The sequence below is a fragment of the Drosophila teissieri genome, chromosome 2R (assembly GCF_016746235.2).
Source record: "Drosophila teissieri strain GT53w chromosome 2R, Prin_Dtei_1.1, whole genome shotgun sequence".
NCBI lineage: Eukaryota > Metazoa > Arthropoda > Insecta > Diptera > Drosophilidae > Drosophila > Drosophila teissieri.
Genome location: NC_053030.1, coordinates 3,429,762 through 3,660,886, shown reverse-complemented (window position 1 = coordinate 3,660,886; position 231,125 = coordinate 3,429,762). Strand labels below are relative to the sequence as shown.

Here is a 231,125-nt window from a genome sequence, read left to right as displayed (position 1 = left end):
AAAAGCCGAATGGAAAAATAATTGAGTGAAGCTGCTTGGAAACTGAAGCTCTGAGCTAGAACTCATTGACTTTTGGAACATTTAATTCATTACCAATAGGGATTTGCATTAAATAATTTGAATTTAACAACATTTTCTTGAGATAGTTTTTTCATATCATAACCAAATGTCCGATTCTCACAATATGTTTTCGCAGTGCATTCAAAGACCGAATAACTGACTGACTGGCAGTCCAAGTGTCTGCTGTCTACTTTTCGTCTGTGGCCTCTTCAGCACCTGAGCACTTTAAAGTTCAAATCTTTTGACACACTGGGAGCTCAGTTGGCGGATGCTAATGACACACGAATGACACAAAGAGGCTTTTGCAGCAGACACACACAGAAACACAGAGACATTCACTGGGAGCCAACCGGTTGCCAATCGGAGGGGCTTTAAAGGCTCGGGCCCATGGCGTTTCCCCATTAAAGGTTAAGCGCGACCCAGCCGATCCGGGCGGACTTGTAAGGTGCGTCTACAGCCGTCCTGTTGCTCGAAACGCCCAAAAAGGCAATTTCCATATAAAACTTATGCGAAGCCGGCGAACTAACAAACATCTGACGACCGCAAGAGTCAAAGTACGACTGTGGAGGTTCTTCAGTGTCAGTGACTGCCCCCGACTGTTTCTTAACTGCACAGCAACAAAAAGGTTCTAAGAATCAGTAGAAAAAACTCTTATTTGCTAAAATAATGAAAAACTTAACTTTTATCCAATTTCTGCCTTTGCATTGCTTTTTTATACAAAAACAGATTTTATATTTAATGAATAAATTAAATTTTTTAATTTTAACGTGTTTACAAATATTAGTACGACTTGCACTATAGGATTTTTTCCAGTGCAATCGGATTGTTATTTTTTCGTTCGCAGAAATCGACAAATTAAAAAAGAATGCCAGTGTAGCATCAATAATTTTGGCCTGGGAGCTTAGAGCTCTTGCTCGGGTTCCATTTTCCCGAAAAAGGGTTAGGGAATGACAGCCGCTTCAAACGTTGCGTATGCGTGATGTTCTTGTTGATCCAAAACAATCAGCAATAGCAAATATTACAAACTCTAATTGATCTCATTGTATGAGTTATAAGCACATTCGTAATATGCAAATTCATATCGCGACTGACATTTGCATATGCTAACAATTAATTTTCTGTCACCTAGGTAATCAAAATGAAATATTTTCAATTAAACTCACATTTTTTAACTTGTCTGAGGTGGGTATTAACATTATTATTGCCTCCCCGCCGGAGCCAAAGCAAACGAGAAGATCACATAAATTTTAATTTTTCATTAAAGAGTATTATTTTTTCTAAAAGTATTTGGATAATTTTGTTGAAAGTACAAGTTAAGTTACCTTTTAATACGAAAAACATGCACACTATTGTTATCTTTCGTATTTCATTTAAAAATGTATGTTTAAAGTATTAATTGGAAATTAAATGCAGTCCACCCAGACTTAAAATGTTTTGCTATCAAATATGTGTCTTCACATATGAAATTGTTTGAACTCCTGTATTTTTTTGAAAATCTGTTTTCTCGACTTCAATTTCAATTTAATAAAATATTTCCCTCAATATGTGACTTCATGTAATTGCAGTTTATTGAGTAAACTAATTCAACTTCAACACGCACGGCTAAATCACAATTATCCGGTGCCAATCTACACGATCTGTATTGAGTTGTCAGTGCCATTAGACGTGACGATATTGGCTGCATTTGGAAAATCCGAATCAGGAAAATCTGGCAATAATTCGCGAATAAATTTCAGAGTTCGCAACATACGTAAACACGATCTTGATTTTGATTTATGGAGGCTTGCAGCTGATGCTGTTTTTATTGATGCTGCTTAATTGTTCGCCTTAAATGGCAATTATTTATGGGACAGTTTCAACAGTGTAATTAATTAGCCACCTCTTTTTCCCGTTTTCGGACAGCTAGCTTTTCCGCGGATACACTTTTTTGGATTGTGGAAAATCGCTGTCCTAAAAAACTAACCGAACCGCTTTGAACGAGCTCCGTTTGAAAAATGAAACTGAAACCGGCAACCGGCAACTCCAAAGGCGCAGAAAACTTGACTAACGAAGCCGCTTCGTGTTGGTTACCCGAATGTGTGAATTTTCCACGATGACGGCACGACAGCACACCCTTGCAGACTTTTCCATTTTCCGCTGCACTGCTGGGATGCCCCTCCCTCAACAAACATCATCCCACCGACTAATGGTATTTATGAGATAATCAGATGTGCATGTTCCACGGCAGGGTAGCTTATTTACCCTTGGAAACATGATCTCATATCAAGCTGTCTTGATAAGGGCTTGGGGATAATATTTACTCGGTTTGGGAAACGGCTTGTGTTCCAGTTCATCTCGTAGTTATCACTGTTATTGTGGGTCTGCATTCTAATAAAGATAAAATGGTATGCTCTGGTCACCCCAATCTTTTTATTTAGTGTGCGTGTATTGTCTAGTTTGTGTTAAATGTTTGGGTCTGATTTCTTGCATGCATCTTGGCCTTTTAAGCATCCGAAACTATTTTAGTTTTAGTGTAAGGAAACAAATGGTTAACTCTCCATGAACAATTCGGTGCAATAGCAAGGATACATGATGATGGATATCCGGGACAATGTCAGCAATTGCAGGCGGGGCACACGGGCTTGTCCCCGTCGATAGTAAAGGTCTGCGAGGTGATGGGATTCTCGCACTTGTTGCACCGAAAGCAATCGCGATGCCACTTCACGTTCATGGCGATCACCGCCGAGTCCGTGATGGGCTTCTCGCACTTGGCGCACCTGGCAGCGAAGAGGTCTTCGTAATCCTGTTTGCAGTAGGCCTTGCCGTCGCGCTCATAGAAAGACTGATTGGCCAGCGGCTTCTTGCAGGCTCCGCCACAGCAGAAGCAAGCCTCGTGCCAGCTCTCGCCCATGGCGCAGATGGTCCTTTCGAGGATCGGCTTCTTGCAGCCGGCACAGGTGTAGGTGTACCGCTCCACGAAGCACTTGTTGCACACCGGTTCTCCACTCTGGATGTTAAAAGTGGCGTCCACAATCTGCTCATCGCAGTGGCGGCACAGGAAGTGCTCCGGATGCCACGTCTTGCCCAGGGCGGTGATCATTCGCTTGGTGATGGCCTCCTGGCACTTGTGGCACACAATGTTCTCAGTCATCGTAGCTTTTCAATTGCCGTCTGCTAATAGAAAAAAGTATTTTAATACGCATAAACAAAAGTATTGTACCATAATACTCTTTTTCGACGGCATTACAAAAATGTATGCTTATTACCATATTAAAATAAATAAGGAAAGCTAGACGGGAGAAACTATAATATAAATATAATTTAAACTATAAACGCAAACATAAATAATGATGCATATATTTATAATTTTTAATATTTTGAAGGTTTGGAAATATTTCTTACTGGTTTTGGCACAAGTTTCACTCCTCTTCCTTCTCGTAAAGTTGTCTACTTAATTTGTTATCGTTCTGTTCTCTCATATATCAAAAACTTTATTACAGGGCCACCGTTTCTTACTTTACTTTCTTTTAGATGGTTCACACAAAATGAGAGGAAAAAAAGAAGCAATACGGATTCGGACAAATTTTAATACGGTTTTTTTTTGAGAAATTTTGATGTTTTTATTCAAATAAATATAGAAAACGAAACGAATGAAAACGTATGAATTTAGCAAGACTCAAAAACTGAATGAGATATTCGATGGGAACGCTGGGTCTGTGGTTTGACATCTGCAAAAAGTACAAGCAACGCCTACTGGAGTGGAAAGAATTTGATTTTAATTTCCAGGCTACTTTTATTCATATGTTACTGTGACTACTGTTTAAATATCAAGAGTTAGATTGCATACATAGCATACTTACCGAAAGTTATATATTGTGCACAAGATTCTAAACGTGCTTTTGGGGGTTGCTTTTTATAATCAAGTTTAGCCATATTCGAGTATAGGAATAATTCACACCAAAAACCATTAATAAACAAGAGAGACCGCTATAGTCGAGTTCCCCGACTATCTGATACCCGTTACTCAGCTAGTGGAAGTGCGACACGGACAGTTTTTGACGGTTAAGTGGGCGTGGCAAAAAGTTTTTTGGCAAATCAAGAGAATTTACAAGAGTAACAAAAATGTGAAAAAATATCAAAACATTTTTCAAAAGTATGGGCGTGGCAGTTTTAGACGGTTTGTGGGCGTCTCTATGTCTCTAAGAATCTGTATGCGTAATCTCAGCTTTCTAACTTCTATAGTTCCTGAGATCTCGACGTTCATAGGGACAGACGGACATGGCCAGATCGACTCGGCTATTGATCCTTATCTAGAATATATGTACTTTATTTGGTCGGAAACGCTTCCTTCTGCCTATTACATACTTTTCAACGAATGTAGTATACCCTTTTACTCTACGAGTAACGGGTATAATTACCCTAACAGGATAATAATAAGAAAGGTGTTCCACTTCTAAGGGTGATTTCTCCAAGCAAGTGGTCGGCATTTCCTTAAAGGGGCTGCTTGAATGTCTGCCATTATTAAAATGTGTTTCACACAAACATATTAAATAATGTAATTAAGGCAAAAATTCTTAGAAACTTCCGCTCAGCCGGCAATTAACAACGGCTACACATGCGTAGAAGTGGCTGCTCCTTTAAGGGGCTTCACTACCCAAACGACCCGCCAGAATAGACGTCATTGCCACGATACACTACGGCAAAATTATTCAACTAAAAGAAAAATCACTAAAACTTTTAGTTATTTATACAAAATGAAATTGTAAGAAGTATATAAAGTCTGAGCTACATTCCAGTTTCTGTATTATTTATCACCGTAATTTCTATGCCGATCGTATACTCTTCTCTAACAGGGTTAATCGAGTAGGTCTCCCGTTTATCAACTTATTGCAAATGATTAAGAAGATTAAAAATAAAGATTAAAAATATTCTGGTGTAATTGTTCACATAGTTTGGAATATTGTACATGTTATTTGTGTTTTTTCGAGTGCATGTGCCCATTGAGTGCTTTGTTCCCCATTGATGGCCACTTGGATGGCTACGCAATGGGTGGTGCGGTGGAGAAGTGCGAGATGGGTTCTTCAGCGGGAGGACATGTCACAATTCGGTTTGCGCTTTGATGCGTTGCAAGGAATTTGAAATTGCAGCACCATCCGGACGCCGTTCTCGCACTTCCCTGGCGAGCTAGTTGTGTAAGTCGAGGGGAATTTGTGTCAGGGGCCTGTCTGCGTATGCCAAAGAGCGTGCCTGGCTCGTATGCCATCCACATCCTCGTCGTAATCCAGATACGAATTCCCAGCCCAGAATATAGGTTGACCCCCTCATAATTATTTCTATGAAGTACCAAGAATTTCCCATGTTAAACCGATAATTGCATCCAGGTCTCGCACTTTCTAATGGCTTATAGTGGCGCAACATTATTTTTTGGTACGTTTGTGGGACAAGTTCAAAGAGTTGCTCCTTGGGGTCACATAAATACATCCCGCAAACTAACCCGTAATTGCAAACGCAGTTGCATGACCCACAATAATTTATTTGGGTTTCGCGACTGCACTCGGGTGGGTTTATTCCAGTAAGTTAATTAAATTAGTCGCATGATTAGATTAGTCAAAAAGTGAAACCAAGCCGAAAAAGCCACAAAAAATTGTATGAACTAATCATACTGCCGACATCAGTCAGAAAATTTGTGAGAAGGTTTAGAGACTACAATATGTCACATTTGTGGAGTTACTGTGTAACTTGGGTTTGGGCTTATTAAAAAAAACACAATTAAATTGTAATTAGTAACTAATTAGCAGTAGGTAAAGCTACTTAATTCTACCTAACTTCGGGATTTTTTGGTAAGACACTAAAAATATAGTTTTAATCAGGATTGGGTAACGTCCGTCCTTCTGTCCGCCTGAATGTAGATCTCGCAATGGAGCAATGAGAAGTATGAGGTTGATATTGATCAGAATTGATTTCGGGACGTATGTATGTATGTAAAGTTCTTAAATAAATGTTCTTAAATTTGATTTCACAAATAAGTCTTATGTTTAAAGTAGGCTTGGCAAGCGAAAATAACTTAGTGATTTTTTACTGTTTGACAGAATAACAAGAGCACGACCAGGACCAATGACAGAAGCGGGAAGCCGGAGCCGCAATCAATTACGCGACAATTTAATTATGCATCCGGGGAACATACAGGTCACAGGATATCCATGCATGTACATACGAGACACAGGGCGCATTGAACTTTGATTTGGACCAGACCTCACCACCATTTAAAGTCAGGTGGTCAAATGGGATTTCAGTTGATTTATTATTGAAATCATCTCTACATAATAATTTACCGACATAAAAAAGAGGTTCGCAATTTGTTACTCCATATCTTCGGTTAATTTCCTCAGGTGAGAATGTGCGTATATAACGAGCTCTCTATTTGCGAAAATGTGATGAAATATAAATCAATAATACCTTATTGGTTAAAAACAAATCCTTACCTTTAAGACTAATCAGGGCTGTCAGCTCTAACCACAAATCGGTCTTCACGTGCGGAAAGTACCCATCGAAAATAACTACCTGGAACCCATTTAAACTTAACGCCATAGGAACCGTCAGAAAGTTGATGGAAAATATTAGAAAAGAAACATAGTTTAGTTTTTTTTAAATCATGTTTTAATTTGGTACACACCATTTAGGAAATATTATGTCTGTCAATTTGATCAAGTTCGGACTACTATGTTTAAAATATATTATCTTATCTTCTTAATATATATAAATCTCGTGTCACAATGTTTGTCCTCAATGGATTCCTAAACCACTCAACCGATTACAATAAAATTCGCACACCATGTGCAGTTCGATCCAACTTGAGAGATAGGATAGTTTAATTCTGGAAAAAGTCAAATGAAAAGCGGGAAAACCGTTATTTACATGCAGCGCCATTTTTAAAACATAGGATGTCATTCTTCTATGCTCATTTCGTTTTATTTAATTTATGAGACAAACTTTATTTGGTTCATAAATAAATTGTAACAGCAGGCATTTGTTTTTGAGGTGGTAAGTTGAACTGTGTTAATTATGTGTACCGTGCATTTGAGGTTAAACTCACCACTTCCACCTTCTTTGACTTCCTCATCCTCCTTCTTCTTCATCAACTAGAAGATACACTAGCCGAACGCAATAAAGCAAGAAGACTAAAGCATCAACAATCACGCAGGTTTTCAGAAGAAGGAGGAGGAAGACGAAGAAGGAAGAAGAAAAAGGTAGAGGAAGGAGGAGGATTAAGAAGATGGAGGAGGAAGAAGGAGGAGAAGGATTAAGAAGATGGAGGAGGAAGAAGGAGGATGAAGAAGAAGGAATAAGGAGCATGAAGAAGTCAGAAGAAGAAGGAGGAGGAAGAAGAAGAAGAATGACCCATAAAAAATCTCTGGAAGAATTAAACAGAACAATGCAAGATCTACGTCGCAATCAACAAATTCCCGTCATTCCACGTGCAACGTTAGCGGATCAGGTCAATGCTTGCTTGAAGTATTATTTCCTGTGGCGATATGTCCAAAAATTGACATTGAAAATAAACATGCGTGTTCAATAGCACTATGATCAATCTGCAGAACGGTTTTCGAAGCAATTATTAGAAATCGGAAGTGGCAATGTTCCAAATACAAATGGCTTGATCACTTTGCCAAACAATTTTTGTACAATTCTACAATCTAAAGGGGAATTAATAGAAAGCGTTTTTCCAAATATAATTAAAAATCACAGAAATCACGATTGGTTGACAGAACGAGCAATATTGTCACCAAAAAATGTACATGTCAATGAAATCAATTTTCACATTCAAGAAAAATTGCCAGGCGCACTGATATCATATAAATCTTTTGATAGCGCAATGAAAGAAGATGATGCAGTGAATTAAATTTAAATTCCCTAGAACCGCCTGGTATGCCAACGCATTTTTTGAACTTAAAAATCGGCTCATCAATTATTTTACTACAGAATTTAAATGCACCAAAATTGTGCAATGGCACAAGACTGGTTGTAAAAAAATGGATGCCGAATTTAATTGAAGCCACGATATTGACTGGAAAAGCGAAAGGAGAAATGGTGCTCATACCGCGTATTCCGTTGATACCAACAGACATGCCGTTTGAATTTAAGCGACTGCAATTCCCAGTGCGTCTATCATTTGTCATGTCCATCAATAAGGCACAAGGACAAACGCTTCAAGTATGCGGGTTGAATTTGGAAGAGCCGTGTTTTTCTCATGGGCAGCTATACGTAGCCTGTTCAAGAGTTGGCATTCCAAACTCTTTATTTGTATTCGCTCCAAATGGACAAACGAAAAATATAGTTTATCCAAATGTTTTGGATTGAAAATAACAATTTTCAAATAAAATAAATGACTTTCATATAACAAATTCTAGGAATTTTTCACTGAATTTTAAGACTGCATGCGGCGAAGCGCACAGGGCCAACTAGTATATGTATAAATTCTTTGAAAAGAGAACACCAGGTTTCTCGACCATCAAATATCCGGTTCTCCGCTAAAGGCATGGAGAAATTGGAAAATTTTGGCATAGCATAAAAATAAAACTATTTTTTTCACTTTTACTTTCAGTCTGCTAATAGTGGGTATAAATATCCGTTGAGGCAATGGATTAAATAGTAGGAGCAAAGTATCGCGCTTTAAGTGAGAATTAATCATTTTTATACCCGTTACTCGTAGCAGAAGGAAGCGTTTCCGACCATACTTTATATGGTAAATTCTTGATCAGGATCAATACCCGAGTCGACCATGTCCGTCTGTTCGTTCGCTTGTCTGTACGTCCGTATGAACGTCAAAATCTCATAAACTATAAAAAATAGAAAGTTGAGATTCAGCATGCAGACTCCAGACACATAGACACAGCGCAAGTTTGTCGATTCATGTTGCCATGCCCACTCTAACGCCCACAAACCGCCCAAAACTGCCACGCCCACACATTTAAAAAAATGTTTTGATATTTTTTCATTTTATAATTAGTTTTGTGAATTTCTATTGATTTGCCAAAAAACTTTTTGCCACCCCCACAAACTGCCTTCGCACTTCTACTACCTGAGTAACGGGTATCAAATAGTCGGGGAACTCGACTATGGCGTTCTCTCTTGTTTTCTGTTCCTCGCAGCACAATTGAAGTTGTTTAGAATGCACAGAGCAAAACAAACAGCATCAGGCGCTCTCTTGGAATCTGTGTATCTTGCGCGCTTTTAAATTTAGCATGGTTCTGCTTCCGTTCTGGTTTTATGTCGGCTATTTCTCATTGCATTGCAGACCTCAGAACATCACAGTTGAGAGTGGGCACACATTTAGTCTTTTTCAGCTTTACATCATCAGGAAAGCAGCCTTTTGGCAAGTTTAATTCCATGGATATGCGAAAGCTATAGACTGCGAAATGTATTCCCTATTCCTCACCCACTTTCTCCTGATTGCGTTGCCAGTCCTCGCAGACAGAAGTCAGTTTATGGTGGGTAAGTGTTTCCAACTAGGTCACAGTTTCGACCTCTTGCGATCCGGATCGGTACAGTTCGCATTTTCCGTAGGTAGCATCTTTACATCAGACAAAGATGAGTCGGAAATCGCTTTCCGAACAGCGGTGGACCGTGCAAACATACTGGAGCGGAACGTAGAGCTGGTTCCCATTGTGGTGTATGCTAACACCGATGATAGTTTCATCATGGAAAAAATGGGTAAGACTTGAGGACTGCTAGAGCTGTCTGCTTGCGATTTTTAAAAATGGCAAACGTAAATGCTTCTCAAAAATATTGACAAGCTTCTGATTCTTTTAATACATCACTTATATCGCATTCTTAGTGTGCAATTTGATTTCCCAAGGAGTAATCGCCATTTTTGGACCCAGCACAGGCAGCAGTTCAGGTGAGTATTACGCAATTCAAAATATTAAAGCTAATTTAATCACCTTTCCTCTTGCAGACATAATTTCCTCAATATGCGACACACTCGATATACCGCACATAGTATATGATTGGTTACCCAATGAGTCCATCCCAGATCGAGAACACTCTACAATGACCCTCAATGTTCATCCTGATAACCTCTTGTTGTCTCAGGGGCTTGCGGAGATTGTGCAGAGCTTTGCCTGGCGTAGTTTTACAGTTGTCTATGAGGCTGACAAGGGTAATTTCGAAACGAGGATCGCGGAAAAGATTATAATTTTTCTGACCACATAGAGCTTCAACAACTTCAGGATATTTTGCAAATCGGTGAGCCCAGCAGCAATCCAACCACAGTAAAACAACTGGGCCCGGATGACGACCACAGGCCTTTTTTAAAGGAAATTAAACTCTCCACCGACAACTGCCTCATCCTACATTGTGCCCCCGATAATCTATTAAACATATTGCAACAAGCAAATGAGCTAAAAATGTTGGGAGAATATCAGGTTTGTATTCAATAAATGAGCAAAAGTTTAACTAATTATCGACGTTTTTATACCTTCAGAGCGTTTTTATACCTCTTCTGGACACCCATTCCATAGATTTTGGTGAACTTTCTAGTGTCGATGCCAACATAACTACAGTTCGACTAATGGATCCGACCGACTTTCATGTGAAAAACGTAGTGCACGACTGGGAGGAGCGCGCAAAACGAGAGGGACGCTACTTCAAAGTCGACCCAAATAGGGTGAAATCCCAAATGATTCTGCTCAATGATGCCGTTTGGCTCTTTTCTAAAGGACTTACAGAACTCGGAATTTTCGAGGAGCTTACCGCCCCCGATCTAGAATGCAGGCGAAAGAAACCGTGGCCCTTTGGTAAACGCATTATTGAGTTCATAAAGGCGGTAAGATCTTTCAAAAATTTATGTTTAGCTTAAAAACATAAAACACTTCCCTACAAACAATTGTTCAAACAAACATTGGGATTAAGCATACAGATTCTAGAGCAAATTGTTATTGTGTAAAGCTATTTAACTTTATAAATATGTCAGCAATTATATCGCCACTTATAATCATGTGAATTTCATAGCGGTCCGAGGAGACTTCGACGGGACGAATAGACTTTAATGAGAATGGACAACGAAACTTTTTCACTCTGCGTTTTATGGAATTAAACTCTGATGGCTTCTTGGACTTAGCCACTTGGGATCCAGTGAACGGATTGGATGTTCTTAATGACGACGAAGAGAGCGAAAAGAGAGTTGGCCAAAAGCTGTCCAACAAAACATTTATTGTGTCCTCACGCCTGGGAGCCCCATTCCTTACGCTGCGAGAGCCGGAGGAAGGTGAAGTCCTGACGGGGAATTCCCGATACGAGGGATACTCTATAGACTTAATCGACGAAATTGCTAAAATGCTTAATTTTAAGTTCGAATTCCGAATGTCCCCCGACGGCAAGTACGGCGCTCTAAATAAGGTGACCCAGACCTGGGATGGCATCGTGAGGCAGCTGATAGATGGGGTATGTTAAATACTAGTCTAGTAACAGCGATTATATTAATGTATATTGATCAGGATCACAAACCTTGTTGATCTGGCCATGTTCGTCTGTCTGTCCGCATGAACGTCGAGATCTCGAGATCAATAATAGCTGGAAAGTTGAGGTGAAGCATGAAGATTCTAGAAGATTCTAGTGAAGACCACGCTGTGCACGTTTGTTTCAGAACGTTGTGACGCCCACTCTAGCACACAACCGCTGAAATAAACAAGCCGCCAAACGCTGTCCCGCACACAATTTAAAAATGTTTGCATTTTTTTTGATTTTGTTATTTTTTATGCCAGTCTTTTCCCACTCAAACTTTCCCTAGCTGAGTAACGGGTATCTCATAGTCGAGAAACTCGACTATAGTGTTATATCTTGTTTTTCTTTTAGAATGCTGACCTTGGAATCTGCGATTTAACAATGACATCATCCCGACGCCAGGCAGTTGACTTTACACCCCCATTCATGACCTTAGGAATCAGCATACTGTTTTCGAAACCTCCGACACCACCCACTGACTTGTTCTCCTTTTTATCTCCATTCTCCTTGGATGTGTGGATCTACATGGGCTCTGCATATCTTTTCATTTCCCTTCTTTTGTTCGCATTGGCTCGTATGGCACCTGACGACTGGGAAAACCCTCATCCCTGCAAAGAACCCGAAGAAGTGGAGAACATATGGTCGATTATGAATACTACATGGCTCTCGATCGGCTCATTGATGGGACAAGGCTGTGACATTCTGCCGAAGTAAGCGGGTATAATAAGGCCAATATTTTGTGTTAAAGATCGAATATTTCCAGGGCTGCCTCTACCAGGTTGGTCACTGGAATGTGGTGGTTCTTCGCTCTAATGATGCTGAATTCCTACACGGCTAACTTGGCTGCCTTTCTAACCAATTCTCGGCAGGCGAACTCCATCAACAGCGCCGAGGATTTGGCCGCACAAAGTAAAATTAAATACGGTGCGATGGCTGGTGGTTCCACAATAGGGTTCTTTCGGGACTCAAACTTTAGCACTTACCAGAAGATGTGGACCGCCATGGAAAGCGCCAGTCCTTCAGTTTTCACAAAAACCAACGACGAGGGAGTCGAGAGGGTACAAAAAGGCAAAAATCTATACGCCTTTTTGATGGAGTCCACCACCCTGGAGTATAATGTGGAGCGGAAGTGCGACCTGGTGCAGATCGGTGGCTGGCTAGACTACAAGAGCTATGGCATAGCAATGCCCTTCAGTAAGTGTACTCGATACCCCAATATGCTTTTAAATTACATTAGATATACTACCTATGTAGTAGGACGCGGAGAGATACCGTTTTGACTTATTTTCACCTTCAATCTCTTTAGAGATTACAATAAATTGAATCGCTGCAGACGAACAGGCGACACATTCCGAGAAGCTATATATATGCCGCCTAACTGCTCACAAAGCAGCTTCACTGCTTGCCAGGTTACACCAGTCCGTGTTCTCTGATAGAACTTTCCCCTTCTCAGTCCTCGATGTGTCCCTAAGAATTGCAAGTTCGCTCCGTGATTGTACTGACGCTGCAGTTCCAATCGTCTATCTTCTGATCCGTTATTCTAATAGTTGCCCAAATGAATATTTTCTTTCAGATTCCCCGTATCGCAAACAGATCAGCGCTGCAGTGCTAAAGTTGGGCGAACTTGGACAGCTGGCAGAATTAAAGCGAAAGTGGTGGAAGGAGATGCACGGCGGCGGGAACTGCGAAAAGAGCGACGAAGATGGAGGAGACACACCCGAGCTTGGATTGGAAAATGTGGGTGGCGTCTTCCTGGTGCTGGGTCTCGGTTTGTTGGCAGCAATGGTCCTGGGGTGTTCGGAGTTCCTCTGGAACGTGAAATCGGTGGCCATTGAAGAAAAGGTAATTAATATTTAAATGTATTTTGGTGAAAGGATCCATTCACATTGTGTCGCTGTGGAAATTTCAATTGAACACTTTTATTTATTTGTAGATCTCGCTGAAGGAAGCTTTTAAATCAGAGGCTTTGTTTGCGGCAAGAATATGGATAACTACTAAACCTGTACATACAAGTTCTGGGTCTGGCAACTCATCCTCGTGCAGTTCCTCGTCAAGTCGCTCCAAGCATTCTTTCAAGTCTCAGGGATTGTCAATGAAAAGTCTTCAAATCTCAGGGGATCAGGACGTAGAAGCTTCGGTCCACAGCAAATTAAAAAAAATCGGTTCCATATTCTCATTAAAAATACAGAAGACGGTCACTCCACCTCCAGAGATAAGCTGGAAATTGGACAAGTCAACTCAAATCGATGACATTTTAACTTCTGAAGCCGATCTTGATTCGATGCCGGAGCTAGAACCACATCCCCCACATCGGCACCATCATCATCATCATCATCATCATCATCATCATCATCATCGCCATCATCATCAGCCCGATCATGATAGGAATCCTTCGCCTACGGAGTAATGAGTTTGTGAAAAACTTTTACCCCCAAATTTAGAACAGCGAACTTTCGTTGAAATTCATTACTACATCAATATAAATTCAAAACTCCACCGAGTAGGTGGTAGGTTTTGACCAATTAAATGGTACCAATTAAAAGCAGGAGCTATTCACCGTGTTAAGCTTTAAAATAGAAATGCGCTCACAATAAAAAACAACTGGAACATAATTGAAACAAGTTATTTCCCCGAGTATAGGCAAAAGAATTAAAGGAAAACAATTTTTTTTTAAATGTTTCAAAAGTGTAGGCGTGGCAGTTTTGGGCGCTTTGTGGGCGTGGCCAAAAGTTTTTTTGCAAATCGATAAATGTTAACAAGACTAATACAAAAATCTAAAAATATCAACCCTTTTTCATAAGTGTGGGCGTGGCAGTTTTGATCGGTTTGCGGGCGTTACAGTAGGTGTAGAAACATGACTTGCGCTGCGTCTATGTCTCCGGAGTCTGCAAGCTTAGACTCAACTTTCTAGATTTTAATGTTCCTGAGATCGACTCGGCTATTTATCCTGATCAAGAATATATATAATTTATATGGTGGGAAACGCTTCCTTCTGCCTGTTACATATTTTTCAACGAATTTAGTATACCCTTTTACTCTACGAGTAACAGGTATAAAACTTTACCGATTTTTGGACATGCCAGAATTTTCTGTTTGTGACCCAAAGCTTTCCTTCACCCTATTCACTGTTTGATCGCAAAGTTCTTATGAGTTTTAGAAGTGCTATTGTTTATTTCTAAAGATACCAAAAGGTACTTTCCTAGCTCTAAACTAATCAATGTAGTCAAAAACATAATAACAAGAGGTGCGATTTTTAATTGTTTGTTTGATTTTAAATACTTTTATTTTGCCTTTAGGTTTTTCATTTTTAAAATCTTTTTTGGTTTTCTTAAATTCTTTTATATTTCCTTTACGTACATTAATAATTCCGTTACTCTACTAAGCATTTTCGTAATGTTTTCGGATTCCAAATTTGAAGTTATTGTTGTCCTATTTAAATTATATTTAATTTTTAAATTAAATACATTGGATTTTAACTAAATAATTCTGAAAGTTATAATTTGGTTATTAATAATATATTTATATTATAATATTTATTGCAAAGCTAGTTGAATATGTTTTTATAAGGTACATCATTTGTTTCTTTTTTTGTCCTTTTTTGAGCTTCTACCGCACAATTCTAGTTTTTAATTACAGTTATACCTAAATTTATATAATACAAAAATAATCTTGAACATTAGGGCAAAAATAAATTAACACACTAAGAAAAAACATTTTACGTGTTATCCTTTTAGTTACTTGTATATATACATACATACATCCTAATGTACATTTTAAGGGTTGATTCATATAAAATAAAATACTTTTCAAACGAGTATTTTCATTCCATAAAGAAAGTTTCGGTAGATACAGATGTCATAACGGTTATTTGGGGCGACTTGTCGTATGCGTATAAACTAATGTTTTTAATTAGTCTGTTGTCTATCAACTATGACCATATCCTTGATGCTACTGCGACGTGGTCAGTCCTTAGCGGGAATTGCCACTGGCGGAAATTGTCGCTCATCGTAAAGCTTTGTTGGGGTGTCGATGGCATCGCAAAGCTTGCGAAACTTGGCAGAATCTACGGATCAAGCATCGTTAGAATAGCTGTTAAAAAATAACTATTAATATTTACTTACCAGACATTGAATCTGACTGGTCCCCTTTCAGGATTCCAGCGTAGCTGTTGTCTTGCATCGGATCCGGATTCTCGATGAGCACACTGGCCGCACAGCTCTTTAGCATCGTAAGCGAAGGCTGCGTTTGAGTTGACGGATTCGAAGGCTTGGTCTGCGACCTCTGCACGCTTTCGCTCAGCTCAAGCTCTATAACATCCTCCAGGGCTCCGCGCAAGTCATGGACAGACAGCAGTTTGCACGAACCGCCCCGATCCGCAGGAAACTCGTGCACGTACAGGAATCCATCCTCGCACGCAATCAGCAATCGTGGTTCCTTTTGAACACGGGTCAAGGCACAGATGTGCTTTAGGCCGCCCTGAGCCAGCTGCACCGTGGCGAAGGATCGGTCCTGAGCCAGTACTTCGCTGACTTGCGTGGGCAACAGCAACGATGACACAGCCTTGGAAAACATTCCGCCCCACGTAGCAACAGGTCTACTGCTCTCCTCAGCTGCTGCGGATGCTACTGATTCCTTGGCAGAATTTTCAGACTTGGCAGCCACATCGGCTAAAAAATAAAAAAAAAAACTTGTATTTTATAAAAGTAATATTACTATTAACTAAATTTATAATTCTCTATCCACAGAAGTAGTAGAACTACATTTTAAAGAACTTATCTCGAACAACCATCAGTTACAATTTTGTTGAAAAATATAGAATTGTTAAGTGGCCTTCAATGAATAGTGTTTTCATTATGCTAGGGCATCAAGACAAGGAAGCTCATTCTTGGTCAACATACTCACCTATCGCTTTCAGCTCAACCGTCTCCACTGCCCGCGAATCTATCTTGAAAACGTGAACGGTCTCCGTGTTGGAGGAGGCGCAGAGGAAGTCCCCACTGGCCGAGAAGACCAGTGAGGCTATGCGGACACAGCTGACGCCTCTCCGGAATTCCTGCACCCTTTGTCCATTCTTCACACAAAAGACCCGGATGACGGTCCCGCGCTCGGAGGCGGTGGCCAGCAGGGCACCGCTGGGCGAGAAAGCAAGAGCTGAGAGGGACGTGTCGTGGGCCCTGATAGTCATGCCCGTGCGCAGCTTGCTGGCGTTGAAGATGCGCAGCTCGCCGCTCGTTTGGCAGACCGGGAAGGCCAGGTGTGAGTTGAGGGATAGGGCGCACAGACCCTGCTCGTTGGGCGCGATGTTTTCAATGGAGTGTAGGATCTTCATGTCGCGGATGTCGTGGATGTGTATGCTCTCCGCCAGGCAGACGATCAGGCGTTGCCGGTTCATGCGGACGCACAGGATCTCGGATGGGTAGAAGCAGTTGCAGATGTCCTGCTTCTTCTTAAAATGAAGCATCTTTAGGCAGTTGGGCTTCTGGGCGGTGACCAGCACTACCAGCGAGCTGTTGAACAGGCGCTCTACGATTCGGATTTGCTCCGTGTTGTCCTTGGCAAATATCTCCTCCACCTTGTCCTGGCTAGTAATCGAGAACAGGCGTAGACCCGTGGGACTCAGCACAGACAGGGAACTGTCGGAATACACAGAACGTCAACAAGTGTTACTAATGCATGGAATTTTATATACTTGTTTGTATATACGGCACTTAGGATAAACCTACATATATGCTGAAAGTTCTATTAATTCTTATACCCGTTTCTCGTAGAGCGTATAGCCTTTTGCTCTCCGAGAAACGGGTATAAGAATTAATAGAATATAAAGAATATAGAATATAAGAATTATAGAAATTATAGATTCGTTGAAAAGTATGTAAGAAGGAAGCGTTTCCGACCATATAAAGTATATGTATTCTTGATCAGGATCAATAGCCGAGTCGATCTGGCCATGTCCGTCTGTCCCTATGAACGTCGAGATATCAGGAACTAAGCTAGAAAGTAAAATTAAGCACGCAGACTTCAGAGACATAGACGCAATGCAAATTTGTTGACCCATGTTGCCACGCCCACAAACCGCCAAAAACTGTCAGTGCTGAAATATCCCCTTAGCACTTCCACTAGCTGAGTAACGGGTATCAGATAGTCGGGGAACTCGAATATAGCGATCTCTTTTGTATAATTTATTATGTTAGGTTTATGATTTTTGTCCTTGTAAGGGAAAGTTCCTTAGCACAACATTTTTGCATCTGAATGAACACGTTCAAGACAAAACCAAAAACCATCGTAAGGAAATGTGAATTCCCACCACATTTTACAGTCCGGATTCGACTAAAAGACTGTTGAAAATAAATTTAATCTGGGACGTATGTATATTAGGGTTGTTGATAATATATCAAAATATCAATATATCGATATTTTTCTAAAAATGATATATTTTCATCGTAATACTTTTTTTGCCCAAATATCGATATTGCGATATTTTTTATTGATATCTTTTTGATATTTTCCCTTCGTTCCCTCTGATTTCCAAAGCGATAAAACTAACGTGCTAAAACTAACATAAAATCCTATTACACTGATATAAAAAACGGGATTGCAAGTGCAAACTCTGCGACCGAATTAGTAAAACAAGTGGACACTTTTCAAACTTGTCTTCGCACCTTAAGAATAAGCTTTATGATGTTTTCGCAAAATGCGTAGTGCGTCACAACGAAGCCGAATGACAGACACACATACATATAACACAACGAGTCTTCCCAAAATCACTTAATTCTAAGTACTGGTAGCAATAATATATGAAATTAATATAAACACAACGTATTATTATCTGTATTACAATGGAATATCCATGAATTTAAATAAGAAAAATGAAGTTAATAAGAAACTTTTATATTTTTATTGTGGGGAAATCAAATTTTATTTGAAAAAAAAGATCAAAAATATCAAATATATCGATATTTTTTTTGAGATATTTTACATATTACCATCATTTTGTTTTGGTTAAAAAAAAGTATCATCCCTACATCCCCTATCAACACCCCTATTGTATTTTAACTATTAAATTGATTGTTCAATTAGCCCTCTCGGGCTTCCAAAAATTGCCGTAGTGGACGGTATTTCACGTCCCCATGGCGGGGTATTGGTTAAAGTTTTCAACTAGCAATAACCGCACCTCAGGAGGACTTCATTGGTTACGGTATTGCCACTGCGCAAAGATAACCGAGCATTCGCATTCGACTCTACTCCATGCCGGTGCTGCCAGAAGCAGTTGAGAATTATATGCGCACACGCACGCGAAAACATCCCAAGCAACGAACTTGCAGCCAGTCAAAAGGTGCAGCATGCTTTTGGGCTCCCTTGCTCTGTTAATTTTGGTACCGATGCAGACACTTTTGGGGAGGCCCTTCAAGGGTGAGTTTCCCACAGTAGCCGTAGCACAAACTGATTAAGTTCATTTGTCATTTCTTCAAATGACCAACCACTTCTTAAATCATCAACACTCAGAAAATATTCTACTTTGCTGAGCAAAATCTGAATATATGTGAGTGCGAAGAAAAGGAGACCAGACCAACAATATTAATGGAAAATAAATTCTAATTTGTACTTATTTGTAATTTAATTTTTGCTCGTACCAAATTTATTATTTAAAATAATTTATTATTAAAAAATTTATTATTAAAAATATACACCATGTAATTCGTGTCGAAAATGAAAAATAAAAATAATTGGTGTTTTTTCAAAGGTACCTTCACTTTTAAACTTAAAAAAATTGTCATGAAATATAATGTAAAAAAAAACTTTTTTAAATATATTGTAATTTTCTCGACAAATATTTCATTTCCCACCCATTAAAATAATAACAAGAACTCGAATCTATATATGAATCGCTTATATGGTTGGCACTAGAAACATAGAATTCGAGTTCAAACTTTCAGCATATGCTTAGCTTAAGATGCTTAAGAGTAGACCTGGCCATATTGCTTTAATTAATTGGCCCTGAAATTTACGAGAAAAGTTCATGATTACTTATTTCCTCGGTTTGGTAGTTTTGAATGAAGAATGTTCACCGACATTTAGAGACCATATATTGGCATGTACGCCATTATTGCCGACATAAGCGCTACAATGAATTATGAGCTTACTTCAGGGCTAATATTTATTCTTGTCAAACTCCAAGTATTAGTACATATTAAATTTTTTCGAACATGAGAGATAGTACTAGATTTGTTGTTCATTGTTGCTTTGGCAACTTATGAATAATTTTGTAAGATGAATTATACAATATTGTTTCAGCAATTCTTAAGTAAATAATATGTAATAAGTATCCTTGAATGATGATGATGTATTTTTATTATTTGGAAGTAATCTGTGTACATATATAAGACTACCCTTCTAAATTGTAATACTATTTGACAAAAAATAAATCAATTAATACTTTGCAAATCATCGGCCATTTAAAAATGTTACCGTTAATGGAGAAGCTAGAATTGAAATTTTTAGACTATTGCTTTAAGTTCAAACTTAGCTCTTCTGACACCCCAAGTATATGCCTTTCAGCCTATTTTCTAAATATAATTAATCTTGAGATCCATTTTCTAGATGCGCCGCTCCACTTTGTACTTGGTGCTAATTGTCAATATTTCTTCGGAACCACATTTTATTCCCGTTCTTAGAGAAGGTCGCTTGGCGACAACTGGGATTCTCCCTCCGCCAGATAGATGTGCATGGCCTTGAGAAGCAGACCGATTCCCAACTGCTTTTTCTGTTTCATAGTCCATGACTGAGCCGGTCCGTAGTAGTCGCCGCGCTTTATATTGGTAAGATGATTCAAGCCCAGGGCGTCTATTATAGACGCTTCGCGTGTGTAGGCATCAATTGGCAAGATGTTGTGAAAGACATGCAGACATACGACTCCACTCCCATGTTGCCAAATATCCAAGATGCGCTCCAGCTTACGGCTTCCCATCTTGCCATCTCCTGGTGGCGGGGAGCGGAAAACATCTGGCTGCATGGTGCGGAATCCGCCGACGCGTTCCCTATTTGTCTTATCCTTTTCGCGTTTCTGGTGAAGGCGTGTGTGCTGCCGCATAGCGTCGTAAAGGTGAGCATACGGCCGCGAAGATTTGCCCTTGCCTACGTAAAAAATTGAGTCCAGGAAACGCTGCCAAGCCCCAAACTTTTCGAGAAAAGCGCTCTCCCCAGGCAGATTCTGCGAAATGCGTGGATCGATCAACATGTAGATGAAGCTCTGTTTGAGGTGTCCCTCTCGCATGTTTTTTTTTGTCACCCCACACTTTGCGAAATGCGCTGCAGAGGCTGCTTCTTGGGGCAGGTAATCACTAATCCTCGCAAAGTCCTCTGGCGATCGCAGCGTACGATGAAGCTCCACCGAGTAGCGGATCTGCGCCTCCTGGGCGTGCTTTTGGGCTTCCTGCAGCGCCTCTGTATTGCGCTTGTATTTGATTAGCTGCTTAATGTACAGCCGCTTAGTTGTTTTGGTAATGGGACCCACCGAAACACCCAGTTGTGTCAATTCCCGACGCAAAGCGTCCGTTTCGTAGTCTAGTGGCAGGGTATAATTAGTGCTCACGGAGCTTTCCAAATCGTGCCTCCTATCTTTAGGAGTTTGCTTGACTGGCTCCCGCCTTTCCCTATTCTGTAGGTATCTCGCTTCGTAAAAAACTAATCCATTCTCGTCGTCAGTGTGAACGTAGGCCTCCTTGATTTGCAGAAAGTACTCATTCTGGCGTGGTGAGTTCTCTGCCACGTCCTCCTCGTCGCCCTGAGCAGTGAAGAAGCTGTGCTCCGGGACTGGCTTCGGCTCCTCGACGACCGCCTGAGATACCTGCTCTACTAGCATCTCGAACACCTGCCGACCCGAGGTGGCAGCATCCTGTGTCAGATTCCTCGGATTGTCCTCATCTCTGAGCTTCTTCTGCAAGTGCTCCTTATAGCTGAAGTCCTCCTGACTAATAGCATCATCCACCAGTGCTTCCACGTGCTCGTCGTACTGATGGAGCAGGAACTGGCGGGCGCGGGAGCGTTCCACCTTCTCGCGCCAGCTTTCAATTAGAGTTCGCCGCTTTGGCTGAAAAGGATCCTCCGGCTGATTCTGCCGTTGGCTCTGTATGAGTTGGGTAAGATGAGCTTCAGTGAGAGCAAATAGGTTTACAGACTCCTCATCCGGCAGGGGCGGAATGTCGGTGCATTCCTCCTCCGTCGGCTCCGGAAACTTCGGCTGCGGTCGATGCCGCCTGTGAGTGATGTTAATGTAGTACGGGGAAGTTGCATCGTGATTGTACCTCGGCTGATTGGGGGTTAGAGCGTCGACCGCCTGAACTCGCTGCTGCTGCTTCTTGTGGCTCTGTCTCTTACGGAAGATGTGATCCCGGAGCAGCTGCAGCACCTCGAAGTGGCACTCCTCAATGGCGTAGTGAACAGGCAGCTTGTTCTCCTCGTCAGCCAGGTCCGCGAGAGCTCCGCGCTTCAGCAGCATCCTCACCAGTTCCGTCCGCCCGTAGATGCTGGCGATGTGCAGCGCCGTAGTCTGGCCGTCGCACAGGGCATTTACGTCAAGGTCGGGACACATGAGAAACCGTTCCAGGATCCGCTGGGCCAATCCCCCGTTTCGCATGCCGCACACGTAGTGCAAGGGAGCCAGTCCGCGCTCGCAGGGCACGATGCCAGCGTTTATGCAGTTTCTCTCCAGCATCGACATTATATCCGTCTCGTTCTCGTCCTCCAGGGCGTCCAGGAGGGTCAGAGCCAGGAAGTTGGCGCGCTGCTCCATTGGTTCTGTTCCTTGTATTGATTTTTACCCATGCACTCTCTCGCTCGTATTTCTAACTGCAATCAATTATCGCTTAATTCTCGCCTTTTCAATGTCAGCGGTGCCGCATTTTTTAGTGTGGCCATACACGCAAACCTGGCGAGGCTGCCAGATATTTGAAGTCCCAGTTAGAGATTGGTGGTGGCCTGTATTTTCGAGTGCCGCATTTAAAACCAGTTTTGTGTCTTCACAAGGTGAGCTCTGCCAATTATTACGATTTATTTTTGGCACATATGTATGTAGTTGGGTTGGGCGCTTGCTCCCCGCGATAAGCCTGGTAAAGTGATCAGTGAGCGCAACACGTGTTGTTGCTATTTCTGACTATTTATTCTCTTAAAACCGAAACTAGTTCCCGCCAAACGCGTAACGACGCTAAAATGGGGCCCAAGGTTACTAGGCCCCTTGTTATGCGATAGCGCATTGAGGTCTCTTGCTTGTTGTTGCTCTCTAAGATGTTTTTGTTTTCGCGTTGTTAGTAAACAAATGCAGTGTTTAAGAAAAATAAACGCACACGCTTGACATTTTTTTACAAGGGACATCGAAAATAAATGTACTCATCAGGCAAAAGTGTACGTACGATCGTTTGCATTAAAATTTAAGCTTATGAGCAATTGCGCAGGTTATCAAAAAAATAACAACAAACTCAAGAAACTCGATGACGCACACAAAAACAAGACTTATTCGACCCCCTAGGAAAAATAAATAAATAAAATAACACTTTTCGCTAAAGACCCAGTGTGATAAAAAATATATGTATATCTATACATAATACATATAACCATAATTTTAAATTTTTTAGTTAATGTTTATTTATTTAATGCCATAAAGATAAAGAAGGCCTTAACCAAAATTCGCAAATACCTTACATATTATTACGTCCCACTTAGTCCATCTAAATTTCTAGCCAGCTAAAAACTATGTTCGTTAGATTTATCACAAAGTGCAATGATACACCTCTGGAAGTTAATTAAGATAGTAGTTAAATGGAAAAATAAAACAATTTAATTTCAAATTGTTTTCATGCTTCATTTCGGATAGAAAAGAGCTCTAGCATATTTGTATCATATTAATGCCATTGACATTTTAAATTCCTACATTACTGATAAACTTTAGACTTACTTTTCTTTTATTAAAACCACTTTACGAAATATCAAAGGAAAACCCCCGAAAGATAATAGCAAATTGCTTGATTTTCGTTTTCGCGTCCATTCGCCCGCACTGGCTAATTGATTTGTTTCCGATTAGAAATCTCCCTTCACCATTTCGTTTTTCTTTGTCTCGGTCTCTCTCTATCTATGACGCGCACTGATTAGCTGAAGACTTTTTAAATTGCGCTGATTGATTGTATTCTGCCTTTTATTCGATTAAGCTCGAGAGTAGAAGCTGCGTTCCCAGCTACAGGGCGAGTGACCCCACTTTGTTCCTTGTCATTTCTAAAAGCTATCGGTCTTATCGCTGTGCACTTTCATTTGTTCCACAGTTCGTGTTGTCTTAGCACAGTTTGTGCTGCGACATCAGCTGTTGCGCATAAACACGCAATTGTGGGCCAATCGTGCGAGTGTTGGTGTCCCGCACAGTGGTCATCGCAATGAAAATACACCTTACTAAGCCGCTTGCTGGCCACTATTGGCCAGTGTTGGCTAGCGGGGTTGGACCGCCTGGTCACCCCTTCTGGTTGGACAGTGTACCTAGTTTGGTTACCAGCCCTCCCGTAACGGGAAAAGCATTCCAAAATAGATGCATGTCATTGTAATTGGAACTGCTTGTTTGCATGTTCTAATAAACTACACACACACGAGTAATGACGCCAATTCACGCTCACCCACAGACACACTAACGATCCCCACCCACCACCCCCACAGCAGCTGTTTTCGCCTTGTTTACCCGTCTCATTTGTCGATTTTTGTCTCAATTGCTTGCCCGTGGTTTTGCCACTTTTTCGCTGTGGTGACCTTCTTGGCTTGGAACTAAAAATTTAAGCACAGATGTCGCTACTTACGTAAAGTCCTGGTTGAAGTTCATTTGGTATGTGGTCATTGCTACTGAAGTTTTTCTGATTGTATCTTTTTATCTCGTTACACTTTCACTGGACTTTAGATGATTTTTATTTTGGCTGTATGCAGGTGCAGTGTTTCGCTGTTTTTCGACACAAGATCTTGATCGACGATGGCAGATGAGTAACGCGAATTGATTTGACTTGATTAATTAAATTTAAATTCGTTTGGTTTGCGTCGTCTTTGTTGTTTTGCATCGACTGTTTTTCTCGTTCTATCTATCAACAAATTCCCCCTACACACAGACACACACACACTAATGTAGTGCTCATTGGAACTGGTTTCGGGACTCGAACCAGTCGTGTTCTACAAATACCTAAAATACCGTTAACACATTTGCGTAACGGAAAATTTAAGTTTTTTTTTTATTTCTTTGGCAATCTGAACTGAGGATAAATCATAAAATTCTTCATTTGCATTTATCACGATTACAATATAATTGCATTTATTTTGTCTAAGAGTACAATTTGATTGCGATTAATCAAAATGTTAAATGTAAATTTTTCCCAATTAGTTTGTCCAATTTATTTTGTATCTAGTCAAAATTTCGAACAAATCTGACTAAACTGACGAGATTCAGCTTTAAACGACTGTGTGGAGTGTAGAAAGGCTATTACTACATATGTAATGATAATATGCTTTTAATTTATTTGTCTGTCTGCCATAAATGCAACGAATTTAATATGAATTTTATTTGCCAATCATCTCGAATAAGAAACATTAGTTCAACGAGGTTTTGAAAATCATGAAAATTATCAGGAGAATAAGATATCCACAGCTACATTTTATTCTGCCATAGATGCCAAACCCCTGAAGTTAGGGTTTTAAGCTAATGGTATTCGAAGCTCTATACACTATTTAAATTTGCATCTGTACAGCTCTTCAGATTCCTCACCATTTATATTTTCTATGTAGTTTTGCACAGTAATTTTCCAAAATATATACATACATATATATGTATATAGGAACCATTTATATTGAAAATAGCATATGGAAGGTAATGGGTGGCATAAAATTGCTGAGGCTTGGCCTGTATATTCAATAAGTAAAATACAAACCCATATTTTAACGCTGGCTCTTTTATCTTACCAATAGTTAACAAAAAGGAATATGTTACACAAAGTTTTAAAAATTAAAAATGTTTAAATCTGATGACTGTAAAACTCAGTTTTGCGTTATTTAATCTTTGTTACATATATTTCCCGGCGTGGTTTCTCCTTTAAGAGCTGATTCATCACGAATCTCTGTAAAATGGCTATCTTAAAAATTAAAATGAATTCTTGAATCGTAAAAAATCAATATCCTTTGGTTCTGTAAAATAGGATCATTTAGTAAAAAAAGCGGGATGCCGACAACTCGTTTGCACATACCGAAATAATATTAGAAACTAGTTCCCCACTGCATCGGCTGCCAACTCGCTCCAAATACATGGGTGCAATCTGCGGTATTGTCAAAAAGTAAATACGCGGCCACACTGAAACACACAACAGAAAATAAAGCCTTTTCGCTTGTTTAAAATAGAATTTTAGCCCGTACAAGATCTGTCTCGCGGCCAGAATTATGCAGTCTCGTAGCCTTGCAGTGCCGCGAGTCCAGAGAGCTTGAGCCTTGGACAAATGACTCCTTTTTGCAGTGCCCATTGCGCGGTTTTGCCAGAGTAGTATACAACATCCGAAAATTTTCACCCGTTCTCGGGGACGCATGAAAAATGGCGGCGTCCTCAGCTGCAGCTGCGGCGCCCACCAATCCGATCCCGCTTCCGACGGATTCGATATCGGAGGAGTGCAAGGACGACGACGCCCTCACCTCCACGCTGCACACATGCGCCAACGATCCGGACTTTGCGGTGATTTGCGCCTTCCTGCAGAAATTTGCCAAGGACCTGGGCCTCAGCCTGCCCAACTTCAGGCATCTGCAGGAGTGGTTGACAAACAACAACGAAGGTGAGTGGGCAAGGGAGTGGTGTGATAAATGTGGGGGCTGCTCTTCGCTAAATTAAGTTAAGCCAGGTTTAATTATCGTGGGGCAAGTGGCGGTGCAAACCACAGATGCAGGGTTTTCGAATAGGTCTGCTTCAGAGGTTTACCAATGCTTCGCTCCGGAGAGCGTGCTTGGCTGGTGAGAGAGAAAGGGATTACTCAATGGTAGAGAGAGCACTGCGATTTGTTTTCTTCTCAACACAAGCGCAATATACAAAACAAATCTTGGAGAAACGTAAATATTTCGCACTGCTCATTTGCTCTTGTTGAAGGCCTACTTTTACGTGTATTGCTTATTTCAGAGATGGTAAGCTAATTTTGTTTTTGGCATTACCACCTTTAGCTACTATTAAACAATAAGAGTTATAATATTTTCATGGTACATCTGCATTTAAAAACATTTAAGGTTATATATTTGATAAAAAAGTAATAAACATGTTTTGACATTTTGTATTTTTCCTCGTAAGCAACATCAGATACAAAACGCGTACTCTTGCAGCAAATACGGTTACCTTCATTTTATTTGACCTCATAATCGACCTCTAATCCCTTTTTAGGCCTCTAATACCTAGTGCTTTTTCGTAGTACATTTCTTAACAAATAATTATAACTCATCTTTGCAGTTCCTGAGCTAAAGGACTTGCACATAAAGCTGCTCCGTAAGACCCGTAAGACGGTTCATGAGAAGAGTTGGGAGTCAGCCCTCAGCAAATTCTGCTTCGGTTATTCGGTACAAGATGCCTGGGAAATCGAACGTTTCGGTTATAAGAACTCCAGCTTGAAGGTCAAGCTGAGAATATTTCGGGTGAGTGCCCAATTTCGTATAATCTGGTAAATATTGCTAAAGGTCTTTTTTCCCGTATAGGAACTTCTCGAAAGTCAGTTCGAGCGCAACGCCAAGTTTCGGGCCCACATCCTGACCTTGAATGCAGATACCTTGCGTTCGGAGCCAATTGGAAGGGACCGGTTGGGACACGCCTACTGGCTGACCCAGGATTCCGAATGTAACCTGCGAATCTACCAGGAGCATCTAGACGAGGAAATCTGGCAGGTGGTTGCCACGAACCGGGACGAGTTTGTAAATCTCATTGCAAGGCTGCGCGGAAATGAGGTGGTACTTCCTTCGAAGGACATCGGTGAGGCCGATGAGGACACCAGTAGCAGCAACAGTTGTCCTCCAAAACCACCGCCCCCCGAAGAGAAAGAGGATGAAGAAGAAATGGTAGATGGGCCCGTAAAAACTGTGCCCAATCTAAAGATTAAACTCCGCTCTCCCGAGCAAGAGGATCAAAAGTCAAAAAGGGTTAAGGTGTGTATGGATAAAGCCTAGGAGTTAAGCATTTTGAGATAATAATTAATTCTTGGTCTTTTAGCCACTGCTTATTAATCAGGCCAAGCTTTTAAGAAGCGCTTCCCCGGCCCCAACCAAAAAACGTTCCCTCGAGGACGTAGACAGCAGCCCCACAGCCGCCCAGGAGGAACAGCAGAAGAAGCACCGTCCCACACTGCTAGATACCAAGCGAATTAAAAAGCCAAGTCGCTACGAAAGCACCAAGGATGAAATCGAAGGAGAGTCCGGAGAAGAGGACGAGGAAGAAGAGGACGAGGAGGATTCTGAATTGGATGAGGGTGAGGAAGAGGAAGATATCGATAGCGCGGCGGCGGATATCGAGGAAGAAGACGATGAGGAAGATACTGGCGAGGCTATAGAGGATCCAACTATCGTGGTGGAGGGCCAAGGATCAGGACGAGACTGTGAGACCATCCCTTATAATTTAATGGACGATAATTTGTGCAATTTCGATTACGAAGATGACTTGGAGGTCGGTGAAGCTATCACAGATCCAATGCTCCATGTCATTGGTCAAGGGTGGGGGACCGACTGTCTCGTGGGAAATGGTAAAAACGAAGCTTCCGTGAAGGAAACGCACACGTCGGAACCAAAGGCCACGTTTTTTTTTGGCGAGCCCGGATGTCTCGAGCTAAGTCCCATGAAGCAAACATCAAAGTCGGAGGCAAAACGCAGCATTTTCGACAGCTTGAGAGAGGAAAAAGCAAATGGTGAAAGTCAAAAGTGCATGGAGAACATACTGCCGCGAAATGGCAGCGAACTCATTAAAACTGTGGGAGATAGTGAGGACCAAGCATCTGCAGCTGCAGCCGCAGAAGAGGCTAACATATGCCAAGAAGCTAAAGTAAATAAAATCTCAGATGATCAAATGAAAGAAAAGGAATTCAAACCGGTGGCTACAAGGAATATACAGGAAAGATCAGTAAGCGTGATTGAAAAGAATGAGGAAATCTCGAAAGGTCGTACAGAAAGTGAGCCAATAGAAGAAGTGAAGCATAAATTAAATGAAGTTTCAGTCTTACAAAATAATGCAAATGAAAGTGACCAATCATCCTTTCAGACTAAGGAGCTGTTCCAAGTTCCAGATGAACTAGGAAATACGAAGGAACGCGTATTAGAAGAATGCGTCCTAGAAAACGGCCTAGTTGAGAAGGATAAACTTTTAATAAATCATCAGCAAATTTCGAAAAAAGACTTGGACCCTGAATGCAATGAGACCGTTTCGCGTGAAGCAATAAGCCATGTATCTAAAATCCAAAATGATTACAAAATTAAATCAGAACTGGAAACGGTAACGGGCGCTAAAGAACCTTCAAAGGAAGTGAAAGAGGAAACAGTTAAATCGAAATGTTTAATTGACCCTTTTGCAGAAAAAGCCAACGAAAAAAATAACAAGCCAGAAGGGCTTATTAAAACCTTGCTTCAACATGATCCACCTAAAAATAAATCAAATAGCGAAACGAATACAGTCTGTCTTGAAATGAATAGTGGGCAATCCAAAGGCGCAAGTACATCCCAAATCTTACTTTTCGCAGACAATAAAAAATCGACAGAGATTGATGTTAAATCAAGAACGGTTGATGCTGGTCAGGAAGTTTCAGTACCTAAGCCGTCTACGTTATTAAATCGAAAGCGACGTCTTAATGACTCTCAGTCCGCTCTAAGAAACTCCACCTCCGAAAGCGAAGTGCAGGAAGAGGAACCGCAAGATGACAATCCAACCCTAAATGATCTAGATGTGGGCGGCAAGCGCATTAAAATGAGACCGAAGACCACTAACGCGGAGGCCAGACGAAAGGTCGAGGCTCAAAAATCGCATATAGATGAAACTACTTCGTCCAGCGGAGAGGACGACGCGCGCATTCGGCGCAAGTGTATAGCTCCTCACACTAAACTAAAGCCGACTCTGGAGGAAATTATCGAAAGAAAGTTAAAGAAAACTACAGAGAAGGATTTGCCGGAAACAACGCTTGGAAAAGAAATGGAGAAGTCAACGCATCGGCCCCAGGAAACTAGAGAAGCTACACCTTCCATCAGCTCCTTAAGTCCGCAAAGAAAAACACCGATAACCAAGCCCCTAAAGAAAAATCTCCTGACTCAACTGCAACAGGCGGAGAATGAAGAAGAGCCCACACCAAGAAAACGAACAAACAGTGAGACCCTTGTGCCTGCAGTTCCATCTCCTAGCTCCATTGGTCATCCGGACGATCGTCATCGGAAGCGTCGTAGCAGTGAGGATGCAAATGAGTCGTTTTCTAAGGAATCCTCCCCTACTGAAGTATCTCCGTTAGCCGTTAGCGAGAAGTTGAAGCGCAACAACGAGCACGACATACAAGAGGAGGTCGAGGATCCTCTTGCACTGTCTGCAAAGGATTTATCACCTTTAGTTAAAGATCAATCGCCTGCACCGGAGGGATCTGCTCGTCGTTCTGGACGCAGAGGTGGAGCTGCTGTCACTCACTCCGAGCTTCCTCAGCCAAAAAGGACTCGAGGTGGAGCCAGGGATAAAATGCAGGCAGAGGTTAATGCTGAGCTGCAGCAGGAATCCGAAGATGATGAGAAAACTTTACAAATTGTTGCCAAACTAAAATCTGAACCTAAAGACGATCCAGTCCCAGAAAATCCAGAAAAAGAAGAAGATCACATCGAGGAGCCAAAGCCAAAGGTGGGTCGTGGTCGTGGGCCGAGAAAAAAGCGTGATGTGGATACTACCAATATCATCGAGACGAACGACTCGGAGACACCTGTGCGCCAATCTAGGCGCATTGCCCAACAGAAGATCAAAGAGGAAGCTGAAAGGCGAAAGCAAGAGGAGGTTGCTCTTCGTACCATGAAACAAGAGCTTAAGAAAAAGAAGAAAGCCGAAAAGGAAGCAGATCCTACTGTGCTAGAGCCCTCAGGAGAGGAATCAGAATCTGAGGCTAGCGCGGCGGAGGAGGAGGCCCGTAATAAGAAGAAAAAGAAGTGTCCTGGCAAGGATGGTTGGTCCTCCGATTCAGAAGAACAGCCTGAGAGCGAGGAGGAAGAGGAGGAGCCACCTCACTATGAAACAGATCCCGGTTCGCCACTCTTCCGGTCCGATCACGAATTTTCGCCAGAATCGGAGCTTGAAGATGAGTCTCAGGTGGTACCAATGAAAAGGGCGCGCACCGTACGGAAGGAGAACGCTGATGACCAAGAGGAGGTAAATATTAAAAATGTCAATGAGATTGCATTGTCATTACAGCCGTTATGCATGTATATATATAATTTCGAGGAAGGACGCTTTTCCGACTTTATAAAGTAGTAAATGTAGTAGTAAGTAGTAAGTAAATGAAGATTGTAGTACGAGAGTGCATATTTATACCCGTTACTCGTAGAGTAAAAGGGTATACTAGATTCGTTGAAAAGTATGTAACAGGCAGAAGGAAGCGTTTCCGACCATATAAAGTATATATATTCTTGATCAGGATCAGTAGCCGAGTCGATTTGGCCATGTCCGTCTGTTCGTATGAACGTCGAGATCTCAGGAACTACAAAAGCTAGAAAGTTTAGATTAAGCATACAGACTCCAGGGGCATAGACGCAGCGCAAGTTTGTCGATTCATGTTGCCACGCCCACTCTAACGCCCACAAACCGCCCAAAACTGCCACGACCACACTTTTGAAAAATGTTTCGATATTTTTTCATTTTTGTATTAGTCTTGTAAATTTCTAACGATTTGCCAAAAAACTTTGCCACGCCCTCTCTAACGCCCACAAACCGCCAAAAGCTGCCACGCCCACACTTATGAAAAATGTTTTAATATTTTTTCATTTTTGTATTAGTCTTGTAAATTTCTATCGATTTGCAGAAAAACTTTTTGCCACGCCCACTCTAACGCCCACAAAACCGCCAAAAACTGTATGTGCTGAAGACTCGCCTTCGCACTTCGAATAGCTGAGTAACGGGTATCAGATAGTCGGGGAACTCGACTGTAGCGTTCTCTCTTGTTTCTCTTTAACTATTTGAGTAATGGTTATCTGATAGCCGACTACATCGTTCCTTATTTTTATTTAAGAGTCTAGTGTATTAATAATACTAGCCATACATAGCCGTACATATAATTTCTGTTTGCAAGATAGTGTGAAATGGCTTTCCCGACTAGCATTGTTATGCTGATCCAATCTTAAATGGTCACTAAAGTCGCAAGGCCATAACATTCTTGCTTATTTCGTTAACAGGAGGATGCGGAGGAAGCGTGTCAGAAGTGCGGCAAGTCTGACCATCCCGAGTGGATTTTACTCTGCGACACGCTCGCCTGTAACAAAGGGTACCACTGCTCCTGCCTCTCACCAGTGCTCTTCTACATTCCTGAGGGCGATTGGCACTGTCCTCCTTGTCAGCAGGAGCAGCTCATAACTGCCCTGGAGAGACAGCTGCAGCAGTACGACACATTGGTAGCTCAAAAGCAACAGGAGCGCATCTGGGCCGAAGAGCAAGCCGAGCGAGAGCGGCAGGAACTAGAAGCTGCCACGATGGCGGCGAAAGACGAAAACTTCAAGACAGAAAATGAAGAGGACGAAGACGATAAGGATGATAAGGAGGTCAAGGCTGAAAAGGTAAAGAGGCGTCGCGGAGATGGACGCAGTAATAGGCGAGCTGCCAAGCGTGGCACCAGGCGCCGTCGTGGAAACGAATCCGACTCCAGTCACGGCAACTCATTAGGCAGTGGCTCTAGATCTGGATCTGACTCAAGTAGCGACAATAGCACTAGCTTTTCTGACTCGGACGATGAACCCATATACAAGTTGCGTAAGCGGCGGCAGATCAATGTGAGCTATAGGCTTAACGAGTATGACGACCTCATTAATTCGGCCTTAAAAAAGGAAATGGATGAGGTTGCCGGAGCAGGTAATCTGGGCCGCGGCAAGGACATATCCACCATTATTGAGGCGGATAAGGAAAAGGCACGGCGCGATGATCTGCCTGCGGAGAGAGAAGTGGAGGAAAAGGAAGACGGTGAGAAGGAGAAACGGAAAGCAAAATCAAGTGGCACTAGTCCGTCGTCGTCAGAAGACGAAGTACCCCTCAAACGTAGCAATAAGTTTAAACAACCGCCTGCCAAAAAGAAGGCTCGAAAACTCACCACCCTGGACGTTAGTAGCGAGGAAGATCATGGTAGCGATGAAGATTTTAAAACATCTAGTTACTCTGATGAAGATACTTCACAGTCCGGATCTGGAGACTCAGACTCAAGCTTGGAGGTATACAGGCGTCCCGGTCGAGGAAAAAAGCAGAGAAAGGCTGCCAGGAGAGCGGCACGTGAAAGGCGTAAGGATAGAAAGTTTGTTGTTGAAGAGAGCGACGAAAGCGAGGACGAAGATAAAAAGCGACGGCCTACAAAGGCAAAAAAAAAGAAGGACGATTCTGAATATACAGAAACGGATACGGAAGATGACGACGAGAATGAGTTGTCCGATAACGTAGACAGCGCCGATTTGTGTGACGACACCACTTCTGAGAGCGAAGATGGTGCCTGGAATCCTTCCTCAAAAAAGAAGAAGACGGTGGCTGCTAAGAAGACGAATTCGTCGGATGGCATTGCCAGAAAGTCACCCAAACTAAAGAAGCTAGCCACCCAGGCAGGAAAAAATGTCAAGCGCTTGGAGTACTCTGACGACGACATAAGCGAGAGCGAATTGGAAGAGGATGATGACGAGGAAGATGAAGAGGGTGCACCATTGTCGGGAAAAGGCTCCGGCAAACAACCTCGCTCCCAGCCTCTTAAACCAACTGGATCCACAAGCCTACCAGGCAAGGGAAAAGGAAAAAGCAAGGCCAAAAAGAAAAAACCGTTGTCCTCTGAAGAAGAGGACGGAGCCGCTTCCGACGATCGGACTCGTACCCGTGGGCGCCGATACGCCTATATTCAGGACGGTAAGCAATAAATCAAATACTTACCAGCTATCATATTGATAATCATTTTTAAATAATTGAATAAATTATACACGAAGTCGCAGTTTTTCAATATTAATTTGATTTTCATCTCTTGGTGTAGACGACGACAGCTCTGACGGCGGCATTAAACCAGGCGTTCATCGGCCGGATACGCCACCTGAGGAGCGTCAAAAATTCATCCAGCGGCAGGAGGAGATAAAGCGTATGCTCGCAGAGAAGAATGCAGAGGGTGCAAAGCTTGTCGCTACTCCACGTCTCACGCCCCTTAAACCTGGAGTCTCTGCACCGGAAAAGCGCACACCTGGCAAGGCAGCAGGCGGTGATTCGCTTTCCACGGTTCCGCTCTCAGTGATTCGGCAGGCCAAGGTGCTGGACATCGACTACCTGCAACGCAAAGGGGAGACCATCGGAGATCTAGATGATGTGGACGAGTCGGAGCTAGACGACGCTGAGCTGCCCGACGACTTGCCCGAGGACATGGAGGACGCGATTGCACGAATGGTAGAGGAGGAAGAACAGTTCAGCGCGGCAGTGGCAGCTCGTGAGTTACCTGGAGCAGAGGATGTCCTGCGCGCTACGCCTTCCAAGTCCAAGCAAACTAGTAGGGTGTTGCCTGAGAGTCTAGCGCAAAACTCCGCGCCTGGTACTTCTGGCTTGCAGGAACCACACCGAAAGCGCCTTCCCATGCCCACCATGCATCCGCCGCTTCTGCGCCATCAGTTTCCAATCTCCGCAAGCCCGTCGCATTCTCCCGCATCTTTGGTTCGCCCTCACGCACCTCTCGGTATGCATCCTATGCTGCAAAGACACCTTTCGCAGACTGTTCACCCACCACAGGCCATGCATCTCCTGCAAAATGCCCTATCCGCTCCTCTTGGTCAGCCGCTCGGATGTGGTAATTACGGTACTGGCCTTAATTCCGCCCAACACCTGCCTCTGGTCATGTCTATGCCTTCGGCTGCGGCAGCAGCTGCCCATCTTATGCAATCGCCGGTCGCCTCTGCTACAGCGCGTCCAGCCGATACAGTCTCTGGAAGCCCAGCGCCTGATCCGAAACCAAGGGGTAGACGGAAAAAGGTTACACCTCTCAGGGATCAGTTGCAGAAGCAACAAACGGCGGCCGCTGTTACGGCGGCTACTTCCTCAACTACACCGGGATCAGCCCCCTCGGATAAGGCGAAGGCTCAGCCGCTCTTTAAGCCGCACGAGGATGCTGCACCTATCGCTCCTGCTTCCCAAGCCTCTGTGATTACCCGGATGCCGCCGCACCTTCCTTCGGCGCATGGACGATGTCATGGACCGCCCGGTGGTATATATCCAAACAGTGCGGAACTGGCCCGATTTTATGGCCAAGTGGCTAGCCAGCAGCCCATCCCCGCCGTCACAGGGTCCCGTTCCCCTTCTTCGTCTTCAGGAACTCCTAGACACCTTTTGCGACCGCAAATGCCACCTGGTTTGCATCCGCCGCACGCATCCCTGCGACCCACATACGGACCACCGCCTCCACTTCGAGGATCTGGGTCACCGACTTCCCCTCCAAGTACTACGTCCAACTCAAGGCCGGCCTACCTTCACGGAGTCGAACATCACGGTGGACCCTCTGGCCCCCCAATGGGAGGAGTCTTTAGTTCAGGGCCGCCACCAGCGAGACATTCGTCGCCCCTCTTGAGCCCCTACAGGTAAGCTAATTATCTTCCTAACATTTCTCATTAAAAACTTTTATAAAAAAAAATGTATTAGAGCGCCGCCCATTTACGGCAATCCGAATTACTCGCCTCGTATCGGTGGAGCTCCAGGAACTGGAGGTATGCGACCTGGATCTGTGGACTTTATTGCTGGACCACGTAAGCATCTAAGTAAAATAATAATATATATCGCCCTAGAATATCAGTCAAATTTTACTTTTTTCCTTTCGAGAATTTATGTAAGAGCATATTTTATGATATTTTATCAGCATCCGTTAAAAATCACCATGTGTGAATCACATTCGATCTTGCGAATGCCAATTATTTATAGAAGTAGAAAAAACTAATTAAATAACCAAATTAACCTAACCCAAATGTATTCAATAAGTGGTCATTTATTTGAAAATTAAATTAAATATGATTTTACTAGGAATATATTTTAAAATGATTTTATGAAAATGTTTTTTTTATGATCTAATCAGTATATGTTTTATGAGTATACATCAAATTATACTTTCAACGCATAATAATTCACAAGTGCCGAGTAAAGGAATGTTTTTTAAACTTACAATGTTACAGGTGGATATTCCCCATATGGCTATTATCCCCCGCCCCCACCGTTGTCCACAGCATCTGCCCACGCAGCGACACATTCTGTAATTGTAAGTGCTCCGCCCACACTGACGCCAACGAATCACTCGGTTTCCAATCTGACGCATGGAAAGACTCTTCCTCAATCATCCCCAACACAGTCTTCAGGCCCACCACCCGCTGCAGCGCCGGCACCCACAATAACCAGCGAAAACAGCAGCCACAAGCCACCAATGGCTTCTGTGATAACCAGCAAAAAGCTAACCACTCTGGAGGCGTATCCCATCAGGAAGTCTCCGATTGCTGTTGTGGCCGAGGTAACGGATCCGGCAGAACCTACCAGTTCACCGGCACCCATAGCCGAGGAAGACTCAGGATCAGCCCATGACACGAGAGCTCCACCATCCGCAACAGGAGCAGCAGTAGTGGGAGAGTTCAGTGGGCTGGTAAGCTACTTTAGCTCGCAACAGGATGATTATGACACATAACAAACGCCGTCGGGCGAATTATTGAAATATGTATATATAGATCGGCTTGTAAAGTTACAAATCTATTTTATTTTAGGGGTAGAAATCAATCTTGGCAAAACTTTACCAATAGAAGCTTTGTGTGCAAACTATAATAAAACACACACACAACAACCTGATCAGAATTCTTTTAAAAGATTTCCAAAGATTCTATTAAATCCGCTTTTGGCGATCAGTTCATTTTTTATAGAAGTTGATTAAAACATTTTGATGTTCGTTTGCTTAGTAACGTGACTCCTAACGGATTTCTTTGTTAAACTTAACTTAGTTCCGTTTATGTGCTGTTAAAGCAAGCATCAACTACTTGAAGTATTTTAATTTAGCTGTATATGATTTGAGCCCTAACAGAATAAACGTTAGTTTAAATAATACATACTATTAATATTATAAGAATATAAGATAAATATATAATCATAAATATATACCATATAGTCAATAAATCTATAGTTTGAGTTAATTACAAAATGATGTAAGTAAACCAGTTATGCAGTGCATACTTAAAAAGATTAAATTGCGTATCCATTATAACGTTAAGAAGATGGTACTAAAATCAAAAATGGACGTAAACATAATGTTCACAATAAAACTATTTATTATTAGTGGAATATATTTTAAATTCTATGTTTTCCTATTGCCTTATTAAATCAATTAAAACAAGAATCTAGCAATGTTAGAAATAGTTACAATGGCGCTTTCCATTCAAAATTCCACAAAGAAACTAATATCACAAATCTAGAACTGCGTACAAAGTCCTTGAAAAAATTACAAGTTCAAGAGAGAGCGGTGAAGGCGTAAGTTAAAATTTATAAATTGGATCTATAGCTATGAGTAGACTTGGTCAAAATATGCGACGAATAACACCTTGTTTGTGACAACACTGTGATGTTTTCGGCTTGTATCGGTATGTCCAAAAACTTTAATTTATTGTTTTTAAGGATAATTATCTGGTTTAAAAAGCTCAGAAAAGTAACAGTAGCCTTACGTTTTTTGGAAACCCTCGCCAGCTTAGCGGAAAAGCAGCTGGAGAAAGTAAAATTTTCTGTGTTCGAAAAGAGTTTTTTAAACTTTAGGCAAATACCAAAAACAGCCACGTTCACCAAATCGCAGCTACTTACCATTTGGGCCATGAGTTTTGTATAAACGCATACAAATTTTAATTAGGGGAATCATATGAATTTTGCATAATGTTCTCTTATCGAAAATTTTGAATTTCCAAATAATACCACATTCGAAGTATTAAATAAGCTATTTTAGTCTGCATAACCCGGACTTAACTCAAAAGTGTATATTTTTTATCCTAAGTGAGCTACCATAAGTCAACAGCTTATTTTACATGTTCAACGAATATCTTTCTTATCTCTAATCTTTCTAATCTCGTTCACTTCTAAGAACTGAAACTGGGCTATTTTTCTGATTTCTCTCATAGTCGCTGCGATGAATGGCATTAGCGAAAGCTGTTAGCGAAAATAGGCCAGCCCAGTTATGGCGTACACTTTAGGTCATCTTTGTATAACTTGCCCTGTTTTTGGGATGACTTGGCCAACGCTACACGAATTTCCTGATCACTGGACCCCTTTGTCTAATCAAACCATTTTAATTTGCACCGTCTGTTCTTACATATTGTTTTCTAATTTTTTTTATTAGCTAAAATCTCAACGGGAACTTTGCGTAACAACAAATATTCAACAACAATGGGCGACGCACTTGTTAATTTAACAAGCTGTCACCACGCAAATGGCTGTGGTGCTCTTTGGGATAAACCTGATGTCCATTTAGAAGCGGAAACGCTTGGCAGGCACGTTGTACTGGTAGCCCGACTCCACAGGAGCTGGAGCTGGGGCAGAGTAAACTGGTGCGGGCGCAGGAGCAGAGTAAACTGGAGCTGGTGCAGGAGCAGAGTAAACTGGAGCGGGTGCAGGAGCAGAGTAAACCGGAGCGGGCGCCGGAGCCGGAATGTCCTGGACTGGAGGCAAGTACTCAGGAGCAGGAGCAGAGTAGGCCGGAGCTGGCGCAGGAGCAGAGTAGACTGGAGCTGGCGCAGGTGCTGAATAAGCAGGTACGGCAGCCGGGATGTCTTGAACAGGAGGCAGGTACTCTGAAACGGGTGCGGGTGCGGGAGCGGAGTACACCGGTGCTGGGGCTGGAGCCGAGTAAACAGGAGCAGGCGCAGGAGCGGAGTAAACAGGAGCCGGAGCCGGAATATCCTGGACTGGAGGCAAGTACTCAGAAGCTGGCGCAGGAACAGAGTAGACTGGAGCTGGCGCAGGAGCAGAGTAGACTGGAGCTGGCGCAGGAGCAGAGTAGACCGGAGCTGGCGCAGGAGGAGAGTAAACAGGTACGGGAGCTGGTATGTCCTGAACAGGAGGCAGGTACTCCGAAACAGGCGCGGGTGCCGGAGCGGAGTAAACTGGTGCTGGGGCTGGGGCGGAGTAAACAGGAGCAGAGTACACAGGAGCTGGAGCAGGCGCGGATATCACCTCCTGGACGGGTGGCAGATAAGCCGGAGCTGGGGCTGAGGGGATGTTGAAGGTCGGCGTGGGCTTGTTGTAGCTGTAACCACTGCCCAGGTTAAGGTGGGAAACGTCGGCGGAGGCCAAGGCAATGGCGCACACAGCAAAGACGAAGAGTTTCTAAAATAAACGGAAATTTGTGGGTCATGTTAGCGATCGGGATCTGCGGCATCTTGACGACTGGCCAAGGTGAGCGGTTAAGCAAGGCCAGCGGCTTTCTTGATCGGAGTTGGAACCAGTGGACAGTTAACTCACCATTGTTGTTGATTTGTTGGTTGGGCTTTTAAAGTTCGTTGGATTTGCTTTGGCAAGCTCTTGTCGCAAGACGCTCAAGCTGAATGATGTCCAACTGCAGATGGGCCCGCACTTTTATACCAAAAGCCAGGCTAAACTTGGTCTGGGCCAGAAATATTGCTGGATACCCGTCTTCGTGTCTTTGGTGAGGGCATGGTGCTTCTTCTAGCCAAAGAAAGGTAGCCAGTTATGAAGAGAGCAAAGCAGTTATCATTAACCCAGAGGCAGGTGTTGGACGTTTTTATTTTCTTCCAGAGTTTACGTATACAGCCATTAACAGTCGTTAATTCTCAAGTTTTGAATATGGTTGAAGGATAATTTCGGAGATAAATCCTCATTAAATTACTATATATAAGAATAAGAGTAGGGATATTTCCACCTAATTTGTAACTAAACCAGTGTCCCCTTGCTTAATACGGCATTTGGACGTTATTTATCGAATTTAAGTAAACATGTTTAAACTACATTAAACTTAAATTAGGTCGGACTTCGGCAGTGATTTGTTTCTTAGAACGAGAAATTTCGCAGATATCCATCAAAAATCAAGGGAAGTTTTTGATATATTGGAAAACCTAAAATATGAAATACCACTAAAAGTACAACCCAAATCCCCTAATTCGAGCATAGGCCAACAAGAGACTGGCCGGTCCGACTTCGGTGCAATTTTTGGTGCCCAGCGCGGGGTTAAGACGAGTTCGCGGCTGTTCTCCGGCAGCCGCTCGTTGATGTCGGGAGATTTGGACGGGTTTGGCAATGTCAATAGGGCAGCATGGCCGCGAGACTCCGCCGATGAGCGGCCACGGGACACGCCAACACTCATTTGCATGCGAGGCTGGCCACGCAGCGATTTAAGGGCCTCCGCCGGCTAATGTCAGAGGTCAAGTGATATGCGTTCGCTGCTGCAGTTAGCGGAAATCGGTTTGTTTGGCTATTAGCCGGTGCTAAATACCAAACTACACGCTCGACCAAGCGCTCAAGGATTACCAGCTCGGCTTTTGTAAATGCGGACATAAATACACATGCCTGCATATGTATGTATGTGAGCTTATTATTTTGAATATGGAATGGGGCTTACCACACTTATGGGTCGAGTGTAAACCACCCAAGCTGAAGTTGAATGGTTATTATAAGCGCTTACGCATTTCCAATTTTTGCTCAATCGTGAGACAACAATTTTCGACCCTGCGACATCTCACTTTAATCGGCCTCCCTGAATACGCTTGCTAAATTTTGGTTGATAACTGGTCTCAGAAAAATAAACACATTTTTTAAACGTATCTAACTTTTTAAAATACAAATACGTATACGAAAAAAATGTTTCAAAAAGGTATACAAATGGTTGAACAATGTTTTATTGATTTCGTTAAGACCTATTTCGTTTGCGTAGGACCCTTACATAACGTCAGTTTATTCATATTGTAAATTAACTAATCTAAGACCCTGCATATGGGTTAATTTCCAATGCAAAAATGCTGAATCTGAAAGCATCTGTCACTTAAAGCGAAACCTATTCATGAGACATCGCGAATTTGCTTAGCCTACTTTAAACCACCAGTAAGAAAAAAGAAGAAGCTACAGATGGCCAACAAAAGAGGCGTAATCTATTTTAATATTTCCAACTCAAAACAAGCGAGAATGCAATAGTCGAGTTACCCGACAATCTGATACCCGTTACTCAGCTTGTGGAAGTGCGAAGGAGAGACTTCGACACTGACAGTTGTTGAAAAAATATCAACCCCCTTTTTCAAAAGTAGGGGCGTGGCAGCTTTGAGCGATTTGTGGGAGTGGCAACATGGGTCAACAAAATTGCGCTGCGTCTATGTCTCTGGAGTCTGCATGCTAAATTTTAACATTCTAGCTTTGATAGTTAATGAGATCTCGACGTTTATACAGACGGACATGGCCAGTTCGACTCGGCTATTGATCCTGTTACATACTTTTCAACAAATCTAGTAGAAGAGTTACTCTACGAGTAACGGGTATAAAAACGCACACAGCAACCAGCATCCAATTTGAGAAACATGGCTTGGCTTGCACAAAAATGTATTTCCGTCGATACTTTCTGCCCGCGGTCTTACTTAATTAACCAATTAGCTAACCACATCCATAAAAACATAAACGTAAAATATTTATGTTATGCATAGCAAACATATGCCAATTTGGATCGTTGTATGCCGAGAATGCTTTGTTCATCTGAAAATGCGTGAAAATATAAAATAACACATGGATTGCAGACATTGCTTTAGCATTTGTATGTATAAGCGCAATTTATCAATTTAGATATTGAACAATAAATAATGTAAATGCAGTGGCCGACCAAAGCTCGATATCTTTGACTATAATTAGTTGTGCCTACCGAAAACTAAAGCTAAGCTTAAATGAGAGCTTTTGGGCGAATGAAGCGGCCTCATCTATTAATGTCTTTAGTTGCGGCGCTACACAGCTACGAAAACGATATGCTCAAACCCATTGTATGTATGTCACTTGAATTTGCTTTTATATATGTTTGCCCCTGATATTGACTTCGTAACCGTTTCGTATGTATATAGAAAATAGTTATAAAGGATTGTTTCACAGTTTGCACTAGAGTCGTTTCAGTGCTGTTTGGATGAGCAGAACCTTTTAGATCAGAGCTTGTCTTTCAGATACCCATTACTCGTTGTCCATTCAGAACAGTGTCAGCTAGATGGACATGTTTAGGCAGCACACAGTTTCCACGAAAACTATACTACAGTGGGGCGATTCGGTGGGCATCGTATGGGAAAATATAAGAAATAAATTAAATATATATATTCGATTAGTTAGTAATCTCCACAAAGTCCATTGGCCTTCGATTACAACAAGGTGATGAATAAACAAGAGAGAACGCTATAGTCGAATTCCCCGACTATCTGATACCCGTTACTCAGATGGAGAAAGTGCGCAGGAGAGTCTTCAACACTGACAGTTTTTGGCGGTTTGTGGGCGTTAGAGTGGGCGTGGCAAAAAGTTTTTTGGCAAATCGATAGAAATTTACAAGACAAATACAAAAATTAAAAAATATCAAAACCTTTTTCAAAAGTGTGGGCGTGGCAGTTTTAGGCGGTTTGTGGGCGTTAGAGTGGGCGTGGCAACATGAATCGACAAACTTGCGCTGCGTCTATGTCTCTGGAGTTTGTATGCTTATTCTCAACTTTCTAGCTTTTATAGTTCCTGAGATTTCGACGTTCATACGGACGGACAGACGGACGGACAGACAGACGGACAGACAGACGGACGGACAGACGGACATGGCCAAATCGACTCGGCTATTGATCCTGATCAAGAATATATATACTTTATGTGGTCGGAAACGCTTCTTTCTGCCTGTTACATACTTTTCAACGAATCTAGTATACCCTTTTACTCTACGAATAACGGGTATAAAAATAAACATTAAAAAATATTTGAAATAGTATCGAAATTTCCAATAAAAACAACGTTAAAAATACATACCTGTTCTTCGTAGATTAAAAAGGTATACTAGATTCGTTGAAAAGTATCTAAAAGGTACATATATATATTTTTGATCGGCCAAGTCGATTTGGTTATGTCCGTGTGCGCGTCCGTCCGCCTGCTCGTCCGTCCGTCCGAATGAACGCCGAGAATTTATAGAATTTAGATTTGGTAATGACATTGTTCTTGAGCTGTGTAAGTCTATTTCAAAACATTGTCACGTCCAATACAACATACATATTTTATATACATATTTTGTCGGTCAACATTTGGCGAAAAACGAAAAATGGTCCGGAATCACTCAGACTCCCGGTAGTCGAGAAACTCGACCTTATTTTCTTCATTTTTTTAATTATTATCAATAAATCCATACATATTTTGATCGTTCCAATGGCATTTTTGAAAAATATTCGCATTATAACCATAAAAAAGTGATCTTCGCCGAAGTTAAAAGCAACAGCAACGATCAATAATTTAAGAGAAAATCTAAATTAGGAAACCGGCAAAAGAAAACGCTTCAGGCGGCTTGCTCGACTATTTTGGTACCCTTTACTCATCCTTATTTAGGGAAGAATATACAAGTATAATTAAAAAAAAACTTAGCACGTCTTAAAACCAGTGTTTCAATTTTCTTAATAACCCAACGTCGCTGCCTTGACGTATTTCTTCCCGCAGTCATAGCTCCGCTCGAGAGGTGGCAGCGTCCACTATCAGCTCGCCGAAAGGTGGCAACGCTCGCTAACAGACCGAGAGCACCGCTAACAGGCTGCAACTCGACTGGTTTGTCAACAAAACAAACATTTCGCTATTTCATCGCAAGCTGGACTGTCGTGTTGCGTCGTGTGAGAACTTGTGTGGTTGTGGAATCGGATTCGAGTGGAAAACACCGTTCACGCTGGGCTGCAAGCTTTTGCGTGTTTGGGTAGACAGTTGCATTGTGTAGTTAAATCCGTGAATAAGAATATATGTATGTAATGAGTTTGAAAACCTTTTCGCCGTCAGCACAACGGGAAAACGAGAGAGCAGCAGTAGAGTTTTTGTGGCGGGTCGTCCCGCTCGCACCGCAAAGGTCGTTCGTGGCTGCGTGTGTGGTTGTGTGAAAGAGGCGGCGAGGCGAGTGGATTTCTAATGACACCAGCAGTGCACAAAAGCAGTGATTGAGATTAAAAGCTGCAGTAGCGAACCAAAGCAAATGTTAATTCCGGCTAAGTTAAAGAAAAACGAATGACTGGGGCCCGCGCAATAAGATAAAATTGAAGGTTATTCTGTGTGTGTGTGAGAGGCCCGTGTGCCAGTGTGTGCGAGCGTTCCATTGTAAACAAAAGAGCAAGTGTATTGAGCGGGGAGGGGAAAGGGAAAGAGAGAACAGACTGGCGAGAGAAAAAGAGAGTGCGCACGCTCGCTGGCCGGGCACGAAGAAAGCAGCGCACAAAGCGAACGTTAAAAATGTCAATAAACTCTGCGAAAGGTGAGGAAAACGCAACAAGAGAGCCGCAGTCGTGTAAAATAAAACCCAAGACTCAAAAAAGCAGCGAAAAGAGGCAAGTCCAGAGCAGAACTCGTGCATGTGGGGGTGCTCAAAGTGTTGGTGTGTGGAAGAGAAGAGTGCGAGTGTTGGTTCTGATTGGACAGTGGGTGCAGAAAAGTCTTTCTGGTTTCAATTCGCTTGCAACAGTTTCCGCGTTTTCAGCTCCAACAAGTTTCGTCGATTTTTCGCGGCTGCATTTTGTTTATTTTATTGTCAATTCGTTGCCTTCCTTGCTCGCTCGTTACCCCATACAAATGTGCCTGCCGCACCGCTGGATGAGTAAATTACCGTTAATAATTCACAGGTGAAAAATCCGATATTGTCGTGCAATAATTTTCTCGATTGCCACCGAGTGGCTTACAGTCGGGCACATAATGCACAAGAAATGTTGTACGCAGAATGTGCAAGAAAATTAAACAAATTCCCTACGAAAATGTGACAAACTAGAATGTGAGTCTAAAAAACAAGTACAACGTGAACTCCCAACAGCATTTGGGCGACCAATCTTATCAACACAGCAACGGAAATACATAAAAATCTTGATAGACTGAGAAAGGGACAATTGGAATACCTTAACATATTTTTAAATGGTAAGATAATCTCTTTTTCTTAAAATTAAAATGTCCCTAGTATTTCTCATGGTAAAGCAGGCAAACCCCAAACCTTAAAAATTAGGTTTATAAGATTTCAAGAGGAAGCTCTTAGAAACTGGACGAATCGTATAAACTGAACAGATCTAGTCGCGTTATTAAATACTTTCGTTCTCTTCAATAACAAGAATATAAGGGCTGTCCAAATGAATATGTCTTATGAAAAGTGCTTTTATGTTCATTGATCTTTAAATTAAAAGATTTAAGAATGATTCTGTTTCGGATGTTTATCAAGCCCAATTCAAGCGCCTAATATTCTTATTCCAATACACAGAGTCAAAGTGCGCAAAGCGCACACAGCTCACTCCCCCCACACCACAAAGAAGGCTTTTCGAACCCCTGAAATCAAAACAAATTAATTAACACCCAAAACTGGGAGTCAGTGTCGTCTGACAGACTGACTGGCCGAGCAACTTCAATTAATAAGCACTGAAATGTAACGACGCCGTTGGCCACTTGAACTACTTTCATGTGGCGAAGGCTTTAAGACCCGAACTTGGCTGACTCATTTCTTTGTTATTCAATTCTATCAAGTTCAAAAACCGGAAAAAGCTGCAGTTAAACGGCACATGTGTTATGTTTTATTGGGTACTTAAACATCAAGTTCTAAACTTTAAACCTCCCAAGTTGACTCTGTATAGCGCTTACATATATCCTCGGATCATCTGACTTTCTTGTTTGACCATCGTTGCATGTGATTTTTTTTTTAGTGCACTCGCCGGAAATTGTTTCGACAACGACTCTAAGAAGTAGAGAACAGAGACGGGTTCAGTCAGGAGAGACTGAGCGGATAGGGGGGTGGGAAGGCAATGCATGTCTGAATAGTACGGCCAAGGCACGTTTTGAACTCTACCTCTACCACACATTTCTACCAAGTCTTTAGCTCTTTGTGCTTTCGCGTGGTGTTTGACCCAGAAAAATCGAGGAACATCCAATTCTGCGGCTGCCAACGCTGCTGATGAGGCTGCGGCTGGGCCAAGTCTGGTGCTTTCGAGGAGCCGCAGAAGGGGCTGCCTCATAAACCTTTTTAAATGTCGGGCTCATTATTATTTTGACTGCGCCGCTTGTGGTTTTTGTGTTTATCAGCCGTTCTTACCGTTCAACTCTTTTCATTTTGTTAGCTGGGCCTGTCCGAAGGTTGACCGCGAGTTTGTAGGTTGATTGGCTCTGGATTATCCACTGCGGACGCTGATTCATGTTCTTGAACTCCTTTTAAATGTGCGCGGCCTCAAAGGTTAATTTAGAGCATTCGGGATCATAACTCTGGCTGAAGATGCCGAGATACTAAGGGCTGGCAACTGAATTAGCGACTTGTCCATGCGTAGCCGCCACAAACGCAATGAATGTCAGAAGGCAATAAATTATCGGGTTGGCTTGGTGAGCCTGGAGAGCCACTTCTATAAATATGAATTGTATTTCAGGTGACTGTTTCCCTGCATGCACATATTCATACAAACTTAAACTATACACATTAATATCTAATGGCACTTGTAAATAGTTTTGTTTTTGACCGGCTTTTAAGAATTATGGTTTGCACATTCGTGTCTTATGTCGGTCTCGCTGCTATCTGGTAGCTGTTAACCGGTTATAGAACATACATTCCGGTGTTCCAACCGCATCGATACCCACTCCGGCTGTCAGGGCCTCCTCCTCGGCATCGCACCACCCACTTGAAATACATAAATTAATACATGCTCATCGATGTCCGCCTGTTTCTCTCCCTGGCTTCCACTAAGTCTGCTAATTAGCAGCTAACAATTGCAGCATTGACCTCCTCACCATAATTCTTTTCTCATTCTAGCTTACGAACTGCGAAAATAGCGAGAACGGGTTTGCTTGTTCCATTGTCTAAAGCAAAAGATACAAGTGGAAGATACAGTAACATGGCAGCAGGCTTACCATGTTGTGACCTCGCCAAGAACTTTAGGGAAAAAAGTTTGGAAAAAATATATTCCTATCTGTGGTTCTCCTCTTTCTAAAACCGAGACAAAATAGCAACACACATATGTAGTTGATTGGCGTTTTTATTAATTAATAATAATAATAAACTTAATAATTATTTAATTTCATAAGTTCTTTTTATTTGCGTTTAACCTTTACTTAAGGATGGAAGTCGCGCATTCAAGGTAGATCAATTTCTCGGGCGTAATATGCATCGAAAATATAAACCGACAAGAATTACTACCTAAATCTACTAGACATCCAAAAATTGGCCCTAACTACGTCTGTACGTTTTGTTGCATTTGCTTCAGTCGCTTGTCGTTGCTGTTGCCCTCTCGTTGTTTTTGTGCCATTTTGTTTGATTTTTGCAACTGGCAACTGTGCAGCCGTTGGTTTGGTAGCCGTTGTGTGTATGCAACTATTGGCGTTTTTGGTTTGTCTATACGTGTCTATATAAACATGATTACTTTGGCCGATTTCTTGTCTTTACTCGGCTCTTTTCAGTTGGCGGTGGAAGGTGACGCGGGGCCACGAAACGAAAAACATGTTGCCAAAATGTTGTGGCTGCTGCATTGCATTTGCAGAAACCCACTCTTGTTGTTAATGGTTGTGCAACAATTGGAAGCATTTTTGGACTGCTGTTGAACTTTTGTAGCCAACCCAAAAGGAATGTTTCCTCACGTTTTAAAGTGCTTATTAATCAGATTAAACTATCTGAAATATTTCCGGCCTTGGTAGAAAAATGTTGTTATTTTGTTGAAATTTCTCCTTCACACTTCCACTAGCTGAATAACGGGTATCAGATAGTCGTGGAACTCCACTATAACGTTCTCTCTTGTTTATTAAATAACTTAAATGTAATATATGGACAGTGTTTCGCTAGAAAGGGTTTTATAACTTATCGGAGTTTGAAATGGCACATAAAAAAATAAAAAACATCAAATGCGTGGTAACTATCTAGGATTTATCTAGGATCTCGGCAGGATCTTTTACCTATTACATAAATTTCCACGAATCTAGTAAAAAAACAAGAGAGAACGCTATAGTCGACTTCCCCGACTATCTGATACCCGTTACTCAGCTATTCGAAATGCGAAGGAGAGTCTTTAGCACATACAGTTTTTGGCGGTTTTGTGGGCGTTAGAGTGGGCGTGGCAAAAAGATTTTTGGCAAATCGATAGAAATTTACTAGACTAATACAAAAAAAAATGATCAAAACATTTTCAAAAGTGTGGCGTGGCAGCTTGGGCGGTTTGTGGGCGTTAGAGAGGGCGTGGCAAAAGATTTTGGCAAATCGTTAGATATTTACAAGACTAATACAAAAATGAAAAATATCAAAACATTTGTCAAAAGTGTGGACGTGGCAGTTTTGGCGGTTTGTGGGCGTTAGAGTGGGCGTGGCAACATGAATCGACAAACTTGCGCTGCGTCTATGTCCTGAAGTCTGTATGCTTAATCTCAACTTTCTAGCTTTGTAGTTCTGAGATCTCGACGTTCATACGGACAGACGGACAGACGGACGGACAGACGACATGGCAGATCGACTCGGCTACTGATCCTGATCAAGAATATATATACTTTATATGGTCGGAAACACTTCCTTCTGCCTGTTACATACTTTTCAACGAATCTAGTATACCCTTTTACTCTACGAGTAACGGGTATAACAAGAGAGAACGCTATAGTCGAGTTCCCCGACTATCTGATACCCGTTACTCAGCTAGTGGAAGTGCGAAGAAGAGTCTTTAACGCTGACAGTTTTTGGCGGTTTGTAGGCGTTAGAGTAGGCGTGGCAAAAAGTTTTTTGCCAAATCGATAGAAATTTACAAAACTAATACAAAAATGAAAAAATATGAAAACCTTTTTTAAAAGTGTGGGCGTGGCAGTTTTAGGCGGTTTGTGGGCGTTAGAGTGGGCGTGGCAACATGAATCGACAAACTTGCGCTGCGTCTATGTCTCTGGAGTCTGTATGCTTAATTTCAACTTTCTAGCTTTTGTAGTTCCTGAGATCTCGACGTTCATACGGACAGACAGACGGACGGACATGGCCAGATCGACTCGGCTACTGATCCTGATCAAGAATATATATACTTTATATGGTCGGAAACGCTTCCTTCTGCCTGTTACATACTTTTCAACGAATCTAGTATACCCTTTTACTCTACGAGTAACGGGTATAAAAACTGCCTTGACTACCAGATACTCTTTAGTTCTACTACTTAATCCATCTTACTATCTGACGGTTTTACTGTTGTCCAGGAGCTCGTTCGATAGGTGGTTCGGTGGCTCTATGTATATCTCTCGCCAAGTTTGGAGATCTTTCCAAGTAGCGAATACCAAGTTCCTTGTGCATAAAATAGTTTTCGTGGCAAAAGTGTTCGTCGGAGACAATTCTCAGGCATTTATTTTAGAACCTCTGTATTCTTAGGCGGTTTGAGAAAAACGAACAAGAACTGTTTTGAAGATAATTAATTTAATAAAGGTCTCATTCTTAAACAAAATCTTTAAAGTCATCCACACCTACGAAACGTCGACCAGTCACTCAATTACTGTGCGCAGAGTCTACAGAATATAAAGAGTTTTCATCTTTATTCAGTTAAGGAACTTAACATCCTCCGGGCCTGGCCAGTCAAAATTGATGACCATTACCCAATTTAGTTTATGCTGAGAATAGACAATAACTTAATGAATTAAAAGAAGCTGCCTGACTTTACTGCTGGTATCAGTCTCGACTCAACTATGGTTAAAAAACGATAAATCTATAAAAATCTCATCGAATTAAAGCAAAACGTTAAAAATTGATTGGCTACAGACAAACGTCATTGAAAGCCCTATTGGATTTCACTCAAACTCGATTTTCAGCTTCAGGCTAAGCTTCCTGAATGGCAAGCTAGCTTGAAAGTTTCCGCCGTGAATACACAAAAAAACCAGACCTACAATTTTTTAAAGATCTATTCGAATGGGAGATTGAGGCTGTCTCAGCCGGGGCTAAGGAAACAGTGAACCTAATTGGGGAACTTCTCCATTCCTTTTTCTGATTTTTGTTGTTTGATGACTAATTACTTGAATATTGCCACCGTCAATAGGCTGGAGTCGCCTGAGCTACCTACAATTGAGTCTGTGATATTCTTTTATTTTTGGAATTTTCTAATCATATTCAGTGATTTCTTGATCAAAATCACTATCCGAATCGATCGAGCCTTTATTATGGCTAAAACCGAAAAGACAAAAAAATGAACATACATACAAGGTAAATAAAAATTGCATCATACATACATGTACATATGTATCGTAAATAATCGATTTCGAAGAGTCGTGGAACAAAAGACATTAAAATATTAGAATATTATGATTGTTCCAATGGCTTTGGTGAAACTGTATTAAAGGAATCTTTATACACTTTACCAGATTACCAGTGTGCTTTTTCTCTACCCGCTGCACACCTTTGTAATAACGTTAACGGTGTTGTATAAGGCATAAGTATGTATATATGTTTATTCTTGATCACGCACAAAAAACGAGTCGAGCTTGCCATGTCCGTAGTTTCTCCAATGATTTATAAAAGTTGCGCGTTTGTGGTAGGTAAGGCTCTTTTAAGTTACAATTTTTGACATTTTTGAAACCTATTGAAATGACAAACGCTTTTAAATCACCTTCAAAGGTGTTAATAGTCAATAACGCCATGCAAGTATATATTTTTTCATTTTCTTATTAGTACTGTCAATTTCTACTGATCTGCAGAAAAACTTTTTGCCACGCCCACGCTAACGACGACAAAGCGCCCAAATCTGCCACGCCCATACTTTTCAAAAATGTGAAATTTTTTCATATTTTTGTTCGTCTTGTAAATTTAACTCTATATACCAAAAATCTTTTTGACACGCCCACAAACCGCCAAAAACAGTCGGTGTTGTAATTTCTCTTCGCTCTTTCACTAGCTGAGTAACGGGTATCAGATAGTCGGGAAACCCGACTACAGCGTTCTCTCTTGTTTTTCATTTTCTTATATGTATTGTAAATTTTTATCGATCTGCAGAAAATCTTTTTGCCACGCCTGCTATAACGCCCACAAACCGCCAAAAACTGTCAGTGTGGATATTTCTCCTTTGCAGGGAAACTCGACTATAGCGTTCTCTCTTCTTCTTCTAATAATAGCTTTCTCCCAAAAACTTTTGACTACTCTCTATATTCTCATAGTTTATTAGGGACCTATTATTTTCTTTCTGCAAGCTCGATATCTCAGCGGTTCCACAGTATAAGCCAAATAAATTCGGAATGAAGCGTAGGGCCACGGGTTGTAGAAATAAACTACGCGAGAAAGAACTAAAGAAGGAATCTAACAGAAAACATCAAGGAAACTCGAAAGCAGAGAGAATACAATGATCTCCGTACACATTCGTGGGACAAACAAGACATCAAGAAGAAGAGATAAGACGCAGAAAGGCGAAGAGAAGATGGAGCAATGAGAGTCAGAAGAAGCGGAGCAGCGGACAAAGGAAAGGCCAAACACGTTCAAACCTTGGGAGAAGAAGTAGCACGACGACTTGTTGCCAAGACGTATGTACATAAGAACTCAAACCTAAGCTCAAAGTTAAATAAAAGCAAATGTTAGAAGGAGCGGAAGGCCCGAATTAGAAATTCGAGAGAGCCAGAGCCAACCAGAACAGTAAAAAACACGTCATGCTTACTGCCTTTGCTTACCCACCTTTCCTCCACCTCCTCCCACTTCTTTGATTCCGTTGCCTGTGCCAAGAACAAGTTGTAAATGAGGCAGAAAAGCAACAGAAAGGAGAGCCACCGTAAGTGCTAAAACGAAAGAGACAATCGGAGAGAAGAGAGAGAGCGAGAAGGGTCATTGGCGGCCGTTGACTTCTCGCCGATGACCTTGCCCATAAAATGTATTATTAAAAAAAGAAAAACTGGAGAAAAGGATAGAAGCACATGCACATGCACACACATACATACCACTGCAGCTTAAGAAGGAAGAGAATATTGGGGAGGTACGCGCATCTGCAGCTGCTGACAAACTGAGTCCAGCCGACTAAAAGCAGAAAAAGGGAAGAGGCAGTCGAAGCGGCAGAGGAAACGAGAAGGGGAGCTAGGGCACGGGGCCAAGGCGAATGGTTTAACGGGACTTTCCGCCAATAAATGTACATACATACATATACAAGTATCAATCGATGGAAGATTGCCATTCTTCAGATCATCCAGTGATGATATGTTAGATGTTGATTTGACAACTTAAAGTTTAGATCACTAGTTTGCAGCGCAGTGAAGGATAGATAATAGTAATATATATAATAGATAATAGTAATATATAAAATAGAAAATAGTAATAGATAAAATAGATAATAGTAATAGATAAAATAGATAATTGTAATAGATAAAATACAAAATAGTAATAGATAATAGTAATAGATAAAAATATATAATAGAAATAGATAAAATAGATAATAGTAATAGATAAAAATAGATAATAGTAATAGATAAAAATAGATTATAGTAATAGATACGTATATGTAAGCCCCACAGCTCCAGTGGTATCCAGGCTTCGATGTTTGTCATCGTGCCCTTTTACTCCTTTTTGTTAAAGATTTAAAATTATAACTAATAAAGATGAATGCTTTATTCTAGTCCGCGTTGTATATTCTCTTGTAGTGTGCAAAACACGAGTTACATTTTTTACTGAAAGTCTAGTTTTCTAGGACAGTAAACTGTCGTAGACGTTGTTCTGCAACGTTATATAAACTTTGGTTAGGAGTTCTAGCTTATTTTTTGTTTTACAGTAATTAAAGTGTTAAGTAATTGTCTCTTTTCTTCCATTGATCTGGCTCAGTGCCCAGGAGTCGTTACAGTTAGTCGATTACACAGCAAGCACATCATAAACTGCAACCTGACAAAACAGTCTGGTAAACTTGGCTTAAACTCAATAGACGCAAATTAGTTGGTTACTCGGCGGTTGAGTGCAAACACGCCTGCAGAGTGGATTGCAGCTAAGCACCAACGAAAAATGTGATCGCAACCACCTTGTCCCAAAACAACTTGCCAGTGCTGTTGTTTCGTATTCAGCAGTATCTATGTTATAATACCCGTTAGTCGTGGAGTTAAAGGGTTTACTAGATCCGTTAAAAAGTATGTAACAGGCAGTAGGAAGCGTTTCCGACCATATAAAGTATATATATTCTTAATCAGGATTTATAGCCGAGTCGATCTGGCCAGAAGCACCCGTCTGTCCGTAGGAACGTCGAGATCTCAGGAACTATAAAAGCTAGAAAGTTGAAATTCAGCATGCAGACTCCAGAGACATAGACGCAGCTCAAGTTTGTCGATTCATGTTGCCACGCCCACAAGCCGCACAAAACTGCCACGCCCACTCTGAAAAATGTTATGATATTTTTTATACCCGTTACTCGTAGAGTATTATTTATTGTATTATTATTGTTGTATTAGTCTTGTAAATTTATATCGATTGCCAAAAACCTTTTTGCCACGCGCACTCTAACGCCCACAAACCGCCAAAAACTGTCAGTGCTAAAGACTCTCCTTCGCACTTCAAATAGCTGAGTAACGGGTATGAGATAGTCGGGGAACTCGACTATAGCGTTCTCTCTTGTTTTATTTCTGTATTAGTTTTGTAAATTTCTATAGATTTGCCAAAAATCTTTTTGGCACGCCATCTCTAACGCCCACAAACCGCCAAAAACTGTCAGTGTGAAAATTTCTCCTTTGCACTTCCACCAGCTTAGTAACGGGTATCATCTAGTCGGGGAACTCGACTATAGCGTTCTCTCTTGTTTTTTTCTGTTGGCTGGCCTCGTGTACGTACATACGTGAGCTTCGCCGCTTAATTAAGCGCACGCAGCCGAACAAGCCGGAGTCGTATTCAGAGTCGCAGCCAGCGGCAACTGCAATGCCCACCCAGCAGAAGCAGCATCTAGTGAAACGAGTTCCGAGGGAGAAGAGAAGAGAGAAGCAACAAAAGACAAGCCCTGACGCAGTTGGTGTTAAGGCTTGGAAAAGTAAAAGAAGTCAGTGTGCGACACGTATTTTGTGCGTCACGCTGCCGATGGGCGGTCTCCGGATGGGATCGCTGTTCTACGAGCGTTCACGCAAGAAGTGTTGCCTTAGCTGGCTGTAGACGATGCATCAGCAGGCTGCTGAATTCGTTGTAGAAGAACTGAGGGAACAAACCCGTTCGGCTAGAATTCGTTTTTCAGAATAAAATTTAACAAAAATAGTCTAAATACAAATTTAGAACAATCGTCAATTATGTGGAAAGACATCGAAATTAGTTTGCTGATTCGGACCTTAGGACATTTCTGCATATGTAGAAGAAATTGCTCCGTCACTTTGCAATTGTGGCAGCATGCGCAATGGCGGCTAAGCCCAAATTTATTAAAACAAATATAAAAATTAATACAATAATAACAATCGATTCCAGATTCCAAATTTGTATCCCGTTAAGAAATGTTTGTATATCGATACTATTCTTCAATGTTTTCCCTTTAGTACTGTCAATATTGTTCTGTTGTGAAGTTATGGAATCAACTTCATCTACTGTCCTTAAACAGGTTAAAGTCAATATACTGGTCAAATGCCTCAACTATTACCCAAGTAAAGAGTGTGTTAGGGAGATGAAGATATGCAAGTAGAACAATCGCATGCAGATGGGTATAGAATAAACCCATGTACAATTAAAATCTGCATATTCAAACCCATTTCTAGCCAATATAGTATCGACCTCTGGATTATAAATTCATTTTTAATATATCAGCAATGCAAGGCAAGCTTTCAACTTTTTACAAAGTTTGCGTATCTAAAAACCATATTCGTAACGACCTTGTTGCTGGCGGAGCAGCGTCGACAGCTTAGCAAAAATACTAAGGACAAGTTTTATAAATAAACTTTCGTGAGATATACGACTTCTCACTCCAGTTTAAGTTATCTTTTATTGATACTGATAGTGTGCGAAGCTCGATAATGGCGATTCAGTGAAGGCCTCAGTACTGATAAAGCCGCAGATGACGGCAAATGGAAATGCAGAAATGTTCTGCATGCGGAAAGCGGGGGAAACGTGTGCCACTCCTAACAATGCAAAAACAAGAGAGAATGCTATAGTTGGCTTACCTGACTATCAAATACCCGTTACTTAGCAAGTGAATGTGCGAAGCAGAAGTTTCAACATTGCCGGTCTTTTGGCGGTTTATGGGCGTTAGAGTGGGCGTGGCAAAATACATTTTGGCAAATCTACAAAAAGTTTTGGGCGGTTTATTGGCGTTAGGGCGTGGCAAAAAGTTTTTTGGCAAATCGATAAAAGTGTAGGCTTGGCAGTTTTGGGCGGCTTGTGGGCGTTAGGGGCGTTGCAAAATGTGGTTAGGCACATCGATACAAATTTACGAAACTAATACAAAAAATTGTTTAAAAGTGTGGGCGTGTCAGTTTTGGGCGGAGATCTCCACGTTCATACGGACATTTATAAGGAAGGACAGACGGACATGGCCAGATCGGCTATTGATCCTGATCAAGAATATATATTACCTTATATGGTCGGAAACGCTTCCATCTGCAAGTTACATAATTTTCAACAAATCGAGTATACTCTATTACTCTACGAGTAACACTAATCATAAAGCAAACAATAATACAAAGGCGCAGGCATACCGGTTCCTGTTTGTCGAACGGTAAACTGTAATTGCTACGCGGACGACAAATACCTGCCTGCAACATTGCGGTTCCCCGAAATCGTCAGGACTCCTCCGCAATAAGGTGGAGTCATCATGAAGCTGGGGGTTTCAGGTACTACGAATATGACTAGGTCGTTAGATTGGTGTTTGCGTTGTTTGCGACGTTGACAAAGTTATCTTCTGGTTTCCAATACTAGGCGACCAAACTTGTTCGCTTTGCTCACTGCGTTTTTGAGCTTGCGAAGTTGCAAAGTACACTTGAAAAAATGTAAACGGCTTTTCTGTGTTTGGAATATCATTTTTTCATTAGGAAACCGATAACTTCATCCGTTGTGAATCGTGAAAATATACATTTCATACTCTTTAAAGTCCATAGAAAAAGAAACTAGGTGATTTCGCTAATCTTCTATGTACCCATTGAATATTTATTTCCCCCTTTCTTAAATATATATTATCTTACTCTTTCAGTGCAATTGTTGCACTGATACCGGTTTTCTATATACTTTGTACGCCATTTTTATATTTTTTGCTATTACAAGGCAAAAGTGGCTATATTGATCTCGGACAAGAAACGCACCTGTTGAAAACGAACAAGAGAGAACGCTATAGTCGAGTTCCCCGACTATCTAATACCCGTTACTCAGCTAGTGGAAGTGCGAAGGAGAGTCTTCACCACTGACAGTTTTTGGCGGGTTTTGGGCGTTAGAGTGGGCGTGGCAAAAAGTTTTTTGGCAAATCGATAGAAATTTACAAGACTTATACAAAAATGAAAAAATATCAGAACATTTTTCAAAAGTGTGGGCGTGGCAGCTTTGGGCGGTTTGTGGGCGTTAGAGTGGGCGTGGCAACATGAATCGGCAACATGAATCGACAAATTTGCGCTGCGTCTATGTCTCTGGAGTCTGTATGCTAAGTCTCAACTTTCTACCCTTTGTAGTTCCTGAGATCTCGACGTTCATACGGACAGACAGACGGACGGACAGACGGACATGGCCAGATCGACTCGGCTATTGATCCTGATCAAGAATATATATACTTTATATGGTCGGAAACACTTCCTTCTGCCTGTTACATACTTTTCAACGAATCTAGTATACCCTTTTACTCTACGAGTAACGGGTATAAAAATGCAAGAAGATATGCACCGGAACTTTAAATAGATGGAAACTAAAGTAACACATTGTCTTGCAGCGCACATTTTTGTGTCATATCTAACCTGTTGGATTTTGCAGCAGAACTTAGCAATTTGTTTGCCATTTTCCACAAGCCGACTTCTGTTGCACATTATGCTAATGACCTGCCGCCGTTCGCCTCGTCTTGGCCCCTTTCCAACCCTCTTCCAGCCGAGGTGATTAATCAAAAGCTCGCAACACCCGCAAAATTATGCCCCATTGCCAGGCAATCCGATTTGCCATTGTTGTGCCCATAAAATTACATATGTATGTATACCCGCTCTGCAGCAAACCTGATCTCGGTTTGTTTCTTAGTCAATTGGCGAAAGGTGTGTGAGTCCGTATCTGTATCTGGGACACCTCAGTGTGTCCGAGGAGTCCGTGAGTCTTTGAAGGTTATTCTTACTGCAGTTAAACGAAATATTATTGGCAGCATCGTAGAAATGTCCGATGAACTTTGTTAATACTAATAACACGGTATAATTCGTTTTTTAAAAGCATATAGTTTTTCGACCTACATTATATTTATTAGACGAAATCGGATGACACGCATCTTTTTTATGTCGAATTTCCCACAAGCAATCTCATAGATAAGAAAAAAAAAATTAAGTTGTTAGCCATTGCCAAATCTAGCCAGTTCCGCTGGTCCCCCCCCAAAAGAACAACCCACCAACCCCAATCGCCGTGCTCACCACTTTTATGTTACTCATAATTGAATCCAAATTCGTATACAGTGGGCAAAATTCCACGCCAAGAAGGACAATATCCACCCCCAATGAGGAGGCCCGCGGTTGCAAGGGATAAAATGAACGAAGAGTCCTACCCTGGTAGCTTTTGCCCCATAAAGCATGTCAATGTGATGAATATTATTGACGTGAACTTCCACCCACACAAAACACAAACTCAGAACAGGGCAGATAAGTGCGTCATTTTCATTTTACGGGCGCACATTTTTGCAAAAACAAAAAGAATCAAAAAAATAGAAAAACCCGAAGGTCAACCCCTTTTTTCAAAACGCTAAGGGGATTTCTCCGCGGAGCTAAAATTGCTTTCGACGTGCTGTCAAAGTCAGAACCTGTAAAAAAAATCAAAAAAAAGCAGACGAACGCTGTGGGTGGGTTTTTTTTAACTTGAATTCCTGTACGAATTCGATTATTGATACCAGTTACTCCTGAAACAAAACCTATGTATGTATGTATAAGCAATTATGCATTCCTGCAAAGATCTGCATTACCATTAGGAAAGCACGCATCCTTATCACTGGTCTTGGTCAGAAACCAAAGCATCATTGTATGTACATGTGAAGCGATAATTGATCTTGGGCAATTGATAATGGTCAATTCGGTCATACTGCTCACTGAGCTTTTCATGTCCTTTTCTCTCGCCCAAGACCCAATGCTATACTAGGCATCCATTTGATTCAATTTGTGTTCCATTAGTCAGAACCGCTGCATAAGCACCGAGCTCCAAGTGTAACAACACTTCCGCCCGAAAGTGCTCTTATTCGTCAGCAAAAAAAATGAAGCCCCATCTGTATGGGTACAGTTCTATCTTCGGGATACAGCAACAACGAAAGGGACAAGGGCCAAAACCGGAAACCGAGAGGCCTAAAAGAGAAGCCATCATCGAAACTTCGCTTGGTTGTATTTGTCGGGCTATCCACATGAGTATGGACGAACGTGTGTTTTCTATGTGTATGCACGAGTAGTTTCCAAAAGTCGACAGACGAAAATCAGCATAAATCGAGCGCTGACCACTAACTCTCTCCCTCTCACTTTTGCGGCGCTCCCACGTAACTTTAGCTGAGAGTCAATCTTGTGCCTCTTTCTTTCTTTATACACACACATATGTACTCGGAAAGGCAATTTTGTTTATTTTCTTTTCTGCCAATTTCGCACATGCGAGACATCATCACCAAGAGTATTTCTGTTCTTTCTTAACCCCGAAATAAATAGCTCGCGCTAAGCGCTCTCTCACCATCTCTTTTTTTCTGTCTGCCCCATCTTTTGCGTGCCGGCAGCGCATGTGTACGTTTAACTTTGTGTGTCTCTCCGAGTGCGGGTGTGTGTGGAGCGGATTTCGGTGCTGCGTCTTCTTCTTCGGGGTTTGCTTCGCCGCCGTCGCTATAGTTGTTGTTGTTTTGTGCAAGGTCGTTTGCGTACAAAATTCAACATTATTTGAAGGTCGTCCTTTGCTTGTTCTGCGCGTCGCTTTTTACTCGTTCGCTCTCTCTCTCTTTCCCAGTGGTCTTTTTCCCCTCTGTCCCTCTCTGTCGCTGTCTCGATTTTGTCTTTGTGCAGTGCGTGGGTTGTTGCCTCCGCTAAGCACATCGAAATTGCCATAGTGGTTTAGGGAGGGAAAGAGTGTATATTCTTGATCAATAACCAAATTCCAGCCATTCTAATTAAAAAGTAAAGAGCAACTAATATTGTAACCCCCGCTAGGAGGGTTTTTGACACGCTTTATGACAAACAATTTTATTGTAAATACGACATTTATCACAAAAGTCTGCAGTTGGCGGTGGGTTATTGTACCTTAAATTTATGAAAATTTTATCCCATCTGCCATGTGACTCTTTCGCTTGGCCGGTAGCTTCATTGCTTCGCCGCTCCATCGTCGCGGGTCGATGACATTTTTCGTTGCTGGCCATTGCCGATGATTTCTATAATTCTTAAGCTATTGTATGTGCGCAGAGCGAGACGGATAGACAAGGAAGAAAAGAGATGGAGAGCGGTAAGCGAGCAAAAGGGAACTAGCAGGGCTGATAAGAACTGAATGAAGCCCACACGCACATATGTACATATGTATGTGCATACATACATTTATGGACATTGATAAGTGGTTCTTTAAATGCGGCTCGTGGGTGAAATCAATTAACCCAAGTGCCATAAAATGGTCGGGAAAGGTCGCTAGAAAGGGCGGCAGTAGGTGGCATTGACCTTATTGTTGTTGGTCTCTCTCAACATCCTATTAGCGGCCTTTGTTTGTGTTGCTAGGCGCATAAGGTGTTTAAGATATACACAAAATACTAACGAACAAAACTACGTAAATGGAATTATAATAAGAAATTGCTTTAGTAACAGCAAAGAAAGTTTATTCTATTACCTTTAATTTATTTGATGTTATACCCGTTACTCGTATAGTAAAGATACGTTGAAACTCAAGTAACAGGTACACGGAATAGTTTCCGATATTCTATGTAATCTTTATCAGAATCAATTACCGAGGCGATCTGGCCATGACCGTCTATCTGTCCATATGAACTCTGTGATCTCTGGAACTAGATGCAGCCCACAGACGTTTTCAAACAACCAATGTTTTAAATTTTCAATGAAAATTGACTAATATAGGATAATATCAATACAAAAAACGTTAGGTTAATTCATTTCATTTTTCAGAAAAAAATAAATGTGAAATGGGACAAAATATTACTCGGTCAAAATGGTAGTGGTAAATCTTTTAAAAATCATCACAGCCAAAACAAATCGTTTATGGATTGAATGATTAAGACTATGAAATAGCATTATATTTAAGGTTTATTTTGGTATTTTGTTTTATGTCCTCGGATTTTATTCTGGCATTTCTTCAAAGGAATAGGTTTTAAGGACAAGTTTACTTCGAACGGTAACGCAAAACACTTTATTTAAACACTTTCACTTTCGCTCTGATTACATAGGACTTTGAAAAATTATGTGGTTAAGGATGAAAAGTGGTGAAAGTTTTTAAATAAACATTTTTATAATTTTGTCTGATGGGGAAGGTGGGCGTACCATCACAATATGTAAATATTCTTGGTAAAAATACTCGTCGAGTGACACCTTAATAGTTGCTAATTCTGTGAAGTCTGTCTGCAGCAAAACGTTATTTTTTAAAATTCTAAAATATTTTAATATCTGTTAAACAGTTTGATAGGACAAACTTTAGTTCTACTACTTTCGTAAGTACTTTTTCACTACTTTTGTGAGATAATATTTAGTTAGTGAATTATAAATAGCAGCATTTCCTCCGCCCATAACTTCTAAACACCTAGAGCTAGTGCTAAATATTTTTTTTTTATTATACTTTGAATCTTCTTGTAGAAGAACTAACAATAAGTTTAAAATTCTTACCTATAAAATTTAAGTCACTTTGGATGTTTTCGTTCCGAACTTACCACTGTACCCCAGTTGTGGTTCTCAGAATCTTTGATTGTGCTCGCTGTATGATGTCAATACTGCTGTTGCTGGCATTGCCCCATAACTGTGAGCCATAGGTCCAGATAGGTTTCAATAGAGAATTGTAGAGTAAGACCTTGTGATCTAGGCTGAGCGCAAAACCAGAGTTGATGAGCCAGTGTAAGCTGTTGGCTTTGAGCTTTTTGGCTTGAATGTGCCTGCGCCATGTAAGTCTTCTGTCAAGGTGGACTCCTAGGTACGCTACCCCATCTGCTTTCGGGAGTGGTATGTTGTTCAACAAGAGTGGTGGGCAATCTTGTTTATTTAGCGTAAACGTCACGTGCTTGCATTTTTGCTCGTTTACTTTTATTCGCCAGTCAGAGAGCCACTTCTCAATGTCGATGGGGTGCAATGCAATGTTCCTTGGATTGGGGACCTTGAACAGCTAAGGATTGCTGTATCGTCGGCCAATGTGGATACCGTTAAGCGACTTTTTGTAGGGATGTCGGCTGTATAGATGAGGTATAAGGTAGGCCCAAGAACGCTGCCTTGGGGGACTCCAGCCTCAATCTTATGATCAGTGGAAGTGGCAGTGTTGCACCGTACTGCAAACTTTCTGTCATAGAGGTAAGTCTTTAGAAGTTTGTGTGTGCTTTGGGGTAGGGCTGTTTTAACTTTAAACATTAGGCCGTCAAGCCAGACTCTGTCGAATGCTTGGGATACGTCTAAAAATACTGCTGTACAGTATTCGCGATTTTCAAATGCAGTTCTTATTTCCGTTGTTATACGATTCACCTCTTCAATGGTTCCGTGGCTTTCCCGAAATCCAAATTGATGGGCTGGGATTATTTTGTGGGTTCTCAGATGTAGATTAAGTCGGATCAGCAGGCATTTTTCGAATAGTTTCGAAATACATGAGAGCAGACTTATTGGTCTGTAAGATAAAGGGACATTGTGGTCCTTACCAGGCTTTGGATTCATTATGATAATCGATCTCTTTCATCGAAAGTAACCATGTTTGGTGATGGCATTGAAGAGCTGGGTTATGTAGCGCACTGCAGAGTGTGGCAGCTCGATGATCATTTCCGGTGTTATAAGGTCGCAGCCGGGGGATTTTTTCGGGCTGAGGGGGGATTTTTGTGGACGAAACACAATTCTGGTGCCACGTTAGGGGTGAGGACAGTAGCGCGAATGTGTTAGTAGCCTGGTTTGGCGTGAATACATTTTATAGGTGTGAGGCGAATGTGGTGGCTTTGCGGAGAGTTGAGTGGGCTCTCCACAGTGACTTATGTTTTGTACCTTTTGGTGTGAGTGGCTCTATGTATCGGCACTGATCGTCTTCCTCCTGTTATTTCACGGTAGGTAGTGCTAAGTGTCATTGAAAAGGCATTTCCAAACGCTAGCTATATTTTTCAAACGAATTTTACCCTACTCAGCTAGTGGAAGTGCAAAGGAGAGTCTTTAACACTGACAGTTTTTGGCGGTTTGTGGGCGTTAGAGAGGGCGTGGCAAAAGTTTTTTTGGCAAATCGATAGAAATTTACAAGACTAATATACAAATGAAAAAATATCAAAACATTTTCAAAATTGTGGGCGTGGCAGTTTTGGGCGGTTTGTGAGTATTAGAGTGGGCGTAGCAACATGAATCAATAAACTTGCGCTGCGTCTATGTCTCTGGAGTCTGTATGCTTAATCTCTACTTTCTAGCTTTTGTAGTTCCTGAGATCTCGACCTTCATACGGACGGACAGACAGACATGGCCAGATCCAGCCGTACTGATCCTGATCAAGAATATATATACTGTATATGGTCGGAAACGCTTCCTTCTGCCTGTTACATACTTTTCAACGAATCTAGTATACCCCTTTTAACGGATATAAAAATGGTTCAAAAGTGTTGGCGTGGCAGTTTTGGGCGGTTTTAGTGGGGCAGTTTTGGGTGGTTTGCATTAAAGTGTGTGTATCAACATGTGTAAAATAAAAAAAACTGCGTTGTGTCTACCTCTCTGGAATCTGCATGCTTAACCATTTTCTAGCTTTTATAGTTCCTAGTTAGGGTCAATAGCGGAGTCGGTCAGGCCATGTCCGTTCGTGTGCGGATTTTAGAGACAGACGCAGCGCAAGTTTTGTTTAACAATTTATATTATTATTATTATTATTTCTTTAAAATAAATAATAACTTTCAAAATTGTTGGTCGTTTTTGAACTTTAAAATTATCTTTCTCTCATTCCCCTACAACTACTTATCGTTGATTGGAAGTTTATATACCTTTTACAATTTGTTTGATCTTTTAAGTTTTACAACACAATGGAACTGCATCAGCGACACCTCTCAAACTTTTACAAATTGCACAACTGAAAATAGTCTTTGATAAATATATAAAATATAAAAAATTGCTACTGAAACAAGATGCCAAACATGTCCAGCACCAAAGCGGAGCAACAAAGTGGTCCTATTGGAGGTAGTAGCGGCTATCAAGTACCGGTCAACATGTGCACCACCACAGTGGGGACTACGACGACCACTTTGGGGAGCTCCGCTGGAGGAGCCACTGGATCCCGACACAACGTGTCCGTGACAAACATCAAGTGCGAGCTAGACGAACTACCGTCACCAAACGGAAACATCGTGCCGGTTATCGCAAACTACGTTCACGGTAGCTTGCGCATTCCACTCAGTGGACAATCAATTCATAGGCAGTCCGACTCGGAGGAGGAACTAGCGAGTATTGAAAACTTGAAGGTTCGGCGAGGGACGGCGGTGGATAAAAATGGTCCTCGTCCAATGTCCTGGGAGGGCGAGCTGAGCGATGCTGAGGTTAACGGGGTCGAGGAGCTGATGGAAATGGAGCCAACAATTAAGAGCGAGGTGGTCACCGCTGTTGCACCCCCACAGCTCGTCTGCGCCCTACAACCGATAAAAACAGAGCTAGAGAACATTGCAGGAGAGATGCAGCTTCAGGGGAAGTGTTACCCCCTGTCCAAGACACAGCATCACGCTGCCACAAAATTAAAACTTGCCCCTACGCAAAGTGACCCAATCAATCTCAAGTTCGAGCCACCTTTGGGAGATAATTCTCCGCTTCTGGCTGCACGTAGTAAGTCCAGCAGTGGAGGCCATTTACCACTGCCCACGAATCCCAGTCCCGACTCCGCCATACATTCCGTCTACACGCACAGCTCCCCCTCGCAGTCGCCTTTGACGTCGCGCCACGCCCCCTACACTCCGTCTCTGAGCCGCAACAACAGCGACGCCTCGCACAGTAGCTGCTACAGCTATAGCTCCGAGTTTAGTCCCACACACTCGCCCATTCAAGCGCGTCATGCCCCACCTGCCGGTACACTCTATGGGAACCACCATGGTCTTTACCGCCAGATGAAGGTGGAAGCCTCATCCACTGTGGCATCCGGTGGACAGGAGGCCCAGAATTTAAGTATGGACTCTTCCTCTAGCAACCTGGACGCAGTGGGCTTAGGATCATCGCACCCCGCATCTCCGGCGGGCATATCCCGTCAGCAGTTAATCAACTCGCCTTGCCCCATTTGCGGCGACAAGATCAGCGGATTCCATTACGGGATTTTCTCCTGCGAGTCCTGCAAAGGCTTTTTCAAGCGCACCGTTCAAAATCGCAAGAACTACGTGTGCGTGCGTGGAGGACCATGTCAGGTCAGCATTTCCACTCGCAAAAAATGTCCCGCCTGCCGCTTTGAGAAGTGTCTGCAGAAGGGAATGAAGCTAGAAGCGATTCGGGAGGATCGAACCCGTGGTGGCCGCTCCACATACCAGTGCTCCTACACGTTACCCAACTCAATGCTCAGTCCGCTGCTTAGTCCCGATCAAGCAGCAGCAGCTGCCGCCGCCGCAGCTGTGGCAAATCAGCAGCAACCGCACCAGCGACTGCATCAACTAAATGGATTTGGAGGTGTACCCATTTCCGGGTCTACTTCTCTTCCAGCCAGTCCAAGCCTGGGAGGAACTTCGATCAAGTCGGAAGAGATGACGGAGAAGGGCAAGCAAAGTCTCCGAACGGGAAGCGTACCACCACTACTGCAGGTAAGTCAACCTTTCTCCGATGTAAGTATATTGAAAAGATACGAGGTTTTATATGAATTATATTAAGTGTACAATTGTTTTAATCGATTCAATTTATGTGATATAAGAACAGTGTCAAAATTTGTTCAGAAAATAAAATGAATTGTGTTTTTTAAAATTATTTAATTTTGCTGTACTAGTAATATTTGTTTAATGATTGTAAATAACAGAAACAATAATTAATACAAATTATTCGTACAACCAAAAGCTACTATTTCATATTGGAAATTAAGTTCTGCAATTTTTCTCGTCCCCTTCAGGAAATCATGGATGTGGAGCATCTGTGGCAGTACACCGATGCCGAGCTGGCCCGCATCAACCAACCACTGTCCGCATTCGCCTCTGGCAGCTCTTCTTCATCGTCATCGTCAGCCACATCCTCGGGCGCCCATGCACAACTTACCAATCCACTACTGGCTAGTGCTGGTCTCTCGTCCAATGGCGAGAACGCCAACCCTGATCTAATCGCCCATCTCTGCAACGTGGCTGATCACCGTCTTTATAAGATCGTCAAATGGTGCAAGAGTTTGCCGCTTTTTAAGAACATTTCGGTTTGTATGACTCTCTTTGTCAGATCCATCAAGTTTGGTTTACATGATGCTTGCCCTTTTAGATTGATGACCAAATCTGCTTGCTCATTAATTCGTGGTGCGAGCTGTTGCTCTTCTCCTGTTGTTTTAGATCAATTGATACCCCCGGAGAGATTAAAATGTCACAAGGCAGGAAGATAACCCTATCGCAGGCCAAATCAAATGGCTTGCAGGTAAGTTTATTCGAACTTCGAATTCGTAATTTATCTATTGCGTTGACAAAAAGTTCTATAAATTTGTGTCGGATATACCTCTTTAATTGATTTAACATTTTATTCAACATAATAGCTATAACTACGATAAGGAATAAATTAATTTGTATGGCTCCTTGTGCGTATACTTATATACATATATTACTTGTGCAGTTAAGGGGTATACTATATTGGTTGAAAAGTATCAAACAGTTAGGACGCAGTGCTCCCGACACCACGAATTACCTAAGTAGATATAAAGCATGTATATTTTATTTTTGCGGACGCAACCCTACTTTGCTTCATAAGATTACTACGGTCACATACGCATAAAATTATTTCTTTCACACTTCTGAAAAGAGATTGTTATACCCGTTACTCGTAGAGTACTCGAACGCCCACATACCGCCCAAAACTGCCACGCCCACTTTTAGGAAAAATGTTTTGATATTTTTTCATTTTTTTGTTAGTCTTATCAATTTATATCGAGCTGTCAAACAACTTTTTGCCACGTCCACTCTAACGCCCACAAACCGCCAAAGACTGGCAGGGTTAAAATTTCTCCTTTGCACTCCCACTACTGGGTAACGGGTATCAGTAGTCGGGAAACTCTTGTTTTTTAATCTTTTCATTTATCACGCCAATTTTTTTTCGATATGTCAAAAACAGTTTGGCCACTACCCCTCCTTTAGCGACCTTTATAGGGTCGGATGTCTTTACAGGTACATTCTTTTCAACGGATTTTGTTAGGCCTTCCAGCCCGATTTTTTTTGCTAAATCAATTTTTGAAAATGTATCTTTGAATCCTAATAATTATTAGCAATAACACCACTGTATTTATTTTAGACCTGCATTGAACGGATGCTCAACCTAACAGATCACCTGAGGCGGTTGCGCGTTGATCGCTACGAATATGTTGCCATGAAAGTCATTGTGCTGTTGCAGTCAGGTAACATATAAATATAATAATAGTGCGCGCCACGGTTAACCAAGCATTTGTGTCTTCTCAGATACGACAGAGTTACAGGAGGCGGTAAAGGTGCGCGAGTGTCAGGAAAAGGCATTGCAGAGCTTGCAAGCTTACACCCTGGCGCATTATCCCGACACGCCGTCAAAGTTTGGGGAGCTTCTGCTACGCATTCCTGATTTGCAAAGAACGTGTCAGGTAAGTGTTGCGTGTTTATCGAGATATACATATCCAACAAAACGCCTCTTAACGAGTTGAAAACTAGTAATGACCGCACTTTCAACATACAGCTAACAAATTTCAGTATCTAATATGTAATCATTCAGAACACTTTATCAAAATATTTGTTGACCATCACATGCATTTTCTATTGAAGCGTGTCAAATAAGTAAATTTTAGATATTGTACTTATTTATTATATTAAAATGAAGTTATGTAGCAGATAGACAAATAAAATGATAAAAATGCTTAGAAATATCTTTTGAACGGAGAATCGGATTTAAACAAATGACGTGTCAATCAAGGCGCATTTTTAACTTGAACTTTTAAATATTTTTTGTGGGTGGTGAAACCCAATACCACCCCCATCAGCTCCAATTTAAACTTTCACTTTTTCTCCTGAACCATATATTCTTTTCAAAGTCTTTCGATTGGTGTATTACTCGTTATGAACGGTGTCGTCACTACGTGGACTGCCGTCAACAGTGATATGTGAGAATTATTACCACATGTCTAATAATTTGTTTCTCAACAGCTTGGCAAGGAGATGTTAACGATCAAGACTCGCGATGGAGCTGATTTCAATTTGTTAATGGAGCTCTTGCGCGGAGAGCATTGACAATTGATTACTGAGACGGAAATCTTCTACCATTGGCAAAACAAGTTTTACATGTTTAGTATTAGATATATATATTCTAGAGATAACATCCTTACTGTAAGTTCTGAAAACATGTGCCTAAAAACCAAAGCCACGATAGCAGTCACATCAGGCCCACTGGTCGAGATTGAATCCAAGAGCAAGATTGCCAAATTTTTACACCAATATATATTTTGATATGAGCCATGTGCAGGGCCCCCAATGGCTGTTGTTGTCGGCTAAAGTTTCAGTAAGAAAAGTATATAGTATGTAGTAGATTTTGCTATTTATACATATATGACTTATGTATAGTGTAAACTAAAGCACACATGGAAAATGAAAAGACTAAACAAATTTATTTAAAAATAACTTGTATTATTATAGAAGAAGAAAAACAAAAAACTCAAAGGCAGAGAAGGAAATTTACTTAAAGCAGGAGCCACATTTTTATATTTTCTTATATAAAGAAATTTTCAATGTATTTTAAATAAAATGCCGAAAACGATTCGATTTGATGAAGAGCTGCTAGAATTTTTAATAATATATCTATATATTGATTATTACAAGACGGATAAGTGTATCCAATGTTTAAATGTTGTAGCGTATAGTTTTAGTGCAATTTCACACATGTCTACAAACATGAATATTCAGCGAGATATGTCTGCAAACTATTATAAAGCAAAAGACCACTCGAAATAGCCATCACTGGTTGGCTAAGACTATTCCAGTTATGCTGTTTGTTGCATAAAAAACCACAACTTCATACATTAATTAAATGTATAATTTTATATTGAAGTTTTAGATTTGTATTAACTTTTACCTTATTATTACGATTATTATTATTACTATTTTTATTATTATTATGTAACGCTGACTTAAATAGCTGAAGAAAATCCTGCAACAGGATTTAAAACATATAAATACACAAATCATTATAACATGAACACTTTTTTTGCCTATATATTAGATAGTTTGATATGTACTTTGCATATGTATGCATGTGTATGTATGTGAGTACGTACTATAAAAATTCCTGTCCCACCAGAAAAATCACACGCAATACAAAATTCCAAAATAATAAACTCTTATCTACAAAGAAAGATAAAAAGACAAATAAATGAATATAAGTTAGTGGCCGGGAGTCCAAAAGTATTGGCTAAAAATATTAAACAAATTTCAACATAAAGTTTATGGTTTTGCATTGCTAACCCCTTCAGTTTGAAAAGAATTTTAGCATAATAAATTCTTTATCCGATTTGGATGTATTTGCCATTTTTTTCTTTGCTTTAATCCGTTGTATCTATAAATTATGAGGATATTAGTTCATATTGATCTTGTTCTTCTGATGTACACCTCTTCTGTACGTTAATAAAAATCATAAGTATAATTGAAATTAGGTAAATGTCCTTATAAAGAAAGGGCTCTAATAAATTTTAATTTACAGTTTAGCATAGTTAATTGACTAAGCCCACTAAAATCAAAAATATTTTATTATTTACTAAGCATAGTACACGAAAACAATTTGGAATGTTTATTACGCTAACAGCACACACGTGTGTATACATTTTTTTCTACTAACCGATTTTTTTCTACTAAGGTTCATAAAATACCTTTTAAAAACAAAGTTAAAACAAACATAAAACCCATAGCGCAATATTGAATGTGAAACAGTTTTCTTTGCGTGCGATGTTTGCTTCAGCCACGTACAAATTCATCCTTTAGCAAATATAAAACTAAATTTTGCTTTTAAATAAATTTAATAAGTAAAATTCAAACTATAATTCATATACAATTAAATTAAATTGTCAATGCAATATTTTGTAATAAAAAATGAGAAACATAAATTTTTGTTTCTCTATATCTTGTTGAGCTAATAAGCTTTTTTATTAGCTATTTTCCAGCAATGAAAATACGATTTTTATGTAGTGATTTCGAACGATTATTATTTATTTATTTTAGCAAAGTTTGGCAGCGATGCGCGCATGCGGAGGTTACGAAAGCGATAGTTCATTTAACTGCAGAGCGAACAGAAGAAAGCTAAACCAACGGTGTAGGTGGGAGAGTACTAGAGAGAAAAAGAGGAGAACTTAGATGCTCACGCAGCTGATCTGCACAGATACTGAAGACTGCCTTAGGCTGAATGTGGCTCCAATGTTGGCAATAACTGAAGACAAATTCAGGAGCTGCTGGCGGCTGCGAGACCCAACATACCTCTTGATCTTAGAGCGATAAGATCTGAGACTGCGATTAGGATAAGATTATGTTGGACGACGTTCCCTAATCATAGAAAAATTTGTCCCTTTATTCGGACTCGGCGAAGGTCACAAAGGTCTTCAAATGACCGCAGACTGATGCACCTAACAATATAATTGGAAAGCAGACTTTTTATACTAGTAAATTGTAAAGTTGAGGGGAATAGTGAATTCGTAAAAAGTAAGTTCTACCGACCCTATTAGGTAGTACCACAACGTCAGTCATGAAAAACTAAGAAATCTGGGATTAAGATTGCAGATTCTAGCAGCACCAACGCTGAGTAATTTAATCAACGCTCATAACACATCTATTAACTAAACATTTTGAAAATCGGAATATTAACAACCCACGCACTCGCTTTATTCCATGCCTTAGTTTCTGTTGGACTGTCATTCCCTAAGAAATAGGTTTCTAATAGCCGCTGTACTCGACTATCTTCTTTTTTTTATGCCCTGGAATTCAATCAGACATTTGCGTCCATGAAATATATATATGTATATATTCTTGATCAGTACTATAGAGACAAAACCATCTTTCTATCCACTACACCTATTATATTATATATGTAGCTGTCGAAATATAAATGGAACAAAATGTACCTTAGGCTTGCCGATTCGTTTTCTTTTTCTTGATTTAGTGAATTAGAATAAATAAGAAGTTTAAAACTATTATTTAAAGCATTTTTACCTCCAGATAATGAGCTTTAACAGGTGCTAAGATAATTCCATAATTTAATATTTTGTTTTTGTAATCGATAAACATTTTCTTATAACCCTTACGTCTTGTTTCTTCCTTAAGGTACTAGTGCGATCGTTATTATCAGGGTCGAGTCTCTTCACTTTGACGTTTACCTTGCTTTCGTTTTATTTAAATTGTTTTTATTAAAATGGGCGATCTTAATTTAGGAGTCAAATTTTGAGGTAATTAGGTCTTATATAAATATATGATCTAAGCTGTTAATAGTTTTTATAGTGCGATTATTTCCTCATTTACCTCGATGTTGGTGTACAGACGCCGCATATCTACATTAAACACATAAAAACATTGACCAGAACAAAAATGAAACAACTAACTAGTTAACTACTTAAAACCCGTTTTTGAGAAAAAAAAACAATTGCTAGATTAGAGCTTGCTACGTTGCTGAAATTTATAGACTGAACGGTTACTCACTCGATATACAAACATACATATGTAGTTGGTCTGCATGTATCGGTTGCAAATTGTTTTATTTGAATGAATTCTAATTGCTATTATGCTCAGAAAACTATCCACATATGTATGTACATACATATGTATATGTAAGTAAAGCATGTAAATGTCGTTTAAGGTTTTTAGTAACTTCATGATACAACCGAACACAACATTAAATCACTCGAGCAATCTATATTTTGACCGATGAGGACCTTTCACTATCGCTGCTTTACTGTTTCTTGGAATCGTTGTTCTACTGTGTACTCGGTGCCCGACTTTGATCTATCACCTTACATATATGTACATATGTACAGTCACAAAAAAATAAATAAATATACGTTTATAGTTTCCGAGATCACCGCGTTCATACTTGCAGACAGACGGACATAGAGAAGGGGCATGATCAGATCGACTCGGATCGGGATCCTGATAAAAAATATATATATATTATATAGTTGGAAACGCTTCCTCCTATCTGTTTCATATATTGCTACAAATATTAATTTTTTTACAAGTAACTGATATAACTAGAACATGTTTCACTATCATTTACTGTTGGCCTCACCACTAAATATAATTTGCTCCAGTACTCCGAATTCAAGTGCAATATTTTTCGGCAAAAGAAAGCCGCTTTGATATGCTCGCAGTTTATTTTGTGTAGTTACCAACATAAAGTTCAATTCAGTATTGCTGCTAAACTAAAAAGATAACATAAAAATTTTAATGAGGTATTTAAACTAGGATTATTGACATATTTAATACACAAAAACCATTTCCTTAATTTTAAAAATGAAAAAAAGGATTTCAAAAAAACTAAATATGCAGCCTTTGTTATGCCTTTTAAATTGTAGTACTAATTTCAAAGCTAATATTTTCTATATCATCTATTTTCTATTTCTATTAACTGGTTCAGGGCACCCTACTAGTGGTTTTCAATGTATTTCAAATGTATCACCATTATTCAAGATAACCCGTTTTATGTCTTTTTTTGGAAATATTTCTCTTTCTTAAGGCTGCTCAATTTTTCGCATACATTTTTGACTGTGCTGGCGTAATGACTACGTGACAGTTCCAGAAGAGCTAAGTCTTCACAATTGCAGATTAGTGGTTAGGATTGCTATCTTGCTAATACCGAAAACGGTCGTGTATGTTCAAGTTTTTCTTTAAAATGTAAAGAAATATTTTGGCATCCTGTATGCCATCGATAAAAACGAAGCTGCCCACGGCAGAAGGTGCCATACAGGACCAACCATAACGTGACCCTCGTCATTCTTGACCAAAGGATTCAAGGGCTTGTATTGACGCTCCGAATTTGGTAGCCACCATCCATAAAAACCAAAAATGTTGAACATATGTATGTACATACTATGTACATACATATGTAAGTTCATTAACAAAAATATTTTGCTTATGAAACGCTTCTTTCGTAATACTCGACCATTAAAATGGTAATCATGTAATACCAGACACTGTATCAGGACTATCTTCATGTCCATTTCGTCCCCGATTAAGGACAAGTTCGGAAACTCATAGTATATATATGTACGTATATATATATATATATATATGCATGTATTTGTATTTAAAGTGCTAATACAAACAAAATGACCAAATTTTAGGACTAAATAGACCATTTATTGAATATAAACATACTGCTCGAAATAAGCTGCGACATAAGAATAACTTAACGTTTTTTTTATAACTTTTTGGATGAAGATATGATGATGTTAATTTTTTTAACCGATATACATATGTAAGCTTTTTTAAGTTTTACTGAAGAATGGCCGACGCACTTCTATCAAACATCTAAATGCAGATTTACTAAAATTTATTCAATATTAATAATAATTAATCTTCTATTTGCAAATTATTATGTTAAATAAATATTTAGAACATATATCTGTTAAAAAACAGGATGTATAAATTAGAAGGTTAAAAACTGACCACTATTTTGGAATACGTTCCTGAAGTTTCAAAACTAATCACAAAATTGTTGCTATTATTCGATGAATAGGGTGAACAACGGTGGATTCAGTGTTGAAACACTTGTTATGGCCGTTACTCGTTGAAAATAGGGAATATATATTTGTTAGTAAGTATGTATGTATATTCCGTAGTTATTGCATATTTCGAATAGTCAACAATTAATAAGAATAAATAATGTGACAATGCCCTCGAGTGTTTTAAAAATACGGCATAAGTACATATGCATAATTGAAGTGTAGCCTGTAATATCTGCAATAATCGCCAAAAGAGACGCATGGAATTCGGCAAGTGTAAATGGCCCAATCAATTAGAAGCCGTTAAAGGCTATCAACATCTCATAGGGAATACCCCAGTTGTCCTTATAAGGACAGTAAAGTAAGTAAATTAAAAGAACAGTACTTTCGACTGATTTGGTTGAGATTTAAGGAAAAAGTACTACAGCCACACTGAAAACAGAACTCTGCTGCTTAACAACTGAAAAAAGGGTCCGGCAAACTTTCAAAATGAACGGAAAGCAAGTGGTTAGTGTAATCCGATCCCTCCGGTTAACCAACTTCAGCCAGTCGAAAGTAGCCGCTGGCAGTTATACAGTGCGGCACTACGGTAAGACGCGGTAGCCGAAATATAAAACGTGCGTAGCACTCCGAGCCATTTCATAACATGCCGGTGATCGACGGGCGTTTTTTCTCCATCAGTCTCTCCACCCAAGCGGTTCTACAAGAAGACTTCTGTACTGAGCGGCGACAGCGGCTATGAAGTGGTGTTGGATCATCGAAAGCTGAAGACGCCCAAGGGCGCACCCTTCGTTGTTCGCAGCGAACCCCTGGCCATAGCTGTGGCCACTGAGTTCGACGCCCAGAAGCAAAACATCGAGCGTTCCCGCATGCATATATCCGCGCTCTGCTTCACGGCCATTGACAATCCCAATCACCTCTCCAAGCTGGATATGATCAACTACCTGCTCAACTTCATCGCCACTGACACGGTGCTCTTCCAGTACGATGTGCGTGAATTAATTCTGTATTACTCCACTCTAACACTGAATTAATTCACGCACGGAATTAATCCACAGATATGTATCATTTGCAGGACGAAAAGGACCTGCAGGACCTTCAGGTCAACGAATGGGACCCGGTGATCGCCTGGTTCAACCAGCGCTATGACACAAACCTACAGAAAACCATGAACATAACGCCGCCTCAGGTCAGCGAACAGGATAAAATAAATGTCGCAAAGCATTTTAATTCCTACAGTTTGGAAACACTGCATGGTAACGCCGTCCATAATTGCAGTTCAGCGTCTATTGAAAATCTCTCCCTTCAGGCTTTACTTTCGCTGTGGACACCTTGAAGTCGATTGTCCTCGCCTGCGCCGTCATCGAGCAGATGCTGACCGTGGAAAAGGCTGTGGCCCTAGCACGACTGGAGGAAGAATACCAGCTTAACTTCTGGGGTCGCGTGGAGTGGGCACATGATCTAAGCCAACAGGAGTTGCAAGCACGTCTTGCGGCTGCCGTGCTCTTCGTACACCTCAACTGTTCGGAAAACCTTGTTAAGCAAAAATTAATTCTTTGAACGAATAATACTTGTACAACATATGTGCTGACTAGCATTGGTTTATTATAACACTTTTGTCTCCTAGAACCTAGGACATAATTATATATGTATTTCGCCTATTTATTAGGACATATTTCGAAATTATCAAGGGCAGGTCATCCCCTTTGTTTTGGATCTCTCTGAAATTTTAAAGGATTCCATTTATCATATCTAAGTACGATTTATACCTACACACCTGTTATTATGTCAGGTGTGTATATGTTATCGGCTGTCTGCCAAATCAGCGTCGGAACTTAATTGATAAAGTTGAAACTAAAATCTATCTGGGGGATAAGTCTAATAACATAGCCAATAAAAACAAGAGAGAACGCTATAGTCGAGTTCCCCGACTATCTGATACCCGTTACTCAGCTAGTGGAAGTGCGAAGGCGAGTCTTCAACACTGACAGTTTTTTTCGGTTTGAGGGCGTTAGAGTTTTTTGGCAAATCGATAGAAATTTACAAGTCTAATACAAAAATGAAAAAATATCGAAACATTTTTCAAAAGTGTGGGCGTGGCAGTTTTATGCGGTTTGTGGGCGTTAGAGTGGGCGTGGCAACATGAATCAACAAACTTGCGCTGCGTCTATGTCTCTGGAGTCCGTATGTTTAATCTCAACTTTCTAGCTTCTGTAGTTCCTGAGATCTCGACGTTCATACGGACAGACAGACGGACGGACAGACGGACATGGCCAGATCGACTCCGCTGTTGATCCTGATCATGAATATATATACTTTATATGGTCGGAAACGCTTCCTTCTGCCTGTTACATACTTTTCAACGAATCTAGTATACCCTTTTACTCTACGAGTAACGGGTATAAAAATATATACAAAACGATTTCTATGCTTCCCCGAAATAGTGTTTGGGGTTTTAAGTGTTCATACAAAACCCTTTTTTTTGTTTGTTCTTACTGTGTCCAGTTTTTCTCCGTGACTTATTAAACAAACAAAAAAAAGAGCAATACAAACTGAACAAGGCAACCTATAGGCGACTTAGGTTTCTATTTTAAGGAATAAGTACCGTTAATATTATTATTTTTCCATTTTTTTAAAGGCGAATATAGCGTGTTTAAATCAAACAGGTCAGAAGTTGTATACAAAATACAAGGTATGAGGAAAAAAGTAGTGTCGAAAGGGTTCAGAAAAAAGTATAAAAACAAAACATTTTCGTTCAAAATTTTAAAGAGATTACTGAATTGTGGAGATATTTAATTGAACTTTTTGATTTAACATTTAGTTTTTGTTTTGCAACTTGGCTTAGAATACCATCCGCGGAACCCATTGACGGAATTTTTTTTAGCGTAGCATATCTTTAATAAAAGAGCTAAAGTAGTAACAGGATTAAGAGAAAATTATTAAGTAATTTTTTAGTAGGTGTGGGATATTCTTATAAATACTCGCTTGGTATTTTAAAATAGTTACCGCGCGGTCTTACTGTACACTGTGGTCACACTGGCTCGGTCGTGGGTGGCGCATCATCGGTATTCTGTTGCTAATTAAACAAGTGCAAAATTACTTTTTTCAGCAGTGGAGGAAAGTTAAGATAGCAAGAAAGCAGACGCTGAGAATTGCAGTCGATATTATTGTTGCTGCGTTTGGTAAGCAGCGTCGTTCGAGTGCGTGATTAGTGTGCTGGTGTGCGTTTGTGTGTGCTTTTCACCAGAAAAATGTAAAAAAAAGTGTTGCCAAAGCAGTGAGGCATACAATTTTCCAGTCGCATTATTTTAAACGAACGAAATTCGTAAAATGCGAGTTACAGAGCTGAAAACGCATCTGTATCGCTGTGCGGGGGATATTCATCAGTTGCACCCTCCCTTTTCACTGTTTTGCGAAAAGTGGATGTGAAAAAACCAGCGACTACATCAACAAGAGCGTGTGTGTGAATAAAAGAATCTCGTTGTTTCAGTTGCCAAGTTGCATTGCAATAATTGTAAAATCCCATCACTGAGGACGAAAACAAATGTAGATATATTTTTAAAGCACAAACAACTGCAGCACGACGTTCGACGCCCTTCGGGAGCAGTTGTATTGGTGTTCTGCTTCTGTTGTGTTGGTGCTACCACCTTGTTTGATTTTAATGCATTATTTCTGTTTTTCACATCGAAGCGACGTATTTTTGCGGCAAGTGTAAATGGCGTATTTTAAATCTCATTTCGGTAGTGTCTCTGCCGTAGAATCAACTGTTTGCAACATTAACGTTGACGCCCACTTGTAAGCAAGCACCAGAACAGTCAGACATTTTACTATTTACTATATACATATACGCGAGTTTCATTATAGGCTTACAGTGTAACTTCCAATAAACAGAGTTTTATTCTAAATTGTACATACATACGTACACGCATAAGTACTGAGTTCTTTCGTTAATTGTTTTGATTCTCTTGTAGAGGGTATATTGATTTCAATCAGACATTTGCGCCCCTAGAATTTATATATATTCCTGATCAGTATTAACAGCGAAGTTTTAAAGTTATTAGCATGATCAAAAGACATTTCTATTGCAAGTAGTATGTAATCGGATGATTCGGATAAGTATGGAAAAATAAATTTACCGTCTTGGTTATTTTTCAAAAAGTATTCTTATTCGGTATTAACCAATTTTAAAAGAATACATTATTATACCCGTTACTAGTAGAGTAAAAGGGTATACTAGATTCGTTGAAAAGTATGTATATACAGGCAGAAGGAAGCGTTTCCGACCATATAAAGTATATATGTATATTCTTGATCAGGATCAATAGCCGAGTCGATCTGGCCATGTCCGTCCGTATGAACGCCGAGACCTCAGGAACTATAAAAGCTAGAAAGTTGAGATTCAGCATGCAGACTCCAGAGACATAGAAGCAACGCAAGTTTGTCGATTCGTGTTGCCACGCCCACTCTAACGCCCACAAACCGCCTAAAACTGCCACGCCCACACTTTTGAAAAATGTTTTGATATATTTTCATTTTTGTATTAGTCTTGTAAATTTCTATCGATTTGTCAAACAACTTATTACCACGCCCAATCTAACGCCCACGAACCGCCAAAAACTGTCAGTGCTGAAGACCCTCCTGCGCACTTCCACCAGCTGAGTAACGGGTATCAGATAGTCGATGCATTCGACTATAGCGTTCTCTCTTGTTAGTGTTTTTATTCGATAAACACCGGACGACTATATGCGATTAAGGCTAAATGTTATATTCATAGACGCTTTATAAAAATTACTCGCTAATTAATGGTTATATCTAAGATTTAAAAAGGCCAACCAATTGCCGGGTTTTGGAATTTCAATAATGCATAGAAGTGTGAAAAATGTTTGCCATAATCAAATCAAATCAGCACCAATGAGGTTAAACGGGGGAGAGCAACCCTGAATTGCTCGTTCAGATCTGACTTCGTCTGCTTTTGTAATGAGGATGTGTTCAATTAGATTCAAATTTTTCACATATGTACATGTGGGCCCATGACGAGAAACGGAAAAAAGTTTAACGGTTTCAGTTTTTTGTGCTTTGCTAACTAGAAAAAGTGCAATAGATAATGTGTTAGCCCTTAAAATATAACTTACAAAATAGAATTGACCACGTTCCTTGAGACTGTCAATATATTACCTTATGTTTGTGGGGGTAAAAATCACCTTAAAGATCGTTTTGGTTGTAAACACATTTTTTTTCGAATATAGTATATAGTAAATTATATAAGTAAGAAAAGTTGGATTACAACATTACGAATAACCTAAATTTTTATACCCGTTACTCGTAGAGTAAAAGGGTATACTAGATTCGTTGAAAAGTATGTAACAGGCAGAAGGCAGCGTTTCCGACCATATAAAGTATATATATTATACAGCAGGATCAATAGCCGAGTCGATCTGGCCATGTCCGTCTGTCCGTCCGTATGAACTAGAAAGTTCATATTCAGCATGCAGACTCCAGAGACATAGAAGCAGCGCAAGTTTGTCGATTCGTGTTGCCACGCCCACTTTAACGCCCACAAACCGCCCAAAACTGTCAGTGTGGAAATTTCTACTTTGCACTTCCACCACCTGAGTAACGGGTATCAGATAGTCGGGGAACTCGACTATAGCGTTTTCTCTTGTTTTTATATTCAACAAGAGAGAACGCTATAGTCGAGTTCCCCGACTATCTGATACCCGTTACTCAGCTATTCGAAATGCGAAGGAGAGTCTTTAGCACATACAGCTTTTGGCGGTTTTGTGGGCGTTAGAGTGGGCGTGGCAAAAAGTTTTTTGGCAAATCGATAGAAATTTACAAGACTAATACAAAAATGAAAAAATATCGAAACATTTGTCAAAAGTGTGGACGTAGCAGTTTTGGGCGGTTTGTGGGCGTTAGAGAGGGCGTGGCAAAAAGATTTTTGGCAAATCGATAGAAATTTACTAGACTAATACAAAAATAAAAAAATATCAAAACATTTTTCAAAAGTGTGGGCGTGGCAGCTTTGGGCGGTTTGTGGGCGTTAGAGAGGGCGTGGCAAAAAGATTTTTGGCAAATCGTTAGATATTTACAAGACTAATACAAAAATGAAAAAATATCAAAACATAAATATCAAACAAAAATATCAACATGAATCGACAAACTTGCGCTGCGTCTAGGTCCCTGAAGTCTGTATGCTTAATCTCAACTTTCTAGCTTTTGTAGTTCCTGAGATCTCGACGTTCATACGGACAGACGGAGAGACGGCCAGACGGACATGGCCAGATCGACTCGACTACTGATCCTGATCAAGAATATACAGCTGCGAAAAAAAAAATAGCACCACTGGCCCAGTAAAACTTTGAATAAGTCTCCTACCTACAATTTAGGGTTAAAAGGAGCTGAAATACCTTTTTAGAAAGGTTAAACAATTCACTTTTTAGGAAATAAAAAAAATCCAATGGTTCTATGAATTCTTAACTTATTTAAGGAACTTTATGAAAAGTGACAAAATTAGGCGAAAAAAATAATAGCACCACTTCATAAAAATGCTTTAAACATAAAATATAAACTTAACAGTAAAAAATTCCTTAATAACAAGTGATTGTATATTAAAACTACGCCATCCATTAATTTAATATTTGGTAGTGTATCCTTTATTAGCAATAACAGCTGGGAACGTTTTGGCATGGAGTCAACCAGGTCCTGGCACCATTTTAGGGATATTTTGCACGAGGATTCCTTAATTATACCCAAAGTTATTCGTTGTTAGTTGGCTTTGAAGCTACAACTGCTTTTCTCATATCTGACCAAGAATTTTTGATGGGATTACGGCCTGGGGACTGTTCAGGCCAATCCAAAACAGGAACAGATTTATTTTGGAACGAATCCTTGGCTTTCCTGCGGGTCTACTTGGGATCATAGTCTTTTAATTGTATTCGGCAAAGGGTAGCATCATCGTCACCAAAATATCCACAAGCACATGTTGATCCCAGATGGTTTTTGACCATGGTATATTATGGTATAGCCCCGACTACATAGTACGAGAAACAAGCCCATACCATTATACAGGATCCTTCGTGTTTCATTGCTTCTACTGTCTAATTTGGCTTATATTCGGTGTTCCTAGGGCGTCTTACATACGATCAAGATCCATTGCCACCAAAAAAAACCACCTTGCTCTCATCTGACCATAAAAAGTTCGTCCATTTTTCGTATGGCCAATTTAAATGTTGCTTGACGAACTTAAGGCGCTTGGGGATGTGTCTCCCATTTAAAAGAGGGACCTTCCTGGGACTACAGACTTTTAATCCATGTTCCCTGAGACATGTGTGAACTGTTTGCACTGTTGCGGATATGTTGAGATCCTTTTTCAGTTCGGTAGCAGCTTTAAATGGATCCTTCTTGCCCTCGGGCACTAGCCTTTTGAAGAGATGGGTGCCCAATGATTGTTTTCTCCCACGTTTTTCGGGATTCTTGTTGTAGGTGATTGCATTTCCTATCATTTTGTTTTAGAATTAAAGGATTAGACCAATATTTCTGTGTGATTTTCCTTCAGAAATTGGTTTTTTGACCATGCCACGCTTATCTAAAGAGCAATGCTTTCCTCGTCCCATTTTAATAATATTTTATAAGGTATGTTTCAAAAATAATGTTTGAAATAGTAATAAAAATGTCAAGTTTTATAACCATGTGCTTTTCACCAAAACAAACCGCCGACAAGTATTGAATATTTGAAAAAATCGATAGTGGTGCTATTTTTGTTTTCGCCTCATTTTAGACCTTGCCGCCCAAAAAAATTATAAAAATCAAGGTATGGACAATTCAAATTTTTTTTTCATTTTTGGATAGGAAATTATCTAGCATTATGCGAAAAATTAGTATTTGGTACTATCGGTACCTCAACCTTAATTTATTTGATCGACAACAAAATACGTTATGGTGGTGCTATTATTTTTTTCGCAACTGTATATACTTTATATGGTCGGAAACACTTCCTTCTGCCTGTTACATACTTTTCAACGAATCTAGTATACCCTTTTACTCTACGAGTAACGGGTATAATTATTGTAAAGCGTTGATCTGCCGAAGTTAGCTTACTTTCTTGTTTTCTCAATAATTGAAAGCAGATATTAAGCACTTGGGGCAAAGGAAATTAAAAAGCTAGGTAGGGGGAAGAATGGGATGAAAAGAATTTGCAGAGATAGTCCGACAATGTTTGCGGATTTGAAGGTTTTTGTACATTTTTATTCATTTGTGTTTGTAAAATTCAAGTTTAAAGCTTTTTTTTCAAGATTTGTTAAGGCATATTCGAATCAGATACTATTTTTGGATTCAGCCTGCACAACGTTTTTTCTTTTGTTTGAATTACTTCTGTTACTCAAATGTAGCAGAGAATAATGTTACGGTTAATGTTAAAATTAAAGCTTTTAAGACACTCTTAAATATATCCGTTATCGATATAATTAGACGTGCCCATCCAGCAAAATCCGTCGGTTTGTAAAAAGACGGAGATCTCGAAGGTTTTTAAAAGCTAGTTATGGAGCTGTAATTAATGAACACCCACAAACGGCCAAAAAATTAATAGTTAAATGAATTAAAAATTGTCATAATAAATAACCGAGTCTAGACATGCTCGTCTGTCCATTCGTACGAACTTCGAGATCTAGATAAAGCATGCAGGTTCTAGAGACGCCTACGCTGCGCAAGTTCAAATGGTTGCCACGCCCACAAATCGCCAAAAATTACAAGGCCCACACTTTGGATGTGTTGATTTTTTGTCATTTTAATATTTGTCTTGAATGCCAAACACATTATGGCCACGTCTACAATTTTGAAATTTTTGTTTTTGTTTTGATATTTTTAAACCCGTTACTTCTAGAGTAAAAGGGTATACTAGATTCGTTGAAAAGTATGTAACAGGCAGAAGGAAGCGTTTCGGACCATATAAAGTATATAAATTATTGATCAGGATCAATAGCCGAGTTGATCTGGCCATGTCCGTCTGTCCGTCCGTATGAACGTCGAGATCTCAGGAACTACAAATCTAGAGAGTTGAGATTAAGCATACAGACTCCAGAGACATAGACGCAGCGCAAGTCGATTTATGTTGCCCCGCCCACTCTACCGCCCAATGCTGCCACGCCCACACTTTTGAAAAATGTTTTGATATTTTTATACCCGTTACTCGTAGAGTAAAAGGGTATACTAGATTCGTTGAAAAGTATGTAACAGGCAGAAGGAAGCGTTTCCGACCATATAAAGTATATATGTATATTTTTGATCAGGATCAATAGCCGAGTCGATCTGACCATGTCCGTCTGTCCGTCCGTCTGTCCGTCTGTCTGTCCGTCCGTATGAACGTCGAGATCTCAGGAACTATAAAAGCTAGAAAGTTAAGACTCAGCATGCAGACTCCAGAGACATAGAAGCAGCGCAAGTTTGTCGATTCATGTTGCCACGCCCACTCTAACGCCCACAAACCGCCTGAAACTGCCACACCCACACTTTTAAAAAAAAGGTTTGGATTTTTTTTTATTTTTGTGTTAATCTTCTTAATTTCTATCGGTTTGCCAAAAAACTTCTTGCCACGCCCACTCTAACGCCCACAAACCGCCCTAATCTGCCACGCCCACACTTTAGAAAAATGTTTTGATATTTTTTCATTTTTGCATTAGTCTTGTAAAATTCTATCGATTTGCCAAAAAACTTTGCCACGCCCACTTTAAGGCCCACAAACCGCCAAAAACTGTCAGTGCTGAAGAGCCTCCTTCGGACTTTCACTAGCTGAGTATCAGATGGTCGGGGAACTCGTCTATAGCGTTCTCTCTTGTTTTTATTTTCAACTTCTGTGGATCTGCCAACACAATATAGAAACGTCTCTCATGCTGTCCAACTAGCTGATTAACTGGTATCTGATAGTCAAAAAACATGACTATGGCGTTCTCTTTTTTAAAAATTTTTAAATGGTATTTCGCAAGTAACTTTTTTTAAAACAACAAAAGAAAATATGTCAACTTGTTTTTTCGCTGTCTGGTATCTGGGTATATTCGGTAGTCGTCTCAAATTATTACCGCTTTAAAGCAACTTGCATCCTTTTTTCCTAGCATGTGGAAAAATGTTTCCGTCTTCCATATGAATGCTTAATTTTATGTTGACTTAGTCGACACCAAGTTTATTGATTTTCTACAACTTTGTGACGTTTAAACGGCATTTTAGTTTAGTTTGTTTGGCTATCGTTGCCCGTCTACGCGTCAAATGAGACCTTATACTCCAAAGTGGGTCTAACCGGATAAGGGGGGATAATGGTGTTGGACGACAGAAGCTTGCAAAATTCATTCATTCACCTGTAAATGGCTTGCTTGCAGGAATCACTAGTGTCTTCGGGACGGGTATAAAAACGTTTTAACGATTTAATAATGTATAACCTTATTTTCGCGGTTGGAGCATCAGATGTTTAATTTTTTATCACACCGTCACGGCAATCAGCTATCACGTTTCTTCTATTGTTTCTCCTTTATTTATACAAGACAATGTCTACGAGTGTTGACAGATCTGACTTACTCAAAATTGTAAATTGAACATTTGTGTGGTTTTTCTTCTTTATCAATTAAATGTTTTGACATTCGCATAAGCGCGAAGTTCTCCAATATAAGCGGTTAGTCTGGTTATTATTATTAATTTTTTATTATCATTGTTAGATTTCAAGCTGTTTGCGCTAATTGATTGTCTTATCTTATCTCTACTGAGTACAGAGGATCGTATAAAAACTTTCTTGGAATAGCTGACTAAGTGTTTTAAGTGCAACTAGATATCGATAACACTGTTTATTACATATTTACTTATTTTTCAAATTATTGTAGCTTGTGATATCTATAACGGAATATTTATCAAAGGGAATTTTATTATCTTAAATTTTGCACACATCGCAGCTCTAATTTTAAATGGTTTATTTAATTAATTAGGTGTAATAGATTTTTCCGTGAAATAAAGTTTATAATACGTTGTAGATGCGATCTAAACTAGTTCTACGTGTTACTCGTAGAGTATACTAGATTCGTTGAAAAGTATTTTGACCCATGTTGCCTAGCCCCTTTACAAAAATTGATTTATATTTTTCAGTTTTCTATTAGTCTTGAAAAACCGCCACAAATCGCCAAACAGTTTAGAAAATTGTGTAGGAATTTTTAATTTTGTTTGTCTTTCGAATTCCTATTAATATGCGTAAAAATATTTGACCACGCCTATTCTAACGTCCACAAGCCGCCCACATATTGTTTTCCCTTTTCTAAAGATATGCCAAAATAAAGTTTAACTCCCACTAGCAGAGTTACGTTTTTATACATCTTAAACCAGGAAACCTCTCTCTCTCTCTGTGTCTGTATTTATGTACGTCGAGATTCTAGAAACACGTAGCAAGTGCAGTAAAGGTAATATAAAGTGTATGTTATCTTGATCAGTATCAACAGTCGAGTCGATATAATAGTATCCGCCCGTCCGTCTCTACTGAAACTTTAAAGCTTTAATGTTATCCGCAAGATCGGACCAAATTTTGTATTTCCATTTAGATATTCTTCTTCGCCAAATCCTTGCTCAGTTGCCATTTTTATTACCGGATTCGGTATCTGTGCATTGTAATTACGATATTATTTTGCTCCAATCAATGTAATTTTTTCACGTTATATAATAACTTATTGTGTATTCATACATAATTAAGATATAAACCGGTTACGTTAGAAACGCAAAAAAAAGATTTGATCATAACCTGATTTGGAAATATTTGCAATTTGATGAATAATCCAAACTAATGGTAAAAAACGTAATACAGAAAAAAACTGACAATCTTATGTTGACATAGAAAAATTGCTGTCAAGGGGTAACAAAATATAATATATACATATATATTATATATACATATATATTATATATACATATATATTATATATACATATATATTATATATACATATATATTAATTTACATATATATTATATATACATATATATTATATATACATATATATTATATATACATATATATTATATATACATATATATTATATATACATATATATTATATATACATATATATTATATATACATATATATTATATATACATATATATTATATATACATATATATTATATATACATATATATTATATATACATATATATTATATATACATATATATTATATATATGTACATATATTATTATTATTTTATATTATATATATATATATATATTATTATATTATATTATATATAGTAAAATGTTTTTAATTACACTGAGTCGAATTAATGTCTCGTCCCGCTGACTAAAGACAACGCTAAGAATATTAAATTAAAAGATCGAAGAAAAGTATTTTTCAAGACTTTATTTATTAGCTCTCAGCTTAAGACTGATTCAGGTGGTACAAAATATTTCTTATTAGGCCCTTAATTTACATTTATTCGGGATGGGAGCGAGCTCTCCCGCTTGTGGTAGTATGTGTTTGTATGTAGGGAGAGCGGCATCGCTTACTCCGGGTGCAGGTGTTTATATCGTGGGATCTGCATATTCAGCATATTCACATGTACTGGTTATGTGAATATGTCACTATATTAAATTGGGAATTCGTGGGATCTAATATTCAGCATATTCTTAAATGCTGGCTATGTGAATATGTCACTATATACATATACAGTGGCGTGCAAGTATGAGTACATGTTTGCAACTTTTGACTGTTGGCCTAAATAAAAAAAGGTATTAGTTAAGCAAATGACCCCAAATTTGTACTGTTGATTCTTTGATTATTTATTTACAAATTCTTAAAAAAAAATAACAATAATGTAATTCTTTTCGTTGGGAAAAAAATAAAATTTAAATTAACTCGCATGTACTCAATTATGCTCAATTTGAATTTTTCAACAAAAGCTTATCTTTTAGTAGTTAGTCCAAAGACCCTTATTTCTAATGACGCTTTTTATTCGCTTTGGCATACTTTCCACCAGATTTTGAATAATTTCCTTCGGAATAGCTTTCCATTCTTGCTGGATTCGTTGCCACAACTCGTGTTGGTTTGCTGCAACAGATTCGTAGTGTCCCAATCGTCTTTTCACAATCGACCACAAATTTTCGATTGGATTGAGATCAGGACTCTGAGCTGGCCACTCCATTAACTTAAAGTCTTGATTTCCGATCTATTCCTTCACGATTTTGGACGTGTGTTTCGGATGTGATATCACTCTCATTATAAACGCATTTGTCAACAAAATCGCAAAGATGGGTCTGCATAATATCTAAATAGTCCTCTTTTTTCATAGTTCCTTCTATTTTCTTTATTGGTCCAATGCTTCACCAGGTAAAACAGCTCCAGACCATGACATTTCCTCCTCCGTGTTTTACTGTTTCCTGTTTCCTGTACGTGCCGTCTTTGCAGCGACTCTCCAGGCTTTTTCCAACAATATTGTTTTCCGTCCGACTGGTATCGATAGAATTTTGATTCATCAGACCATATAACTTTTTGCAGTCGTCCACTTCCCAATTTTTATGTGCCTTCGCAAATTTTAGCCGTGCTTTTATATTTTTATTGGACAAGGCCGGTTTCTTTTTTTTTAATTCGGAAACGTATCCAATACGTTTCGACACGCTGTCCACTAGCTGACAGGCTTGCCTATAGCTGCAGAAGCATCCTTGGGTCTACAATTCTTATTCTTTTTAATATTTTGCATCATAAGCCGCGCATCTGCATCGGTCAACAATCAAAGTGGACCTCTTCTTTGAATATTGGGTACCGCGTTTCGCCTTTTCTGAACACGAATATATTTAGCTTCCCAGCTATTCTACGCGTCGAAAATCCATTTTCAGTAAGGTTAATCACTGAATCTTCAACATTTATTGGCAATTTCTTCATATTTTACGTTCTAATAGTTAAGAGCAAAAACACGTGGAGATTCGTACCTTTTTGGTTGAAAGCTTTTATATTTATACTTTGATATTAAACTTTCTTAAAAACAAACGGTAAATTCTAAAATTAAACTTTCAATTAAATGAGCTGTCCAACTTTTGTTGAAAAGTTCAAATTGAGCATAATTGAGTACATGCGAGTTAAATTAAATTTTCTTTTTTTCCTAACGAAAAGAATTACATTATTGTTATTTTTTTCTTAAGAATTAGTAAATAAATAATCAAAGAACCAACAGTAAAAATTTGGGTTCATTAGCTTAACTAATACCTTTTTATATTTAGGCCAACAGTCAGAAGTTGCAAACATGTACTCATACTTGCACGCCACTGTCTATGTACAGCTACGAAAAAAAAATAGCACCACTTGAACAGTAAAACTTTGAATAAGTCTCCTACCTACAATTTAGGGTTTAAAAGGAGCTGAAATACCTTTTTAGAAAGGTTAAACAATTCACTTTTTAGGAAATAAAAAAAATCACAATTGTTCTATGAATTCTTAACTTATTTAAGAAACTTTATGAAAAGTGACAAAATAAGGCGAAAAAAATAATAGCACCACTTCATAAAAAATGCTTTAAACATAAAATATAAACTTAACAGTAAGAAATTCATTATTAACAAGTGATTGTATATTAAAACTACGCCCATCCCATTAATTTAATATTTGGTAGTGTATCCTTTATTAGCAATAACAGCTGCGCAACGTTTTGGCCTAGGTCCTAGCTCCGTTTTAGGGATATTTTGCTCCAGGACTCCTTAATTATACCCAAAGTTATTCGTTGTTAGTTGGCTTTGAAGCTACAACTGCTTTTCTCATATCTGATCAAGAATTTTTGATGGGATTACGGCCTGGGGACTGTACAGGCCAATCCAAAACAGGAACAGATTTATTTTGGAACGAATCCTTGGCTTTCCTGCTGGTCTACTTAGGATCATAGTTTTTTAATTGTATTCGGCAAAGGGTAGCATCATCGTCACCAAAATATCCACAAACACATGTTGATCCCAGATGGTTTTTAACCATGGTATATTATGGTATAGCCCCAACTACATAGTACGAGAAACAAGCCCATACCATTATACTGGATCCTCCGTGTTTAATTGCTTCTACTGTGTAATTTGGCTTATATTCGGTGTTCTTAGGTCGTCTTACATACGATTAAGATCCATTACCACCATTGCTCTCATCTGACCATAAGAAGTTCCTCCATTTTTCGCAAGACCAGTTTAAATGTTCCTTGACGAACTTAATGCGCTTGGGTATGTGTCTCCCATTTAAAAGAGGGACCTTCCTGGGACTACAGACTTTTAATCCATGTTCCCTGAGACATGTGTGAACTGTTTGCACTGTTGCGGATATGTTGAGATCCTTTTTCAGTTCGGTAGCAGCTTTAAATGGATCCTTCTTGCTCTCGGGCACTAGCCTTTTGAAGAGATGGGTGCCCAATGATTGTTTTCTCCCACGTTTATCGGGATTCTCGTTGTAGGTGATTGCATTTCCTATCATTTTGTTTTAGCATTGAAGGATTAGACCAATATTTCTTTGTGATTTCCCTTAAGAAATTGATTTTTTGATCATGTCACGTTTATCTGAAGTGCAATGCTTTCCTCGCCTCTTTTTAATAATTTTTTATAAGGTATGTTTCAAAAAATGTTGGATATAGTAATAAAAATGTCAAGTTTTATAACCATGTGCTTTTCACCAAAACAAACCGCCGACAAGTATTGAATATTTGAAAAAATCGATAGTGGTGCTATTTTTGTTTTCGCCTCATTTTAGACCTTGCCGCCCAAAAAAAATTATAAAAAATCAAGGTATGGACAATTAAAATTTTTTTTTTCATTTTTGGATAGGAAAAATAACTAGCATTATGCGAAAAATTAGTATTTGGTACTATCGGTACCTCAACCTTAATTTATTTGATCGAGAACAAAATACGTTATGGTGGTGCTATTATTTTTTCGCAACTGTATATACAAACGAATAAAAAAAAAACATTAATGATGACCTGTCAATTGTTGTTTTGACAATACTTAAATAAATTCAGAACAAAAGGTATCCGTGAGAAAAATAATTTAAATTACATTTACTCGTAAATTTGGCTTAATAGGGTTTTTGTCTATTGCACAGTATATAAGCTTGCTTGTATTTATATAGTTAAAACAAGAGAGAACGCTATAATCCAGTTCATTGTTTGAACGATTGTGTCAACCCCTTAGGACTGCTTTTCTTGTTAGGTATTTCCTTCCATTTTTTTTGCATAATTTTCAACTAATCTTAATTTTGTGATCATATTCATTACAGACATTTAATATAAGTTTCCATTTATGTATGTACATACATACATTAAATTTAAAATAGGTGAATTGAATGCTATGCGTTTCCGTTTTTAAGGTTTAGACGAATAATAAACCAATTTAAACAACATAAGAATGTGTTGACTCAGAATGCATTTTAGGCAAATACGTTTCTCTACAGCCGGTATATAACTGTATAACAGTATACAATTTGATTATGTCAGATCAAAATATTGCAATACTTATGACGTTTATAGACGAACTATTTGCCACATCTAGCATTTGTCACACTTTCCGGGACAGATAAATAAACAAATGTTACTGAATTTTGATTGACTGGTTTTTCATTTCGAGTTTAAATCAGTTTTCGTGGCTAACAAACGTAATTTTTTTTTTATTTACTTGCAGAGTTGACACATTTTACTGCTCGAAGACAAAGTCGGCTATGAAGCCAATATCAAAGAAACCAGCCCAAATAAAAAAAGAATAATTACAAATTCTAGAAAGTGCAGGAGAGCTACAACTACTAAAGGTATCGTGAACGATTCTATAACCGTAAGGTTATAACCTATAAGGGCAATCAACATATTCAAAGGCTAAGTTGAGGCGGTTTTGCTCAGCCGCTGAGGGCTTTCCATTAATTTTGTGGTAGAAACGGGAATAAACTTACTTTGTTGCTCGGAAATTAATGACACTTCTTGGGCCTAGCGCCCCTGGCATGGCCTTTATGATGAAAAAGAAGAAGTACAAGTTTAACGTTGAAGTGCAGCTGCAGGATTTGGTAGAGGTGGCCCTTGTCAATGAGGTGCTGTTCGCAAAGATAAGGTTGCTCGATGGAGGTTCTTTTCAGGAGTACAGTAGTCGGTAAGATCTCATTAAATTCATAGAAATCGTTCAGTTATAATAAATCCTTTTGCCCAGCGAGGAAGTGCGTAACCATCGAGTAGAGTGGAACCGCAGCTTTGAGTTCCCTTGCAAGATGAGCGCGAATGCCTCAACCGGCGTTTTAGATCCCTGTCACCTGCGTATATCAATACGCAAGGAAATGAAGGGCGGCCGAAGCTACTATAAGCTTGGATTTATCGACCTCAATCTGGCCGAATTCGCCGGTGCCGGCCTCACCTCCCGTCGGTTTCTTTTGGAGGGCTATGACTCAAGACATCGCTTAGACAACTCCATGTTGCGAGTGAGCATTAAGATGCATATGCTTAGCGGTGATATTCTGTTCAAAGCGTAAGGAATTTCTATTAAAACCCTAATACTTTTTATAATACACCATATCTACAGACCCACGCCAAATCTAAAAAGCAAGCAGAGCAAGCCATCAATGGATGATTTTGCCAATGCAGCCACTGGAGTAGGCCTGCAAGCACCGACAGCTACCGCTCTGTCCAATATAGGTAGTGGAAGCAGTGTGGCATCCGTTCCATTGGGTGGTAGTGGAGCCACTTTGGGCGGCATCCCCGGCAATCAGTCGCTACCCGGAACGCGACCCGTTTCCACCACAAAGGACGAGGGTAAGTAGTAGTTAGAAATCAGGCTTGTGGTTTATTGCAAAAAAAAAGTATATCTTAACAAACTTTTATATAGTGATCGTACTTTATAGGGTTGAAAACCGTCCCTTTTTTCTTTCTAAACAACTTTCAAGGAATCTAGTATACCATTTTCTTAGTAACCAGAATTCAGCCCAGTTTACATATGTACGTTAAAATATCATTATCCATGAATTTTAAACAATCGCTTTTGATCGATGCTTTCATTTTTATGCCAGTTGGTAAAAAGGTACATATATTAGATTCGTTGAAATGTGTGGTGTACCGGGTACAAAAACCTTTTGAATCGTGTGTTAAATAGGGTTTTTAAAAATAATGTGTGCTGTACAATTTTTATTATTACAATTTTTGTTACTCTCGAATGCAACAATAATTTAAAACTGGATCAGTCAAAAGTCACGCCCACCGCTTTTATCTCTCTTTCACATACAATTACATTTGCCTTGTTTTATATTATATATATTGTTTTATTTTACTTCAGTAATACTTACAGATATCGATAGCCAGGCTTTAATAGCAGCTATTGTGACTGACTCCGGCTTATCGGAGTCCTCGGAGTCGGGTGTAACGTTGACCACGGATAATCTCCAGCAGCATGCCTCAGTTGTCGTAGCTAATCCTATTAGTCCTGTTACCCAACCGCTGCCGGTACTGGGAATCATTGGCAGTAACAATTACGGAACAACAGGAGGGTGTATTGGATTTTCCGGCGCCGGCAACGCCACCCTCATAGAAATGGGTCATTCAAGAAATTCCAGTAATACTAGTCAAGTAAGGTTGAATCACTTGACTTGACAAATACGTGATTCTGTTAATGTTTTCCGAATTAGATGTCAAAAGGATCGGGTTATAGTAGTTTTTCGCACAGTCAACACTCAAGGCAAAGTTCTGAAGGTGATTCGGGACATGCTAGGTAAGTCAACAAGACAATTTTAAAAAGCAGTTATATTCTGTAAAAAACTTTGAACTATTTTCTTGTATTATTAGTTTTGACATATTTTGCCATAGACTCGAATAATCGATATCTATATATCATTTTTTATATAACAATGCTCAAAATTCAACCAGTAATATATATGCTAAGGCGTTACTTAACATCCTACTTAATTGTGTCTAAAACCTAAATGAATATATCATATGTGACAGTCTGTCCTTACTGGAATAGTTTAAACATTGCATTCAGTACTAAAAAAATGTTGATTAACTAAAAAGCAAAAACACTTTAAGATAGAACTTCTTATAGATAAGTCTTCATTCATATTTGAAAATGCTATATTCTAAAACTAATTTATTTTACGTCTATATATACTATGTTTTACTGGCTACTATATTTTTCTTGGCTTTGATTTTGTTTCAATGAAATAATTATCTATCAACTATATTAAGTCCTATATCCTTTAAGTCACTTTAGCTAAGAACATACTACTAAGAACTTTTGTTCAAGCCTAGAACAGACCGATTTTTCGTAAGGGTTATGTGTTTAAATATATTTTAAAGTAAATACAGTAAAAAAGCTGGTTTTCTCATATTATAAGGTTTAAATTTAACAGAATTTACTGAATACTGAAAACCACTTTTCGGTATAATAGTTTTCCTAATAATCGAAGTCGAGTTCCCCGACTATCTGGTACCCGTTACTCAGTTAGTGGAAGTGCAAAGGAGACATTTCAAAACTGACAGTTTTTGGCGGTTTGTGGTCGTGGCAAAAAGTTTTTTGGCAAATCAAGAGAATTTACAAGAGTAACAAAAATGTGAAAAAATATCAAAACATTTTTCAAAAGTATGGGCGTGGCAGTTTTGGACGGTTTGTGGGCGTTAGACTAGGCGTGGCAACATAAATCGACAAACTTGCGCTGCGTCTATGTCTCTGGAGTTTGCATGCTCAATCTCTACTTTCTAGCTTTTATAGTTCCTGAGATCTCGACGTTCAGACGGACGGACAGACGGACATGGCCGGATCGACTCGGCTATTGATCCTGATCAAGAATATATATACCTTATATGGTCGAAACCGCTTCCTTCTGCCTGTTACATACTTTTCAACGAATATAGTATACCCTTTTACTCTACGAGAAACGGGTATAATAATTTGATATTTTTTTATATTTTCGTTCGTGTGCGTAAAACGAGTAGTAGTGTGTAGTAAAAAGATATTTGGCAAATCGACAGAAATTTACAAGACTTACAAAAATGTGAAAAAGTATCGACAGATTTTTGACAAAAGTGTGGGCTTAGCAGCTTTGGGCGGATTGTGGGCGTTAGATTGGGCGTGGCAAAATGGGACAACAAACTTGCGCTGCTTTGTTATGCTGTTATGCTTAAAGTCAAACGACATAGGCAACTCAGCACCGTGTACTAGCTGTTTCGTTGACTACATTGGATTAGGGTGTAATTAAAAAATCACAGGATGCACATTTTTAACGTAACCTCTGTATAGATATAAACCTGATGACTTCTACTACAAACTGGCGCAATAAGGTGGGCTGAGGCCCTTTTTCTTTTCGGGTCCATAAATAAATTTCCAGAACCAAGTATAAACCAAAAAAATAAAACATAGTATGCTTATGTCTTTTTAAAAGTCCTCTTATTTCCTACAGTTTCTAAAACTGATTATTAACCGGATTATTCAAATCCGGTTGACTGAGCAAATCTGCTTGGGGTACAAAAAAAATTATACATCCACCATATTTGTTTTTGTTTATTTCATCACATGGTCTTACAGTACTTTTGATTTTTGTTCCTTTAACTTTTACTTCTAATTTAGATTTACGTTATTTGTTAAATTAATAACCTTTTTTTTTTAATAATTTCTGTTTTTCCTTTTCTAACTAACCTTATGTTTTATATATAACAAAATGGGGTAAATGGCCAACTAACCAACCAAAAATTATCATCTTTAAATAAAATTTAAAAAAACGACTGCCTGCGCTCGAAATATATAACAAAAAACTACAGTCGCTTTAGAAAATCCGTTTCTCTACTTAATAGACTCAATCAGAGAGCAATTAATGCCATGAAATTGAATATACCACGCAGCCGACCGCACGGCCAGAAGGGAGATGAGCATCAGCCATGTAACAGCTTGCCAGTGGTAGTAGCCAAAAGCCATCGTGTTCATACTCATCTCAGTCTCAGCACCACTGTTGAATACACTAGCGATGAACAGCTTTACCAGACTCCAAACGCCACCATGACCAACTCTCAAAAGTTGGCCTTTGAGGACTTCCGCACTCCGATGGCAGAACATGGAGCTCCGTTCTTTGAACCCATGGGAGCTTGCTGTAGTGGTACTCCCAGCTCTACATATCGTAGTGCAGAAACTCCGTCCACCGCTACGCAATATTATGACAGTGGAGAGGCGAGCGACACAGACGAGTGTCTTAACGACGACTCAGGCGACAATGATTCTGGCCTGGAGGAAAATTTTCATACGCCCCGTGTGGCCAAGATTAAGTCAATGGAGAATCTCTCCATTCTGGAGATGGAGTTTCACAAGGCTTCTATGGAACTGGACCGCAATTCACCGCGCCGCCTTAAGCAACTGGCTGAAAATGCGCAGATCCCCAAGATGAAGTCGCTAAACAACCTCTGTTTTGACCACTATGCGGAGCAGTCGGTTCGCGAAGAGTTTCAGCGCATGCACGAACAGTCGCTTGAGGAGCGAATGCGCTTCCAACAGCACCATCAATTAAGAAAGAACTCCAACACATCGAACGGGTCAGCGACAAAGATATACGTAAAGCATTTGAGCCACCAGAATCATCATCACATTAAAGTCGGTAACGCCAAGTTCATCGGGCAGGACGGCAACGATAGTCCGCAATCGATGCACTACCCCATTCAGAAGATGCGATCAATGGGTACAATACAGGACATTGTGAGCGACCGCATTAAGCCTGACCCGTTTCTCACTCCAACTACCGAGCGAAAGCCTAATTTCTCACGTCTCGTCCAGTCTTCAGAGAAGCCGGTGCTGGGCAGCAGCTACGTCAATCGTCTACTTACCTACGATGTCGTGGACTCGCCGTCAGAGCCGTTTAACAGCTCACTGTCCTTTGTGTCGCGTACCCCCTTTCAGCGAGTATATCGGCGCAACATACAGCATGGCACCTCTTCGACGCCTCTGGCTACTCAGGATTCGTTCACCGTGCGACCACATTCCACGAATGCTGCCTATGAACTAATGAGGTGCGTCGAGTTCAAATAACAAAAATTCATGCAGTAAATTTATATCTTAAAAAGCCCTTTAATTAATTGAACATTTAATCTAGACCCCAGAGCGTTACTCGTTATTCATTAAAAGTTATCCGTTACTGTTATACTGTTTTTCTTAATGTTTAATCTAAGAAATCGTTTTCGGGACCTAGTCTAGGAATTACTATAGGTCTCTGGTATTGGTCCACTACCCCATATAGCCGATATCGTTTAATATTTTCACAGTTATTTTCGTTAGATGTTTGTTTTACTTCTGTTTTCTTTTAATTTGCACTAATCATTTTTGGCTTTTATTATTATTATTTTTGGGTTTTTGTACATTTAAAGATAGTTGTGAGCTGTTTAAAAAAGTTATATTGCAAAGATAGTTGTACTGTTCTACTTAATCACCATATTAACCGCCCAATCCAGTCATTCCTATTATGTATTACGTTATATTTAAGCTATTACATTAAAACGGCAGATAAATATTTAAGTTTACACCCTTCATCAAGAAATATATTGCAGGAAGCAAAGCTCGTAATCCATGTATATATGCAGCTGCTTTAAAATTTAAACCAAGTACACACGTATTTCTTGGGCCATATTCTGCACCTTTAAAAATTAATAAACAACTACTACCTGTAATTATCATACATATATCGATTTGCCTAAAATAACGAGCCCTCTTGCGCTTTAAAATTACAAAGACGTTGCAAGCATGATCCATGCTGTTATAGTACTGCAAGGTTAATACGACTGAAGAACGTACAAACACACATGGTCAGTTACATTTCCTGATTAGGAATATATACACTTTATAGGATCGGACACACATGAAAAACCATTTTTATTATTATAATTGTCTGTCAAATTTAATTTTGGTTCAATTACACAAATAGTGGCAGTGTGATCGAAAAATTTCTTCGGCATATCTATAGAAATTGGCAAAAACAAAAAAATAAGACAAATAAAAAAATATTTCAAAAGTGTGGGCGAGGCAGTTATGTGCGGTTTGTGGGTGTAAGAGTGGCCTTGTGGCTCTGATCACGAATATAGTCGAAAACTATTAAATTAGTATATCTACATAGTATACCATTTTACTCAACCCGTGGTATAAAGAGAACGGTTGGTAAGTCTTTCCATGTTTATAGTGTGTGAGTAACGGGTACATTAGATTGAAAAGAATACGTTTCAATGGAAACCACTATTTTTTATTATTATTACTTGTTCTGCTAATTTCTATCGATGTACTCAAAAGTTAATAAGTTAGAATTGTCACCGCTAGATAGCACTCATGGCCACTGTGGGAAACAGTGGCTTTACTACTTGCTTAGTAATGGGTATTTAGTGGAGAAACTTGACTAAAGTGTTCTTTTATTTTCATTTTATATTTTCTATATTCAAGGATAAATTAGTGAGCAAAGAAACTCGAAATACTTCGGATTACCGAATTTTGGATTTTTTCTTGTTACTTATATTTTTGATTGAATCAGCATGCTGAAATCTGAAAGAACATTATTAGACATACTGCATAAATAATAGCCCGATTGCCTTTGCCAATCACTCTTATGTCACGGAAAAACGCATTTGCTATGCTCTTCGCTTCATCTTAGAGGAGTAACATTATAAGTAAACTAATATTTCTATGTTCAATTTATTTTTATATTTTTACTACATTCTGTTTAAAATTTTTTAACGCTTTTATTAGTTGTACGTGTTTTTATTATATGGCCGTAATATTCAGTGTCTAAAACAAATATTCGCATTTATGGACGCGTTCATTCAGAAACTTCAGTGGAGTTCCTCGTCGGCTCTTTGATGGCAATAGCACCACCGCAGGCCAGAACAGCAACATAGGTGCTGTCAGCAGCAACAGACAGCATCAGTCCAGTGCTGCAGGAGTTAACAGTTTTGTTGGATCCAATTCATCGCCTTGTGGAACTTTGGCCAGTATTTACTCAAGCCATTCTGCCTCCTCATCAAATGGCAGCAACAGCAGCAGCAGCGGAGCAGTCATTACCTTTCAATGTAACGCAGACAGTGGACAGGACACAGTGGACTCAGCAAACCATCAACCGCAGATGACAGAGGGATCGTCTAACGGTCATGGTAGCAGCCCCCGGTTAGGCAACGTCATGTCAGGCGATGCCATTAGCTCGATGGCCGGCAGTCCCACAGACGCTTGTAGCATCCGTTCTAATCCGTCGGCCGCCTCACTTCTTCTTTCCACTTCGGCGGCTGCAGCAGAGGCTTCTGCATTGGCCTCGGCAACCATGTCCGTTTCAGGAGCAACACTTTCACCTCTAGCCACCACCCAAATCATTCGCCGCCCTAGCATCACAATGATGTGGGTTCATTTGAAGTTAATTAAATAGAAGTTAATTTTTATATGTTCACCTACGCTTTTAAGTTGTAATGTCATGGTTCAGCCAACTTCCGCGTTCTGCAGAAATATTTAAGTTTTACAAATTGTAAACTATTTTCGCAGGAAGCAGATAGTTTAAGCTGTATATTGTAGTACCATGCCGAACTGAAAGTTTTTTATGGTAAAAGCAATTTTTTAATTTGTAAACAAACAATTTTAAGCAAATAATACTCAAGATGCTTAGAATAAGTAGCTGCTTGTCCCCGATTTTATATATACTATGTGTTTTTAGATTTTTATAGTTCATTTTTATGTTTCTTTTTAGGAAATATGTCCAGACAAATAACCACAAAATTATCTTATTGATTTAATACCATTTAATGATTTTGCACATGCCCTGCATAAGCGTATTCATACATTAAATAAAAGATCCGAGTTTAATTGGCATGGTATATCCCAACATTGTGCAAACGTTGTATTGTTCTGCCATGTGCTTTTGTTTTCTTGTTTATTTTGCAAGTTATTAGTAATTTCGTAATTACAATTAAAATAATTTGTATTATTATTTAAAAAACTTCAAGTGTTAACTAATTGCTATCAATTCAAGTTCAATTTCTTTATTTTGTTCATTCAGGAATCCCAGCTCGGGTTCGTTAGTTATTAGTGAGACGGGATCTCTAGATCGGACGAAAAGCAGCGGTGAGAAGCGCAAAAAAGGTGCGCTCGATGACGGGCCACGTGTTTCCGACCGAGTGGAGGAGACACGGGTCAATCCAGACTCGTTAATTGATGAGATTTTAAAGGACACTAAACTCGATCAGTTGGAGGAGTCAGCAGAAAGTAAGTCCCTTAAAGCTTTTGGTTAATGGGTATATAATAACAATATGTTTTTCTTAGCCTCAGGCCTTCAACTGTACATCGCTCGCGATGGAACCGCCTCCTTGGGTGGACACGAGGTTAAATCAAGCGTACGAGCTGGCGCCCTTAAGCAGGTGGTCATGCAGGATAGAAGATAGTAGTATCCGAGACTCACAGCTCCTTTTTACAATTAAATAGAAGAACTAATCGAAACAGTTCGCATTACGAACATGTTTACTTACAAGCTAAAGTGAGAATTCAAATACGCTATATATGAATATATAAAATGTTTGTCGGAACTACACTGCTATAAATGTAATTAAATAACTACACATATGTGTTTATAAACAAACACGCATGTATATTATAGATTTGTTAACAGGCGTAACTTGTCTAGTTGTATTTGCAAGTGTTGTGAATCAGGTAAACAACCGTTAACAATTAGGAAAACCAAAAATGAAATTCATAAAACTGCACTTTATATATGCATTAAAAATTACTCGCAATGGAATACGATAAATAAGAAGTTTTAAATTTTATTTTCGAATATATAATATTATGTTTTGCTTCCATCAATTTGTCCAGCCTCAAGGCATTTATAAATATATTATAAAATTTATAGAATTAATAACGCAAAAGTCATGTTAAACAAAAAGCTTCAAAAATAAAACACCGAATTTTAAAAGTCATCGAAATACAGCGCAATAAAAACCTAAATAAGCCCAATTAGTTTTCACAATTCAGCCCATTATATGCATTTTTTTGATAACATACACAATAATTAATCAATGTTCACAGATAACTTTTCTTTTTTAAATTCAACATTTTTGAAGATTTGTAACTGGTATTCTAGTTGTGTTAGTTTTTATTTAACACTTCCGAAAATCGATAAGGCAAATTGTGAATAAATTTGCAAAAAATTGTTTAAAAATTTTTATGTAAAAAATGTTTTTTATAAACAATACTTTTAAATCAATCGAAAAACCTGTTAGATGGGAACACAAATAATACAAATAGTTATTACCTAAAGCTTATGTTAAAAGAATTTGTGTAAAATTATGTAATTATTTTTTAACAATTTGTAAGGGGGAACTTAAATAGCTTCATATTAGTTTCTTTAAATTGTATATGGAAAAAATCAGATAAATAAAAATGGATACATACATGGTTGATAACTGTCAAATGTCTAGAGTTGGGCAAATGTTGTTGGTTGTTTAAACAAATATGCTAAAAGGCGATTAAATTCGATAATTTTAAAACTGGTAAATTATTTCTATACAGTTAAAACCTAAAAATTGTGAAAATTGGCAAGGACGTAATTCATAGATTTGCGCTGTGCGACAGTCGCGGAAAAAATAACATTGTAGAAATAGGTGCAACAAGCGCCTTGGCCTTGGGTTGTTGACTTCAATACACTCTCGGGATTTTAAAAATATGCGCTTCTATGCCAGAAGCCAATGATGCAATAATTTCCGTTGTGAAAACTACAATTGTTTGACCTCCAGTTCAACACTTTTTCTCTATATCAGTCTCGAGATTCTGTCCAATTTTTATACCCGTTACTCGTAGAGTAAAAGTGTATACTATATTCGTTGAAAAGTATGTAACAGGCAGAAGGAAGCGTTTCCGACCATATAAAGTATATATGTATGTATATTTTTGATCAGGATCAATAGCCTAGTCGATATGGCGTTGTCCGTCCGTCTGTCTGTCCGCCGGTCTGTCTGTTCAAAGATTAAGTTTCAGCATGCAGACTCCAAAGAGATAGACGCAGCGCAAGTTTATTGACCCATGTTGCCACAAAGCGCCTAAAACTGCCACGCCCACACTATCAATGTTTTGATATTTTTTCACATTTATATTAGTCTTAAATTTTCTCTTGATTTGCCAACATTTTTTTTGATACGTTGACTGTAACGCCCACAAACCGCCAAAAACTGTCAGTGTTAAAGACTCTCCTTCGCACTTTAAATAGCTGAGTAATGGTTATGAGATAGTCGGGGAACTCGACTATAGAGTTCTCTCTTGTTTTTAACTTTTAAAAACCACCGGAAAATAACATATTTACTTTCTATACTTCTGAAAAGAACTTAGACAAATTCTTGCATCTATTGGATATCCATGTTTAATATCAATCTTTTAGTTTTTAATGTTCCCGAGATCGACATTCATACGAACAAACGAACGAACATGGCCAGATCGACATGGCTAATGTTCCTCTTATGTATGTATATGTTGTAGCATTTTTTATTTCACTTAAGCGTAGGCGTAATACTTATAAAAAAAATATTTTTGATATAAACGCTATAAAATAACAAGTTTATGGCAAACTTTACGCAATTCCCTTTAAAAAAGTTGCAATAATAATAAACACAGACGCGAAATCTTGTAAAATCGTTTGTTTATTATAAGCTTAAATCAAGAATTTAGGCACTAATTGCTGCTTTTCGGATTTATTGTTTGCCGGCTGCCCATTTCTTGTATAAAAATATGCTTATTAGGCATTTTGTACAATTAGTGCTGCACAGTTTCTTGAAGTTATTTGTTAAAATAAAGACTGAATTTAATAAATTCATATCACGGACATCAGCATCAACGGTTAGGGGCCGTGCAAATTTGGATGCTGGCCACTTGCATTCTGGAGGGCTTTGGCCACCTCCTCTTGCAATGTACTGGGTGGCTCCGATACAATATCCGTATGCATAGATAGGTACTTTAATTTATTCGTAACAGCTAAAAGTATAATAATAATTATTTATATACCCCATTTTGAGTAATGGATTAATTTTTTACCTGGACGCAGATCAATAAGGGAACAGTGCTGATCAACCCAGAGGAAAGCGGTCCGACGTAACTCATCAAGACTAGCACTCGAGACTGTTGACGTGTAAGAGGCAAGCAAAGGTTCCAGAATGAGACCCAACTGGAAAACGGTAATAATTGATTATTGATATCGTTACTTGATCTTTTAAAAATATATTTTCGCGTATTTTATTTAAACATAATAATATATAATATATATACATATGTATACTTTATGTGGGGTTCAGATAAGAACATCATCGTTTCCCCAAGCTGTTAAACAGAAATTATTCTTCGTAACAAAACTTGATATTAGAATATTCATATTTAAGGGTGCATCAATAGCCTTCTCTATTTTTATACCCGTAAAAAAAAAGATAGTTTCGTAGTAAAGTATGTACCAAGCAGAAGGAAGCGTTTCCGACTATATACATATATGCCATAAGTATATACATATATTCAGGCCCGGCGACGGAATTGCAAAAAAAAGTTTTGCCACTCAAATGCCCAAAAGCAAATTTTAATAAAATACGATACGACCATGAAGTTTTACTTACAATCCAAAACTTCCAATCGTTCATTGTATTGTATCGAACATAAGTGTCGTAAAGCTGCCGAACATGTTCCGTACCCTGCCTCGTTACAGGTGCTCCATTAGCTGGCAAAATTGAATGAAGGTGCCTATTAAAGAAAATATAACATCTTTATTTTTCGGGGGTATTGTTATCTTAGGACATGCTTACGTCAGCGAATTGTTTAGCTCATCTCGCTCCATACGGAGAGCTTCAATTTTATCCTTTAAAACATTCCTCTCCTGTCGCAGTTGTTTTATGTGGTCCGCTCCCTTTTGCAGCATGGCCGCCTTGCTTAACTTGGCGTTGGGATTTTGTTGAAGCTGTGGTATGAGCGCGTGCAGAGTGTCGAATCCGTTCTTTATATTGTATCGACGCTTCTGCTCGGCGTGGATGTGTCCAGCACGACGCTGCGTGTCTCTCGGCTGGAATTTAAGGCTTGTCGTGGGCGACAGTGGGGAATCCTGTGACTCGTGGAACGGCGATTCCGGTGACAAATTCAAGCTATTACTGCCCACGTTAGCTGTGGTCAGCCCAAAACCGTGTATTTTACTCCCTAAAGGTGGGCTGTGCAGTGCAGAGTTGATAGCCATAGGCAAGGAGGCGGACTTTTTTGGCGAGTGTTGATGTGTTGGCACCGGAACCGATAACGGCGATGTGACGTTTGCGTAAAGAATCGGAGGCGCATTGCTGTTGTTGTTAGTGGTGGCTATGGCACTGACGGAAGATGCATTTGATGACGAACTGTTTGCCACTGCTGTTTGCAGGCGTGAATCTAAAATTGTAAATATTTTAGCACAGTTCAGTGAATACCAAAAAATACTTACTCGAAGTGAGCAATTGTGCCAGGGTACTGTTTAACATGGGATCGCTGGTTGCCTGCTGCATTTGCTGAGTGACCAGCAGGTTGCTGCAACTATGTGCGCTTAATGAAGAACTTCCCGCTCCGGCAGCAGCCACCACGGAAGTGTGTTGCTGGTGCATCGAATTGCTGCGCACCCTCGACTTGCCCTTGGAGTGATACTTGGGCACTGCAAAGGGCTGCTCATGATGCAGCTGTCGACCATCGGGTAGTTTATTAAGCGAAACATTTAATGGTAAGCTGTTGGAGCGATAGATTTCTTTAGGCAAAATGGTGTTTGGCGACACCCATGTGGCTGAGCTGACAGCAGTTTGCAGTTGCTGTTGTTGGTGGTTTTGCTGCTGGTGCTGCTGCTGCAACAAGCTAGCCACCGTGGATTGATGCTGCTGTTGCTGTGTATTGCTAACCTGCTGATGACGCGTTAGCTGCAAAAGTTGTTGATTGCCCAGTCCTACGGGAAGTGACTGTTGCATTTGCGGGGGCTCTTGCTGCAGATAACTTGGCTGCTGTTGCGTCTGCCTGGGGACATTCAGAAAAGTTCCCGTCGAGGCGGACTTCTTAAATTGCGGATAGGGCTTGTAGCCAATAGAGTATGCATTGTCGTTTAATAATGACAGCACATCTGCATGTAGAGGTTCTACCTTGACGTTGAGTTGCTGCTGATGCTGTTGCTGATAGTTATCCGCGTAACTGCTTATAAAACTCTGATTATTGAAGGCGTTTGTCGCCTGGGTCGAAAAGGGTTGTTGTTGAGCAAGCTGCTGTTGTTGGGGAGCCTGAAAAGAAGGCACTACCACGTGTTGCTGCTGCTGGTTCTTCTGCTGTTCGGCCAGCATCTGCTGATAAAGGTTCGTCTGGTGCAATGTGGGCTGAGCCTTGTCGTAGTTGTGAGGCTCGCGTCGGAATGGCCGCTGAGTGCTCTTGGCCACGCGACCGTTAATAACGCACCTATTGCTGCTGTTGTCGTTTGCGCTGGTAGTTCCGAAATGCTTACCTCCGTGTATCCGTCCGGACATTGAACCTGGGTCCCCGAGAAGTTGAGAATCATTGGTGGATTGCTGCACCTGTCGTGCAACAGAAAATCGTTGCTCTACCTCACTGTACGACATGTTATTTATGGGCGTGTTGAGCTCCAGCATGCTTGCATTTACATTCACAGCTCCACTGTTACTACTGTTTACCACATCCATTATGCTATCATTGCAATACAGCGTATGAGGAGCCCCGACAATCGCTGACAGGCAATATTCGTCGTTCTTGAGCATTTCAGCGTCGGTTCCCTCTTCTGGAACTGGAGGCAAGCGTGTGGTAGGAATCAAGTCTGTAAAACAATGTTGGAGTGTTTCATCTATTTAAAAAAATTAACTACATACCTGAAAAACTAATGTCGATGTCATCTAAATTCGGTTGCAAAGGTCCGAGACTGGGCTGTATAAAGTCAGCGATTCCCGCGCCGCGTGCTAAGAAATAATTAGCATTAAACTTTGGCGATGTAATTATAATTTTTGTCTAATATTACGCACCGATTTCCCTAGAATCAGGAAAAGGGAATGGAACGTTTATAGCCGAGAATAGGGTGTCTGTAGTCCAATCGTCTGGCATTAAATTCCTATCGTTAAGTGGCGACCATTCTAAAAAGTCCAGTTCACTTTTCTGCAAAAAGGATAAGTGTAATGTTAAAACATAACTTTTTTAAGATGTGCAGCCACCTATAAACAATTCGAGTGAATTTTTCTTGTCTTCGTATAAAGTAAAGCTGCTTATGTAAATGAAGTCGTACATCTTTGCAATAGAATACAAAATAACTATTGTTTAAACATTTATAGACTTAAGATACAGAAGTGATTATTCGAAAATGTAAAATGTGAAAAAAGATCAAAACTTTTTTCAAAAGTGTGGGCGTGGCAGCTTTTGGTGGATTGTGTTCGTTAGAGTGGGCGTTGCAAAAAGTTTTTTGACAAATCGATAGAAAGTTGAAAGACTAATGGGAAACTGCAAAAATTTCAATACATTTTTCAGCGTGGCAGCTTTGGGAGGGTTGGAAGTGGAATGCGTCCTACAGAAGCACAAATAGCTTGAACGATTTTGTATGGAATTCAAATTTCTCGAATTGTGTCAATATAATAGTTTGAGTACTGTAGTACAAAAACATTTATCATTATCAACTAAAAGATTCAATCAGCATGTCAATTAACCTAATTGAAATACACTCGTTCGTTATTTTGGTGATTCGTTAGTTAGTTCAGTGAAATATGACAAAGAGAACGAATGGGCACAAGGAATCAAAAGCTTCTGTTTTTCCTGCACTTTCAACGCTACTTTGGCCTTACAAACTTGGACTTCTCAGACTCGCTGCATATTTACTGGCTCCATGGTACTTGGGCTTCAGCTGCGACTCAAATTCTGGTAGTTGGTGTTTTTATGGCCGCTCTGGTGGGACCACTGGCCGAATGCCTTTACTACATGGATATTAAATCGCAAACTGGAAACACCTTTGACAATGCTGTGATTCTGACCACCTCGGTCAGTCAATTGCTAGCCAATTTTTGGATGCGCTCGCAGCAGGAATTGCAAGTGAATCTGCTGCAACGACTTTCGCAGGTGGTTGGGTTTTTGCAATTTGAGCCTTATATTGTGCCAGAGATCCGTTGGTTTTACCACATTTGGCTATTGGTTTGCCTTATCTATGGAGCCATGGTGACGCATTTTGGCATACATTGGTTGAAAAATATGCAGTTGAGCCGTGCCCTAACTTTGCTGGGATTTGTATCTCGGTGCATTTTAGCCAACTTTCAATTCACCTGTTATACCGGCATGGTGTTGGTCCTGAAAAAACTGCTTCAAGTCCAGGTCAAGCAACTGGAGCAGCTGGTGTCCACCACCTCCATCTCAATGGCTGAAGTGTCTGGCTATTTAAGAAGCCACGATGAAATCCTGCTATTGGGTCAAAGAGAACTGATTGCCGTTTATGGTGGAGTCCTACTGTTTCTCTTCATATACCAGGTCATGCAGTGTATATTAATATTTTACGTCAGCAACCTAAAGGGGTTTCATTCAAGCAATGACCTGGTTCTCATTTTCTGTTGGCTGTCACCGATGCTATTCTATCTCATCCTACCCTTACTCGTTAATGACATACACAATCAGGTAAGTTGATGTTAACGCTTGACCGTCCTTTTATTGAAAACATGTTAAAGTGTTATAATGAGATGTAACCACTAAGTGATACTTATTTATGTTGCGTTTATAGAAATTGATACTACACTTTCGTCAAAATACTTTAGGTACGAGGTATTCGACCAAGAATTGGCTATGGAAATTAACCACAAAAATGGCGGTTCAGCTAGGTTCATCAGTCATTCGATATGGACTTCAAACCGAGTGAACTCTGCGCTTACTACCGCCTTTGCCGATATCTGGGAATATTCTGCATTGATTATAATCCCACTAAAAAAAAATTCCGGTTGCGTCGCAGCGTTCTCTGTTACGTAATTCACTTTGCCTTGCAAGCCTACTTAGTTGGTTGCATGTCCGTCATGGTCACATATTGGCGTAGGTGCTTCAAAAGCGAGCTTACCACGACTGGAAACCACTTCGACCGGCTTGTAATGGTAATGGCCCTTGGTATTCTGGTTGTCCAGAATGCGTGGCTCATCTGGCTGCAAGCCCCACATCTGCGAATTGTTAGGCAAATAGAGTATTATCGACGGAGGCACTTGGCTAATGTTCGTGTGCTCCTCCCCAAACGTCTGTTTTGGCTAATTATTGCAACCAATGTTCTCTACATGGCTAACTTTATCAAGACGTGTGTATTCGAATGGCTGACGGATGCTTCTCGACTGTTTGTCATTACCTCCTTGGGATTTCCTTTACGATATCTGGTAACTAGTTTTACAATGGGCACATACTTTTGCATGGTACATATTGTACGTCTCGTGCTCATCTGGAATCAGTCGCAGATTAACGCGGTTATAGAAGAATCGGCAGACCTTAAAACCACTAGCGCAAACCGTATGCGTTTACGCGCGTGCTTGGAGTTGCACGATCGCCTGATAATGCTTTGCAATGATGAGATCAGTCTTGTCTACGGGTTCATCGCTTGGCTGTCGTGGATGTTTGCTTCGCTTGATGTAACTGGAGTAATTTATCTAACTATGGTTATTCAGACTAACAAATCAATCGTTATAAAATTAATAACCAACGTTGTATGGCTTTCGCCAACTTTTATGACCTGCGCCGCTAGCTTCATGAGTAACCGTCTTATCATTCAAGTAAGTTTAAATTAATTCCATCCGATAAAGCTGATCTTAATATACCTTTATTATTATTGATTAGTTAATAGGGCCAGTCAGTCGGGATGCAAATTTACGTCATGCCACTCGGTGCCGATTTGCAAGTGTTTATTCTAACGTTTAAGTGTCTTGTTTTATTCAGCATTCGACATGAGCTTCACTGCGGCCATAATTGGCATGCAACTAAAACAGATGAAACAATTGTTCTGACAGGATTGTTTATCTCGTAGTGTCTGTCACTAGTAGTAAAATCACCACGCCACTGATTTTAGCAGTGCTAATCGCTGAATTTTCCACCTACAGTTACATACTGCTCGGTTTGATTGTAGTCCTGCATTGATCCGGATTGCAGCCAGCCTACTACTTATTTACAGCCACGATATGTCAAGAGCTGTTTGCTCGAACCCCGAACTTTCGGGAATATTGTGTGTCCTGCGTCTACAACAGCGCAGTAGGCTTCTATGGCTTTGCAATCAGCGATTGAGCTCTGACTTCGGTCTTGTGCTAGTACTCATTATGGCATTCCTTCTCTTCTCTGCGCCAGGTGCTCCCTTTTTTAAAACCGATCGTCTTTGAAATCGACGCTAGCCGTATAGGAAAGGCAATACCTATGGCTTGCCCTGAAAACAACGCTGCTGTGATAATTAAATTTCTAAAATTTTGAAATTTTTCCCTCACTCTCCCACAATCTGAATAAGGGTCTCCGTCGTCATCGAGGAATTCAACTATAGCGTTGTGTTTTGTTTTTATTTTATTAGTTGGCTTGCAAATTCCTATAAATACGCCGATAATGTTTAGGCCACGCACACAAAATATAGACGAGATATAGGAAATAGTAAAGGAGCGAGGAGGTCAATAAATGTAACCGCCGCTTTGTGGCGGTCGTGTCCGATATGAAAAACACCCTCTTTTCTAGTTATATATGTTCCTCGTACTCCCTTTAATTAAGTAACGGGTACGTGATAAGCCAGAAACTCGATTTACAGTTTTCTATTGTTTTATGTATAAAAAACAGTATAGCCCTTTTTAAGTTATAGCTATGTGATTTGTTACCACGCCCACTCTAACGCCCACAAGCCGCCAAAACTGCCACGCCCGCACATTTAAATAATGTTTTGATAATTTTTCATTTTTTATTAGTCTTGTAAATTTGCCAAAAAACTCGACTATAGCGTTCTCTCTTGTTTGTTTTTTGAACAGAAAACTGGAAATTGTTAGCGAACCAAGTATAAAATGCTTTAAATGGTTTTGTAAAATATTCTCAATGTATCATATACATATGTATCAATGTATAATATATGTATAAATATATCGTATATGTATATGTATATATATCGTTCGACTACCTGAGAAAGGTCAACTAATATTTATACTTTTACTGTATATTTAAGTCCCAAAACTTAATCCATTAGTGGTGTTTATCCTAAGCAAGATAGCTAAATGGCTAAACACAGACCATGTCCCCCAAGTACTTCTGTTAGATATATTTTTGTGAAAACACAATAAATTTATCAGCTTTACAATATTAGTGATTAGTTAATTGACGCAAACCAAATGGCGCGCACCGCATTCGAAGAGTTAAGGGTTCAGCTGCGAACGTTAAGGTGGCTTGGAGTCCTGCGATTCACTATCGACTTTAAGAAATGCTTAGTACAGAATAATGCTTCTGAAGAGCGCAGTGCCTGGCTGTATTTGATGGGTGTCGTGGGAATCACGTGCAGCTTGATTATATACAGCACCTACTATCCCAGTCACTTTATTATGGGAAAACACAACAGCACAGGCAACTGCTATGCCCTAATCAACATCAGGTCCTGTTCCGTTGTTACAATGCTGATTTACATTCAGCTCTATATTCAACGCTTTCGATTCGTCACCCTTTTGCAGTCCATGTTACAATTTAACAAAATCTCTGGGAGTCACAGAAAAAAAGGAACATTTGTATTCTATTATTTTACACATCTATCCCTACTAATCATTTGCATGCTGAACTATGCTTACGGTTACTGGACAGCAGGTGTTCGCTTGACTACAATTCCTATTTATCTGCTTCAATATGGATTTTCCTACCTTATTCTCGGACAGGTGGTTGTCCTGTTTGTCTGTATTCAACAAATATTACTTTCGATTTTAAAGTACTATAATCAAGTACTTCTTATAAGTGTTGAATCATGCAAGCAGAGTCGCGAATTCTATGACAACTTTTGCAAACACAACCATGTAATGTGGCTAAACTATATCGAGATCAATCATTGTTTCGGTTTGATGCTATTGCCTGTAACCGGATTCATTCTGCTAATCACCCCCTCTGGACCGTTCTATCTGGTATCCACCATATTTGAAGGACGATTTCTTCAGAATTGGCGATTTGCCTTCATGTCGTTAACTGCCATACTTTGGAGCCTGCCATGGATAGTTTTGCTGGTATTAGCAATTGGCAGGAATGATGTACAGAAGGAGGTTAGTAAATTAGTATACTACCGTAGCATTGTGGTTTGTTTCTAAAATAACTGTAGTTTTCTATGTTAAAAGCATGTGTGAAAAAGTTCCTCGACTATCAACCACCCGTTGGTCATCTCGTGGAAGTGAGAAATAATGATAGAAATAGTCAAGAAAAAAACAAAAAAATTAAACAACAAATCGAAAACATTTTACTTTGTGACCGTTTTGCGATTTGTGGACGCTAGAATCAGTATGCTTAATCCAGCGTTCAAATAAGTTTCCTTTTATATAAATTTGCTTCTGCTTTTGAGAAAATCAAAAGTCGCAGTTAAAGCATAAGCAAAAATCAAGGAGCACCAAAAAACAAAAATCCGCTTTATGTGCTTTGTTTCGCTTTTTTGCTTTCGATCGGAGGCGTAAGTCGACGCACAGTGGCGCCTTAGATACTTTTGGGTTACAAAAATCATAACTCTTGAATCAGTTGAGATTCATAATTATTTTTTTTTATGAAAGGTAATTTTAGTACCTGTCGATTATGGTGTGATAAATAGTTTATTAATTAATGTTTTTGGAGGCAGTTTTCTTAATTTTTACCCAATTTTGACAAGTACTTTTCATTTGTTTTCTCTGAAGATGCTAATATGCTACATATTTAATGTTTTAAAACATTTTTTATTTTGTTTTTATTTTTTATTTTGTCAATTTTTATCTAAAATAACCATTCAATTTTAATTCATTTAATATTTTTGAAGAATAGTTAATCATTATACATTCATTGAAAATCATTACAAAGTCAGGGATTGAAAAACAAGCCGCCAATACAGGAAAAAATGTATGCCCGCCATACAATTTCGTACTGCGCAGCAACTGCGCTTGTAGCAGAATTTGCACTAACCCGCGCGTATTTTAAGTAGAGTTAAAAGTTTCTTTTGCCTTGGAAATTTGGGGTGGGACGTCGGAGGACCCGATCTCTTTTGATTATGATAAAGAACATATTCAAAAACAACACCTTATACGCCAAACCCATAAGCCGGTGTAAGTTTTTTTTGCCATCAAACTTGAAAAATATGTGAAAATTAGTACTTTGGTAAAACAGGTATGCCTGCACGTGCAAAGAATATTATACATTTATTCTACCTTGGTTTTACAGAGATTTGATGACCCTTTCCATAGAGACCATAACCAAGCCGGTCGGTTACATATTTCACCTGAAAATCGACCGCAATGTCCGAATTTTCTACAAAAATACCTGCTTTTGTTGCAACCCAAAAAAGGTTCAACTTTGAACACGTGTAACTTCTAAAATACTGAACCGATTTTAATTTATTTTTTGGATTCAACCCCTTTGAACTATTACCTGTCGATAACCCATGCAACGATCCGTTGTCATCAAAAATTAGATTTTTGTATAGTATCTGTATCTTTTACGCCATTGTGCGACGCTGCGGAAAGAGACGAATTTCAGAAGTCGTGGCAAAAAACGGTCCCCGCGATTTTTTTTACTTTTAATTTAGGTCACTGTTGCTTTCGATTAGCTACGATGCTACGATTTAAGAACCGACAATTCATGCAGCAGCCGCAACGCGACTTGTTTGATGACCAATGAATAAAAAGAATTTTTTGGCCATTACTTATAGAGTGCATATGGTACTTCTGTATTCATTTTTATACCCGTTAATTGTAGAGTAAAAGGGTACACTAGATTCGTTGTCCGTCTGTCTGTCTGTCCGTATGAACGTCGAGATCTCAGAAAATATAGAAGCTAGTGAGTTGAGATTAAGCATACAGCTTCCAGAAACATAGACGCAGCGCCCCGTTACTCGGAAGCGTTTTCGACCATATAAAGTATATATATTCTTGATCAGGATCAAGAACTCGACTATAGCATTCTCTCTTGTTTTGTAGTTTAAAATGGGCAAATCTATTGTTTGAAGCCAACTTCCACTAAGAAGGAATCCCATGATTTATCGTAAGAAATCCTTTTTATCTCGTAAAGCTTTCAGTTCATAGGGACTAGAGATTCTGCTCAAATTTTTTAGGGTCAACGCTTACTTTAACCTACGAAATATTTTCAAGGAAATATGTATCACTCAGCAAGTACTGGATTTGTGGAGTAGTGTAGTGTAGACATTTTTCAAACCTTCATAATGGAAAAAACATTTAAAGTCATCACATTTTCTAAAAAAAAAACAAGAGAGAACGCTATAGTCGAGTTCCCCGTTCAAAAGAGAAATTTCAACACTGACAGTTGTTGGCGGTTTGTGGGCGTTACAGTGGGCGTGGCAAAAAGTTTTTTTGCCAAATCGTTAGAAAAATACAAGACTAATACAAAAATGAAAAAATATCAAAACATTTTTCAAAAGTGTGGGCGTAGTAGCTTTGCGCGGTTTATGGGCGTTAGAGTGGGCGTGGCATAAAGTTTTTTGGCAAATCTTTAGAAATTTACAAGACTAATACAAAAGTGAAAAAATATCAAAACACTTTTCAAAAGTGTGGGCGTAGCAGCTTTGGGCGGTTTGTGGGCGTTAGAGTGGGCGTGGCAACATGAATCGACAAACTTGCGCTGCGTCTATGTCTCTGGAGTCTGTATGCTTAATCTCAACTTTCTACCTTTAGTAGTTCCTGAGATCTCGACGTTCATACGGACGGATAGACGGACGGACATGGCCAGATCGACTCGGCTATTGATCCTGATCAAGAATATATATACTTTATATGGTCGGAAGTGCTTCCTTCTGCCTGTTACATACTTTTCAACGAATCTAGTATACCCTTTTACTCTACGAGTAACGGGTATAAATATGGTGTAGAGATTTAAGCAAATGGACACCAGCCCTTTTGTCAGTGTATCAGAAACAAGGACTCCAAAGGGTTTGGGGGCAATAAAAAAATAAATAGACTACACAAAAAACTAATCAATTACCCTGCACATACTGACAGTGTCATATCGGGAAAATCAACAATGAAATTGGATACCAATTCAGTACATTTGTTAGTTTGCAGCGACCCATCAACTGCACAATGTCAAACGTCTGCCGGGACCTGCGTTTTTATCTCTGTCTTCTTCACATCATGGGTTTGATGTGCTGGCATTTCGATTCCGACCACTGTCGACTAGTGACCACATCCAGAAGCGAACGCTATGCCTTCGCTTATGCTGGGTGTATTTTAGTTTCTACGACGGCCTGCTTCATCTTTGGCCTTCTTCAGCCAAGTCGATTCCACATAGCCATTTACAACCGAACGGGAAATGTTTACGAGGCCGTTATATTTCGCAGCACGTGTTTGGTGCTTTTCTTGACCTATTTAATTTTGTATGTGAGGCGTCATCGACACAAGGATTTGGTTCAACTTCTATTGCGTCTTAACAGACGCTGTTTAAGCACTTGCACAGATCAACAGTTTTTGCACAATATAATACTTTACGGCGTGCTCACGATCCTCTGCTTCGGCAACTACCTCCACGGCTACACTCGCGCTGGATTGGCCCCAGTTCCACTGGCCCTTTATATGTTGGTCTACATCTACACCTTTTTGGTTCTCTGCCTGCTGCTTATATTCTTTGTTAGTCTTAAGCAAATCATGACCGCGGGCTTGATTCACTATAACCAACAGCTTCGTCAGGGCGATCTGGCTTCTGGTCTTCGAGGCAGGCAGCAGATCCTGAAAGTGTGCGGCGGCGAACTGAACGAGTGTTTTGGCATACTTATGCTACCGATTGTAGCTCTGGTGCTTTTGATGGCACCATCGGGGCCGTTCTTTTTAATTAGCACCGTTTTAGAGGGAAAATTTGGTTCCGACGAATTCTTAATCATGCTTCTGACCTCCTCCACTTGGGATACTCCTTGGATGATTATGTTGGTTCTCATGCTACGCACTAATGGCATATCAGAGGAAGTGAGTTCTTTGTGGGACGAGGTCAATAAGTAAACTTGTACATCATTTCATAAAAACGTTCACACATGCCAAACATAATTTTTTGCAGGCAAATAAAACAGCAAAGATCCTGGCAAAAGTACCTAGAACCGGAACTGGGTTGGATAGAATGGTAAGCGAATACTAACGGATCGCATTTGCTTAAATAGTAGTATGACATTTGCAATTAAAATACAAACATTGAAATAAAAACTAAATTATTCAATTGATATAATTATCTATTTTTATTTACTAGATTGAAAAATTCTTACTCAAGAACATTCGACAACAGCCCATTCTAACCGCTTATGGATTTTTCACTCTGGATAAAAGCACATTGTTTAAGGTAATACATTTTGTAACTCAAAAGCAGAGTTAATAGCTAAGTTTCCATATTGTTATAGCTATTTACGGCAATCTTCACGTATATGGTTATTTTGGTCCAATTTAAAGAGATGGAGAATTCTACAAAGTCTATTAATAAATTTTGATCACTTACCGAATCATATGTTAAGCAGCCCGTAGCCTTTGACCTATAGTTTCTGCGCCATTTTCTGTACTCGGCTTTAATTACCGCTGAGTGCCGTTTCCAGTACTTGCCCTCAAGAACAACAGTCTGTGTGGTTTATAAAATAAAGAAACAGCACAATAAGAAAAAATTTCCCAATCAAACCAATATCTTATTTTAACAAAAATCAATTGTAAATGAGTTGCACAAAATATAAGTACGCGTGTGCCCAACAACCAAATACAACAAACAACGACAAACGAACTTTTGTTGTTGAACAGCAGTCCACGCAGCGACAGTGATAATAAAAACTAAAGATTTGGTACGCTTTTTTTGCGGCCCTTGAAATTATCAATCTCTTGGAATTTATTTAATTTAATTTAATTTATTTAATAAATTTGATTTAATGTTTTCAGCTAGAATAAAATAAATATTTCCAAAAAGTACATATTTTTAATTGAATGTTGAACTTTACCATTTTTTAAGTTTAGAAATTTGTTTTGTAAAATAAGCCTACTACTACAACAAAAAACATTAAGTTTAAAACCATTATAATAATAATAAACAATTATAATAATTTTATAACTTCATTAACTATTTATTTAATGACAAAGTCACGTAAGGATTTTATCTTTTCAAAGTATTCTGAAATCAGACAAACACACCTCTTGTCAAGGTAAGATAAATGAGACTTAGGGACCGAAAATCTAAAAATGTCTGATTTGGAATCTTGTGTATTAAATTAAAATTTTAATTTTTAAGAAAAAATTATAATGTTATGTAAAAACCAAAAAAAAAAAAATTATTTCGATTTTTAGACTGAACTACTTACTATCTAGCACTGTAATCAAGTATTATTATTATTATTGCTTCTATTTAATATCGGGAATTGTCCGTGTTGACATCGTCACTTTAATCTCGGTTACCTCTTTAAGAAGTTTTTATCCTAGTTACTCGTAGAAAGAAGAAACGTTCCCGAATCTAACAAGAAAGAACGCTATAGACGAGTACCCCGACTATCTGATACCCGTTACTCAGCTAGTGGAAATGCGCAGGAGAGTCTTATAATAATAATATTATATTATTATAGTAATAATATTATTTTTATACCCGTTACTCGTAGAGTAAAAGGGAATACTAGATTCGTTGAAAAGTATGTAACAGGCAGAAGGAAGCGTCTCCGAACATAAAAAGTATATATATTCTTGATCAGGATCAATAGCCATGTCCGTCTGTCCGTCCGTACGTCCGTCCGTCTGTCCGTCCGTATGAACGTCGAGATCTGAGGAACTATTAAAGCTAGAAAGTTGAGATTGAGCATGCAAACTCCAGAGACATAGAAGCAGCGCAAGTTTGTCGATTCATGTTGCCACGCCCACTCTAACGCCCACAAACCGCCCAAAACTGCCACGCCCATACTTTTGAAAAAAGTTTTGATATTTTTTCATTTTTGTATTAGTCTTGTAAATTTCTATCGATTTGCCAATAACCTTTTTGCCACGCCCACAAACCGCCCAAAACTGTCAGTGTTAAAGACTCTTCTTCGCACTTTAAATAGCTGAGTAACGGGTATGAGATAGTCGGGGAACTCGACTATAGCGTTCTCTCTTGTTTTTGATCTGTCCTCTATCTGTCCGTCTGTCTCTTAAGTTGAGATTCTAGTAAATAATGCACAAATTGCCACGTCTACTCTAACGAACAAAACTTCCACGACTACACTTTTGAAAAATGTTTAATTTTCGGGGAACACAACGCTAGCGTTGTCTGTTGTTTTGGTTGATATTACAACCATATATTAAAACAAAAACAGTATCACTATTAAAATATACATTAGTTAGAGGAAAAATAGTCTATTGATAATAAAAAAAACATGTTTATACATTACGGTACTTAAGCTCTATCTCAGTTTAAAAATAAAAATTCCCCCCTCCAATAGGTTCATGACAGCTAAAAATAACACTGCAAAATCTCCCGCTACTCTTATCACTTGTAGCTAGAGAAAATCCGCCGGAAAGTAGACGATAGAACCACGGAATTCCGTGGGGTCCATGCCGTATCTAACCCTGGTAAATGGCGTACGACAATCGTGCGACGATCACGTCGCTATCGAGTGATGCCTTTTTTTCCAGCAGCATGAGCCACCTACCGGTCAGTAATTTTTGGAGAGTGGGAGCTGTGTGGTCGTGGAGAGTAGTGCTTTGACAATACCAATCCATGCGTGCGCCATATTTCACAAGTAATTCCAAGTAACTCGATGGTACAAAGTGGACTAATTAATGCCATTTACAGTGGTAAAACCAGGGAGAACGGTATTGTCGAGTTTCTCGACTATCAGATACCCGTTACGCAGCTAGTGTGAGTGCGAACAAGATAGTTTAACCTTCTTTTTAGATTATGGCAAAACATTTTTTAAAATTGTGAGTGTGGCAATTTTGAGTGGTTCGTGAGCGTTGGAGTAGGCGTAAAACCATCAGGAAAAAAATTTCCGTTGCGTCTATGTCTCTGTAATCTGCAAGATCACGATTAGAAACTTTTGCCACATCAAAAAAAGACTCTTTCTTCAGTGAAAAATTTAGTATACAGGTTTATTATAAAGATTAAACTATAAAATCCTTATTGGATTTACTAGTCCACAGATTCTAGTGAAGCCTACGATACTCCAATTCATTCGAGTTGAAGCCATGCACACTATCGACACGCGCTAAAACAGGAAAAACCGTAATATTTTTTATTTTATTTTTAATATAGCATATTGGTTGCCAATACATTCAGGATAACTATATAGTATACATGCATTGTCTTGGTCAGTATCACTAGCCGATTAGATCTGGCCATATCCGTATGTTCGTATAAACGTCGATATTTTAGATATAATATAAAAACAAGAGAGAACGCTATAGTCGAGTTCCCCGACTATCTGATACCCGTTACTCAGCTAGTGGAAGTGCGAAGGAGAGTCTTCAGCACTGCCAGTTTTTGGCGGTTTGTGGGCGTTAGAGTGGGCGTGGCAAAAAGTTTTTTAGCAAATCGATAAAAATTTAGAAGACTAATACAAAAATGAAAAAATATCAAAACGTTTTTCAAAAGTGTGGGCGTGGCAGATTTGTGCGGTTTGTCGGCGTTAGAGTGGGCGTGGCAAAAAGTTTTTTTGGCAAATCGATAGAAATTTATAAGACTAATACAAAAATGAAAAAATATCAAAACATTTTTTAAAAGTGTGGGCGTGGCAGTTTTGGGCGGTTTGTGGGCGTTAGAGTGGGCGTAGCAACATGAATCGAAAAACTTGCGCTGCGTCTATGTCTCTGGAGTCTGTATGCTTAGTCTCAACTTTCTACCTTTTGTAGTTCCTGAGATCTCGACGTTCATACGGACGGACAGACAGACGGACAGAAAGACGGACAGACAGACGGACAGACAGACAGACGGACGGACAGACGGACATGGCCAGATCGACTCGGCTATTGATCCTGATCAAGAATATATATACTTTATATGGTCGGAAACGCTTCCTTCTGCCTGTTACATACTTTTCAACGAATCTAGTATACCCTTTTACTCTACGAGTAACGGGTATAACTAGCAGGTATTTGTTTTAGAAGATTGGACAGCGTAGACGTACTACCACATGCTTAATCTAAACTTATTAGATTTTTTAGTGCCGTTCATTCTGTCAGCAGACGGATGAAAAAACGATCATGGCCAAATTGAATCGGCTAGTGAACCTGATCAATAATATAGGGTTGGAAACGCCTTCTTCTACGTGTTTAATATTTATAATCGAATCTAGTATACCTTATTATTGTATAAATAACGGGTAAAAATAATGCAATATTTAATATGTATCATCAACAGATTTGCTAGCTAATACAGTATATATTTTCGATCAAAATTACTATCCTAGTCGATTTGGCAAGGTCCGTCCGTCTGTCTGTATAAGCGCTGTTATCCAGAAATATTAATTATAGAAAGTTTAATTTATGCCGCTTCTAATGAAGCCTAGTTTTTGCAATATGGTTTCAGAATGTTAATGCGCCCACGTTAACGCGTACAAATTTATCGAAATAAGATTTCAAATATTTATCAGGTATTGTCGAGGATCTGCATATACGACATATGTACCTATTTATACAACTGTGAGCCCATTCCATATTAGTCTTTAACTAAGGAAACGATTTTGTCTTTTCGCACTATAAGAAGTCTCGAAATTTGTTTTAAGTAAATTTTTATTATTAAAATCGATTTAAAAAAATATATATATATTAAATAATAATTGCAAGAAATACTTTTTACATCAAATCATTTTTCGTCAGAACTTATTACGAAACTTTCTGCGTGGCTAAATTCTTTAAAAGGATGTCAGTTGGCAATAACTAAGTCTACAGGTACTTACTTGAGGATTGCTATGTATGTCAACGTCCAGCGGCGACGCAAATTGACACACCGGGGTTCTGCGCTTTTGTATGACTGCAAAAATGGAAAACACACAAACACCGTTTAGTATGGAAAACATAAAAAACGACGTGATAAGATTCTGGGGTTAGATAGAGATAGTGAGTTCCCCAGAGATGACAAAATGTGTCAGAAACACGTGTCATTATACCAGTGGTTCTTACTAACAACTAACTATCTGGAGAGCTGTGACGTAGTTAACAATTATTTAATAAAGCAAACTGCTCTTAAATCTTACTTAAAACTTTAACACATATAGACACAAATATACCCTAGAGGTTTTGTGTCAGCAAAGGGTACATTCAGAATTCATAAACGCTAAAGTAAACCTGTTGAACCCCGTTAACATTCATTTTTGGATGAACAATTTTATTAAAATTGGTTTCCTTAATGCTAAAAAGGCTGAACAAAATTATGCAATAAAAAATTAAATAAAACTTTTTTATAATTTATAACAACCTAACACCTTTTATGTTTAAAAAAGCTTGATTAGCTTTGTTAAGGAATTCTGAAATCAAAAAATCTAGCATTGTAACCAACGACTTAGAAGCTAGTTGCAATTGTTGTAAATGTTACTCTATTAAGTATCGGAAATTGGCCGTTTGAAATTACATTCACTGTTGCATCACGTTAAGAGGTTTTTATGTTTGATATTATTTTTGTATTTATTTCATTTTTGGGAATGAAATGTAAACGGACAACAAATTTTCTGTATCAAAATTTTATTAATTCCAAGAAAATTAGTCAGAAAATAGGTGACGATTTAATCTAAAAATTTGGGTATTCTTTTTTAATTATTCATAATATGAACATAATTCATAAATATCATTTGATTATACTTTAGAGTGACCAAAAAAAATATATTCCATGAAATTTTGTTTGATAACCCTATAATATTTAACTTTCAGCTTTTTTGGACAAATTTTCGTACTGAAATATTTAAAAACAAGAGAGAACGCTATAGTCGAGTTCCCCGACTATCTGATACCCGTTACTCAGCTAGTGGAAGTGTGAAGAAGAGTCTTCATCACTGACAGTTTTTGACGGTTTGTGGGCGTTAGAGTGGGCGTGGCAACATGAATCGACAAACTTGCGCTGCGCGTATATCTCTGGAGTCTGTATGCTTTCTATCAACTTTCTAGCTTCTAAAGTTCCTGAGATCTCGACGTTCATACGGACGGACAGACAGACGGACAGACAGACGGACATGGACAGATCGGCTCGGCTATTGATCCTGATCAAGAATATATATACTTTATATGGGCGGAAGCGCTTCCTTCTGCCTGTTACATACTTTTCAACGAATCTAATATACCCTTTTACTCTACGAGTAACGGGTATAATAAATGAAAATACTACTGGCTTTCAAAAACTGAAACGAGTACCGTAGATCAGACATAAAATGGTTTTTAAAGAAACTCGAACTTTTAACTTTAATTTTTTCGTTTACTAACTTTTTACAAGTATGTATGTATGTATATGGTAAAATAAACTTGGTTTATTTATAGAAAGAAATTATAAACTTTTCCACAGAGTTATTAACTTAAAAACTTTTGGACCCAGATTTTGTTTGACACATCGAAAATCCGGTAGACTAATTTTGCCAAATTCGTGTTTATTCATTTAAAATATGGTTTAGTCACGATAAACACAACAGCAAAAGCGCAGGCAAAATGATCAAATATGGAATCGGTACAGATTCTATGCTCCCCTTATATATCCAGGACCTTCACATATTAGGATTATCTTAGTGTTATACGCATATGGCCCATTTGAACTTAGATAATAACAAAGATTAAAGTACTAATTAAAAGCCAAAACGATATTTGCTGATGAGACGGTTGAAGTTGCTACCTATAAATAAGCAAAACAAAAATTTCCATTTGCCTTTGTCGCCGACATCTAGAAGAGCGAATAGATAATACCTTCACGATGTATTTGTAACACAGAGCTGCCATCCTCCCACTCGCACAAATGATGTAACGGAAAATTTTGGAAATACTATCAGCAGAAAATGTGGCACTGTCGGCCGAATGGATGACAAGCTGAATGCATAGTCATACCGATTCGCTGTTTGCCTGACTTATGCTTTATGCTGTATGTTGTAATCAATGGCACACTTGAAACTGCGCCACATTCCTGCCGCGGCTAAAGTGCTCGGGAAACTCCGAGGCTGTCTAGACGATCGAGCGGATGGTCAGTAAACTGTAAAAGCGCCGAAATCATATGTTTAGCTTTTAATTACACGCCAGGCAAAAACAAAAACCAGCAATGAACAAAAATGAAATGACAATCGGCTAGGGTCCAGACTACGATAAGGGCCAGCGGCACAGCCGACCAGACCATGATAAGAACACGAAGTGGCGAAGGCGACTGAGGAGTCGGAGATGCCCGCCTGGCAACGCCAATTCATCCAGTTTCCCGTCCAGCCAGCTAGACGGGGAACATGCCTAAAATCTGCCCGAAACCAGCTGACAACTCTTGGCCGACAATTACCAAAAGTTAAGCAGCAGCTTCAGAAGCGAGAGCGGATGAGAAGATAACTTGTGCTTTAAAAGCTCATGGGTGCCTCTGGCTCTCTGATTCACTTCAAAACGATTTTGTTGTTGAGGCTTTTGCACGTGTAGCGCTTTTCAAGGAAATGCTCATCATATTAGTTTATTTGTTTGGAATATTTTACCAATGCCGATGGTGGTCAGTCGTGAAAAATTTAATGAGGTACAATCTCACGAGCCTTGACAATTAAATATTTTGTAGCCTAATTATGTATTGTACAAGGCAACGTAAACTACTTCAAAATTTTTATTCCACATTTGGAAAACCCTCGCCAAATTTTCTTTTACTTAAATCAATTTTAGGGTATAATATTACTTGAAGTTCAAGCATACTATTTAAGGGCTTATTACTCACACTGCATGTGCCAACAACGCCAGATGACGTTGTTCAGGCGAATTTTGTCCTTCCACCGAAGACGTACTCCTTTGAAATGATTCCATTTTGGTGATGTAAGTTTTTGACTGTAAATTTTAACGTAATTTGTATAGGTAAATAAAATGCTTCCTTTATAATATGGAAATTATGATAGCTATATTATCAGTTACAAGCCAAATATTGAATATTAAATCAATGCGCAGATTATTTTATAAAAATAGGCTGATCCCCAACCCCAACCCAGATGCAATCTTTTTTAAATCAACCTATATACGCGCATCTGTGTTTACATATGTATGTACATATGTATCAGACTTAACAAAAACATCTATTAAATAGTATGAATGTGTACAAAAAGCACTAGATTCCTTTATTAAGTGTATCTCTTGACTTATTGTTATTGATTTGTGAATCAGTTGGTGAATTCAGTAAGAAATACTCTAGTTCTTAGCCAAAATGTTTCCAAACTGTTGATGACGAAATTAAAACTTGACTTATTTTGATTTTGTAGTGTTTTTTAATTATTTATTAAAAAATTTAGTTGAATGAAGCAATATGATATAAAATACATAAAATTGAAACATTTTTTAAGAAAATTCTAATAATTATAATTCGAATTCTAATTTTCTTGCCCACACCTAATATTTATCGTTTTTTTACCCTTGCATGTGGTATTTTTAGTCATTTTAGTTAGAGCTTTGCAAATATTAAAAAATCTTACACATATCGAAATGTAGCGCAAAAAATAAATACCATTTTATAGAGAGACTTTAAAAATTGGAATCGTTCACCAGAAAAATGTTAATGTAATGTAAATGAAAAATGTAAGTGCGAAGGTATGTGGTATTTTTAGTCATTTTAGTCAGAGCTTTGCAAATATTAAAAAATCTTACACATATCGAAAGGTAGCGCAAAAATTAATATCATTTTATTGCATGTGGTATTTTTAGTCATTTTTTTCAAATATTAAAAAATCGTACATCTTGTGCCAAGTATGGATAAATGCCACCACAATAATATTATAACAAAACATTTTTAAATTTAAAAAGCTTTAAATATTATATTTTTTTCCGTCCATAGCTCCCAAGCCATTTAAGCTAGAGGTCAGACCTTAAATTAATTTTGTCCTACTACAACGGATTAAAAGCCAAACAAAAAAAAACGCTATAGTCAAGACTATCTGATACCCGTTACGCAGCTAGTGGAAGTGCGAAAGAGAAATTCCAACTCGGACTGTTTTTGGCGGGTTGTGTTCGTTAGAGTGGCAACATGGGTCAACAAACTTGCGATGCGTCTATGTCTTTGGAGTATGCATGCTGAATCCCTATTTTCTAGCTTTTTTAGATACTGAGATTTGAACGTTCATACGGACATGGCCAGATCGACTCGGCTATTGATCCTGATCAAGAATATATACACTTTATTAGGTCTGCCTGTTTAATACTTACTTTTCAACGAATCTAGTATACCATTTTACTCTACGAGTAATGAGTATAAAAATCGCTATAATCGATCGCTATTCTGCGAGTACAAACAAAAACAGCTCTTTACAAGATTCAAATAAAAAGTTTTTATATCACTATGAGGAAGGAAAGTTAACTATTTAAACCATTGTCGAAAAAATGTTCAAAAGTGTGGGATTGACTGTTTTGGGCGGTTTGTGGGCGTTCTGAATTTTCGTTTAAATCTAGCATTTAAAGTTACCGAGATCTCTACGATCGTACGGACATGACCAGATCGACTTTGTTGGTAGGCCTCATCAAGAATATACATACATATATACCTTGCTTTCGGCAAAGCTTTTATCTACCTGATACTTTTATACGAATCACCCTTTTACCTTACGAGTAACGGTTATAATCACAAAAATATTTTTGTTGGTTTTTTTAGTTTGGTTTACACTTTCGAAAAATGTCTTGATATTTTTCCAGTTTTGTACTGGCCCAAAACTGTCACACCCATAGTTTGGAAAAATGTGATGATTTCATTTGCTTATTTGGTTTTAAAGTATCTATCGGTATGAAAACATTTTATTGTAATAAAATTGTTTAATTTTATTATTTGTCTTTCCAATTTCTATGCTAAAGCTAAATGTTGCCTTTATTATATTAAATTTTATTATTATATGGAAAAAAGAATGTTGAACTTTCTCGTAAGCACTCCCACTAGCTGAGTAACGGGTACCTGATAGTCGAGGAACTGGACTATAGCGTTCTCTCTTGTTTTTCGTCTCAAAAGTTTATATCAGAAGTATTGTATCTTGAAGTTGTGGTCGTCACTTGTTTTTTTACCTCGTCAAAGTGTGTTTGTTTGACGCAGTCTTATCAGGAAAAGTAACAAAGCTAAGATAGAAATACATTTCTAGCGACATACAACAAAGTCTCAAGCTGTATGGGTTCCAAGGATAAAGCAGCATACATTTAGCTGTTTTATCCCTAAACGGTTAGGTGTCCCGAATGTGGATATTTTTTATTTAAAAATAATTTTTTTGCATGATTACGGAATTCAAGGCCGCCACAACTTGGAATTTTAATAGAAAACATTAGAATCGTTTCGAGAAAACCAGCAAAATGTAATAGAAAATATACACTTTTTTCTAGCGAAAGCTTCAGTTTTATTTAGGCAAAAACGTGTGAAAAGCATATAAAGAAATTAAAAATGCCTTTCCATCGAAATATAGCACCATCGATTCCAAGATGTTCAGAAATTATTGGTGTAGGAAATGAAGAAATTTATTAATTTTTTTCCGCTAAACGTTCAAGTTTTTCCAAAAGTGGTATATTGAAATGTTTAATAGAAAACAAAAATGTTTATGGATTTTAAAATAATGTTTGGTTGCAAAGCAAACTGACAAACAAACCGCACAAAAGAGTAATTTAAGAAATTCCTCAAAATCTTGTCTGGGAATATCTTTCGAACGGAGAAACGGATTTTTACAAATGAATTGTCAGTCCATGAGTATTTTTTAAAAGTATTTGAAAATTGTTTAGCAATTCTTAGCCAGATTTTTAAAAAATGTACTTTTACACTTTCACCGCTTTTTGTCCTGAATCATATATTATGCGTTACCTTCCGATTGTTGTACCGCTCGTTAAGACAACCACGGCAGATTTGCACTTTCTCGTGAATATGCATTTTGTAATTCCCAAAACGCACTTAGTCACTACGTGGACTGCCTTCCACAGCGAAAAACAATGAAATCAAAAAGTAGGGGAAAATGAAAGGAAATCGAAGTTCGTAGAAATTAACACTCCTTATCCATTTTATATATGAATCAAACATACGCTGAATCGTCGTACGCTGTTTTATAGTGGCTAAAAACTATACCTAACCAAAGAGGATATTACAAATAAATTTTAATTTTTAAGTCTGCTTCATAATTTTTTGAATCATATTCCTTCTAGCCCTTTAAACAATTAAAAAATATAAAAATAACTGCACAATTCAGATTTGTAGTGGACAAAGTCCTCTCAGATAATAATATCTAGTAAGCAATTATAAATTTGCTTTCCATAGCTAAAACATATTGAAGTGCTCTGAAATCATTTTGATATCGCTTTGACAATGCTTTGATATTTTCATTATGATTGCGCTGTCGCTTGCAGAAATGGGAGAAGTTATACCCAGGAGGGGTAAAAAGGGTGGAAGAAGTGGAGAAACGATTAAGGCATTGTGGGGCCAAAGTAACCCGACCAGCGACGTCACGTCTCAACATGTGCCGCGATTATGGGACCGAAGCGGTCCAAGCTTTTTCGATTGCTGGATTTTTGTTGGCCAGTTTGGCATTATCACGCTTGAAACGCGTGAACAAGCGCGGGAAACTATATTTCATAGTTTTTCGGTGCCCCAGTGCTAGGTTGTGTTATCGTACAAGTATGCAACTCACCTATAGGCCAGATTCATGCACTTGAAGAGTTTGGTGAGCGAGGTCTCTATCTCCAGGTGGGAGGTGACCATGCTCATGCTGCTCTCGTCGCCCTCCTGGTCCATGGCGCTAAAGTGGGCCACTGTCTGGGGCACGTACAGCTGCACGTCGCGACATGTGTTGGTTGGCTCGCCCGGCTTGCCCAGACCGGGATCCTCGGGGTCAAGCATCTTCACCTCGCCATCGTCCTCGAGGTCATCCTGCGCTTCCTCGGCCTCGAAGTGCGAGACCATAAACTGGCCGGAGTGGATGGACTCCCGCTCCGCCTTGAGGAGGTCTGCCGTGGCTTCGGCGGACCCTGACGTCGAAACTGGTGCTGCCGTTCCGTACTGCAATTGCTGGAAGTTCTGGGACAGAGACTGTTGCAGATGAGGCTGCTGATGCAGTTGCGGCAGCTGGTGCTGCTGGTGGGGAAACATTTGGTTTGTGCGTTGGTATTCCTCGTGTTTATTCAGCATCATTTTCAACAGGTGACAAGAAATGCCTATGCAAATAGTTCACTGTGGAGCTAAACAGTTTGGCGGTTGCTGATTATATCGATGGCGAAAGCACATTTAATTGTTTTTTAATATCCCTCGCGTAGCAATGGCTATTAAAAGCTGGTGCTGGCCCTTTTTTTATTTGGATGGGGATTTTCCATCTCTCTGTAACCAAATGCACGGGTCATAAATATGTGAGCAATGGCTGAGACAAAACTTAAAAAAATATGTTTTGTCTTGCTTCGCGATTAGCACGTTTGATAATTCTCTATAGATCTAGTGTGTCCTTGTCATTCTATTAATTAAATCACTATTGACGCGAATTTTTGATAGGGCCCTAGCACGGTTTTAATATTTTGATTTGTTTACAATGCCCGACACCTTCAGCTTTCCCGTCATCGACACCTGTCCGATTGGCGCTTTTTACGGAGCAAAGCTTCCGCTAATGGCAAACACGCCCCGCTTTTGCCGTTATATGCGTCAGAAAGCACAATAATAACAATAATCGCGCTCACACACAAGCACGCGCGGCGGGGTTGGCTGGGACGTCAAAACGAGACGTCAGTGGCTGCTTGTAGTTCCTCAGACCGAAAGTAAAGCCTCTTCTACTCGAAAGAAAAGTGCTCGAAAACACACGCGGAAAGAATGGAAGGCAACGAAGTGGGCAGAAGCCAGCGCAAAACGACCGGTTTCATTCCACAAACGGAACTGATCGGAGAACGGAGCTGCGTCCCAGCAAAACCTGTGCGCCGCACACAGCCAAAACAATGAACAGCTGACGCGAAATCTCTCTCTCGCTCCCAATGGTTATCACCAAGGAATCGTACATACATATGTATGTACATACATGTTCTTTTATGTACGCAAATGCCAGCCAGCAATGTTGTACACCTCTCGCCTTTCACTATCTGGCGCCCAGCCGTATTGCTTGTCGACCTTGTCATCCAGGATATGCACTCCACAAGCAGTTCTGTGTTTGCACTTTTGACCTCTGGCTCAGCGCTGAAATTGCATTTTTCCTTTTTTCCGTTCCCACTCATATACACGCATACACGCGCACCGCGATGGGGGCACAACTGCAGCTGCCCCCTAAAGCAGAAACACGAACTGTTAGCTGGCACGGCGCACACACGCGCAACCCAAAGCTGCTACGTAGTTAAATCACAATTTAGCACACATTAACTTATTGCGGGGAGCGAGCCCTCGCCAGCCCATCAGGGTTGTCAAGCATTTGGCGGCTTTGATAAACACACCCTCTGCCTAAAAATGGCTGTTAACTGTGAGCTGAAAAACGCAACAATGAGCATGATCAACCCACACGCAAAGTTTGTGAAAGACAAAGTAGCAGGGTCGAGTGTTTTTGGCTCCCCAATTGTAAAACGGAGGATTAAGGATGGCTTTTACCCATAATTATCACAAAATTGGGGAACCAGGTTTGATGGGGATTTTTTTCTACAGCCACTTAAAGCCGCACCAGTAAAAAATATTAATGCGTTCGAACTAATGGACAAGTATTATATACTGCGATACATATTTATGAAAGAATAGTTCTATATTAGGTGATCATATTTATTGGTGTGTTTAACATTTTTAAAGATTCTTGGAAAGTGTCAGAAACTTGTGTAATGCGTCAACGGCATGTTCTTTCAACTAAAAGAACACATCATTTAATAGTGGTCACCTTAAAATATGTTTTACTTTTGCAATTTTTCATTGCAACTCTTTATTAATTTATTTAACGGTAAAAAAGAATTACTGTAAACTTTAAATGTAAGTGTTATGCGTTTTTTAATGTAGATAATTAGGACAAGTTTAACCAAACGGTATTATCCATTTATCTGCAACTATATTGTGTAAGTTAGAGAATAGAATACCCAGAACAAAAACCAATGAACTATCGATAGACATTGAACAATCAGCTTCGCTCTGTATCGAATAGTTAGTATTCGAACACCCGCATATTATTATATCGCCGTGAATACGGTTTTATTCTCGATGAGGAGACTAGAGTCTTCGGTACCGCTATGTCCGTATACTTAAATACCTTTTGGGCTCACTACCGAAAAAGAAAAATATTAGATATTACACACTTAGAAGACCTTGAACAAATGCTATTCAATTTTTAATTTTTTATAGGTATTATTATTATTTGTGTGCTTTTAATTTGAGTGGAAAAATTGTGGATTATTTAGTAAAAAGTAGCGGAAGGCATTCCCCTATCTGGTAACACTAATTCCAACAGCACTCATTATCGTTCCAAATGAAACGCAAAAAGGTTCAAGTTTTATTTTCTCCCACGTTTTCAGCATTTGTAATAACGTAAAGATGGCTCTATAGTTTGCGCGCAAGCAAAAACAACCAGCACTTAGGTGCCCAACCACAACAAAATGGAAACGTATAAAAATCAACCGTGAGTGTGCACCAAGTTAAACTCTCGCTAATTTCGCAATTTACCTCGCCCTCGGCGTTGCATATTTATTGTAGCTGTACTTGTGTTAGTGGTATTGCCTTGTATGGATTCTCTATTGACCATGCTAACGTGGCAAATCAAAACTGTGAGGCATGCCACCTGTTTGTAAGGTAGAGAAATTGGCTGACGCAATCGTCGTCTGGAGTTGTGTAAAGTGCGTTGCAAGACGCCTGCACGTGCGGAAATAGGATGACTTACCAGACTACGCCAAGCGGACGCACCCCATGACAGAAGGGTGCCGATTTCAACTCTATGTTTGCATTCTAGATTTTGCATTAAACTTATCATAGAACATTATTAGAATATGACTAAGCTAGTGAGGAGTGCGAGGGAGAAATTTCAAATTTGTTGGCTATCGATGTAATTTGGCGAAGAAAACTAAAATAAAAATCTATATGCTTTAGCTCAACTGACGGACATGGCAAGATCGACTCTTGACAAGATTATGTAGACACCTTTTAATACCTGTCACATTCATTTAATTTTTACTACATGAGTAAATGGTATAATTAGAATATAACAGATACAGTAAAATGCTCGAAACTTATAAATTAATTTTTTTTTAATAGGGTAGCGACTATTTATTATCACCTTGACTTGTAATTTAATTCGATGGCTGTGCACTGAAGTAATTAATTTTTATTCGTTTATTTACTTTTTAGTGCCACCATGGCATCTTCACAACAGCAAAAAACACCGCAAAAACAACCATTCTCATTCTTCGAACCGGATTTCTTACTATCAAAACAAAACATATCTTTGACCCCTGACTTGAATTTTGAACATGGACGCATCATTTCACCAAACCATGGAGGGTTTGCAGTTGCCCAAGGAGCTGTACTGGGACCTCAAGATGGAGCCGCAGTCCCCAACATCGGTTTTGGGCTCCGATCTGTTTCCGCTTACTGACCCAAACGATACGGAGTGGTTGTATGACGATAACTTTGCAAATGGTTGGTGGTTTTTGCTAGATTTTTTGGAAGGATTTTTAAGGTTTTTAATTTAAGGCATTACTCTTATTGGCGATGACGAAGCTTTGACCCTGAACGAGGCAGCCTCCCTCGAGTTGCTTAGCGAAGAGGAGATGGTTGTGCAGATCTTTGACCTGAAAGATGAAGGTAAGTTTATTTATTTTTTTTATTGAATAAATGTTCCTGTGTCCTACGCATAGTTATGCGCAAAATCTAGAACAATAAATATGCTAGGAGTTATTACACATTTGCCAATAAAAATATCTTTTAAATGATTTTTGATTTTTTATGTTCTTAAATTTTAATAAACCCTGTCTAAACTTATTTATAATTTGAAACTCTTAATGATCATAGGGCAACAAAATTCATTGAAGTGTATGTAACAAGTAAAGGGAAGCTTTTCCGACTCCATAAAGTGTATTCATGTCACTCGCCGAGTTAATCTGGCCATGTCCGTATGATTATCAAAATCTCAAGAACAAAAAGAGCTAGAAGGTTGATATTAAGCAAGCATTGTCATGTCTAAACTTCTGAAAAGGGTTTACATTTCTATCGATATGCCAAAAAAAAATTTGGGCACCTTAAGTTGTCCGACTCATCTTTTATTTTAGAAGTTTTTTCGGCGTACTGTGGTCCATGATATTAGAGAGTCAATAGAGAGCGAGCAATATACAAATGTATATATACATAGGTGTCGCTATTTGGCGCTAATGTGCCATCTCACTTTTCTATTTGCATATTCAATATATTGCAATTCTATATCTAAATAACAGATATCCGGCGAGGAACGAGACCATAACGTTGAAAGTCTGATACCCGTTTCTCAGCTATTGCAAGTGGGGAGAAGAGACTTCAAAACTGGCAGTTTATTGGCGGTTTGTGGGTTAGAGTGGGCGTGGCAACATGGGTCAACAAACTTTCGCTGCGTCTATGTCTTTGGAGTCTGTATGCTTAATCTCGCTTTTGTAGTTCCTGAGATCTCGACGGTCATACGGACAGAGACGGACGGACTGACAGACGGGCATGGCCAGATGGACTCGGCTATTGATCCTGATCAAGAATATATATACTTTATATAGTCGGAAGCGCTTCCTTCTGCCTGCTACATACTTTTTAACGAATCTTGTATACCCTTTTACTCTACGAGTAATGGGTATAATAAGATACACAATACGATAAATAAGTATGGCTATGGTGAAACACTAAAAATAAAATATTTCAATTTTGAACGTCTTTAAAATTTCCGTAAAAAAGATTTATATTCATATTAAAACTCATCTATTGTATAAATTAATTTTTTTGTTTATATATGTAAATGTCCTTTTTTTTTGCGGGTTGTGCCTTGCAAGGTATGAGAAACAAAAAAAAAATTAGTTCCTACAGCTCCATTTTTGATTATCAGTGTAGGATCAAGTGAATTTCATTGTCTGAGACGTTAGGGGCTTGCACATCAAATGGTTTCGAACCTAAAATTCGGACAAGTGAAGTTGCGGAACCGGTTTCAAGTTTACTTTGTTTTCGTGTGCGTATTTTGGCCCTCATTAACTTCTGCATGAGCGCGGTTTTGTATTATTGTTTTCACCGTGCATTTTATTTTTGTTGATCAACGTTGCCCCAAGCCAGCGCTTTAATGGCCAACAACAAAAGAACAACAACGACTCAGATCGGTCGAGAGCATTGAAGTCATTTTGCGATCGTTTTTTTGCGTTACTTGATCACGCTTTAAGCGAGTGTTCGGTGGGGCTCTCCAATTCTCTCTGTAGCAATCTCTCTTGACTCTTTGCTGACGTTCGGTTCATACATTATGAATTCAATAGATAACCGCTGGATTGTATGCTTTTCCAGGTAGGAACTCGATCAATTCTTTGGTGGTTAGGGCTCTCTTTTTTGTTTGGATGCTTTATCTAATAGTGTATATTTGGTTACTGAGTTTATATAAAGTGTTTGCGATCAATGAACCATTTCACGTGGTTATGACCATCATAATTTTGGTATTTTTAGGGCGGGCAGGAAGCTCCTTTGTTTGAAATGTAAATTTTTACGGAAGACGTGCCCCCCGTTTTGAGGCTGTAACTAAGGCGTAGGTATATTTCACAAATTAATTTTAAAAAAAGGATTGTGTTTAACCATGAAGGCATGACAATATATTTTGGTTATATCAAGATGTTGGGAGATTACTTCTGTTAAAGTCTCAAGCATGTACAGTGTACACATATTAGTTTACACATTTGAGAAATGTTTTGATATTTTTTCATTTTTGTATTAGTCCTGTAAGTTTCTATCGGTAGGCCAAAAATTTCTTTGCCGCGCCCACTCTGCGCCCCCGCCCACAAAGTGTTGAAACTTTTATATATTCTTTTTTAGTCGTGTACATTTTTATCGATTTGCGAAAAAAATTTTGGCCACGCCCAAACACATTTCCACTTCATTATTGTTTTTACCTATTTCTATCAATATTCCAGAAAAATTTTAAAATTCCCATTCGCACTTTCACTAGCTGTAACGGGTATCTGATAGTCGGCGAACTCGACTATAGCATTATGTATTGTTTTAAAATCAATTAGTTTTTTTTTAAACTGTTTTAGCAAAATGTTTTTTGTTTTGTTTATCAGACTGCAAAGAAAATTCAGTCTAAGCTCAAAAACAGGCTGTAGTAGAATGTTTTGACTGTTATATTTCCGTTCCTCTGGTAAGAAATTTGAAAAAAATCTGGTTATAAACCAGATTACATTGTCTGAGATCCCCGAGTAAAGCCGTACAGCTTGTTTAACTTTTGTTCAGGTGCAGATCAATAAAACTAATAACATAAATATGTACCATAAATGTGCAGAGTCCGTTGGCTCTGATTGTGATTGCCCGCTGGTCTCAGCTGATAGCATCTCGGGCTCAAAATAAACCAACAGATTGATCTTAATGCAGGGCGCTCTTTGGGCTGTGCTGTTTTCCAGGGGCGGTCGCTCGCTCTTTCCCGCTAGTTAGCCGAGCAAAATCCATACGCAGTTTGCAGTCGGTACTCAGTACGAATCGCTACTCAGACGCGAGCGCTCGGATTGAATCTCGGCTTCAACTTCGATTGCCGCCCCGCATTTCATACGTCTTGAAAATACACGCATTGACTCCCCAACACAAAGAAAACTGCTGAATATAAAACGAGACAATAACAAATAAGCAAAGAGGCAGTGAACACAAAACCACAGGTCTTTGCGTTTTTTAAACGCTAAAAGCCAATCAAAAAAATAAATATTAAAATAAATGTGTTAAGTAATTCAGATTTTCTTCTGGTGTCTTTAAAAATAAAGTGCAGAAAATGTTCATTTAAGCATTAAAGTGGATAACGCTTTCCAAAGTTTGTGAAGTGAGTTGGCAGCTGTGCAGTGAAGGCCATTCGCACCTCTTATCGCTAATCACAGGGGAAAACATAACGGCTAGATTTCACTTGAAGCGATCATCGATTGGAAACTATATGTAGCCGGACTTAGGAAAATCGGCAGACCTACGGGAACATTGCAAGCACCTGAAAGTTCGAGTGCGGGCACCAAGGATTTTGTTAGCATGATACCACACTGTGGATACCGCTACATGTGGAACCGTGAAATTGTGATAAACTCGCAAAAGTTGGTTAAACGACGCTAATCAGGAACTTCAGATTTCCAACCACGCCGGCCATTTTGCGGCAGCAGTTGGATCCTACGGACAGAAAACCAGGATCCCAGGGACAGACGCGCAATAGAAACCCATAACTCAAATCCCTACATACAGTTTAAACCCTTAAATACTTTTCAAATACGTTTTACCACGTTCTCTTTTTTGTGTACCGTTTTTGTTTTTTATTTTTTTATTTACTAACTGAACTACACATTCTCCAGCTTTTTGTTTGTACTTTCTAAATTGATTCTGTGATTTTTACTTTCATTTGGAGATTTGATTTTACCTAACTGCTAATAGTTTTATATCATCATAGTATAGAAAACCGCTTTAAAATAGCTATTGTAACTTTTTGTTTATTACTTGATTATTGCTAGCTTTAGGCTAAAACATTTATATCATTCTACTCGTTTGTGGGTATATACCATCTATTGCTTTCATTTTCTTAATAACCACTTTTGGGGCAAAACAATATTCGACAAAACGATTCACTGCTGCCGCAAAAATGAGCACATATATATTTATGCAAGCTTATGGTGAGTTATAGGTTGATATGTTATAAGTAATTGCAAGACATAAAATTAACGTTCAGTAAACTAATCATGATAATTTTCTTTCCGCTGATTGTTACGTTTGTTTTGGATCGATTCAGTTTCCTTTATACTTTTTTTAAAATTTTCTTATTGTATTATGGAGCATTTAATTCTATATTTATAAAATTCATTTTCATTGGCATTAGCTGGCGCAGTATATAAAAGTATAAAACACATCCAAAAAGTTGTTTAGAAAATAAAAATTGTATACCCGTACAACATACAAACATGTGCATTTATTCACGTATCAAGGTGTATTTACAATAATACAATTTTTAAATATTTTAAATCGTAAAACATCGATCTACAATAAACGTTTTACATACATTTCCTTGATTTCATCTCTTACGATGTTTTTTCTAGGCTAAACAATCCGAGTGCACAATTATTTGCCTATAAAGTCAGTCTAGCTTCTAAGTTTTCGCTAATCATGCTCTCATTTAATATAAATATATGTATATTTAAATTTATTTTCCGTATGTCTGTGTGAACTGTCGATATAGTTGTATTTGTTGTCTTTATTTGATAATACGAATGGCCACATTGTTTGCTTTACATTAAATGGGACTTTGAAAAGTAACTCATTAATTTTTTTCGAATGGTGGTAAAAGTTTAAATCTAATTACATTTCAAAAATATACTTAAATATACAAATAGTACGTTTATACGTTCTAATTAATATATTATAACGATGTTAAGAAGATGCTTTGACGAAACAAAGTGGCATATATTTTTGTATATATTCTGTAATCGAATCGAGAGAAGAATCAAAGTAGGTATGTTCATCTTAATTTGTCAACTTATTAAAGGATGGCTTTAACCACGAACTAATTACACTTCCTTACTGTTATTGCTGCACTGAAATGCACAACACAATGTGGTGTTTTATATAACTTTATCCAGGGCTAGGCAGCTTTAGTTTACACACATTTTTATGTAAATGGAATAACGTAGTTACAGTTGCTCTGAATTAAAAATATTCAAAAGCAGCTGCTCGCGAGGAGATTGAACACATATATATCGATTGATTCGAAACTTGTTATGCTAATGTAGAATTGATCTTGGGAGAGGCGAATGCCTAATCAACCCCAGCCCAAGGTATCGCTGGGTCAGCTTTTACAAGCCAAACAGGTGTTGCAACTATGCTTTTGGAAGGTTGCACTCCCATCGGACTTTTCTGCGAAAAAATTCTGTATTCGAATTGTGGGTGCTTTTGTAACAAATAATGAAACTGATGTCGAACTTTGTTCAGTATTAAATGTCTCCGTCGCTCTTTAATATAAGCAAATTGAATACAACAGCAAATCAAACATATACTGAGAAAAATATTCCACACTCAATATGTAAATGTTTACTAAAGTTCAGAACGAGATACGAGTATACGATTATGTCCTTCATTTTAATGGAAATAAGTTTCAATTGAGAGTGAAAAAATATAGACAAACAAAATTAGATTTGATAAAACTTAGTCAGCGCTTATAAAGATGCAGGAAAATTCGTAGAGTATAAGGGTACACTATATTTGTTGAAAAGTATGTAACAGGCATTCATTTTTGATTTTTTTTCACCTGTTTATTAATCTTCTAATTTCTATATATTTAAAAAAAAATGGTTTTTGCCACGCCCACTCCAACGCCAACAAGCAGAACAAATCTATCACGCCCACACTTTTTACAAATTTTAATATACCCCAAAATTTTTAATATTCTTTTATTTTTGTTGTTTACCCCAATTATACCGATATTCCTGAAAATGTTGAAATTTCTGGTTCGCACCTCCACTACCTGAGTAACAGATATCTGATAGTCGGGGAAATCGACTTTACCATTCTCTCTTGTTATACCCGTTACTCGTAGAGTAAAAGGGTATACTAGATTCGTTGAAAAGTATGTAACAGGCAGAAGGAAGCGTTTCCGACCATATAAAGTATATATATTCTTGATCAGGATCAGTAGCCGAGTCGATTTGGCCATGTCCGTCCGTCTGTCCGTCCGTCTGTCCGTCCGTCTGTCCGTCCGTCTGTCCGTCCGTATGAACGTCGAGATCTCAGGAACTACAAAAGCTAGAAAGTTGAGATTAAGCATACAGACTCCAGAGACATAGTCGCAGCGCAAGTTTGTCGATTCATGTTGCCACGCCCACAAACCGCCAAAAACTGTCAGTGTAACTGTAACGCCCACAAACCGCCCAAAACTGCCACGTCCACACTTTTGAAAAATGTTTCGATATTTTTTCATTTTTGTATTAGTCTTGTAAATTTCTAACGATTTGCCAACAAACTTTTTGCCACGCCCTCTCTAACGCCCAAAAACCGCCCAAAGCTGCCATGCCCACACTTTTGAAGAATGTTTTGATATTTTTTAATTTTTGTATTAGTCTTGTAAATTTCTATCGATTTGCCAAAAAACTTTTTGCAACGCCCACTTTAACGCCCACAAAACCGCCAAAAACTGTATGTGCTGAAGACTCTCCTTCGCACTTCGAATAGCTGAGTAACGGGTATCAGATAGTCGGGGAACTCGACTATAGCGTTCTCTCTTGTTTTTTTTTTAATATGTAAACGGTTGGGGGGAAGTACACGGCCTTATACATTGCTCACACAAAATACTTTCTTAAATATTTATTTTTCTAGTAATTTATATTTTGATTATTTTTGACTTTTAATATTGAATAATGAAATTTATACCCTATACTTGTAAAGTAAAATGGTATACTGGATTTATTGAAAAGTATGCAGCAGATAAGAGGAACATTTTCCAAAGCTCTTTATTTTTACATGAATAAATATCAACATTTAGTTTACATTTTACCTACGCTAGTATAAGTGAGTATTAATTGTCAAGAATTAGTTTCTACAGGGTTTTGTAATTGTAATTTTGGCCAAACGACAAAATAAAAAAAATTGTCCTTTATATTTATTTATATGTATATTTGAATTTCAAAGTGTTAAAATTAATATTTTCGTCTTCTATTAGAATGTTTGTTAGACCAAAAGGCAACGTTAAACGGCGTCGATTATGAGAGTAGCAGCTATCAGACCAACATCGATGTTATAACTCAGGCCATAGTACCCGCAAACAAAGTACAATTCGCTGCGTCTTCTGACGCGGTTTCGTTTCTTACTGCCGCGGATTACCAGCTCAATGATGGTTCATCCACTATTCTACAGCAATTAACGCCGCCGCAGTCTCCGCCCCAATTCGATGCTTACAAACAGCTAGGCGATGCACCGCCAAAACCCGTGTTCGTTAAGACCGAGCAAAAGGTGGTAAGTTATAATATGAGTGTGTATTGGAAATATGTTGTTAATGAAACTTTAAATATTGCAGCAATGCTATACTCCTGATGCTTCAAACGCAGCATCTACCACGCCCTTTAACTTTAACAACTGGATAGGCGGCAGCGAAATTGCCCGCGAAAACCAACTCGTTGATGATATCGTCAATATGCGTGCCAAGGAGCTCGAGGTATCCACCAACTGGCAGCAGTTCAACGAGGACTGCGAGTCTCAGGCGTCTTCATCGGTAGACAGCAGAAGCACAGGAAGCGGAGTGTGCAGCAGCATTGCCGACGCCGACGAGGACTGGGTTCCAGAGCCTGTCAGCCGTTGCTCCTCGCCAGCTCAAACAACCATCGAGCAGTCTGCGTCCAAGCCAAAAAATCGTACTCGCACCTACGGGCGAGGTGTAGAGGATCGAAGGATCCGGAAAAAGGAGCAAAACAAGAACGCTGCCACACGATACCGCCAGAAAAAGAAACTTGAAATGGAGAACGTGCTGGGCGAGGAGCATGTTCTTTCTAAAGAAAACGAGCAGCTTCGTCGCACTCTGCAGGAGCGTCGCAACGAAATGCGCTATCTGCGCCAGCTGATCCGAGAATTCTACCAAGAACGCAAGCGCTAGGCTCTATGTTTTTTAAAATCAATTTTAACGTCGTTTGCAAGGTTATTGTTATCGTTAAACCCAAGACTCTATCATGCACCCTCACTGTTGCAATGTAATACTATCTATAATCCCCTGTTTACCCAAAGCTCTTCAAACCACCAAAGTACGCAGCCCGTCTTTTGTCCTTAACTTTTGGCACTTATGACGAGTCTCTGAATTCCGAAAAATGTATTGCCATGGTGATTAAAGGCGAGCCCATTCCCAAACAGCACAGTCCACTGTCACCTTAAACGTGTCAGCAAAATTTAAATTGTAAAATCATTTTAATAAAAACCTATTGATTTGTTTTTGCGAATCGGACAGTGTTGTGGCTGCTGTGCTATTTTAAATACACTATATTTTTTTATACTGGTAGCATCTTGACAGATGTAGTGAATTTATTTTAATTTTTCAATAATTTCTATTAATTCATATTATTCAACATTAATCAGCAATAAATCAAAAGGGTTTTAAAAGAAATATTAAGGGACATGACATTTTTTTGGCCGATTCATATAAGAATAAATTAACGGTAAGGTAAATTTATAAAGTTATATAAAAAATGTATGTAGGAAAAATGCTGACGAACTTGATATTTTTATACCTGTTACTCGTAGGGTAAAAGGGTATACTAGATTCGTTGAAAACTATGTAACAGACAGAAGAAAGCGTTTCCGACCATATAAAGTAAATATATTCTTGATCAGGATCAATAGCCGTCTGTCCTTCCGTCCGTATGAATGTCGAGATCTCAGGAACTACAAAAGCTAGGAAGTTGAGATTAAGCATACAGACTCCAGAGACATAGACGCAGCGCAAGTTTGTCGATTCATGTTGCCACGCCCACAAACCGCCAAAAACTGTCAGTGTGGAAATTTCTCCTTTGCACTTCCACCACCTGAGTAACGGTTATCAGATACTCTCTTGTTAGTATTTTAAATTAGAAATCATAAGCAACTGCCTAGTTGAAACATCTCCTTAATTTGCAATCTAAAAGTTTGTAAAATCCAATCCGCTCGAAGGGCAAAGCCGCTTTTCTTTTTTTAGTTTGCATGTAGGTACTTCAACATGTTGGTACCTCACCGTGTGCTTGTCTCGGATGCTGTAGTTGTAATCGGATTATGATTATGTCGATGAAAATGAGGCGAATATTATCACCAATTCCGCGTCCCACGTGCTTTATAAAGTGCATTGAAATTAAGAAGACCAATTAATTAAAGAACTGAAGATATACGCAGATGGAGATTAATACAGTTCAAACTGTTACACCAGGGGCTAGGGACAGAAAAGTGGGAAACCAAAACAATCCCTCAGTGCTGAGATTGAGATTGGGGTTGGGATATGGGAATCGGCATGGTCCCTTTGGGATTTTCTTGCCTGGACATTTTGACTGATGAGCTGGCGACGTGAGCCATACAACTGACTTGGCGTTGGTGACTGCCGCTTTTTCTTCGGGTTTCACTACTAAACTAAATTTTCCACATCGTTAATTTATATTAATATGATTTCTGTGTCAACGGTCGATGTGCTCGCCGTCTAGAGCTCGCCTTAGCCGGTCAGGTCTGAGCTGTGTTGTCGCCGATGTTGACTCCCGCCGTGTATGACAAGGCATCCACGACGCCGATGGAGGTCGCCCGCGCAATATTTATCTAAATTGTTATTTTTCACACTCACGCAGTTCAATGAATTCGTGAAAATTACGTTTGGGACTTTGTGTTTGCTCGTCGCCAAAGTCATCCCCACCCTTCCGACCCGTCGCGGAGCTTCGCTTTGATTCTTCAATCCACGAGCCGAATGACTCTTTAAGCGCTTGGTTAAGTATATTGGCATAAAATTCAATTTTCCTGCTTTGTTAATCCTGTTATTAGCTGCCGTCCTGCTGCAGAATCCTTTTACACACTTCCCCTAAGTGCCACGTGAATCGAAGCAGTTGAGGTGGTGGAAAATTCATGTCTGGAGAGACTTTTTTAAGAGTTATGCTTGCTGCTCTAGAAAAAAACAAGAGAGAACGCAATAGTCGAGTTCCCCGAATACTCAGCAATACCATTACTCAGCTAGTGAAAGTGCGAAGGGGAAATTTCAACACTGACCGTTTTTGGCGGTTTGTGGGCGTTAGAGTGGGCGAAATGATTTTTGGCAAATCGAGAGAAATTTACAAGACTAACAAAAATGTGGAAAAATAGCAAACAATTTTTTTGTTAAGAGTGGGCGTAGCAGGGTTGGGCGGTTTGTGGGCGTGGCCAAAAGTTTTTCTGTAGATCGAAAAAAATGTACAATACTAATAATAAAATGAAAAAATATCAAAACATTTTTTACATTTTACTCTACGAGTAACGGGTATAACGACCAACTAGCCTTGATGTTAGTAAACGCTTTTGATTTTAAAAGATTTGTTTATCGAACTTAAACGAAAGAACGAAATTAACTAGTTAATAAGTCAGCAAGCGAACATACATTAAAAATGGACTTGAAATTGAAATTAATTAAAACTGTTTAACTTTTACTTTGCTTGTCCTTAAATTGGTTATATTCAAATAGTGTTCTTAAGTATAACAAGTAATTCCCGATAAGAAGAGTAAAAACTCTTAAACGAAAACAGTGCTTTATGTGCTTATCCGCATAGTTTTGGTTTTATGATAGACATATCATTCATTAAGTTAGTCAGTGCCAGTTCGGCACCGATCTACATAAATAATATTCAGTTTTGGCGAGAATTTTTTTTCGGCATACATTTTCAATTTTCGCACAAAAAACTATTTAGAAATCGAATCCACCTCGTTAATGTAAAATAACACCGCCCTTCGCCACAACTCCCTATACAAGTCAAGAGGCCAGTGAGGAAGAAGTCAACGTCATCGTTAAATTTAATTAGGCATCAAATGACCCAACAGCCGAGCTAAATCAAAACCAAATGGCCTGAAAGTGACCCAAGTGCAGGCGAAATTCAACCGCCTGGCTCAAAGGGCGGTCGCAACACTTTAAAACACAATTAAAAGTCAAAACGTCATTGTAAGCGAAAGCCATTGGACAACCCTCTGGGACCGAACAGCCGCCAATGAGGCGCTGTAGAGAAAGTGCTGATGTGAGATGCAGACTGGCACTCACTTTACATAACATTTAACAAAATTATAATGAGGCATAGAATGAATGCTTATCGGTCGAGGTCTGAGTCTTCTCCCCCCGTAGTAAGTAAATGTTAATGAGGTTATGTAAGGAATACATTTTATTTTTTTTTAAGGTTTTCTTAAGATACATGTGAGTTCCCACTGCGCCTTATGTAATTCCTATCAGTGCGACGAGATAACCGCATTAGGTGTCCATTAGAATGAATTCAATTACCGTCAAAGCTAAGTAGAACAGAGGGAAAATATACGAAAATAAAATTCCTTTATATAATTACCGCGAAATGCACATATAGCCAGTGTGGCTTATCTGTGCATTAAACAACATTTTTCTGTGGATGTTCATAATTAAAGAACGAGCAGATAGACCAAAATGTAAAAAGCGCTTCTTCCGCACTTAAACCTTTTTGCAGACAACAAATTCCTTTTTATTGTTAAATACATATGTATATGTAATGTGAGCTTAATGGTCAGATATGGTCAGATATGGTTTTTTAGAATATTAATTATGATTTTATCACTGTTGATAAAATGTTATATGAGGAATATTGTTGTTAGGTGTTGAGAATCATTCTTGATTTAATGTACTCTTTTTCTGAGTCTACTAATACCTCCTACAGTAAAAAGTTTCATTAGAAGCTAATTCTATGAACCAATCCATTTGTTTGATTTTCCTTCTCCTAAATTTTCTCTGGCCTTATCTAATCGCATTGAGTGCGAAAATATTACTGTACCTTACTATCGCAGCCAGCACACACATTTAGCTTACTCAGTTTTCATGCATTTCCTGTTTTCATTTTCAGCTTTTAGCTTACGGCCATAAAAATAAAGTAAAATATATTATGAAACTAAAGTAAAGCGGGTTGCTTGGCGATCAAAATACGGGTCATTTCAATTCAATTGTTTTACTAATGCTGTGTAAACTAAACTCTATGAAATAGGAAAAGGAGAAGGGATGTATAAATATTCAGTTGCGTGGTAAAATACTATACATTACAATAAATTTTCCATTTCCAAAGACGTGTAGGTGTTTAGGATTGGCTCAAAGTACAGCAAATGGATTCGCACAAACGAAAGAGAACGGTATAGTTGAGTGCTTCGAATATTAGATACTCAGCACGGGGTGGCGTTTAGAGTGGGTATGGGTAACTTTTTTTTTGCCATTTCGATGGAAATTTGCTAGACAAATTAAAAAAATGTAAACATTTTTAAAATAAATGAGCACTATTTTGGCGTTTTAAGCGTTCATGCGGACTGACGCGGCTACATTTACATAGTAGGCATATTATTAAACAAATGTAGTGAAATTTAAAAATCTTTAAAATAATCTTGACATACGAGTTGTATAACAAAATACATAGTATATAGCATGAAACTGAAACACTGTTCAGCCAAAAAGCTTAAAACAGAAATTCGATATCAATAATGCAACGATTTTCATGGGTCTTCTGGCTTCTCGCAACTTAACACAGACAAAATCAAATGCAATTTCACGGCTATTTGAATAGGACAAGACAAAAACATTTTGCTATAATGAAATAAATGGGCGCAATTTTCAATTTGCCATGCAGATGAGTCGAGCCACAAAACGTAGTTGAGAGGGACCGTTTCCAACGGAAAGAGGCTGCACGAGCAGCCTGCTTTGTGGCGGGGCTTTAAGCAAAATGCACACAGTTTGAATGTATGTTTGGGGAATGAAGGGGCTAGTGAAGTGTGCTATGGAGTACGTCGCATGTGCAACAATTAGCGGTATTTCGAGTACACATCCCTCAGCATATCTTTGACATTTACACGTAGCTCCCTGTGCCCCAGAGTACGTGACATTTTGGCATTGGCCGTTGCTCAATTTCAAGTGGAAAAAGTTAGCAAAGAATGTGGGATTTACTGTCTCCATGAGTTTTACACTCAAAATATTTATATCAAATGATGTTTATTCATTTAAATTGTAATATAAACAAAGTTTAAGTAACGAAACATGATGTTAGTTCTAACTAAATAAATTCCTCATTCTACACTTCTTATGAGAGTACGTATTTGACCTTTGAGCATTTGTGTACAACTTTTTAAACTTCCATATTTACGCACACATACATATATGAATTCAAAATGCCATTGCCACGAAATATAGCACTATGCTCTATCTTAAAATCCTGGTTGAACTGGATTGTTATACCAAGATGTTTTTAGCACTAATCAAATTATTCAAATATTTTTTTTACTAAAACGCTTAAAGAGCCTATTGTTAATTAAGAAGAATTAGTTTAAATACTTGTTTTTGGGATTCTTTTTCTGAGCCATATCCTCTTAAAGTTTTGGTATTCTATACAGTTTAGGGTTTCCGCTGTTTACTCAATAAAAGGGGTTTTGCCGTACACTGTGCACAGATTGTCTAACTTTTATTCATCCTTTTAGTGTTCTCGTTTTAATTTCTACAGTCAAAAAGAATCTTGTCATTCAACTGAATGAGTTTGGGATGGCACTTGGAATTCCCCTCTTTTTCAGGGGAAGCTCAACAAATGTACATCTAATTAGCCAAGAGAGAACCATTTCTGTTATGCTCCTTTCCGCTTTCTTATTTTTTTTTACCAACTGGGCGTTTGAAATGGCTTCAAAAAAGGCAAACTGTCTCTGCACCTCCTTGAATCATCCTTAAGATGAGCAAACAAACAAGAAATAAAACTCGCGGCACTTGAATCCTTAGGAAAATCAAAAACAATTAAAGTTTGTTCAAGAAAAACAACATACAGAACTCATCATGCCTCACATACTCGCAACCACACATACTCCCATGGCACGGTCATGTGTGTAAACATTCCGCTCACCGACCCACTTTACGGCACACACAGTCACCGCAATGAACAGATAACGTTGCCTACTTTTGCGCGCTATTCGCCAACGCAAACAACTTTTGCGTGACGTCGCTCGACGTTTGCTTCTACACTCCTTTCCTATTCCCCCCATTCCCCCATCTTCCCCCCCACGCCCCCCTCACACGTAATCTTTTACTGGTTTCCCGCAGCCCCACCGATAAATAAATTTGAACATTTGGTGTAAATGTAAATAGATTGTTCTCCCCCAACCACGGTATTCTAACGTGGTGTGCGTGTTTAAGGGTGGTGATGTTGGGGGGTAGTGCAGCCGCCGGATTCGTGAGGGCTAAAGGGTCGCTCATTTGCGGCCTGGTCAAAGCGGCGCCAGGCAGACGCCCAAGGAGACGGAATCTCTCTTTCGCTCTCACCGTGCCACCTCACAACAACGCCACGTATTCGTTGCAAATGTGAAAAAATTGAAACGTTTCGTGGCCCTTGGGATTATGAAATGTTCAGATGGCCTTGACGCACTGATGGAATGTGAAAGCTTGATCGCAATGGAGACTTTTTAACTCTCTAGCAGTTAAGTGTGCATGTGTGTGCAACGCGTACAGAAATAACCACTTGTTGAAAACCCCTAATTGCCTTTATCCATGGGATTCATGAATCTAATTTATCTTAAATAAATAGTAAACCATTAGTCTTTTCATAAAACCTTAAGATAAAAACAAAAAGAATTTGTTTGCTTTTAGCAATTTGGACGTGATAGTTAAATTCTTGTGATGATAAATGTGCTAAGAAGTCAGTAACTTTGTCTCAGGCGTACTTGGAAAAACATACCAAGTATGCGCAACCTGTAAACAAAGGATGAAAAATAATGTAAAAAATTGTCACTAAGGGTCTGCATCAACCCGTCTCTTCTTTTAAAATATCAGATCAAAACCTATATGTTGACCTTCTTCCTGTATATATACGTTTGGTCACAAGAATCATTATTTTTTAGTATTCAGATGTGTAGGGCACTACACACTTCAAGGAAATCCAATCCGTGTGGCATCCTACAAAGATTATATGAAATCTAACCATAGCCATGCTATTATTAGCGGTGCGCAAGCACCTAATAGTTTTTATACCCGTTACTCGTAGGAAAAAGGGTATACTATATTCCTTCCCTTTTAATCTGCGAGTAATGTGTATAATTTATAAACATATCAAAATCTTCAGTATGCAAAAGAAATCTCTGGCTGAAATCGCAAACATTGCCATTCTTTAGGAAGCCTTTTATTTATAGATAACTAAAAGTACTCTAACAATTGCTGAGAGGAGGCGGCTACGAAGGGCTTGTCATGCAAGATGAAGCTTTGAAGACCGTTATAAATTATAACAAGAGAGAACGCTATAGTCGAGTTCCCCGATTATCTGATACCCGTTACTCAGCTATTCGAAGTGCGAAGGAGAGTCTTCAGCACATACAGTTTTTGGTTTTGTGGGCGTTAGAGTGGGCGTTGCAAAAAGTTTTTTGGCAAATCGATACAAATTTACAATAATTAAAAGAAAATTAAAAAATATCAAAACATTTTTCAAAAGTGTAGGCGTGGCGGTTTTGGGTGGTTTGTGGGCGTTAGTGTGGGCGTGGCAACATGACTCGACAAACTTGCGCTGCGTCTATGTCCCTGGAGTCTGTATGCTTAATCTCAACTTTCTAGCTTTTGTAGTTCCTGAGATCTCAACGTTCATACGGACGGACAGACGGACGGACAGACGGACGGACAGACGGACATGGCCAAATCGACTCGGCTACTGATCCGGATCAAGAATATATATACTTTATATGGTCGGTTACATACTTTTCAACGGATCTCGTATACCCTTTTACTCTACGAGTAACGGGTATAAAAAAAGAGCACACAGAATAGCATAATAGCCCACTAATGACTTTAAAATCTGTTAAATCACCCAGTTAAGCCGCAAAATTCAAACGTAAACCGACTTTTTAAAAGACGCTTTTGTCGGGCTTCTTGGCGTGGGCAGATCCTATATAACATATTTTTAGAAAAGATGTGCACTAGGAGATATTATTTGAAATAAATATTTAAAGATCTATAAAAACTTTAAATATATTCTTTTTAGATAATATAATATGTGATTTAACGTTACAATTGATATAGGAAATAAAACAAATTCAAATAAACGTATGGCGACAACTTTAATTAAGGCTATTTTTCCTTGATGTGTTATAAAGTTATCTTGGCTTTTCTTCGGTTATCTTGATTTTATTGATAGAATACCTGATCTAGTGTGGAAACCACCTTAAATATCGTTTGGTCGGCGTCCATTACAGAGGATTTGTTTGTATGGGTATGAAAAGCTTTATTTACAGCAGAAAATGTTTTCAGAAAGAACAAAAGTTTAAGTCAAAGGAACGACATTCAGAAACTCATATTTATATATCCACTTCAGCGTTGATAGGTATCAGCACCCACATGAAAGCAAAGTATGTATAAATAATTATTATTTACACAGTGGCCGACGGAAACGACAGAATTTATAGCACACATTTTGATTTAACGAGCCAGAGCGATATGCAACTTATATGAAAGGCAGTTTTTAGTACCGCCTGGACTCTTCATCGCCATATTTACTAACCCAGTCTTCGCGTCGCGGCTCGCTTCAGTAGTTCAAGAGTGGCTAATTGGTGTCATTAAAAAGTTGGAGGCGGGTCTTTAAAACATGTATACAGAATAAGCAAATATTATGCATACGTCACGACGATGCGTTCGTGTTAGGAAGATGAATAGCCGGCCTAACGCCATGCCCGGCGCTGTTTTACAATGTTAATGTAATCAAAGTTTAACTTATGCCTGATTTGTGATTAAAAAATTATAAACTTTCATAACAAAAAAAAATTGTAACCTCACTGCAGGTAAGCTCTGAAAAAATAAACACAAAATTACAGGAAGGTTGCCATGAAAAATTACCATTTATATTACAGAACAAAGTTCAATGAAGCGCTATTAATTGGAATGTCCTAGATAGAATGGCAAGTTGGGTAAAAAGTTCGAAGGATGATGGATCTGACGCCGTGCAATAACGTCTAAAATCTGCTTTTGATGGTTCGCGATTTGCACCGAGGAAAGTGGCTCTACGGATAATTGTTATTTATGGCGCATTACGGGTCTCCAGAACTGCTAAGGCAGTTCAATGAATCTTATGGAATCACGCAATGTCATTTGCATTGACGGCCGGCCTCTATATCTGTTAATGAGTTGCGAAAGGTGTGTCATTTAAGTGGTGGGCATAATCCGCTCTTTCGGATTGTTAGACAAGGGCTTGGGATAAATTAAACAAGTATTTGACGTATGTCAAAAATATTTTAACCACGCCCACTCTACTCCCATTAACCGTAAAAAGCTGTCACGCCCACAAATTAAAACAAGAGAGAACGCTATAGTCGAGTTCCCCGACTATCTGATACCCGTTACCCAGCTAGTGGAAGTGCGAAGGAGAGTCTTCATCACTGACAGTTTTTGACCGTTTTTGGGCGTTAGAGTGGACGTGGCAAATAGTTTTTTGGCAAATCGATAAAAATTTAGAAGACTAATACAAAAATTAAAAAATATTAAAACATTTTTCAAAAGTGTGGGCGTTGCAGTTTTCGCCGGTTTGTGGGCGTTAGGGTGGGCGTGGCAACAAGTTTTTCTGCAGATCGATAGAAATTTACAATAATAATAAGAAAATGAAAAAATATCAAAACATTTTTCAAAAATGTAGGCGTGGCAGTTTTGGGTGGTTTGTGGGCGTTAGTGTGGGCGTGGCAACATGAATCGACAAACTTGCGCTGCGTCTAGACGGACAGACAGATGGACAGACAGACGAACAGACAGACGGACAGACAGACAGACGGACAGACAGACAGACAGACAGACGGACAGACAGACGGACAGACAGACGGACAGACGGACAGACAGACGGACAGACAGACGGACAGACAGACGGACAGACAGACGGACATGACCAGATCGACTCGGCTATTGATCCTGATCAAGAATATATATACTTTATATGGTCGGAAACGCTTCCTTCTGCCTGTTACATACTTTTCAACGAATCTAGTATACCCTTTTACTGTACGAGTAACGGATATAAAAAGGTTATTGTTTGTTTTTATTTTACTACTTCTCATGCCTATTTCTATTGATATGACAATAATCTCTTTAAAAGTATTCCCAGCTCAGTAATAGGCATTTGATAGTCGATAAAAACGACTATAGCGTTATTCATTGTTTTTGTTCAAATGAACTTGTAAAGCTAATGAACTTGTACAGTAATCAATTGATTCGAAAGGAAAAAAAATAATTACCCATATATACTTGTATGTAAACCGGTAATATGTGCATGCGCGATTTTTACTTTCATACTTTGGTCCCCTTAGTTTGACCAAAAATGTTTCTTTCCTCTAGCATAGATCAAGTTCATACTAATATTAAGTAATCGCCTCCTTTCGACCCCCAATTTACATTAAAGCAAGTGAATATTAAATAAAGCGAATTGTAAGAAATATACATACAATGAACAGCAACCTCGGAACTAGAAGGGCTTGCCCTAATAAATGTAAATACGCCAACTGGCTGACCAATCCCCTTCCCCAGTCCATGTGGAAAGGGGAAAAATTGTTGGGGCCTGTCAACGAGCTTCTTGTGGTGATCGGCATCGAAAGAGGACGAGAATGTTGAGCAGCTGTCGACTACGAGGAGGACGAAGACTTTTTGCTATTGACATTTGACAAGTCGCGTGGGATGTTTTGGACCCAGAGGGCATGCGAGGGTGAGACCGAGTACCGCCTACTTAACTTTTTTCCCTCGTTCGCAGCCGTGCTCCCTTTTTATTTATTATTGCCTTATAATATTTTCTCTTGTCTTTAGAATTTTTAAATAACCGCGGGTGCGATTTTTCTGCCCGGCTTAGAACCGTGATGATGGTTCGTGGCTGTGGCGGGAATGCCTTGCTATGATGAAATTTGTGTGTTTAAACGTGTTAAAGTCGATAACGGTTCTTAAAATGTCAGTTGCGTTGTTCCCGTTTGATTTAATTAGAGGCATTGAATGCTTCGCCCGGGGACTTAAGGTTGCTGTTGTCAGGATTTATGAATTAATAGAGGGCGGTGGAAGGAAAGCTGTGTATATATGAGTCCTTTGGTGAGACCAATTTCTATTGTAAAAATATATATGTATGTATCTCTATTTTTTTTAAGGAGGTTTTACAACGTATACTTGCATTATACGGAAATGAATTGCCGATTATATTAAAGCCCCACCTGTGATTTGTCTAAAACAAGATAATTAAGAAATTAGAGCTATTATCTCGAAAACTGCCTCGACCATAGAGTTCTCTGCCAATAGAGTTCTTCAGCTGCCAATGATTTTCTAATGTAAGTAGACTAGGTCTGATAAAGAATGATAAGAATGGCAACAAATTCTAAAACCCCATTAAATTACATTGCTACTTGCCGCTGTATGTATGTATATACTATATACATACATATATGCAGCATGTAAATATTTATACATTATTCACATTAGTGCAATCAGGTGCCTTATGAGAACTTCTTCATTGACCTTTGAATAAGGCGAAACGTCGAGTGCAATGATCGTTTTAATAAGTCAAAACAAAACGACAAGGGACCAACCAACTGTTGATGAGCAACACACAAGGACCGCTAACGGAAAAAACTTCGCTTGTCGGAAACTCATCTTCCGGAACTGTAAGAAGCTTTCGGCTAAACAATTTTCCCCTTCTATTCCAGCTCTGCCTTCTGTTTTTTCTTCCTGTTTATTGTTTCCATGCTTTGGCTAAAAGAGGTGGGGCACGCAAATGCTTACGCTGCCGACGGGTGATTTACATAATGTCGACAGCATGCGGCTTGTACTACCTCTATTTCTTGTTCCCATCCCTTGCAACTGAGTTGCCAGTTTAAAAATATTAACTGTCAATTTGTATTTGGCAACACTTGGCTGAAGAGGAATTAGTGGGAAAAGCAAATAAGAAGAGAAGGGGGACTTATTTGCAGTAAGAAAACTTTTTTTCTTGTTGATTAATATTAAAGATATTATGGTCGTTTTCTTTGATGCAATGGTGCTTCATCTTAAATTACTATTAAAGCACACTGTCGAGTATTACATCCACGGACACACTAATAATGGTTCCAGAACATCAAAATGCAACTACACAGAAAGTTCTTTTCTTTCATTATGAAGGTAGCTGATTTAGCTTGGTGCCCTCATAGTCGGTAACGATCCCCCTACCTGTTTATTTAATATAGTACAAATCCCAATTCGGTGTTTGAATAAACGGTTACAATTGTAGCAGTGACCCCATGACTAATAAACGATTTAAGGTATCATAACATATTTTGCTTTGTTCTAAGAGTTTTTTACATCAAAGTTGTGCCTAACTTGTCTGCAATATTGCAGCAATTATTAAAATCCCTTTGATCTAAGCCAAACAAAAGAAATATAAGTCAAATAAAAACCACATACACACATTTTGTGGGAAGGAAGCTCGCAACATTTGAATAAGCAAAATAGCTTTCCTAGCAACATTTCATTATCTGCCGACAATAGTTTATCATGAGATAAAGCCCTTCTGATAAGGACATAAGCACTGTGATAACCAACAGCAACAAGAGCGTGGACAAACAGACGATAATAATAATAACAGTATACAACTCACTCAGTCAATCGGAGTTGGTAACAAAGGAGCTGGCGACAGCCATGTGGAAAGTCAGCCGCAGTCGAATGCAGGCCGTCGCGAGCAACATGCGTCACATGTACTAATCAGGCTTCTCACCCACCCCTCACATAGACCCTTGTGGGTCGGGCCGCCCATTTGGCTCAATACCTCCCTCTGGAGTTGAGCCTGAGCACGTGGTGTTCATGTCTAGGAACTCCGAGGCACAAGCCACCCCGTTGGGCAAATATGTGTGGTGGGGTTGGAACTGCATCTATGTATGTATGTGTGGGCTGGGCTGGGATAGCCTGGGATTTCGTGCAGTGAAGGGTATATTGGTTTTACGTCAAGACCTATTGGAGCTAGTACTTTTTCATACATATATTGTCGGAGAACGTAAAGGAGCATCATGCCAAATCCATAATATTTCTCATATGCAAGTTTTGGTCAGAATGTACAAAATTATAATTTTGTGGTCGAACACAAACACTATTCTAGTTTTGCCAAGATAACTTTACAAATAATACAGACACTAAAACTACATTTTAATGTGTCACCTTCGGGTAATCATATTAATTACATTACGCTGTTAGTTCTTTGAAAAAAATTCCAGATATAAAAATGTTATATTACAAAAGTTAATTTGTATTTAAATTAAGCAACCAGTTATCACGGGTCGGACTGCATTATCAATATGCAGGCATTAATTGGAGGATAGGACCCCACTTAACCTAATCCTCTAATTTCAGGGGTGCCACCTTAATCCTTTGGAAAGACGAAAATTAGCACTCTGACTCAGAAATCCACTCCGCTTTTGAGCATTTTCAGTTGCTCTCCATTCGCCAGTCTGTTTCGACTCAGGCTCTCGTGCGGGTGGAAGCTCCAGCCCCTCTGCTGGGTAGACTTGTTGCTCGACTCGACTCCCATCGGCTAGGCTTGTGATTCGTCTTTTGTCTGGACTCGGGTCGGCCGATGGCACCGCTTCGTTCCTGCAGCCATTCCACAAGTGGCCGTCATCATCAGCGTTTCCGCGTTTCCGGTAATCGTTGTGTGCTCCAGAGATACTTGGTTCGAATTGTGCGGAAGTTTTTAAAAATACTATTACTTAGAGTTGGAAAGCAAAAAAGGCCAATAGCCAGCATCGATATAAATATTTAACACGAATTGTGAGAGTTGTTGAAAAGTGCATTTAAATACTTTAAAACATCGTGGATATATTATATTAAATACATGTAAGTTGACAAATCAATTTAACTGGCTTAAGAGCATTGTTAGGTCGGCTAAAAACAATTATAAAAATTTGATTATGTATAGTTATAATTGCGCGAACGTCAAATTGGTAAACTTACCTTATAGATCTGCAGATGTGTGTCTCGGTAAGCAGCCTATTAATTAGAAATAGCTAACACAGACATACCAGTTAGATATAATTAAAAGCATCAAATTGACTTTGCTTATTTTCAAAAATCTGCGGTCATTCGGGCTACATTTACAAAATTCCCTATACACTTGTCAAATGCAGTATACGTTGTTTTAACTTAGCATCCACTCACACAGAAAAGGCAAACAAATACTCACAAAAGTATGCTTTATTTAATAGAAAGCGTAATAAATATTACACAAGACCAGGTGCTGGTTGCATAGCTGAGATCCCCCAACCCCTGCCTACCACTAAACAAAGAAAGAGAAATTTTCAGTTAGTTCTCGGGATAAAAAAATCAAAGTATTTTATTTGATAATATGTTGGTTTAAGGCTATTTATCTCCTGTTTGCAATATGAATAAATAATAATAAATGTTTAAATCCAAATGTACATAATAATAAATATTTAAATCCAAATTTACATTTTTTTTAAAGTATGCGATTATACTTTGCCTTAAATAAAAATTAAACAAACTTTTAAGGGGAATTTATAAATCAGGCATTTGACTAGACCACCGCTGTGTTAAGCCTTGCCATTTTTCTCAACATTTCTTAAGAGGCACCAAAGAGGCTGAAGTCCAAGGAGCTGTTGTCGTTAAATAATAGCGACACTTTTGTTTCATTCAACACCAACGACGGACTAAATGCACTGCAATGTACGCGGTTTCTATTACAACAAAGTCAATGTACATTTCCCGTTCCGCGTATTCCTCGGCCTGTCCCAGGCTTTAAACGCTGCTGCAGGTTCCGGGTCAAATGCTGGTAAGCCAAAGGGCATAACCATAACAACGACAATGCGGCAAAAGAGTTTCATTGGTAAATGTTTTTTATACTCCTCAACTCTTGGCAAAAAGGGTATATTGTATTCGTGCAAAAGCGTGTAGCAAGGGGTATTTGCATTCACAAAATAAAGAAAAATAAAACCATATAAACGAGAAAACTTATCTATGGTAAACCAAAATACACATTTTGTTTATTTTATGAATTTGAATCTGTATATTTTTTTCAGAATTTTTGGAATAGGTTTCGTTTTTCGTATCATATACCGTCTTACTTTCGTTAAGGCATTTGTTTAAGATTTCAAGATCGCATGGAAATGGCCTAATCGACTCGGCTATTGATCGTGATCAATAATACATATATATACTTTATATGGTCGGAAACGCTTTCTTCTGCCTGTTACATGCTTTTCAACGAATCTAGAATACCCTTTTACTATACGAGTAACGGGTATCGACTAACAAGTAGCGCTCTGATGCTTGCACGTTTTTAATTTTTTGTTGTACATTTAACGACTAAAAGGAGTCATCCCATCTTTTTTGAAAAATGCATGCATTTTTTGATGTACCTTTTTTTTAATTCCTACCAATATGCCAAAAATATTTCGGATTCTTTTTCTAGGCAGTTTGGAGATATAAGTAACATGAACCGTGTATGTAGTTAGCGAGCAAAAGCTCTTTTAATTAATTATTACTTTTGCTAAACTAAACTGGCATAAATGCACATACTCAAACGTATTAAAGTGAAGCTACCAACACGACATTAGTTAATGTCCAGCAAACATCGCTACTCCCAACTTGGAATCTCTTTTTCCCAGAAAACTAATCTTCGAGAGCGTCGACAGATCGAGACAGAGCGAGACAGATCACCAAACAAACCGATCTCGTATGGCATTAATTAATTGGAATTGAACATTCCACTATCTAGGCTTTATGGGCATTCCTCTCATAACTACTTAATAATGAGAAAAAAAAAAAGAACAAGGTTTGATCAAATGCATGCATGCAAGTAAAGTGTCACAGATGCGGTTCCTAAATCACAACTTATCTGATTTGGCGATTAGAACGGGATTATAAGAGAGGGTCGATGATCATTGATAGCTACTTGTTTTTTTCTTCGCAAAAAAACTAGCCGACAGTAAGAAAAAATTACAGCACGTACGATCACTCTATATTTATGAAGTTATCAAGTATTTAAAAAACTGCCTCGTGGTGCGTCTATTACAATAAACACACTAAACACATAAGCCTCTTGCGTATACTTTTACGTCTTGGAACGACTTAAAAAAGCGTCGCCAAGGTGAGTTCGTCATCTTGGCTACGCTGCGCAGGCTACGTCCGAAATCATACATGTCAAAGGATCTGATAATGTAGTCGCGGATGCCTTGTCTGTCAGTTTACAGCATATCGATGATAACCGGGCATCTGATTTTGAGCATTTTAAATCTGCTGCTAGAAACTACTTCGCTTAAATGAATTTAATACGAAAGCAATGTGACTCTATTATGTGATTTCATTGTGACGCCTATAAAATTATTAGAGTCCCAGTTTGAATCTGCGCTTTTGACGGAGCTGGCTCAACTTAGGGGCAGGGAACGTACTCATACGACTGCTGATCATCTGCAATATAATGGTTGAAAGATAGCACAGATCATTAAAGGCTGCTACGATGTGTCACGCCAACAATCCTTGACCAAATCTTCAGACAAGAATAAAATACGATGTCAGGAAGAAGCCGTCTCCGTTGATCGTATTAAACCTTCCGTTATGGCTTATAACGATGCCCCTATTTATGCCGAACCTGAGCTAGTGGCGTCACCACTGGGGAGGGACTAATGCGGCACCCCCAGTCGAAGAGCCACCTAGCTTTGAATAAACAATCTGGACTGCGATATATTCCATGGCTCATCTATAACAAAAAGTCAATTCTTGTATTCCCTCCCATCTAACTGGTCCAAACATCACAACATCTTTGTAAATCTTTTGTAAGTCTTTTGCCAATACACATATGGGAACATAATTGCGTTGTGTAACTATACATTTCTTTCTCTTTGTGCATTACTGTAACGGAAATGATGCAATTGTCCATGCATTTTTTTACCGGTTAGATATTTCTACGCGTTACTCGTAGAGTAAAAGGGTATACTAGATTCGTTGAAAAGTATGTAACAGGCAGAAGAAAGCGTTTCCGACCATAGAGCGTTTCCGACCATATAAAGTATATATATTCCATCTGTCCGTCCGTCTGTATGAACGTCGAGATCTCAGGAACTATAAAAGTTAGAAAGTTCAGATTCAGCATCCAGACTTCAGTGACATAGACGCAACGCAAGTTTATCTATTCATGTTGTCACGCCCCCTTTAACGCCCACAAGTCGCCCAAAGCTGCTGTTGTAAATTTGTATCAATTTGCAAACAAATTTTTGGCACCCCCATCCTAATGCCCACAAACCGCCCAAAACTCCCACGCCCACACTTTGTAAAAATCTTTTTCTATTTTTTCACATTTTTGTTAGTCTAGTAAATTTTCTTTCGATTTTCGAAAAATCTTTTTCTCACGCCCACTCTAAACCGCCCACTCTAAGCTGCCCACAAACCACCAAAAACTGTCAGGGCTGAAATTTCTCCTTCGCACTTCCACTAGCTGAGTAACTCGACTATAGCGTGCTCTCTTGTATTTAATAGAATGTCGTATAAAATATAATCGAAATATACGTCTTTTCGGCTGGCGTAGCGAGCTTCAGCCTGGAACTTTATTAACAAGAGAGAACGCTATAGTCAAGTTCCCCGACTATCTGATACCCGTTACTCAGATATTCGAAGTGTGAAGGAAAGTCTTCAGCACATACAGTTTTTGGCGGTTTTGTGGGCGTTAGATTGGGCGTGGCAAAAAGTTTTTTGGCAAAACGATAGAAATTTACAAGACTAATACAAAAATGAAATAATATCAAAACATTTTTTAAAAGTGTGGGCGTGGCAGCTTTGGGCGGTTTGTGGGCGTTAGAGAGGGCGTGGCAAAAAGTTTTTTGGCAAATCGTTAGAAATTTACAAGACTAATACAAAAATGAAAAAATATCGAAACATTTTTCAAAAGTGTGGACGTGGCAGTTTTGGGCGGTTTGTGGGCGTTAGAGTGGGCGTGGCAACATGAATCGACAAACTTGCGCTGCGTCTATGTCTCTGGAGTCTGTATGCTTAGTCTCAACTTTTTACCTTTTGTAGTTCCTGAGATCTCGACGTTCATACGGACGGACAGACGGACGGACAGACGGACATGGCCAAATCGACTCGGCTACTGATCCTGATCAAGAATATATATACTTTATATGGTCGGAAACGCTTCCTTCTGCCTGTTACATACTTTTAAACGAATCTAGTATACCCTTTTACTCTACGAGTAACGGGTATAAAAACTGTGTCTTATAAACTGTACGAAACGTTATTTCTTTTACACATTCGTATACCCGTTACTCCTAGTGTAAAAGGTATCGTTAATAAGTATAGTTGAAGAATATGTTACAGGTAAAAGAAAGCATTTGCGACTCTATAAATTATATAGACTTGTTCAGGATCACTCGGCGAGTCGGTTTGGCCATGTCGTCTGTCTGTTCGTATGAACGCTGTGATCTCAGGAACAATAAAAACTCTTTAGCTTTTAAGACTAAGCATGCAGATTCATGTAACTTTTTCAGATGGCTGCCACGCCACTCTAACGCCCACGACTGCCCAAAATGGCCACGCCCACACCTTAGAAAATATTTTGTTTCCGTTATTATTTGTCGTGCCAATTTCTATAGATATGCCACAAAATTGTTTAAATTTCTTGTTTGCATTCCCTTTAGCCAAGTAACGGGTATCCGATAGTCAAAAAACTCCATACCTCTCTTTATATCTGGTACAAAGTAAAAGGGTTTTCTAGATTGGTGCAAAAGAATGGAACAGGTTAACGGATGGTTTCCAGGGCGTAATTAAACGAATAAAAAGTAATAATCGAATAGCGTTTGCCTCTCAAGGATACAAGCCAAGCTTTAGTTTAATTAAACAAGCCAGAACACTTGACATTTCAAAAATGATATTATGAGACAGCTAGGTACAAACTTTTTTAGTGAAGTAAATAGACACGCGCAAAGTCAAATGCTGATAACAAAGGTGCTCCTAGATAAAAAGCAATCAACTATAATCATAATAAATATTTTTATTTAACTATAATAATTATTTTATTATTTATTATTCATTTTATTATTTATTTATTTTATTGTTTATTTATTATTTGTTATTTTAATCGAAAATTGACAAACTAATTAAGCAGAATAGCGTATTCAACGACTAAGTATAAATACAATAAATCAAAGCAAAAAATCTATAGTTTAATATTCATAGAATAACAACAATTTTTTGTTCTAACTTTCTGTATGTATATTTCCTGGGTCGCACCAATTCGCTCCCAGAAAAAAACAAGGCGGATCACAGATAGCCACTGAGAGTGCAAGTGAGAAATTTAACAATTCTTTTAAACATATAATAAAGTAAAACATAAAAATTGTGTTCTTCGTTTTTTTCGGGCGTTAGAGTGGGCATGGACGGAATATTTATTACAGATGGCCGTAGCTAAGCAAATAGAAGTGCTAGGGGTGCTTTGTTGACAGGAATAGAATTTGACAAAAAAAAATTGTAAAATTAAAAAATCAAAAGACTTTTTAAAGTGTGGTCGTGTTTTAGTCGGATTGTGGGCGTAATAGTATATACCGTTCTCCCATTGTTTGAAACTAAGCAGATTAATTCGCAGTGTTGATGAAGAGTTACGATTTCCTTTTCTTACTATACGGTCACAATCCATTCCAATGGATCAAAACAAATTTGGTTAAAAAGAGCATTGTCGAAGTGTGAACTCGTATAGTAAAAAGGTATATTAGATTCGTACCATAGACGAGCCGAACTGGCCATGTCCGTCTTTCCGTTCGTCCTTATGAACGCCTCGATCTCAGGAACTATAAAAGCTAGAATGTTGAGATTAAGCATGCAGCTTCCAGAGGCATACCCGCAGCTTGTTTGTTTTCAAATGTGGTCACGCCCAAAACTTGTTTTGGTATTTTTTCAGTTTTATATTAATCTAGTAAATTTTTACCGTTTGCCAAATATATTTGTTATAACGCATATACCAGGCCACCCAAAATGATATGAGCTGCCATCGGAATGATATTTACAAATACCACCTAGGATTTTTAGAAGGTTTTACATTTTGTGGAAATACATACGTTCCACTTTCTTCAAAATCCTGCGACTTATTCGTACAGATATCATGGTTTTAACTGTTAGGCTTGTCGAAGTAAATAATTTTTCTTGAAGTTATGTGCTGTACAATTAATTATTTTAAATGTTTTTTTGTTTTTTATAGTCGAAAACTTTTGTTGCTCCACAGCAAAGCTTCAACAACCATGGATGCCACACAGCTAACGGAACTAATGGGCAGCCATGATTTTATGCAATTGCAACATCAATTGCATCACAATAACAACAATAACAACAATTACAATACAGACGGACACAATGGACTGTCTTCAGAATCGGCGGAGGGAAGTTCCCGACCCGTTCGTCGTGCCACCAGACGAACTTCACAGGTAGGTCGTAAAAAGGCCAAACCAATGGGTCAATTATAATACCTTACATTTTCGCTGCTTCCAGCTAAGCAATAATACTTATGACTTGGAGATGACAGACTCCAGTTCGCAAAGCGATGACACGAGCGGCGGAGGCGGCAGCAGCAACGGAGGTGGCAGCGCCACTAACACTGGGCATCCGTCCGGTGGTTCTCTGGGCGGTCAAGGGCCATCAAGCCGCGTCCGGGTCCAGCAAGCTGGATCAGGAGCCTGTGCATCAACCATTGCCGCAAACAGTGCCAGCTCCAACTCCTCCAATGCGAACGGCAACTCCAATAGGCGTCGCAAAGGAGCCCTGAACGCTAAGGAGCGGAATATGCGTCGTCTGGAGTCAAATGAACGCGAGCGAATGCGAATGCACAGCCTTAACGATGCGTTTCAATCGCTTCGAGAGGTCATACCGCACGTGGAGATGGAGCGACGGCTGTCCAAGATTGAAACTCTCACGCTGGCCAAAAACTATATCATAAATCTGACGCACATAATACTCTCAAAGCGCAACGAGGAGGCGGCGGCTTTGGAGCTGAACTCGGGCGCCGTTGGCGGGGTATTGCTGTCAAATCTTGCAACCGAAAGTGGAGGGCCGGTAGTAAGTGGCATTGCTGCAAATTCCAGTGCCGCGACTCTCTGCTTCGAGGATGCCCTGGCTAACGGTGGCGCCTTCGACTGTGCCCTTTTGGCAGCCACCGATGGCAGCTTGCTGAACGCTGCCACAGTCACCGCCAGCCCCGCGATGCAGAGCATCCAATCACAAGCCATACACTTGCAGACACCGATGGAGCACCAGCAACAGCAAGCTAGCCATCTTCCGCACCACCAGCAGGCGATTCATGGCCATGGCCACCTGGGGACCAGCATGAGCATTCAAACCCAGCAGCAGCCTACGCTGATACTAAATGGCGATACATCGGTGGGCCTGGGAGTTGGAATCGGCGTTGGTGTCGCAGTGGGTGTTGGAGTGGGCAACAATGGGCCGAGCTTTGCTGATATCAATGATAATTTCGACGAGCCCTTCCGAGAGTTTATATAAGCCATTCATAAGGCGTTGGTGCCGGGATTGTAACAAACGGCATTGAAAAAACACTGCACATAAATATAAATAAAGTAAAAAGCGCAAAAACGATATTTAAGAACATCAGCGCGGTGGATTTTCCGGCTTGAGTGTTCGAACACTTGTGAGTTATTATGTTTTCATACAATTGTGTCATTTAAGAAACATTTTTGCAATAATCGTAACCAGCTAATATTGAATATTGGATTTACAATAAAAGAAGAAACGAATTTAAAATGTTGTATAAGAATAACAGAATAACATTTGTTTTCATAGCCCTTTAGAAAGTATTATAATTTTGGTAAATTGATTGTAAAGTTGTAAGGGAGCATGCTCGATACCATAAAGTCATTATTAATTTGCCTTCCTGGACGAATATAGGACGACATGATTCTCTGTCTCAGAATTAGCAAGTTAGTAAATACATATGTATATAACTTTTCAAAGTAATTTATTTAAATTTCTGAGTGCTTTGAGTATAAAACAAGAGAGAACATCATAATTGAATGCCGCTACTATTAGATACCCATGTCATAACTAAATGAAGTTCGAGAGAAATGGATATATGCAAGCTGTAAATGTGCAGCTTCTTGATCTTTACCAAGCAGGACGGCCTTAGAATGCACATGCGGGGATATGCTAGGAAATAGTATTAACATAATGGTTTGATTATACCAATTTTTCGTATTGCTAAGCTAAATAAAATATTTTAACACATTGACAATGGATACATTAACCATGTGGACGCCAGATGGACACCTAAAACGCAAAGTCTGAACGTTTTAAAAAAATATTTTGATGAGTAAAGCAATACTCATTTATGTCCGAATAAATATTCGAATCGGTCCTTTAGAAAGTTTTAAAAGTGAAGTAAACATTTAATGAAAAGCCGATAGAAAGTAGTTTCACCTCGTGTGCAATCTCCAAAGCCATCTCTTTGCTGTTTGATAAATTACTTGATTTTTGCTTGCTGTATCACATTAAAAAGGTTTGATTAAATGGGAAAGGATATGTTTCATGATCTTCAGAAAGTTTTACTCGTAGAGTAAACGGGTATATTAGATTCGTTGAAAAGTATACCATATAAAGTATATATATCCTTGATCAGGATCAATAGCCGAGTTGAACTGGCCATGTCCGTCTGTCCGTCCGTCCGTATGAACGCCTCGATCTCAGAAACTATAAAAGCTAAAATGTTGAGATTAAGCAGGCAGCTTTCAGAGACATACATAGACGCAGCGAAAGTTTGTTTCCAAATGTGCACGCCCACAATTTTGCCAAAACTTCTACGCCTACACCTTTGAAAAATGTTTTAATATTTTTCCAGTTTTTTATTAATCTAGAAAATTGTTACTGATTTGCCAAAAAACTTTTTGACACGCTCACTCTAACCAGCCTCCCAACACTGTTACGCCCACACTTTTGAAACATTTTTCGAAGTTTCTTGTTCGCACTTTCACTTGCTGAGTACGGGGTATCTAAAAGTCGGGGAACTCAACTATAGCGTTCTCTCTTCTTAATAATAATATATATTAAAGAATATACGGTTACTGAAAATATAACTTATTGAAGTACCAGTTAAAATAACCTTTTTAAATATCCAAAAATACGTATATTTTATATAAGACCTTAAACTATTACTAAGTTATAGAAAATATAAGTAACGGAACATAGTCGTGAAGCCTGAAATAAGGTTAATTTAACAGGTACTCATTTACGTTAAAACAAAAGAGAACTACTAAGAAGGCGTATTATGCTTAGTTCATGCTCAAAGTTATGGTTTAAGTTTTGTACATATGTATGTATATGTATTCTCCAGATCGATCTTAGATAATTGTATGTATGTATTTTGGAAAAGTTAAAGTTAGACTTAGCACTGACAACTTCATGTATTCATGTAAATTACTAAAATTAAGAGCGCTTTATACCATTAATTGTATTCTTTAAATTTAAATAATTTTTAATTTATTCAATAGGCCTTATCTCTGCACATATGTACATACATACATATATCATAGGATTTATATAGTGTGCATATGTATGATTGTGTGTAATAGCAGCAAAAACATGGAATCAATTACCGCTAACTAGCGGTCCTGCCGTCTGAGGGACGACGGTCTACAAAAGTGACGCCTCAATAAGTTAATTTACCACCCATGATCTTTTTAATGCACTTGAAACCTATCATGGATATAAGAGCAGAAAACGTGGTAGGTGGGGTGTGTGGGCGGACAGGGAAACAATTAACGCTCCGAAACTAAAATTGGCACACTTCCGTTATGGGCCGCCAGACTAAAGACACCGTATGTGTGAAAGGGACGCCGATAGCAACGCGCAACGGACGGTAAACAGTAATAAAATAACGGGGCTCAGTGGGTGGCGAAGTCGGTTGAAACGACGAGAGGGGGCTTGTAAGTGTAATGGAGTGAGGGACGCTGGGGTCTTAGCCATAATTAAGTGAAAAATAGAAGTTGGGGTGGCTTTCTCCTCTTCGGTGTCGAGTTAAGCTTGTTGATTATGTTTGATTAGTCAGGATTTCGTATTTTGGGTAGGTCGCAGGAAGTTAAGTTCTTCCACAAACTCGAACACATCGATTTACTCGAAGCAGTGCAAGATTCTGTACTGTAGTTACAAGACTTTCTATGACCGTTCTTCCGTGCAAAGGACATAAAAAACCCTAAAATCTCGGAACTGAACGTGTTAATTCTAGTAAAGCTTTTCACTTTCTCTGAAATCCTGTTGGAATTATGTCATTTTTATTTTGTATTCAATTTCCGATCGATGTACCTGTATATAACTAAAGTTACCAGTAGAAGATAGTTAAGGCGTAGATTACATAGTTTCTTCAAGTTTAATTTTAATTTTGCCAAGGCTGTTGGAATTTTGTTTTCAGTTATCTTTTTTGAACGCACCTATTTACTCTTTTTGAATTTCGCATATAAATTATCATATATACATATAAACATGTAAATAAATATATGTCTAATGCTTAAGTGGAAAGCCTAGTAAGAAAATCTGGAAGTCTGCCATTAGGCAAAGATATCGAAAATAGTTCTGAGCGAGGTCTATGGAGCAATATTCTAAAACAGAGTGCTATTTTAATCGAACAGAAGCAAATGGGTAAAATTTAATTTTTTACGATTACGCTAAATTTACGCCAAATGAAACCGAAATATATTCGTAAATAAAAAATTGCAATATAGATGTTTAGCAAGCTCCCTAGGTGTGTAATGTAAATAATTTTCAACAGAAAGTGACTCCTATAATAAATTTAATGTTATATAGAAATACCCCAAAGGAGCCAATATTAATTCAAAGAGTATAACGATTTTCTCAGTGCTGTACATTTTTTTAGAAAAAGCCTATTTTAAAGAGCATTTGCTTAGTACAAGAAAAGAAAAGTATATTAATAATGAAATAAGAAATAATGAAAATCACAACTTTATTATTACAAAGTAACTGTAGCTGTAAAGCTGTATACATTCTCACGTTCAAAGCAAGAATATTTAATAAAGTAAAGAATACATTCGAGTGTTAATTCCCTGTTTTCTTATGGGGTGTTCAAATCTCGAATCAAACTGGCTTTGTGTCTATTTACGTCTGTAGAAAATGCATGCTTAATCTCAGCTTTCAAGCTTATATAGTTCCTGAGATCTCCGCGTTCATACGAACATGGCTAGATCAATTCGACAGGAATTCCTAGTGGTTCGATTAACCGAGTGCAGGACTCCGTGTACCACGTGATACAGACGTGACGCTTTGCATATACATACATGCTGGTAAGAAAACCTGAAAAGACTCTCCAGGTAGTAGGTTTTATCTTTAAATTTGTATTGCCTATGAAATATTTAAGAAATATTTACTTATATAGTCAAATTCTCTCTCAAATACCCGTACTCTGCTAATGGTAATAAATATCAAGCGTTTGAATACACTTGTACAAGGTTCATTGCTTGAAAATGTTTAGTGTTTTCAATTGGCCACGTAAAAAAGTAAAAGAGGCTGTTATTTTCTTTATTTTACAAAATTCGTTTAAAAAGCATAGATAGCATTTGGAAATGCCTTTTCAAGGTTCAGAAGCTATGGGTTTCTCTAAGTTTATAAATGGTTTTCAAAATTGCTGGAACTTGTGTTTCTCATATTAAGTTGTTTAAAAGAAAAACAAAAGAGAACGCTATAGTCGTGGTCCCCGACTATCTGATACCCGTTACTCGGCTGGTGTAAGTGCGAAGGAAAATTCTAAACACTGAAACGTGGGCGTGGCAGCTTTGGGCGGTTCGTGGGCGTTATAGTGGGCGTGGCCAAAAGTTTTTCTGCAGATCGATAGAAATTTATAATACTAATACAAAAAGGATAAAATATCAAAACATTTTTCAAAAGTGTGGGCGTGGCAGTTTTGGCCGTTAGAGTGGGCGTGGCAACATGAATCGACAAACTTGCGCTGCCCTTTTTTTTGTGACTGGAGTCTGCATGCTGAATCTTAACTTTTTGGCTTTTATAGTTTCTAAGATCTCGACGTTCATACGGACAGACCGACGGACGGACATGGCAAGATCGACTCGGCTATTGATCCTGATCAAGAATATATACTCTATATGGTCGGAAACGCTTCCTTATGCCTGATACATACTTTTAAACGAATCTAGTATACAGTTTTACTTTACCAGTAATCGGTATTGGAATCGAATCCACTTGGGTAAAAATCAGGATGGCAGCTCCCAACTTTTGCATATTTCATAATGGCAGCTCCCGAACTATTTAGAAATCCGGGTGGCAACTCAAGAATGCAATTGCCACAACAGTGCGTTATTTTCAATTTGCAATGGACGAAATAAGAATGATATACGGAGTATGATAAATAAAAAGGCAAGATTTTTTGGTGGAAGGGACCTTCAGAAGTGAACTATCATTGACTGTCTGGAAAAAAATTTCCACGCACAAGGAGAAGATGGCAAATAGTGGAAACAGTCAGCGAGCATTCCCACATAGTCGTGATTGGCGTGAAACTTCGATGACACTGCGCTATCGATACCCCCATCGGAACTATCACATCACAGCTCTACTGCGATGTCCCACTTGAAAACATCCATCGAAAGTGTTGTTGTTCTGATTAGAGCGCGGGTCGAGTAAATCAAACGAAACTGTTGTGTCCTTTATTTGAAAGGTATAAACATTTGGGTGAAACCAACTGCTATAGGTGATGCGTTACCCTGCGCCATACAAATTGGAATTAGCAATTTCCCTAATTGTATGTGTATGCGTGTTATAGGTGGTGGAGAGAGGAAATGTGGTTTAGAGCGAGGGATACGGTGCAGTTGCCAATGTGCAGTTATTCCAACTTCTCCCTGTTCTACCTGAGATCTAAATTGCGGGACGTGAATCTGTTAAATGGGTTGTGTACTTCCGGCAAGAATGAGGTTTGAGCGTGGTGTCGTACTTGCCTCGCGAAGTGCTGTAAGTCGTAGTGGTGGGTGCTTCTGGCGCTGGGATACGCATCTTCGGCACAAACAGTCAGTCAAAGGTTTCCGGAGTTTGGGAATTTCCTATATTTATCCGCCGCCCATGCCCCTGGAAGTGGACAATGGCACGCAACCAGAAGCATCATTATGCACACATGCAACTATACGTGGGGAACTCCACTGAATAGAGGCGCTAGGCGGACATCACATGTATGTACATGTATGTATGCACATATGTACGTACATACATATATGACAATAGGTGAGAGCGAGAACAGCCGGTCCCACAAGGTGGGCAAAGTGGACTAGGAAGTGGCGCGTTTTCTTTTCGTTAGGGAGACGGATTGGGCAGCGGATGGGGTTATCGTCTTCAATAAATATCTAACTTTAATTAAAATAATAGTTTGAATTCGAGGTCATAGTTGTTGTGAACTATAGGCAAGGTTTTTTATAGATCTACATTTTATGCAAATTGTAGGTCATTTTTGATGATATTCTGAGTTATTTTAATTTTATAAAATACAATGAAGAAATACGAGTATTCAAAATTCGTGCAAAATCCGTAGTTAGTTTAGAATTTTTTTTAATGTTTTACATACATATATTTTCGATATGGAAATCTAAAAACGGTTTTATATACATATTAAAGTAATACTGCCAGGATCATAAAACTGCTTTCCAATCTCATCTTTGCTGACCGTTGCTTAACGCCTGGGTGCAAAGCAGTTAGAGCATTACAAAACCAGGAAAAGGAACACTACCAAGCAAAAATGGATTTATCTTCAGTCCAAGCGTACAATGTAGTAGCAATATTAAACGGAATAAGAGAAGTGGCTTGCTTCTCCCAGCCGAAGAATTTGATGTTGCAGTAGAAGTAGTCGGTAATCGTAGAGTAAGAATTCACTTAAGAGGATGTTACGGTAAAAGAGCGCTTATGCGGCCATAAGAAGTATATTGTATGTAAATACAGTCAAAACATACATATACGCAAACTGGATTTAACTGTTTCGCACCACTGTTTCGAATTAGGTCTTTTAACGCAGTACTAACAAATATATGGCTGATGTGTATATTTTACCCTACATTGTCATTCGTGCAGCTGACAAATTTTCTAAGCTATCGATTTTGCCTCCCACTTCTTTGCTCATTCCCGGGGAATCGCTGGGGGACCACTAATTTAAAAACCGACCTATCTAATGACAAAGTTCAAACTCATTCAAACAACACAATGATTACAGCAATTGCGATATATGTATGTATTCCTGTGCTTCATATTTTGCCGTTTTGACAAAATAAATAATCTTAAGCACAAAAAAAACAAGAGAGAACGCTATAGTCGAGTTCCCCGACTATCTGATACCCGTTACTCAGATGGTGAAAGTGCGCAGGAGAGTCTTCAACACTGACAGTTTTTGGCGGTTTGTGGGCGTGGCAAAAAGTTTTTTGACAAATCGATAGAAATTTACTAGACTAATATAAAAATGAAAAAATATCAAAACATTTTTCAAAAGTGTGGGCGTGGCAGCTTTGGGCGGTTTGTGGGCGTTAGAGTGGGCGTGGCAAGAAGTTTTTTGGCAAATCGATAGAAATTTACAAGACAAATACAAAAATTAAAAAATATCAAAACCTTTTTCAAAAGTGGCAGTTTTAGGCGGTTTGTGGGCGTTAGAGTGGGCGTGGCAACATGAATCGACAAACTTGCGCTGCGTCTATGTCTCTGGAGTTTGTATGCTTATTCTCAACTTTCTAGCTTTTATAGTTCCTGAGATCTCGACGTTCATACGGACGGACAGACAGACGGGAAGAGTCCTATTTCGATATTGTACATGTTTTTTTAATGTATAATTACTGAAAGTGTATATAAGAGTCGGCTTACTGGAGTTAGCTCCTTTCTGGCGCCACTGATGTTTTTTTGTTGATTTTTCACCGTTCAGTAATAAGAATAATAACTAAAGTAATAAACATATTTCAATTTTATTTCAATTCAGTTGACATAGTCACCCAAGGATTCGTTTGAATTTCGAATTTGGAACCTAGTGTGTGAGGGCAAACATTTTATTGATTTGTTGTTGCCATTGTCCTGCGCAATCGATTTAAAATTTTGTTTAACCCCTTTTTGCCCACAGTCTAAATAAAGCAGCCAGCGAGTAACAAAGCAATAGTTTGAGTATAATGGCATCCGGCGGCTTAGCATGTGTAAAATACTTGACATTCTTTTGCAATCTTCTTTTTGCGGTAAGTCAGCGTCGCCGTCGAATTTTAAATATAGTTAATACAAATTTTAGTTTATGCACAACTTTAATTTATATTAATTTTATTAAATCGTGTTTCTTATACTTATGACACGTTCTACTTTTTGTACACACCTTGTTTTACATATATCTCAAGTTGTATAAAGAATAAAGATAAAGTAATTATAAAGTTTAAACCTTCTTTACATTCACAAACTAAAAGAAAAATGCCTATCACATTTTCAATTAAAAATGTATTTTAATATTGTAATCTATTTATTCACTAATATTTATTTATAATATATAATAAATTTTATAAATAAATGAATATAAATAAATTTTCTCAGATGATTTTCCAAGAAAGTGTTGTTTGCTTAATTGGCTCGATAACTTCTGTCCTCAAATTCTGACATTTTTATACCCGTTACTCGTAGACGCAGCCCAAGTTGGTTTTCTAATGTTGCCACGCCCACAAACAACCTAAAACTGCCACCACCAAAATGTTCTACCGATTTTTAAGAAAATGTTAAAATTTCTGGTTCGCACTTCCAGTAACGGGTATCTGATAGTCGAGGAACTCGACTATAGCATTCCCTCTTGTTGTATGTAAATATTTGTATCTAATAATGTACTATTTTAGTGTTGCCTTCGATTACAAAAACTTGTTTTAAATAATGTTTTAATTTGGGTTTTACACGTCCTTCAAGTCCTACAAGTCTGAAAAATATAAACAATGCGTGAACTGGAAAGTGCTTTTATTCTTTTTAATAAGAGGCCATCTTAAAAAAGATTTCGAATTTTCCAAAAATAATTTAAGTAAACACGTTTAAAATAAATTATAGTTTAATATGTATTATTTATTGAAATTATTTTAACATTTAACAAGAGAGAACGCTAAAGTCGAGTTCCCCGACTATCTCATACCCGTTACTAAGCTATTTGAAGTGCGAAGGAGAGTCATTAACACTGACAGTTTTTGGCAGTTTGTAAGCGTTAGAGTGGGCGTGGCAAAAAGTTGTTTGGCAAATCGATAGAAATTTACAAAACTAATAAAAAAATGAAAAAATATCAAAACATTTTTCAAAAGTGTGGGCGTGGCAGTTTTGGGCGGTTTGTGGGCGTGGCAACATGAATCGACAAACTTGGGCTGCTTCTATGTCTCTGGAGTTTTCATGCTGAATCTCAACTTTCTAGCTTTTATAGTTCCTGGGATCTCGACGTTCATACGGACGGACAGACGGACGGACAGACGGACGGACAGACGGACGGACAGACGGACGAACAGACGGACGGACAAACGGACGGACAAACGGACGGACAGACGGACATGACCAGATCGACTCGGCTATTGACCCTGATCAAGAATATACGAGTATATACTTTATATGGTCGGAAACTCTTCCTTCTCCCTGTTACATACTTTTCAACTCTCTACGAGCAACGGGTATAAAAATGTGTTTATATTTATTATTTATTTCCTTTATTTAACCATTAACTATTAACCATTTCCATTAAAAATATGTTAATATGTTTCTTATCTAACAAAGCTCACTGGACTTCTTATCTTTCTGGTGGGAGGCATGGTCCAACTAAACTATGCACACTATTCGAACTTCGTTAGCGATCACATCTGGACCGCTCCTATTATACTAATGATTGTCGGCGCCGCTGTAGCAGTTATTTGCTTCCTGGGATGTTGTGGAGCCTTAAAAGAGAGCAGCTGTATGATACTAAGCTTTGCCCTTCTTGCCGTCGTTATATTTTTCTTCGAGATCGGACTGGGCCTTGCTGGCTATGTGAAGCATACCGGTCTTCATCAGATTATGGAGGGTCAGTTTAACTCGACCATGCAGCACTACAAGGAACGGGCCGACTATCGCGATGCTTGGACTTTGCTGCAAACCGAGCTAGATTGTTGCGGCACCAATGGACCCAACGACTGGGAAAACGTCTTTCCTAATAGTACCCTGCCTGCGGCGTGCTGCTCTGTGATTAATTTAAGCGAGGCCAAGGAATGTACAAATGTTCACGCAACCCAGCATGGTTGCTTGCAGAAGCTTTTAGATATATTGGATTCGAAGACTTTGATATTGGCCTCCGTTGTTTTGGGAGTGGCGGGTATTCAGGTGCGTCGATGAACTTAATAAGTACTTAATTATATTAACAGCAAATGTTTCCATAGATGCTCACTATTCTGTTCGCTTGCTGTCTCTATCGTTCGTTTCGCAGGAGCTACGATCATGTTTAGAATGCGAAGCGAGGATCCCGTATGCCGCCTTTAAAAGGGAACAACATTTTATGTAGTCTGTATGTAGTTGTCATAACATGCGTCACAAGAACTATTACAGAAATTGAATAACCAAGTATTCTGTTTCACTTGCCCATTGACGGCTGATTAGCTTATTTATAGCTGCGGCATTTATTGCGTTTTGTATTAGTTCTTTAAATAGTCCATATGTAAAAATATTGGCGAATTCGATCGTACCACAGTTTTTTTCTTTGTAAGCTAAAAACCTTAGAATCCTCTGAAGGTTAAATAAAAACCAATTGGGTCTAACCAACAAAACTTTTTTGTACTTTTTAATTGATAATTGATACATGTTTGCATGGAATACAAATTAAAGTCACTTTGGTTCCATTTTCATATTAGAAAATCGCGTACGTACTTTGAAATTTCATATTCTGATAAAGTGCCCTTGTAGCGTTTATATGTATACCTTCCTTTAATACACATTAATGTATTTTATGCTATAATGTTTGCGATAAGAAGAGCGACAAAGTACATCTCTACACAGCAAAAAATGAGAAGCAACTTACTCCCAAGTGTAACTGAAAAAATCGAACTTTTCTATTCACCTTCGCTTTTTAGGTATTTAAAATTTTCTTTAAAGGGTTCTCGAAACTGTATGACATATTTATGCTAAATTCGAAATGTAGTTAAAACTGTGGCTTGATAATGCAGAAAATTAAATTTTATTTACAAAGCCAAAATATTATGGAATATAACGATTGATCTGTCTGACTTTCGGAAATTTTGTTATATTTAAACACGGTTATGGAATTGGGTGTGAAAACATCACCAAAAGAAAGATTGCGACAACCCAAGATGATAGTTTGGTACTGCCAGTAGAACTAATTACGTAAGAGAAAAATGACTGCTAAAAGTCTGAGAACTATATCAAGATGAAAAAAATAATTTTGCGTCAACGTCTATTTATTTGACTAATAACATAAAATATTTAAATATATGGTATTTAGGGTTTTATGCATTGCATTTTCCTCAGAAAAGTGTAATTTTTTTCTTTATATTACATTGTATCACAGTGCACTCAAATAAAGGCAAACAACAAAAAGAAAAAACATAAAACAAATGCCTAAATATATCGAATTTACAATTTTGATATTGAATTACATTGTATATTAACTTTGAGGCTTTACAATAAAACAAACACTAAAACTATTTACATTTGTGTTGATTGCATCACAAAATAGTACATAAACGTCTACACCCAAATATTAATATGGTAACATTTTATTATGTATTTTTTGTTGTGAATACGGTTATTAACGAAAGTTCGCAGCACTTGAATAAATATATAAATTCAATTTAAATCAGAAAATGAGTTATGAATATATATTCGCGTTAAGACTGGGTGTTCGGTATACTAAATATGTTGAAAAGTATGTAATAGGTGTAAGGAAGCGTTTCCGACTCTTAAAGATATATATATGTACATATATTGATCATTGATCATTGAATTTTACAAGACTAATACAAAAATATCAAAACCGTAAGTAGAAGTGCGATCGTGGCAGTTTTCGGTATAAATAATAATATTATTACAATAAATGTAATAATAACTAAACTTGCGCTGCGTCTATAGTATAATAGTACTATATAGTAATAATATTATTACAATAAATGTAATAATAACTAAACTTGCGCTGCGTCTATAGTATGTCTCTGGAATCTTTATGCTTAAACTAAACTTGTTAGCTTTTATAGTACATGAGATAGAGGCTTTTATATGGACAGACTTGACTCGTATATCGATCTTGATCAAGAATATACATATATACTTCATATGATCGGAATCGCATCCTTCTACCTGTTACATACTTTTGAACGAATCTAGTATTCACTTTTACTCTACGAATAATGGGTATAAAAATGTCAATATAATCTGATTAAACCGAATTATGAATTGCATACGATGGCATCGACTATCATATAGTGACGATATACGTCATCCAAACCGGCCAATTCAATTATTTCACAGAATAATAAAAAATAAACTGATTTCCTTACTGCATGCCATTTACGCAGTAAGCGTTCTTATAAACAACTCATAAGCAACGGCGCTTAGCCATTTTTGTAAACAAATTTTAAAGCGTGGCCCAATCAGTTCCGCCTGCTTTCTCTGAAGCTCTCCCCAACTTTAGCAGCCAAAAGCAACGCTCTCCCGAAATACACTAACATATTCTTAAAGCACTAAAGCTTCTCCTCAATTTTGCATACATTTGATTTTTAGTCTCAAGCTGAACATTGAAAAACAAAGAATATAAATCCAACCCGGTTTTTTTTTTTTTTTTTTTACGCGCGAGTCCCACGGCCACACCTCCCGCCCAACCGACCGAGATGCGCTGCCGTGTATCGTACAGCTCGAATCGCGGGAAGATAGACGCGATATAGAAGACAGTAAAGGACGAGGAAATATATGTATACTAGTAGTAAGATCTAAGAATTTGTTAAATACGTTAGTATTGATCGCTTTAAGAAAGGCAGAGAGTCAGAATTAGAGATAATAGGATACAATCTATTATAGTCAGAACATAATACTCTGTAGGGATCATGCTACTTATAGTTAGATCTAAAATTTTTAGAGGTACGTAATTTCTCGTAAATCTGCTTGGAACAGTGAAGTTTAGCCGTCTAACCAAGTCGGGACTATCCACTTCCAAGCAATGTTCTACGGTTAGCTAAGGAGGGTAAGTTAATTAACACTAATCTACTTGAATAAGGAGGTAATTTAAGGTTTGCAACCCAATTAAGGCGCCGTAAGGCAAAATGTAAGAAGTTCTTTTGAACCTATTCAATGCGGTCCGAGTAAACTTCATATTGTGGACTCCAAACAGGGGATCCATACTCGAGGATCGGACGGACTAGAGAAATAAATAGGGTTTGGGTCATGTAAGGATCATCAAAATCCTTTGACCACCGTTTTATAAAACCAAGCACACCCCTGGCCTTATTGACAATAGACGAAATATGGTCTGAAAATGTAAGTTTAGAAGATCAAGATCAAGATCACCAACATGTGTTATTCTGTCCAAAGAGCACCCACTTAAAGTGTAAGTCGCGTGCATTGAGTTGGCACGACAAAAGGTCATAACTTTACACTTAGAGCCATTTAAGTTTAATACGTTATCACGGCACCAGATTTGAAAGCAATCTAGATCGGATTGTAAGTCCAAATGGCGAGAAATGTCCTTATATTGCAAGCATAATTTTACATCATCAGCGTACCTTAGTACACGCGATTGATTTATTATTAAGGGAAGGTCGTTAATAAATAAGGTAAAAGGAGCGGACTCGGAGAATACAAGAAAGAGAATATTTGAAGAGGTCCCGTTGCGTCCTTCCATTCAGATAACTTAGAATCCAATTTAGGAGATCGACAGGGAAACCTAATAAATCAAGTTTTTTTAATAAAAGTGAATGAATGAATGAATTTACGAAGGAGGTTAGCTCCAGAAGGTTAGTTGTTGTTGATCTGCGTTTCATGAACCCATGCTGACATGGTGATATAATTGAACTACAAAGGGGCTGCAAATGAGGAGTGATAACGTTTTCAAAAAGCTTAGGGATAGCAGACAATTTGAAGATTCCTTTGTAATTGGTTGCATCTGATTTGCTACCTTTCTTATGGAGAGGGATCACAAAGGACTCCTTCCATATATGGGGGAACTGTGTAGATTCCAGAGATAAGTTAATCAGTTTTAGTAGAGGTTTGCACAAGGCTTCCGCACAGAATCTAAGCACACAGCCAGGAATTCCGTCGGGACCTGGCGAATAGGCAGGCTTAACTCGCTGAAGATCATAAAGCAGTGAGCTTTCATTTAAAGTGGGACAGAATATTAAATTCGACTTTGATACCCCGTAAGAGTAAGGCCGCTCGGAATGAGGTAACTTAGAATATGTGGTTTGAAAAAACTTGGCAAATAGATCGGCTATTGCCTGATCCGATGTTACCGTAGTATTTTCAAAAAATAGGGAGGAAGGGTAACTGGTTGTTTTACGCTTAATGTTAACGAAATTATAAAACTGTTTGGGATCCTGTGCGAACTGGAACTTACAACGGCTTAAATAATTCTTATAACACTGAGCATTAGGCACGGTAAAATTTAACCGAGCACTTACATATTTAGAAAATATAGATTGAGAACCGGTATTTTTAATTTTTATATAAAGTCTGGACTTAACATTTCTTAGATGTGCCAACTCTTTATTAAACCAAGGAGGTTTGTTAGAGGTAGACGGATAGTACCTCGGAACACAAGAGTTGAAAAATGATTTAATTGCAGTATAAAAATATTTATGGCATCGGCCATTATGTTGCAAGAATATAGATCGGACCAATTAAAGCCAGATATAAAAAGATTTAGCCTCCGAAAGCTTGCCTTGCGAAAACAATGAATTCGTTTGGTTGACTTATCTGGCCTCTCTTATATTACGGTAGCTGTGTCGATTGTCACCTCGAAAGTTGGATGGTATGGATCTTCTGGTTGACTAAGAGGTGCTACTCTAGTCAGAAACACACTTTCAGGACTTGTGACAAAACATAGATCCAATAAGCGACCAAGAGAATTTCGAATTTAATTAACTTGCGACAACGATATGTCGAGCAAGCCGTCAATAAAGTCATGCTGTGCTATAGGCAGGAGAATATTCGACTGTTCTTCTGTGGACCACTTAGTGCCTGGTATATTAAAGTCACCTAGAACAACTAGTTGGTCCCTATCGGACAATCTATTTGAAACGGATTATATATTAATATATTCAGGAAATTCAGAAGACGGCGGAATGTACGAGCACGTAATATAATCATAGCTATCAGAAAATGAGAGCTTTACGCATAAGAATTCTAAGTTACGGAACTCGTCAAAAAGTACCTCCTCTGACGTGAGGGTAGACCTAACAGCAATTAGGACTTCACCTCCCCGCCTGGAGGGACGATCATGCCTGTATACTGTCAACATACCTGAGAAAACTTCGAAGTTAAGTATCTCCGGTTTTTACCGTCTCTGTAAACACAATACTATGGGATGCAAAGGAAAGGCTATTAGAATATAAATTAGTTAGCTTACTACACAAGCCCCTTAGATTTTGATAACAGGTAGTGAGACTAGATTTTAGTTTTTTGAAGATAAAGAAGTAGAAGTAGTAGAGGAGGATGTGGCAGTGATCTGGCCACGTGTGGGAAGTTTAATTCCCACGGGCCTTTTTTTTATATTTTTAATCTTAGCTTCAAACTCTTTCACAATCCTACTTTCCGGCCAAAAATCACCAGAACATATAGTTGAGAATAGCTCATTAGGGACAGTTATCTTGAAAGATGAGATGTCCCTAGCGTAAGAAAAGTTAAATTTTTCCACTTTTATGTTGTCGGCTTTTGTTTTGTCTTGTATATAAGACAATACATCAGATGATGTTTGATCAGGGGATAGCCGAGTAACAAAAGTTTGTTTCTTTAGTAAAACCACCGAGAGGGGTTTTGGCACTTCAGGTTGTATTTCTGAAGTGCCAACTTGTGCCGGTAGTCCGGACTCAATATTCCTTTGTGGTGGTAAACAATTCGGGACAGGTGGAATCACCGGTTGAGAAACCAGTGCGGACAAAACGGAATCTGTAGCAATCCCAGGCTGGACTCCCTCCACAACGGATTGATTGCATTGCTCCGAATCTTTTTTGCTGCCGATCTAAGCAACATTTGAGGGTTTGCTGCGATCGTCAGCTGATCAGCTGTGGAGTCCTGTTGGTGGAGTCCTGTTGATCACTTGCCGAAGGTTGCGGGGCATTCTCCTTAGGCAGCCTACCACCAGCGGCTTTCTTGCGCTTTGGATATTCTTCTAATAGCTTGAGGCTATTAAATTGTGAATCAAGCGCAGAAAGAAGATCATCAGTTCGACGAAAACTATCTCTAGCCACGCCAAAACTGCTGATCAGTCCTTTCAAGCCACCTTTAGTTTGGCGCATAAAGAGTTGCATTTCATTGGCAACTCCTAGGCAAGTATCACAACAGTATTTTAGATTAGGGCCTTTAGCTAGGTCATCACTTGTTCGGCCGTTAAAACCAGCGCACTTAGTGTGCACCATTCTATCATAGCCAACAGGTCATTTTTGACTGCTCAGGCTTTATTACCTGACGGCATTTGTTATGGAAGCAGACAACATTGGTTTCCATGTTTAATTGGATTCTGTCCACTGTACCAAAACACAAGATCAGAAAATGTACCGCAAGAACGCAGTCTGCACTTTAGAATTTTGTGTGGGAGAGCGAGAGCGAGCGGAACTTTAACTAGTACGGATTACAAATTTTGAATTATTAAATAATTTGTTAAAATCCACCGCTGGATTTGGCAAAACAAAAATAAATTCGGAGCGCAGAAAAAAAACACGACCGTTCGCTTTGAAGCTAGAAGCTCTTTGTCAACGAATCAATTTCAGCGTTGGTCTTAGACTATTAAGCCGGTTCATTAAATAGGCTCAATAATAAATAAACGTAACTAAATACCCGTTACTGACCTAAATAGAGAGGCATCGTTGCCGAGAATGTCCACGAGCGCCAACTACATTTATTACTTTCAACTATGTGGTCCTGGTACGCCTTGAAAGCCAAATTTATTAAATATATTACACGTTACGTGTAGCGTTTTTAAACAAACATGCACAGAAATTACAATAAAGGATCGGTAACGTAATTTTCCAGCTCTTTTTTACTTTTCAACTATTTCAATCTCATCTTTTATTCTATGACTAAATAGTTTAAGTAATCTGTACGAAAATTACCAAGCGGAAATTCGTTTACTGCTGATATCCACTGCTGCCTAAATCAACATAGTGATCTGTCTACAATATATCTACATGTGATAACGCAGTTCCGGCTCTCTGACACGTTTTCACGCCATCAGCCTGATAACCCTCGATCTAAAGCAATTAAACATCTGTGTCAACTGCTGCTTTGATTATAAACATATAAACATAAACATAATAAAACATGTTTTTAATTTCTATTTGTACTAGACCTAAGTAAATACCCTTTGAATCACAAAACATATATATCAACTCGAAGTCTTACCCAATAAAATCAGTACGAAAAGTAATCTTGACATATTCACTTCTCCGCAGTCCAATTTGTTCTGTACTTATTGTACTATTGCGGCGACTTTTGCTATTGGTTCAGTACTTGCGTGCCGCAAAAAAAAAATTCCCTAGTTTTGAACCACAAGTTCAAGTTAAGATAATCCAAACAGATTACAACAAATTTGATCACAAAATTTTGATCATAATTTATCAGTCAACTAGGCGAACATGCGTAAAACAGCAGTTTCATTTGGCGAACACTATTGTATTGCTGCTATAGATTGCTTGACGATAGATAGCTAAAGGGGCAGTGATCGAACGGTCACAAGGCAAGCAATCTCAAAAAAATCAAAATAATAATAGAAAAACAGGTGGAACGCTATAGTCGAGTTTTCCGACTATCTGATACCCGTTACTCAGCTGGTGGAAGTGCGAAGGAATGACTTCAACACTGACAGTTTTTTGCGGCTTGTGCGCGTTAGAGTGGGTGTGGCAAAAATTTTTTTTACAAAACAAAACATTTTTATATCCGTTACTCGTAGAGTAAAAGGATATACTAGATTCCATGAAAAGTATGTAACAGGCAGAAGGAAGCGTTTCCGACCATTTAAAGTATATATATTCTTGATCAGGATCAATAGTCGAGTCGATCTGGCCATGTCCGTCTGTCCGTCCGTCTGTCTGTCCGTATGAACGTCGAGATCTCAGGAAACTATAAAAGCTATGCACACTCCAGAGACATAGACACAGCGCCAGTTTGTCGATTCATGTTTCCACGCCCACTCTAACGCCTACAAACCGCACAAAACTGCCACGACCAAACTTTTGAAAAATGTTTTAATATTTTTGTCATTATACCCGTTACTCGTAGAGTAAAAGGGTATACTAGATTCGTTGAAAAGTATGTAACAGGCAGAAGGAAGCGTTTCCGACCATATAAAGTATATATATTCTTGATCAGGATCAATAGCCGAGTCGATCTGGCCATGTCCGTCTGTCCGTCCGCCTGTCTGTCCGTATGAACGTCGAGATCTCAGGAAACTATAAAAGCTATGCACACTCCAGAGACATAGACGCAGCGCAAGTTTGTCGATTCATGTTGCCACGCCCACTCTAACGCCCACAAACCGCCCAAAACTGCCACGCCCACACTTTTGAAAAATGTTTTGATATTTTTTCATTTTTGTATTAGTCTTATAAATTTCTAACGATTTGCCAAAAAACTTTTTGCCACGCCCACTCTAACGCCCACAAACCGCCCAAAGCTGCTACGCCCACACTTTTGAACAATGTTTTGATATTTTTTCAATTTTGTATTAGTCTTATAAATTTCTATCGATTTGCCAAAAAACTTTTTGCCACGCCCACTCTAGCGCCCACAAACCGCCAAAAACTGTCAGTGCTGAAGACTCCTTCGCACTTTCACTAGTTGAGTAACGGGTATCAGATAGTCGGGGAACTCGACTATAGCGTTCTCTCTTGTTTTTTTATTAGTATTGTATATTTTTATCGATCTGCAGAAAAACTTTTTGCCACGCCCACCCTAACGCCCACAAACCGCACAAAACTGCCACGCCCACTCTAACGCCCAAAAAAGGGTCAGTGTTATCTCCTCGCAAGGGTCAGTGTTATATCCTCGCACTTTCACTAGCTGAAGTACGGGTATCAGATAGTCGCGGCACTCGATTATTGCGTTCTCTCTTGTTTAAGAGTGTGGGCGTGGCAATTTTTATAGTTCGTGAGATCTCGACGTTTATACGGACGGACAGACAGACGGGCAGATGGACGCTTCCTTCTTTGTGTTACATACTTTTCAACGAAAATAGTATACCCTCTTACTTTACGAATAAAGGGTATAATTAAGGGCATTGGTAGAATGGCGCAGACTTCACACGCAGGAGTTAATGTTTTTTGGGAACTTTATCATTTTCAACGTGGAACACCACCACCAATGGAAAAGGAATGTGAATCTAATTTTCTACAGCACATTCAAGTGGCTTAAGACTCAAGATTTATTGTCCAACTACCGTTGGATCGTGACGTTGCCACGCGAAGGTTTTTATAACTGGAAAAGCGATTCCAAAAGCTTTAAGCAATGAAAGAAAGAAGGATATGCGGAGCTCATGAACGAACATGAAACTCTCGGATATATGAAAGATATACAACAAATATTTATTCAGAAATCTCATTACTTCATACAACATCATTGCGTACTTAAGCCAATCAGTCAAACAACCAAATTAAGAGTGGTTTTCAACGCTTCGGCAGTCTTTGGGGAAATCCCTAAATGACTTAATACATAAAGGTCCAACCGTTCAAAACACATTAATGTCTATACATTAACTTAGAATGCGACTTAGAATGCGACTTAGAATGCGACTTAGAATGCATAAATATGTGTTCCCTAGATACTGCGCATGAGGATTGCAACAGAATTAGGAATTACATGGAATCTTAAAAGAGATCATGTAGAGAAACAAGCAGTTACCACTGAAAAAATAACAAGGCGTGATGTCGTTTCTGAAATATTTAAAAAAAATAATCCCCCTGGACTGTTCTTTTTAGTTGTCATAAAGCAAAAATATATATAATAGGTTTGATGAAGGAAGGATATGATTACAATGAAGAACTACCCTTGACTCTACAGAAAGACGGGATAGACTTTCGAAAAAGTTTAAAGGCACTAAATTACATAAAAATCCCACGTCATGTTTGTACGAAAATGCGTATGCTGCAGCAATTTATCTACGTGTTATTTACAATGATATCAAGGTGACCGTACAATTATTATGTGCGAAGTCAGGTTTGGCTACAGTAAATTCAATCACACTTTCTAGGCTAGAAATAAAGGCAGCAGTAGTAAGTTCTCACTTGACAGCCACCGTAAAAGAGTCGTTATCAATGCAAGAGATAACAACGTATTTTTAGGCAGATTCCGAATTTTTGTTATCATGGATTTATAGCCCTAAAACCACTAAGGATAAATTTGTGGCTATAAGGATCACTAACATTCAAGGAATATCGTTGCAAAAAGAATGACGACATGTTTCAGAAAATATTTCTGCTGATATAGCTTCTAGAGGAATAAGTGGTTCCAAATTTGCCAGTCAAAGCCTTTGGTTTTATGGTCCACTTTTTCATTGTGGCCCATCATCAAAATGGCCCTACCATTTGTTACTGCAAAATCAGAGCAACGAGAAAAACTGCCAAAAGGTGTGTTGACATCGACAAAAAATCAAAACATACTAGATGTCATCAACCACGGTAATTCTTTCAACAAGCTACTAAGGATAGTAGCTAATATCATGTGTTCTAATGAAAAACCGTCAATCTTCGGACCTATGTACGCTATGTTTGGAAGAATTAAATCGATTTAGAAAGACAGTTATACGAATTATTTAGCAAAACAATTTTTGCACAGAAATCAAAGAATTAAAGATTTTATAATTCGAGTTGGACATTTGAAAATTCCACAAAGAAAATATGCATTGTGGTGCACAAGCTGACTCTTTCCAATTTTTTCTAAGAATATTTCTGGTTTTGTATGGACAATTATAGTTTATTATATTGGAAAGATATGAGAACATTTTCCATGGAATCAATAAAAATTGGACACTTGTGTGCAAAATTCCCTGAAAAGGAAGCATATACAAGTATGTATCAGCATTTTAAACATATCTAGGCGGATCTACAATCGAAAAACATTTTTTTTGCGATATCACGTAGCCAAAGGGCACCGTTGGACATCGCTGGATACAGAGCAAATAGCCTATTTAGTGTAGACTTAACTTATGCTCATGAAATGTCAAATACTATAACGAAAGTAAAGGACAATGAAGAACATTTAGTAATTTTGCTAAAGATTGATTGATTCCACAATTAATGTTATTAAGATGGATGAGATCTTAAACTCAAAGCGATTGATATTTATAGAAACCAAGAGAGAACAATATAGTCGACTATCAGCTAGTGGAAGTGCGAAGGAGAAATTTCACTGACAGCTTTTGTGCTGTTTGGTGGCGTTAGAGTGGGCGTGGCAAAAGAATTTTTGGCAAATAGGGTAAAATTCACAAAATAAACAAAAATGTAAAAAAATATCAAAACATTTTTCAATAGTCTGGGCGTGTCAGTTTTGGGCGGTTGGTGGGCGTTGGAGTGGGCGTGGCAACATGGGTCAACAAACTTGATCTGCGTCTATGTCTCTGGAGTTTACATGCTTAATCTGAACTCTCTAGCTTCTATAGGTCTTGGGACAGACGGACGGATAGACGGACGGACAGACGGACGGACAGACGGACGGACAGACGGAAGGACGGACAGACAGACATGGCCAGATCGACTCGACCATTAATCATATACCATATCATATGATGGAAGCTGAGAGTTATATAGTAAAGGATCAAGTCATCATCAAAGTGAATTTTCCCTTGGTACCAAACACTGATTCCATTCCATAAGTATGTTTTAAAAAAAAACGCCGTATATTGAAATGTCTGAGAGTGAATTAAAATTAGGTCAAAAGAAACTTTTGATTCCCAAAACATGTACATACATAAACTCGAAGACTTACCCAATCAAATCAGTACGAAAAGAAATCTTGGCGTATTCACTACTCCGCAGCCCAATTTGTTCTGTACGTTTTGCGGCGACTATTATCACTTGCGGCACGCAAAAAAATAAAATATTTCAGCACTACAATTTCGGCAGATATTGTACATAATTCGTTTAGCAGAAAGGACACTAGGATTTCAAACAAATCAAGTCAAATTTTATTAATATTCTGTCCGATTTAATTTCCTATTTTAAAAATGTCCCTTTTTTTTATCCGACAGCTAGAATTGTATCTGTGTTCAAGGTACTGTATTCATGTTTGCTGTTTGGATCAATACCTTTTGGTATTATTAGAGTGAAGAATAATGTTTATTATGGGCCGAGATTATGTACATGCATACATATGTGTTCGTTACCATTGGCTACAATAATCAATAATCTATGCCATTTTACCGGTTGCTATCAGCAAAGTGTGTTTGTTCAATAAAAACGAAAGCAGTAAGTGTGCTATTCTGGAACTGTTCAAACAAATCGTTATTATACTTAAAAAAGAAGAAATATATTATAACATTTTAAATCGGAAAACAAATATATAAGGAAAAATAAAATGTCTCATTCTAATCGTAAAGAAATAAGTGGTCTTACACGAATGACACCCAAGGGCCTTAAAGAACTATGCAAGAAAGACAAGCTTTACCAAACACCACGATTAAATGATGTACTATATTTGCACTATCAGGGTAAGTTGTCAGATCTTTCTTCCTAAGTAAAGATTATAAGAGAGTATTAATTTCAGGTTTTCAGTGCATAGAACACTTGGAAGAGTACACAGAGCTTAAGTGTTTGTGGTTAGAATGCAATGCCATTTCCGAAATTAAGGGCTTGGAGAAACTTAGCAAACTGAAGTGTCTCTTTCTTCAAAACAACCTTATAACCAAAATTGAAAATTTAGAACCATGTCGCGAGCTAGATACTTTAAATCTGAGCTCAAATCATATTCGCAAAATACAAAACATTGGGACCAATATCTTGCCAGTTCTAAATACTCTTACCATTGCATCAAACTATCTTAAGGACAGTGAAAGCCTGTCAGACTTGGTTCAATGTAAAAAACTATCTGTGCTAGATTTATCAAACAACAGAATTGACGATATTTTGATTGTAAAAATATTTGAGCAGATGCTCAATCTGAAGGTCTTGGTTCTGCAAGGTAACCCGGTTGTTTCCCGCCTGCCCCAGTATCGGAAGACATTGATACTGGCTTGCGTAAGTTTATTTTGGGTCCATGATAATAATATACTACATTCAAATCCCGAACAGAAGGAGCTTACTTATTTGGATAGCCGCCCTGTGTTTCCTCGTGATCGAGCATGTGCTGAGGCTTGGTAAGAATTTCATACCCGTTACTCGTAGAGTAAATGGGTACACTAATAATGTAATAGGTAAAACAAACCTTTTCCGAGTATATTAGTATGTTTATTCCTGATAAGGATTAATATCTGCGTCTGTCTGGCCCTTTGTCTTTTTGTCTGCCCTATAAACATCGAGAGCTCCGGAACTATACAGCTATAAAGTTGAGATTCCAGAGGCAGACTTAACGTAAATGTTGCCAGATATTGCCACACTCACTCTAACGCCCACAAACCGCACAAAACTGCCGCGCCAACACTTTTGAAACATGTATTGATATGATTTCGTTATATTATTTGCCTTGTCAATTTCTATTGGTATGCCAAAAATTTGCTTGCCAAGCTCACAAATCGCCCAAAGCTGTCATGCCCACACTTTTGCAAATAGTTTGATATTTTTTCATTTTTTTTTATTAGTTCTGTAAATTTCTATCGATTTGCCAAACATATTTTTCCCATTCCCACGCTCCAAACCCCCTAAAACGGCTATATATAATTGGCATTAGTCCACTTTATATATACTTTATATACACTTTTTAACGAATCTAGTATACCCTACTACTCTACGAGTTACTGGTATACAAAATAAGCATTCCAAATCGATTTAATTAAATGTTTACATAGGAAACGAGATGGCTATGAAGGGGAACGCAAGGAAAATAATCGTTGGAACCGAGCTGAGCGCAGAAAAACACGCGAAAGCATTAACTGTAAGTAGAACAATAAGAATATGAAAACGATCATCTTATCCGTCATTCCACAAAGGTACCATACGTATGCGCAATAGTCACCGTCCACCTGATCAGCAGGATTCATTGCTGAGGTCTAGTGATTCGGAAGACGACACATGTACCGGTACAACCCTTACGAAGGTAGCACTTGAGAACGGTTGTGTCGATGATATATGGGAGGAGGTGTCGTGTGAACATCCTACCTCAGAGAGCGGTACCAGTACATCAAGCTCAGTGGAAGACAATGATGCTACAAACTCTCAGGATGATCTCATAGCAGAGAAATTGAGTAATCGTGGAAACCTCGAGGGGCGTCCAAAAGTCCTTAATGAAACTGAAGTGAGTAACCTAACGAGAGTCAATCAAAATGTCAATAATGTGGAACCTAGTAATATGAAAACGAACGTATTTGAGGATGTTAGCAAGAAATCGCAGATTATTATAGAAGAGAAAAACGTTCCGAAAATAAATCTTTTAAACGAACCAGCCGTTCTGAATGACAAAAAAGCGATTATCGTTAAGTGTGAAAAAACTGATAATACTTCCATAGGACCAGTTCATAAGAAAACCGTTTTTCACGAGGACGCTGAAATACAAAATATGGAAGACATGGTTCTATGCCACGATTTTATTAAATCAAACGGACATATGAGCTCGGAATTTTCCGTCAGTTCAAAGCTGGGAAAAGATTTTGAGCAAACATGTACTGCCCCAAGAAATAAAGATAAAAAAATCATGGAAATTGAAAGCAAACTTATTCATGAAATTCCCGAAAGTTTTGCAGCTGATGACGATGATAAACTTAACAAAACTTTCGATTTAAATCTATATGAGACCACAAGTGCACACCACGCACACCAATTTTTTTTTGACGAAAGCAAAATGCCAATGAGCTGTTATCAAGAAGATAATGAGTCTAACCTTTTACACAAAAGCAAGAAGGAAACACTGTTTGAAGAAGACTGTTTCATTGCAAATGACAAGTGTGCTCATGACCTAGAGGAAATAGGTCGCCAAATAGATGAGGATCTGGCAGAACTTAAGCAGTCCACTCAAAATGTGGTCGGGATTTCAAAAGTCGAGATTGCTGATACAGACATTGAAACAGATGAGGAGGATCTCATAGCACAGCGGGACCCATACTCTCCACTTCTCAAGCAGCAATTTAAAAACAGGCGTATGAAAATGATGTTGATAGAAGAATCCAACGCCCAAGGGGAATCACTAAGGGATTTAAACATTACACTCTCAAACGAATCTGGCAGAGATGACAAGCAAGACCAATTATTTGCCCGAATATTAGATGATGCAACAGAAAATATACCCAAACGCATCTTTGGTACTGGGTGTGATGCACTTAGTAACACTTGGCCTCAAGAAGAGTGCTTGCTTCAATTGACTTTATCCGAAGTGAAAGAAACTCCTGCTCAAGAAAACACCTTTAAAAATTCTATAACAAATACTTCAAGTTTCGAAGAGGCGAATGAAATTTGCGTTTGTATGGATCAAAAAATGGCCGAGGAAGAGGAAGCTTTAGGTAAGCTGTTGCATGACCTGGAAAACGAGGCCGAAAACGTGTATGAAATAAACACGAACATGAAGTACGAAGAAACCAATTCCAATAAGGAAGTAGTCAGTATTTGTTCATCCTTGCTAGACGATATTATAGATGAGCTTACGTTGAACGAGATACTGTGGCATGAGAAACCCAAAAGTTTCAAATTCGGACCTATCGAATCTGACGAGGAGTTTAGTTACTCATTGGAACCGCAATTGGAAAAGTTGGTTCCCCCTGCACTAGAAGATCCGGCCCGAGGAAAAAGCCTTCGAGAATGTTTGGATACCTTTTCTGATTTTGTCTCTTCCATGGCAGATCCAAAGCTGCCTCTGATGCTGGGTCGTAACCCCACATCAGGTGTGGAGAAAATTCGTGCCGCTCAAGAATTGCTAAAGTCTAAAAATCTTGCGGAGATATACGCGGATTCGGCGGAAACCTTAAACTCCCAGGTAGCCAAAGAAATTGAAAAGCGCAAGCGGCGCGTGGCAGCCACTGCTACCCGTTGTTTTAGTCAACGCGATAAATATGATGATACACTAGAGTTGGTGAAAAATCGGTTGATGATTGTCAAGAGAGATTCCGGGGATCTGGAAGAACTGCCACCTCCACCCCCCTTAATAAGTGACACAGATTCCGAAGACTACGACACAGCTGACGATGAGTATACGCCTGGGAACGGGGGTCATAAACTTGGGTCAACACCTAAGGATTCGAAAAAACACCTAACAAATAGTTTGTTGAAGAAAAAGCAAGACGACTCCGACATTGTAGAAGAAGTTGGTGAAAAAAACGATCATGGTGAAGATGAATTTCATTCTTTGGAAGCTATGACAACCTTTGGTAGCCTAGATGCCGAATTTTTTCAGAAGCTGGATCTTCAGAAAGTTAACGATTCCGAAGACTTAAAACCGGCCATCAACTGCATGCGAAGTTATAACGAACTTCAAGCCTATATGAAATTCGGATCATTGCAACACCGGCTGAATACAGAGGAAACAAAGATGTTGCAGACAAGTTTTTCCACGGTTGGCTCTGATGAAGGCAAGCCAAAGTCACGAAACCCCCAAGGAGAAAAAGAGGATAACCTTCTTAAAAAGATGGTTCTTCGCATGAAAGAGTACGAGGAACGGGAGCATCAGCTCCAGCTAGTACCGCATGAATTAGGTCCAATTAAGCTATCCTTTGGTGGATCTAAGCTTTTCGAGCAAACTCCAGAGACTGTCCTTGTCCATACAGAAAATGAACCTATTAGGATCAAATTTATAGATAACAAGAAAACAAACATAGACGAGAGCACAGGTCCAATTAAAAATAATTGCGAGCCACTTGTCAAGGCCTCCTGTAAAACATCAAACCAAAGTATAGACGACGATATACAGTCCGATGTTTCAACTGACTACGAATCTAGCGAAGAAGTAGTTGTTGTAGAGCCACCTAAACTTTCCGAAGCGGTTTTAAAATCGTTCTACTCTGATGGATTTGAAGCAGACTTAAAAATGGTCAATGAACTTGAAGAAGCTACTCGACGTAATCTCTATTGCTATCATTCAAATGAATTGCTTAATCCAACAAAGAATCATCACTTTTCATTAAAAGAAACATTGTCTTCTAAAACCTCTACTTATGAGTTGACTGTAGGCGCCAAGGCCAAGTGGTCCAAAATAGCTGAACGACTACACGAATTTCTTGATCCGGAGACGATTGCGAAGCTAAATAATGAACAGTTTGGTGAAAGCGATGAATGTGAGGACAGTCAAGATGCTAATATTTTTACAGATATAACGTTTGAGGAAAACAATTTAAAAAAATATGATAAATTGGTTTCAGAAGAATATAACAGTACACAAGCCATTTATGATGAAAACTCATGTCCGTCTGAGCTTAATGGCAATGATAAATTTTCGGACCTTAAAGGATTTAAAAAAGGTAAAGAAATGACAACATGTAATCCGGAATCAAATAGTGTGATGACCCAATCCAAAAAGAAAACTTCCGAAATTTTGCCAAATGAAATTGGAAATATAAATACAGCTTGCTCTTCTTTTGAAGCTCCACCAACTGATTCCATTGGGATTGAATACTTTGAGGACCCAACATTAACCCAAATTAATCCACAAGTTTTAAAAACTAAACAAATTGAGTGCAATCTTCAGATTTTGAGCGAGGATGGAGACGTTGTGGTCCAAGAGCTCAGTGTCAATGCTCAGGTGTCTTTTGAGTAAAATTCGATCCCGATTAATTTGTTAAAATGTAATTCATTGTTTTTAAATAGTTTTTTTATTTCAAGTAAATGGAGGAATATTCGAAAACGTAATTATAAATGTATTTTAATTGCCCCGCTATGATAAGGCATGGAAAGTTCAATTTAAAATCCAGCTCGTACCGCTCAAGTATGTATATGTAAAAATGTATAAAAAGTTGAAAGCACTCACAAAAAGATTAGATGGACTTCGTCTATAAGGGGTGCACGACACGAACTACTTGAAACCGGATCGTAGTTTAATGGTGCATCATAGAAACCGGTTAGTTTCTTAGACTGCTAGCTGGTTTCTAGCGCAGGGCAAACGTTTGGGTTATCACTTGGCTGCCATTGATAACAGTTGTTTTTGATTATCGGTATTACCAAGCGAAAAATATTATTATTTATTGGTCAGCTCCAAAATTTCAGGATCGAAACTTATTCTGTTTTGAAATTTTTTGTTATCGGGTTTCTTATGTTGGACCCCCTGCACCTAACTTTTCATTTTTGGTGGATGATTAAATGTATTTTGTTCATCCAAGTATTTTGTCTTTATCATGCTAGATCAACCATAAAGTATATTGCGCCAAGGAACTAAATCCCATATTGGGCTAATAAGCCTGGTGATAATTTGATGCTGTGTTAAATCAAAGACATTATAACATTATTCCAATGTCTTTGGTTAAATGTTGTTTCATATATTTTCGTAGTCTTTCTTACATCAGAGAAATGGGTGAAACAGTTGCTACACTGAACTGAATTGCATAAGCACGATTAAATAGGTCACTTTCGCAGCCAAAATCTGAAAATGTTAAAATATATTTAAATCTAAGCGCTATTTGGAAACGAAAAGCATACAAACCGACATTAGAAGCGAGTTATCGGCGTTCATAAAGCCCTCAGCATTGATAGTCAATAAATTTTGTTCCACTTGCATTATAAACTCTGTCAGCAGATCTTTATAAGAGGTTTCTCTTCCGATCGAGGGATGGAAGGACAAATTCCTTAAATAACTTCCAATCATGACACTCTAAGGGGGGTGGAAATAGATTTTGTTTGTAACATTATAAGGATTATAGAATATACAATATATGTGTGTAAATGAAAAGATTTCATGTTATTTAAGTTATTTGGATTATCTTGTTTTATGATTTTATGTTTTTTTTATTGTAAATTGTAAACAAAATACAGTTCTTATACCCTTGCAGATGGTTTGATTTCAGTCAGAAGATTGCAACGCAGTGATAAAGACATTTGCGACCATATAAAGTATATTCTTGATTTATTTGTTTGTATAGCCCTGTCCGTATGTACGTCGGTCCGTTTATACGCAAATTAGTTTTATTGCAGGTACTATATAAGTCTGAGGTAGCCGGATTGGACCGTTATATCATACAGCTAATATAGCAAGCTTTCGCATTTAAAAAAAACAAAAAAAATGTACCGTCGTTTTTTTTATCATAAAATGTTCTAAATTGATATATAGTACGTCAGTTTTCGGCAATATATAAATTTGGTTTCAATTCGATAAACATCTAAACAGGAAGGAAGAGCCGAAAACTAATTAGCTAATTAATGAATAATAAAATCTTACCTTCTTTAAATTCGATTATAAAGCATTATAATTCGCAATACCATTGTTTTTTGACAATATATAATTTCAGGTTGAATTTGATCAAAGTCGGACGACAATATCATAAAGCTGCCTTAGGAATGTTGCAAAAATTTAACATATCAGAAAAGAAATCATTGTTTTGGTTCTTTTTTTTTAAATTAAATTATTGCAAGGGTACATAAGCTTCGGCATGCCGAAACCAAGCAATCTTTCATGTTTTGGTTTTATAACCTGTCGTTGACAAAAATCTCCATAACGGCAAAACACCAAGATGTTAACGAATGATGGTAAAAAAACGGAAAATGTGGCATAAAGGTACTTGTATTGATAGACCTCAGCCAGAACCTGCTGGGTCCAGTAAATATTGACGGTGCTATCTGAAAACAGAACCACATAGGTGCCAAGTATGGACCAGCCAAAGAGATCGTTGAAGTCGGTGAACAGATGATAAAGTTCCATATGACACTGTTTAAGTGCTAACAGAAAATCTAGGGAGCAAAGACGATTGGCATTACTGTCCAAACTGCGGTTGGAGCCCATCAAATGACACTCAAGAACGTTTTGGAGTCGTTTACCTAACAGACTCGCGTGCTGACCCAGCAAATCTACGTACAAAAGCATTAATACGAATTGCATCCTTATAATAAGGATTGACAAGAGGGAGGACCAAAAGTAGAGAAGGCTTCCGCTTAGGGCAACATAGATGGAGGGCAATACCGTCACCAAACATCCAATACCGAGTGCTAGAATTTTCGCATACGACTGCCACTTTAACCGCCCTACATGTATCTTAAGTTCGCACTGCAATCGAAGTCCCAAGTTCTTTATCTCCATGCAGAACCTGAAGTAGTCATCGTAGTGAACCATCATCTGCAGCACAATTACAGCAACACACACAATCTTAGCTACGAAAACAATCACGTTGACCATAAGAGAGAGAAATAGTTCTGAATTCTGTGGAAAATTAATGGAAATCCCGAAATTAACTGCATTTAAAATAATTAGGAACGCTGAGTACAATTTCTGAACGAACTGAGAATGAGCACAACTCTCTGACCAAGGCACAAGGCCCAGCAAAGCAAAGTATTTGAGGTACGGATGAAGGGAATAAAGCATGCTGTACGGTTGAAAATATACTGGCTATAATAACATGAAATTTCCAGAATATTTAACTACTCCCACTTGAAGGCACTATGAGCAAGTAATTTGCTAATTGATCAGATAACTTTGCTTCTCAACTAATACTGTTCCACGATAGCTTACCAATAAGAAATCCACATTTTTAAAGCATTTGTTTTATCAGAGAATAATTAAGTTCATCGTAATACCTGCATAGCTTATATGCCACATGTATATGTATATGCCAATCCAAACAAAAATTCTGTTCACGAGAAATACATTCATTTCATAAATGTGTCGTTTAATTTTAAATGGAATTTATATAATTTTGTAATACACTTGAACAAGCAGCAATGTGAATTCTGTAGCAAGCAGAAGCTTCAGTATGCAGTGAGACAACGGCTCTTTTAAATACACTTCCATAAAATTATTAACTATTATTGTCAGATTTTCAAAATGTTCTTCAATATTGATGACCTAAAAATGCATTCGCCAGGCCGTCCTTAGCTCTGTGGGTCTTTGTGGACGTTGTAACGTTTTGTCACAAAAATCTGCTTCTATGTTTTTATTGTTCCAGAGGTCACAACGTTCACCCGGACGTACAGACGGACATGGATAGATCGAATCTCTTATTCATTCTGATGACTAAAATATATACCTCAAAGCGTCGAAAACGGTTTCTTGTATCACTTACATACTTTTTAACGAATCCAGTTATACACCTTACCTCTACGAGTAAAAGGTACAAAAACTAGCACGCTCAACATATTCGTTTTTTGATGCTATCGCTACGTTTTTCTACGTTTCCGCTGATTATCGATCTTTTCTATATTTCAATTGTGATTCCATATATAAAGTGAGCTAACAGAGTCACCAGGTTGCATATGTACATATTTTTTTACCCTTGCAGAAAGTATATTGATTTCAGAAGTTTGTAACGCTGTAAAGAAGAACTGTGCCATAAAACCCATATAAAGTATTTTTGATTTTTATCAACAGTCGAGTCAATATATCGGTATATCAATACATCATATCGGCTGCCATACCAAAAAAATAATTTTTTTTAATTCCATCGCTTTAATCATAAAGTATTCCAATTTTCCACAATATCTAATTTCGTTTTTCGTTTGATAAAAATCTGTCGACTATATCATATAACTACTATAGGAACAACAGTCGGAACATGAATAGCTAATTATTGAAAAGGAAATCTTAGCTTCGCTGTTGTCGATCATAAAACTTTCAAATTCGGTTCACTCCGATTTTTTACAATATGTAATATCGGCTGTAAGTCAAATTCGGACGACTACATCGTTCAGCTGCCATAGTCAGAAAATTGAATTGAATATTTAAAAACGAAATAATAGTTTGGGTTTTTTCTGATCATAAATTATTATTTTTCACCAAGTTTAAAAAATATGTATATTTTGCAAGGGGATATAGGATTCGGCTTGCCGAATCTAGCTTCCGTTCTTGTATATATTTTTTAAACAGTTGATAACGATAATGAAGTGCTCATGTGCTATTAGGGTATAAATAGGACCCAAATTGAAAACACAAAATCAGTTGATAGTTTGCGGGCTCAGAGAAAATAACAACGTGAAAACAGAGTACTGAGTACTCATATTGAAAGCTACTTATTAGTGTTTGTTGTTTAAAGTGCTGAAGACGAATCACCACTAATGGCTGTTAGTATAAATCTGATTTAAATAAGTCGCTTTACGAATAAGTTTGCATTTTACCATATTTGATACGTAATTTACTCTTCAATATGTTTTTTTTTAAATAATTTACTATTTTATTTCGACTTCGGAAAAATGTAAATTAGTTCATGTCCCTAACGCAAATGGACATATTAAAGTGTATAGTCATCGCGTTGTTATAACAACCTGCAGACAATTAGTCGCCTTTGTAGTTGGCAAATAATAAATTAATAAAATCATTCCCAGTGATTGTCATACAAAAACAAGATGGAACGATTTGGTCGAGTTCCCCGACTATCTGATACCCGTTACTAAGCTATTGGAAGTGCGAAGGAGAGACTTCAACACATTTATTGACTCTCTTTCTCAAATACAAAGTTTACATCGCTTTAATCATAAAGTATTCCAATTTTCCACAATATCTAATTTCGTTTTTCGTTTGATAAAAATCTGTCGACTATATCATATAACTACTATAGGAACAACAGTCGGAACATGAATAGCTAATTATTGAAAAGGAAATCTTAGCTTCGCTGTTGTCGATCATAAAACTTTCAAATTCGGTTCACTCCGATTTTTTACAATATGTAATATCGGCTGTAAGTCAAATTCGGACGACTACATCGTTCAGCTGCCATAGTCAGAAAATTGAATTGAGTATTTAAAAACGAAATAATAGTTTGGGTTTTTTCTGATCATAAATTATTATTTTTCACCAAGTTTAAAAAATATGTATATTTTGCAAGGGGATATAGGATTCGGCTTGCCGAATCTAGCTTCCGTTCTTGTATATATTTTTTAAACAGTTGATAACGATAATGAAGTGCTCATGTGCTATCAGGGTATAAATAGGACCCAAATTGAAAACACAAAATCAGTTGATAGTTTGCGGGCTCAGAGAAAATAACAACGTGAAAACAGAGTACTGAGTACTCATATTGAAAGCTACTTATTAGTGTTTGTTGTTTAAAGTGCTGAAGACGAATCACCACTAATGGCTGTTAGTATAAATCTGATTTAAATAAGTCGCTTTACGAATAAGTTTGCATTTTACCATATTTGATACGTAATTTACTCTTCAATATGTTTTTTTTTAAATAATTTACTATTTTATTTCGACTTCGGAAAAATGTAAATTAGTTCATGTCCCTAACGCAAATGGACATATTAAAGTGTATAGTCATCGCGTTGTTATAACAACCTGCAGACAATTAGTCGCCTTTGTAGTTGGCAAATAATAAATTAATAAAATCATTCCCAGTGATTGTCATACAAAAACAAGATGGAACGATATGGTCGAGTTCCCCGACTATCTGATACCCGTTACTAAGCTATTGGAAGTGCGAAGGAGAGACTTCAACACATTTATTGACTCTCTTTCTCAAATACAAAGTTTACACCCAGCAAGTAGTATGTGAACTTCTCTATCGTCAAGTATGCTGCTTTTATCTCCAGTATGTAGCTATGTCGTTTTAAATCGCTTTTCAAGGTATTTTTACTCCAGAAAAATATTTAATGAAGATTACTTCCAAACCGAAACATCGCACAGTGGCGCATTAGATACAGATACTGAATTTTAAGCAAATTGTTGATGACAACGGACAGGTAATAGTTCAAAAGGGTTGAATACAAAAAATAATTCAAATCGGTTCAGTATTTTAGGAGTTACACGTGTTCAAAGTTAAACCTTTTTTGGGTTGCAAAAAAAGCAGGCATTTTTTGTAGAAAATTTGGACTTTGCGGTCGATTTTTAGGTAAAATATGTAACCGACCAAGCTGGTTATGGTCTCTATGAAAAGGGTCATCAAATCTCGCTAAAACCAAGGTGGAATAAATGTATAATAATCTTCGCACGTGCAGGCATACCTGTTTTACCGAAGTACTAATTTTCACCTATTTTTCAACTTTGAGGGAAAACAATAAATGGGATTCTACCGGATTCTGTGTTTGGCGTATGAGGTGCTGTTCTTGAATATATTCTTTATCAGAATCAATCAATCACGCCCACTCTAACGCTCACAAACCGCCCAAAACATTCACGCCCAATCTTTTGCAAAACTTTTTGTTTTGTAATTTTATTATTTTTCCCCTATTTCTGTGAATATGCCAGAAAAATGTCAAAATTTCTTGTTCGCGCTTCCACTAGCTGAGTAACGGTTCGACTTAGTCGAACTTGTTTATAACTAATATATGGTTTTATGATACGTTGGCAGGCATCGGTATCTGCTTTTTATAGCTCCATTTATAACATCAATTTTTAAATATTTAGACTAGAAGTTTTATATTAAATTGAAAATGTATACAACCAAGAAGACCGCTCATTCTAGACATTCAGATACGCGTTACTCAGCTAGCGGCATATCAAGGGAAAAATTTAAAAAGTTCGTTTGAATATTAATATACATATTTTGGAAAAAATATAGTTAAATAAAATAAATCAAACCTCTTTTAATCAACGAGACCAAGATAAAGTTTAATATTAAATTCCTTTAATTTATTTAATTTTATGTGTCCAATCTTAACAAATTAAAAATCGTTCTATATTTTGTTTTCTTTTTATCTCATTGTGCTTTTCAGCTAAAACTAAGAATCGCAATTATTGGACAGAGCAATTTCGCTGCTGATGTTTTGGAGCTTCTTTTGGAGCGCTCAAATATCCAAATTGTAGGAGTCTTCACTATTCCAGATAAAGGCAGTCGAGAGGACATTTTGGCAACTACTGCTACCATCCACAATATACCTGTTTTCAAGTTCGCGAGCTGGCGTCGCAAGGGAATAGCAGTGCCAGAGGTCTTGGAACAATACAAGTCTGTGGGCGCTACTCTGAATGTTTTGCCCTTCTGTTCTCAATTCATTCCCATGGAGGTGATTGACGGGACTCTATTGGGTAGCATTTGTTACCATCCGTCTATCCTGCCACGTCACCGCGGAGCTAGTGCCATATCGTGGACCCTGATCGAAGGCGACGAAGTGGCCGGCTTCAGCATCTTTTGGGCAGATGACGGTCTTGACACAGGACCCTTGCTGCTAACCCGGCAAACAAACCTGGAACCCACGGACACGCTGGACACCATATACAAGCGCTTTCTATACCCCGAAGGTGTACAGGCTATGGGGGTCGCCGTGGACATGGTGGCTAGTGGTACGGCACCCAAGATAATCCAGGCGGAAGTGGGGGCAACCTACGACCCGGCTATGTTTAAAACAGAAAATCAGATAATCAATCTTCAGGCCCCAGCAGAAAAAATTTGGAACTTTGTTCGCGGTTTGGACTCAGTTCCTGGAGCCATAGCCACGGTTCTGCATGAAAATGGCTCAGAGGAGCAAATTCGACTCTACGGAGCTCATCTGTACTCTGCTGGACCCGTATCGAATGGAAAAGTTATACGGCTAAGGGGCCTAACGAAACCCGCCTGGATACACATCGGTGGTCTTCTTATAGAGGGAACCGACGGTGTCTTTGTCAACATTCGCCGCATTAAGCGTGGCACAAAGGTAATCAGCGCGAGCGAGTGGTTTAAGCAAGCTGAGGATCAGTCTATCACCGATTTTAGCGAAGACGAATTGACGAAGCGAACGTTGCTGGCCGGAATTTGGAAGGCAATACTCAATGAAGAAATCGACTCATCGACCGATTTCTTTGCATCCGGCGCAGGTTCAATGGACGTGGTGCGCTTAGTCGAGGAGGTTAAAGATGCCTTTGACGTGCCGCTGCAGAACGAGCAAGTTTTTATGGCCCCCGTGTTCGAGGAGTTCTTTAGCGAGCTGGTTAGGTTTCTTCGACAGGGAAGTGCCTGCTCCGGTGACCAGCAACTCGAATTTGAAGCATTCACGTTGAGGGCCAACAAAAGGGAGATCCGAGTGCCAACGCAACTTTTTATAAACGGCGAGTTTGCAGACGCCGAGGATCAACGCACTTTGGAAATTGTTAACCCAACCAATGAGGAAGTGCTTTGTAAAGTGGCCTGCGCCTCGGCCACCGACGTGGACAAGGCAGTGCAAGCAGCCCACTCTGCTTTTTATGGATCCTGGAAGCAGATAACACCCAGACAACGAGGTCAGTTGATGCTCAACTTGGCTGATCTGATGGAACGAAATAAGGAGGAGCTGGCCACTATTGAGTCAGTCGACTCGGGAGCGGTTTACACGTTAGCCCTTAAAACCCACATTGGAATGTCCATCGAAGCGTGGCGCTACTTTGCCGGATGGTGCGACAAGATCCAGGGCAACACGATCCCCGTTAACCCTGCGAGACCTAACAACGTATTGACCTTCACCCGTAAGGAGCCAATCGGTGTATGCGGGTTAATAACGCCTTGGAACTACCCTCTGATGATGCTTTCCTGGAAAATGGCCGCCTGCATTGCCGCCGGGAATACATGTCTCATAAAGCCTGCCCAAACCTGCCCGCTGACTGCTCTAAAGTTTGCAGAGCTAACTGTCCAGGCCGGATTTCCCGCAGGCGTGATCAATGTCCTGCCAGGAAAAGGTTCAGTTGCAGGACAGGCAGTGGCAGACCATCAGCTGGTCCGCAAACTTGGTTTCACCGGGTCCACTCCCATTGGCAAGCACATTATGAAGTCCTGCGCAGACTCTAACCTTAAAAAATGCTCCCTGGAGCTGGGCGGCAAGAGTCCGCTAATTATCTTCGCTGATTGTGATATGGACAAGGCCGTCAGACACGTAAGTATGCACCTGTTATAGTGAAAAAGCAAAAATATGAATGGTGGAAGATATATAAGTAATCATAGTGATTACGCTATTGATTTAAATTGGAAATTAGATTGGGAAAAATGTTGTTGATGCGTTCATTTTGGTTGGCTAAAAAATATATGTATTACTACTGTATCATTCGGATAATTCATTAAGGTTTATAAATTGTTCTTTTTAATTTCTAAATTACCCAGTATATTCTAAAAAATTTCATAATGGGAACATAAACAAGAGAGAACGCTATAGTCGGCTGTTCCCCGACTATCTGATACCCGTTACTCAGCTAGTGAAAGTGCGAAGGAGTCTTCAACACTGACAGTTTTTGCGGTTTGTGGGCGTTAAAGTGGGCGTGGCAAAAAGTTTTTTGGTAAATCGATAGAATTTTACAAGACTAATACAAAAATGAAAAAATATCAAAACATTTTTCAAAAGTGTGGGCGTGGCAGCTTTGGGCGGTTTGTGGGCGTTAGAGTGGGCGTGGCAAAAAGTTTTTTGGCAAACCGATAGAAATTTACAAGACTAACAGAAAAATAAAAAAATATCAAAACATTTTTCAAAAGTGTGGGCGTGGCAGTTTTTGGCGGTTTGTGGGCGTTAGAGTGGGCGTGGCAACATGAATCGACAAACTTGCGCTGCTTCTATGTCTCTGGAGTCTGCATGCTGAATCTCAACTTTCTAGCTTTTAAAGTTCCTGAGATCTCGACGTTCATACGGACGGACAGACGGACAGACGGACGGACAGACGGACGGACAGACGGACATGGCCAGATCGACTCGGCTATTGATCCTGATCAAGAATATATATACTTTATATGGTCGGAAACGCTTCCTTCTGCCTGTTACATACTTTTCAACGAATCTAGTATACCCTTTTACTCTACGAGTAACGGGTATAAAAATTGTTAGCCAATGAAAATAATTCATGAAGCACGATTTTTAAGAAATAGGACCTTAACTTTCAAATGCATTTTTTTATTTAACACTAGTTACACCTGAAAAAGGCAACCGATTGTTGAAGCAAACAAAATTAACAGCTTAGGCGTCGTTAGATTTTCAACGAATATAGTGAATTATTTTTAACTTCCGAGGTATTTTACTTAACTGGGGTAATAGCCTACTATAACGCCCACATACGCCCATAACGTAGAGTCTGCCTATCGCCCAAATGCTAACAGTATTTGTAAATGTGTACATATTATCTTGATTAGCTTGCCAATACCATGCTAAACGATGTACCAAACAGTCTCGCGATTGAATGTATCAATAACAATGCTTCCTATTTTTCATTCAGGGCATGTCCTCGGTGTTCTTCAACAAAGGAGAGAACTGCATCGCCGCGGGACGTCTTTTCGTCGAAGATCGCATACACGACGAATTTATCCGACGCGTCCTTAAGGATCTGCGCACCATGACCATCGGGGACCCACTTGACCGCGCGACGGCCCACGGGCCTCAAAACCACAAGGCACACTTTGACAAGCTGCTGGAGTTTTGTAGACGAGGGGTCGACGAGGGCGCGAAGCTAGTGTACGGGGGATGTCGAGTCCCACACCTCAAGGGATATTTCTTCACTCCCACAGTGTTCACGAACGTTACAGACGATATGTTCATTGCCCAAGAGGAGTCCTTTGGACCGATTATGATAATATCCAAGTTCAGCGGCAGCGACGTGGGCTCCTTAATGCAGCGTGCTAATCGCACGGAGTATGGCCTGGCCAGTGGCGTTTTTACAAAGGATATTGGCAAAGCGCTTAGCTTTGCTGATAACATTGAGGCGGGCACTGTGTTTGTCAATGTATATAATAAGACTGATGTGGCAGCTCCGTTTGGGGGCTTTAAGCAGAGCGGCTATGGCAAAGATTTGGGTTATGAGGCGCTCAACGAGTACCTTAAGACCAAGTGTGTTACAGTTGAATACTAAAAAGGGCTGCGCCCATGAAATAATGTACTACTTGTAGTACAAGCTAGGTATAGACATAGGTATGTATGTATTTAATGCAGACAACCATATAGTCAATAAAATATAATGTGCACTTATCGATTACTGGCGTTTGATTGATAGATAGATAGAAACGAGAGAACTTTAACGTTAATTGTGAAAAAATAGTAGCAATGAGCACTAAGGGTTTAATGTAGCATGCTCCAATCTTTCCATGATCTTTTGGAAAGCTTCACTCTTCAAAAGCCTCATAAATAACATTATCCCAGGACACCAACCGCTTAACGGTAAGAAGATTAATGATCCGGTAAGCTTGACATATAAAGCTAAATAGAACTTAAAAGGCTTATGTTATGTTATGAGTGTTTAGCTATTGAGCTTTTTCAATAGCTGTGGCGAAAAATGAATAACCGAAGAAAGTTTTGTTTTATTTCCGATACTGTTTATTTTGTTAATTATACTGGCAGCTAGGGCCGACCAAGATCTATAACGAATTCACAAGTTAAGTCTTTGCCGAAAAACGAAGAAGTGACAATTGGCGGGGCAGACAGCCGAATGCTGCGCCCAAGCTTAATGTAGGTAGATAACAAAGAAAAGAAGGAATGAGCGCCGTACAGATCAATTCGTGCGAGAACAGATTAAAAAAGGAAATATATTTTTTTTATTAAATCAATCACGCAGCGCAAGTTTGTTGACCCATGTTGCCACGCCCACTCTAACGCCCACAAACCGCCCAAAACTGCCACGCCGACACTTTTGATAAATGTTTAGATACTTTTTCATTTTTTTTAGTCCTGTAAATTTCTATCGATTTGCCAAAAAACTTTTAAACACGCCCACTCGAACTCTAATTTCTCCTTCCCACTTCCACTAGCTAAGTAATGGGTATTCAATAGTCGAAGAACTCGACTAGATTATGAAGAGTAATTTCGAAGTTATTTTGGGAAAGCCATGAAAACTGGTAAGATAAATAATAAAATTAAACAAAATCAAAACAAAAATCAAAAAATTGCAAATACAAATAATAGAATAAAAAAATCAAAACATTTCCGTTATAGTTTTTGGCGGTTTGTGGGACTGGCCCAAATGGTTTGGAATGTCGACAGAAATTTAGCGAGACAATATTAAAATGAAAGCATAACATTCTTCAAAAGTGTACCCGTCATCTTAAATGGTTTAAAACAAGGAAACGTTTCCTTCTACCTGTTACATACTTTTCAACGCATATAGTAATTTACTCTAACGTAACAGAAATAATAGTTTAAGATTAGGTTATCAATAACATTTAATATAAATATAATATATATTTTTTGGTAAAAGTCTACAATAACAATAAAAATGGAATAGAATTATTCAAAATACTTTTTCTTCCAATTTTTTAAATTTATTGTATCTCTTCCTGAGAGACTAATAAAAAGTTGTCTAATCTTAATCTATATAAGGTTACAAATGAGGTTAAAATTGAATTGGGGGTAGGCGGGCCCTAAGTAGGTTATCGCTGGGTTGGTTGATCGTTTCGCAGCAGCGGACTTGAGCAGCTGACTCTTAGTAACCGTCTGGCGGCAGAGCTTAAACTCATAAAAAAAATTGTCTGCAATTTAGAAAATCGCCCTAAAAAAACACAGCCCTAAAACTGAGGACGGTTTTCTATTTTAAAGAAAAGTTTGCCATAAATTCATGACAACGCACCCTAAAAACACGGCTATGCTCCATGAAAATTTTTTATTTCCTAATTTAAGTTTGAAGCCTTCCTCTACATTTGTTTTTGGTAAGTACATGTATTTGTTAAATTTGGTGTATATCAATACGTAAATAATAAAACAATAATAAGTTTATTTATGTAAGGATAATAGTATGTTACATATGTGTAATAACATAATGGTTACATATTCTTTCCCGTTTTCCCTTTTTTTCAGTCTTAATGCGTAATTCATTGAAGTGGGAGCTGCTACGATGACAAATTCTGGAGAATCGGCAAAAAACTTAAGTAATATTAAGTATTCAGTAAGTTTTCAACAGAAAATCAATAAAAATTTTCAAGACTAATTAAAAAATGAAAAAATATCAAAACATTTTTTTAAAAATGTGGGCGTGGCAGCTTTGTGCGGTTTGTGGGCGTTAAAGTGGGCGTGACAAAAAGTTTTTTGGCAAATCGATATAAAATTTACAAGACTAATACAAAAATGAAAAAATTTCCACACATTTTAAAAAAATGTGGGCGTGACAGTTTTGGGCGGTTTGTGGGCGTGGCAACATGAATCGACAAACTTGCGCTGCTTCTATGTCTCTGGAGTCTGTATGCTTAATCTGAACTTTCTAGCTTTTGTAGTTCCTGAGATCTCGACGTTCATACGGACGGACAGACGGACGGACAGATGGACATGGCCAGATCGAATCGGCTATTGATCCTGATCAAGAATATATATACTTTATATGGTCGGAAACGCTTCCTTTGCAAAACTAAAAAACCAATTCTATATTTTTTCCATATAACAAAATAAACCTAACATACAATTCAAGCTTATCTCGGCAATATGTTCCACAAAAGCAAACCCTTGTAATGGAATTATTTAAGCTAAACATGTTTTTAAAGCAGTGCCCCTTTTTGTAATGTTAATTGTAGATGTATAACTTGTATTGTTTTATTGCAGAATAACTTTAAGCCGAACTAGCTCAACCACATTGGTCAACCCTTATTATGTTTTTGGGTTAAGTTAAGTAGTCTTTAATTGTACTCTTTAAAATGCCATGGGCATACATTTCGAAAAGGACTTTACCCCAAACTCCATGATAAACAAAAAAATCAATACATATCACATAACCAGAAAAATATAGAGCTTCTCTATACGTTCCGTTTTCTTTCGCTTACTGCGCAAGACCACCGCGGGCAGATTCGTCGCACTTTGAATTTCGCCGCTGGAATTAAAAGCTTGTCGTTTTCGGGTACGGCGAAGAGTTCTCAGACGTTCTAATTGGCATAATGCCTAATAAACTTAAGTCCTGTCGTTAGACTAACAACGCGGGGAGGTAATTATTTTATTATACCCGTTACTAGAAGAAACCGTTTCGGACCGTATAAAGTATATATGTATATCCTTGATCTCTCTGTACGTATAAAAGTCGAAATCTCGCGAACTATGGCCAGACCGACTAGGCTAGTGATTATCAGATTATATTTTGTACTAGAATTTTATTAGAAAACAATTTTACGTTTAGTGTTGTGATCTGTTTTTCGATTTTTTACCTTTTATATTAAATCTCTTGACCATTTCTATCGAAGCAACCAAAAAATATTTAAATTTATAGTTCGCACTCCCACTAGCATGCAATCATCTCTAGTCTTTTTCGTACAGTGGCTCTGCACGATGCATATGTAAGCGTCGTAGATTCTGTCGACTGAAATGTGGGAAAATTTCCACTGAAAAGGACAATTTTTTGGGATTTGGAAAAGAAAATGTGGTATCGAATGTGGGATGTATGTTTTTTTATTTATTTTGAATTAAAACGAATATTTAAGTGCATAAAATGGAGTATAAACATAATTTCGTGTGAATTATATTTAATCTGTGTCCATATTACTGTCCGAATCATCGTTATTGCTATTGCCATTTCATCCGCTTTTGGGTTGACGTTGTACTTATAATTGACAGAAATTTGGCGCAATTGCTCAGGTTTTCATTGCAGAGACTTATAGAATTCGATGCACGACAATATGAAATTACATTTCACCATGAAAATTACGATTACCGGAGCATGCATGAATATGAATGCTGTCGCCTTTGTCACTGTAAAATTCATTTCTTTGCAATAAACAACTATAGTCTATAGATGTACTATAGTCGAGTTTGATGATGTGTACTGTGTACATTTTATGCAATGTCTATGTACTATGTATTATATTACAGTTCGAATTCTAATATGTAATATAATTATCGCTGCGTATAGATATTTTCGGATTCGATCGAAGGCAAACTCATAAAAAAAATATTTCACGGGTTTCGGGAAGTCAGGAACTTCGCTTACAAATGTGGGACATCTACGACTCTTATACATACGGGAACTTTGCCTCCCACGTTTTTACGTATTCTGGTGTGCGGAACATCATTGATAAAGGCTGAGACGAAAAGAGGCTACAGACACTGGCCACAGCAAAATCACATCTACATTAGAAAGATATTTTAGGCAACGATTATGTCTTGACCATGATCACACGTAAAAAGATGTTCGGCAGCCAAAGAAACTTCATCGCTTTTTTCTAATACCTTGGGTTCTATTGTCACTAGCAGACAGGGTTTAATAAACTGCAGTCAAAGTTGCAGATGCTGCAATATTTTAACTTTTCGCTATCTGCTGGCCCACAAGCCGCCATAAAACTGTCACTGTAAAAATTTCACCCTGGCACTTTCCCTAGCGGAGTAACGGGTATCAGATAGTCGGGGAACTCGACTATAGCGTTTTTTTATACATTTTTTTGATTTTAGGATTTTTCTGGTCGCGTTTCTTCGCGCAGTTTTTTCCGAAATGAGTATAATCCCGAGAAAAAATTATACTCTTAACTAATATATTGTAATTATTGCGGATCTGAAATAATTTCAATATATTAGTTGAGAGTATCATTTTTTCTCGGGATTATTACCAAACAACTTTTTAAAGGAATCCATAGTAAACGGTGGAATGAATGGTTTGTAAATTATCATACTAAACTTTAAAAATATAAACACATGGCTGCGTTCAATATCTATATCAATTATGTTTGTTGATAAATACTTGTTTAAAAAACTTTTCTTAGTTTCAACGCGAACGATAACTGTATGAAATTTGTTTAGCGGTGAGAGTATTTCTTCGAGAAATGTATACGGAATATCTCCAGTTAAGGCTATACTAGATTGGTTGAAAAGTATGTAACAGGCAGAAGGAAGCATTTTCGACTATATAAAGTATTTATATTTTTGATCAGGATCAATAGCCAAGTCGATCTGGCCATGTCTGTCTGTCTGTCCGTATGAACGTCGAGATCTCAGGAACTATAAAAGCTAGAAAGTTGAGATTAAGCATACAGACTCCAGGGACTTAGACGCAGCTCAAGTTTTTTGACCCATGACCCACAAATCGCCAAAAACTGTAAGTGTTAAAATTTCTTATTCACATTTCCATTAGCTGAGTAACGGGTACCAGATAGTCCGGGAACTCGACTAAAGCGTTCTCTCTTTTTATACCCGTTACTCGTAGAGTATAAGGGTATACTAGATTCCTCAGAAGGAAGCGTTTCCGACCATATAAAGTATATATATTCTTGATCAGGATCAATAGCCGAGTCGATCTGGCCATGTCCGTCTGTCCGTCCGGAACTACAAAAGGAACTACAAAAGGTAGAAAGTTGAGACTAAGCATACAAACTCCAGAGAGAATGTTTTGATACTTTTTCATTTTTGTATTAGTCTTGTAAATTTCTAACAATTGTCAAAAAAACTTTTTGCCACGCGCACTCTAACGCCCACAAACTGCCCAAAGCTGCCACGCAAACACTTTTGAAAAATGTTTTGAAATTTTTTCATTTTTGTATTAGTCTTGTAAATATCTATCGATTTGCCAAAAAACATTTTGCCACGCCCACTCTAATGCCCACAAACCGCCAAAACTGTCAGTGTTAAAGACTCTTCTTCGCACTTCCACTAGCTGAGTAACGGGTATCAGATAGTCGGGGAACTCGACTATAGCGTTCTCTCTTGTTTTTAATAACTTTGGGTCGACATATAAGATATATCTTGTTTCTTTTTTTTTTCATGTTTACTTACAGGTAAGTAAGTACGATAAGGAAGGGGAATTACGAGGGGTGAGCTTGTGTAGGTTTGGGAGCTGTGTGGTAACTTGCGCGCATCGCTGCTAAATTTCTGAAGAGAAATTAAACCAAAATCGTTTTAACTCGCTAGAAAAAAAACCGTCTTTTATTTTGCAAAAATAGCCAATAAAAAGCCTATTAGCTCAACATTTTTGAGACCCCCACGTGATCTGTGCATAAACAATATACAGTGCAAATCATTAACTTCAAAACAATTTGACGATGTTCTCGTAATACTTAAATCCTCAGTTCGGGGGGAAATTTCAAAGCTCGCGTTGCAAATGCATTCGCCCTCTAGTCTGGTTGTCGGCATTTGCCGTGTGCTGCCATCAGCAGCGTTCACTCCGGAATTCTCTCCAAAATTCGCTATGCTAACTGGCTGGACTTTTATCCTATGCTAACGACAATAATAGATAGTCATCCCCACCTCACAAACATAGAGAAGCTGTCTGAGGGACACGGCGTTGGAAACCATTCGCTCACTGGAAATCCGAGGGCAACTATGCTATAGCTCTTCGTGGAATTGTTACAAAACAGATTTGCTAATCGGCCTTTAGTTTTTCAGGCTAGATTCTCGGGCTAAGGATAGTGCAGAGTGGTTCCTGTCCTGGATCAGAGTGAGCTGTCGGATAAACTCAACGCTTATATTCGCGCTTTAAACGGACTGGGTATAACGGAACAAATTGATGGATGCATTATTGTCCAAGTACATGTCTAAAAGCTGGATACGGCGAGTAAGGCCAAATGGGAGGACCCAGCCTTAACAATAATTGTAATTCCAACGTGGTAATCCATTACATTCCATCCATTTCTGGAGCAGCGATGCAGGACACTGGAGACTATGGATTTCGTCATGGCAAGCTATGCGCCAGGCAGCCAGGTGGAAGCTAATCGTACGTCTAATATGCGTAGGTCAGCCTTTCTGTAATGCTTCTGGGCACTCAATTCAGTATTGTCAGAGCTTCACAAACCTAAATTCAGACAAGAGAGAACGCTATAGTCGAGTTAACCGACTATCTGATACCCATTACTCAGCTGTCAACACTGACAGTTGTTGGCGGTTTGTGGGCGTTAGAGTGGGCGTGGCAAACATTTTTTTGGCAAATCAATAGAAATTTTCAAGACTAATTCAAAAATGAAAAAATATCAAAACATTTTTCAAAAGTGTGGGGGTGGCAGCTTTGGGCGGTATGTGGGCGTTAAAGTGGGCGTGGCAAAAAGTTTTTTGGCAAATCGATAGAAATTTACAAGACTAATACAGAAATGAAAAAATATCAAAACATTTTTTAAAAATGTGGGCGTGGCAGTTTTGGGCGGTTTGTGGGCGTTAGAGTGGGCGTGGCAAAAAGTTTTTTGGCAAATCGATAGAAATTTACAAGACTAATAAAAAAATGAAAAAATATCAAAATATTTTTCAAAGGTGTGGGCGTGGCAGTTTTGGGCGGTTTGTGGGCGTGGCAACATGAATCGACAAACTTGCGCTGCTTGTATGTCTCTGGAGTCTGTATGCTTAATCTGAACTTTCTAGCTTTTGTAGTTCCTGAGATCTCGACGTTCATACGGACGGACAGACGGACGGACAGACGGACATGGCCAGATCGTCTCGGCTATTGATCCTGATCAAGAATATATACGAGCCCCAACCACTATTAATTCGAACAGTATGTGTTTTTGGCAGTGTGCAATGTTCAACACACGATATTTTCAATACTTTTAGAGATAACTTATGCCAATGTATTTTGTTTAAAAGAGAATTTTGTTCTCTTTACGATGACAAAAAAAAAAAATTTCTTGTACTTCCAACAACAACAACAACATGACTAATTCATTCAAACGGTAGACTTAAGAGATAAGAAAAAAATGACCACTATTAATTCGAACGCTGCGTAATATAACAAATTAATTAATATTAGAATTGTGTAACATCGCCCCTGGCCTGTATTACACATTTAACACGTTTTGGCATTGATTTTGATAATGCAGAATGCAAAATATTTAGAATTACTGCAGATCAGTAAAAGTTTAGCAACGATGGTACGTGGAAAGACTATTTGCACCGAAATCAGAGTTTCGATTAGAGATTATTTCGAATCTGGGAAGACAATTAGTGAAATAAGCAAAAAATTAAATTTGTCAAAATCGTCGGTGCATGGGATGATCCAATTATTCAAGAAAACTGGGAGTATTGAAAATAATATCGCGAATAGAGGCCGAACTTCAGCAATAACAGCCCGTGACAAAAGAGAACTGGCCAAAATTGTGAAGGTTGATCGTCGCCAATCCCTAAGAAATGTGGCTTCAGAGTGGTCGCAGAAAATTGGCAAAACTGTCAAGAGAGAATGGACGCGACTGCAATTAAAAACAAGAGAGAACGCTATAGTCGAGTTCCCCGACTATCTGATACCCGTCACTCAGCTATTCGAAGTGCGAAGGAGAGTCTTTAGCACATACAGTTTTTGGCGGTTTTGTTGGCGTTAGAGTGGGCGTGGCAAAAAGTTTTTTGGCAAATCGATAGAAATTTACAAGACTAATACAAAAATGAAAAAATATCGAAACATTTGTCAAAAGTGTGGCCGTGGCAGTTTTGGGTGGTTTGTGGGCGTTAGAGAGGGCGTGGCAAAAAGATTTTTGGCAAATCGATAGAAATTTACTAGACTAACACAAAAATGAAAAAACATCAAAACATTTTTCAAAAGTGTGGGCGTGGCAGCTTTGGGCGGTTTGTGGGCGTTAGAGAGGGCGTGGCAAAAAGATTTTTGGCAAATCGTTAGATATTTACAAGACTAATACAAAAATGAAAAAATATCGAAACATTTGTCAAAAGTGTGGACGTGGCAGTTTTGGGCGGTTTGTGGGCGTTAGAGTGGGCGTGGCAACATGAATCGACAAACTTGCGCTGCGTCTATGTCCCTGAAGTCTGTATGCTTAATCTCAACTTTCTAGCTTTTGTAGTTCCTGAGATCTTGACGTTCATACGGACAGACGGACAGACGGCCAGACGGACAGACGGACAGACAGACGGACGGACAGACGGACATGGCCAGATCGACTCGGCTACTGATCCTGATCAAGAATATATATACTTTATATGGTCGGAAACACTTCCTTTTGCCTGTTACATACTTTTCAACGAATCTAGTATACCCTTTTACTCTACGAGTAACGGGTATACTCGTAAATATTGGATATGGTTTCTACAAAGTATGTTTTGTTTTTTTTCTATTTATGTATCATACCAAATAACTTATCTGACTTCTGTATCATACCAAATATCTTATCTGACTTGTAGGCCAAGGAAAAACTCTTGCTTACGCTTCTTCAAAAAAGAAAGCGTTTGCAATGGGCTCGGGAAAGGATGTCTTAAACTCAACGGCAATATTTTGCGATGAAGCTAAATTTGATGTTAGTGTCGGCGATATGAGGAAACGCATCATCTGTACAAAGACAGAAACATACCATAAAGACTGCCTTAAAAGGACTGTAAAGTTTCCTGCAAGCACTATGGTATGGGGATGTATGTCTGCCAAAGGATTAGGGAAGCTGCCTTTTATTGAAGGGACGGTTAATACTGGAAAATATATTAATATTATATTTTGGACGAAAGTTTGCTGCCATCAATACCAAAACTGGCAGATTGTGGTGAATTCCCCTTTCAGCAGGACGGAGCATCATCGCACACAGCCAAAATAACCAAAAATTGGCTGCAATATAAGCAAATGGAGGTTTTAGATTGGCCATCAAATAGTCCAGATATAAGCCCCATAGAAAATATTTGGTGGCTAATGAAGTCAAGCTTCGAAATGAGCTACAAAGGAGCATTTCTGACCTTAAAATTAAGTAAGCAAGAGATGTGGGACTCGATTTCTCGAGAACATTGCGAAAATTTATTAAAATCAATGCCAAAACTTGTTAAATGTGTAATAACGGCCAGGGGCGATGTTACACAATTCTAATATTAATTAATTTGTTATATTACGCAGCGTTCGAATTAATAGTGGTCATTTTTTTCTTATCTCTTAAGTCTACCGTTTGAATGAATTAGTCATGTTGTTGTTGTTGTTGGAAGTACAAGAAATTTTTTTTTTTTGTCATCGTAAAGAGAACAAAATTCTCTTTTAAACAAAATACATTGGCATAAGTTATCTCTAAAAGTATTGAAAATATCGTGTGTTGAACATTGCACACTGCCAAAAACACATACTGTTCGAATTAATAGTGGTTGGGGCTCGTATACTTTATATGGTCGGAAACGCTTCCTTCTGCCTGTTACATACTTTTCAACGAATCTAGTATACCCTTTTACTCTACGAGTAACGGGTATAAAAATCGATTTCGAAAAGCAAAAAGACTGACTCTTTGTATAAATTGCCTTAAGAGTGGTCATCAATTGAGACAGTGCACCTCCGGCCATTGCCGTGCCTGCGGATCTTAGCACAACGTTCTCCCTCATCTGCCTCGCCTTCACCACATGAAGATCTCAGCTGATTAAAACGGTGTCCTCAGATTCATTTAATCATTCGACAGGACCCTCTGCATTGCCTGCCCCATCGCAGTACTCGACTCGGACTCCCAGCTTGATACCGTCCCGATTTGTAAACTTTCTTCAACTTAAGAAGGCAAAATCGTCCGCTTGTGTTACCGGAATAGGTGGCCCTAGTTTCGAGACAGATTGTTTGTCAGTTAACTTAACAATGCGATCTTGAACCTCCGAGTTCTTGACTTCCATCACTGCAGTTATTGCTTCAACGCGTAGATTTATTGATTGACGACAGTCTACTTACGACCTGCTGTGCGTTGGTCAAGTCAAGCTTCTGCCGGGATTGAATTTTTTAGGCTGGGTTTTTTCCGGAGACTGCAGTCGCTCCAATGCAAGGCTTTAATATCGCCGTACGCGGTTGTTTTGCCCAATGAGAAAACCCCACCGAATAGTATTGAGGTGCTGTTTCGACGGCTTTTGGGAGGTGGAGGGTTGCGCCGAGCCCATTGTCTGTGCTACTAGGGAAGAGCTTGACTGTGAAGCTCATTTCGTTAAACACTTTACTCGCTTGCCTGCTGGGGCATTATTATTCTGTTCGAATGCCAGCCAAGTTCAGTTTAGATCTTTTGAGGGAGTCCTCTGCAAGGATTTTTATCTCTTGAGAAAAAACTAGAGCAACGTCCAGCCGTCAAGACCCAATACAAGGCTTCTTTGAGGTGTACTTGCAGATGGGACATATGGCAGAAGTTCCGACAGAAGAATCCAATTCCTGTCGGTAATAGATCGTCGTCAACTTCTTTAGGATACTCCTGAAACGATGTTCGTATGGCTGGTCCAGTGATTCAACCAAAACTATTCCAGATTCTCATTCGTTTTCGCTCGCACCCAGTTGCAATCACAGGAGACATCTGTAAAATTTACCGGTGTGTCAGGGTTTCGCCTGAGGATAGCTACTTCCAGTGCATTGTGGGAGAGATTCTCCTCAAGATGTGGAGAGATTCTCCTCAAGATGATCTAGCTGTGGGGTCGATGCATCAGTTATCTATGGATGAGGACATTTCTAGTGGATGCTGAGATTCTTCGCCGTGACTTTTATTTTGATGTTTTGATATCTGGCGCCAGCTTCAAAGAAGAAGCCATCAATATAATGCAGCAGACGTCCGCGCTCTTGTCCAGAGGCAATTTTTAACTAAGGAAGTGGTGTTCAAGTGTACCGGCTGTTTTGAAAGGGGTTTCGAAAGATGATAATGAGTCCTACAAGAAGTTTGACGATGGAGGCGAATTGACTAGGCTTCGCCAGGGATCCGGTGTCTGATCAGCTGTTGTTCTCATTTCCAACCCTTCAATCAACATCAAGGCCTTTCCGACGTTAAGTTTTATCCGCAATCGGATTCTACGATCCTATTAGTATGGTTGGCCAAGTAATCACAAGGTCTAAGATTTTTTTTTAGCTGCTGTTCATTTCCAAGGATTGACCCTTACTCCAAGCTCTGAGGTACAGATTCATGGTATTTGTGATGACGGCTTTGAAGCTTTTGTAGCTTGGGTATATGTCGTATCTGTGAGACAATCGCACAGCAGCTACTTACTTTGTTCAAAGTCTCGTGTGGCTCCTTGAAAACCCTAACCCAAACTTAAGCTTTGCAGAGCCGAACTCCAGCTCGACGTATAGCTCAAGTATGTAAATTTAACGTATTCCAAGGGAAATTCTACAGCTGGCGCGACTCAACTGTGGTGTTTACTTCGATCTGGGAGGAGCCCTCAAGATTGAACGTGTTTGTAGTAACTCACGAGTTGACATGTACAATGAAATGGCGCTACATTCCCACTGCATTAAATCTGGCAGATATTCTTTCTCGAGGACCTCTTCCCAGCGAGCATAACGAGTCCCCTTCGTAGACCCATGGACCGCCCTTTCTGAGTAGCCCCAAACTTGATTGGCCACAAACAGTATTAACGGAGAAGCCAAGACAGGAACTTCGTTTAAGAATCTTGCTTGTAAAATCTCCGTTGTTGAATGTTCCAAATATGCGAATTCATTTGATGCTTTGCAACGTACGTTTGGATACATCCATAAGTTTTGCAACCGCATTCGACATCCTGGGCTTACTGTCACTGACGTTCCAAGTGGGACTACTCTGTTGCTGCGTCTGGTTCAGCGTGGTCATTTGTGGAATGACATTCTTCCAGAATGTCCTCCACCCAATCATCCTACCGAAGGATCACCCAGTTACTATGGCCATTATAAACCACGCTCATGAGTGCAACCTACATTCTAGTCCTAGCGCTCTTCTCAGCATAATTCGATTCCAATATTGGCCTATTGGGGGGAAGAAAACCGTAAACAGGGTAGTAAACAAGCGCGTCAGGTGTTTTCGAACGAAACCTCGCCTAATTGAGCACTTCATGGCGGATCTGCCATAGTAACTCATGTGTTAGAAGTCACTAGCACTGACTTCTGTGGACCATTTTTCTACAGGCATAAGGCTCCTGTAAAATGCGACGTGTGTGTTTTTATTTGCTTTGCAACCAAGGCGATACATTTGGAGCTTATTAAAGATCGCTCTATAGTTGATTTTTTTCATGACCTTAAACTGTTCATATGCACAAGGAGGCCAAATTTGGTCCGACAATGAAACTAACTTTGTTGGCGCAAAGAACGAGTTGCTTGAACTGAGGCGCTTAATCCTCTCAGCAATGACTATACTAAAGCAGTGTTGGATTTTTGTCTAGCGGAGGAAATCGAGTGGCGTTTCATTCCTCCTCGATCACCTAATTTTTGTGGTCTTTGGGAAGCTGCAGTGAAGACAGCAAAGCATCACATTCCATTTTGACCTTCGATGAGCTGAGAACCTTTCTTTGCCACATATCTGGGGTACTTAATTTTCGACCTATAGGACCAACTTTAGAAACCCCTGACGATTTTGATGTTTTCTAGTCCCGATTGTACGACGACAAATACTTTTCATATTTAACCTTACCGATAAGTAATCTTACGATATATATTACTTATGTTAAACCGTATCGATAAGTTCCCAACGATGAATACTGTTGATATCTAACAAGAAGTAGGTACTCCAGAATATCTCGATTGGCGGCGACGCGCCACATTACGCGATATTACGCTACACCCAAAACGTATGTTCCCTACAAATAAATCTAATAATCGCCTAATAATTAAATAACGAGCGTTTTGAGCCGGAATCGAAGTGGCGCATTCCCAAGGCTGCGTTAGTTGTGAATGACATGTTCTTCGTTAAGGATTAAATAAACCGGAAATAAGCAAAAATCGAATGAATTCGCTACAAAAAGAGCTAATAAAGCAGCTTATTAGCTCAACACCGTTACTGAAATATTTGTACAATAAACTACTGATAGAATTAAATGGTATAGCTATTCATTAGCAAAATAGGCAGAAACGTGGACTATTCGACAAAAAGATGGGATCTCATGAGAAATTTCAATACTAACAGTTTTTGACAGTTTATGGGCGTAAGAGCGGGCGTGGCAAACAGATTTTTGGCAAATCGAGTAAAATTTACAAGATTAACTAAAATGTTCCACATTTTATGTAACTATAATAATTGTATTGTAATTGTTCTTATAATTTTTTTTGTCCTATCAAAAAATGGTACACTAAATCAAAAAACCTTTTTATTTACTAAATTTAGAAAAAAAGCATAAATTAATCAAGAACCCCAACAAGAACAACAACAAGCAATGGAACCGACACAATAACCAGTTGCCTGCACTGCAGTGCACTGTACCCTGTAATGCCAGCCCAAGCATAGACAACCCTTTAAAGGGGAGGAAAGTGACGAAATAATATAAGCAAAGGGCCGTACAAGTAACATTTTTGTCAGAAGAGTTTAGTCTTAAGCTAAGACGTAACAACTATTTCTCCAAGTGTTTTTATTATTAGCGTTGTCCTTAGTCAACTGTCGGGACATTAGTTGGACTCAATAAAACGTAAACCTTTCACTATATATATGTATTCTTGATCACATTCGCTCCGCAAGTTTGTTTCCAAATGGTGACATGCCCAAAACTGTCACTCCGTTAAGAACAGGGCAGAACTATTTGGTAAAAGGATAAAATAGCAGCACTGATGAACACGACTAATGACACAACGATTTTACAATTTTGGGAGCGGGAGGAATTTAAACTAGAAATTTTATGGTGAGTCAAATGACGATGCAAATGAGCGGGATTCAGCTTTCGTTCAATGATCCCAATCAGCAGTTTTCAGATAAACTGCAAGGAGACCTGGCAAGACTCCAAGCGTCTGGTTGTATGCGCTTCATATTGGGCCCAGAGTCTTGCAAAACTTATTCCTTATTTGAATACGATTTAGAATGTGTAAGTTCGACTCTTCAGCTGACATAGTCTAAAATAAAGCAAAATCTTGGTCATTGTAATCATCAACTTATTGTATGACGAGAAGATAAAATCACTTCTATTAAACACACATTTACTGTAGATAAGCTTTTTCGCAATCGAGATGAGTTAATCGAGACTTGGTAATCGGGACATGGGTTTCCAATTCATCACTCACCCCTGCGGTAACTCTTACCTAAGCCTACGATAAAGGCAAGGAATTAAATTGAACAGCAAATATTATTGACATTCACTGGGAACTAAAAAAGGATACATTGTACTACAAAGCTGGCCTTTCTTTAAATCGCATCGCCACCAAACGACAATTTTTGTCGGACGTAGCAGTGGTTGTACAATTTATTCATTTTAAGAATTGTGGCCACTTGATCTTGGCTGGCACCAGGAACTTTTTAAAAAAATGTTTATTTGTTGGACGAAATGCCATAACTACCTTAGTGTACTCTACGAATTTCGTCTGCTACGCTTTGTTAAAACCAAGATGGATCATATCGATTTTTACAGAATTTTCAAATGCTTCAACCATTGTTCTGGACTGGCTTTCCCAGCAACCATAGAAACTAAAAACACTTGTAGCAAACAGAACGTCAGCATATGTAAATGCCAAGGCTAACCATGCAGACTGCACGATGCAAGGCATGCTGGTTATAGAATTGCTAAGTTTCGACTTGTTGTGGAAAAACTAAAGACTATTTATTTTGGTTTGTGTGTCTTGTCACATTAGCCATACACCTTAAATTGGCCACCGACTTTAGAACAGACACCTTTCTGACATGTCCTCGTCGATTTATGTCTCTTAGAGAGGTAAATGTTCCTAAAACTTCAACGTACAACAACGAGATAAAGCTGTTTTGACTGACAGGAACACGGGCACATAATCGCCCGCCAACGATGGAATCAAACGCAGTTTTATACCCTCACATTCCCCACACTGGGCTACACCATCGTCGAGTTGTCGGATAGACGACCTTAATTATCAAGCAAATGAAATGTTGCAACGTGGTCGATGTCATAGGCTTCGATAGGTTCTTGAACCTTGTCAATGGGACTGAAAATTTTTTTTTTTCAAGAAATCGATGATCGCGCATTTTACGTATGTATACCCGTTACTCGTAGAGTAAAAGGGTATACTAGATTCGTTGAAAAGTATGTAACAGGCAGAAGGAAGCGTTTCCGACCATATAAAGTATATATATTCTTGATCAGGATCAGTAGCCGAGCCGATCTGGCCATGTCCGTCTGTCCGTCCGTCTGTCTGTCCGTCTGTCCGTCTGTCTGTCCGTCCGTATGAACGTCGAGATCTCAGGAACTACAAAAGCTAGAAAGTTGAGACTAAGCATACAGACTCCAGGGACATAGACGCAGCGGAAGTTTGTCGATTCATGTTGCCACGCCCACTCTAACGCCCACAAACCGCCAAAAACTGCCACGCCCACACTTTTGAAAAATGTTTTGATATTTTTTCATTTTTGTATTAGTCTTGTAAATTTCTATCGATTTCCCAAAAAACTCTTTGCCACGCCCACTCTAACGCCCACAAACCGCCAAAAACTCTCCTTCGCACTTCCAGTAGCTGAGTAACGGGTATCAGATAGTCGGGGAACTCGACTATAGCGTTCTCTCTTGTTTTTGACTACACTTTCTACCATCTGTTGGAATCCTGGTATATAATATGTCTCTTTATACATATCCCTAGCCGTCCTTGACTCAAAGTGGCATTCCTTGTATGGTACACTGATAATTTCTTATCTCAATTCTAATTATCAAGTGGCTTTGTTTTCATCGCTTCATCAAATTCCAATATGGCCTTCGTCGTTGTATTTGTATGATTTTCTCTTAAATATATTCTGCGTCTTCTTTTTTGCCAATTCTTTGCTTATATTAGTTTTAAAATATCCTAACTTTTCATCTTCTAGTAAATAAATAGTACGTCCTTGAACTGCCTTTAAGTATTTCGCTCGATGCAGTCATGCATTGTTGACCTTTCTATGTGGTGTGCCAACTACGATGTACGAAACTGAACTTTCCTGGTTAAGCTGATTTCCATTAAACTAAACAAAAACTTGGGTTCTCCATCAGAAAAAAATAAAATTCAGACGTTTTAAAATTCTTTCAGCTCTCTGTTGCAACGGAAAAACTTTTGTTGTCTCAAAAGTCGAAGATCCATTTTGTCGTCTCTTCTTTTTAAGTACACCATGCGTGTTCCTTTATGGATCTTTTCTCAGGCGAATAGGTCGCCTTTTATTAAAATGATATAGTATTTCGCCTTCCTTTAACACACTATTCTGCTGCTTTAAAATAAGTCAATTTTCGAATATGTGTAGATAATTTTCTTCGTTATTCTAATCTTATTTTATGTTTGTAAAATTGTAAATGAGCTACGGCATAATTATTTTCCTTATTTTGGTTTTTTCACGAACATTTACATACTCGATAAGACCCCATAATTCGTAGGATATTTCTAATTTGATTCTTATTTCGCCAAAACATTGCAACCGACTGAGTCATAGTGCATTTATGTACACATTTTTATAAAATTAACAGATGAAAAATGCTCAAGGGATGTATTTCTGGCAAGAAAACGTCTTTCGCATGTCAGGACTTAGGCTTCTGTAATATGCAGCCGGTAGAGAGGACGTGGCATAGCTATACAAATTTGCAAGACAATTTTAAATTAAATTTAAAATGAAAACAATTTTACAAAGTGTGGGCATTAAAGTTTTGTGCTTTGGAGGCATTGTGAAAACTTCAACGACCGTATGAACGTAGGTATCTCGAAAACTAGTAAGCTAGAAATTAAATTGAATTAAAAAAAATAAAAAAGTCGATTCTAGTGACGCCATGCCGTGCCCCGTCAATTCCAAAGCCTGCAAGCTGCTCAACATGTTTTAATTTTCTTCACTTCACATATTATCTTTCCAATTTTTATCGATAAGTCAAAAACAGACCCACTCTAATGCCCATAAGCCGACCAAAACGGTCAAGCTGTTACAATTTTTTTTTAATTTGTACCCCAAAACAAATAAAAAACAAAAGAGATCGCTATATTCGTGTTCCCCGACTATCAGATACCCGTTACTCAGCTAGTGGAAGTGTGAAGAGAAATTTCAACACTGACAGTTTTTGGCGGTTTGTGGGCGTTAGAGTGGGTGTACCAAAATTTTTTTTGGGAAATCTATAGAAATTTACAAGACTAATACAAAAATGAAAAAATATCAAAAAAATTTCAAAACTGTGGGCGTGCAGTTTTTGGCGATTTGTGGGCGTAAGAGTGGGCGTATCAACATGAATCAACTTGCGCTCCGTCTATGTCTCTGGAGTATGCATGCTTCATCTCAACTTTCTAGCTTTTGTAGTTCCTGAGATCTCAGCGTTCATACGGACGGACAGACGGACATGGCCATATCGACTCGGCTATTGATCCTGATCGAAAATGTATATAATTTATATGGTCGGAAACGCTCCCTGCTTCCTGTTACATAATTTTCAACGAATATAGTATACCCTTTTACTCTACGAGAAACGGGTATAATAATTTGATATTTTTTTATATTTTCGTTAGTCTTGTAAATTTCTCTAGATTTGTCAAAAATATTTTTGCCACGTCCACTTTTACGTACACAAACCGCCAAAAATTGTCAATGTTGAAATTTCTCCTACGCACTTCCACTAGCTGAGTAACGGGTATCTGATAGTCGGGAAACTCGATTAAAGCAATCTCTTTTTTTTATTTTATTATTTGTTTTGCTAATTTCTATTTATATGCCGCAAACATTTTGACCACAAACTTTCAGCCTTTTTGGAAAGTGTTTTAATATAATTTAAATTTCAATATTTATTCGATATACCGCGCATTCTTTAACGCCTACGAGTTCGAACATTGTTGTGACATGGTAGAACTATTTCTTAGTAGCCAAAATCTGGCCAAATCATTTTATTACCTTAGAGGCTTTAAAAAAATTATGATTTTAAGAGAATCGTAAGCAATAAACATCTACGGCTACGTGATGCTAGTGTGCAATCTCGAAACATACGTTTGAGTAATTGCATATCTCCTCTGGCAAAAGAACAATTCCTATTTTTTTTTGTTAATTTGGTCCATGTCGATTTATTTGGTGTGCTATAAATTTCTCAGCAAATAAATCATGACACCTATCGTTGTTCTGTGCATATGTACATAAGTATGTTTAATATAACCCGGCATCATCGATATCTGCAAATAAATTTTAATTTTTATAAGCTAGGTGATGGGTATTTGTTGTTGTAATGCGTCATTTAGGAAAGGTATCCCAATTAAGATGTGGATTAGGCAGATTAACACCCTTTACGTAGACACAGTTTTGCAGCCATTGGTCGGAACGAACGGCAAGCCATGTTGGAAAATGTAGTTCAAAGCTTGTCGGTCCGCTTATAAAGGTCACAAACAGAGCTACAAAGCTACATATCTGTTTCAGCGCTTACTAGCATAGCCCTCAGCTGAGCGAAAAGCTATGCGCACGAGGAGAGCTTACGCCCACCGCCCCCACACGCAGTTAGCGCCACCCACCCTCAAACGGCGAAGCTGGCCGGAGCCGAATACGAGCTCTAGCCGAGCCATTGCCGATAGCCCTGGTGCAAGCTGCGGTGACGATGGCACTATCATTGGCGTTTGAACTGTGGACGGTTGCTACTCGCACTCGCTGGCGGATTAACGGCATAAATATATACACAGATATATGTATATCATATACATATATACCATTATATCTGGAGCTACTATGTACAAGTCTGCGTAGAGGGGAAACGTTTGAGGACGAAAAAATCCTATTCTGTATGTGTGTCACTCAAACATGTCTTACATATTGCCACAAATCGCTGGTTACATAAAAACCCACAATCAAACAATTAACAAATACAATTATCGAAGTGTTCGGCAAACAGTGATCGAAGTAAACGAAGTTGCAAACCCGAATTGAATTAAGTGGATATGAAATACTGCCTTAAATAAATATATATCTCGTTGTTGCAAGGCAAATTTTCACTGATTACGTCGACGTCGGCAATGAGAACACAGCGACAGAGCAGCAAAGACATCCTTGTAAAACTTATATACATACTAAAATTCGATTTTTTCTTATTTGGCTGTACCGACAAGAATGGCCATGTAACAAATGGCCCTGTTATAAAAGAGTATAAAAAATAAGTACAACGATTTACAAGGTGTGCGTGTGTGAGAGAAATGTATAAGGAACTTTATATTTCATAAGTATTTGCAGTGGAAGTGAATAGAATGTAGAAGATAGCGATTGAATGTGGTATAGCTCGTGCCGATTGACATTTAATTAAGACGGGTCAAGAACGTATTTCTGGAAAAGGCTTTGTCCCATTGATTTTTTATATTTGTAACGTAGATCCGAGCACCGAACAAAATTGTAATAAACGTCCCAAGGGAAATAGATTGAGCATGTGTGTATCCCCGACACTAGCAATCGGCCATTGTGTATCGGAGAAAGGGACCTGGCGTTGCCTACATTTCTGCGCTTCGCCCTTCTCCATTCAAAGCCAAAGGCTGTCAAATTGTAGAATCAGAAATAGAAGCAAAAGCTGAGGCTAAAGCAGGGCCGAGTCCAGTGCGGCGCGTTGCGCAATGAGCGCCGCAAAAAAACAGCAACGCCGGCAGCGACGTCACTAACTGCAGAAAAAGAGTAAGTCAAGCCAAGCGAGCTTGAGTGTCGAAACTTTCCATGATGAAAAGAGAGCAGAAGCAGTGAGACATTTTTACATCATTTAGATGTGTAACCTGTCCAGTTCGGACAGCTGTCCCAGCCACAACCCATTGTCCGCGGCTGATTACTGCAATGGCGTGGCTGCCATTGGGCGTTATTTGAACAGGACTGCAACTGCAAGCTAATTCACAAAACCCAGCCATAGCAAAACGCACCGAATATATCATTAAGCTGGCGCCCAGCTGTCAACCTTTATGGGATTGAATTCTGGCTAACCTCTACTTAAAAAGGGAACACATAAGCTTGCGAGCTTAAGAAACCAATTTCGTTCTCTTCAGCGCGTTTCGGCTCCCTTAACTTCTCTGCGCATGCTTGTGGATTCTTAGTTTGACTTCGCAATGCTTTTTTCCACAGTTAAGATTGCATAACAGTTGTCAGATAGTGTGGCTAAAATCAGCAGAGGTGAATTAAATTTATTTAATGCCAGTTGGCTCATATTCTTTCAAAAAATAATTTTATAAAAATATAAAGTCTTGAATATACAGAAAGTATACTCTACAGCTCTAAATATAGGAAATATATTTAAAACAGGTATCCTTTAAGCAAAATCGTATCCGATTACGTTCTAAATTCGCTAAAGAATAAATCTAATTGGTTTTGGCATTTAACATATGAATGAAAAATTGCAAATAAGCAGCAGTAGTAATAATAATTTACTTCATAAACGATGCCGCAAATAGCATTCGTACAGAAGGACCTACCTCTTATATAAAGGAAATCAATAAAAATATAAACTGGGCTTCCTTTTCAAAAAGCAAAATAAAAAAAGCGTCTTTAACAAACTAAAAATTATAAAAATATTAAAACAAATTATATTTTTCAGTAATTATACACATTAAGTGCAAACCTAACAAAAAATTGTTAAAGACGTTTAAAAACATATAATATAATTTGTATGTACCGGAATAGTTTATAAAAGATATATAAAAAACGACTAAAAACAAAATTAAACTCAAATAATTAAAAAAATTTTATTTAAAAATATATATATTAGGGCACAAGGAACAACACTAAACCAATAGTTTAAAAGGAAATCGTTTGAAAGACAATACACCCATCAGCAAACCAAAGAATTACAATGGCCGATAAAAAAATTGGTGAATACTACGCACCGCCTGTAAAAATGGGCAAATGGGAGGGTTTCAAAAAATTCCTATGGAATAGTGAGACTAGCCAATGCCTTGGACGCACCGGATCCAGTTGGGGTAAGTACAGTTAATTTTGTACATATAAATAAATATAATGTCTAATACCAACAAGAAACTAAGTTGATTTCGGCATATCCTAAATATGTAAATTTAATTGCTACATATTATTAAAAACTATTAAAATAGTGTTTCAGTAGAATCGGGTTCACTCGGCATATATATATATATATATATACTCTCAGGAATGAATAACATTGTTATAATATCGATTTGATATAGATTTTAATGGTATAATACTATATATGAGTGTCGTGTATATAAATACAGATATATTTTATCAAATAATATTACTAACTAAAAGCAATTATTAAACAAATGCTACAAGCTATTTGGGTTCGGAAAATGAAGTAGTTTAATAGGATGTGTAAGAAACGTCGTGTGTGTTGCGCCTGGGGGTAACCTACTTATTGGCAAACGGGAGTATGCCACCACAGTTGAATTTAAGGTAAAACCCTATGCTCTTTTTGTTATGCAAACAATGGCTCCGTTGTCCTAAATCGTACAAGGGTTAGTTAGATTGTGGCAATTGCTTCCTAGTACTGTTTTTTTTATTTATATTTTAATTTATATATATATACACATATTTAAACGCAGTAGCGGACTAAGGGAGGGGGCGGGAAGCCACGCGGTCAAGGGGGCCCCGCCAGGGGCCCCTAATTATTTGAATTGACGAATTTATGAAAAGCTGAGGGGGCCCCCGACTTAAACCCGCCCCGGGCCTCAAGTGTCCTTAGTCTGCCACTGTTTAAACGTAATCGACACAGTTATTTAATTCACTGTGTGGAGAAAAATAATATGTACATAGACATATATAGATATATATGTAAGTTAAATAATTAAAATAATCGAAGCAAAGTATTCTTTATTAAATAAACATACATTTGTCGATAAGGTATCGAAATCTCGGCCATTTATCAATTGCCACAATTATCATATAAGCAATTTAAAAATATATTCATCTGGTACTCAGATATTGAAATCAATTTGCGACGCAGAAAACGGGCTACCAGTAAAGCAATTAAATGAACATCGTTTCAATTTACAGTGATACTCGAAAGTTAGCTATGTACATATACGCTAAAAACCTCACTGTGATTTTAACGAAAGCTTAATAATTCGGTTAAAGACTAAAACCTTTATATAAATAACACTGCAATTAGCTGCCGAATCATAAAAGATTTGCATTAATTTACACTTAGAAATCAAAACCAACAATGAAATACACATTTTTAAAGGCAAAAAAGAAAGCGTACATAAATGTAAAGCTCAAAAACGTAAATTTCCATGATCGTTTATATGGGATCTAAAATATAAGTCATCTGATTTAGTATACCCGTTACTCGTGGAGTAAAAGGGTATACTTGATTCATTGAATACTATGTAACAGGAAGAAGAAAGCGTTTCCGATCATATATATTATACAGCCGTGGACGTATAAATAGCACAAAATGAAGTTCATCTTTTTGAATAGTTTTTTTAATTAAAAAAAAATTCTTGGAAATAAAACAGCTTTCGTTCTTCATAGCTTAGCTTATAAACTAATAAATTAATTAATCAAAATGAATAAATGTTTAAAAAAAAAGATGTGGAAATTTAAAAACTAATAAACAACGAAAAATGCGTGGTCACAGAAATAGCACAATTTCAAAATATCTTCAATTAATCATAAAAAATAAGGTTAAAAGTAATTAATGTAAAGCAAATTTAATATTTGGTTGAGTATCCATGATTTTCGATGACTGCGTTACATCTTCGTAGAGTAAAAGGGTATACTAGATTCGTTGAAAAGTATGTAACAGGCAGAAGGAAGCACTTCCGACCATATAAAGTATATATCTTCTTGCTCAGGATTAATAGCCGAGTCGATCTGGCGATGTCCGTCTGTCTGTCCGTATGAATGTCGAGATCTCAGGAACTATAAAAGCTAGAAGAGATTGGGCATGAAGACTCCAGAGACATAGACACAGCGCAAGTTTGTTGACCCATGTTGCCACGCCCACCCTAACCGCCCAATACTGCCACTCCCACACTTTTGAAAAATGTTTTGATATTTTTTATAAGCCTTGTAAATTTTTATAGATTTCCGGAAAAACTTGTTGCCATCTCCACAAGCCCCCAAAAACTGTCAGTGCTGAAATTTCTGCTTCGCACTTCCACTAGCTGAGGAACGGGTATTAGATAGTCGGGGAACTCGACTATAGCTTTCCCTCTTGTTCTAATTTAATTTTAAAACAAGTTTTATATCTTTAAATTTTAATTTAAATTGGGTTGCGCTTCCCAATGATTTTACTTCGAGAGGTAAACCATTCTATAAACGTATAGCATAATGGGGTTTTGGGATTTTATGGTATTGGTGCGACACATGTCAAAACATTTTAAACTAAACTCATTTTCACTAGCAGGATACTTTTGGAATGCAGAAGGCTGGCGCATGACGCCATAAGTATTCCCAGTGGCTTCACCTATGTGCTTGCCCATGACAGCGTGATATTAGTCGTAATTCACAGATTCACAGCCACCTCTTCATCGGTGTGTTATTTTTGAACCATTTTTGATCGGTGTGTTATTTTTGAACCATTTTTGATCAGTTGTTTTCTCAAAAAGTCTTCCGCTACTATGACTAGTATTAATTACCAAGATTTTTTCTATCGCTAAAATCTTTCTAATAGCTGAAGCGAAACTTATGTGTTCTCCCTTGTTGGTATCTCGTTCTTGCATTAGGTTAACTAAGAATTATAACTATGAAAACTTAATAACTGTAGATTTTTTTCATATTCCACATCTTTACAGCGAAAATTCTTCTATTTTACATAATATTTTATGCGGCGTTAACTGGGTTTTTTGCTGCCATTTTTACTGTATTTTATCAAACTCTGGACAATGAAAAGCCAAAATGGATGCTTGACAATGGTTTGATAGGATCCAACCCAGGTAAGTAACGCGATAACATACTACATTTTAATCCCCGTAAATCTTATATAATTGTGATGTCAAATTATTAATTGTGTTGGAGAGTAGAGCTCAGAAAATATGTACCAAATTTAACATACAAATTTAATATTTTATAATTATAACCTATTATTATACCCTTTACTAGAGTAAAAGGGTATACTAGATTTATACTAGATATATATTCTTGATCAGCATCAATAACCGAGTCGATCTGGCCATGTCCGTCTGACCGTCCGTACGTTTGTTTGTCTGTCCATATAAACGTCGAGATCTCAGGAACTATAAAAGCTAGAGAGTTCAGATTAAGCATGTAGACTCCAGAGACACAGACGCAGCGCAAGTTTGTTGATCAATGTTGCCACGCCCACTTTAACGCCCACAAACAGTCTAAAACTGCCACGCCCACACTTTTTAAAAATGTTTTGATATATTTTATTTTAGTTTTATAAGTCTTGTAAATTTCAATCGATTTCTATCAAACTGCCACGCCCAGAGTTTTGAAAAAAGTTTTGATATTTTTTCACATTTTTGTTAGTCTTGTAAATTTTTCTCGATTTGTCAAAAACGCCCACTAACCGCCAAAGACTGTCAGTGGTCAGTGTTAAAATTTCTCCTTCGCACTTCCACTAGCGGAGTAACGGGTATCAGATAGTTGGGAACTCGACTATAGCGTTCACTCTTGTTTATTTTAAACAGCAAAAACAACACTTACTCATAATTTACGCTAGTTTATATGAAATACAAATCTCTTTGGCTGAAACTCTAACAAAGACACATACGTAACCTAACAAGAGAGATGTCTGTTTCAAATATGTGTATACAAGTTTCGTGCTTTAAAAAGAAAATAATTACAATAATTTATTTTTACTCAACTCCACGCGAAAATTTTGTTACCTCTACATTAGGTCTAGGCTTTCGACCAATGCCTCCAGAAGCAAATGTTGAGAGCACACTAGTTTGGTATGAGTCATCAAAGAAGGATAACTATAAGTACTGGGTGGACGAGACTTCACGTTTTCTGAAATGTAAGTAATACTATGAATATAGTTGGTTTTTAATGCCCAAAATTAAAATTAGTTATATTAAAACATCCTTTTATAGGTAAAATTATAACCACTTACTTTATAAATGCATTTGGGTTTTTATTAGCTTTATTATACGTTCTCAATTATAACAAATAAAACAATTTTTTATCAAAAACAGTTTTTAGTAGCTGTACTCTTTCTGTCTGTCCACGTGTCGATCTGTCTGTATAAAGGCAGGAGATTGTGGCAATGGGACAAAAATCCTTTATTATTGCACCCTTTCAGAGGATACATCGATTTCACTCAGAAGTCTCCAACAACAAAACATTTCCTATATATCCATGTAAAGTATTTATATTCCTGATCAGTATCAACAGCATAGTCGACACTGCTATATCCTTCTATCCGTTCGTCCGTCTCTTTCTAAGCAAACTAGTCTCTCAATTTGTAACCTATCTGCATCAAACTTTCCCAAAAGTCTTCCTTTTATTGCAGTCCAAACGATCCGGAGATATTCCATTGGAATATTCAAAATATTCATTGGGAAAAATATGTATCTTCATCGATTTCGTTCGTTTTTGACTATAACGCGATATAGTTTTTTAAACACTAGTTTTTGGATAATACACAATTTCGGTATTATTTTGAACTAAATGGGGCGACTATATCATATAGCTCGTCGGAATATAAAATAAGAAAGAAAATAATAGCTTCACTATTTGTAATCATAAAGTGTTTGCAACGGGAAAAACTAGTTTTTATACCCGTTACTCGTAAAGTAAAAGGGTATACTAGATTCGTTTAAAAGTATGTAACAGGTAGAAGGAAGCGTTTCCGATTCTATGTCCTTCCGTATGGACGTCAAGATCTCGGAAGCTATAAAAGCTAGTAAATTGAGATTAGACATACAGACTCTAGTACGAATACGCTGCGCAAGTTTGTGTCAAAACGTTGCCACGCCCACTCTTACTCCCACATAGCAATGTTCCAACACTATGGAATAATTATTTTGTTCACTGCTATTAATTGAGAAACAACTAAAGGGACAAAATAAATCAAGCATTTCGTTTTCATATAAATTTAAACTTAAATTTATGTCACATAATTTCGTATTTATTAATGTATATTACATTTATTGCATGATTACTCGGCATGGGCTTCTGATTTTACCTATTTCATTGAATACATAATATTTTAATTTAATATTTTTATTTTTGGTAACCGACAATAATAAGATCACAGTAAGTTATACTTAACTCAAACGAATAGCAAATAGAAAACTTTATCGCTATTGTATAGTATAGCAAAAGGCAAAAATTATATAAACAATGTTTACTAATGTAAAGTAAATAAAAAATATGTACTTATGAAAATATTAAAAGTTACTTTGCATTTCCAAACAATACTTTTATACCCTTCTTAAAATTTATTACTGGACATTGCTCGTAAATTACGTTTAACTATTCGCAGCATACCAGGATCTTGAGAAGCAGAACCAAGTGAACTGTAGCTTTGAACATCCACCACAAGACGATAAAGTCTGCGGCATTGATGTCGCGAGCTTCTCGCCATGTACAGCTGAAAACAACTTTGGCTATCACGTTGCCCGGCCATGTATATTCCTTAAGTTGAATAAGGTAAAAGACATAATCTATTGGACAAATTTAAGCATTCCTTGAACATGAAAGCTAAATTTTCTTTATAGATTTACAATTGGATACCAGAAATTTACAACGATTCTAAGACCTTGCCAGATCATATGCCAGAGGAACTAAAGCAGCACATCAAGGAAAAGCAAAGTCTTAGACCCAATGAAGTAAGCTTGGAAAGAATATTTGAAAAATATTGTAATTTAATTAAAAAAAAACTATTTTTATTACTATTATTTCCGTTTCTAGACAAATGTAGTTTGGGTCTCGTGCGAGGGAGAAAATCCCGCTGATGTCGAAAACATAAAAGCACGTGACTACTATCCACGCATGGGTTTCCCCCGTTACTATTTTCCGTTTAAAAACATTCAGGGATATATACCGCCCATTGTTGCTGTTCAATTTACCGTTGAAAGTAAGTGAAAAGTATATATGACAATGATGCAATAAAAACAAGGCAATGCTGCTTTTCTTGTTAGAAGTTTTGTATAAAGTGTAATAAACATAAGCTATTTATAGTATTTAACTTAATTTTTTACATAATTTTTTACTCCCACACTTTCGTAAAATGATTTGATACTTTTTAAATTTTTTTATTAGTAATGTAAATTTCTATCGATCTGCAGAAAAACTTTTTGCCACGAGCGTTCTCGTTAAAGCGTTCTCTCTTGTTTTATTTATTATTTTGTATTTACATTTTTTATTGATATGCCAAAAACATATTGGCCTTGTCTAATCTAACGCCGCAATAGTTGTCACATTTTTTCTATAGGGAACAAAATGTTAAAAATTTTTCCGTGTGTATCATAGTCTATAAATTCGACTATACTTTCCTTGAGATTGTGTTAACCCTTTTAAATTGAATTTTCAAAATAGGATTTAATGGCATAGTTAATAACATAAATTCTTTTCCGAAACATTTTGCAAAACTTAATTATTTTTTTAACGAAGTAAAGAGTATCTAGTAATAGAGAGACACGCTACTTTAGTAACATTTGAAATCATACATTTGCAATGTGTTTTAACTTAACTTTGATAACGCTTAATTTTAGCCGGCGTTTTGATCAACATTGAGTGTAAGGCTTGGGCCCGCAACATCAATCACGATCGTTCAGACAGAAGAGGATCCGTTCACTTCGAGTTGATGGTTGATTAAGAGAGTCGTTATAAAGATGTCATTGGCGAGAAGCGATCGACCGTATTATCGAGAAATATATGAGAAAATAAAATACAATGAAAGAATGGAGTATAAAAAAAACCGACAACAAAACCCACACCAAATAGATACGAAAAAATGTAGCATCGCAGAAACATCAGGTTATTGCAAAAACCAAAAAAAAACAAACATTAACGTGCGAAATACAGCAGCAACCAAAGAGAAAATTAAAAAAAAAATAAGCTACAAAAACCAATGAAAACCTTTAAGATAAAATGAAACTAGCCCAATAAAGCAAAACAAAATGCTAAGAATATTCTACCCAACCCAACGCTAACTAAGCAACGCCCCTCGCATAATCACAAGAAAACCTTAATTTTGTATCATATCTTTATTTCTTTAGAAAACGAATTAGGCGATAACAATAACAAAACATTCATAACAAAAAAATGTTTCTCTTTAAATTCTGTATTGTTTTTCGGATTATATTTTTTTACCCTCATATAGCAAAAAAATCAAGCACCCCAGTCAAAAGTACTAAAATGCTTATCTTATGTTGTACTTATATTTTGGACGATAACCAAAGCTAATAAAACATTTTAAAATTATTTATATATGTACAATTGGAGGAAATATAAACAAATGCATATATGTGAGAATGAGAAAAATTAATCAACAACTTCAATTAGCAAACTAAAACACAGAAACCTTAATACAAAATTTAAATAAAGGAAAACTGAACAGCTAATTAAGACATATATCTATTTAATTCCCTTTAATTATTATTGAAAGCCGCAAATCCAAGATCGCAGATGGGTAAATCGCATTCAAATATATAAATTAAAGAAATAAAAACCAAGAAAACAGAATAAATAGTAAACATAAGAATAAATAGTAAAGAGATTACTGGTTGCAATGATAATGAACACATATAATAAAAATGTATTATGTATTCTACACTACAGAAATAATAAAAATAAATTTAATTTGCTCTACCCAAATAAAAAAAATTCCGTTTCCATCCCATGTATGTTTTACAGCGTAATCCAGCGGAAAATAGATTATTCATCCCTTCCCAAATTTAAGATTCTGAAAAGTCTTTCATACTTCGGGGTACAGAGATTGGATTTGAATTGCAATATATGTATATGTTATTAAATTTCGTTATTTACTCAATGGCAACCTGTTCAGCAGATTGTGAAAATTATAAAAGAAATATGAGTCTCAACAAAATAAAAATGTCTAATTTTCCCAAACCAAAGGAGCTCGCTCCCGGGTTAACAAAAACTTAATAATTAAACTTAACTTAACTTAATTAATTATTTAAATTCAGTAACCACGAGAAATTTCTTTGATTAGTATAAGGTGTTAAGCCATATAAAATGATGTAGTCTTGCTAAAAAATGGAAAATGTGCAGCCTAAATAAAAGTATTTAAGAAGCGTAATTTCATAAAATGAAACTAAACAAAAAATTAAAAGAAATCGAGATTGTAATATTAATGCCATGTCCATTCTTATTGCAAATTTTATATGTGGACTTAAATATTTTTTGAAGTCTTATTTGACTTCATCAAGTTTATTATGTTTAACCAACCAGTCTACGTTACGAAATAAACAAAAACAAAACTTTAAAATACAACGTAAATTGGTTAAAAAGTGTAATACGAAAATGGTTTTCTAAAATCTTTGTAGTGCATGTTTTCCTAAGACTAAGCTTAACCAATTATAAAATTAAAGCAATTAGTTAAGTAGTAAATCGAAATTACAGCAAACATTTTAATTTTTAACCTAAATTCTGGTTGGGAGATCGTTTGAAATATATTTTTACTTTAGGTAACCGCGGGCAGCATTACATTTAAATCAAGCTACCAAGCTTATTATTTTATTATTTTACGCACAAATTTAATCTGGAAGACGATATTTATTTTGCCATTTTCCCGGAAAAGTGTTATCCGAAAACCGTCGATGAATATTAGTAGGTTATCTAGGATAAAAAAGGTATTGATTGTTTTCTAAAAAATATAAAAAAATATATTCTAAACACATAAATTAAATAAGAAACAACTGCCAATTAAATATTTGTCCCAAATGCTAAAAAATAAAAATATCTTGATCAGTTGCTGATTGGAATCATCTGCCAGCGGTTGCCAATAACTTGCTATATGATTCTTTTTCGAATAAAATATAACTTTCAAGACTTTCTATATTTTACTAGCGGCAACAACTAAAACATTATTTAAAAAAATATTTATCTAACACGTATATATAAACTGCCATTTTTTATGAATTAACAAAAACGTAGAAAAAATAAAACCATAAAAAATTTAACTTTTTGTAAGTAAACCGGCTACCAAAGGTTTTTCAATGATTGTTTTAGAAATGTTAGGTATGAACATATTCATAAATATGCCCATTAATCTTGTTCAAAGTTTTCTAAGGTCTCCCACAGAAAAGTTAAACACACTGGAGCGTGTGTACAAATCAACGATCTATTTTCCGTTTGCTTGCAATTGAAATAAATTAACGGAAAGGTATGACAAAACTAGTGACATTACCAAAATTAAATTAAATAGAAAAACGTGTATTTAAATTAAACTAAGCTCTAAGAAAGTATCGAAAATACTAAATATATGCACATATATATATGTTAAATGCATATATGCATGGTCAAGAAATTTAAAAAGGTTATTTAATGTAAGTATGCATTAACTTATAATTTTTCTTTTACCAATTAATTAACGATTTTCGTTATACCATCAACCAAATTAAAAAACCGCAGTACACGGAAGGTTATACATTCATAGAAATAACTTGTTTAAAACCCACAATAAATATGTTTTCTTTAAAAGTTTTTACACCAAAAAGAACAAATCAATAATACAAATTTGGTTTTTTAGTCAGGATTAAGAATTTCAATAAGACAACCAATATTGCTTTTACAACTTCTTCATTAAAGCAGATGAAAAATATATATATTGGTAACAAAACGATAAACAAACACAGCTTTTTGTATTATTTAAGAATAACTAAAATAGAAAAATAATAAAAAGAAATATATAAGCTGTAATATTAAACCAAACTTACATCAAAAAGTAAATAAAAAAATAATATAAACAAAAACAATGTGCTACATAATTCTTGAAAAATCCCCATTAAAAACGAAGTCATTGTACACGATAAAAAGAATAAATTGTTTGACACATTTTACTGAATTCAATAAAATAATATGTTGATATGGAATTGAGCAATTCCAAATAAACAAAGAGAAAAAGATTTTTATTATAGCTTTCCCATCAAAAAATAAACAAACATATTTTTTTGAAAAAATAACTTATGACAAAAAGCATATTGTAAAATATGCTGGATTATTCATACAAAACAATAGAAAACGCTATAGTAGGAGTACGTGGGCTATCGAACCCATGCCACTCAGCTTAAGATAGACGATTACAAATGCTCATAAATATATATATTATATTATATAATATAATACATACATATTGGCAACGTTACCTTCACTCATTTAGAAAATTGAAAAGCTTGTGGGAGCCCAACAGATTTTAATGTTTTCTTCACAACAAAATCTCTACGGGTAAGGTATATGTATATCTTAACACTGACCAAGGCAGGTAAGGGTTATTATTCCCGTTACTCGTAGAGTAAAAGGGTATACTAGATTCATAGAAAAGTATGTAATAGGCAGAAGAAAGCGTCTCCGACCATGTAAAGTATATATATTCTTTATCAGGATCAATAGTCGAGTCGATCTGGCCCTGTTCGTCCGTCTGTTCGTATGAACGTCGAGATCTTAGTAACTATAAAAGCTAGAAGGTTGAGATAAGCAGATATACAGATTCTAGAGACATAGACGCAGCTCAAGTTTGTTGACCCATGTTGCCACGCCCAGTCTAACGCCCACCATCCGCATAAAACTGCCACGCCCACACATTTGAAAAATGTAGTGATATTTTTTCATTTTTGTCTTGTAAATTTCTAACGATTTGCCAAAAAACTGTTTGCCACGCCCACTCTAACGCCCACAAACCGCCCAAATCTGCCACGCCCACACTTTTGAAAAATGTGTAGATATTTTTTCATTTTTGTATTAGTTTTGTAAATTTCTATCGATTTGCCAAAAAACTTTTTGCCGCGCCCACTCTAACGCCCACAAACCGCCAAAAACTGTCAGTGCTGAAGACTCTTCTTCGCACTTTCACTAGCTGAGTAACGGGTATTAGATAGTCGGGGAACTCTACTACAGTTTTCTCTCTTGTTTTTTGTTCTTTTTATTAGTCTTGTAAATATCTCTCGATTTTTTTTACCACGGACACCCTAACGCCCACATACTGCCACGCTGACACTTTTGAAAAATGTTTCGATTTTTTTTCATAGTTATACCCGTTACTAGTAGAGTAAAAGGATATACTAGATTCGTTGAAAAGTATGTAACAGGCAGAAGGAAGCGTTTCCGACCATATATTCTTGATCAGAATCAGTAGCCGAGTCGATCTGGCCATGTCCGTCTGTCCGTCCGTCTGTCCGTATGAACGTCAAGATCTCAGGAACTACAAAAGCTAGAAAGTTGAGATTAAACATACAGACTCCAGCGCCCACTCCAACGCCCACAAACAGCATAAAACTGCCACGCCCACACGGTTGAAAAATGTTTTAATATTTTTTCATTTCTTTATTAGTCTTGTAAATTTCTATCGATTTGCCAAAAAACTTTTTGCCACGCCCACTCTAACGCCCACAAACCGCCCAAAACTGCCACGCCCACACTCGACTATAGCGTTAGAAGTGGCGCTTGTCACGGTTTTGGACAGTTCGAAAGCAGAATTATCGGGGTTAAGAACTTGATTTAAGTAGTGCCACCTACCCACTTACCTATATCTACCAATGCAGTCTTGGTGATATCGAAATTTCAAGCCTTCACTGGAATAAACAAAAAAACGCAGCCATGGCATTAACCCCATGTCGGCCGTTCTCTTTCCGTTTAACAGTGGAGTTGATCAGACGTACAAGTCTAATGATCCGCCGTTTGACCATCCAAACCACACCCCCGTTTTCTTACTAATTTTTTTCCTGTATTCTGCACTAAATCGGTGAGTTAGCTTTTCTAGAGTGAAATTCGCTTTAGCTTATTACCTTCGTCAACAGTGCACAAGCCCAGCTTGGTGATCCAAATTTGGGTCATTTATTTCGGTGCCAGATCAAAGGTAACTATCTGTTCGACCTTGTTCACTTAAAAATCGAATTGAAAATGAATAATTTCATAAAGGTTCTGGCACCTTGTGCTACGCACAATCAACGGCCGGCTCCAAAGCCGTACCGCCAGAGCAGCGCGCCAATATTGCGGCCAGCAGCGTGTGTGAAATAAGCCAAAATGTAGTGAAAAACAAATCATGCAGTGAGAAAAACAAAACCAATTCCCATTAAG

The 231,125-nt window shown here is 38.5% G+C and overlaps 19 protein-coding genes, 1 long non-coding RNA gene and 1 other non-coding gene across 43 annotated transcripts; 13 read left to right on the top strand and 8 right to left on the bottom strand.

The window, feature by feature from the left end:
- Nucleotides 1–2,447: 2,447 nt before the first annotated feature.
- On the bottom strand, nt 2,448–3,747 carry LOC122613680 (transforming growth factor beta-1-induced transcript 1 protein-like). 2 transcript variants are annotated; one of them, XM_043787977.1, is made up of 2 exons: nt 3,442–3,747; nt 2,448–3,213 (listed from the first exon to the last, which is right to left on the bottom strand). In XM_043787977.1, exon 2 carries the CDS (start codon nt 3,188–3,190, stop codon nt 2,654–2,656), a length of 537 nt encoding a protein of 178 aa, XP_043643912.1. In that variant the 5' UTR covers nt 3,191–3,213; nt 3,442–3,747; the 3' UTR covers nt 2,448–2,653. The 2 variants fall into 2 exon arrangements, with proteins under 2 accessions (XP_043643912.1, XP_043643914.1); XM_043787979.1 differs by having other exon boundaries at nt 2,448–3,210.
- A 2,574-nt stretch (nt 3,748–6,321) lies between these two features.
- Nucleotides 6,322–6,753, bottom strand: LOC122614766. Of its 2 annotated transcripts, XR_006325763.1 has the most exons (3): nt 6,713–6,753; nt 6,522–6,616; nt 6,322–6,456 (listed from the first exon to the last, which is right to left on the bottom strand). It is a non-coding gene; the product is annotated as an uncharacterized LOC122614766 (long non-coding RNA). The 2 variants fall into 2 exon arrangements; XR_006325762.1 differs by having other exon boundaries at nt 6,522–6,744.
- Nucleotides 6,754–9,342: 2,589 nt separating this feature from the next.
- Nucleotides 9,343–14,264, top strand: LOC122615292 (glutamate receptor ionotropic, kainate 2). The gene is made up of 11 exons (XM_043790319.1): nt 9,343–9,531; nt 9,604–9,750; nt 9,875–9,937; nt 9,995–10,198; nt 10,252–10,463; nt 10,523–10,864; nt 11,050–11,481; nt 11,893–12,251; nt 12,305–12,735; nt 13,115–13,383; nt 13,475–14,264. Exons 1-11 carry the CDS (start codon nt 9,456–9,458, stop codon nt 13,946–13,948), a joined length of 3,009 nt encoding a protein of 1,002 aa, XP_043646254.1. The 5' UTR covers nt 9,343–9,455; the 3' UTR covers nt 13,949–14,264.
- An 817-nt stretch (nt 14,265–15,081) lies between these two features.
- LOC122615294 (WD repeat domain phosphoinositide-interacting protein 2) lies at nt 15,082–24,671 on the bottom strand. Its single transcript, XM_043790321.1, has 4 exons — nt 24,369–24,671; nt 16,444–17,174; nt 15,663–16,208; nt 15,082–15,604 (listed from the first exon to the last, which is right to left on the bottom strand). Exons 1-4 carry the CDS (start codon nt 24,404–24,406, stop codon nt 15,504–15,506), a joined length of 1,416 nt encoding a protein of 471 aa, XP_043646256.1. The 5' UTR covers nt 24,407–24,671; the 3' UTR covers nt 15,082–15,503.
- Nucleotides 18,618–18,757, bottom strand: LOC122615381. The gene has a single exon (XR_006325830.1). It is a non-coding gene; the product is annotated as a U4 spliceosomal RNA (small nuclear RNA).
- On the bottom strand, nt 19,863–22,911 carry LOC122615293. The gene has a single exon (XM_043790320.1). The coding sequence runs from the start codon at nt 22,328–22,330 to the stop codon at nt 20,210–20,212; it is 2,121 nt and encodes a 706-aa protein (XP_043646255.1). The 5' UTR covers nt 22,331–22,911; the 3' UTR covers nt 19,863–20,209.
- Nucleotides 24,672–25,869: 1,198 nt separating the features above from the next.
- On the top strand, nt 25,870–36,595 carry LOC122612217 (titin). The gene is made up of 8 exons (XM_043785672.1): nt 25,870–26,366; nt 27,026–27,207; nt 27,268–27,711; nt 27,776–30,937; nt 31,957–33,652; nt 33,774–35,352; nt 35,414–35,517; nt 35,938–36,595. Exons 1-8 carry the CDS (start codon nt 26,132–26,134, stop codon nt 36,435–36,437), a joined length of 7,902 nt encoding a protein of 2,633 aa, XP_043641607.1. The 5' UTR covers nt 25,870–26,131; the 3' UTR covers nt 36,438–36,595.
- Nucleotides 36,596–38,130: 1,535 nt separating this feature from the next.
- LOC122612218 (proline-rich extensin-like protein EPR1) lies at nt 38,131–39,527 on the bottom strand. The gene is made up of 2 exons (XM_043785673.1): nt 39,242–39,527; nt 38,131–39,106 (listed from the first exon to the last, which is right to left on the bottom strand). The coding sequence occupies exons 1-2, from the start codon at nt 39,242–39,244 to the stop codon at nt 38,249–38,251; spliced, it is 861 nt and encodes a 286-aa protein (XP_043641608.1). The 5' UTR covers nt 39,245–39,527; the 3' UTR covers nt 38,131–38,248.
- Nucleotides 39,528–43,482: 3,955 nt separating this feature from the next.
- Nucleotides 43,483–69,360, top strand: LOC122613611 (nuclear hormone receptor FTZ-F1 beta). Of its 2 annotated transcripts, none has more exons than XM_043787854.1 (8): nt 43,483–43,534; nt 44,587–44,872; nt 63,178–64,935; nt 65,235–65,525; nt 65,588–65,737; nt 66,602–66,704; nt 66,766–66,920; nt 67,477–69,360. In XM_043787854.1, the coding sequence occupies exons 3-8, from the start codon at nt 63,292–63,294 to the stop codon at nt 67,558–67,560; spliced, it is 2,427 nt and encodes an 808-aa protein (XP_043643789.1). In that variant the 5' UTR covers nt 43,483–43,534; nt 44,587–44,872; nt 63,178–63,291; the 3' UTR covers nt 67,561–69,360. The 2 variants fall into 2 exon arrangements, with proteins under 2 accessions (XP_043643789.1, XP_043643788.1); XM_043787853.1 differs by having other exon boundaries at nt 43,507–43,721.
- A 4,089-nt stretch (nt 69,361–73,449) lies between these two features.
- On the top strand, nt 73,450–74,625 carry LOC122614087 (ATP synthase mitochondrial F1 complex assembly factor 2). 2 transcript variants are annotated; one of them, XM_043788559.1, is made up of 4 exons: nt 73,455–73,611; nt 73,704–74,011; nt 74,098–74,278; nt 74,332–74,612. In XM_043788559.1, the coding sequence occupies exons 1-4, from the start codon at nt 73,512–73,514 to the stop codon at nt 74,580–74,582; spliced, it is 840 nt and encodes a 279-aa protein (XP_043644494.1). In that variant the 5' UTR covers nt 73,455–73,511; the 3' UTR covers nt 74,583–74,612. The 2 variants fall into 2 exon arrangements, with proteins under 2 accessions (XP_043644495.1, XP_043644494.1); XM_043788560.1 differs by lacking the exon at nt 73,704–74,011 and having other exon boundaries at nt 73,450–73,529; nt 74,332–74,625.
- Nucleotides 74,626–76,043: 1,418 nt separating this feature from the next.
- On the top strand, nt 76,044–99,107 carry LOC122612600 (protein FAM102A). 8 transcript variants are annotated; one of them, XM_043786328.1, is made up of 10 exons: nt 76,044–76,204; nt 89,677–90,132; nt 90,190–90,501; nt 90,556–90,785; nt 91,315–91,592; nt 91,652–91,734; nt 93,777–95,009; nt 96,805–97,365; nt 98,018–98,223; nt 98,281–99,107. In XM_043786328.1, exons 2-10 carry the CDS (start codon nt 89,957–89,959, stop codon nt 98,397–98,399), a joined length of 3,198 nt encoding a protein of 1,065 aa, XP_043642263.1. In that variant the 5' UTR covers nt 76,044–76,204; nt 89,677–89,956; the 3' UTR covers nt 98,400–99,107. The 8 variants fall into 8 exon arrangements, with proteins under 8 accessions (XP_043642263.1, XP_043642257.1, XP_043642259.1 ...); XM_043786322.1 differs by lacking the exon at nt 96,805–97,365 and having other exon boundaries at nt 98,281–99,099; XM_043786324.1 differs by lacking the exon at nt 96,805–97,365 and having other exon boundaries at nt 93,810–95,009; nt 98,281–99,098.
- Nucleotides 99,108–100,624: 1,517 nt separating this feature from the next.
- LOC122613063 lies at nt 100,625–126,631 on the bottom strand. 3 transcript variants are annotated; one of them, XM_043787037.1, is made up of 12 exons: nt 126,266–126,631; nt 124,901–125,583; nt 120,994–121,100; nt 118,025–118,098; nt 113,626–113,742; nt 104,001–104,130; nt 103,851–103,937; nt 102,443–103,798; nt 101,787–102,390; nt 101,601–101,724; nt 101,035–101,164; nt 100,625–100,974 (listed from the first exon to the last, which is right to left on the bottom strand). In XM_043787037.1, exons 2-12 carry the CDS (start codon nt 125,398–125,400, stop codon nt 100,841–100,843), a joined length of 3,363 nt encoding a protein of 1,120 aa, XP_043642972.1. In that variant the 5' UTR covers nt 125,401–125,583; nt 126,266–126,631; the 3' UTR covers nt 100,625–100,840. The 3 variants fall into 3 exon arrangements, with proteins under 3 accessions (XP_043642972.1, XP_043642973.1, XP_043642974.1); XM_043787038.1 differs by having other exon boundaries at nt 126,355–126,631; XM_043787039.1 differs by having other exon boundaries at nt 126,596–126,613.
- Nucleotides 104,746–113,637, top strand: LOC122613065 (gustatory and pheromone receptor 39a). 3 transcript variants are annotated; one of them, XM_043787041.1, is made up of 4 exons: nt 104,746–105,624; nt 113,197–113,259; nt 113,383–113,472; nt 113,531–113,637. In XM_043787041.1, the coding sequence occupies exons 1-4, from the start codon at nt 104,746–104,748 to the stop codon at nt 113,615–113,617; spliced, it is 1,119 nt and encodes a 372-aa protein (XP_043642976.1). In that variant the 3' UTR covers nt 113,618–113,637. The 3 variants fall into 3 exon arrangements, with proteins under 3 accessions (XP_043642976.1, XP_043642975.1, XP_043642977.1); XM_043787040.1 differs by lacking the exon at nt 104,746–105,624 and adding an exon at nt 105,843–106,748; XM_043787042.1 differs by lacking the exon at nt 104,746–105,624 and adding an exon at nt 112,233–113,108.
- LOC122614857 (gustatory and pheromone receptor 39a-like) lies at nt 108,324–109,274 on the top strand. The gene has a single exon (XM_043789532.1). It carries the CDS (start codon nt 108,324–108,326, stop codon nt 109,272–109,274), a length of 951 nt encoding a protein of 316 aa, XP_043645467.1.
- A 1,025-nt stretch (nt 126,632–127,656) lies between the features above and the next one.
- On the top strand, nt 127,657–137,500 carry LOC122613378 (activating transcription factor of chaperone). 3 transcript variants are annotated; one of them, XM_043787528.1, is made up of 5 exons: nt 127,657–127,828; nt 128,551–128,841; nt 128,896–129,006; nt 136,073–136,362; nt 136,427–137,500. In XM_043787528.1, exons 2-5 carry the CDS (start codon nt 128,673–128,675, stop codon nt 136,997–136,999), a joined length of 1,143 nt encoding a protein of 380 aa, XP_043643463.1. In that variant the 5' UTR covers nt 127,657–127,828; nt 128,551–128,672; the 3' UTR covers nt 137,000–137,500. The 3 variants fall into 3 exon arrangements, with proteins under 3 accessions (XP_043643463.1, XP_043643462.1, XP_043643464.1); XM_043787527.1 differs by having other exon boundaries at nt 127,658–127,828; nt 136,073–136,365; XM_043787529.1 differs by lacking the exons at nt 127,657–127,828; nt 128,551–128,841; nt 128,896–129,006 and adding an exon at nt 132,896–133,040 and having other exon boundaries at nt 136,073–136,365.
- A 19,572-nt stretch (nt 137,501–157,072) lies between these two features.
- LOC122613829 (protein dimmed) lies at nt 157,073–158,794 on the top strand. 2 transcript variants are annotated; one of them, XM_043788226.1, is made up of 3 exons: nt 157,073–157,205; nt 157,275–157,497; nt 157,562–158,794. In XM_043788226.1, exons 2-3 carry the CDS (start codon nt 157,315–157,317, stop codon nt 158,564–158,566), a joined length of 1,188 nt encoding a protein of 395 aa, XP_043644161.1. In that variant the 5' UTR covers nt 157,073–157,205; nt 157,275–157,314; the 3' UTR covers nt 158,567–158,794. The 2 variants fall into 2 exon arrangements, with proteins under 2 accessions (XP_043644161.1, XP_043644160.1); XM_043788225.1 differs by lacking the exon at nt 157,073–157,205 and having other exon boundaries at nt 157,238–157,497; nt 157,562–158,793.
- A 4,818-nt stretch (nt 158,795–163,612) lies between these two features.
- Nucleotides 163,613–168,843, top strand: LOC122613289 (CD63 antigen). Of its 2 annotated transcripts, XM_043787393.1 has the most exons (4): nt 163,619–163,751; nt 166,173–166,281; nt 167,825–168,403; nt 168,460–168,843. In XM_043787393.1, the coding sequence occupies exons 2-4, from the start codon at nt 166,219–166,221 to the stop codon at nt 168,523–168,525; spliced, it is 708 nt and encodes a 235-aa protein (XP_043643328.1). In that variant the 5' UTR covers nt 163,619–163,751; nt 166,173–166,218; the 3' UTR covers nt 168,526–168,843. The 2 variants fall into 2 exon arrangements, with proteins under 2 accessions (XP_043643329.1, XP_043643328.1); XM_043787394.1 differs by lacking the exon at nt 166,173–166,281 and having other exon boundaries at nt 163,613–163,751.
- Nucleotides 168,844–180,717: 11,874 nt separating this feature from the next.
- On the top strand, nt 180,718–186,204 carry LOC122612679 (dynein axonemal assembly factor 1 homolog). 2 transcript variants are annotated; one of them, XM_043786446.1, is made up of 5 exons: nt 180,718–180,932; nt 180,989–181,458; nt 181,513–181,577; nt 182,226–182,311; nt 182,367–186,204. In XM_043786446.1, the coding sequence occupies exons 1-5, from the start codon at nt 180,800–180,802 to the stop codon at nt 186,110–186,112; spliced, it is 4,500 nt and encodes a 1,499-aa protein (XP_043642381.1). In that variant the 5' UTR covers nt 180,718–180,799; the 3' UTR covers nt 186,113–186,204. The 2 variants fall into 2 exon arrangements, with proteins under 2 accessions (XP_043642381.1, XP_043642382.1); XM_043786447.1 differs by having other exon boundaries at nt 180,768–180,932; nt 180,997–181,458.
- Nucleotides 186,205–186,621: 417 nt separating this feature from the next.
- On the bottom strand, nt 186,622–188,860 carry LOC122614603 (putative gustatory receptor 39b). The gene is made up of 3 exons (XM_043789207.1): nt 187,976–188,860; nt 186,992–187,159; nt 186,622–186,931 (listed from the first exon to the last, which is right to left on the bottom strand). The coding sequence occupies exons 1-3, from the start codon at nt 188,858–188,860 to the stop codon at nt 186,875–186,877; spliced, it is 1,110 nt and encodes a 369-aa protein (XP_043645142.1). The 3' UTR covers nt 186,622–186,874.
- A 1,670-nt stretch (nt 188,861–190,530) lies between these two features.
- On the top strand, nt 190,531–197,320 carry LOC122612335 (cytosolic 10-formyltetrahydrofolate dehydrogenase). 2 transcript variants are annotated; one of them, XM_043785879.1, is made up of 3 exons: nt 190,531–190,551; nt 193,144–195,249; nt 196,571–197,320. In XM_043785879.1, exons 1-3 carry the CDS (start codon nt 190,546–190,548, stop codon nt 197,198–197,200), a joined length of 2,742 nt encoding a protein of 913 aa, XP_043641814.1. In that variant the 5' UTR covers nt 190,531–190,545; the 3' UTR covers nt 197,201–197,320. The 2 variants fall into 2 exon arrangements, with proteins under 2 accessions (XP_043641814.1, XP_043641813.1); XM_043785878.1 differs by lacking the exon at nt 190,531–190,551 and adding an exon at nt 191,427–191,566.
- Nucleotides 197,321–216,582: 19,262 nt separating this feature from the next.
- On the top strand, nt 216,583–226,710 carry LOC122614226 (sodium/potassium-transporting ATPase subunit beta-2). 2 transcript variants are annotated; one of them, XM_043788756.1, is made up of 8 exons: nt 216,583–216,739; nt 218,689–218,899; nt 221,693–221,833; nt 222,760–222,879; nt 224,350–224,516; nt 224,585–224,695; nt 224,778–224,943; nt 225,581–226,710. In XM_043788756.1, exons 2-8 carry the CDS (start codon nt 218,773–218,775, stop codon nt 225,682–225,684), a joined length of 936 nt encoding a protein of 311 aa, XP_043644691.1. In that variant the 5' UTR covers nt 216,583–216,739; nt 218,689–218,772; the 3' UTR covers nt 225,685–226,710. The 2 variants fall into 2 exon arrangements, with proteins under 2 accessions (XP_043644691.1, XP_043644692.1); XM_043788757.1 differs by lacking the exon at nt 216,583–216,739 and adding an exon at nt 218,051–218,096.
- Nucleotides 226,711–231,125: the final 4,415 nt, after the last annotated feature.

Coding starts and splice junctions, on each gene's coding strand:
- LOC122614857 (XM_043789532.1), top strand. CDS start 108,324: ATGGCGCGCACCGCATTCGAAGAGTTAAGGGTTCAGCTGCGAACGTTA.
- LOC122612679 (XM_043786446.1), top strand. CDS start 180,800: ATGTCTCATTCTAATCGTAAAGAAATAAGTGGTCTTACACGAATGACA. Junction 181,578..182,225: donor CGAGCATGTGCTGAGGCTTG/GTAAGAATTTCA, acceptor ATGTTTACATAG/GAAACGAGATGGCTATGAAG. Junction 182,312..182,366: donor AACACGCGAAAGCATTAACT/GTAAGTAGAACA, acceptor CATTCCACAAAG/GTACCATACGTATGCGCAAT.
- LOC122612600 (XM_043786328.1), top strand. CDS start 89,957: ATGACACTTCTTGGGCCTAGCGCCCCTGGCATGGCCTTTATGATGAAA. Junction 95,010..96,804: donor GCTGCCTATGAACTAATGAG/GTGCGTCGAGTT, acceptor GCGTTCATTCAG/AAACTTCAGTGGAGTTCCTC. Junction 97,366..98,017: donor CGCCCTAGCATCACAATGAT/GTGGGTTCATTT, acceptor TTGTTCATTCAG/GAATCCCAGCTCGGGTTCGT.
- LOC122612217 (XM_043785672.1), top strand. CDS start 26,132: ATGGCGGCGTCCTCAGCTGCAGCTGCGGCGCCCACCAATCCGATCCCG. Junction 27,712..27,775: donor AAAAGTCAAAAAGGGTTAAG/GTGTGTATGGAT, acceptor TTGGTCTTTTAG/CCACTGCTTATTAATCAGGC. Junction 35,353..35,413: donor CCCCTCTTGAGCCCCTACAG/GTAAGCTAATTA, acceptor AAAATGTATTAG/AGCGCCGCCCATTTACGGCA.
- LOC122615294 (XM_043790321.1), bottom strand. CDS start 24,406: ATGACCACATACCAAATGAACTTCAACCAGGACTTTAC. Junction 17,175..24,368: donor AACTTCAACCAGGACTTTAC/GTAAGTAGCGAC, acceptor GTATTCCGACAG/TTCCCTGTCTGTGCTGAGTC. Junction 16,209..16,443: donor GGTTGAGCTGAAAGCGATAG/GTGAGTATGTTG, acceptor TTTATTTTTTAG/CCGATGTGGCTGCCAAGTCT.
- LOC122613378 (XM_043787527.1), top strand. CDS start 128,673: ATGGACGCATCATTTCACCAAACCATGGAGGGTTTGCAGTTGCCCAAG. Junction 129,007..136,072: donor CTTTGACCTGAAAGATGAAG/GTAAGTTTATTT, acceptor GTCTTCTATTAG/AATGTTTGTTAGACCAAAAG. Junction 136,366..136,426: donor TTAAGACCGAGCAAAAGGTG/GTAAGTTATAAT, acceptor TAAATATTGCAG/CAATGCTATACTCCTGATGC.
- LOC122613065 (XM_043787040.1), top strand. CDS start 105,843: ATGGACTTCAAACCGAGTGAACTCTGCGCTTACTACCGCCTTTGCCGA. Junction 106,749..113,196: donor GTAACCGTCTTATCATTCAA/GTAAGTTTAAAT, acceptor AATTTTTTGCAG/GCAAATAAAACAGCAAAGAT. Junction 113,260..113,382: donor GAACTGGGTTGGATAGAATG/GTAAGCGAATAC, acceptor TTTATTTACTAG/ATTGAAAAATTCTTACTCAA.
- LOC122613829 (XM_043788226.1), top strand. CDS start 157,315: ATGGATGCCACACAGCTAACGGAACTAATGGGCAGCCATGATTTTATG. Junction 157,498..157,561: donor CCACCAGACGAACTTCACAG/GTAGGTCGTAAA, acceptor CGCTGCTTCCAG/CTAAGCAATAATACTTATGA.
- LOC122613611 (XM_043787854.1), top strand. CDS start 63,292: ATGCCAAACATGTCCAGCACCAAAGCGGAGCAACAAAGTGGTCCTATT. Junction 65,526..65,587: donor CGCTTTTTAAGAACATTTCG/GTTTGTATGACT, acceptor TTGCCCTTTTAG/ATTGATGACCAAATCTGCTT. Junction 65,738..66,601: donor CCAAATCAAATGGCTTGCAG/GTAAGTTTATTC, acceptor TATTTATTTTAG/ACCTGCATTGAACGGATGCT.
- LOC122615292 (XM_043790319.1), top strand. CDS start 9,456: ATGTATTCCCTATTCCTCACCCACTTTCTCCTGATTGCGTTGCCAGTC. Junction 9,938..9,994: donor CAGCACAGGCAGCAGTTCAG/GTGAGTATTACG, acceptor TTCCTCTTGCAG/ACATAATTTCCTCAATATGC. Junction 12,252..12,304: donor GGCTGTGACATTCTGCCGAA/GTAAGCGGGTAT, acceptor GAATATTTCCAG/GGCTGCCTCTACCAGGTTGG.
- LOC122612335 (XM_043785879.1), top strand. Junction 195,250..196,570: donor TGGACAAGGCCGTCAGACAC/GTAAGTATGCAC, acceptor TTTTTCATTCAG/GGCATGTCCTCGGTGTTCTT.
- LOC122614603 (XM_043789207.1), bottom strand. CDS start 188,860: ATGCTTTATTCCCTTCATCCGTACCTCAAATACTTTGCTTTGCTGGGC. Junction 187,160..187,975: donor GAGATTTTTGTCAACGACAG/GTTATAAAACCA, acceptor CACCCCCCTTAG/AGTGTCATGATTGGAAGTTA. Junction 186,932..186,991: donor ATAACTCGCTTCTAATGTCG/GTTTGTATGCTT, acceptor TAACATTTTCAG/ATTTTGGCTGCGAAAGTGAC.
- LOC122613289 (XM_043787393.1), top strand. CDS start 166,219: ATGGCATCCGGCGGCTTAGCATGTGTAAAATACTTGACATTCTTTTGC. Junction 166,282..167,824: donor TTTGCAATCTTCTTTTTGCG/GTAAGTCAGCGT, acceptor TATCTAACAAAG/CTCACTGGACTTCTTATCTT. Junction 168,404..168,459: donor TGGGAGTGGCGGGTATTCAG/GTGCGTCGATGA, acceptor ATGTTTCCATAG/ATGCTCACTATTCTGTTCGC.
- LOC122614226 (XM_043788756.1), top strand. CDS start 218,773: ATGGCCGATAAAAAAATTGGTGAATACTACGCACCGCCTGTAAAAATG. Junction 224,517..224,584: donor TATTCCTTAAGTTGAATAAG/GTAAAAGACATA, acceptor TTTTCTTTATAG/ATTTACAATTGGATACCAGA. Junction 224,696..224,777: donor AAAGTCTTAGACCCAATGAA/GTAAGCTTGGAA, acceptor TTCCGTTTCTAG/ACAAATGTAGTTTGGGTCTC.
- LOC122615293 (XM_043790320.1), bottom strand. CDS start 22,330: ATGGAGCAGCGCGCCAACTTCCTGGCTCTGACCCTCCTGGACGCCCTG.
- LOC122614087 (XM_043788559.1), top strand. CDS start 73,512: ATGAACGGAAAGCAAGTGGTTAGTGTAATCCGATCCCTCCGGTTAACC. Junction 73,612..73,703: donor TTATACAGTGCGGCACTACG/GTAAGACGCGGT, acceptor TTTCTCCATCAG/TCTCTCCACCCAAGCGGTTC. Junction 74,279..74,331: donor CAGTTTGGAAACACTGCATG/GTAACGCCGTCC, acceptor CTCTCCCTTCAG/GCTTTACTTTCGCTGTGGAC.
- LOC122613063 (XM_043787037.1), bottom strand. CDS start 125,400: ATGATGCTGAATAAACACGAGGAATACCAACGCACAAACCAAATGTTT. Junction 101,165..101,600: donor ACGATTGGAAGTTTTGGATT/GTAAGTAAAACT, acceptor ACCGTTTTCCAG/TTGGGTCTCATTCTGGAACC. Junction 100,975..101,034: donor CCTTATTGATCTGCGTCCAG/GTAAAAAATTAA, acceptor TTATACTTTTAG/CTGTTACGAATAAATTAAAG.
- LOC122613680 (XM_043787977.1), bottom strand. CDS start 3,190: ATGACTGAGAACATTGTGTGCCACAAGTGCCAGGAGGCCATCACCAAG.